General features: G+C 42.1%; 9 protein-coding genes and 1 non-coding gene across 42 annotated transcripts in view; 6 read left to right on the plus strand and 4 right to left on the minus strand.

Annotated features, from left to right (window-relative positions):
- The first annotated feature begins 23,694 nt into the window (after positions 1–23,694).
- On the plus strand, positions 23,695–26,714 carry GJA8 (gap junction protein alpha 8). Its single transcript, XM_086392263.1, has one exon. It carries the CDS (start codon positions 24,375–24,377, stop codon positions 25,695–25,697), a length of 1,323 nt encoding a protein of 440 aa, XP_086248389.1. The 5' UTR covers positions 23,695–24,374; the 3' UTR covers positions 25,698–26,714.
- Positions 26,715–37,145: 10,431 nt separating this feature from the next.
- Positions 37,146–103,882, plus strand: GPHRA (golgi pH regulator A). 11 transcript variants are annotated; one of them, XR_015160893.1, is made up of 16 exons: positions 37,146–37,325; positions 44,536–44,595; positions 45,996–46,099; positions 54,405–54,511; positions 55,065–55,166; positions 61,225–61,345; positions 62,083–62,163; positions 66,608–66,717; positions 68,611–68,699; positions 69,860–69,952; positions 78,062–78,157; positions 79,711–79,800; positions 82,232–82,297; positions 82,429–82,560; positions 93,829–96,414; positions 101,673–103,882. XR_015160893.1 is itself a non-coding variant. In XM_086392258.1 (14 exons), exons 1-14 carry the CDS (start codon positions 37,284–37,286, stop codon positions 82,633–82,635), a joined length of 1,368 nt encoding a protein of 455 aa, XP_086248384.1. In that variant the 5' UTR covers positions 37,146–37,283; the 3' UTR covers positions 82,636–83,080. The 11 variants fall into 11 exon arrangements, 3 of the variants coding, with proteins under 3 accessions (XP_086248384.1, XP_086248385.1, XP_086248386.1); XR_015160894.1 differs by having other exon boundaries at positions 93,834–96,414; XR_015160895.1 differs by lacking the exon at positions 78,062–78,157.
- On the minus strand, positions 83,799–157,074 carry PDZK1 (PDZ domain containing 1). Of its 8 annotated transcripts, none has more exons than XM_086392254.1 (10): positions 130,623–131,823; positions 130,403–130,518; positions 107,352–107,563; positions 106,348–106,594; positions 104,257–104,393; positions 95,126–95,321; positions 92,755–92,951; positions 86,717–86,941; positions 85,728–86,024; positions 83,799–84,285 (listed from the first exon to the last, which is right to left on the minus strand). In XM_086392254.1, the coding sequence occupies exons 3-10, from the start codon at positions 107,559–107,561 to the stop codon at positions 84,232–84,234; spliced, it is 1,563 nt and encodes a 520-aa protein (XP_086248380.1). In that variant the 5' UTR covers positions 107,562–107,563; positions 130,403–130,518; positions 130,623–131,823; the 3' UTR covers positions 83,799–84,231. The 8 variants fall into 8 exon arrangements, with proteins under 8 accessions (XP_086248380.1, XP_086248379.1, XP_086248381.1 ...); XM_086392253.1 differs by lacking the exons at positions 130,403–130,518; positions 130,623–131,823 and adding exons at positions 107,884–107,964; positions 129,782–129,839; XM_086392255.1 differs by lacking the exons at positions 130,403–130,518; positions 130,623–131,823 and adding exons at positions 107,884–107,964; positions 109,382–109,511.
- On the plus strand, positions 92,179–92,250 carry TRNAY-AUA (transfer RNA tyrosine (anticodon AUA)). Its single transcript has one exon. It is a non-coding gene; the product is annotated as a tRNA-Tyr (tRNA).
- A 5,318-nt stretch (positions 157,075–162,392) lies between the features above and the next one.
- Positions 162,393–166,828, plus strand: CD160 (CD160 molecule). Its single transcript, XM_086394062.1, is given in 3 exon segments — positions 162,393–162,700; positions 166,637–166,725; positions 166,728–166,828. Coding segments are annotated over 3 exon segments (498 nt in total).
- Positions 166,829–178,556: 11,728 nt separating this feature from the next.
- RNF115 (ring finger protein 115) lies at positions 178,557–244,895 on the minus strand. Of its 10 annotated transcripts, none has more exons than XM_086392273.1 (11): positions 244,686–244,895; positions 229,226–229,283; positions 223,491–223,549; positions 222,718–222,769; positions 219,943–219,985; positions 204,539–204,750; positions 185,549–185,599; positions 184,302–184,374; positions 183,280–183,373; positions 180,541–180,656; positions 178,557–179,855 (listed from the first exon to the last, which is right to left on the minus strand). In XM_086392273.1, exons 3-11 carry the CDS (start codon positions 223,498–223,500, stop codon positions 179,724–179,726), a joined length of 783 nt encoding a protein of 260 aa, XP_086248399.1. In that variant the 5' UTR covers positions 223,501–223,549; positions 229,226–229,283; positions 244,686–244,895; the 3' UTR covers positions 178,557–179,723. The 10 variants fall into 10 exon arrangements, 9 of the variants coding, with proteins under 9 accessions (XP_086248399.1, XP_086248398.1, XP_086248396.1 ...); XM_086392272.1 differs by lacking the exon at positions 229,226–229,283 and adding an exon at positions 240,940–241,006; XM_086392270.1 differs by lacking the exon at positions 229,226–229,283 and adding an exon at positions 244,162–244,279.
- A 230-nt stretch (positions 244,896–245,125) lies between these two features.
- POLR3C (RNA polymerase III subunit C) lies at positions 245,126–257,978 on the plus strand. The gene is made up of 15 exons (XM_086392248.1): positions 245,126–245,280; positions 246,266–246,432; positions 247,039–247,294; positions 247,405–247,590; positions 248,654–248,742; positions 250,716–250,820; positions 250,951–251,043; positions 252,933–253,013; positions 253,242–253,293; positions 253,791–253,851; positions 254,292–254,442; positions 255,208–255,309; positions 255,421–255,470; positions 255,895–256,044; positions 257,829–257,978. Exons 2-15 carry the CDS (start codon positions 246,286–246,288, stop codon positions 257,905–257,907), a joined length of 1,602 nt encoding a protein of 533 aa, XP_086248374.1. The 5' UTR covers positions 245,126–245,280; positions 246,266–246,285; the 3' UTR covers positions 257,908–257,978.
- Positions 257,979–260,022: 2,044 nt separating this feature from the next.
- NUDT17 (nudix hydrolase 17) lies at positions 260,023–265,324 on the plus strand. 3 transcript variants are annotated; one of them, XM_086392264.1, is made up of 8 exons: positions 260,023–260,236; positions 260,397–260,583; positions 260,817–260,842; positions 260,992–261,084; positions 261,340–261,438; positions 261,661–261,797; positions 262,170–262,322; positions 264,772–265,324. In XM_086392264.1, the coding sequence occupies exons 1-8, from the start codon at positions 260,045–260,047 to the stop codon at positions 264,791–264,793; spliced, it is 909 nt and encodes a 302-aa protein (XP_086248390.1). In that variant the 5' UTR covers positions 260,023–260,044; the 3' UTR covers positions 264,794–265,324. The 3 variants fall into 3 exon arrangements, with proteins under 3 accessions (XP_086248390.1, XP_086248391.1, XP_086248392.1); XM_086392265.1 differs by lacking the exon at positions 261,340–261,438; XM_086392266.1 differs by lacking the exon at positions 264,772–265,324 and having other exon boundaries at positions 260,817–260,911; positions 262,170–262,326.
- On the minus strand, positions 262,553–272,782 carry PIAS3 (protein inhibitor of activated STAT 3). Of its 2 annotated transcripts, none has more exons than XM_086392247.1 (14): positions 272,584–272,782; positions 269,527–269,944; positions 269,283–269,367; positions 268,990–269,040; positions 268,664–268,754; positions 267,816–267,950; positions 267,505–267,610; positions 266,731–266,804; positions 266,436–266,596; positions 265,008–265,141; positions 264,759–264,927; positions 264,489–264,622; positions 264,250–264,287; positions 262,553–263,725 (listed from the first exon to the last, which is right to left on the minus strand). In XM_086392247.1, the coding sequence occupies exons 2-14, from the start codon at positions 269,939–269,941 to the stop codon at positions 263,459–263,461; spliced, it is 1,860 nt and encodes a 619-aa protein (XP_086248373.1). In that variant the 5' UTR covers positions 269,942–269,944; positions 272,584–272,782; the 3' UTR covers positions 262,553–263,458. The 2 variants fall into 2 exon arrangements, with proteins under 2 accessions (XP_086248373.1, XP_086248372.1); XM_086392246.1 differs by lacking the exon at positions 272,584–272,782 and adding an exon at positions 271,872–271,932.
- A 2,149-nt stretch (positions 272,783–274,931) lies between these two features.
- Positions 274,932–288,358, minus strand: part of ANKRD35 (ankyrin repeat domain 35) — a 21,678-nt gene continuing 8,251 nt past the window's right edge. The window contains exons 5-15 of one of the 4 annotated variants that reach the window (XR_015160892.1): positions 288,075–288,132; positions 287,812–287,882; positions 287,404–287,510; positions 286,591–286,775; positions 285,923–285,960; positions 283,752–285,767; positions 281,808–281,897; positions 281,508–281,573; positions 280,314–280,411; positions 279,850–279,879; positions 279,563–279,762 (exon numbers count right to left, since the gene is read on the minus strand). Coding sequence is in view for 3 of the 4 variants with exons in the window: in XM_086392244.1 (XP_086248370.1) it covers positions 280,352–280,411; positions 281,508–281,573; positions 281,808–281,897; positions 283,752–285,767; positions 285,923–285,960; positions 286,591–286,775; positions 287,404–287,510; positions 287,812–287,882; positions 288,075–288,132 (2,691 nt within the window). In the remaining variant the exon portion in view is untranslated. Of the gene's footprint in view, positions 275,218–279,562; positions 279,763–279,849; positions 279,880–280,313; positions 280,412–281,507; positions 281,574–281,807; positions 281,898–283,751; positions 285,768–285,922; positions 285,961–286,590; positions 286,829–287,403; positions 287,511–287,811; positions 287,883–288,074; positions 288,133–288,358 lie in introns of those variants that run through there. The other 3 variants (XM_086392244.1, XM_086392243.1, XM_086392245.1) reach the window with 3 other exon arrangements.

Here is a 288,358-nt window from a genome sequence, read left to right on the forward strand (position 1 = left end):
CACCATGTAGAGTTTGGAGAAGAAGGTTGGCCTCCTTCAAGAGAGGAAGTTCCAGCAGAAACAGTGGCCCAGATTGTAACCAGGAACAACCTGGTGACCATTCAGAGACTTATCATGAGTCCAGAAGCAGGGAACTGTTCTATCATTCAGTAAACACTTCACAGTTTTCAAAGGGCTTTCATATTTCTAACCTTCTGGGAAGGCCAATTCTTAATTATTTGCATATTCAACTCCCCCCGTGTCTCCTCCATTGAGAAAATACTAATTAGCCCATTCAGATCAGATCAGTCGCTCAGTCGTGTCCAACCCTTTTCGACCCCGTGAATCTCAGCACGCCAGGCCTCCCTTTACTTATACATATTATTTGGTCCATGTCAATCTCCAGGAGGACTGACACCATGTGTAATTGATGTAACACTGTATTTCTAGCTTCTAGCCCAGTGCCTGGTACAAAGTGGGTACTCAATAAATATTTGGTGAATGAAAAGAAGTTACAACATCCATATGCCCATCAATCTCTAATAAACTATTTTTTATCAGGCTAACAAGTTTAGTTGGAAAATTAATCTACTGCCAAGACAAATGTCATGACATTTCCCAAAGCTAAAAGTAAGTATCTTTTTGGATAATCTTGGCTACTGCTCCACAGATCATCAGAAAAGGACTGTAGACACCCCTAACTCTCTCCGCTAATGAATCATCATCTCATTTAAGAAGCCAGCTGAGTATTTTCTTCCCAATTCCATTTCATCAGTTTTACTTAAACAGCTGTCAACTCTAGTAGGTTGTTTCTCCAGATTAATTCTGCTCACTTTAAAAAAAATTTTTATTTTATATTGGAAGTATAGTCGATCAACATTGCTGTGATAGTTTCAGGTAGACAGCAAAGGGATTCAGCCGTACATATACATGTATCCATTCTTCCCCAAACCCCCTCTCATCCAGGTTGCCACATAACATTGAGCAGAGCTCCCTGTGCTTTACAGTAGGTCCTCATTGGTTATCCATTTTAAATATTCTGTTCACTTTTTTAGAATGACTGATGACACATCACCCCCATTCTGATCTTTCTATTCTTCAAGATCTTCTTTCGGAAGACAGCAATATCATTTAGAGACTGTCTTATCAAAGTGGTCCAGGACTTACGAAGCATCCTAAAATTCATTATACCTATTTTTTTAATTTTAAGAAATTTTTAGATTTCTCTAGAGTGGTCTTTTCTGATTCCCACCCATAGCTTTTTCTTTTCTTTTCTTTTTTAACATTTTCCTGTTAGAGACTCTCAAAATAAACAAGTATTGAGGGAGGTGTGATAGAAGCCCTGAGATGTGCTTCATTCCTGGCCTTACCCCAGATGCACTGCAGCCGTGCCCAAGGCTGCCAACACGGCTGAATGACATGTCATACACACTATCCATGGCCTGTCCTGTCAGCCAATGCCAAAAGCTGCTTTGATTAATTTTATTTTTAAATGCAATTGCTGTGTGGGTGGAGCATAGATCCTGCCTCTGCAAGTTTGGAGTAGGGCACATAATCTGTCTCTTTCACCTCTTTGTCCACCTGCAAAACTGGTATGGCAATAAGATTTGTCTTTCCACGTTGATATATAGTAAGACATAAACTATCCAGGACCACTAATAGTTTGACCATGAAAAAGTGCCATGCGAACAGCTCAAAATGATGTTTTTTGAACTCTCTGTGTCACACCTTGTATCTTTAACAAGGTTCCCTTGGCTGTGTACTGAGTCCCCAGCCCCAGCCTTTAATAATTGTATAAGCAACAAACACAGATTCATCTTAGTGCTGCTGCTGCTAAGTCGATTCAGTCGTGTCCGACTCTGTGCAACCCCATAGACGGCAGCCCACCAGGCTCCCCCATCTCTGGGATTCTCCAGGCAAGAACACTGGAGTGGGTTGCCATTTCCTTCTCCAATGCATGAAAGTGAAAAGTGAAAGTGAAGTCGCTTAGTCATGTCCGACTCTTAGGAAGCCAAAAGAATTCCCCTAAAACATACATCATGGCATTCAAAAGAATTTGGATGATCTAACCCACAGCTCCACAGGCAATGAAGGCTGGCCTCCTTTGGGTACTTACTCTGTGCCAGGAACTGTGTTCAGTACTTTACATGCATTAGCTATTCAGTCCTAACAATTACCCTATTACATAGGTGCTATTATTAGACTTCATTTTATAGATCAGGAAACTGAGGCACAGAGAGATTAAATGGTTTGCTTGATATCACACATCTAGTACGTGGCAGAGTCCAGATTTGAGCCAGCTGGCTTAGCTGCCACACTCTGCTGCATTTCCAGATAATGAGAGTGGCCATTCATGTGCCAGCCATTGGGCCAAGTACTCTACAGAGATTATCTTATTAAATCCCCGTAACAGTCATCCCCATCTACAGATGATAACACTGAGACTTCAAAGAATTAATCTGCCAAATATCACAGAGCTAGAGAGTGGGAGGCTCAGAGACAGGCTGTCTGATTATAGTGTCTGAGAGCAAAGGAAATACTAGATCATGTTGAGAAAGTCAGTGATGAACTCTAACTACAGGGTCTTCCATGCAAGACACCCTCATCCTTCAGAAGGTCATGCAAATGTGCTTGCTGGATCTGGTGAGGAGGGAGATCCCTCTGGAGTCTGCACTCTAAAGGATGTGTAGACAAGCCAAGGGGAGAATGAACTTCCACATAGGCTCCTGGAGTCTACTGAGGCAGGCTTTCGCCTGTGATCAGCCAGCAGGCTTTTGGAGGGCCAGGCTAAGGGTGGGTAGCTCACAGCCGAGGAAGCTCCCTCCCAACTACCTTCCACATGGCCCCAGCAGCTTCACCCACCCCGCACCCAGCAACAGAGGCTGCGTGTAGCATTCAGGTGGATGGGTTAGATTCACACAATCTCAGCCTTAACTCTTAAAATGGACACTCTGCTATTCTAACCAGGATAGCCCCGGAATGTTTCTGTCTCCTGTGAATCTAATCTCTGAGATCAGTCTTCCATTTGCTGAAGTTTATCCTTTGCCATCACATGAAGCAACACTCTATTCAATCCACATTTGCCTTTTTAAAAACTTTTTTTAACTTTTTATTTTGTATTGAAGTATAGCCAATTATTTCATGGCATCACTTCATGCATGCATGCTCAGTCGCCTCAGTCATGTCAGACTCTGTGAGACCCTATGGATTGTCACCTGCCAGGCTCTTCTGTCCATGGGATTCTCCAAGGTGAAAATACTGGAGTGGGTTGCCATGCCATCCTCCAGGGGATCTTCCCAACCCAGGGATCAAACCTGTGGCATCTCCTGCATCTTCTGCATCACAGGTGAATTCTTTACCACTGAGCCACCCAGGAAGCCTTGGCATCACCACTTCATGGCAAATAGAAGGGAGGAAAGTGCAAACAGTGACAGATTTTATTTTCTTGGGATCCAAAATCACTGTGGACAGTGACTGCAACCATGAAATTAAAAGATGCTTGCTCCTTGGAAGGAAGGTTATGACAAACCTAGGCAGCGTATTGAAAAGCAGAGACATCACTTTGCCAACAAAGGTCCATATAGTCAAAACTATGGTTTTTCCAGTAGTCATGTATGGATGTAAGAGTTGAACCATAAAAAAGGCTGAGCACCAAAGAACTGATGCTTTCAAATTGTGGTCTTGGAGAAGATTCTTGAGAATCCCTTGGACAACAAGTACATCAAACCAGTCAATCCTAAAGGAAATCAACCCTGACTGTTCATTGGAAGGACTGATACTGAAGCTGAATCTCTAGTACTTTGGCTACCTGGTGCAAAGAGCCGATTCACTGGGAAAAGACCTGATACTGGGAAAGACTGAAGGCAGGAGGAGAAGAGGGAGACAGAGGAAGAGATGGTTGGATAGCATCACTGACTCAATGGACATGAGTTTAAGCTAACTCCAAGAGACAGTGAAGGAGAGGGAAGCATGGCGCCCTGCAGTCCATGGGGTCACAAAGAGTCAGACATGACTTAGCGACTGAACAACAATATAGTCAATTAACAATGTTATGATAGTTTCAGGTGAATAGAGAAGGGACTCGGCCGTACATAATACATGTACCTATTCTCCCCTAAACTCCCCTCCCATCCAGGCTGCTACATAACATTGAGTAGTGTTCTCTGTGCGCTACAGTAGGTCCTTGTTGGTTATCCATTTTAAATATAGCAGCATATACAGGCAACCATAAGTTTGTTGTCTAAGTCTCTGAGTCTCTTTCTGTTTTGTAAGTTCATTTTTAGATTCCACATATAAGGGACGTCATATGATGTTTCTCCTGCTCTAACTTCACTCATTACGACAATCTCTAGGTCCATCCATGTTTTGCATAGATTTGTCTTTTTATAATCAAATATCACCCCCAGTATAATAAGGAATACAGCAGAATTGTGCAGGACCAGAGGAAACGAAGACAGGCCTGGGAGAAGGAAGAGAGAGATGTAGAAAAGAAACTCAGGTTTGGTGGTTTGGAATTTTGGGGCTGTGGGAGACAGGACAAATATTTCAGTGATGAAAGGGGCTAGTGAGTAGGAAGAGGGGAAAGGGGGCAAGTGGGGGATATCCTCTGAGACTTCCAGCTCCACCAGGGAGGGCACCAGAAGGTGGTCCAGAAAATGTGGTCACACAGTAAACAGTTCCCCAAATGTGGCTGGGTCGGGTCTTTCTCCTTTGAATTTCCTATCATCTCAACCCTTCCCACTGAGACCAAGTCCATCTATTCTGGTGTGATTAAAAAGAGCTCACTCGACTCCGTCCTCCCTCGAAGACCTTGTATTGGATTATTTTTTGGCCGGCCCTCTGAAGTTGTCCAAAAAACTGTGCCTGGAGCAAAAGAGAGACAGCATCGCCCTCTAGTGACTCAAGGCCAACCCCTGTGGTGCTCTGGAAGCTTTCCTGGACACTTAGGCAGAAGCACATCACCAGAATGGAAATAACTCCCTTAGAACCTCTGTTAAATGGCTTTAACAGTCATTTTGCCCAAGTGGTGAGGTCTCCACATATCCCCCTGCTCCCCCTATCCTGCCAGCCAGTTTCCTATACAGACAAATGAGGATTGTCTGCAGTGTCTGGCTCTTTTTTCTTTTAACTATATTTCATGTCGATTTACAATGTTGTGTTAGTTTCCGTTGTATAGGCTTCCCAGGTGGCTAGTGGTAAAGAACCCGCCTGCCAACGCAGGAGATGTAAGAGATGTGGGTTCCACCCCTGGGTCGGGAAGATCCCATGGAGAAGGGCATGGCAAGCCACTCCAGTATTCATGCCTGGAGAATCCCATGTACAGAGGAGCCTGGCAGGCTTTGGTCCATGGGGTTGAAAAGAGTTGGATACAATTGAAACAACTGAGCACATAAATATATGCTCTTTTTAATATTTTCTTCCATTATAGATTATTACAAGATATTGAGTTTATATCCTATTCTGTACTGTAGGTCCTTACAGGTTATCTATTTTATATATAGTCGTAGCTGTTGTTGTTTAGTCACTAAGTTGTGGCCGACACTTTGTGACCAACTCTTTGTGACCCCATGGACTATAGCCTGCCAGGTTTCTCTGTCCATGGGATTTCCCAGGCAAGAATACTGGAGTGGGTTGTCATTTCCACCTCTAGGGGATCTTCCTGACCCAAGGATTGAAAACGTGTCTCCTGCATTGGCAGGCGGATTCTTTACCACTGAGCCACCAGAGAAGCCCATATATAGTAGTATGTATATTTTAATCCCAGACTCCTAATTTATCCCCTCCTCTTCCCCTTTGATAACCATAAGTTTGTCTTCTTTGTCTGAGTCTATTTCTGTTTGGTATATAAATTCATTTGATTCATTTTTTTATGTACATTGCTTCTATAAGAAAGCTTGTAGGTTGGTAAGTCAGCAGATCAGGACTGGAAAGAAAAAGGGAATTCTGATGTCTTTGTTTCCATTTCAGTCCATTTAGCCAGGTTGAAGCAGACTCCCTTTCATTTGTCTTAAGTCCAAATAAATAAATAAACCTCTGAAATCAAACACCATCACATATTACTCCTAAGGAATAATGAATTACCTTTTTAGGCAAGGGAAAGAAAGGCCCAGAGAATCCCAGCCAAGCCTGGGGTGAGTGGAAGGAGGCAGGGAATAAATTTTGTTGACTAGGGAAAGGTCTGGGTCTTGAGCTCAGAAGCCAGTCTAGGGGCATCGAGCTCTGTGCACCTAGGTCTGTGCTGTTCCCACTGCAGAAAAACACTCTTCCTGCTGCAGGTCGCCCTGGGACCATCGGAGGCTTTGCCACCACACTGAGATCACCATCCTCCCAGGACCTCCTCTGCCTCTGATAGGAGGAGGTAAGTGGAGGGTGGATACCAGAGGACAGTTGGGGTGCAGCTGGAGCCGCCCCTCCATCAGAGCGCAGAGCTCCATCAGAGGGCAAAGTCTAGACCCATCCTGGCCAACACAGAAGCGGGGAGTGAGAAAGGCAAAAGGAGCCAGCCCGTTTCCATAGATACGGATTGCAGTTGCATTTTATGACAGCCATGCCCCGACTGCGTGGAGAGGCATCGCGTTTGGATGCCTGGGGACCCACTCGGAAGGAAAAATGAAGGAACAATTCAACAAAAAATAAATTCCAAGTGGCTTCCCTCCCAGATTCAGGCCAAGAGCCCCCCGTGCCCTCCAGGGAGGTTCCTATTTGAAATTAAGAGGGGAAGTCATTTGCCTCCCTGGAGCCCTGGGTTATGCGAGCAAAGCTGGCCATGAACTACACTTACCCATTAGCAGAATTCCTCCTCTTGGAGGATTTAGAACTCCATCTCTGCTTTCTCAACACTCGTCTCTATCTTTGGCCAGCTCTCATGAATAAGGTAAAATAGGACCTGTTACCAGAATGTTCCCCTAGACAGTTTGGGGGTGTAACTAAGATGCCTCGGTGTGTCCCAGGGGCATACGTGAGGCCCTCTGACCATGGGAATGCCGGGGTGGGGGGGCGGTTACAGGTCCCTCCTCTGAACCTCCTCCGGAGTTACAGGGGCTCCCACAAGCCTCTCTGTTATGTGTCCAGAGTTTCTTCATGCCGGTGAGACTGTAACCTGGCTCTGATCTATTTTGATGGACAGCCTGGGGAGAAAGGGCCGGGTGCCTACAGAAACTGGCCTCAGCCAGTCATGTCAGAAGCACAAAAGTTAGGGGAAACCCCAACTTCCTCAGAAGCCACAGAGTATCTGAGGAAGTATAGAGACCCAAGGTAGCCAGTGTTTTGGAAATGGGTAGCCTCTTTCCCTGGAGAAGGCAATGGCAACCCACTCCAGTACTCTTGCCTGGAAAATTCCATGGACAGAGGAGCCTGGTAGGCTGCAGTCCGTGGGGTCACCGAGAGTCGGACACAACTGAGCGACATCACTTTCACTTTTCACTTTCATGCACTGGAGAAGGAAATGGCAACCCACTCCAGTGTTCTTGCCTGGAGAATCCCAGGAACAGGGGAGCCTGGTGGGCTGCCGTCTATGGGGTCGCACAGAGTCAGACACGACTGAAGTAATTTAGCAGCAGCAGTAGCGGCAGCCTCTTTCCCAGCATTACCTGGGAGAGTGGGGTAGGGTATTAATTGGCCAGAGACCTTCAAACTAAACTTTCTCAGGTCTTTACAACATCACAAGATGAGAAAGTAAAGATTCCAGGTTCCAGATGACAGGACACTGTGGTGCCATCCTCATGGGAGAGGCTCAGGACGAGGCGACATAATATCTCAAAAGGCTGACCTGGAGCCATTTCGCAGAGTGAGTCTGCTGCTTAGGGAGTGCCAAGGCAGTGTGTGTGTGCATGCCAAGTCGCTTCAGTCATGTCTGACTCTTTGCGACCCCATGGACTGCAATCCATCAGGCTCCTCTGTCCATGGAATTTCCCAGGCATGAATACTGGAGGGGGTTGCCATGCCTTCCTCCAGGGAATCTTCCCAATTCATGGATCAAACCCATGTCTTTTATGTCTCCTGCATTGGCAGGTGAGTTCTTTACCACTAGTACCACCTAGGAAGCCCCAGTGAGTACGGCAATTCCATTGCTGTTTTCAGAGGGAACACAAGTCTCCCAACATTCTGAAACCTTCATGCCCTATAGGGCTAGAGAAGGTGATAGCTTTGTGGTCAGCTCTCTTTGTCCCCACACACAGTGCTAGCTCAGGACTGAGTCCCATATCTGAAACCTACATCAGCCCATCATAGGAAGGTCACTTTCATTAACCCCAAGGGATCTGTTCTATCCTTATCAGGTACCCTCAGTGGACATTCTCAGGTATTTTCTTCTCCCAGGAGAGGAAGGAAAAAGAGGATTCTGGCGAGGGGTCAGCCCTGGCAGGATCCTCTAAGTACAGCCTCTATCACTCCTCACCCTCCATCCCAGAGTGAAAGTGAAAGTCACTCAGTTGTGTCTGACTCTTTGGAACCACATGGACTATATAATCCATGGAATTCTCCAGGCCAGAATACTGGAGTGGGTAGCCCTTCCCTCCTCCAGGGGATCTTCCCAATCCAGGGATCAAACTCAGGTCTCCCGAATTGCAGGTGGATTCTTTACCAGGTGAGCCACAAGGGAAGCCCAAGAATAATGGAGTGGGTAGCCCTTCCTTCCTACAGGGGATCTTCCCAACCCAGGAATTGAACCAGGGTCTCCTGCATTGCAGGCAGATTTTTTTACCAACTGAGCTGTCAGCGAAGCCCAGGTCACAGTCAAAATGATTCTTAGCAGCAGACCACGCTGGGGCTTCTCTTACAGCTGCCACAGCTCTGAAGGAGTTAACAGTCCCCCAACCCCTAGTGACCCATCATGAAGGCTACTATGGGAGCTGTGAGAGGAGAGCTGTGAGAGGAGAGGTTTCACCCTGGCCTCCTGTGGGTAGCTCAGCCTGCAGCCTGAGAAACTCGTCTTACTCCCGGATACAAACCATCCACTCCCTGAAGCACTCCTTCCCTTTCCCACTTCTATGTCTTCATCTCCTATCACCTCATCTACTGGGATGACTCTTCTTCTACTTTACACTTATTCATATATCTGTTTACCAAAAAACCACATTGAGTTCTTTCATTTGCCCAGCCTTCCTAAATTAGACACAAGGAAGACACATTTCCTGCCACTCAGAAACCTCATAGACTAGTGGGGGAAACAGAAACATAAATGAATTACTGAAAAACAAAATAGATAAGATCAGAGACAAATTCCTGGAGAAGGTAAAGCCCAAACTGAGCCTTCACAGATGAGTCAGAGTTGGGGAAGGGAGGATGAAGTAGAGGGGACTGCATGGGCAAAGGAATGTAGGCAAGAATCAGAGTGACATGTACAGGGAACATGTAGGTCACAGATGCTGAAGGTCAAGTGCAAAGCTCTGAGCTGCAAAAGATGGGCTGGAGTAATAGGCAGGCTTCAGACAGCAGAGGGCCCTGTATGCCTTGTTAAAGGGCACAAGCTTCATCCTGCAGTGGTTCTTTTCTTCTTCTTCTTTTTTTTTTTAACAATTCCAGGTTTCAATTTATTTTATTTTATTATTGGAGTATAATTGCTTTACACTGTTGTGTTAGTTTCTGCTGTACAACAAAGTGAATCAGCTGCATGTATACATATTCTCCCTCCCCCTTGAATCTCCTCCCACCCCTCTAAGTCATCACAGAGCACCAAATTGAGTTCCCTATGCTATGCTGCAGCTCCCCACTGGCTATCGTTTTACACATGCTAGTGTATCTATGTCAATGGTACTCTCCCACCCTTCCCTTTGCACCCCGACACTGTGTGCATATGTCTGTTCTCTACCTCTGCATCTCTATTCCTGGCTTGCAAACAGGTTCCTCTGTAGCATTTTTCAAGATTCCATATATATGCGTTAATGTGATACTTGTTTTTCCTCTTTCTGACTTACTTCACTCTGTTTGACAGACTTTATCTCCATCCACATCACTACAAATGACCCAATTTTTTTTCTTTTTATGGCTGAGAAATATTCCAGTGTATATATGTACCACATCTTCTTTAACCATTCATCTGTTGATGGGCACTTAGGTTACTCCCATGTCTTGGCTGTTTCAAATAGCGAGGCAGCAGAGGGCCGTATTTGCTTTGTTAAAAGGCACAAGCTTCATCCTGAAGTGGTTTTTGAACCTTGTTTCCTGGAGCTCCTGAGAGGCAGGACTTGGGGCCCATCACCCCCAACCCAAGTGACTCAACTACATAGTAAGGTTTAATTTGAAATAAAAATATTGAACAATACCTCTATGTGCAACCTACGGAAGGCTTTTTAGTATAGGGAAGGCCAAATTTGTGTTTCAGAAAGACCTCTCTGGCCTCTGGGTCCCACTTCCAACCATTCCTTAGGGAAAGTCTATTGTTTAAGAAAAACTTTGACAGTAATAAATTACTTGAAGCAAAAAACGAAAGCTAAACTGTGATAACTGTTGCCAAACTTACTACATTCAGAAGAAAATGAAATAGGGATCCCCTTTCTCCACTTGGACATCAGACAGAATCGTCTTCGTCAGCTCGCTGTGTTGATGACGCCATCTAGTGGTATGAGTACACCATTACCCTAAAAGGAACCAAGATTGCTTCCTAAGAACCTTGGTGTCACATTTGTAAAATTCCCTATTTTCTTATTTAATCCTCAAAATATCTCAGTAAGGTATGTCCCATTTTTCACCCATGTTACAGGTCAAGAAACTGAGGAATTTATGGGAAATAATGTTTCTTTTGAGTTTTCTTTGGATTAGGAGCCATGTTAGATGACTTACAAGAGATTGGCATTATCCCTACTTCAAGGATGAAGAAACTAAGTCCTTAGTGATTGAGAGATCTGCTATATTAAGCCATAGACAACGAAATTTTTCTGCTGCCATAACCCTACTCTTTCTAATGAATCTGGTCAGATTCAAACCCCTTACTTAAATCAAAAAGAAATCAGTAGTAGTAAAGGAATAAGTAAGAGGAAATTTTTTTGGAATTGTGGGTAACTGTTCCAGACTATAGCTATTTTATTTGCCACCAAATAGGGGGTGGTGAGCAGAGAAGGCAATGGCACCCCACTCCAGTACTCTTGCCTAGAAAATCCCATGGGCAGAGGAGCCTGGAAGGCTGCAGGCCATGGGGTCGCTGAGGGTCCGACACGACTGAGCGACTTCACTTTCACTTTTCACTTTCATGCATTGGAGAGGGAAATGGTAACCCACTCCAGTGTTCTTGCCTGGAGAATCCCAGGGACGGGGGAGCCTGGTGGGCTGCCATCTATGGGGTCACACAGAGTCAGACACGACTGACTTAGCAGCAGAGGGTGGGGAGAGAGGCAAAAAGATAAAGATAAAAGTTCCTCCTCATAAGAGGGTAGAAAATATGACTGTAAAACAGAACATAATAGCATTCATGCTGTCTGTTTCTCCACCCACCCATAATATCTGAATATAAGTAAAAAATCAGGCATTCAGAACGATAAGGAGGCAAGACAAAAACACCTATAAGAAGCAAAAGGACACAGATGATTCCTACGTTTGGTTTTCTGATTTGCAAATCAGAATAGGTCCTTGAAAATGGTGATGATGATGAAATCTGTTGCCACTTACACCAAGTTGATGAATAAAAATTGTATAATTTCTTTATCAGTTAAAAAAAAAAAGGCCAATAGAAAAAATAAAGAGGCTAAAAACCAGGAGGAGAATAGACAGTACTCATATTGCTCTGACAATTCAGTTTTTTCAAGGGTCCAGGCTTAAATGCTGAACTAAAACAAAGTCTACTCTGGCAACTTTTTTTTCCTAACTGATTTCCTGAATTTTAATGAGACATAGAGGCCTTTCCAAGCCATGCACAAAGTCAGGAACCATAAATTTTCAAATGAGAGATTCAATTAGATAGAAACTATAAATCCTCTGTATAGCAAAACATGCTAAAAGCGAAGTTACAGAAATTACAAGTGATAGTTTGAAAAAAACTTTACAACATACATGACAGAGAAATAATAACCATAGTCTATAAAAAGACCTTATGAATCAATGGGGAGAAAGCAAATAACCTGTCAAAAATGGACAAAGGATATGAGTAGGCAACTCAGAGGGAAAAAATGCAAATGGCTAGTAAACATGTAATGAGTCACTCCATCTGTCTAGTAAGCAGAAAAATGCAAATCCAAAAATATTTTCTGCCCAGCCTATTGTCAAAAAATGTAAAGACAGACAATAGTAAGTGATGGTAAGAATATGTCATGAAGTGCCCTCTCACAACCTATATGGAGAACCCTGTCTGGTGCAGTCTGGTTTGAGAGTAATTGGAATTATCCCATCAACTTAAAAATTTTACCTATCTTTTGAATAACTAATTCTACCTCTAAGAAGACATCCTTCAAAAATATTCCAGCACATGCTGGAATATTGGAATATATATATTCCAAAAATATCTATATGTGGGTATTTATTTTAAAAATTTGTAATAGCAAAAAAAAAAAAAAAAAAGAAGCAGCAGCAGCAACCTAAGTGTCCTTCAATAGAGAACATACTGAACAAATTTATAAGATGTCCTTTTTATGGAATACTACTGCAGACATTAAAAGGATGCCATTGCTCTATATGTATACTTCAAATATATCAAGATATATTAAGTGAAAAAAGAAAAAGTGTCTGAGAGAATACACAGCGAATTGTCAAGCATCTTAGAGTGCTCATGGGGAAGAAGAGGATAAAAAGAGATCTTTACTTTTTATCTTATAGGCTCCTATATTATTTAATTTTTTTTCAATGTGCAAGTGTTCATGCAATACATTTGTAGTTTTTTAATATGGATATATGCCAAGAGAATTCATCTATTTAGAAAATATTTGCAGCCATGTTGGTTGCCCAGAACAAGAAAAAAACAACAAAAAAAGTTAAATACCCAGATATTAACTGGTTAGAACAAAGACCAGAGACCCCAAATGCTCTGAAAGGTCAGCACTGTAGTACTGAATCTCCTAATTAAAGGAGACAAGATGAGCAGCCAGAGCAAACACGGGCTTTGGAGTCAAGCAGATGTGATTTCTGTTCTTGCCCTGCCCCTTTCTTTCTGTGACTGTGAGCAAATTACTTAGCCTCACTGGGGCTTGATAAAATGGAGATAAAAAGTATAAAAATATTTTTATCCCCTTCTGATTTATGGTATTATAGACGGTTGTTGTTGCTGTTTAGTCGCTCAGTCGTGTCCAACTCTTGCGACTACCATGGATTGTGCCCACCAGGCTCCTATGTTCATGGGATCCTCCAGGCAAGAATACTGGAGTAGGTTGCCATTTCCTTCTCCAGGGGCTCTTCCTGACTCAGGGATCGAACCCACATCTCCTGCATTGCAGGCAGATTCTTTACCACTGAGCCAACAGGGAAGCCCATATTACAGATGGAGGATGGGCTAATACAGCAGCTGAGAGCCATCAGGGAAATCACAAGAGTTGTGTTTTCTGGATAGACCCAAAGAAAGGTTTCTAGGGCTTTGTCTTGGCAGCAGAGTGTCAGGAAAGGCAGTGGATGTGGGAGAAGGCTATACAAAGAAAATTCTGGGTACCAGGACTGGGATGATCAATTCTAGTAGTGGGGGCTACCTCCAGCAGTCTCAGAATCACCTCAAGGGCTTGTTAAAACAGTTTGCTGGACTCTCACCCCAGAGATTCTGATTCAGTAGATCCAGGCTTGGTCCAGGCTTGAGAGTCTGCATTCCAGAAAGTTCGCAGGCAATGCTGATGTTGCATGCTTAAACTATAGTGCTGATGCTAAAACTACAGTTTCAGGCCCACTGCCCTAGAATATCAATAACTGCTCCCACACCAGTGAATTTTAGGTGGCAGCAGCCTCTTTCCCTACCCCTCTTTTTAGATGTTGTCTCTCCGAGCCTCTCTCGGGCACCTAGAATGCCAGGATGCTCCCTAGGCTCACCCCTGGCCAGCCAGTGGCCACTGTCTGTGGCCTGTGCTCCTCTTACCAAGATGATGGGGCAGCTGAGGAGAGCCCAAGACTTTGAGCAGGGAGAGGGGAGGAGATGAGAAGAAACACTCAGAGCCAGGCCCAGCCCCGGCCCTGGCTTGAGTCCTGTCTGCTCTGTGTGCTCAGCATAAGGACAGGAAGTGTGTCCCTCTTCTGCCTAAGCAGATTGGGAAAGATAACTTTGTTAGTAGGAGAAGCTGGTCTGAAGGATCGTGCTCTATAGAACTGGCACAATCTGCTCTCATGCATGAGCTGCTCTGCTCAATAGAGAGCCCGGCCTTGTCCTGACAGCTCGTCTGTGCGTCTGTGAGGGAAATCCTCTCCCCAGTGAAAGTGCCCCAGATCCACCCTCCACCCAACCCTTTGCCCCTCAGGGCACAGGAGCCCTTGAACTTCAGCCAAATAGCTGTGATGAAGAAGAATTTCTGTCTGACAACCAAGCTCACCACGGAGGAGGCACAGAGAGGGCCATGTGGAAAACAAGAGGCAGCAAGTACTGATCCCAGTGCTGGTGAAGCAAGGGTCCCTTGACCTCATTCCAACAGTATCCAAACCTTCTTCTTAACAGTGGGAATATATATCCTGATAGCTCAGATGGTAAAGAATCTGCCAGCAATGCAGGAGACCCGGGTTCCATCCCTGGTTCAGGAAAATCCCCTGGAGGAGGAAATGGCAACCCACTCCAGTGTTCTTTCCTGGGGAATTCCATGAACAGAGAAACCTGGCAGGCTGCAGTCCATGGGGTCGCAAAGAATCAGGCACGACTGAGCAACTAATATACACATTTATCAAGAGCTTCCTGAACGCCAAATACTGAACTCAGTTTTACGCACGTTGCTTTATTTAATCACTGCAACTCTTTTTCAGTGCATATGGGTTCTCATTTTTCATAAGAAAAAACTGAGGCGGAGACATGGAAGTCACTGACACAAGCTTAGGCCGTGTGCTAGTGGCAACACTGACACAGTCTCATTCCAAGCCTCGGCATCATGGCTATTCAGTCTCCTACAAGATGGAGGCCCCACCCCAAGGCCTGCTCTGCCCTGTGGGGGCTGGCAGACCAGACTCCCATGGTCCCGTCTCCTTGAGCAGATATACATACGGTAGCATCCCATCGGGGCCTGTGCCTTATGCATCTTTGTGTTCCCAGCACAGCACCAGGCAGAGTGACAGCTGAGCAAAAAGTATGACGACTGAATCACTTTGCTGTACACCTGACGCTAACACAACATTGTAAATCAAGTATAATATAAAATTTTTTTAATTTCTTAAAACCTATAAGGGCAGATAATCAGAAAAAAATAGATTTATATGTATGTATGACTGAATCACTTTGCTATACACCTAAAACCAACACAACTGTATAAATCAACTATATTCCAATATAAAATTTTAATAGTTTTTTAAAAATCTGTAAGGAAAAATAATCTTCAAAAAAATTTATTTATATATATATATATGACTGAATCATTTTGTTATACATCTAAAACCAACACAACCACACAAATCAACTACATCCCAATATAAAATAAAAAAGTTTTTAAAAAATCTATAAGGGAAAATAATTTGCAAAAAAATAGATTTATATGTATGTATGACTATGACTGAATCACTCTGCTGTATACCCGAAACTAACACAACATTGTAAACCAACTATACTAAAATTTTTAAAAAATTGAAATTAAAAAAATTTTTTCTTAAGTGTGTAATGGAAAGGAAGGGCAAATTTGCACATTGGATGCCTTGTGGGATCTCATCTTTTGGTGGTATTGTAGTTTTAAAGACATGCAAGTGAACAAACCATATGTGGACAAATAATCAAGAGACAAAAATTACATTTCCCAACAATTTCTGTCCTTGCCTGCTCTGATTCAGCCCCTCGGGCCTGTTGCTATGGCTGACAGCCTTCCCTCAATACCCCATGGCTCCATCCCTTCAAAGCAGACCTTCTTTATAGTCTGCTCAAACCTTATGTTCTCAGTAAGTTCTGTGTCAGTACCACCTCCCCTCCTCTGGCTCTCCCAATCCCCCGACCCGGTCATATTTTTTTCATATTTGGTAGCACTTATCATTGGAGAAGGAAATGGCAACCCACTCCAGTGTTCTTGCCTGGAGAATCCCAGGGACGGGGGAGCCTGGTGGGCTGCCTTCTGTGGGGTCCCACAGAGTCGGACACGACTAAAGCGACTTAGCAGCAGCAGCAGCAGCAGCACTTATCAGCTTCTAATCTACTATGTGATTCCCTGGCTTATTGTATTTAATGAATATTACCTGCCTCCCGCACAAAATATAAGCTCTGCTGTGACAGGGATCTTTGTTTTATTCACCAATGTGTCCTAAACATCTCAGAGGGTGGGAGCTTAACAAATACTTTTTGAATGAATCTCTGAATATTGCCCACTAACTCAGAGCCAGGACTAAGACACTCAGGAAAGGGACCCAATTTACCCACAAGGTCTGATCCTAGGTTTCTTAGAGGCTCATTCCCTCTCACACCTTAGCAGCTGGAAGGGAATAGATGTGTGTGTGTGTGTTAGTTTCTCAGTCATGTTCAACTCTGAGACCCCATGGACTGTAGTCCATTCCACTGAAGTCCGTGGAATTCTCCAGGCAAGAATACTGGAGCGGGTAGCCATTCCCTTCTCCAGGGAAATCTTCCCAGACCAGAGATCGAATTTGAGTCTCCTGCACTGCAGGTGGATTCTTTACCATCTGAGCTACCAGGGAAGCCCAGAGGGGAGGAGATACATGTCCCCCAACTGCAGTCACTGGGATTGACTGAGGACGATCTCCTCTGGCCCATGTAACCACCTGCCCTTCTACTCATGCCCAAGCTCACCTGCTTCTCCCTAAAGAACCCTCTGCTTATATGAGACACGGAGGCACCAGAGCCATGGACAGTGCCTGAACCTCAGAGCTGCAACAAAACATCAGAGTGTCATTTCCACACCAAGCCTGAGTTTCCTCATCTATAAAATGAAGGCATTTGGAGTCAGTGATCTCTTCTGGTCTTTCCCAGTTCTGACACTTCCTGCAGGAACAGGGGAGTGTTGGACCTTGATCAAGGTACACTTTGAAACAAACCAACTCAGGTCCCAGGAGTGCAGGACACAGCCATACTCGGAGCAAGAAGAGATCACAGCAAAGATGACCAACAAGTCATCACAGCATTGCATGGGCTAGATAAGTAGCCACCATCATTATAAAACGTTCTTTTTACCAAACAAAAAGGCAGGTATTATCCTGTCTATTTCACAAATGAGAAAACTGAGACTTGGAGAAGCCAAATAAACTGCCCACAAGCAAGAAGCAGAAGAGCCACACCCAGAGCCAGGTCTCCTGACTACAAACCCCATAATCTTTGCATACATGTAACTGCTTCGCTGTTTCAAAAATGCACACTAGTAGAAAAATGCCACCATTGAATTATTTAAAATGTTGATAATCTATTCTAAATAATTATGGAATATAAAAAAATTGGAATTTGCATTTGAATGTGGTTATGTGCCATGTTTTAAAGATTTATTTACATCCAATGAGATAATAGGGCCATCATGAGAAAACATCCCTCTGAAAGACGTGAGAAACTGATTCTGATTCCTTTAGGATTAGGCCGCCCATCTCTCAGCAACAGCTAAGATGAGTCTCTCTCCGCATGTCTTTCAAAACATTCCTCAAGAGGTTTGGGATTAAGTGTTTATATTTTCAAGGACTTTGCAGCTGCCAACAAATATATTTTAATCAATTGGGCACTATTAGTAGAGCGTCTTCAGTGTCAACAGAATAAATAAGCAAAGAAAGTGCTCAATTAGAAAACTGGATTCCTCCAAACTGGAGAGACTGACTGGTTCAGAGCGATGTGGACATTCTCTGTTTTTCCAGATGCAAGCACATGCTCTACTATCATCTCTCACACAATGATGTCAGGAGATGGGGCCACCCCAGCACGTAGCCAAACTGGGCCGGGATGCCCTGAGTGAGTGAAGTTCATTTTGAAAGTTCTGGGATGTCTCGGGGAAAACACAAGCGTCAGGAATCAACAGTTACTGAATGTTCTCAAAAGAAAGAATGATTGGGTTTCTTTCCCTCTCTACTCCATCTTCTTGCCTTACTGATACTGGGAACAACCATGACTGGCTGTTTTCAACAGAGGGATTCCCTGGAGGGCATCATCTCAATCACTGTGGGCCCTTAAACCTAGAAGTTGGAAAGAAATCAGAATTCTAGAGAAAATAAGGCTGTGGGCTAGTGAACATTTTAATAAAAGTAGAAGTTGAGACCCACAACCTTGGAACTCTCCTCCTTCAAACTGCCACCATCAAAATGCAATATGCTGGAGAAGGAAATGGCAGTCCATTCCAGTATTCTTGCCTAGGAAACCCCATGGATAGAGGAGCCTGGAGAGCTACAGTTCATGGGGTCACAATGAGTTGGACACAACTTAGAAACTAAACACCACCAAACTAAGAACACCTACTGCAGTGGTTTGTTGTGAGATTAAAAATAAAGTATGCCTAGGACTTGAAAAATAAAATGCAATATGCCCATGACACCAGAAAGGACAGGAAATAAGGAGTGTGGCTGAGGCAAGTGCCCTTTTCCCCCCTGGCTTAATCTCAAAGTTGCCTTTGATTTAGTAATCACACATTGCAGATTTCTTAAAACAATTCCAGTTTCAACTATTTTGCTCTATTTTTCCGCAAGTAAGTTTGTAGAATAAAATGCCCCAATTTTTGTTTTGGAAAATGTGGTCACAACAACCATTTTACCATTATAGCAGTGCAATAGTGGAAAGGGAGCAGGCTCAGAGAGGCACAGAACATGCACTCAAGCGCTCCGCGCTAGCTTCCCAAGCATCATTCCTCCTTCAGTCATATTCGTGTTTCATCCAACATTCTCTTGGTGGGCAAAACTATCAAACCCCCATTTCACAGATGGAGGCACTAAAGTCTAAAACTCTCACTGACATCTCTTCAGCTTTCTTCCCCTTGATTCTTCAGCTTCTTAAAAGTATTTATGAGTGAAACAAAGTGGGAAACATCATTACCTTGACAAATGGTGCCAGAATTCTTTGGAGTGTTAAGACTCCTTTCCAGTGAGGGAGACTGCCCTGCTGAAAGTTATGAGACACAAGAACAAACCACCAATGGAAGATGAGATATCATCCTTTAAAGGGATCAAGTTTACTCTTTCTGGAGTGGCTTTGGCCCCATCTGACTCCGTGACCTCTGACTGTCCCTACATCCCTAAGATTCTCTAAGCCCACGATAAGGTGCTGGGAAAATATGCCCAGGGCTTATGTCCTCTGGAGAGAAGTCAAAGATCTCCTGTTGTGGAGGGCCAGTCTGCTGCTAAAAGAAACTTTTGGAGGCTGCAGAAGCCCCGGCTAAGCTTTCCCACATCAGCTTTTCCCCACTCTCCTCCCCTCAATGCCTAACACAGCTCTCCCATTCTCTCTCGCCTATTGTTTTCCAAACATCCCTCCTTTCATAAAAGCTGTCTGGCTGGGAGCTTAAAATATTGCTGGACAGTAAAACCTACCCATCAGGGTCAATCCAGTCATATCTGCTCAGTCGTGCAGCACAGTAGGGGCGGGGTAGAGAAGTGGGAGGTGGGCTTTTAGGTGCCAAAGGAAAGAGGCCAAAGTTGCCATTTTACCGCTGAGCACCAAGAGACGAAGAGAACACATATCTCTCCGGGAGATCCTACTCCTATTGGCAAGTTTACCCTGGGTGATATTAGCTTGAAGGCTTCCCAACCCCTCCCATCCCCCACTTCTTTCCCAGCCTAATCTAAGGGCTACTTCTGGAATTCTCCAAAAGGAGAAAGGTTGCCACTAATGTTCAGTCTTGGATTAGGATGGCTGGATTTAGAGTTCAATTCCAAAAACCTTGGAATTAGCCTAAGAGTTGGCAGAGGTTTGGAAGGGAAAGAAATGCGAGAATGGAGGGACAAGGTGGGGTGGTGGCAGAGATGTCCAAATTCTAACTACAACTTGACTTTCTAAGGCCTTTCTTTTATCAGAATGAATTAACATGCCCCCAGGTAGCCCGAGGGATCTAAACCATGTATTTGAGGTTATGAAAGTTCTCTGTACTTTTTCACTCAAACTCTGCCATAGAAGTAGCAGTGATGTTAATATCTGTTGAGTGCTGTGGGGGTAGGAGAGGCTTCATGCTCAGCATTTTCCATGTTGGAGTATTTACTGGAGCACGGGAATGGGTTTGTTAAGCACCGCTAAGATCTTCCTGGGAGCAGGTTCTGACAGCTGGTGGTTAAAGGGGCTGCTCGAGAAACGTGGCGGCACATTTACACTGCCTTACCCACCGGAGTGGTGCTTGCTTGCTTGCTCAGTTGCTCAGTCCTGTCCGACTCGGCAACCCCGTGGACTGTAGCCCTCCAGGCTCCTATGTACATGGAATTTTCTAGGCAGGAATACTGCAGTGGGTTTCCATTTCCTACTCCAGTGGTAAGTGGCCTCTAATCCTTTTTATGGAACTAGTTAACACGGATGTATATGTGTTGTTCTGCCTCTTCAAAGCCAGAAGAAGGCTATGCTATCCTGAAAACCACCCTGGGCTTGAAGTCAAAAACCACGGCTCATGTCCTGGCTCTGCCTTCACTAGCTGAGCTCCCTTGGGAGACTTACTTACCCTCCCACTCCATCTCCCATCCTGGTAAATGGGGCTGATAATGCCAGGTTCCCTGGTTCTCAACCATCCATCTGTAGACCTGTCAGCTCTGGTCCAAGATGAATTATTCAGCTGCCTATGACTAAAATGTGACAGTGATGTAGTAAACAATGGAGTAAACTGTTCACCAAGTTAAATGTGTTCGATTTCAAGGCCTGTCTTTTATTCCAAAATTATGTCCTATCTAGGTTTATAGTATTAAAATTCCCCTTTTATGAGATGATGGTGAAAAAAGACTGCAGTTATAGTAATTTATAAAGTTTTTTGGCAAAATAAGGAGTTAGTAGCAATATGTTGGAGTCAGTATCCTATTTTGTTGTTATTGTACTAGTCTCTGAAATCCAAGTCTGATGACCACTGGCCTTAGTTCACACGTTGTTATGAAACTGAAATAAGATATGCTAAAATGTACCATTTATAAATAGATAAGGGCTACCCAAACATAAGGTATTATTTTAATCATTACCTAAAACCATAATCCTCTGGTGGGGTGTTATGGTGGATAGCTTGAGGGTGGAGGCTCGAACTCTTTATTTTCCACCTGTAATAGATTTTAACAAGCAAAATAAACGAGAGAGTTGCCTCCTTGAAGCAAAGGGAAATCCTTTGCTTTAGATTTTGCCATTCCAATGAAACAGTTTGCCCAGATTTACTCTTATCTGACTTCCTTTAATTATAATTTTCACTTTTAGAAGTCAAGAATCCAGGGCACCTCTCCTTAGCACTTCTAAATCTTTTCTCCTTAATGGTATTGTTGGCCTGTTTCAACAGCATGGAATTGGAAAGATTTTGTCCTCAATTATAGTTTCTCTTTTTTCATTAATACAAGAAATTCTGTAACATAGACATTTAAAAAAGAAAGAAAACCAGTCAAACATTCCTAGCATTGCAGGGTGAGGTGTGGAAGGACACAGCTCTGTCTGGTTTTAGTTTGGAAATTATGAATGGGGTAGTCAGGAGGGTCTTTATATATCATGAATGTGTGTCATGATACATGTCAAGAATTATTGGCCTTACAGCTTATATCTTTAATTTTATATAAGACAATACCTCAAAATAACTAGTTCTGGATCCATTTACCATCCTTTTTTTTGAATTTACCACTTCTTTGCAAGTTTTCAATCTCCCCACTGCTAGCCACAGCAAAAAGGATTGAAGTTCCTAGGAATTGGAGCTCCTTGTAGGTAAGACTAGTATTACATGCACTCAGGGATTGAGAATTTCAGATTTCAAATGATTACCATTGATCCTATCCCCTGGTATCTATGGAGCTCCCACTCTGTAAGGTCTTTGTTCTGTGTCATGATGGTTCATAGAGGATAAAGACAAAATGGTCCCTGTCCTCCAAGAGCTTTCGACTCTAAAAGGGGGAAACAAAAAAATAAATAAATAAAAAATAAAAGGAGGAAACAAGACTAGTAGACATACAGTCCTGAGAGTTGGTGCTCACCACACACATTCATGTTGGGTACATGAGTGAAAAACATACAAAATTTCAAAGGGACCAATATGGTACAATAAAAGTAAGCTTGCAAACTGAGCTGATGTATCAATGGGGACAAGCCATTAGCAACATGACAGTTAGAGTTCATTAAAGCCAGACTTGATCTCCCAGGAGTAAACCACATAAATTATTGTTTTGACATGAATTTTAGATTGAACTAGTTGATTAAAAAATATTGGATTTTCCCAGCTCTGTCACCAGTAGGATTTACGCGTAGCTGTTTACATGATTGTTTCCCACCTTCTTCCAGAAGGCAATAGGAATGGCTGCCACTCTTCATAGGGCAAAAACTAAATTTGATTGCCACCTGAGGAGTGTTAAAGGCAGTAGTATCACTAGATGCATGTGACTGGGATTCTGAACAGCTGGTTTTGAGTCAAGAACCCTTGCCCACTTTCAATTCCCCATTCCCGAAAGGAACTCTTCCCAAAGCCAGGGTCATGGTTGGGGGTGCCACAGCTGCTCTAACCTTCCCATGAGGAGAGAAGCTGCTGGCAGATGCCTGGCCTAACTGGAAGTTTCTGTGGCTCCAAGAGGAATAACTCTACTCTTCACCAAAAAAAATAGATAGCCAAGAGCCTAGGTTGGTCACTGTTCACCCCTGCCATCAGTATCTGCCACAAATTCTGTCTGGCCAGTCTCCAAACTACAGGTTGGAAGAAAGCTTTCAGATGTCATTTTGTTTACCCTCTCCAAAGATGACACTCCCACTTAATTTAAGATACCATATTTCATCACTCATCCAAGTGTTTGGCAAATATCATTGTCATTAAATGCCATGGGCATATCCTCTGGCCCCATGGACTTCTGATCCTATAATGTAGGGCTCGGTTGGAGAAGCCCAGACCAGCATCTCTAGCATGGGCTTTTGCCCTGATCTGAGGGCAGTGATGAGTACACCCCACAACTCTTAAGATGTTCAAGCTAGAGGAACATAGCCAAGGTGGAGGTTTTGACCAGAGTCTTTCAGAGATTACCAGCTTGCACCACAGGTTTGCACTGGACAAATGACCCAGTTTGCACACATCACCCCATCAGTTCAATCCCATGTCCATTAGTCATCGCATTGCTAGGGGCATTGTATACTATTGTGTTTAATGGCATTTTTTTTCTGACAGATGAAATTTTAGTTCTATTAAAGCAGCCACATGTTACAGACCCTAAACCCTTTTCACTCCGTGGGACATTAAAACCATCTTAACGGACTTTTCTCACCCTGTGACATGATTTCTTCCCAAAGCACTCTCTGCATTCTTTGGATTTAAAAGAGTGATAATAAATAAAAATAAATATATATGTACATATATATATATATATCACCTTCAATTTGAAAAGCTATTAAGAAAGGTTTCCAGATTTCAGCCTAGAGTAGAGAAAACATAAATAAGAGCACAGGAGTCATAGAACTGTACAGCTCCAATCACAGGCAATGAGTCCCAAAGGGGTGGCAAAAAGAACCTAACAGAAAGAACTGCTGCTAGCTACCTGATCTTGGACAATTTACTTAAACTCTCAGAGCCTCAGTTTCCTCATGTGATAGAATCAAATTAGTTAAACATTTATCATGCTTTCATTATGTGCTGGGCTCTGTAACACGCATTGAGTAGGTCTCACAGTATCAAATTGAATGAAAAAAATGTAATGTCAAAGGTCAGCAACAAAGCAAATATTCAAAAAATACGTTTCGTTCCACTTCCCTTTCAACATACGATCATTGTATACCCCAACACAGTCACAAGTAAGGTGACCACAGGCAATTTCATACATAGGAAAAAACTGGGGGCGGGGGAGGGCAGACACCAATGAATTAGAATATGTCTTCAGCATTATGCCTCATGAACCTCAGTTCAGCTTGTGTTCTTGACTTAAATCCATGAAACCATGAGTTTCTATTTAAGATCAACAATGATTTCTTATTTGATATGTAATTCAAGGCTTATACAGACGCTGCCTCATTTATCCTTTCAGGCAGCTTGTGAAGTGAATGAGAACCCATTTTACAGATGATAAAGCCAGTGGAAGCAGATTCTTTTATGCCTCTTTTGTTCCCTAGTACTAGTACTAGTCTGCACTGAGGAAACACTCAAAAGATACTGTTTACCCACTGACCGTTTCAGCCACCCATGAAGGGGAGGTACCCCGAGGGTTAGTGAAAAAAAAAAGGTGGATTGCACTGTGGCCGCTCAGCTCTGCCTTCTCCTTCTGTAGGTAGGTGAATCATGGGAGACTGGAGTTTCCTGGGGAACATTTTGGAGGAAGTGAATGAGCACTCCACTGTCATCGGCCGCGTATGGCTCACGGTGCTTTTCATTTTTCGGATCCTCATCCTCGGTACTGCCGCAGAGTTCGTGTGGGGGGATGAGCAGTCCGACTTCGTGTGCAACACCCAGCAGCCAGGTTGCGAGAACGTCTGCTACGACGAGGCCTTCCCCATCTCCCACATCCGTCTCTGGGTCCTGCAGATCATCTTCGTCTCCACGCCGTCGCTGGTGTACGTGGGGCACGCGGTGCACCACGTCCGCATGGAGGAGAAGCGCAAGGAGCGCGAGGCCGAGGAGCTGAGCCAGCAGTCTCCGGGCAACGGCGGCGAGAGGGCGCCCCTAGCGGCGGACCAGGGCAGCGTCAAGAAGAGCAGCAGCAGCAGCAAAGGCACCAAGAAGTTCCGGCTGGAGGGGACCCTGCTGAGGACCTACATCTGCCACATCATCTTCAAGACCCTCTTTGAGGTGGGCTTCATCGTGGGCCACTACTTCCTGTACGGTTTCCGGATCCTGCCTCTCTACCGCTGCAGCCGGTGGCCCTGCCCCAACGTGGTGGACTGCTTCGTGTCACGACCCACCGAGAAAACCATCTTCATCCTCTTCATGCTGTCCGTGGCCTCCGTGTCCCTCTTCCTCAATATTCTGGAGATGAGCCACCTGGGCCTGAAGAAAATCCGATCCGCCTTCAAGAGGCCAGTGGAGCAGCCACTGGGGGAGATTCCTGAGAAGTCCCTCCACTCCATTGCCGTCTCCTCCATCCAGAAGGCCAAGGGCTACCAGCTCCTCGAAGAAGAGAAAATCGTGTCCCATTATTTCCCTTTGACGGAGGTGGGAATGGTAGAGGCCAGCCCCCTTTCTGCCAAGCCTTTCAGTCAGTTCGAGGAGAAGGTGGGCCCGGGGCCCCTGGGAGACTTGTCCAGGGCCTACCAGGAGACCCTGCCTTCCTACGCTCAGGTGGGCGCCCAGGAGGGAGTCGAGGAGGAGCAGCCCGTAGAAGTGGCCGCAGAACCAGAGGTGGGCGAGAAGAGTGAGGAGGCAGAGAAAGTGAGCACAGAAGGCCAAGAGACCCTGGCCGTGCTGGAAGTGGAGAAAGTGGAGCCCCCCGAAGTGGAGAAGGAGGTTGAGAAAGAAGAGCCGCCGCCTGAGAAGGTATCAAAGCAAGAGCTGACGCCTGAGAAGGCGCCTTCGCTATGTGCGGAGCTGCCAGGGGACGACACCAGACCCCTGAGCAGGCTGAGCAAAGCCAGCAGCCGGGCCAGGTCAGATGATCTCACCGTGTGAAGCGGTGCCAAAGAGAGAAAGAAAACGCCTGAGCTAACACACGGCAAGATGAAACCTAAAGTTGCCGACACGATTTGAGTCTTCTCTCCCTCCCCTCACACCCACCCTGGTTGGACGGGCACCGTGATAGAACCGTGCATGCAAGACAACCAGGAAACTGCCTTTCCCGGGTACAAAGGCTACCCAGATAAGCCCATTGTCCCATCAAAGTTCCCAGTCTCGTGACTGCCCTGGCCCTCTCCACGGCCACGGGCAATTCTGCTTTCATCCTCATTTCCCCATAGAAAGCCTTTCAATCAGAACTGATTGCCTCAGGGCTTCTTACCAGCCTTGTGGCAACTTTACAAACTCAGCTGAACTTTATCAACTCAGCACTTCCCTAGCAGACACCGTGTGGCATATATCAGCGGTCCCAAACTTAACAGCCTACAGGATGCAGGCGGTTTAATTCGTGAAGTGGTTTAAATTGGGGAAGTGCACCTGTTCTAATGCCATGCCAGGGCTGGAGCTGTGAAATTTGGAGAGCAGAGGGCAGCTGCTCAGTTTCAGGCAGCGATTACCAGACAGTGTTACCTGGCCATCTGATTTTTCAAGAAAAGCCAGAAATCCAAACGTTCAGGTGAAGTTTTCCACATTTTTACCGTTGCTAACTAAGTTTTAAATATGCCATGTGAGGCACCCCCCCCCTCAAAATGTGCAAGCCAAATTTAACCTGCTGCTGCTGCTGCTAAGTCACTTCAGTCATGTCCGACTTTGTGCAACCCCAGAGACGGCAGCCCACCAGGCTTCCCCGTCCCTGGGGTTCTCCAGGCAAGAACACTGGATCGGGTTGCCATTTCTTTCTCCAATGCATGAAAGTGAAAAGTGAAAGTGAAGTCACTCAGTCGTATCTGACTCTTAGCGACCCCATGGACTGCAGCCTACCAGGCTCCTCCGTCCATGGGATTTTCCAGGCACCAATTTGCAAGTTCAGCTTATACTTGTGAGCCCAGCTTTCCTATGGAATTGGTCATATTATTTATGGTCTCAACTCATTTCTGTGGCTTCCAAACCTCATTTTACCATTTTGGAGTGTTTAGTTTCAATCATCAGTCCAGGAGATGTCCAGAGTTCTCACTGGCCTTTCTTTTGGGTCACTGTAGCCCTGGGTTCTGATGCAATTACATCCCTTGTATTAGTGGGAATTCTGCACTAGGCACCATCAGAAAAGGAGTACAAGACTCCATACCCTCTCCCTGAACTTCTGCTGCTACTGCTGCTAAGTCACTTCAGTCATGTCCGACTCTGTGTGACCCCATAGATGGCAGCCCACCAGGCTCCCCCATCCCTGGGGTTCTCCAGGGAAGAACACTGGAGCGGGTTGCCGTTTCCTTCTCCAATGCATGAAAGTGAAAAGTGAAAGTGAAGTCGCTCAGTTGTGTCCGACTCTTAGCGACCCCATGGACTGCAGCCTACCAGGCTCCTTCGTCCATTGGATTTTCCAGGCAAGAGTACTGGAGTGGGTTGCCATTGCCTTCTCCGTCCCTGAACTGAAAAGGTTTTAAAAATCCCGGTTGCAGTTTTCTTCCCTAAAGCAGAAAAGGTCCCTTTCTTTCCTGTCCTCTCGTAGCTTCAACACTCAGCCTGAAATCTACACCTCCTTTTATCAGGGACTGGGAACAAACCTAGCTCTGGGCTAGACGATACCTCCTTCTGGCTTGTCTTGAGGAGAATCAGCCCTCAGGCCTTGCTCGGTCACAAGATGTATACCTAAAGAGTCATCAGAGGGCCACCAGGGAGAGCCTTTTACAAACTGGGAACACAAACAGCCAGGGTCCCTGTCTAGTCCCAGGTCAGACTTCATCCCTGGAAGGGACCTAGAGGCTGAAGGGAAAGATCTTCTACCCTTTGTGCCCCCAACCAACACTCCGCATATGTAGAGGCCAATCAGAGGAAATCCTCAGGTATAACTACATATTTCTCACACACAGTAATTTTAACTAGAGCCAACCAGTTCCCAAAGCAGAGGGAGAAATTGATAACCAAGATGGTTCATCTAAACCAAAGCTATGCTTAATGGGTTGCAGTGCCAAGACTAAGGTAGGAGGGATAGAAACCAAGTTGACATCACAGGGAACTGGACAGGAGAACCCCAGAGACCCAGAAAAACTGCCTTCATTGTATCCCCCGCCCCCCCATCCAGCACCATCCCCCTCAAAAGCCAAATCCCTTGTGCTGACCTCTGGTTACCACCTTCCTTTTAAGATATTCATTCTAGATATGCTCTCCAGACCAAAGCTTCCTCAAAAACTATTCCTCCTCTGTGACAGTATTCCCACTCCTTGGTGCTCCATCCTAAAGCAAAATGGTCTAAAAATTAAATTCATTCTAAGATATGATTTTTTTATAAATTACTCCAGAGAAATTTTGCATTCTAAAAGAGAAGGCCTAAAATGTATTTTGCCTAGGTTAACTCAAAGTGACAAATTTTCAGTGTAGGAATGTATCAGGCGGTGGACAGTTGAACAAGTGTATTTATCTTGTGGACCTGTGGCTTTCTGGCTACTACCTGAATCTTCCTTCCCCTTTCCATCAAAGCTATTCCAAACAGAGCTTCTTCTGGATGGTGAAAGAAATAAAATCCCACGCCTGAGAACTGGGCATCATCACACTCCCCTGCCCCCAATGGCTGCACTATTGCTCCTACAGTTTTGCTCCTGAAGACCCATTTTAAGAAGATGTAAACTCAGAGCCCGAGAACAGCTCGATCACTACCAGAGTAAAGTATCTATCTCGACTAGGATCTAATCCAGAAGAGAAAAGAAAACAATTGCTTCCTCTTCTAAGTGAAAAGTGCTGGTGCTCTTTGGGACCAGTAGCAGATGTGTAGGTGAAGGCTGCTGGTCTCCTTGTCTTGTTTGTTCAGTCAATTAGTAGTGTCTGACTCTTTGCGACCCCAAGGACTGCAGCACGCCATGCTTCCCTGTCCTTCACCATCTCCCGGAGCTTGCTTAAACTCATGTCCATTGAGTCAGTGATGCCTTCCAATCATCTCGTCCTCTGTCACCCTCTTCTCCTCCTGCCCTCAGTCTCTCCCAGCATCAGGGTCTTTTCTCCTTGTCATGGCTAAGGCCTAAGTGTGTGTGTATTTCCTTGAGTAAAGTGGCATCCTGCTTCAGAGTCTGTACCTACCCCACTATCGTGGAAGTTGCCATTGTCCCTCTCAGGCTTCCCAACAAGCAAGGAAGCTTATTTCGGAAGAAACAGACCCAGGCATCAAGGGACCACGAATTTTTCTTTTTTTCTCTCTCTGCCACTTAGTAGTTGTGTTATTGTCGTCTCTTAACCTCTCTGTACCTCCGTTTTCTTTCTGCAAACTAGAGATAGCATTTGCCACCAACCTACCTCCAGGGGTATCAGAAGGATTAATGAGTTGGCTGCCAACTCTAGACCCTGCTGAGTGGTGCCTGACTGATTCCTCAAACAGCAGGGAGACTGAGAAGAAAGGCAGGTGGGTAGCTTCTATCTGACCCTCCTGACCTGCCTTGCAGTTTTCTGGTGACAGCTTTTTGGTGTGGACTGGACACTCTGGAGATGTTTTCTCGGAGAAGACTCAAAACAGAATCTTGACCCCATATGTTTGGTAGGAACCTATCTGACCTTGAGACATAGCTGGGGACAGAAGGGTAATTACTTTCTACCTGGGGAAAGTGTTCCTTCACGCTCCATCTTAAGCTGCACACAACTGCTGTCAGGTTCCATTCACAGGCAGCAGTGTGTCTGTGGAGGACCTTACCCCGTACATCTGGATCCCTCAGCATCTATTCTGAGGCAAATAATTATGAATGACTCAGGATTATCACCATCCCTGGGCTTCATTAAGGCCAAGCTCTCGATCCTAATCCTGGTCCTGCCTTTGTTAGACTAAACCTTTATGGTACGTGGAACTACCAGTAAAAAGAAGCATTGGACAGCAGGCCATCAAAAGTGCAGCTCTCTCCAGAAGCAAAGGACTAACTGCCCAGTAGCAGTTATAACACCTTCATTAGGAGAGATCTGTGACCAGGAAGGATAGAGTTCTTCAAAGCTCAGTGAGAAAGTTTCAAGCTTGGCTCTGGTAATCCCTGGGTCTCATATTTGGGTCATCGTACAAAGGCCTGTCTGCTTTTCATCATGACTCGGTTACTTGGCACCCACGTGAAGTATGCAACACAGAGTTGGACAAATATTCCTGAAGGTCAGTGCAACCTGGGGATCAGATTTTCCCACAGGGAACACTGAAGGTCAAATCAGAAGTGTGGGCTGTACCTTTCTGACTCTGGGAACCCCAAGATGTCATTTATTCACTCCATATGGCAATTTCCCTTAGGTAAATTGTGGGTAATAAGTTCTGTCCCTCCTCCATGGGACAGATCCAGTGAATTGATATGCAAGAAATACTAGGAGCATACTAGAAGAAATAAGTGGGATTTTTTAATTCACTTATTGGGAAATGAAAGGGGGGAAGGTCTTATCCAAATCTGTCATAAGTCCTTATTCTAAAATGTTGACTGAAGAAATAACAGTCACCACTTTCAAATGCTTCACAGATTGTAAACTAAGCAACTGGTTAAAATTGAGCCAATGAGTAAAAATGAAAGAAGAAAATGAGGGTGATGGGGGAGGTCAATTTTTCTGTAGTTTTGAATTCCTGAGAATTATAGTGCAAAAAAGAACATCTTTGACCATGCATGAAATTCATTGCTGAAAGTGGTGCTGAAGGATTCAGCTCACTAGGGCCGCTGTGGAGAGTTGTACCAGCCCTGGGGCAGTCTTACTGCAGGCAGAAGGAAGTTCATAGAATCAGAAGAGCTGCATATAGCAGCTCTTAGTCCAAGCCGTGAGGAAGGCCCAGGGTGAGACTTGTGTGGACAGCTGCTTTTCTGTAGTTCCTAAGGAGAGTCCCTGAGGCAGCTCGGACAACTCAGACAGCACCTCCCACCCACCCCCAACTCCTCCTAGCTCCTTCCCCTAACCTTGAGTTACCCCCCACCATGTGTATTGTGTGCAAATGATCACACAATCCAAAGTAGCAAAGTGTAGATGAAACACATTTGCCTGGTTGGATGGAAACTCTTCTAAGCATAAATACAATGTGTAAAGCAAAGTAAGTATGTACCTAGAAGTGATAGTGAAATAGGCAGGGAGACTGTCCCTTCTTGTAATTATTGTATGATAACTAAGCATGTAATTGGGGGAGAAAGGAGAAAAAGGACGTAAATTTCTAGGTTCAACAGTTAAATAGCAGGAAAGATATTTATGAAAGACAAGTCATCTCCACTATCCCAGACATTGCTGCTCCCAAAGTCTGGAGAGAGTGGTACTCAATATGACCAATGAGGGAACAGTGGGCTACATTGCAGTCTCCTTCCAAGGCATTCTGGAAGTTCTCCAGAACAAAGGATATTCTGGAAGAATTCATAAAGTCATGTGGAGAGAAAAGTAGATAGCTTCATTGCCTTTTTCTGCAAAATTTTCATCTATGAAACAGGATTAGTGAAGACTCAGCTAAGAAACATAATCAAAACAAACTTCCTGGGGAAAACCTCTGGCAAAGGCATTACTGAGATTGTGTCCTGAATTCTCCAACCTTCCACATCTTTATGTCAGAGCTAATAGTCACATGTTAGACTGTTACAAAACAATAAAACTAACTTGACTTTTCACTGTCTTTGTGTTTTCTTTTGCCCTGTCAGCCACGCTACCCTGTCAACAGACTTCCCAGTTTCTGGTGTTCTTCCTTTGAAATTAAGGGGTTGAGGAACAAGAGCACTGGGGAAAAGGGAGGGAGGCAGTGGTAAGTTTGTAAATGTGTAACAACCAGCTCTTTCCAGGGTAAAGAGCCCCTGGTTTGCAGTGTTTGTCAATTTCCTTGGTGTATATTCTCCCACCATATTCAATTTCAACTCACCAACATAATGCCACTGAACATAGAGATGAGATGTACAATAGCACAACATTATAAATATTTCTATCATACAATAGATATAAATATCAAGAGCATAAATAATAGTAAAATAAGAAGTGATAGCTTTGAGTATTATCTTTATATCATTTTTAAATTTATGTAATTTGTTAATAACTGTTACTTAGCACTGGCTCACAAAATTCCAAGAAATTTAGCAAATGACTCTTACAAGCCAGTACAAGTAGCTCCAGCACACCGCTAGGTGAAATGGAGGAGAATCTGATTCAGAAAGAACAAGAACACTCTCTTTATTAGTTGAAGTTTGGTCAGTCTGTCCCCTCTCTTATTCTACACAAATCTCAGGAAAAATCAAAATATACTTCTTTGGCCATTTGAGAAGAGACAAAAGAATAGGATTTGTTCACTCTTATGTCATTGAGAACTGTAGAAAGAAGTAAAGTTATTCATTACAAATAAAAATACATCAAATAAAATCAGCCAAAATATTCTGCCTGAGATTTATCACATCACTTCTCTGCCTAAAATCCTTCAGTGACTCAATTGCTTACCCCCAATTCTAAATTCCTTAAGATGACTTACAAAGCATTTGTAAGTGACTACAACCCACTTAGAGAAGACCTCTGTTTTTACCTGCCCAGAATCTATTCTCCCTTCTGCTCTAATAACATCTCTATTGGGATTTATGCTTCCTCAATTGGATATAATCTTGGTGAGATTCTTAGTAACACTGTTTTTTCTTTTGGTTACAGCTCAGAGTTTTATTCAGCAAACAAAGGATAGTACACCCTTGAGGCGGAAGGGCAAGCCGACCCCAAAGGAGAGCCCTCAATCCATCATGGGTCAAGTTTTGTTTGTTTGAACTCAAATGGGCCAGTCATACACTCTCTCCCTGGAATGTGAATCTTGAGTCTAGTAACAGAGACTGAAACGTAGTTGGGATTCATTTATCTTGACAGAACCCCTTGAAGAGATTCACAATTAGTTCCCTGCTTACCTAGATTTCTGGCAAATGCTTAGTTCCTCTTTTTACAGATCATGGTTCATCAACCTTTCTTCAGTTTGCTAAGCTACTCCAGAGTTCCTTTTTTTCTAATGTTGCCAAAATTATTCCTGTTGCTTACAAGCTTCTGACTGGTAGGTACACCACATCCTAGCCTCATCTCCCACATTTCTAGCCTCATTTCCCACATCCATCCACACATGCATATGCCCCAGTCTTACAGAGCCATTGGCTGGTCCCCAATATGGACAAGCCTGACATTTAGTGATGAAGGAACTTCATAGTATTTCAGGACTCTGCCCTGTCCAGCCTTTTTTCTGTAATCAGCTCCTTCTCATCCTTCAAGATTCAACTCAGTTGTCTTCTTCTTTATGAAATTTCACAAAATTCCCTATACAAAGTGAGTTGCTCCCTCCTTTTTGATCCCTTAATATTTGTGTACACTTGATCATAGCACTTATCAAAAGTGACTTCAAAAAGAGACTTCATATCGTCACTTCAAATCTTTGTTGTGATGAGACAGAACCGAGGAGAATACACTTGCCTGACAATATTATTATATAATCTCTGAATATTCAGTACTTAGCACAGTGACTGGAACATAGTAATGTCTGGGGAATGAATGAATACTACTCCCAGGGCAGAAAAGAGATAATTGGCTAAGTATGCCCCAGCACCAGAGCAGGCTGACACTGTAAGGAATGTATCTGAGGAAGAGCTTCCTTGAAGGTCCCAGGAATTCCAGGTTTAAGGCACTGGGCTTGTTTTATCATAATTACAGGAAAAAAAGAGAAATTTTCAGACTAATTGCTGGCTGTTATCACCCAGAGCAGCCTTGGAAGCCATATGTCGACAATGGCAGTCAGTCTTCAAATGACTACAGACTAGAGGATCACTACCACCCCCACCAACACCTCTTCCAATACCCATGAATCAGACTTTTGGATTTCACATGAAACAAAAAATAAACTTGTGTTGTATTAATTCTCTGAGATCTCAAGATTTATCTGTTATCGGGCCTAGCAGTATCTTTATATAAATTGAGGTTAGATGTAGCTATAACAAAACCCTAAGATATGTGGCTTTAGCTTGACAGGTGAACAGTGAGTGGTGAAGAAATGAAAATCAAAGGTTGCAACGATTGAAGGCTTCCTTGGCAGCCCCATGGTTAAAAGTCTGAGCTCCCAGTGCATGGGGCCTGGGTTTGATCCCTGGTCAGGGATCAAATATAGCTGTGGTATATGCCGCAGCTATATACCACAACTAAGACCTGCACATGCAAACCAATAAATAAATTAAAAAAAAAAAGGTTACAAAGACAGAGCCTCAGGCTATGCCATGCAAATATTTAGTAAAAAATGTAGTCTGTGATGATTCATGTATTAGTTATCTATCGCTTTGTAACATATCACTCCAAAACTTCACAGCTTGAAACAACAACGTGCATGTGTGCCAGCTAAGTTGCTTCAGTTGTGTTCAACTCTTTGCACCCCCGTGGACTATAGCCCATCAGGCCCCTCTGTCTATGGGATTTTCCAGGCAAGAGTGCTGGAATGGTTTCCCATGCCCTTCTTCAGGGGGATTTTCCCGATCAGGGATCAAACCCATGTCTCTTACATCTCCTGTATTGGCAGATGGGTTCTTTACCACTAGTGCCACCTGGGAGCCCCTGAAACAACAATATGTATTATCTCTTATAGCTTCTGAGGGTCAGGAACTCTGGAGCAGCTTGGGGTCTCTCATAGGGTTGCAGTCAGATATTGACAAAGTCTGCAGTCATCTGAAGCTTGACTGAAGAGGTAAGATCCACCCATTCACGTGGTTATGTGACACAGAAGGTTGGTGCTGGCAAGTTAGTATCTCTCTACTTGGGCCACTCCATGGGTCTGCTTGAGTGTCCTCATGAACCAGTGGCTGGTTTCCCCTAGAACAAGTGAATCAAGAGATTAAGGCAGATGCTTCAATGTCTTTTATGACCTAGGTTTGGAAATCACATACCATCACTTTCATTGCATTTTTAGTCACATTCTCTAAGATTGCTCCATATACTGTGCAGAGAATAAACTAAGGAGGAACAAGATTTGAGGTAAAGATGCCACTTGATTCAGAACTACCTCTGACTCATCTGAACCAACCAAAGCCCTGGACAAGGCATCCTAAGTGCACACTAGGTCAACACCAGGGTCAACACATCCAAAATGAGGCTAGATAAGAAGAAAGAACCAACTCGCATAGCCAAGAAGGTTTGGAAGAGTGGTGACCAACTTGTAAAGAAGTTCAGTCACATGGATGTTTATCTAGTGTGAAGATTTTTGGAGACATTCTAAAATCAAAAGCAGGGGGTAGCAGTTCCTTGGATCACCCACATCAGTCCTTGACCTGGACAAAGGTGTTAACAGTAGAGAGAATTTTGAATTGTTTCTGTTTTTCAGTAACTCAGTCATGTCTAACTCTTTGTGACCCCATGGACTGCAGCACACCGGGCTTCCCTGTCCTTCATCATCTCCTGGAGCTTGCTCAAACTCATGTCCATTGAGTTGGTGATGCCATCCAATCATCTCGTCCTCTGTCATCCCCTTCTCCTCCTGCCTTCAATCTTTCCCATCATCAAGGTCTTTTCCAGTGAGTCAGTTCTTTGCATCGGATGGTGGAAGTATTGGAGCTTCAGCATCAGTCCTTTTAGTGAATATTCAGGACTGATTTCCTTTAGGATTGACTGGTTTGATCTCCTTGCAGTCCAAGGGACTCTCATGAGTCTTCCCCAACACCACAGTTCGAAACCATCAATTCGTTGGCACTCAGCCTTCTTTATGTCCAACGCTTACATCCATACCTGACTACTGGAAAAACCATAGCTTTGACTCGATGAACCTCTGTTAGCAAAGTAATGTCTTTTTTATATGCTGTCAAGGTTTGTCATAGAATTTTGAATGGTGTCTTTCAAAGCTTTACACAGTCCTGGGGCTAGTGGGTTTGTATACCTTTTTCTGCTGCAAGCTTCACTGAGACCCTGATCCTCACCATGCATTCCAGTAAGCCACTAAGGTAAACTGTTTGCCTTGATAGGCTAACGCAGCATTCTGCACTATCACACAGCCTTGATAGGTGAGAGTCTAACTCATCATCTGCTTCACAGATGCTACTTCTTCCCTGATAGATGTAGCCAGGGACACAAAGTTCTCTAGCTAAGACTCTCCCTTAGTAGGGATGTCTCCACTGCTCCCTGGCCTTCTGGATTGGGGACAGGACGTCTGAGAGGTGTTTGGGCTGCTTAGTATGAGTAGCATTCAAGTCTAAGAAAGTAAGATACATTTCCTTGTGTGTAATAAATCTGAGTCTCAGTGATTCAGACTGTAGTAGACTAAACACTCTGGTCCAAGTTGCAAGTACTGACTTCCAAGTATTGACTGCAGCCTTGAATGCAGCCAGTCTCACATTGGGTGATGGCCTTCAACTGGGGACAGCTTCAGGATGAGATTATAGGGACTTCACGGACTAGGTAGAGGCCTGGTGGAAAAGGATAAGCTCCACAGCAGTGCCATTAAGCCTTCACGAAATGAGTATTGAATGGATGAAGTAGTGATTATGTCTACATTTGAGCAATTCCAACATGAGTGGGGCAACTATTTCCTAAAATAACTCATCTTCAGACTCTTAAAGAATTATTCCTTGTTTTGAATTAAATCTATGTTCGTTTAACTCCTTTGTCCTACAAATATCTTTTGAGGCCATATCAATTCTATCCATTCTTTCAAATGAAGACAACTGTCAATGAACCTGAGCCTTCTTTGTTCAATTCCTTTCATCTGTCCTTATCTGATGACTCACCTCTGAGCATGCTCCAATACATCTATTTGCCTCTCAAAAGTGTGGTAAAAGAATCATAAATTTACTTGATTAGCTGTATGTGCTAAAACCTGCCTTTATATTCTTCCCTCTTTATGCCATTGTTTGTGGACCCAAGCCAAGTTGTGACATGTAGAACGCATGATTTGTGGTATAATCCATTATTATTAACTTCACCATTATAAGGACTTCCCTGGTGGCTCAGATGGTAAAGCGTCTGCTTACAATGCGGGAGACCCGGGTTCTATCCCTGGGTCAGGAAGATCCCCTGGAGAAGGAAATGGCAACCCACTCCAGTGTTCTTGCCTGGAAAATCCCATGGATGGAGGAGCTGGTAGGCTACAATCCATGGGGTCGCAGAGTCAGACACGACTGAACAACTTCACTTTCACCATTATAAAAGAGAATTAAAATAAGATGTTATCTCAGGCCGCACCTCCGTTAGCCTCAGAAGTGGAAATGCTATCCTGCATTACAACTGCTTTAGAATTTTCAGACCTCGTTGTTGTACTTTGCTCCTTTTGGCCAGGCCCCCTCTAATTAATCCCCGCCCCCAGAACGCCCCCCCTGGTCCCGCCCCCCGCTCTCAGCTCCTCAGCGTCCCTCCCACTCGGAGCCCGAGGCGGGAAGCGCTGGACGTAGTTGCTGATTGGCTGGCTGGGGCGCAGCTTGATGGCGTCGGGCTGGCGAACCCAGGCCCCCGGGCGACTGCCGCCTGTGTGAGGGGGGCCCGTGGCCTATAGTGCTGTGGCTTCGGGGAAAGTGGAGGCACGAGCCCTCGTTACTCTTCACCATGAGTTTCCTGATCGACTCCAGCATCATGATTACTTCCCAGGTGAGCCACCGCGTCCCGCCTCTGGACTCCTCAGCCTGTCTCCCGAGTCGTCTTCTCCAGGCCTCGGTGATGCGGGCTGGCCCGGAGTCTCGCCCTTCTCGCCTGCGGGTAGTGCCTGCCTCATCCGTGCTCAGAGCTCCGAGAGGGTATGGGATTTGCTGCGTCCGGCTCCCTGCTCCCTCGCTGTCAGGAGGAGTCCCGCGGCCGTCCGCGCCCCCACTCATACTCCATTCCTCCTCCCATCCTACCCCACCTCCCGGTTTCCTTTCCACTTTGGGGAGAGGTCAGGTGGCCTTAGGGCTCAGAACCGGTGCCGCGAGAAGGGAGCTGTCCTCAAAGCGCCCCGAAGCTCTAGACTACGCGGCTGATCCATGGATTAGGGAAGAGTGTGGTTCCGGGTGCAGAGTGTGCGACTCGCCAATCCGGCTGGCTCCTGGGGACACGTGAGGTTAGTTGTCAAATTCTGAATCCGGATGCGGAGGAATTTGCCGCCGTCACTTCAGAGATCCGTTTTCGTTTGTTAATACCTCCAACGTGTATCCTCTCGGCCACGCTTTCGGATCTTTTTCTGACCCTCTTTCCTTCATTCGTGGAAGAAATGGCTTCATTCGATGGCTAATGAAGATTAGCCATCTGCATTCATTCGTACAGTCAACAAACACGTTTATGGAGCATTATATAAAGTTCTGAGGATACATAGCTAAATAAGACATTGACTTGTCCCTGCTCTATAGAAACTTCGTCTAGTGAGCTTTTTGTTTTTACTATGTAAATTTTTTGAGTTACTCTTTTATTTTCTACACAGCATTTATCATAGCACTGATACCATTTATGTATTCATTTATTTATGAATTTACTTTTTTTGAGACCCTATCTTTTTAATAGCTCTATCCTCCCTCCAAGTGCAGACGCTCAGTAAGTATTTATTGGCCAACTGTTAAAATTTGTAGAAGCTCAGACTACCTAATTACTGATCTCCCCCCTACCTCATTTCTCCACTAACTAAAGGTATTTTTCTTTAATTGCTCTTTTTTTCAAGTGGCACATGACAGAAACAGTTCCTTTTAGGAGTTTAAAGTAAACTAAATCTTAGGTTGTTTTTTTTGTTTTCTGTGTTTGTATTCAGTTCAGTTCAGTCGCTCAGTCGTGTCCGACTCTTTGCGACCCCATGAATCGCAGCACGCCAGGCCTCCCTGTCCATCACAAACTCCCGGAGTTCACTGAGACTCACGTCCATCGAGTCAGTGATGCCATCCAGCCATCTCATCCTCTGTCGTCCCCTTCTCCTCCTGCCCCCAATCCCTCCCAGCATCAGAGTCTTTTCCAATGAGTCAACTCTTCGCATCAGGTGGCCAAAGTACTGGAGTTTCAGCTTTAGCATCATTCCTTCCAAAGAAATTCCAGGGCTGATCTCCTTCAGAATGGACTGTTTGGATCTCCTTGCAGTCCAAGGGACTCTTGTAGTAGAAGCCTAATAAATATTTAATAAAAAGCACCTTTCTGGAGAGGTGTGATTGCCTTAGAAACATCTCCCCCTCATTTTTCATGTTTTATATGAACTGAAAGATTTATTTGAAAGGAAATCTGAAATCAGAGATCATATATTGAAGCTGGTTCACCCCAGGCAACATCTTGGTATAGAGATTGTTCATCATTCCACAGGATAAAGTTCACATCCTTAATTGGCTTATGTGGTCTCTTATGATGAAGACTCCGCTCTTAACCTCTTCAGCCTTGGCCTTAACCATTTCTTTGTGACCCCATGGACTATAGCCTACCAGGCTTCTCCATCCATGTGGTTTTCCAGGCAAGAGTACTGGAGTGGGTTGCCATTTCCTCCTCCAATACACTAGCCTTACTGAACTTCTTTTAGTTCCTTAACCTGGCCATGCTGTCATGCCTCCAGGTTTCCGCCAGTCTGTTCTCTTTCTGGACCTTTTTCCCATACTCCTTCTTTCTCCCAACTGACTCCTACTCAGCCTTTGTTTCTCAACATGGATATCCATAAAACCTCTTCCAGACTGGACTAGATATCCCTTGACATGTTTTCCTAGTACCCTTTGCCCATTTCCCTTATAGTAGCACTATCGCATTGTTTCATAATTCCTTGTCCATCTCCTCCATAGATTACAAACCTTGAGACAGTGTCCATGCTGTCTTGTTCACCCTTACCCTTAAGACCTGGTACATATTAGACACCAATAAATATTTGTTAAATAAAAATGTAAATAAATGATCCAAGAAAGGAATCTTTTTCTAGTCAGTTCTTTAAACTATCCTGCTAATGGCCTTTTTTTTTTTTTTTTTAATCTGTAGCTAATTTTCAATTTAGGAGTTATCTTTTGTGACGGCAACTGTTATCTAACCTCTGTTTTCAGCCTTCTCTACAGTTATAAGACTTATCAGTTCCAAAGTACACTCTAAGGCTCAAGGTCAAGACTGCACAATTTCAAAAATATTCTCTTTTTTGAATAAATGCAGTGCACATTCTTGTTTTATTTGCAAAATGTTTAAAGTTGCTTTTCCCTTTTGCATGCTTTTTAGATCCTGTATAATCTTGCCAGAATTTGTATTAATCCTGGACTTCTTGAATTTTCCTGGTATTTTTTTATATTAGTTGTGTAAAAGTCTTTACACTTTTTTTGTCAATATGAAAGGAAGCCACAATGAAATATAAAGGTGCATATCTCTTCTCTCTTTTTCTCCCATTTCCTGCCCCCTCATATAGACTTATCAATTTCATTTGTTTTCTTTTTCTTGTCTAAAGTCCCATTTCAGAGTGATCTTAATGAAATATTTTTTTTTTATTATACATCTCACCATATACACTGCTCTTTAAATGCCTAACTTCAACTGCAGTCATGACTTCAGAAATCATTTAAATATTGCCTCTAAACTATGAATTTAAATGTCTCCACTGGTAATGATTTAAAATAGCCAAAGGATCTCATAAGTAGTCTAGGGGTATTTTGTCCTAATCTATTCACCCTCTTCCTTTTCTACTTGGTCTAAAATCATGGATCCAAGCTCCTTCATATTCACTTGTTTCTTTGCCTGCGTGTAAAGTCCACAATTGGATCACTGCTGTAGTTTGTCTACTGCTAACTCAGGAGCCAGTACTTTGGCCACCTGATGCAAAGAACTGACTCATTGGAAAAGACCCTGATGCTGGGAAAGATTGAAGGCAGGAGGAGAACGGGATGACAGAGGATGAGATGGTTGGATGACATCACCAACTCGATGAACATGAGTTTGAGTAAGCTCTGGGAGTTGGTGGTGGACAGGGAAGCCTGGTGTGCTGCAGTCCATGGGGTCGCAAAGAGTCGGACACGACTGAGTAACTGAACTGAACTGAACTCATGAGCCTGAAGGCTTTCGTAGAAAATCACATATGTGCAGATTGCTGATGCCTTGAGTTTATGGACACCCTTAGGTCATTGATTCTTTTTTTTTTCTTTAATCAGCTCCTTGTTCCCTTCCCTTCGTAATTTCTCTGAGTTTTTAATCACTCTTTTCAAAGCCCCTTTTTTCAATTTCACCTCTCCTGCCCTTAGCAGATGACCTTGCCTCCTACTTGATCAACAAAAGTGAGGCCAAAAGGTGTGAGCTCCTTCTACATCTTAATCTAAGCAGTTGTCTATGTCCATGACCATTCCCAACTCCTTTCCTCCCATGTCAGAAGATAAGGTGCCCCTTACTCCTGTTTAAAGCCATGTTTTCCACATGTACCTTTGATTGTGGAGCAGCTTGTTGTGAAGTGATTATAAGCACAAGCTTTGGGGTCAGCCACACAGACTTCAGCTTGATTCTGACACCCACTATAAATGAGTTAATTAGGCTACAGTCTCATTCTTGGCTGTCCCTTGAGTAATCTGTGTTTATTGTCTCTACTGTGTTACCCCCCATGCACCCCCAACCCAGTGAAGTCTAGTTCCTGCCTCCACCTCACTACTCAAACTGTTTTCCTTAAGGTCAGCGTTGACCTCCCAGTTACCAAATCCTTTGAACATTTTTCAATCCTGGTTCTCTTGTCCGTCTACTTTTTTAACATGTCTTTAAACTCTGTTCCCTTTGGTTTCAGGATACCACACTGTTCTGGCACCTATTATTTCTCTGACCATTCCTTCTCTGTCTCCTTCCCGGTCTCTTCTTCCCATTCCTACTCTCTACTCTTTTCTTCTTGGCATATTGCTCTCTTCACTCTATATACTATTCCTGAATGATCTCATATTCTTTGACGGTTTCAACTCTCAGATGTGTCTCAGCTGTCCCTTCATAATCTTTTATGTCAACTTGGGTGGCCCTCAAGCACTTAGTATATCTAAAAGTGAACCCGTCATCTTCCTGTCTCCCATCCACATTCCCCAATTTTTTTCCTCCAGTAGTCTTTATATAAAGTGGATGGCCTCCTTCTTCATCCTATATTCCAAACTAATCATCCTTAATTCCTCCCTGCTGATTTTACCTTCGAAGTACTCAAATGTGTTGCCTCCTCTCCAACTACTGATGTTTTAATTCAGTTCAGTTCAGTTCACTTCAGTTGCTCAGTCGTGTATGACTCTTTGCAACCCCATGAACCGCAGCATGCCAGGCCTCCCTGTCCACCACCAACTCCCGGAGTCCACCCAAACTCATGTCCATTGAGTCAGTGATGCCATCCAACCATCTCATCCTCTGTCATCCCCTTCTCCTCCTGCCTTCAATCTTTCCTAACATCAGAATCTTTTCAAATGAGTTAACTTTTCACATCAGGTGGCCAAAATATTGGAGTTTCAGCTTCAGCATCAGTCCTTCCAATGAACACTCAGGACTGATCTCCTTTAGGATGGACTGGTTGGATCTCCTTGCAGTCCAAGGGACTCTCAAGAGTCTTCTCCAACAGCACAGTTCAAAAGCATCAATTCTTTGGCGCTCAGCTTTCTTTATAGTCCAACTCTCACATCCATACATGACCACTGGAAAAACCATTTTTTGCTGTTTTAATTCAGGCCTTTGTTATCTCTCATCTGAACTGCTGCAGCAACCTCCTGTTCTGTTTCTTTCTCTACAGTGTTGTTTCCTTCAGAGAGTCCCTGTAGTTTCTCTGTAAAATAAACCTGGCCATGTCTTTTCCATCCTTAAATAACTCATCACCTACAGACTATGATTCAAGCTCTTTACAGTGACCTTTGGGGCTTTCCATCATTGGTCCTCTATTCCTCCCCTCTTTGTCTCATTTTTAACCACTTTTTTCTTTGAACTTTGTCTCCCAGCAGTGCCAAACCATGTGTAGTTACCAGTATATACCATGCTATTTCTCACCTCTGTGCCTTTACTCATGCTCTTTGCTGTCTGAAAAAGAAGACCTGTCCACCCCCACTACCTGTCTTTTACCTGCCTAATTCTTTTTCAACACCTTAAGAGAGTGTTTGGTTCTTTTGTTTGTTTTAAAATATTTTAGGGACGGTGGGAACCTTTGAGTGTATGTGAATATCTTGAAGCCTCTCTCTAGAAAAATGCATATAATCCTCAAATTTGCACATGATACCAGGTTTTAACTCTAAATTAAAACCTCCTTCAGCCAAGGTATTATCTTCCCCAGAAAAATCTGTCCTAACCCCATACCAGATTTGTTTAGTCTCCCTCTTTCATGTTCTTTAACAATATCATGTGCATGTCTCTATCATTGCATGTCCCATATTACACAATAATTACTTGGTGTCTTCACCACTATACTATACCTCCTTGACAGTAGTAACAATCTTACTCATCTTTGTGTCCTCATCACTTAGCACAGTACATAGATGTTGTTACCAAAGAATTGAGGTTGAATGTTCCTGAAGAACAAGCCATCTTTCACTGTGCACCATTTATCCATTCAGCAAACATTTATGGGGAGCCTGCTATGTCCCGGGCATTGTGCTGGGTGCTAAAATACAAAGATTGACAAGACAAATGTGACCCTTATCCTCACAGAACTTACAGTCTTTTTAAAAAGAATGTATTTAAATTAGACATTAAAAAACTGTGTGGCAAATGCTTTAGTAAGGGAAATACAAGGTAGGATAATAGGATTATGTAAAAAGAGTAAGTTATCTAAATTTGGGAGGCCAGAGAAGGCCTTCTAGAAGTAATAATAGTAAAGATTTGTAGGATAAGTGAGGAGGAGACTGGAGAGAAGTTCCTGTCAAAGGATAACATCTGCAAAGGTCCTGGTATGAAAGAATGTTATATCTAAAGAAGCACAGGCAGTTCCATGTGGCTGAAAACACGAATTTGGTGGATAGGAGGGACATAGTAAGAGGAGGAAGAATCTGCTAAATCATACTCGAGAGTTCACACTTGCTCCTGAAGTGAGTTGGAAGGCATAAAATAATTTTATTCTGAAATAATGCCACTCACAGCAACATGGATGGACCTAGAGATTATCATACTAAGTAAATCAGAGAGAAAGACAAATACCATATGATATCACTTATATTTGGAATCTAAAGTATGACACGAACTTACTTATGAAATAGAAACAGACTCACAGACATAGAAAACACACTTATGGCTACCAAAGGGGAAAGGGGGTGAGGGAGGGATAAATTCAGAGTTTTCAGTTAGCATATGCAAACTATTGTATATAAAATAAGCAACAAGTTCCTACTGCATAGCACAGTATTGGAAACCATATCCGATATCCTGTAACAAACCATAATGAAAAAAAAAAAAAAACCGTAATGGAAAGGAATATGAAAAACAATATGTGTGTGTGTGTGTGTGTGTGTGTATATATGTATATGTATAACTGAATACACCAGAAACTAACACAACCTTTTAAAGCAACTATAATTTTTAAAAAGAATTTTATTTTTTGATAACATTCTTAGCCAATACAAGAAGAGGAGTTGTGTCAGAGTATGTGTATGTGGAAAAGGTATTTACCAGTGAAAAATAAATGAGCTTTAGAACAATGAACAGAGCTGTCATGTGCCTACTATCTTAATTTGTGCCCAACTTAAAACATGTTCTAAAACAAGGATAATTTCAAAAATTGAAGAGCATTTCCACATCTGGTCCACTCTTGAGGACTTTAATAAGTAGTGTTATATGAGTGGATGTCACCTTTAATCTCTAAAATAAGCTATTTAGTTAGGCAACCTTTTATCGTAAAGTGGTCTGTAAAAGGCATTTCTCAAAAGATTGTGTATTGACATGCTGATCTTCTATCTTCTTTCTCCTCTAGATACTTTTCTTTGGATTTGGGTGGCTTTTTTTCATGCGACAGCTGTTTAAGGACTACGAGGTAAGAAGAGATCATTTTGATTATGCTAATATTATGTGAACTTGTTTTAAATGGGAAAAGAAAAATACCTCCATTAAAGAAAAAATCATGTTTGAGAAAAACAATTATCATATTATATCGCTTATATGTGAAATCTAAAAAAATGATACAAGTGAACTTATTTACAACATAAAAGTCGACTCACAGACATAGAAAACAAACTCATGGTTACCATGGGGAAAGTGGAGAAAGCGGGCAAAGGGATAAATTGGGACTTTGGGTTTACAGATATACACTACTACATATAAAATAGATAAGTAACAAGGGTCTACTGTAGAGCACAAGGAATTGTACTCAGTATCTTGTAATAACCTGTAATGGAAAAAATCTGAAATATGTGTGTGTGTATATATATATGAATCACTTTGCTGTACACCTGAAACATTTTAAATCAGCTATACTTCAATTAAAAAACCATTTATGCTTGAACTTTCATGACCTGTGATGGTCAAAAAAAATAAAAAAGGATAATCATGTTCACTCCCAAGATGGGAAGCTTTTGCTACTATAATATATAATTCTTAAATTGAAGAATATAATTAAGCTTAGTTGATTTTTTTTTTTAATGCCCAGAAGCCAGGATCAAGAAATATCATGGTTTAGTCATATTAGTATACACATCAATAGCAAATAGTTCTTTGGGAGAGAATTTAACTTGTAATGTCTCATAAATATACTCATTCATTTGGGTATCTGGCATTCAGTGTTAATTATCAGTCTGACATCCTAAGTTAATTCTAAGGCTGGTCTGAATCATATCTTAGGGTTTGAATTCAGAAAGACAACAGCCTACATTGGACATTTCCTGATTAATCTTCCTCATTTAGTAATAAGCTCAATGGTCATGGACTATCTGGGGTCATTTCTAGTATGTTCTCCATTAAACTTCCCCAGGGAGTTTGAGTTATTGTCTAAAAGAGCCCAGATTTCTAGAGATTCTCTCCTGCTCACTACTGTAAGGCCTCCTAGGAGAGGTTCTAAAACTGTTTCAAGGTCTGTGCAGAATGTTGAAGGAACCCTTTTAGAACTAACCTATATATCTAAATCTGTCATTTTTTGTCAGTGTACATCAAGAATTTTAAGTGCTACTTCTGACCTTGTCACTTCATCTTCTTGTGCTTTAAATTTTTTATCCACAAGAGGATGATGGTAATAGTGACCTATGAATTAGAAGTACAACCTATTTTCATCTATTCTTTTAGCTCTAGACAGGTTACTGTCATGGTCCTATTTCTAATAACTTGAGAATTTCTTCAAAATAAGTTTTCTGACTTGTAATCATCAACTCAATATTTCACACAAGGAAATTACTTTTCGTCTCTATTTGACTTTTTTTTTTTTTTCTATTTGACTTTTAACAGGTGCGTCAGTATGTGGTACAGGTGATCTTCTCTGTGACTTTCGCATTTTCTTGCACCATGTTTGAGCTCATCATCTTTGAAATCTTAGGAGTATTGAATAGCAGGTGAGTAAGAGTACTAATTGGGTCTCCTCTTAAAGAGACCTATGTTACTTTCTTTATGGTGAAAGATTTACTGGCATCCCATAGCTGAAAAAAAATCCACTGTGTAGTTAGTTTAGTCTCACTTTTCACTTTCATGCGTTGGAGAAAGAAATGGCAACCCACTCCAGTGTTCTTGCCTGGAGAATCCCAGGGACGGGGGAGCCTGGTGGGCTGCTGTCTGTGGGGTCACACAGAGTCGGACGCGACTGAAGCGACTTAGCAGCAGCAGCAGCAGTAACTGTAATAATCATAGCAAATATGGGTTTCAGGCACCTAGTAACTGGCTTGACAAAGATTGTGAAATAGCAGGAAAACAAGTCTGAACATTAGTTCTGAAGTACTAAGTGAGACTGGGCTGTGAGAACCTAGGTCCCAGGCTTTACTATAAGAAGGTTTATTTTTCTCAAGCTGCTCTCTGATTGAATCCCAGGAAGAGCTCTTCACATTGTCCTGCTGATGGAGAAATCTCTACCTGGAAAGATCCAAATTCCTCAGAGCTAGTTAAGGGCTTCTATGAAGACTGAACTCCAGTTCTTACCAATGTAGTTAATTTTGTTTATTTCATAGGCATGTTCAAGTCTGATTGAACTTAAGAGTGTTCTTTAAAGCATTTTTAAAAAGTAACTCCTGTCCTCCTCCAAAAAATAGACCTGTTATGAACAGTCTATCCAAAATATTTCTTGCTTGTTAAACTGCAGGCTTCCTTTTTGCCAGTATTTGTGTTTAGAGTACATCAGCTATTCTGTGTAGAGTTTTGTTGTACCTTTTTAAAATCACTGCATGGAAAAGTCTTAAGAATAAAGTGGGATTGGCTCTGTAGTCAGGAATCAATGCTGAGCTAAGCTGTGTAACTCATTATATATAGATCCCTGAGTCTTGAGACTTATAAAGAGATTATATTCTCAAATTCCTATTTTGAGAATCAGAGTTGATGATCATAGTCTCGTAATGGATAAATTAAGAACTTGTAAAACAGGACAATGTTCTGACTTTGTGGTTTTTAAACTTGTTCTTTAATAATCCAAACCTTTCTTGGGTGAGCTAAATATAGATCCTATGACTATCGAGACTAGGCAAGTGTTATTTTACATGCTAATTATTAAATTTTATGTAAGGGTCCAGAAATAAACCAAAGCATATACAGTCAACTGTTTGACAAGGGAGCCAAGAATACTCAATGGAGAAAAGACTTCAATATCTTTTCAATATTGAAGAAAACATCTTCAATAAAAGATGGAGGGAAAATTATATATTCACATGTAATAGAGTGAAACTTGACCCCCATCTTATATTACTCACAAAAATTAACTGGAAATGGATTCAGTTCAGTCACTCAGTCGTGTCCGACTCTGCAACCCCGTGGACTGCAGCACATCAGGCCTCCCTGTCCATCACCAAATCCCGGAGTTTACTCAAACTCATGTCCATTGAGTTGGTGATGCCATGCAACCATCTCATCCTCTGTCATCCCCTTCTCCTCCCACCTTCAGTCTTTCCCAGCATCAGGGTCTTTTCTGATGAGTCAGTTCTTCGAGTCAGGTGGCCAAAGTATTGGAGTTTCAGCTTCAACATCAGTCCTTCCAATGAATATTCAGAACTGATTTTCTTTAAAATGGACTGGTTGGATCTCCTTGCAGTCCAAGGGACTCTCAAGAGTCTTCTCCAACATCACAGTTCAAAAGCATCAATTCTTCGACACTCAGCTTTCTTTATAGTCCAACTCTCACATCCATACATGACTACTGGAAAAACCATAGCCTTGACGAGATGGACCTTTGTTGGCAAAGTAATGTCTCTGCTTTTTAATATGCCGTATAGGTTGGTCCAAGGAGTAAGCGTCTTTTAATTTCATGGCTGCAGTCACCATCTGCAGTGATTTTGGAGCCCCCAAAAATAGTCTCTCACTGTTTCCACTGTTTGCCCATCTATTTGCCATGAAGTGATGGGACCAGATGCCATGATCTTAGTTTTCTGAATGTTGAGCTTTAAGTCAACTTTTCACTCTCCTCTTTGACTTTCATCAAGAGGCTCTTTAGTTCTCCTTCACTTTCTTCCATAAGGGTGGTGTTATCTGTATATCTTAGGTTATTGCTTTTTCTCCTGGCAATCTTGATTCCAGCTTGTGCTTCATCCAACCCAGTGTTTCTCATGATGTACTCTGCTTATACGTTAAATAAGCAGGGTGACAATATACAGCCTTGATGTACTCCTTTCCCTGTTTGGAATCAGTCCATTGTTCCATGTCCAGTTCTAACTGTTGCTTCCTGATCTGCATATAGGTTTCTCAAGAGGCAGGTCAGGTGGTCTGGTATTCCCATCTCTTTAAGAATTTTCCACAGTTCGTGGTGATCCACACAGTCAAAGGCTTTGGCATAGTCAATAAAGCAGAAATAGATGTTTTTTGGAACTCTCTTGCTTTTTTGATAATCCAACGGATTTTGGCAATTTGAACTCTGGTTCCTTTGCCTTTTCTAAAACCAGCTTGAACATCTGGAAGTTCACGGTTCACGTATTGCTGAAGCCTGGCTTGGAGAATTTTGAGCATTACTTTACTAGCGTGTGAGATGAGTGCAATTGTGCAGTAGTTGGAGCATTCTTTGGCATTGCCTTTCTTTGGGATTGGAATGAAAACTCACCTCTTCCAGTTCTGTGGCCACTGCTGAGTTTTCCAAATTTGCTGGCATATTGAATGCAGCACTTTCACAGCATCATCTTTTAGGATTTGAAATAGCTCAACTGGGATTCCATCACCTCCACTAACTTTGTTCATAGTGGTGCTTCCTAAGGCCCAGTTGACTTCACATTCCAGGATGTCTGGCTCTAGGTGACTGATCATACCACTGTGATTATATTGGTCGTGAAGATCTTTTTTGTACAGTTCTGTGTATTCTTGCCACCTCTTTTTAATATTTTCTGCTTCTGTTAGGTCCATACCATTGCTGTCCTTTATTGAGCCAATCTTTGCACAAAATGTTCCCCTGGTATCACTAATTTTCTTGAAGAGATCTTGAAATGGATTAAAGACTTAAATGTAAAACTTGAAACCATGAAGCTCTTAGAAGAAAATATAGCAGAAAAACTCCTTGAAAATGTTTTTTTTTTTTTAAATCACACCTAAAGCACAAACAGCAACATCAAAAACAAACAGTTGAACTATATCAAACTAAAATCTTCTGCCCAGCAAAATGAACCATCAACAAAGTGAAAAGACCACCTATAGAAGGGAAAAAACATTTGTAAATCATTTATCTGATACGGAGTTAATATCCAAAGCATATAAAGAACTTGTAACTCAATAGCAAAAAAACAAATAATCCAGTTTTAAAACGGGCAAAGGACCTGAATAGACATTTTCCAAAGATTTATCAGGCCAACAGATACATGAAAATATGCTCAACATTACTAGTCATTAGAGAGATGACACCTCGTATCTGTTAGAGTGGCTATCATCAGAAAGACAAAAGATGACAAACAGTGGTCTTGATGTAGAGAAAAGGGAACCTTTGTGCACTGTTGCTAGGGTTGTAAATTGATACAGCTGCTATGGAAAACAGTGTGGAGGCTCCTCAAAAAAATAAAAATAGAACTACCATATGATCCAGCAATTCCACCTCTGAAAGTATGTCCAAAGAAAATGAAAACACTAACTCGAAACACCTCATGTTGCTTGCAGCATTATTTACAGTAGTCAAGACATGAAACAACCTCAGTGTCCATGGAGAGATGAATGGATAAAGTATGAAATGTATATACAACGTATAGAATGAAGAAATCCTTCCATTTGTGACAACATGGATGGACCTTGAAGGCATTATGCTAAGTGAAACAAGTTAGACAGAGAAAGACAAATACTGTATGGTTCCACTTATATGTGGAACCTAAAAGCAAAAACAAAAATAAGAACACCAAACTCTTAGAAAAAGAGATCAGATTAGTGGTTGCTAGAGGGAGTTTCGGAGAAGGCAATGGCACCCCACTCCAGTACTCTTGCCTGGAAAATCCCATGGACGGAGGAGCCTGGTAGGCTCCAGTCCATGGTGTCGCTGAGGGTCGGACACGACTGAGTGACTTCACTTTAACTTTTCACTTTCACACATAAGGAAATGGCAACCTACTCCAGGGTTCTTTCCTGGAGAATCCCAGGGATGGGGAACCCTAGCGGGCTGCTGTCTATGGGGTCACACAGAGTCGGACACGACTGAAGTGACTTAGCAGCAGCAGAGGGAGTTTGGAGGAGGGGAAATTGAAGGAAGGTGGCTAATTTGCTGTGTGATATGTGGGAAAGTTAAGAGTAAATCCTAATTCTCATCATGAGAGTTTGAGAGTTTTTTGTTTTGTTTTGTTTTTTACTGTATCTAAATGAGAGAATGATGTTAACTAAACCTTTTGTAATCATTTCACAATATATGTAAATCAACCATCATTGTGGACTCCTAAAGCTTATTTAGTGGTCTATGTCAGCTATTTCTCAATAAAGCTAGAAAAAAAAAAATTTATTATCACAACCTGGAAGTTTTACTGCTATCTAACCAGAGGTCAGCACCATTCCTGTAAAGAGCCAGAGAGTAAATATTTTAGGCTCTGTGGGCCACACTATTTCTATTGTAACTACTCAACGTTGCTGTTGCAGAGCCAAAGCAGCCAGAGGCAATATGTAATCAAATGGGTGTAACTGTGTTCCGGTAAAACTTCATTTATAAAAACAGGTGACTGACTGGCCATGAGTAATGTCTAGGTTAGAAAGGACTTTGACTCAGTCTAAAACCAAAATTATTGTTTTTGGTAGCTAATGTCCCCCAACTTTTGACTCATTTATTGTTAATAATCCCATATAGTAAGATATGTCACTCAGTTACTTGGATTTATATTCCTCAAATAGCTTATCTTAAAGATTATGAAAGTAGCATTGCTAAATCTGGTTCTTCTCTAGGTCCTTTGTAGGGATTGAGTAGGCTAAGATGTATCTTCAGTTATACCTATTTTTTCATACTAACAGTTGGTCCTACAGTGTAACAGAATTATGGATTGTGATCATATGTTATTAACTGTGCATTGACTATTCACAATAGTTTTCAAAGGAAAATCTTCGACCTGAACAAGAGTATTCTTTTGGCTCATCTCTAAGCAGAAGTGCTGTAGCCTTCTATTCAAATACGTAATCTTGTTGGTATCCTTAATTTTCTCAAGAGACTATCACTTTACCCTCAGCTCAAATTGCAGTTAAAATATATGGTTTGCTTTTAATGGGCAATATGGATTACACTTGTCATTTCAAACCCACTGCCTCCCAGTATCTTTCAGAAATTTAGCTGAAATACTGAGTACAGTTGCCTGGAGGATGTGCATGTTGTTTCTCTAAATGCTCGAAAGTGGGTAATCCAGATGAGCAAAAGCTGTCAGTTTATCTAAACTAAATGGTATTGGCTCTCTGTAGGATAGCCTTTGCTCTGTGTTTTATGATTCCTGCCATATGCACTAAGGAGTAAACAGTAAGAAATAGCCCACTGAAACTCACTGATGTTTCTCTTGAAAGCATGGTGTGAAGAACATTGTTAATTGCCCTCATATTTTCTTCTTTAAGAAATCTTTGGAGAAATTTCAATATGATCATGGTAATAATTCAGTTATAATTAGTAATAATTATGCTGGAATAAACACAAGCTGGAATCAAGATTGCCGGGAGAAATATTAATAACCTCAGATATGCAGATGACACCACCCTTATGGCAGAAAGTGAAGAGGAACTCAAAAGCCTCTTGATGAAAGTGAAAGTGGAGAGTGAAAAAGTTGGCTTAAAGCTCAACATTCAGAAAACGAAGATCATGGCATCTGGTCCCATCATTTCGTGGGAAATAGATGGGGAAACAGTGGAAACAGCGTCAGACTTTATTTTTCTGGGCTCCAAAATCACTGCAGATGGTGACTGCAGCCATGAAATTAAAAGACGCTTACTCCTTGGAAGGAAAGTTATGACCAACCTAGATAGCATATTCAAAAGCAGACATATTACTTTGCCAACAAAGGTCCGTCTAGTCAAGGCTATGGTTTTTCCTGTGGTCACGTATGGATGTGAGAGTTGGACTGTGAAGAAGGCTGAGCGCCGAAGAATTGATGCTTTTGAACTGTGGTGTTGGAGAAGACTCTTGAGAGTCCCTTGGACTGTAAGGAGATCCAACCAGTCCATTCTGAAGGAGATCAGCCCTGGGATTTCTTTGGAGGGAATGATGCTGAAGCTGAAACTCCAATACTTTGGCCACCTCATGCTGAAGCTGAAACTCCAATACTTTGGCCACCTCATTGCAAACTCCAATACTTTGGCCACCTCATGGCCACCTTTTTGACTCATTGGAAAAAACTCTGATGCTGGGAGGGATTGGGGGCAGGAGGAGAAGGGGACAAAAGAGGATGAGATGGCTGGATGGCATCACTGACTCGATGGATGTGAGTCTGAGTGAACTCCGGGAGTTTGTGATGGACAGGGAGGCCTGGCGTGCTGCAGTTCATGGGGTCACAAAGAGTCAGACACGACTGAACTGAACTGAACTGATGCTTCCCTTATAATTTGTTTTTCTTACATACACTATGATGTATCAAACTGATCGAATTTTCTATTTTACATTGACCATTAGAAAATGTAAAGCTAAATTTATGACCCACCTGTAGCAAGTTTCTAGAACTCTAAGGTATGAGTTTTCATAATAACCATCAGGCCTAGCCTGATATTCTACCTAGATTTTGCCATTGTTTTTCCTCCCTTTCATATTACCTTGTAGTTTTTTTCATCATCTTGTATTTAATATATACTCATAAGCCATTTAACTACTTAACCTTCTTTGAAACCAGGCCTAGTTTTAAGTCAGTTTAAAATCAATAAATACAAAGGACACCATCAAGAAAGTTTACCGATATCCCAGAAATGGGAGAAAATTTTTGTAAACCATAAATCTGATATAGGACTTCTATTTCGAATATGTAAAGAACTCTAACAACTCAATGATAAAAAGACAAATAACACAGTCAAAAATTAGACAAAGGAAAAAAAATGGACAAAGGATCTGAGTAGGCATTTCTTCAAATAAGATATCCAAATGGTGGAAAAGCTAAAAAAAGGAACAACCCAAATGTCCACCAACTAATGAATGGATAAACAAAATGTGGTATATCCATACAATAGTATGAATATTATTCAGCCATAAAAAGAAGTGAAACATTGATAGATGCTGCACATGGATGAACCTTGAAAACTTAATGCTAAGTTAAAGAAGTCAGTCCCAAAAGATCATATATTACATGATTCCATGTACATGAAATATCCAGAATGTGCAAGTCCATAGAAACAGAGTATATTGGCACTTTCCTAGGACTGGTGGTGGTGGTGGTTTAGTTGCTAAGTTGTGTCCGATTCTTGCAATCCCCTGGCAGGAGTCCAGCTAGGCTCCTCTGTCCATGGGATCCTCCAGGCAAGAATACTGGAGTGGGTTGCCATTTCCTTCTCCAGGGAATCTTCCTGACCCAGGAATCGAACCCGGGTCTCCTGCACTGCAGGCAGATTCTTTACTGACAGCTACACAGAAAACTCCTCTTCCTAGGACTGGGGAGGTTGAAAGGAAAGGAGAGTGATTGCTAATGGGTACTGGGTTTCATCGTGGACTGATGAAAATGTTCTAAAATTGATTGTAGTAATGGTTGCACAATGTGAATATACTGAAAACCCTTATATTGTACACTTTAAATATGTGAATTATGTCTCAGTAAATTGTTATAAAAAGTCCTAAAAATCAATAAATAAAATATTTTATAAGCAGTAGTGAAAGTAATCATGCAGATCAGATGTTTAGTTATATTGAGGTTACAGAAGAAGTATTTATGTGTCTTTATAATGCATATTATTAACATTTATTTTCTTTTAATTCTTATATTGAAATATGACTCCCAGTGTTAAGTGAAACAATAATCATCTACCAGTAATAATATATATTGATATATGTTATTATATATTGCCTATGATTATAACCAGAGCATTAACAGTCTCAATTAAAAAAATGAAATTCTTAGGAGGTTACAATGACCATATATACCTTTCAGAACTTTATAATAAATTTTTTAATCTCTATAAATGAGTAGATAGTAACAGCCTAGTTGACTACTAAGATGAAATATATTCAGTATTGAGTTTAAAGAGCAAGAGATCCTTTGGAAGACTAAAGAGAGTGAAAATAGCTGCCCTTTTCCCCTCCTAGTGATAATTCTTTGACATTTGTTTCAGCTCCCGTTATTTTCACTGGAAAATGAACCTGTGTGTAATTTTGTTGATCCTGGTTTTCATGGTGCCTTTTTACATTGGCTATTTTATTGTGAGCAACATCCGACTATGTGAGTATTTTACCCTCATATCAGCACATGATTTAAGATGAGTGTTCTTAGGGATTGAGGCTGCAGAGAGCTTCATTTCTATATTACTTTCAGTAGCTACTGTTATTTGGGGGCACCTCATACACAGCATCTTTAAAAGGTTAACACAAAATAAATATTAAATGAATGATTAGGTTATTTGTCCTGCCACAACTTTATTTCTCTTTCTACTAGAATGTCTTTCCTTTGATTTTTCCAGTTCAGGGTACTATTTTTACTTTTTGATTTGTACTGGGGATTGTTATTAGTACTTTATCAGAAAATTACTTTTTCCCCCTCTTCAACTGTCATTTTAAAAGACTTCTTCATTCTTAAAAAAAAAAGTCTCCCCTAACTCAACTAGATTTCTCTTACAATGGTAAGAAGTTTAGAAAACAGTTTCTAAAACTTATGTTGTTCCACCAATCATTTACCAAGTGAGCAAGGCAGCCAAATATTAATTAGGATGATCTCTTAAACTTATGTAAAGAAAACTTTTATATATACTTATTTCACCTTGTCTCCTCTTTCTTAGTACATAAACAGCGACTGCTTTTTTCCTGTCTCTTATGGTTGACCTTTATGTATTTCTTCTGGAAACTGGGAGATCCATTTCCCATTCTCAGCCCCAAACATGGTGAGTGTATGTGGTAGGGAGGGGAAAAGTGTCGTTTAGTATTTTCTACTTTGAAAAAAATCCATTTTTATAAACTACTTATTATGGGAAACACAGCAAGTTATTTCTCTAAAAAAATGTCTGGTTTTGAACTGAATTTTTCTTTCATCCTAGGAGGTATCAGATGCTGGTTTGGTAACAGACTTCTGTCATTTTAGAGCAGGAGTTTTGACTTTAGGTTAGTGAATGAACTTTAAGGGAATAATGGATTGAGAAAGGTATCCTTAACTTTAGCCCCCTGGTATTTTATGCAGAATGATGGGAATGTATATGTATATTTGGAAGTGAGATATCCATAAGCTCTTATGAGATTCCCAAAGTGGTCTGTGACCCAGAAGGTAAATGGTCAGTGCTCAAGTGATAATGAAGATCGTCTCTAGGGAGTGTATGTATTCTGGGAAAGAGCAATGACATAAAACTCTATTGGTAGATGAAAAGCTTTTTAGGAGTTAGTGTCTCTCCAAACAAAAAAGTTCATTTTAAATTCAACAACCGGTCGTGGACAGAGCCCTGCTTTCTATGCTCATCAATGGGCAAAATCCCTCAACAAGCAAGTTCTTCTAGAACTACTTCAGAAATAAATACTCCTCCAGAATATATATACATATATATATATATGTGTGTGTGTATGTTAGATTAGAGCACCTAACTATAATGGATCTACTGAGACTTTCATATACTGAAGCTTTTTTTTTTAAATACACATCTTTTCATTTTACTGTCCTGCTGTGCCTGTTGGAGAAGGCAATGGCAACCCACTCCAGTACTCTTGCCTGGCAAATCCCATGAATGGAGGAGCCTGGTGGGCTGCAGTCCATGGGGTCGCTAAGAGTCGGACACGACTGAGCAACTTCACTTTCCCTTTTCACTTTCATGCATTGGAGAAGGAAATGGCAACCCACTCCAGTGTTCTTGCCTGGAGAATCCCAGGGACGGGGGAGCCTGGTGGGCTGCTATCTCTGGGGTCGCACAGAGTTGGACACAACTGAAGTGACTTAGCAGCAGCAGCAGCAGCTGCACCTATCAAGGTTCTTATAGCAGAAAACAGATTCTACTCTAACTAGTTTAAAGTAGGAAGTGGTTTATTACAGTGTATTGGGAGTTTTCAGAAATTCTGGTAAAGCAGGGTGTCAAACTTGAGTGCTGCATAGTAACAAGAAACACCCAACCACATAGTACTAAATTAGGAGGAAAAAGAAAACCATAGAAGTTGTCACCTGCCACTTAGGACCTATGATCGGGGACCAGACATTAGAAATGGCTCCAGCTGCTCCAGTTCCCAAGTGCTGTCATCACTCCCACATTATTGACGTCTGTGTTTGAGGTCTTACATGGACAAGTGAATGTGAGGCAACCCAGGTGACATTCAGAATCTTAGCTTCAAGGAAATCTGGGAAAGAGCTTTTGGCTTTCCAGATTCTGTAGGAAAAGAAGTCATGCTAGAAAGGCAGTGAAATGAGTGGTGCCTGAGCCAGTGTCTTGAATCTGCCGTACCTCCCATGTGTCCTTTCATGTCTAGTCACTGCCTAGAGCAGGGATCTGGGGGAGAGAGGTTTTAAGACTCTTCTCCAGGAGTGTCAGAGGAAATGTGCAGTTTTTAAAAGCATGTGGAATGTCATAATAACTGTGTATTTTTTAAATAAAAATAGTTATTTTGAAATTTCACGTAACATCAAAAAGCCCCCAAAAGTTAAGAAACACCAGCATACCAAAATCCTTTATATTCTTATCGTGTCATACAAGACTTTCCACATCCTGACAACTGTTCTCTTTCTCTATCTGTCCTCCAGTCCTGCCAAATTACTTAAAGTTTCTAGAACTGTTCTATCAGCCTGGATAGTCCTTCACCTCTGTTCTGCCTGGAAAATACCTATTTATTCTTTCAGTATTCAACTCTTGTCGATTCCTCTAAGAACTTTCCTGGCCATCATTAGGAATTGTCAGTTTCTCCTGCCTCAGTACACTTATATCACCTTTAAAACTTGTGATTACTTGTTTCCTTATCTAACTTCCTCATTAACCTGTGAGCTCCCTGAGGTCAGAGACTATGTCTTATTTATCATTATATCCTTAGTGCCTGTCATGGAACCTAGCACATAATAAGTGTTTAATACATATCTATTGAATTAGTGAATGAAAAAAAAATTGGTTCTCCAAGGTGGTAGATGAGTTCAAGAATCTGACACTCTGGGTAGGAACTTAAGATTTGTTAATGTGATCAGCATGCCCGTGTCATTGTATGGAAAAATTTGGAGTAGAGAGGCCCTGATGATATACTTCTCATATAAACTGTTTCAAATGAATGCCCAGAGAGAGATTTGTCTGTGATACTAGAAATGAGGGACACAAGTGGTAAGAGGACCCCAGGGCTGCTAACAGCGATAGTGCAAGCTCACATGTAGTTCAAAGGTATGACTGATGCCTTTTCCAGCCTTCTGGAGAGCAGTCAACTCACGTAACCAGTGCAGCCAGACAGTGCCTGAGAGGAGATAAAGACTATCACATCTGTTGTAACTTCATCCATCCCTTTTTAAAATTCTGTGGGGATATCCTGAAGAATACACCCAGAAGAAGAGCTAACGAATAGTTTCAGTGTTAGTCTTTCCTTTGTGCTCCAGTAAATAAGCATTTTGGTTGTATTTCGAAATGTTCAAGTATCTAATTAATTTGACCCTGTAAAAGAAATAAGGAGGAAGAAAAGTTTAGGCAATAACTGAGAAGCAGCGAGGCTTACACTGCCTTTTTAGAGCTTTTCCCAGACTGTCTCAACAACCAGTGTAGTTTGTTGCTATGGAGACCATGGAAGAAACTATAAGATCCAGTCTTTACTTATGTGAAAAAATGTCTGTAAAAGTATTCCTTGTGCAGTGCCTGCACCTAGGAAGGTCGGAAGACATTCCGTGGTAGGAAAGAGTAAGAGAAACTAAGAATCATATGAAGTTAGAAGGAATCTGTGTGAGCAAATAGCAGCAAATCACTTAATCCATCTGACTTTCCATTTATGAGCTAGAAAATAAGAATTATAATGGTTAACCTGTTTACTTCATAGAAATACTGAGATTAAGTAGATAGTATTAAAAGTACTTTAAGCCAGAAAAAGATACTTAATAAAGGGACAGTACCTTGAAGAGAATAAAAGGGCACATTTTTCCAGTTTTTTCTATAACCTGTATTAATCCCTTAGGGTTTTTTTTTTTTTATGTAACTTGGCAATAGTTATGTATCCACAGTCAACAAACATTTGTTGAACACCTTTCATGTTCCAGGCAGTAAGTGAAGATCAATAAGACATGATTCCTTCCTGTAAAAACGATACAAATTCAAGAGATATGTGAAGAGTACCTTCAACAGAATTTGGGTTTATTCATTCATTTAACATTTTACAAATATTTGTTGAGCACCTAGTTTATGTTAAGTGCTAGAGATACAACCATGAACAAAAATTATCATAGAAAATTATGCAGCTAAGGATATCAAATTTATTGCAAGCCCTTAGCATCAACTTTTCTGAGGAAGTGATATTCAAGCTGAGATTTAAAGGATAAAACCAAAGGTATATTCAGCAGGAAGTCACAAGAGACATCATGTAAAGCCCTGAAGTGTATTCAAGACCGAGTAAGAGACTGAATAGAAACTAATGGTGTAGATTTTTTTTATTGGGTGACCAGATAGTTGATGATATCATTTGCTAAGAAAAGTAATACAGAAAAAGGAAGATAATTTTAGTTTAGGATATGTAGAATTTGTGTTGCCTGTGCACATCTAAGTGATATTCAGTAGGTAATTAGATTCACAAATCAGGAACTTAAAAGTACAGATTTATCTGTCCTCTTGGAGATAATTCCAGGAATCTAACAGATATCATCAGCTGAATGCTGTTAGGTGAAACTGGGGAAACAGGCAAGATCACCCAAGGAAAATGTAGACTGAAATGAAAGAGGGAATTCTGGTCCATGGAGAGCAAAAACAGACCAAGAAAAAGCAAGTAGAGAAGGAAAACAGAAATGGTAGTATAAAAGCCAAGAAAGACAAATAATGCAAAATAGGAACAATTCAATGTCATAAATGATCAAATAAAACATGGATTGGAAAATGTTGAATTTTGCAATCAGAAGAAAATTCCTGACCATATTATGATAATGGCTAAGAGTCCAGGCTCTGGAGCTAGGCTGTTTGGGTTTAAATCCTGACTCTGCCACTTATTAGCTATGTTAGCTTGACTAAGTTACTTAACTACTCTGTGCCTCCATTTCATCGTCTGTAAAATGAGATCTTAAGTAATATCCACCTGAGTTGTTATGAGAATTGAGTGAATTAACACAAGTAGAATACTTAAAACAGTACATAGTATATAATAGGTGCTTGGTGAATATTACCTATTATATTGCCATTGTGATTTTTAGTGAAAGCACTTTCATTCAGTGTAGAACAGTGGGATGAAAGCTGAATTGCAGCCAGTTGAAGAATAAATGGACATGAAAGAAGCTCCTCCATTTAAGGGGTAAATAGAGAGGGTTGGTAACTAGATGTACACTCAAGGCCAAGGACAGACTTTTTCTTAGGAAAAAAACTTGAAACTGAAAGGAAAAAAATCAGCAAAGAAGGCAAGATTGAAGATAAAAGAGAGGGGGAGAGAGAGAGTGGACAGACAGTAGAACAAATTTTAGAGGAGGTAGAAGGGGCATTAGATCAAAAGCACAGGAAGAGAAGCCCTAGCTGTGGACACCGTCTTGTTCTGAAGAGGGTAAGTTAGAAGGATGATTGCAGATGTAAATGTTTGAAGATAGTTGATGTCTAATAACTTCTTCCTTACGTGATAAGCACATTAGCTAAAAAGAACAAAGATTGGAAAAATGGGTTAAAGTATATCTGCTAAGGGGTAGAGGGAGAGATGGCTAACCAAGGGCAAGAAAAGGATTCCTTGGTAGTGAATGATTTCTGTTAAGACTAGAGACCATACACTTACAATGGCATCAATGTCAGCATGCATTCTAGTAGTTTTGGGCAGCTCAGGCACGGGCACTGGGAAGGCAGAGTGTCAGGTTGATCTAGGGTTAGGAGTTTGCAGGATCAATGCTTTAGGAGAAGAGTAGGGGCTGAGGGTCCTGAGAAGAGAAGTTAAACAAGCTTGGAGTCCAGGTTCAGCAAAGAAGGAATTGGAAGGTCGGGGATGCAAAAGACTAGAAACCAGAGATCACAATGAGCTCTAAAATGGGGTAGTGGAAATACAGGCACAAGAGGACTTAAATATTGGAAGTACAGCTTCAGAGCCCGTAGAACTCCTGAATGGTCCCTCTGGTGTTAGGCCATAGGAGTGGATGGCTGAAGTCGACTCTATCCTAGAAATAGAAAGTGAGACCAAATTTGAACTCGTTTTTCCCTGTGACACCAGACTTCCTGAGTTACTCTTAGCATTGCTTTCTTTTACTTATTCCAAATATATCAAAAATAGCATTTATTTTAACTACCATGCTGATTTTCAGCATTCTCAAAAAATAGGAAACAATTGATAATTGGAATAAAATTGAGTATCTAAAACTCATATACTTACTCATTCTATAAATTCAACCCATTTATTAGATGCTTTATGTGCTTCTTGGTGGCAAAAATGAATAAGACATAGCTAAAGAACTGATGACATTAGGGGAAAATATGTAGACTGAAGGTAACTGTAGTGGAAAGTATTATCTCCTATTTATACTTTTCTAACAGATTTGCTTTCCCAAAAGTACTACTTTGTTAGAGTTCACGTTACCTTGAGTAAATAGTCAGCAAATGTTATTTATTGTTATTTTACCATTACCCAAGAATAGAGATGATTCTGGAAGCATTTGGGATAAGAAGAAAATCAATAGACTTTTATATTTATTAGAGAAAAATCCACATGTGAATAATTAATTTAGCTTATGTAAGTTAGCTAAAAGTAATGGTTGTTGTTTTCAGTGATGTTTCCTTTTGCTGTGAGATGAAAGCCGATTTATCTGTATCACCTGGCATTAATGTGCTTTCATATTTTTAGGGATCTTATCCATAGAACAACTCATCAGCCGGGTAGGTGTGATTGGGGTGACTCTCATGGCTCTTCTTTCTGGATTTGGTGCTGTCAACTGTCCGTATACTTACATGTCCTACTTCCTCAGGTAACGAGAATTTTGTTTTTCTTTTCTTCTCATTACTTCTTGAATACATATGTAACATCATGCCCCCATCATTAATACTTAAATATTAGATCTATGATACTGCCTTTTTATTCTTCTCTGTTCTTTTGGATATTGGCCTAGGAATCTTTCTAAATGAGTCTTATTACTTATATATTGCTGGCCCTTGTTATTCTACATTTATTTTTAAAATGGCAATTTCAATCTGACCTCCAACCCCTTTCACTCCCACCTTTTTTTTTAATATAAATTTATTTATTTTAATTGGAGGTTAATTACTTTACAATATTGTATTGGTTTTGCCATATATCAGCATGAATCCGCCACGGGTATACAAAGCACATTTCTAGTGGACAGCAATGTGAGCCAGTCCCAACTTCAGGAAATTGGTTCCTCCCAAAAGTAAAACAGTAGACGACAATGCCAAGTTAGAAGTGTAGATACACATATATCCTAAATGTCACTGGATCAAGTCTAAGGAAATCTATAAGATAGCTAGTTACCTTCTGCTCCCCTGAGGCCCCAGGACTATTGGCTATTAAAAAGTGACAATAAAAGCATTTTTTTTTGCTTATTATACTTATTTTAATATTCCCCAGGAATAGTACAGTTCCTTAAATTACTGGGTAATGATTGAGGTTCCTGTGTTTCTCCAGCTGCCCTGTATTATGCCCAAAGATGGAACCCCAAACTCTGCTAACAGCTTATGCTTATTATAGGAATGTGACTGACACAGATATTCTAGCCCTGGAACGGCGACTGCTCCAAACTATGGATATGATCATAAGCAAAAAAAAAAGGTAAGCTATCAGCATATTAAAAACTTGTGCTGTTCAAATTTCTCAACAAGGAAATTTGATATGACTGGTGCTAACAGGGAATTTCATCTCATTTATTTTTAAGTTAGGGAACCACCAGAGACTTTAGTGTCTAATCTTGTGTGAAGGAAAATTTTCAAATCAACCTTACTTCCTAACTTCAAATATAAATTCTCTTAGATAAATATTAGAATATCTTTTATATTTGAAGGTATTCTACATTGAGTATTTTAACAGTCTATTGTCCTGCATTTTTATAAACTTTTTCACAGTTTGTTTCAACCTCCTTTTCTCCAACTACTTTATAAAATCCTTCACGTCTTCCAACTATTGTTGTTGTTTTTATTATTTAAAAAGTACTTTTAAAATGTTTGTTTTCAAAGTGGCATTTCTAGAAGTTTGTGTCTCAGTAGGTAAAAGCACAGACGCTAGATTCAGACTATCTGGATCTGAATCTTTGGCCTACAACTCAGTGTGACTTTAAGGTAGTTGCTTTATTTCCTTATGTCTTGATTTACTTATCTATAAAATGGAAATAATAATAAAGACTTGAGTGACATGCAGACTTCTTAGAATAGTGAACTATAAATAGCTAAGGGAACTATTAATAATCTCAGCAGGACAATCATTTGGTTTTAATATTTTGCCTTTATTCATTCATATGAATGAATCATTCACTTAATAATTGTAGAAAGCCTAGTTTATGTTGGACACTGTACTAAATGCTGAATAGTACATAGAGATAGAATGATGAGCAAGGTAATCAATTCCTACCTTTGTGAAACTTATTAGTCTACTCTTATTAGAGTTAGTATTACTCATATAAAAATGATGTCATAGAAGTTTTAAGTTGATTAATGTTTTTCCATTTCATGTGTCTTCTTTCAACACTTTCCTATAGTAAGATACATAATCAAGTCAGAAGACTTAATGTAAGAGAGAACAATAGATATTAGAATGATAAAGAGGTCCAGATTCGCCAACTAATTCTTTATCTCCATTTGTATACATCTTCACTAGGGGACTGGAAGTAGATACACATGTGTATACATTTATTTACTTATATATGTTTCGTTCACATTCAAACTATACAGTTTATTTTACATGAATGAATATGAATGTTGATTTTTAGAACACAATAATAAGAGCGATGTTATTCAGTATTAAAACATACTGTTTTATATAGAAACATACTGTTTGGATTCCCAGGATTATTCTCCCTTTTACTATATTTACTTTATTCATGTAGAGAGATGAATATAAAGTCATGACGCACATCAAATGCGGATATGTACTTTTAAGCCGTTTCATCACTAATCTGTCTTAGGATTTGGCTCTGATCTATACATGAACCCCTATAGACCTTGGTAAGTCAGGATCTGGGATGCCTTGTGGTCCTGCAGCATATCTTCATAATTTGAGTGGCTTTCAGAAGAATCAGCCTCCCAATTTGACCTAATTATCACAGTTCTCTACCTGGTAGAGCTAACAGTTCAAGTACAGCTAGATAAACTGCTTGCTAGAACAAAAAAATAACAGTCCTCAGAAAAATAAAACAGATTACAAAGTCAGTGAAATATAATATCTACAAAGACAAGTCTTCAGTCAAAGCTTGCTGGGCATACAAAGAAACAGAACTGTGTAACCCATATTCATGATAAAAAGCAACTAACAGACACTTAACTCCAGGTGGGCGCAGATAACAGCTTTAACAAACAGACTTGAAAACAGCTATTATAAATACATTTAAAAAAATGAAAAAATATACAATATTAATTAGTGAACAGAAAAGGTGTCTCAAAAGAGAAATAGAAACTCTATTTTTAAAAAGAAGCAAAAGGAAATTCAAAAGCTGAAAACAACAGTAACTAAAATGAAAATTTTACTAGGTAGGCTTAGCAGAGTTGAGATGGCAGAAGAATCAATTAGTGAACTTGAAAGCAGGTCAATAGAAATTATTCAGTCTGAAGAATAGAGAAATAAAAGATGAAAGAAAAATGAATGAAAATCTCAGGATGAAGCACTATCAAGCAGTCCAACAGATACCTGTAGTTGGAGTCCTCTAGGACTAAGGAGCAAAAAAAAGTACTTACATAATGGCCAAAAGCCTCCCAAATTTAGTGGAAAACATTAATTTACAGATCTAAGAGGCTTAAGTCAAACACAAGTTTGACTAGTTTTATATAGTCAGATTGCTAAAAGACAAAGATAAATAAAAAATGATGAATAGATACAGTTGTTTGTGTTCAGTCACTAAGTCGTGACCAACTCTTTGCAACCCCATAGACTGCAGTATGCCGGGCTTTCTTGTCCTTCACTATCTCCTGGAGTTTGCTCAAACTCATGTCCATTGAGTCAGTGATGCCATCCAACCATTTCATACTCTGTTACCCGCTTCTCCTGCTTTCAATCTTTCTCAGCATCAGGGTCTTTTCTAATGAGTCTGTTCTTCACATCAGGTGGCTAAATTATTGGCATTTCAGCATCAGTCCTTCCAATGAATATTTAGTATGATTTCTTTTAGTATTGACTGGTTTGATCTCCTTGCAGTTCAAGGGACTCTCGAGAGTCTTCTCCAGCACAATTGAAAAGCATCAGTTCCTCAACCCTCAACCTTCTTTCTGGTCTGATTCTCACATCTGTACATGACTGCTAGAAAAGCCATAACTTTGAATAATACATGGACCTTTGTCAGCAAAGTGATGTCTTTGCTTTTTAATATGCTGTCTATGTTTGTCATAGCTTTCCTTCCAAAAAGCAAGCATCTTTTAGTTTCATGGCTGCAGTCACTGTCTGCATTGATTTTGGAGCCCAAGAAAATAAAATCTGTTACTGTTTCTACTTTTCCCCCATCTGTTTGCCATGAAGTAATAAATCTAGGGGAACCATGAAGAAAGTAATACAACTTGGAAACTACATTGCATTCACTCAGTATCCAGGTACAGGTCATTTTAACAGGAAATGGTTAAGTCAGTGTGGCCAATACACTTAACATTCTTTTTGTTTTTTTTAATGCTTTTTAAAAATTTTTGTTTATTTTTAAATTTTTGTTTATTTATTTATTTTTGGTTGCACTGGGTCTTTGGTTGCTCTGCGCAGGCTTACTCTAGTTGCAGCAATTAGGAGCCACTCTTCGTTGTGGTGCGAAGGCTTCTCATTGCCATGGCTTCTCTTGTGGAGCATGGGCTGGCTCTAGGGCACACGGGCTTTAGAAGTTGTGGCACATGGACTTAGTTGCCCCAAGGCATGTGAAATCTCCCCAGACCAGTCCCATGTCCCCTGCATTGTCAAGCAGATTTTTAACCACTGGACCACCAGGGCAGTCTTCTTTATTGTTATTATTTTAGCCAATGGCTTAGTTTAGCCTTCAGAAATACCATATGGTATTTGGTACCATGGGTACCATTTGTATTGGTCCTAACCATGAACACCAGTGCTGCTTCTTTATCCTTACCGCTTCTATCTCTTGTCACCCTTTTGAGGTTAACGTTGAGTTAAATTCTTCTTTAGTTCTACAAATCTACTTTTATTAAACTCATCCTGTGTTTGGTTTTTTTTTAAGCCCATAGGCCTTGGCCTATTGTACCCTTCAAGTAACGATTTATGAACAAATGGTCTATTTTTCCTCAAAAGGACCCTGTTCTTAATATCTGTGTGATAGGCTGGAACATGCCAGCAGCCACCACTGACGTGGTAGGCCCTCCCATAAACTGATAGGAAGGACAAATGTCCCACTGATTTATTCAGTAGTAGGAAGAGATTGACATTAGAGAGAGAATGGTGCTTTAGAAGAGGCCAGGTTTGTGTGATTTTCTGATTTTTTTTTTCTCTTGTCAGCTTCTGAAAAGGAAGGAAAGAAACATTTATTGAATTCCTACCCTGTACCTGATCCTTTATCTAGGCATGTTAGCTATTATTTTATTTTGTTCTTAAATGATAATGGTAATAAGTAAATATATTGTTTCATTGATCTTCATAATCATCCAGACATGAGGACATGAAAACTCTAAAGCCTTATAGTTTCCAAGTGGCAGATCCAGTCTTCAGATTTATTGCCAACTCCAATTCTGTGCTCCTTCACCTTTTCCACATTCCTTCTGGGAGTGTATAGTTTTCCCTCAGTTGTAAGCAGTAGAAAAGTGGGACTCTAGAATTCAATCCTTCCCTGAACAGCTCAGCAAATGAAAGGAGCAGCTATGAGACGATGAGAATGGACTTTGAGGGTCCATGCTCCTTTGCTGAGGTTTTACATTTTCTTTTTTTAACAGTAGGTCCTTGTTGGTTATCTATTTTAATTATAGCTCTGTGTCCATGTCCATCCCAAACTCCCTGACAATCCCTTTCCCCCATCCTTACTTCCCACCATTCCCCACCCCTGGCAACCATAAGTTCATTCTGTAAGTCTTTACATTTTCTTTTATTTCAGGATGGCAATGACACGGAGGACTATGTTCCAGAAGGGGGAGGTGCATAACAAACCATCAGGATTCTGGGGGATGATAAAGAGTGTTACCACTTCAGCACCAGGAAGTGAAAGTATCCTTTATCCATTGGCTTGTTTCTTTTTCTCAACTCTGGACCAAAGGCAGAAGAAAAATTAGTGTTGGGACAGGACATTCTCTTCTAAGATACCTGACTGCATCAGAGCTCAGCTGGCCAGGACTGGGCTTAGGAAATAGAAAGCCATAGATAATCCTAAAATAATAAAACTATTGTCTTTGAGCTGAAGGGATCCAAACAAGTCAGTCTTTCCATTTTACAGATGAGAAAATAGACCCAGAGAAGTTAAGTCACACAGTGGCTTGTGGCAAAGGTAAGACCAGAACTGTGGTCTCCTTAGTTCTTTCCACTACACTATTATATTTCCCAACTCCAAAAAACCACCACGAAACAGTGGCTCCCCAAATGACTGGTTTGTATATGGATTGTAAGGGCCCATTTCTAAAGCAGTCAGTTTTAGAAACAAATTTTAAGCAGCTCTTTATCTCCAGTAACTTTTTTGTTTAAAGAATCAAGGAGATTGTGTTAAAGAATTTGTCTTGGTCCAGCTGGTTGCAGTGTAAAATCTCTGTGGCTACCAGGCTGTCAAGCCAAAATTTGGTGTGATGGACTAGAGATGAGATAGCTTATGCATATTCCTCCCATCTCTGGCCTGAGGAAGAACAAATTCCCTTTTACCTCAGTTGCAGGAAAAGAATGTAACCTGTTCTTGCTATAAATTAATGATATACCTTTCTGGTGTGACATGCAGGTAGGAATTAGAACAAACAAAAAATGGGATGACCACAGGAGAGAGGGGGAAAAAAGGTGACTTTAAATTTATTTAAACATTTATTTCACGTCTCCTATTTCCAGACAGAGTGCTAAACTGATGAGCAGAAGATAGCCTCTTTCCTCAAGGAACTTACTGCCTAATCATGGGGGAGCCAGACATGTAACTGAACCATGGTATTCAGTGGCCTGAACTGTGCCAACAGCAGCCACTACTGAGGAGCGAGCTGAAGGTCACTTGCTGATTTGGATAATAGACAGAAAAATCACAGAGAGGAGGGAGGATTTGGATTAAAACCAATTAAACTTCTGTTTTAGAAAGGGCTATCTTTACTATTTTTATTACTTAAAAATTTATGAAAGCCAAACTTTAGGTTTAAGCTATCTTAGCAACACTAAGCCAAGTCAAAAAAGTATCAGGATTATTTAACCTCTCTGAGTCCTTTCCTAAATGGAGAGGATAATCACACAGCCTCACTGAGTTCTTGGAAGGTGGCATAGAGTAATGGAAAGAGCAGACCTCGGAGTAAGGCAGCTCTGACTTTGCTTCCACGCCTATCAGCTGTGTGACTTTGAGCAAGATATTTGACTCTCTGAGCTTTACTTTCCTTATCTGCAAAATGGATAATGACATCTATCTCATGGGATTATTGTGAATGATAGAAGATAAGATCTATAAAGAACTGAAGAAGGTAATGTCTATAAATCTCAGCCTGTATTAGAATTCAGTAAACATTAGATCCCTTTTCCTAGCATCGTATTTATTCAAGATAATTCAAGAGAAAACTTTGCTGTATATTTTAGGTGTTTTTCTTACTATGTAACTAACCTTTTGAGATTTCAAAAATGACGTTTGACTTAAGCTAACTAGATAAAGCAAAAATAAACAGAACTACCTACCCGAGCCACTTTCAAGCTAGTGTAAAACTGAGTGGTAGGTGTTTGGTGGTGGTGCTCTTAATGGTAAAGCTTTTATACACCTGTGTCTGAGATTGAAAAAATAGTTCTGAAATAGTACTGCTGGCTATGAAGCAGGAAATTGAAAATATGGGCAGTTCCTAGGACCCGCTATAGAAGAAACCAAAAGCATGTGCTTTATTCATTGCTATTCCTTGAAACTTCTGTGTGATTTAAACCTTGATGCCCATTTTGTGCCAGATCTTACTCTCATTCAACAGGAAGTGGATGCTTTGGAAGAACTAAGCAGGCAACTTTTTCTGGAAACAGCTGATCTGTATGCTACCAAGGTACAGAGCAAGGAAACTGAAGTGTGGTTTTTACCAATGTGATTGAAGAGAGAGCAAGACTAAATAAGCTTTGTAGCATCCTCTGTGGCCAAGCCATGTAAGAGGCACCTCAGTAGCTTCAGTATCAGTCATGAAGCATTGATACCTGGATTCTTTGTGACATTGCTTCTACCAGTAGCAAAACCCTTAATGAAACACTCTCAAAAATGGAAATTATTGGAATAGTCAGAAGAAGCTTTTAATCATCTAGAAAGGTTGCACACGTCACTTCCTACTGATGGCCAAGATCAAGAAGGTGGTTCCTATGGTAGTTCCTGTGATTGTTTTTTATTCTCTTGCAAGTTAGTAATATTGTAAGAGCAGTAAGATATCTGCCATGGTCTGTTGTTATTGTTTATTCCCAAAGTCATGTCTGACTCTTTTGTGACCCCATAGACTATAGGCCACCAGGCTCCTCTGTCCATGGGATTTCCCAGGCAAGAATAGTGGACTGGATTGCCATTTCCTTCTCCAGGGTATCTTCCTAACCCAGAGATCGAACCCAAGTCTCTTGCGCTGGCAGGTGGATTCTGTACCACTGGGCCACTAGGGAAGCCCTTGCTGTGGTCTAGCTCTATTTTAAAGGCGCCAGATTAAGAAGAAACCTAACTGCAAAAAGCAACTTTCCTATGTACACCTAAAATGCAATGTAATTTAAACATGCAAAATCTATTACTTAAGATTGTTCCAACTATTTTAATCCTTTTTGAGGATCACTTCACAGGAATAGCTGCATAGGATAGAGATAAACATAGGCTTTGGAGACAGGTAGACCTGAGCCTAACTTCCCTTACTCACTAGCTGTGTGTCCTTAAGCAAGTTATTTAACCATTCTAAGCCTTCATTTTCTTATCTGTAAAATTAAAAAGGACATACCTCATAAGAGTTGTTGTGAAGATTAAAGTAGATACTGCATGTAAGGTGTTTATCCTAATTTTTGGTTTAAAGTAATCATTCAGTAAATTTTCCCACTACTACTATTATTGTTATTTTAATATTATTATCATGTGTGGTTTTAATTCTTAGCCTGAACAGTGATTCATAGAGGCAGAAATATTTTTGTAGAATGTAAATATACATTTTGCCAAGACTAACCATGTTTTGTATTTGTTCTCCCTCAGGAGAGAATAGAATACTCCAAAACTTTCAAAGGGAAATACTTTAATTTTCTGGGTTACTTCTTCTCTATTTACTGTGTTTGGAAAATTTTCATGGTAAGTATATTTTTTTAATTGTCAAGGTTTAGATAATTTGCTCTAGTAATGGCAGAGAGAAAATTGGGTCTGGTTGAGGCTGTGAACTAAGTTCCAAATCCAACTGCATCAACAGAGCATGTCATCTTTCACGTATCTGAGCCTCTTCCCTCTCTTCTTTTTGGGTCACCTAGAAAAGGGAGGTTGCATTTTTCTTCTGTCAGAAATCATTAGTAAGTTCTTAGGTTGTGAAATATATGAAGTGACTATAGAAGTTTCCTGTTTTACGCCCTACTCTTCATATTACTCATGAGTACATGACTGTATATAACACGACTCCAGCCTTCAGCTCAGAATAGAAACCACCTGTCCTTTTTAATAATCTGTATATACCCAAAAAAGTAAATTCTAAAACATATTCCTACAGATAAATTCATCTTCTGTGCTTCCAGCTTTTACTCTTTTGTGGCTTGCCCTCCCACTCTATTCTTTATGTGCATTTTACGCACCGCTTTATTTGTCTTTACTTGTGACCCATCTGCAGGTATTAATGGATTTCAGTGTGATTATAAAAAAGGCTGATTTGACTTTCTGGTTTGATGACTTTCCCACTGAGGCTGTGCTTGCACAAAGAGGAGCTTTGTCAGCTTGTTAGTTAATTTTGATCAGTGTAGATGAATGGAGGATTCTAGATTTAACAGATCTAAATGTTATAAAAAATTGATGTTAATACCCATGCAGATGACATTTTTAAATCTTGACTTCTTCAGTGGGAGAGGATAAATAAAGATAGTATATTCAGGTATCAAGTATTCATATTATTAAGCTACTAAAGGTTTTTCCTGAGATGCAGCCTTTAGGAGAGTGTAACATTTTTGTGTGTATGTGTGTGGACCATTTGTTTATTTTTATTTTTTTTAATTTATTTATTTTAATTGGAAGTTAATTACTTTACAATATTGTATTGGTTTTTAACAGTTTTATTGAGATATGATTGACATTCAGTAAACTGTACATATTTAACATACACAATTTGGTAAGTTTTGATATATGCGTATACCTGTGCAACAGCCATCACCCAATCAACATAGAGAACATATCCATCCATCACTTCCAAATGTTTCCTCAGGCCCCTTTGTGTCTCTATACTTTGTAGTATTCCACTGTATGGATGCACCACAATTTGTTTTATCTGTTCACCTGCTGATCAATATTTGTTTGTTTCCTGTTTGGGAATATTAGAAATAAAGTTGCTGTGAATATTTGTCTACAAGTCTGTTTTTGGACATGTGTTCTCTTTTCTCTTGGGAGAAAGCATTTGCTTGTAGAATGGCTGGATCATATGGCAGATATGTTTAACTTTTGAAGAAATGGCCAAACTTTTCCAAAGAGGTTGTACCATTTTACATTCCTACCTGCAGTATTTGAGAGTTTCAATTATTCCACATCCTTGCTAACACTGTGTAGTCAGTCTTTTAAATCTTAGATGTTTTAATAGATACGAGGTGGTACTAAATCATTTTAATTTGTATTTTCCTAATGCCTAATGATGTTGAACAACTTTTATGTGCTTTTTTGCCACCTGTGTATCCTCTCTGGTGATTTATCTATTCAGATTTTTTGCCAGTTTTTTAATTGTGCTCAGTCGTTCAGTCATGTCCAACTCTTTGCAGCGCATGGACTGTAGACCGTCAGGCTCCTCTGTCCATAGAATTTTCCAGGCAAGAATACTGGAGTGGGGTGCCATTTCTTCCTCCAGGGGATCTTCCCAACCCAGGGATTGAACCTACATCTCTTACATCTCCTGCATTGGCCTGTGGATTCTTTACCATTGGGCCACCTGGGAAGCCCATTTTTTAAATAGGTTCATTGTTTTCTTTTTGTTGGGCTTGAGAGTTTTTCAGTATATTCTGGTAACCTTTTATCAAATATGTGATTTTAAAATATTTTCTCCCATCAGTGACTTGGCTTTTCATTCTGTTAGCAGTATCCTTCAAAAATCAAAGGTCTTAATTTCAATGGTGTCCAATTTATCCTTTTTTTTTATTATAGATTATGCTTTTGTGTTGTATCTAAGAAATCTTTGTCTAACCTGGGGTCACAAAGATTTTTTTTTCATATGTTTTCTTAATATGAAAAATATAAAATAGAAATTTTACAGTTTTAGATTTTACATTTAGGTCTGATCCATCTTAAGTTTAATTTCTGATACGATATTGGAGTATGAATCCAAGTTCACTTTTTTCACGTAGATATCCAGATGTTCTAGTACCATTTGTTGAAAAGAGTATCCTTTCTCCATTGAGGCAATTTTGCAATTTTTTCAAAAACTAATTGACCTTATGTATATGGGTCTGTTTCTGTTCTCTTTTTTTCTGTTGAGATTTATATGTATCTTATATATTTACTTCTGCCAATACCACACTGTCTTGATCAATATGTCTTCCAATCCCTGAACATGGTACAACTCTTCGTTTATTTAGATTTTCTTAGTTTTTCTCAGCAGTGTTTTATAGTTTTTGGTGTACAGATCTTTCTCATTTTTCATCAGATTAATCTAAGTATTTAATTTTTAGATGCTATTATAAATGACAGTGTTTTTATAATTTTCATTTTCAAGTGTTAATAGTATATAGATATACAATTGATTCTTATATATTGATTTTGTATTCTGTTACCTTGCTAAACTCTCTCATTGTTTTCCTACATAGACAATTCCATCCTATCTTCTCCTCCTCTTCAAGCCTTACTGCACTGACCAAATCCTCCAGTAACAGAATTAAGTAAAGCAGTCACCCTGATCTTGTTCCTGATCTTAGGGGGAAAGTATCCAGTCTTAAGTATGGTGTTAGCTGTTGGTTTTTCCTAGATGCCTTTATCAGATTGAGGAATTTTCTTTTATTAATAGTTTCTTAAGTGTTTTTAATCATGAAAGCATGTTTGATTTTGTCACTTCTGCATCTATGGAGATGATCATGTGGTTTTTCTTTTTTAGTCTGCTAATACAGTAAAATTAATTTTTGAACATTAAACTGACCTCACATTCCTGGAGTAAACCTTACTTGGCCAGGTGTATTATCCTTTTAATGTTTTGTTAGATTTAATTTACTAATGTTTTGTTGAAGAGCTTTTGCATCTATGTTTATGAAAAATGTCAGAGTGTAGTTTTCTTGTTAACGTCTATGGTTTAGGTGTCTAACCTTAAAGAACAAGTTGAGAAGTATTTCTTTCTCTTCCAACTAGTAGAAGGGTTTGCATGGAATATTAATATATTAATAAATTAATGAATGTGATATATAATTAAATTCTATAATTGAATGTTAATATATAAATATATTAATAACTTTATTAAATGGAATCATGCGATGTGATCTTTTGTGGTTGGCTTCCTAACATAATGTTTTCAAGGTTTATCTATATTGTAGCCTCTATCAATAAATACTTCATTCCTTTTTATGATCAAATACTATTTATTCCATTATATGGATATGCCACATTAATTTAAAGTATCCACTCATTAGTTGATGAACATTTGAGTTGTTTTATTGTGACAGTTCTGGCCACAGTAAATAATGCTCTTGAGCATTCATGTATAAGTTTGTTTTGGGGCTGTGCTGGGTCTTCGTTGCTGTGCAGGCTTTTCTCTCGTCGCCGCGAGCAGGGGCTGCTCTGTTGTTGCAGCGCAGTCTTCTCGTGGTGGTGGCTTCACTTGTTGCAGAGTACAGGCTCGAGGGTGTGTGGACTCCGCAGGTGCAGCACATGGACTTAGCTGCTCTGTGGCATTTGGGACTTTTCTGGACTAGGGATCAGGCTGTGTTTCCTGCATTGGCAGGTGGATTCTTTACCTCTAAGCCATCAGGGAAACACCATGTATAAGTTTTTATATGGACATGTGTTTCATTTCTCTTAGATATATATCTGTAGAATTGCTGGGTTATATGCTTACTATATGTTGAACCTTCTAATAAACTGCATAACTACCAGGCTGTTTTCCAAAGCATCTGCACCATTTATATTCCTGCCAGCAATGTGTGACGGTTGCAATTTCTCCACATCCTCTCCAACACTTATTATCTGTCTTTTTAATAACAGTCATTTTGTTGTTCAGTCACTGAGTCGTTTCCAAGTCTTTGCAACCCCATGGACTGCAGCACGCCAGGCTTCCCTGTCCTTCACTATCTCCGGTGTTGGCTCAAACTCATGTCCATTGAGTTGATGATGCCGTCCAACCATCGTATCCTCTGTTGCCCACTTCTCTTCCTGCCCTCAGCCTTTCCCAGCATAAGGATCTTTTCCAATAAGTGAGCTCTTCACATCAGATGGCCAGAGTATTGGAACTTCAACTTCAGCATCATTATCCCAATAAATATTCAGGGTTTATTTCCTTTAGGATTAGATTGGTTTGATCTCCTTGCTGTCCAAGGGACTCTCAAGAGTCTTCTCCAACACCACAATTCAAAAGCATCAATTCTTCAGTGCCCAGCCTTCTTTATGGTCCAGCTCTCACATCCATACATGACTACTGGAAAAACCATAGCTTTGACTAGATGGACCTTTGTCAGCAAAGTAATGTCTCTGCTTTTTAATACTCTGTCTAGGTTTGTCATAGCTTTTCTTCTAAGGAGCAAGCATCTTTGAATTTCATGGCGGCAGTCACTGTGTACAGTGATTTTAGAGCCCCCAAAAATAAAGTCTGTCACTGTTTCCTTTGTTTCCCCATCTATTTGCCATAAAGTGGTGGCACCAGATGCCATCCATGATTTTAGTTTTTTGAATGTTGAGTTTTAAGCCAGCTTTTTCACTGTCCTCTTTCACCTTCATCAAGAGGGTTTAGTTCCTCTTTGCTTTCTGTCGTAAGGGTGGTGTCATCTGCATATCTGGGGTTATTGGTATTTCTCCCAGCATCTTGATTCCAGCTTGTGCTTCATCCAGCCCAGCGTTTCTCATGATGTACTCTGCATAGAAGTTAAATAAGCAGGGTGACAATATACAGCCTTGACATACTCCTTTCCCAATTTGGAACCAGTTTGTTGTTCCATGTCCAGTTCTAACTGTTGCTTCCTGACCTACATACAGGTTTCTCCTTACAGGAGGCAGATCAGGTAGTCTGGTATTCCCATCTCTTTAAGAATTTTCCAGTTTCTTGTGATCCATACAGTCAAAGATTTTAGCATGATCAATGAAGCAGAAGTCGATGTTTTTCGGGAATTCCCTTGCTTTTTCTGACTCAATGGATGTTAGCAATTTGATCTCTGATTCTTCTGACTTTTCTAACCCCAGCTTGTACATCTGGAATTTCTTGGTTGATGTACTATTGAAACCTAGCTTGAAGGATTTTTAGCATTACCTTGCTAGCATATGAAATGAGTGCAACTGTGTGGTAGTTTGAGCATTCTTTGGCATTGCCTTTCTTTGGGATTGTAATGAAACTGACTTTTTCCAGTCCTGTGGCCACTGCTGAGTTTTCCAAATTTGCTGGCATATTGAATGCAGCACTTTAACAGCATTATCTTTTAGGATTTGAAATAACTCAGCTGGAATTCCATCACCTCCACTAGCTTTGTTTGTAGTGATGCTTCCTAAGGCCCACATGACTTCATACTCCAGGATGTCTGGTTCTAGGTGAGTGACCACACCATAGTGGTTATCCAGGTCATTAAGACCTTTCTTGTATAGTTCTTCTGTGTATTCTTGCCACCTTTTCTTAATATCTTCTATTTCTGTTGGGTCCATACCATTTCTGGTTTTTATCGTGCCCATCTTTGCATGAAATGTCCCTTTGGTGTCTCTGATTTTCTTGAAGAGATCTCTGGTCTTTCCCACTTCTATGTTTTCCTCTGTTTCTTTGCATTGTTCACTTAAGAAGGCTTTCTTACCTCTCCTTGCTATTCTTTGGAACTCTGCCTTCAATTAGGTAATCTTTCAATATTTTGGTGGATGTGAATTGATATCTCTCATTCTTTTTTTTCCTGATCAATCTAGATAGAAGTTTATCAATTTTATTGAACTTTTCAAAGAACCAGCATCTGGGTTAATTGATTTTCTCTTTTTCTGGTTTCTACTTCGTTGATTTCTGCTCTGATCTTTATTATTTTTCTTCTGCTGCTTTTTTGGGTGTCTTCTTTTTCTGATTTCTTAAAGAGGAAGCTAAGATCATTGACTTGAAACTTTATTTAAATATAGGCGTTTTAATGCTACAAAGTTCTTACTAAGCACTGTTTTATTTGTATTTCACACATGCAACTTTTTTGATAGTTTATATTTATTTTCATTCAATTCAAAATACTTTCCGATTTACTTTTTGATTTCTTCTTTAACTCATCGGTTATTTAGAAGTGTGTTATAAAATATTTGGGCATCTTCTGAATATCTTTCTGTAACTACTTTCTAATTTAATTTCATGTGGTCTGAGAACATATTTTGTATGATTTGAATCTTTTTAAGTCTCTTGAGGCTTGTTTTCTGGCCCAGAATATGGTCAACCATGGTTAATGTTCTTTGTGTGCTTGAATGGAAAGTGTATTCTATTCTGGTTGGGTGGAATAGCCTACAGGTCTCACTTAGGTCAAGTTGATTGATAATATCGTTAAGTTTTTCTATACTCTTACTGATTTTCTGACTGCTTGATTATTGAGACGGGTGTTGAAATTTCCACCTATTGTTGTGGATTTGCCTTTTTTAAATTATATCAGTTTTTGTTCTTCATGTATGTCATGTAGGGTCACTATGTACCCCTTGATGAAATGATTCTTTTATCATTATGAAATGACCCTTTTAGTCTCTGGCAACATTATTTTGCTATGAAGTCTACTTTGATATTAATATAGACATTCCAGCTTTGATTATCATTAGCATAATAAATCTTTTTCCATGCTTTTAGTTTTAACCTATTTGTATCTTTATATTTAAAGTGGGCTTCTTGTAAACAACTTGCTTGTATATCTAATCTAATGGTCTCTGCCATTTATTTGTCATATTTGGACCAGGAGTCAGCCATCTGCAGCCCCTAGGCCAAATCCAGCCACCACCTGCTTTTATTTAAAAAGTTTGAATGGAACACAGCCAAGTCCATTTATCTACATGTCATATGACCGTGGCAGAGTTTGCTAACCTCTGGTTTAGACCATTTTTATATTTTTTAAACTTTTTTATTTTGTATTGGAGTATAGCCAATTAACAAACAATGTTGTGATAATTTCAGGTGAACAGCAAAGGGACTCAGCCATACATGTACATATGTCTGTTCTCTCCAAACTCACCTTCCATCCAGGCCATATAACACTGAGTTCCATGTGCTATACAGTGGTAAACCATTTATATTCAATGTGTTATTGTTATGGTTGAGCAACCCTGTTGCTGTATGCTTTTATTTGTCTTGTGTTCTTTTTTCCTTTTGTCTTTCTTCTTTTGGATTAATCTATTATTTTTCATAATTCCATTTGATCTTCTTTGTTGGCTTGTCAGCTATAATAACTCTCCTTGTTGTTTTAGTGATTGCTGTTAGAGTTTTCAGAAAATAACCATAGGGAATGACCCTGGAATGACTTGATTCTCTTACCTTGTGTTTTACCAGAATGTTACCTTTTTGGATCCTAATAAATTGAGGTGTATATGTCATAGCCTTATCCCCCTTTACACTCTACGGAAAAAAAAGATAGGGTAGATAGGGACTTTTGTTTGCCAATGTATGAATAGCCAAAATAGATTTCTTATGTGTGATTTGGAGAAGGCAATGGCACCCCACTCCAGTACTCTTGCCTGGAAAATCCCATGGACAGAGGAGCCTGGAAGGCTGTAGTCCATGGGGTTGCTGAGGGTCGGACAAGACTGAGCGACTTCACTTTCACTTTTCACTTTCATGCATTGGAGAAGGAAATGGCAACCCACTCCAATGTTCTTGCCTGGAGAATCCCAGGGACGGGGGAGCCTGGTGGGCTGCCGTCTCTGGGGTCGCACAGAGTCGGACACGACTGAAGTGACTTAGTAGTAGTATGTATGATTTAGATTGAAAGTAGAATTGCATTTTTAGAAATATCCACCTGTAAGAAACACTTGGTGATTCATTATTTTGAATCATTTTTTGAAACTGATTTTTGAGATACTCTAATGTAAAGGTCTGTGTCTCTGTAGGCAACCATCAATATCGTTTTTGACCGAGTTGGGAAAACTGATCCAGTCACAAGAGGCATTGAAATCACTGTGAATTATCTGGGGATCCAATTTGATGTAAGAGTTGTATCAAAATCTTCGTTTGTTATGTTTAGATTCTACGTCCTTACTCTAGCTACTTGTTTCTGCTTCATTCTTCTCCCTCTATGTTTTGGCATATTCACATGGCAGATTTGTAAAGGGCCTAAAACCATAAATAATGACTGACAATTATTATTTTCATGGGTAGTGATCATTTCTACAGTTCCTTCTTTCTCAGTCACAGCTACCACTCTCCAGCTTCTCCCTACCAAATATTCAAATCCTTCTGTTTGTGATACTTGATGATATCTTCAAGCATATAACTCACCTTTGATTCCTCTGGTAGAAAATTAACTACTAATTAGTGTTTTTGTGTTAGAACTACACTGATTTCTGCTATAAAAAATTATCTGTATCAATTCATATGGGCTTTGAGCTAAAAGTGGTTGACTGTCACCTGTGCACAAATTTTTTTTAATCTTCTTTCTACCTGTTTTATAATTGGGACAGTCTTGTCCCGATTTAAGTTTAATATCGTTATTTGTAGAATAGTGTATTTTCCAGGTATTTGTATGGCCAATGATTCTAGCTGATTAGCACTTTGGTAATAAAACCAGTGTCACATTCTTAGTCCTTACGAGTGCCATTTAGTTGTTCTATGATCCTGGCCATAGTTTGCATGATAACCCTCAGCTGAGCATGCTCCTGGTAACTTGATAAAATGAAAATACACCAGAGCAAATTGAGCTCCAGTCCTTGAGAAACAACTCAAGGCATACATTTCTTAGATGATAAATCAACAGTATATCCTTTTTCATGTGAAGGAGTGTGGTTTCTTTCCTTTAAGTAGTATATAAATTATATGGTAAAGCATGCTTCACTCATATTTCGTATGTATTTTCCTTTTAAAATTTTTTTACTGGGGTGAATTTTTAGAAATGCCTTCCTTGTTAGTGCTTTCTAGGGCTAGTTGCTGTGTATGTATATGTGTTCCTTCTGTAACTCATCTACACACCACTCCACATTTCATAAATCTGAATAACATCTCTCAGATGTTGGCAATACAGCTCCCCTCTGATGCTTTTCAGCCTTGAATCAAGCACAGGGTATCACAGCTGCCTCTCACGCTGAAGCAATCCCAGAGAAGGAAAAGGTATCATCCTCTGATTCAAATAAAGGTCAACTACTTCCTAGACTATAGCTGAGAATGTCTACATACTCTATTATTATTTAAGTTTTGGGTGATCATAGAACTGTCATTCACAAATATTAAAAATTATCAGGCTGCTATTTAGTTTCCTTTTAATTCATGCTTTTTACTTGAAGCTGTGTTATTGGCTTTGTGTTTCTTCTGATTTATTAGTATTATTTTCATCACTTCACTGCACTTGCTGTCTTCTGTCCTTAAGTTTTAGGTCTGATAATTAAGATATCCACTGAAGTCTTTGTATACATGTTTTTATTGCCACTTACTTGTTAATGAAGTTCCCTCTCACAGTCATATAAGTGATAATAATGTATCGTCTTAGCTTTCCCATCTCTTTGAACAGAGATTTAACAAATATTTTTTCTTCCTCTTGTCTTGACAGGTGAAGTTCTGGTCCCAACACATTTCCTTCATTCTGGTTGGAATAATCATAGTCACATCTATCAGAGGACTGCTGATCACTCTTACCAAGGTAGGTTGTATCATTGAGTTGAAAAGTACTTAATTACATGTGGCACTGTGAGATAACTTTACCTAATTAAGATTTCTGCTTTCTGAGATCTTAAACAACAACTACAAATTTGTAAAAGACATGCCACAGAATAAAAGAAAAAGTTAGACTAGCACATAAATTGATGATAATGTATTTACATCACACACCAGACAGATAAGTAGTTACCAAAGGTCACAGAATGAGATCACAGTATGTTTCGTTCACTGATGTGTCACCAGCATCTAGAACAGCACCTGGCACTTGGTAGATGCTGAGCAGATAGCTGGAATGAATAAATGAGGTAGTATTTGAGGTGAGACGAATAACTGGGCGAGTCGCTTGTAAAGAGAATATGGAAGTAGGAGAAGCTGAACGTTGGGCTGTTTTCTGATCAGCAAAGGAAGGTTTCATGGAACTGGAAGGTAAATTCTCTGGTAGAAGAGGTGGGATTTCAAAATCCAAGAGCTGTTGAAATGAGAGGAGCGAAGAGGTTGGGAAGGGGAAAGGGCTCTGCAAGCATTCAGCACAATTTTAGGAAGAGCTCAGGAGCCCAGAAACAACTACAGGGGCTTGGAGTGGCCTGGTTTAATTTGCTTTAATATTATATAATGATGCTAAAATCATATGTATCACATGGTTTCTGGTAAGTGGGAATCTTTTCACGTTATAATACTTAAAACCACCAGCTTACCCATATCAGTTCAGTTCAGTCGCTAATTCCTGTCTGACTCTTTGCAACTCCATGGACTGCGGCACGCCAGGTTTCCCTGTCTTTCACTATCTCCTGGAGTTTGCTCAGATTCATGTCCAATGAGTCGGTGATGTCATCCAACCATCTCATTCTCTGTCACCCCCTTATCCTGCCTGCCCTCAGTCTTCCCCAGCATCAGGGTCTTCTCTAATGAGTCGGCTCTTCACATCAAGTGGCCAAAGTATTGGAGCTTCAGTTTCAGCATCGGTCCTTCCAGTGAATATTCAGAAATGATTTCCTTTAGGATTGACTGGTTTGATCTCCTTGCAGTCCAAGGGACTCTCAAGCATCTTCTCCAACACCACAGTTCAAAAACATCAATTCTTCAGTGCTCAGCTTTCTTTATGGTCCAACTCTCACATCCATACATCACTATTGGAAAAACCATAGCTTTGACTAGATGAACATTTTTTGGCAAAGTAATGTCTCTGCTTTTTAATATGCTGTCTAGGCTGGTCATAGCTTTTCTTCCTAGGAGGAATCGTCTTTTAATTTCATGGCTGCAGTCACTCTCTGCAGTGATTTTGGATCTGTTTCCACTGTTTCCTCATCCATTTGCCATGAAGTGATGGGACTGGATGCCATGACCTTAGTTTTTGAATGTTGAGTTTTAAGCCAGCTTTTTCACTCTCCTCTTTCACTTTCAAGAGGCTCTTTAGTTTCTCTTCACTTTCTGCCATAAGGGTGCTGTCATCTGCATATCTGAGGTTATTGATATTTCTCCTGGCAGTCTTGATTCCAGCTTGTGCTTCATCCAGCCTGGCATTTTGCATGATGTCCTCTGCATATTAGTTAAATAAGCAGGGTGACAATATACAGCCTTGACGTACGCCTTTCCCAATTTGGAACCAGTCTGTTTTTCCATGTCCGGGTCTAACTGTTGTTTCTTGACCTGCATACAGATTTCTTAGGAGGCAGGTAGTGTTCTGGTATTCCCATCTCTTGACGAGTTTTCCACAGTTTGTTGTGATCCACACAGTCAAAGGCTTTGGTATAGTCAATAAATCAGATGTTTTTCTGGAACTCTCTTGCTTTTTCTATGATCTGACAGATGTTGGCAATTTGATCTCTGGTTCCTCTGCCTTTTCTAAATCCAGCTTGAACATCTGGAAGTTCTCAGCTCACATACTGTTGAAACCTGGCTTGGAGAATTTTGAGCATTACTTTACTAGCATGTGAGATGAGTGCAATTGTGCGATAGTCTGAGCATTCTTTGGCATTGCCTTTCTTTGGGATTGGAATGAAAACTGACCTTTTCCAGTCCTGTGGCCACTGCTGAGTTTTCCAAATTTGCTGGCATATTGAGTGCAGCATTTTAACAGCATCATCTTTTAGAATTTGAAATAGCTCAACTGGAATTCCATCACCTCCACTAGCTTTGTTCATAGTGATGCTTCCTACAAAGCATCACTAGTAGTGATGCTACTAGTTTGTAGTGATATTTTCCCATACTTACCCATATGGGAAAACTGTAAGTGGATCCTTTTGGGGCCGTCTGTTTACATGTCTTATTTATAGCCTTAATCTTATGAACGGTTCTATACAAGATGGTGGCATGGAAAAAAACACTTTTATTTACATGCTAACTATACTACTTAATGTTTTTGACACAGGAATCTAGAAGTACTGTATAATCATCTTTCCTCCCTTTCTTGACAGTTCTTTTATGCCATCTCCAGCAGTAAGTCCTCCAATGTCATTGTCCTGCTATTAGCTCAGATAATGGTAAGTTTAATGAACTAGCTTTATGTCTAGAGCCGTAAAATACCAGAAATGTTTCAACTTTTTAATATTGTAACAATTTCCTTTGTCTGTCACTGCATTCAAAGCCCCTTCTGGCTTCATTTGACCTACAGGGCATGTACTTCGTCTCATCTGTGCTGCTGATCCGAATGAGCATGCCTCTGGAGTACCGCACCATCATCACCGAAGTCCTTGGAGAGCTGCAGTTCAACTTCTATCACCGTTGGTTTGATGTCATCTTCCTGGTCAGTGCTCTCTCCAGCATACTCTTCCTCTATCTGGCCCACAAACAGGCACCAGAGAAGCATATGGCACCTTGAACTCATGCCTATTACAGACTGCTACAAGCCAGTGGTGTCAGAATTTGGATATAAGAGGGAAAAACTGGAGGGGCCAGGGCCTAACATTTTTAAAACAACATAGTGCTGTGGTAGCATATTCTACCTGCAGCTTATGCCTTTGTCCTCAGATGATACTGTAATCATGAGTAGCTTCAGCTTCTCATTTGTATGAGAGAGAGAAGTAACTCAAGCTAGCACTCAACCAAGAGTACCCTGTTTGGTTGGAGGCTGGTGGAGTATGTCAGGTGGTGGGGCTAAAAGGAGCCAAGAAGCTAAAGGGAGAAAATACACTGGAACTCTGGGGTAAGAGAAATGTAAGGTAGCTGGTTAAACACATGAGATTCTGTTTAAATCAAGGATCCCATGGAGGAGGTTATGACTTTCCCTTGAGATTGACTATCATTAAAATCAGAGATTGTTAACACTTGGGCCTTACTGTCATTCTATCAGGGATAGCTTGGTACCATCGCTTGTCAGCGATGTCAAGCGTCCCAGCCCTCCTCCCCAGCCCCTTACCCCTTCAAATAACCGAAAGTTCATCTGTGCTGGGGAAGGAGTGGTGTGCAACTGAAACAGTGTACCAGTGTCAGAGTATGGCATTTTTCTTGATTTCCCTTCAACTTAGTTTGATCCCTGGGTTGGAAAGACCCCCTGGAGGAGGGAAAGGCTACCCACTCCAGTGTTCTGGCCTGGAGAATTCCACGGACTGTATAGTCCATAGGGTCACAAAGGACACGACTGAGCAACTTTCACTTTCACTTTACTAGTATTATTTAAGAGTGAATTACTCTAAATTCAAGTCACTGATGATATTTCATTTTTTCTTTTCATCTGCCAGTTGTGGGATAAAACAATGAATAACTTAACTGGAATAGGTCACTTTCCTATCCTAGAGCTCAGTGTCTTCATCTGTAATAGGAAGCTTGTGGAAAATTTGTAGGACACTAAGAAATGCAATTTAAGAAAATCTTGAATTCTATTACCAGGAAGTCTCTCTTTGTTGCTGAGATCTTATTCTGAGTTTTGTTGTGTTCGGGGTTTCTAGAGGCAAAATGAAGGTTAAAACATAAAAAGTTTACCAGAAACAAAAGCACTATTAAGGTTCTATCAGCCAACAGAGAAAATTCAAGCATACTCAAAAGGCATTTTTAATGGCATTTATTTCAGCAACAACAACATTCTTACAAAAGCATAGTTTTAATAGGCTTATCTGCTCAGATACCTTAATTAGCAGTTCTCACATATACAGATTTATGAATCATCTTTGGTGCTCTGGGAACCTATAGAAGAAATAACATCAAACAGAGAAGAGTAGTTAAGTTGAAGGTTGAAAGAGATCGCATGAAAAGCATCTGGCTCGTATATTAACTTTTCCTAAGTTGGCCATAAATAAGCTCTCTGCAGTAGCCACCCCTGAGACAGATAACAGCAGAAGACAATCACATGTGATGAACTGGTTTCCAAGGAGTTCTTCTCTAACAAAGACAGTAAATGGATGTCCGCTCATTCCTTGGGAAAGGATTCCTATTATCCTTTCCTATTCCTATTATCAGCCAAAGCCAGTGCTTGTTCTCATCACATCTCTGTGTCTTCAGAATTGGAAGAAGAATGAGAGGCTGTACTGTGGGCCTGTGCAAAAGGAAACAGAGGATGTGTAAGTGGTAAGAGTGTGAACTTAAGGAGATGGATAGTCTGCTTTAGATTTGCACTTCTCGAGTCAGGAAGAAGAGTCACTTATGAGAAGCTTGGTGACCAAAATTCTGCACTTGGCTTCATTTCCAGCTTGCTGTTCGACCCTGACACATTCCTTTTAATATCTATATATATATACATATTTCTTTTCTATAAACTAGCATAGTACTACAATTGACTTTCTATAGAGTTATTATAGAATATTTTTAAAGACATCTAGAATACTTTCTTTGTGAAACAATATAGGATACAAGGTCAATAGCAACATGTATGCTATGGTCTGCATGTTTGTATCTCCCTAAAGTGCAGAGGATGAAATCCTGTTTCCCAAGGTGATGAGGAGGTGATTAGGTCAGGAGGGGAGAGCTCTCATGACTCAGATCAGGCCTTTACAAGAGGCCTCCCAGAACTCCTTAGCTCCTTCTGCCATATGAAGGCAAGCCAGAAGTCAGCAGTCTGCAACCCGGAAGAATGCCTTCACCAGACCCTGAATCTGCCAGTGCCGTGATCTTGGGCTTCTGAGCCTCTACAACTGTGAGAAATAAATGTTTGTTGTTTATAAGCCACCAAATCTATGGTATTTTGTTTAGCAGCCCACACAGACTAAGATAGCTTGTATTCATTAAAAATGAGTATTTGCTTTTTAGATTACCAATCTGCAGAAATAATGTAATGAAAAACATGTAAAACTTTTATTTAGAGTCTTGGCTTTGTCATACATTTCCTTTATGAACTTGGATAGTTTACCTTTGGACCTCAAGTTCATCTATGAAGAGAAACTGAGACTTGTCAAGGAATTTATCTAAATGAAATACAAACAGAATAATGTTTATTCTTCCTCAGTAATGAAACTTGAATACCTGCCAGTTATTTTAAAAAGAATATTGTCTCTAACCACCACCATTTGTTCTCATGCTCACCATGAACCAGGCACTGTTCAAAGACTTCAACAGTCTTAATATATCCTGATAACAATCCTACAAATTATCTTTGTTTTATAGGTGGAGAAACTGAGGCACAGAGAATAAATCCATTATTTTCTATTACTTGTTACCCAAGGCTGGTAAATTACCCAGCCTATTACCCAAGAGTAATAAATGGCAATTCCAGAATTTGTATGTAAATAGTCTGATTTGGGTTCTTCTGGTGTTTTCATTATAATTTTGATAAGTTACTGTCAACTCCATGCTATGAAAAATAAGTTTATTCTTAAACTACCTCCTCTCACCCATGGTAACTGAATTTGCTCGTTCTCTTTACACTGTAGTGTTCTAGTGTTTTAGGAAACCTGTGGTAAACGTAGATACATGGTGCACTTGTTAAGGACTTTACCATACTCTGGTTAGTTAGATCACTAAAAGCAATGTATCACCACTCACTCGTTCTCTTTCTTCTGCCGTGTGTGAGTTTTGCTCTGATCCTTCCAGCCTTCCTTCATCAGGATCAGGGTCATTATCCAGCGGATCAGCCATGGAGGAAACGATAGGGATTTTCTTAGCCTGGAAATAATCATAGGCCTTCTTTCCACAGACTAAGAGTGTGACAGTCTTGCCACTGCTCTGGATTCTGTCCACCACCTTCTCATAGGACTCATCCAGCATGTTCACTCCATTCACCTCAATGATGACGTCCTCATCCTCCAGTCCAGCCAGATCAGCAGGGCCGCCCTTCTGCACCTGTGAGCAGAATGCTGAGTTACCACTTCCAAACAGAGACCACAGACTGTTAGACTAGCAATTCTTCAGAGGAGAGATGAGGGCTTTGAGAATTTATTCTGAGTCATGTTGAGAATACAGACATTTCTCCTTGAAGTACAGAAGTTTAAAATGGTGCCCTAATGCTTTCTGCTTATTAAAGCTACAATTTCATAAGCGCTACTCAAAAGAATAGTGTTCACAATGGTTGAATATCCTATTGTGTATCTCTCATACGGTGCTTTCCAGGGTGAAGGCATTAGATTCCATAGGTCCCCCTTCTTCATTCCCAACTTGAGAGCTACAGAGATAGTTTTCTGTCTGTCCCTGCAGGGTAATGGCATTATCCCAGACACACAGAAGCAAACAGGTATTACTCCCAGACAAGAGTTGTTAGTAATGACTGTTAACCACAGTCATGTCAACTCACTGTGTTTATTTAATTTGAAATGTCTAAAGAGACACACAGATGTTTCAGAAACAAATGATGTGAACTTTGATGTACTCATAGCTATCGTAAAGGGTATGAGACCAGTATTTACTTGAACCCAAGTGAGACCCTCAGTGTAGGCCTTTGGTGTAATCTTTTTACTGAGCCATTAGTGAGTGGGAGGCACTGAGACTGTCCTCACTGTGGCCGTGTTCGCTGGGCTGCTGGACCCAGCTCACCATACCTCTTTGACGAATGAGCCTGGCTGACCCCGAACCGCGTTTAAGTGAAAGCCATAGCCATCTTCACCTCTAGCCAGCCTGCAGAGTTTAGGCTTATGATCTCCTACTTCCTCTGTAGTTTCTGGGCTTGAGACCTCCAGAGGAGCAGGAGTAGGAGCTGGAACCTCCTTGACAGAACCATTAGGCAGCTCTTGGCTTTGATAGTAGAAGAATGGAGAAAAGCCAGCCTTTTGAAAATAAAGTGGAAAAAACATTAATGATAAGTATGAGAATTCACACTTTATTAAATGTACTGGTTTAATTTATAAGGTATCCTCTATGTTCCACTCCTCTTCCAGATACATCTGGTTGTGGGCTGTAAAATATCTCTACTACCCCAAACAAAAAAGGTATAAAGGAAGATTGAGCTTAGTTACAGAATAATGAGCATAAACATGTAAGCAAATGTACATACACATAAAATAAGAGCAGCACAGAATGTTGTACAAGGATCCAAATCTAACAGAACTGCTAGTTTGTTCTAATTCCATGATAGTGAGCAAGTCACTGAACAAATTGTCAGCAGTCTCCCTGTTGGGAGATTATAAGACATTGAGTGACTTGCCCAATACCTCACGCAGAGGAGGTTCACCTGGGCCTTTCCCTCAGTAAGATGGTCTTCAGAACTCTTCACAGCTCCTTAGACACATTAGAGAAGTGAAACATGAGATGATATTTTTGTCACTATTTGAATTACAGTAATCAATTGGGCAATGGCACCCCACTCCAGTACTCTTGCCTGGAGAATCCCATGGATGGAGAAGCCTGGTAGGCTGCAGTCCATGGGGTCACTAGAGTCGGACAGGACTGAGCGACTTCACTTTCACTTTTCACTTTCATGCATTGGAGAAGGAAATGGCAACCCACTCCAGTGTTCTTGCTTGGAGAATACCAGGGACGGGGAGGCCTGGTGGGCTGCTGTCTCAGGGGTCGCACAGAGTCGGACACGACTGAAGCGACTTAGCAGCAGCAGCAGCAGCAGCAGCAATCAGTTGGGGGAGTGGGTAGAGGAAGTTGGCATTCACACAGTCACATATGGTAACAAAAGTCAATTCCAATCATTTACTACTTGCATCTCCCACTCCCCACTCCAGTCCTGTGTCTGTTGTACTCTATTTTACTATTTGCTGATATAACCATTAGCTGATACTCTGCTATGCTAGACTCCTCACTGTCTTTTTTTTTTTTTTTTTAAGCTTTTTATTTTGCATTGGAGTATAGCTGGTTCATGGGAAATAGATGGGGAAACAGTGGAAACAATGTCAGACTTTATTTTTCTGGGCTCCAAAATCACTACAGATAGTGACTGCAGCCATGAAATTAAAAGATGCTTACTCCTTGGAAGGAAAGTTATGACCAACCTAGATAGCGTATTCAAAAGCAGAGACATTACTTTGCCAACAAAGGTCCGTCTAGTCAAGGCTATGGTTTTTCCTGTGGTCATGTATGGATGTGAGAGTTGGACTGTGAAGAAGGCTGAGCACTGAAGAATTGATGCTTTTGAACTGTGGTGTTGCAGAAGACTCTTGAGAGTCCCTTGGACTGCAAGGAGATCCAACCAGTCCATTCTGAAGGAGATCAGCCCTGGGATTTCTTTGGAAGGAATGATGCTAAAGCTGAAACTCCAGTACTTTGGCCACCTCATGCGAAGAGTTGACTCATTGGAAAAGACTCTGATGCTGGGAGGGATTGGGGGCAGGAGAAGGGGACGACAGAGGATGAGATGGCTGGATGGCATCACTGACTCGATGGACATGAGTCTGAGTGAACTCCGGGAGTTGGTGATGGACAGGGAGGCCTGGCGTGCTGCGATTCATGGGGTTGCAAGGAGTCGGACACAACTGAGCGACTGATCTGATCTGATCTGATAGCCGGTTAACAATGTTGTGAGAGTTTCAGGTGGACAGCAGAGGGACTTAGCCATACATATATGTGTATCCATTCTCTCCCAAACTCCCTCCCATCCAGACTCCTCACTGTCTTTAAATACTTCTAATCCATTTCAACTCCCAGACAGAGAAACAGGAAACATAGGACTAGTTTTTGTTACAGAATGAAGAGTTTAGCTGACTGTGGGTTTTAGTTAAGAGAATTAAAGCTTTGTTTTGTTTAGTTATATATTTTATATAGTTGTATATTTGGATATGGTAAGATCTTGGATCAGCAATTTAATTACTGCCCACAGGTGTACAGGACATTTGTTAGGCAATGAGTAGAAAATCAAGCAATTGAAGCTGAGTCTGGCCAACCCTGAACCGCGTTTAAGTGAAAGCCATAGCCATCTTCACCTTTAGCCAGCCTGCAGAGTTTAGGCTTATGATCTCCTGCTTCCTGTTCAACAACCTGGCTAAAACTGGATTTGGGGTTCTAGTATCATCTGTTTTACCCCAAGACCACATCTTTCTTTCTAAACAAGAGTAGCACCAGCACAGGACTTCCCTGATGATATAGTGGATAAGAATCCTTCTGCCAGTGCAGGGGACATGGGTTTGATCCCTGGTCCAGGAAGATCCTGTCTGCCTCAGGGCAACCAAACCTGTTCATCACAACTACTCAAGTCCGTGCTGTCTAGAGTCCACAAGCTGCAGCTACTGAAGCCCGTGCACTACCGCCTGTGCTCCACAAGACAGGCCACCACAGTGAGAAGCCTGCACACCACAACCCAGCACAACCTAAAATAAATTTTTTTAAAAAGAGTAGCACTAGCACAGAACCTCCTACTTACCCAATTCAGTGAACCGCAGATCTTTCAATGCTGTACTTGCAAATCTTCCCACATTTCTTTCTCTTTAAAATGTGGAAAATTGTCAGAGTGACTCATCACATGCGAAAATACTTCTGCTATCACTGCAGATCAACTGTATCTGACAGTAGCAACTAATCTTGAGGCAGAGGACAGTAATGAGTCTTTACTCATTCTTCATTCAAATATTTGGGTGTCTGGTATGTGCCAAGAACTGGTCTAGGTGTTTGTTTTATTCGCTGATATATATATCAAAGATCCAACCATCATGTACCTACCCCTCTATGGAACTTACTTTGCAAGAGAAGAGGGAGGAAGAGGATGGAGACAGGCATCTTTTTAGATCCAATTTCTCTCATATTAATCAAAACATTAAAATTATAGTTAAGTCATTCTGTCATAAGATTAGGAGGCATTGGAAACAACTCGGGACTTCCCAGGTGGCACTAGTGATAGAGAACCTGCCTGCCAGTACAGGAGACACAGAAGAGGCAGGCTTGATCTCTCGGTTGGGAAGATGCCCTGGAGGAGGAAATGGCAACTCACTCATTTTCTTGACTGGAAAATACCATTTCCAGTCAAGAAAGATCCTGGCAGAAGATCCTGGCAGGCTACAGTCCATGGGGTTGCAAAGAGTCGGATGCAACTCAGCAAGCACACAAGCAAGCATGCATGAAGAGGACTTGATGCCTGAATTCCCTTTACAGCAGCTACTGCAGTGACCTTCTGACTTCTGTTTGATTTTTACCTCCGACTGGGAGCTTCCCACTCTGCAGAGCTTTTTCCTGGTAGCTTTGGTTGTCTTTAAGCCAAAAGCTAGCTCCTTATGCCTTCTCTACTTGGTGAAACTGTGCCCTGTAGGACACCTCAAAAATAAGTCTACTTTCCACATGTAATAGCCTTTCAAATTCATGTGTGTGTGTGTGTGTATTATTTGTTTTAAATCCATTTATCTGTCAGTGGACACTTGGGATGATTCCATCATTTGGCTCTTGTGACTTGATTTGTGGCCTAGCACGTGGTCTATTCTGGGGACTATCCCATGCGCACTTGAGAAGAATGTGTATTCCTTTGTTGGGTAGAGTGTTCTGTGTGTGACTGTTAGATCTAGCTGGTTTGCATTGTTCACGTCCTCTAGTTCCTTACTTCTGTCTGGTTCTATCCAGTATTGAGAATGGGCTATTGAAGTCTTCAACTATCATTGTAGAATTGTATTTCTCTTTTCAATTTCATCAATTTTTGCTTCATGTATCTTCCCAGCTCTAACAATGTATAACTGACAGTTGCAGTTGTATATGTTTGAGGTATACACATCATGATTTGCTAGACATATACATTGTGAAATGATTACCACGATCAAGTTAATTAACACAGATCCATCCTTGCATAGTTACCATTTAGCCTTTTAAATTCTTGACAGTGTGTTCCTTTCTTCCCCAAAACCTATGGTTATTCAAACCAAATATTCACATAATGTCTTACAAAACCTCTTCCCTGGTTACCTTTCTTGACACTGGCCTAAAGTGAGGTTGCCAGGACTAGACTCATTGTTGATCAACTCATTTAACACTTAATAACCACCCTTTGCCATAGATACACCCACCTTACAATGAAGGAAACAGGCACAGGGAGGGTAATTTACCCAAAATCACATTACTGGTAATTTCAGGTATAGTCTGATCAACTCAGAACAGTAATACTATCATCTTCAAAAGCCAAGTGTCAATTAATGTAACCTTAAATTGAGTTTTTTTGGTAGAGGCAGCTACTTAGAGTGTCGTCAAGTTTTCTGCACTTTTTTCTTTAGTCATCAGTTCAGGCCTCATCATTTGAAATTTATACAATTTACTTTTAAGTTAGTTTAGTACTTGAAATATATTCCTGATTAAACTTTAAACTTACTAGTTTTTATTCTTCTATCTTGACTAGATATTTAAATATTAGTCTCTAGTAATTATCCATCAACACATTAAGTCATCTGTATGACTTAAGTATATTAAATATGTTTTCCATGTCTCCAACCACATTTAATAATATGGTAGCTTAGGAACAAACAGCATGCTATTAAACATCTGTTCGTGTTGACATTTGGTCCAGTATCAAGTACTATTAGGTATGGTTGTTCAACTAGCTAAAAACCCATTAATTTTTCTATCATCCAGTTCACTCTTTAGTCTTCTTTACACAAATGTCTTGAAATATCTATTCAGAATGTGCTGGGAGGGAGTATGGCATAATAAATTAAAACTTGCTTTCAAATACTGACTTCAGTCTTTGCTAAAATGGGTGAGTTTAGCTAATCACTTAGTCTCTCTAAGCTTCAGGTTTTTTTAATCTGAAGGAGGCTAATTCTACCATCCGTAATATTCCTCCCTCTATATCATTTATATGCCTTTGGATGCTTCTATTGTATATCACATAGAACAAGTTCATCTTTGTTCATTTTTGTGACCAACACCCAACAAGGCAGATGATACTTTAGAAGGCCCCTGAATGTCTGCTAAGCTAGAGTGAACCTCAGTTCTTGTGATAAATGTGTTATAAAAAACTTTAAAATATGCAGACAATAGCTATTGTGACTAAGAGATAAAAGGAAATAAAATTAGTTTGACACAGCTTGGTCTTGGTGAATCTGTGTTTCTACTCCCTTGCTAAGGGTTTGTAAACTAGTCCCTATGGACTTCCCTGGTGGCTCAGATGGTAAAGCATCTGCCTATAATGCAGGAGACCCATGTTCGATCCCTGGGTGGGGAAGATCCCCTGGAGAAGGAAATGGCACCCCACTCCAGTATTCTTGCCTGGAAAATCCCATGGATGGAGGAGACTGGTGGGCTACAGTCCATGGAGTTGCAAAGAGTTGGACACGACTGAGCAACTTCACTTTCACATTCTTTAGGCTTTTACATGGGATTGATAGAACACATTGGTCTATAGATTAAAATCCAGTCATTCCCTATTTGGGGAAGTTAGGACTACATCTGTTTATTTCCAGGCTATTGTTCATAGATTTTTCACAGGTCACCAAGAGAAATTCTGGAGTTATATTTGCAAATTCTTTCAAAAATCTTACTTCCAAGGACTTAAACCTCATGAACCCATCACATTCTCTTATCTACCAATTTGAGCTTCAGTGCAGCCTTAATGATGATTGTTATGCCTCTTCCAGTATGAAGATCAAAGTGGTAACTTAACCAAAGTTTGAGGGCATGAGTGAATGGACCCAACCTTGTCATGAATATGTGACCTTGTATTACTTACCAGTTTATAGATGTTGTCTGTCTCTTTGTCTACCACCAGCAGAGAGGTCTGATCTCCACCCTTTCTAATCATTTCCACCACACTGTCATGATCAAGGGACTCCACAGACTTGCCATTGACAGCAACCACCAGGTCATTGTTCTTCAAGCCAGCCTTTTCTGCTGGACTTTTGGGATCTATGTCCTTGATGATTTGACCTACCCACCCCCAAAAAAAAAAATTAAATAGAATTATCAGAAAGATCCCTAGAAAACAAACTGGGGGATTTCTGCTGGGGCCTAAAGCCCTTATAAAATAGGTATAAAAGGCATGCTGAGTACAACTCCTGTCCTTCCCCCTAGGATATCTATACACATCCTATCCACCTCGCTCTTTGGTCAGAACTCATTCCAGGAATAAACCCAGTCATTAATAATGAAAGGGTCTTAAAAGAATGTTATTACTAAAAGTGTTTGGGATTCAGTCTTGACAAAACAGCATGCTAAGCAGTAAGGGTCAGCAAAGTCCCAGGAAGTCAGTGTGCATACTTGTATGCTTATGTAGAAGCGAAGCCATAAAAAAGGGGAGGAGAGGATGGGAAGAATGGTGAACAAAACCAAAGAATTCAGACCCCAGGAAACCCAAGCTAGCCTTTTAGTAGCAGTTGGGCAAATTCAGTTGTGAATGGGTTTGTGAGTGCATGCCACACAGATGGGTGTTGAGTCTTCAGGAATTAAACCATCTTCACCAGAAACCTTCAGATCTCTCACCCTTTTTTTTTTTTTTTTTTTTTGCCCCTCATACACTTTTAACAAGCTCTAGTTTCACTTTTCCAGCAGTTGCTTGGCATCTCTTGGTCACCTGTTAGTGGGAGCACCATCCTCCTGTCACTGACACGTAGCATGAGTCTTCCTCAGCACCCACTCCCTGTGTCTAATCAGCCAAGTCCTTCAGTGCTACCTTAATATTTTTACACATCTCTTCTGGAGCCCTAGTTCCTCTACCTGAAATTCAGTTTGTATTCATTCCTGCCTTGAATTCTTCCTAAACTGCTACCTTACCAGTTGCTCTCCCCTCCTTGTTTGCCTTCTCCAGTACAGACCTGCCTTCAGATTCATCTTGATGCAACATCTGAGCGAGTCCCCAGCGCGACAGTGTGAGTGTGAGCTTTGGAACTAAACAGACCTAATTTTGATTCTAGCTGTACTAGAACTATTTGACCATATAAAAATTGTATCTTCTTCAAGTCCCCAATTTCAGCAATTCTTGTAAAATTATTAGGAGTAATTGAGATGTGTAAAGCCCCCAAGACAATGTAGGCTTAATTTGTCTTCTCTCTTACACTGTTCAAAAAATAACTCCCCACTAACTCTGAAAATAAGTCTAAACTCCTCAACATGCACTAACAGTCCATCATATGTCTCTCCAACTGACCCTTCTAACTTGATTTTCTGTGCTACACTTTAAATGGCAGTCAAACTGAGCCTGTGTCTTCCTGCTTTATTCACACAATCCTATCTTCATGGATTGGACTTACTTGTCCCTACCCCATCAACTTGCCCAAATTCTATTCATACTACAAAGGCAGAGCTCAAGTGCTACCTTTACTTTGAGGCCTCCCAATACCTTTTTAGTGAGAAAAACTTGCTCCAACATTGAATTTCCATAGTATCTTACCTGCCCTGTTTTAAGATGTTTCTCACCATCTACCTTCAGTTATGGACATATGTGTCTTATCTCCTCTAGTAAATAGGGGTCTTCTTGACTGAAGAATTCTTACCACATTCATTTGATATTCTCAAAGATCCTGAGGATGTTTTTATGCCATATAAGCCAAATTAATGTTTCATAAATTAATGTAAATACATATGATGGAAAGAAAATGGCAACTTCTGGGTGAATAACAGTTTTCATGGCCTGAACCTACATTTTTTTTTCCCTAATGTATTCAGCTTGTGTAGGAGGACCTTAATTCTTATTGAATTACAGGGGATCAGAAAGACTCCTGGTTCTATTCATGTCCCAGATCCCCACCCACACCCCTGCCTCAGATCTAGTGGTGTGTTGGCGCTGTCGCACACCAGCTCATGAGAATACTTCTCAACTTTGCGTTCTGTGACAGCATGTTGTAGCTTGAAATCAGACATGGTGGGAGTATTTACACCACAACGAAACAACACATGCAACAAATTAGGGCTTTTTTTTTTTCCCCAGAGAGCCAATTTACTGGCATGCTACTGCTCAGATCCAAAATGCCGCCTTATAATTCTGCTATGAAAACCTAAGGGTACCCTGTTGGGGGGCTGGGGGGCCTAATGGAACTCTGGAGTCAGACTGGGATGAAGAATTGGGTGGTTACACTGCCAAGTTTTCTGCTCTTCAAGTGCCTTACCTTTCTGTTCTGGGCTTTCCCTCAAGTAGAAACCATAGCCATTGCTTCCCTTCTTCATCTCTACAACACGGGGCTGGCAGGGTAGCAGTTTCAGACTGGCTGTTTCTCTCTTGACTTTTATCTTCTGCTCGCTATGGTGCTTGTCAGTTTCCTTGTCCACAAGCAGGAATGTGACACGGCTTCCAGACTTCTTCACCTGCAACAACACTCACAGGTGAGGACCAACATCAGTCTCCAAGAAAGATGCTGGGAAATAGGAAAGTTTCTGTGTTGAGGCACACAGTCTATAGATTAAACAGGATATACAGGATGTAAGTCCTGAGCTTAAGCTGTAATACTGTTTTGTACCACCTCACTGGTATTTATTTATCTTCCCTTATATAGTTGTTTTTCCCTTTGTTAAGTACGACGTTACCCATACAGATGCTAACTGAACCCAAGTGAAAGCCGGAATTCAGAAAACCCAGAAAGGTACTTAGGTGAAGACTAGGAAAGGAATTTGGAAAAGAAAGTAAAGGTCTACTTTGAAATATCATTCTACCAAGAAAAGATACAGTTGGTCAATTTTCAAGGTTCCATATGACCCCAGAGGAAAACCTCTGAGTGTTTTCCATGCATCATGGAAGCATGCTGGGGCGTAAGATTTGGGGTACAACACATCAAATACTCCCCACGTGTAACTCGATATTCATCACCCACACTGGTCATCTTCCAGCTTGTATTAAAACACTTTAGTAACACTGGTTCAGAATGAAATTTATTGCAAGCTGCGGGGAGCTGCCCGTGAGAACGGGGTCCTTTGTCTGAAGGACACAGCTCTGGGAGCTGCCTCAGTCCTTGAGGGTGTTTGCTTGCAAACATAGCTCTCTGTCCTGCCACCCCAGAGATTAGGCGCTTATTTACTGCAGGCACCTGGAGTTCTGTGCAAACTTCTCACGCACAGGGAAATGTTATCTGGTGTAAGAAATAATAACAGGGTGCCATTCCTATGCTCTCAAGATTTCTTGTGACTTTTTGTAAGATGTATAGGTCAACCAAGAAGAAATGTCAACTGGCTTTTCTGTATAAATATAAGATGCTGAATAAAGTCGGTGTCAGACTTCGTGGAGACGTGTCTGAACCTCTCGACCCCGTCTTTGTTGTAGTCTCTTGCTTTAGTTTCTTTCTTAGCCCCGCCATGCACGTTCTCGGGACCTGATCGACTTTGCCGGCTGGCACCGGCAGGTGGTGCCCGAAATAGGGACTCAGGAATCGGAGCGCGACGACGGCCGCTGCCCGCCAAGATTGAGGTAAGTAAAGAGGAATTCCTAATTAATTAAAGTAAAGGGCAGGGAGGGTGATTGTCAAGAGTAATAAATCATGGGACAAGGCAATAGCCGCCAGTTATTTGTACATATGTTGAAAACTATGTTAAAAGGTAGGGGAATTCATGTAAATAAGTTACAGCTAGAGAAGTTTTTACTTTTTATAGAAGAGGTTTGTCCCTGGTTTCCAGAGGAAGGAACAGTTAGTCTGGAAACTTGGGAAAAGGTAGGAAAACAATTGCAGACATATTATTCCTTAGATGGTCCCAGTCGTGTTCCTGTGGATGCTTTTTCTTTGTGGACTCTCATAAGAGACTGTCTGGATCCTGAACATGAGGGACATAAAGTTCAGACGGCTCTCAGGGATTCCACAGAACCCGAAGTTGCAGAGCCTTCCGCCCCTCTGCCTGAGCCGCTTTATGCTGTGCCTGAGGGAACAGCTTGTAAGGCTGGAGGAAATGATGATGTGTTAAGCTCTGATGAACAGGAAGAGTTAAATGAACAAGCGGCTCAGTACCATAGAGAGGATATGCCTTGGGAGATGATGGTTAACATGCAATCCCCCTCGGGAAAAAGGGAATTAAAGCATTCAGGGCTTTCTGAAGAACAGCTGGATAATTTAATTCAAAAGATTGTTATAGCAGTAAAAAAGGATGCACAGGGAGACTCCCACTCCAGCCAGCCTGCGCCTCCAGCATATCCTCCCTCGGTTCTTGCTGGACTCGATCCACCTCCGCCTTTCGTGGAACCGCAAGAGCTTATATCTATCCCTGCTTCTTTGCCCGGTGAAAACATAAAAATTAAAAGTGAGATATTATTATCTCCTCTTCAGCAAGCGATTAAGCGAGCTCATGAAGAAGGAGAACATATTCCTGGGTTTTCAGGAATCTATCCAGTATTTGAAAATGCTCAACAACAGAGGTATTATGAGCCGCTGCCCTTTAAGCAACTGAAAGAGTTAAAAATGGCTTGTGCACAATACGGTCCAACTGCGCCGTTTACTCAGGCTATTATAGAGGCTTTAGGAAATCAAAATCTGCCACCTAATGATTGGAAACAGGTTGCTCGGGCTTGTTTATCTGGAGGAGATTATTTACTATGGAAATCTGAGTTTGCTGAGCAGTGTGGGATCACAGCTGATATCAATCGGCGACAGGGACTGAACACCACTTATGAAATGATGGTGGGAGAGGGAGAATATCGAGACACTAATAGTCAACTTAATTATTTGCCTGGAGCCTACCCTCAGATTAGTGCTGCGGCTCTACAAGCATGGAAAAAACTTCCAAATTCTGATAAAAAGATTGAAGATTTATCTAAAATTCACCAGGGGCCAGATGAACCATATCAGGATTTTGTTGCCCGCCTGCTTGAGGCAATTGGTAAAATGATAGGGGATGAGCAGGCGGGGATGGTGTTGACTAAACAGCTTGCTTATGAGAATGCCAGTTCGGCTTGTCAAGCTGCCCTGAGACCTTACAGGAAAAAGGGAGGCTTATCTGACTATATACGGATTTGTGCTGATATCGGCCCTTCATACGTTCAAGACATAACTTTGGCCGCGGCATTACAAGGAAAGACAGTCAAAGAAATACTGTATCAACAACAAAAGCGGGATAAAACTAGTGGTCGGCTTCGAGTCCCTGGCTCTGGCTGCTTTTCTTGTGGCCAGATGGGTCATCAGGCCGCCCACTGCCTGCAGAAGCAGGCCCGGAGACCTGCTCAAACCCCTAACCTTTGTCCTAGGTGTAAAAAAGGCAAACACTGGGCAAAGGATTGCCGTTCTAAAACTGACTTACAGGGAAAGCCACTTCCTCCGGTCTCGGGAAACTGGGTGAGGGGCCAGCCCCAGGCCCCGAAACAATGTTATGGGGCGATGCAAAATCTGACCAAATTGGAGACGCTTCAAGGCCAAAACGCAGAACTGTTACTGAGTTGTTCAGAGCAACTGCAGGGAGTGCAGGATTGGACCTCAGTTCCTCCACCTACACAGTATTAACTCCAGAAATGGGCATGCAGGCTTTGCCAACTGGAATTTTTGGCTCTCTTCCGAAGAACACTATGGGCCTCCTATTGGGGAGAAGCAGTACTACGATGAAAGGTTTATTAGTAGCCCCTGGAGTCATAGACTCTGATTATATGGGTGAAATAAAAATTATGGCCCATTCACCACAGGGCATAACAGTAATACAATCTGGTCAACGTGTTGCTCAATTAATTCTACTTCCTACAATTCCAGTTGGAAAAGCCATTAAGCAAGAACGAGGATCCCAAGGTTTCGGGTCTTCAGACGCTTATTAGATTCAGGCCATTAATAAGCAACGCCCTGAGCTTCTACTGTATATTCAAGAAAAGCCTTTTAAAGGTATTTTGGATACTGGTGCAGATGTTTCCGTCATATCTCAAAAACATTGGCCTGATGAATGGCCTAAGCAGGTTGTAATTTCTACTTTGCAAGGCATTGGGCAATCACATGACCCAGAACAGAGTTCAACCTTTTTAAAATAGAGAGACGAAGAAAGACATGAAGGACATTTTCAACCTTATGTTTTGCCAGGACTGCTGGTTAATCTATGGGGGAGAGATGTTATGATGAATATGGGGGTATATCTTTATAGTCCAGATAAAAAGATTAGTAATCAATTGTTAGACCGAGGCCTTTTACCCCATCGGGGGTTGGGGATAGATTCACAAGGGCCTTTACAACCCCTGATCCCTGCAGTTAAGAATGATAGAAAAGGTATAGGATGTTTTTAGGAGGGGTCATTGATCGTCCTGCAATCCATGCTGATCCGATAAAATGGAAGTGTGACGATCCAGTATGGGTTGATCAGTGGCCCCTATCAATAGAAAAGATCACGGCTGCCAATCAGCTTGTGCAGGAACAGCTTGCTCTCGGCCATATTACCCCCTCAAATTCACCTTGGAATTCACCTATTTTTGTCATTAAAAAGAAAACAGGTAAATAGAGGCTATTACAGGATTTACGAAAGGTTAATGAAACAATGGAATTGATGGGCCCCCTTCAGCCGGGGTTGCCTACCCCCATGGCCATTCCAAAAGATACTTACAAAATTATTATTGACTTAAAAGATTGCTTTTATACTATTCCCCTTGCCACTAATGACTGTCAAAGATTTGCTTTTAGTGTCCCTTCTGCAAATTATAAAGAACCTATGCAAAGATATCAGTGGTAAGTTTTACCTCAGAGAATGGCTAATAGTACTACTCTGTCAGAAATTTGTTGCTCAAGCTTTAAAAACCACTAGGTCCTTGTACTCCCAAGTATATATTATTCATTATATGGATGATATTCTTTTGGCATATCAAGATGAGGAGTTGCTATTAACAACATTCGCTTATATGCAAACTGCATTACAGGATTATGGTTTGATTATCACAACAGAAAAGGTGCAACGCTTCCCCCCCCCCCCCATTCTTATTTGGGGTTTTTTCTGGAAAAAGAATGGTTTCGAGCTCAGAAGATAGAGATTCGTAAAGATAATCTGGTCACCTTGAATGATTTCCAAAAACTGTTAGGAGATATTAATTGGATAAGACCTTACTTGAAGCTAACTACAGGGGAAATAAAGCCTCTTTTTGATATTCTGAAGGGTGATCCTGATCCAACTTCCCCCCGAACTCTGACTCTGGAGAGAAGGCAAGCCTTAGATAAAGTTAAACAGGCCCTGTCTAAACAACAAGCTACTTATTGCGACTATACTCAAGAATGGGGTTTATATATTCTTCCTACTAAACATGCTCCTACAGCAGTCTTATTCCAAAGATTGCCTTTAAGATGGCTTCACTTGCCTGCCTCTCCCTCTCGGGTACTAACCCCCTATTACGATTTGGTTGCTGCCCTAATAGCTCTTGGGCGGTCAGAATCCACTGTATATCTAGGAAGAGACCCACATTTTATAAGTGTTCCATTTTCTAAAATTCAACAGGACTGGCTGTTTCAGTTTAGCGACAATTGGGTTATTGCCTTAGCTGGTTTTAGTGGACGGCTTGATAATCATTATCCCTCAGATAAAATTTTGCAATTTGCTCACTATCACCAATTTCTCTTCCCCAAAATCGTTGTTTCTCAGCCCCTTGCCAATGCCCTAACTGTATTTACTGATGGCTCTTCTAATGGAATAGCTAGTTTGATTATACAGGACAATACTACCACCTGGCGTACTAATTATAAGTCTGCTCAAGAAGTAGAACTATTTGCCGTTTTTCAGGCTCTATTACAAATTTCTGCTCCATTTAATTTATATTCTGACAGTCAATATATCATAAGAGCCTTAAACACTATTGAGACTGTTCCATTTATTGGTACCCTGAATTCTACTATCCAAACTCTTTTTCATGATATACAACATTTAATTTGTTCCAGAATTAATAAATGCTATTTTGGTCATATTCGTGCTCACTCTGGGCTTCCTGGACCTTTGGCACGAGGCAATGCTTTGGCTGATGAAGCTACACGTATGATATTTCCTTCATTGGAACAAATGGCAAAAACTTCCCACAGCTTACACCATCAAAACAGTAATAGCTTAAGACTTCAATTTGGCATTACTCGAGAAGCTGCCAGACAGATTGTTAAGCAGTGTCAAACATGTCCTCAATTTTTTAGCGTCCCCCATTATGGAGTTAATCCTCGAAAATTGTTGCCAAACGATATATGGCAAATAGATGTTACCCATATTCCTGAATTTGGTAAACAAAAATTTGTTCATGTTACTATTGACACCTTCTCCGGCTTTTTACATGCCTCTCTACAATCCAGAGAAGCTAGCAAACATTGTATAGCTCATTGCATTAAATGTTTTGCTGTTATGGGAACCCCTAAGACCATAAAAACAGACAATGGTCCAGGATACACTGGAAAAAATTTTCAATTATTTTGTACACAATTGTCTATCTCACATAAAACAGGTATCCCTTATAATCCTCAAGGTCAAGGAATTATTGAACGGGCACATCAAACTCTCAAACATCAATTGCAAAAACTAAAGAAGGGGGAATTGTATCCCAATACCCCCTCCAACTCTCTAAACCATGCTTTATTTGTTCTAAATTTTTTACAATTGGATATAAGTGGCCATTCAGCAGCACAGCAATTTTGGAACTTTGATGCACAAACAATAAGACCTAAAGTCTTTTGGAAAGACCCACTTGTGGGAAAATGGTATGGACCAGATCCTGTACTAATTTGGGGACGAGGGCATGTTTGTGTTTTCCCACAGGATGCCAAAGCGCCGCGCTGGCTGCCGGAAAGGTTGGTACGCACGCCGGAGACGATCTCTAGCAAACCAGATGAGGAGATTGACGATTCAAGAGCATGATGAATTACCATCTCGGCAACAACTTCAGACATTGATGCGAGAGGCACAGAATAGTGTTGCTGTGCAGGGCGATCCGATATCGCCTTTAAGCTTCCTGATAACCTTATTATTTATCTTAAATCAGATTAATACTGCACATTCTGAAGAATATTCAAGTGCTTACTGGGCTTATTTTCCCAACCCTCCCCTTCTCCAACCGGTGGGCTAGGAGGGTCAGTGTATTCCCATATACACTAATGATACTGTGGCTTTGGGTGGTTTTTCAGATAAACATATTATTCCTAATCAAGTTAATTTCTCTTATCATGGAGTGTTTGAACACTTACCTATTTGTCTGTCTAGATATTTTAATTCAACAGGATGTCTTTTTGTTGGGGAGTCAGGATATGCTGATTATGACAATGGTTGTAGCCTGTATATTCCTGGAGTAATGAAAGAGTCTGGAATTCCTCAACGTCGTAATGGAACTGGTCCTTTAGATATCCCTTTCTGCGACTTTGGAACAAGGGGAAGAGTCACTGCTGCACCATGGAAACTGTGTCGAGATGGAACTGCTACGGTTTATAACATATTTGGGACAAATGAGTCATTGTGGGACTGGTCTCCAGACTCTGCCCGAAACCCTGGAGCTCAGGATAATAGGAACTTTGCATCCCGTATTTGGAACTTGGGCGGCTCTAAAGTGTTCCAAACAGAAATCTGGAAACTAGCTGTCGCCCTTGGATGTGAGGGTTCCTACCTTCAGGTGGGATCGAAAGTGAGACACGGTTATTTGTGGAATCTCACCATGAGATACCCTCGTGCATGTGTGCCTCACCCTTATGCTTTACTAGTAGGATCTGTAAATATACAACCTGGTTACGAAATTATAATGTAACTTGTAACAATTGTACTTTGACTAACTGTGTTAGGAGAATTACTAATCAAACTAGGGTTCTAGTCTTAAGACAGCCTGCTTTTGTTATGGTTCCTGTAAAGATTAATGGGTCTTGGTATGATGAAAGGGGACTTGAACTTTGGAGAGAAGTAGAGGGTGCTTTAATGCTCTATCGCAGGGGAATAGGGTTAATAATTCTGGGATTTGTAGCTTTGGTAACTCTTACTGCTTCCTCGATTACTGCAGCCCTGTCCTTGGCACAATCAGTGCAAACTGCAACTTTTGTTAATAATCTGGCATAAAATGCATCCGTTGCCCTGGGGACTCAAGAAGATATTGACAAAAAGCTAGAGGATCGATTGAATGCCCTTTATGATGTTGTAAAATTTTTAGGTGAAGAGGTTTAAAGTATAAAGTTGAGATTATGAGTAAAATGTCATGCTGATTTTCAATGGATCTGTGTTACTCCCAAAAAATATAATGGTAATATAACTGCTTGGGATAAGGTGAAAGCTCATTTAGAAGGTATTTGGCATAATGAAAATATTTCCTTAGATTTGCTGCATCTACATCAGGAAATAATGAACATTGAAAATGCACCCAGACTTGATTTGGATGTTGCAAAAAGAGCTGAGTCTTTTGTTAAAGAACTTTTTCAACATGTACCTACTGTCAATAGTATTTGGTACTTGGGAGCAGCCATAGGAGGACTATTCTTAATAATTTTAACTGTTTTATTTCTTGCACCTTGTATAATTAAAAAACTGATTGATGATCTATGGATGATAAAGGCTTCCATCTATGGAAATGGTCTGCGGTTAAAGGAATATAAGCGTACGCCTATATAAGAAGAAAGGGGGAGATGCGGGGAGCTGCCCATGAGAATGGGGTCCTTTGTCCGAAGGACACAGCTCTGGGAGCTGCCTCAGTCCTTGAGGTTTTGCTTGCAAACATAGCTCTCTGTCCCGCCACCCCAGAGATTAGGCGCTTATTTACTGCAGGCACCTGGAGTTCTGTGCAAACTTCTCACGCACAGGGAAATGTTATCTGGTGTAAGAAATAATAACAGGGTGCCATTCCCATGCTCTCAAGATTTCTTGTGACTTTTTGTAAGATGTATAGGTCAACCAAGAAAAAATGTCAACTGGCTTTTCTGTATAAATATAAGATGCTGAATAAAGTTGGTGTCAGACTGCATCCCTTCGTGGAGACGTGTCTGAACCTCTCGACCCCATCTTTGTTGTAGTCTCTTGCTTTAGTTTCTTTCTTAGCCCCGCCGTGCACGTTCTCGGGACCTGATTGACTTTGCTGGCTGGCACCGGCAGCAAGCTTAGAGAGTGATTCCAGTAAATTATACATAAGATCCAGAAGATAATGGTTCTTTAGAACACTTTTCTTCAAGACAACATGAAACTAGCAAAGGCCTCATTCCAAAACCCTATGTTAACACTGCTTACACCACTAATGAGTCTGTTTGCTCTTAATACAAAGGTTTAGCTTCCCATGATCATAGTCTTCCCATCATAAACTACCATTCCTGTCTTCCTGTCACTTCCAGTGAGAGCAGAGTGAAAGTTAAAGGCGAGAAAGTGCTCCTTTGGGATATACCTTTTCAACCACCTCCTCGTGGCTGGCATCCTCTACATTCTCTCCATTCACTTCAATCAAGTGGTCATCAGCCAGCACTCCAGCTTTCATAGCCACACCTTGAGGTTTTATATCTGTCATGTACACTCCGTTTTTACCTGAAAGAGAGTAGGGGGTAGACAAGTGTCACAGCTCCATTACACTGAAAGTCTAACAGCAAAGGGTTTTCTCCCAATAATATAAAACTAGAACTTCGCCTTTTAGGGCTAACTCAAATAGACTTTGATACAGAATGACAATTAGAGCTCATAGCACAAACTTGACACAGCCATTACTCAGTTGGTTTTTATTGATTTGAATAGGATTTCTGAGCCCAAATAAGTACAAAGAAGGAATCTCAAGTGGCACTGGCCTCTTGAACCAGAAAGTAGCGAATTGTGTCCACTCTGCATTGCTGTGTCCTACTCCCTTTCCTTTGTATTTGTGGAATTAGACGGCATCTGCTCTGTTCTGTCCTCTTTAAAACTATCACCAACTACCACATCCCAGTGGACTGAATAAATCTCACTGATGCAGGCTAAAGAAAACAGGCACAGGAAGAGAGGAAAGCACGCACACATACGGTCAGTCTGGATTAGCAGGTGGGATGATTTAGGTGCTTCTTAAAGAAATGCTGTCGGTTCTTTCAAGATACTAATATTTCAGCCTAGGCAAAGAGTACCTTCATTATGACTATATAAACCATTTGTAAAGAATAATAATAATTTAAACTCTGCTTTCTTAAATACTTGGCATTTCTCCTGTTACCTTTTTATATGTTTGTCATGAAGAAAACATTTTCTTCATAAAGCTAATTTAAAACTTTCACTACAGACATTACACAAAGGCCAAACGAATTGAGTCTGAACTGCAATTTCTTTTTTCTTTCTTTTTTTCTTTTTTTTACCATATTACTGATAATAAACCTCTGAGGAATGCCAAGCTTCCTTTGACCACCTATATCACTGTGTTTTAACAGCTGACAAACTCAAGAGATATCTCTTATAGCTATTTTATTTCTCTTGCTAACAGGTTAAATAAGCCTTAGAAGCCATGTTTAGTATTGGGCTGCTCTTTCCAAGCCAAGCCTTAGTTGCTCAGTCGTGTCCGACTCTGCAACCCCATGGACTATATATAGCCCACCAGGCCCTCTGTCCATGGAATTCTCTAGGCAAGAATACCAGAGTGGGTTCCCATTTCCTTCTCCAGGGGATCTTCCCGACCCAGGGATCGAACATGCATCTCTTACATCTCCTGCACTGGCAGGGAGGTTCTTTACCAATAGAGCCACCTAGGAAGCTCTTTATCAGTTAAGCAAATTATAACCCACCACCAGTGCCTCTCTAGTACAGAAAGAACAGGGAAGGAGCAACATTAGAGGTGGAACCAAAACCCTAACTCAGCTACGGTTCCAACCTGAATCCCAGTGAAACCAAGAAAACCACAGGCAACTGTTCATGAGTCAGCCAGCAACTCTGAAATTCTAGGAACAGAACTTCTAGTACTTTCTGATGGTTGGGGTTTCTCAAATCACTGTACCTCTCAGCTAGAGGTCAGGGAGACATCTCAGAGCATAGCCACAGCTGAGGGTACTATCTTGATGCCACAGGAGGGTGGGGATCTTGGCCGTGCCTGCGGCAACTCTAACAGCAGCTGATACATAAATAGGTGCTCAAGGACTTTTTGAATAAGTGACCACCTGGACACTCAGAGATGAAACGAGATATCATTCTAATTCAAAAGTAGCTCACGGAGAACCTCCTTTTTCTTGCCTCTTATTCTCCATTCTCTCCTCCATCTTTACCCCCAAAGAAGCGTCAACCCTCTAACCCTCTGGCCTTAAGGACTCAGCTTAACAAACACAGAGAGACAGGAGCCCCCAGTGTCCCTCCACAGTGCTGTTGTCCAACATCCTGATCCCTCTTTGCACAGCTGTACAAAGGAAGGACCAAGGGGAGAGAGGCTGCTGTTGAATCTCCATAGCAATTGACAAGTTAGTCAGCGAAGTCATTAACAGATACCAATCTCTCTCTTCCAGAAGGCTGCTTGTCCCCACCCCACCTTCAAGCTCACCTTGGACAGTTTTCAGAGAGAAGCCATAGCTACCCCCCTCCTTCACTAGGTAGCAGAGCCGTGGCTGCATCCACATCTGTGCTCCTCCGTTCATCACAGAGGGCGCCTTCTTATCATTCAAACTCGGCTCCTGACTTTGACCCAACGCTTTCAAGTCTACTTGCTTTTTCATGGCTTTCTCGTAGGAATCCCCATCCAGAACTAGTAAAGTCACTGAATTCCCACTCTTTCTGACCAGATCCACAACCTAAGAGGAAGAAAGAAAAAGATTAACTTTCACTAATTACCCTCTATCAACCACTGGGGTTGCGGGTGAGAGAGCAGTGCTCACCACCTGACTCTGGAGATTCTATCATCTGACCCCTGACATCCGAGTAGTCAGCAGATCATCCCCCAGCCATCTCCACATGGGCTCCACCAAGATCCAGGGACAAATTGGGCTGGGCCTTTAGCACCACTAGACTCTAGAGTACAGCCCAAGCCCATCCCAGGGAACTTTTACTAGGACCGGTCTTCCCCGGGATGAATACTGCCCCGAAGCACAGCAGGTCCTCCTGAGTCTATGGAGACAGCATAGTACAGTGAAAGGAGCACCCACTTAGAGGCAGATAGAATCGGGGTGAGGTCAGACACTCCCATATGTTCACTGTGTGAACACATTAGCAAGCTAAGGTGTCTGAGCTTCCACTTCCTCAACTGTGAAATGGTACCTCATGGGTTGTGCCAATGATTTAACAAAATAATGAATATGAAATTGCCTAGTATAGTCCCCTTCACATAGCAAATATGCAATGCACATTAGACCTGACACTATTCAAACCTAGGAATAACTTTTACAGTTCTTGGTTAATCATAGGAGAGTTGATTAGCTGGCAGAGGATAGGTGTAAAGGTGTCCTGCCCTACCAGTGGCATCCAGGAAAGCTCCACTAACACCCAGAACTAAAATCATCAGAGATATAGGGGCTAAAGAGATCCTCGAAGAACTCCAAATGTCCCACTTACCTGCATATGCTCTTCCTTGTCCACGAAGACACCATTGATCCTAAGAACTCTGTCTCCATCCTGGAGACCCGCCTTCTCTGCTGGGCTACCCTTCTCAATCACCCGGACCAGGTGGCCGTCAGTGTCCTTCTCAATTCGCAGGAAGAAGCCATAGCTATTCCCTTCCTGTTTGGTTAGCTTACATTCTCGGGGGTTGAAGGTGGAGGCCATTTCTGTGATGAAAACCGAATAGGTAAATCCTTGAGAAAGAGTCTAACTGGGGTGAGAAATCTGTACTCCATCTCCTATACATCTTTTCTTCTAATCCACCACTCCCAGCTGTTCAGGAAGCAACATTTGGGGTATGGGAGGTCACCTTCCAGGACTTGCTAGTGATTTCCAAATCTATTCCTCCCCAAAGATGACCTTTCACTTGAGTTTCAGACCCATGTATTCAGCTAGGTACTGGACACAGATGCTTCAATTTCAGTAGTTCCAAAACCAAATTCCCTTTTGTCCTGTGACCAAAAGAAATTAGTTCCAAATATATTACCTAAAATTTTTAAGAAAATCCAAGTCCACCTTCATTTAAATATCCGAAGAGCTTGCCAAGTTCAAGGCACTGGAGATAAATCTGTGGACAAGACAGATCTATACTTCTCCTCTTGTGTCAGGGAGAACATGTTTTTACAGAAACATGTGGTGAATGATCTACTAGGGGAGAACAGAGTGATAAGGGAGAATATAACAGAGTCTTGGGAGCAAGGAATGGGGTGGGAAGAATAAAGTACTGCTTCCTAGAGAAATGACTTTTCCAATACCTGAAGAATTAGTCAGAGTGATGAGATGGGACAAGATAAGGAAGACCTCAAGCAATTAAAAATCAGAGAAGCCAGACCTTAGAGCTGACACATTGGAAACAGAAAAGTTGGTTTCCAGGACCGTGAGGTTCTAGTCAGAGAGGAATAGGGGTTCCCCCCCAGAGAGAGGGCTCCCGCTGCCAGGTCAGGTTTATCCCTCCTGAAGCCCCTTACTTTTCCACCCATCCTGCTACTTCTTTCACCCGTGTAGGATCGAGGTCCTGGGCCACAGGATGAGGAAAGGAAAAGTGTAAAAGCTTGGAGCCCCGTCACCCAGTCATTAAGTGTAAGATTCCTGCCAGGCGCAGGAAGCTATATTCACTATCCTGTGATAAACCATAAAGGAAAAGAATATGAAAAATATGTATATGTGAATCACTTTGCTGTCAGCAGAAATGAACACAATATTGTATATCAACTATACATCAATAAAATTTAAAAACAAAATTTCCTTCCAGGGTTTCCCAACCCCTCCTGGTGGAAGCAATTTTTTTCCCATAGGAGATTGAGAACAGAGGCCAGAACTGCTGGTGTGTGTAAAGCAGAGGCTAGACTCTGCTGGGTCAACTGCCTGCTGGGCAAACCCTGATGTTCCCCTCGTCACAGCTCCTCACCAGTAACTCAGAATAAACCATCCGTCTCTCCTGAAGGACAGGAGCAGAAGACTGCACAGGGCATGGGATGGGGGAGGTGGGGGGTGAAGGAGAGACAACAAAGTGCTCCAGGCTCCTAGAAGCCACGCATGGCATTTCCAGATGGCCATCTCTGACCTCCGAGCCCGCAGAGACACACAGTACACGCGCAGCAGAAAGCCTCCCATGGCCTGACCCCTTGGCTACCTCACTTGGTCTCTGCAGAGTCTGGCAGACAAGCCACCAGGGGCGTGGATGACTAAGCAGCCAAGGAAACAAGAAACAGTGTTTCAAGTAATGTTTTACAAGGGCCCAACAAGAATGTAAGGCTGAGCTCACCCCACTGAGGACCAAGGGCAGAAAAAGTGAAGACACAATCACCAAGGTTGCCACCCACACTTGGGAGAGTGTTGGCTGCTCTACTGTATCAGGACCAGCCACCAGGAAGATGCTGCTTTGGGAGGAAATGGGGGAAGTAGGGAGTTAGGGGAGAAGAGGACAGCACCAGAGTGGGGCTTCTCACACACAGGCATCTGTGTGTGGTCCCTCTGACTCTGACCTTTGGCTTCTCTTTCTGCTGATCATCTATCCCACAAGCATCGATTCCATTTTCCAACTTGAATCCACATCTATGTCCAAACTTACTCCTAGATTCCTATCAGCTCTCAATTTCATAGGCCTGCAAACTCTTGAAGGAAAAGAAAGAAAATCCCTCTGAAATTTGGAGGTAATTATAGAGAATCTTCATCCAAATCTTAGAAAATTCTAAATATGTCCTTATAATTATTCAAAATAAAGACTATTAGATGAGATGTTTCATCAAGAGATGAGGCTGTTTGTGATCAACATATGAATATTCATTTCTAAAGTTGATTGTTTAAACAATAAATGCTGGAGAGGGTGCGGAGAAAAGGGAACCCTCTTACACTGTTAGTGGGAATGCAAACTAGTACAGCCACTATGGAGAACAGTGTGGAGATTCCTTTAAAAACTGGAAATAGACACCATACGACCCAGCAATCCCACTGCTGGGTGTACACACTGAGGAAACCAGAATTGAAAGAGACACGTGTACCCCCAATGTTCATCACAGCACTGTTTACAATAGCCAGGACATGGAAGCAACCTAGATGTCCATCGGCAGACAAATGTATAAGAATGCTGTGGTACATATACACAATGGAATATTACTCAGCTATTAAAAAGAATGCATTTGATTCCATTCTAATGAGGTGGATGAAACTGGAGCCTATTATACAGAGTGAAGTCAGAAAGAAAAACACCAATACAGTATATTAACACATATATATGGAATTTAGAAAGATGGTAACGATGACCCTATATGAGAGACAGCAAAAGAGACACAGATGTAAAGAACAGACTTCTGGACTCTGTGGGAGAAGGTGAGGGTGGGATGATTTGAGAGAATGGCATTGAAACATGTATATTATCATATGTGAAACAGATCGCCAGTCCAGGTTTGATGCATGAGACAGGGTGCTCAGGGCTGGTGCACTGGGATGACCCTGAGGGATGGGATGGGGAGGGAGGTGAGGCAGGGGTTCAGGATGGGGAACACATGTACACCCATGGCTGATTCATGTCAATGTATGGCAAAACCCACTACAATATTGTAAAGTAATTAGCCTCCAATTAAATTAATTTTTAAAAAGTAATTAAGTTGTTGTTTAGTCATTAAGTCATGTCCAACTCTTTGCAACCCCCTGGACTGTAGCCCACCAGGCTCCCCTGTCCATGGGATTTCCCAAGCAAGAATACTGGAGTGGGTTACCTTTTCCTTCTCCAGGGGATCTTCCCAACCCAGGGATTGAACCAGAGTCTCCTGCATCACAGGCAGATTCTTTACCAGTAAGCCACCAGGGAAGCCACACATTTCTAAGGTACCCACCCCTAAAATTCAACCATCTCACACTCTGCAGTGGCAACCACAGGATCCTACTCTCTCAAGGATGGAAAGTGAAACCTCCTGGATAGCAGGACAGTCTAGTGTTTGGGGAGAGGAGAAAAGCAAAGCTTTCCTGTATCGCAATAGAGACCTGAAAGTTTGAAATAAAAGGAGACACAAATGCGTTTCTGGGCAAAATCTCAAGTTGTTTTGTTTGTTTGTTTCAAGTTTCAAACAGTCAGAGAGTAATTACTCTGATCTGCACTTATGTCTTTGAAGGGTCAGGTGTTCAAGATCAGAGTTTCTTTTCAACATCTATGGTTGAAGCCCAGAGAATTGGAGCCAGTTCACAATGATAAAAATGCTGATAGAAACGCTACCACATTGATGGGGAAACAGCCACTGCTCCAAGCCCTGGTTACATCCTTCCACCCTGTTTGCCCTTCCACAATTCAACCACTAAAGGATTAATGCTGGTGCCCACCTCAAACTGATGAAATATTTAACACTTTCAACTATATCAATGCAGAAAGCCAATCAAAACCTCCAAAGCCTGGACTAACATAGAGCCCTGAAACTATTTGTCTCCTTTGCCATCTTGTGGAGATGGTTCAGCAGGAGTCAAGAGGACTGGGCTCTGGTACAGATCCAGTCCTGGTGGGTCCGGTCCACACCCTGGTGTTACACTGGCCCCTAAGGCAGGGCCGGGATCTGTCACTTTAGCAAAACTGTCACTGCTCCATGATGAGGCTGCCTGGGACTCTGGAACCTGGGACTGAGATAGGAAGGACCTTTGTAGTCAAGCATGCTGTTTCCTCAAATATCATATATTAATGCATATATATGGAATCTAGAAAAATGGTACTAATGAACCTACGTGTAGGGCAGCAGTGGAGACACAGACAGAGAATAGACTTGCGGCCACAGCTGGGGAGGGAGAGGGTGGGGTGAATTGAGACAGTAGCATTGAAACAGATACATTACCATACGTAAAGTAGATAGCCAGTGGGAATTCGCTGTTTGATTCAGGGAGCTCAACCTGGTGCTCTGTGACAACTGAGAACAGTGGGATGGGGTCGGGGGTGAGAGGGAGACTCAAGAGGGAAGGGATATATGTATGCTGCTGCTGCTGCTGCTAAGTCGCTTCAGTCGTGTCTGACTCTGTGCGACCCCATAGACGGCAGCCCACCAGGCTCCCCCGTCCCTGGGATCCTCCAGGCAAGAACATTGGAGTGGGTTGCCATTTCCTTCTCCAATGCATGAAAGTGAAAAGTGAAAGTGAAGTCACTCAGTCATGTCCGACCCTTAGTGACCCCAAGGACTGCAGCCCAGCAGGCTCCTCTGTCCATGGGATTTTCCAGGCAAGAGTACTGGAGTGGGTTGCCATTGCCTTCTCCAGGATATATGTATACCTATGGTTGATTCACATTGATGTATGGCAGAAACCAACACAACAGTATAAAGCAATTATCCCCTAATTAAGAAATAAATTTTTTTAAGTACTGTTTCCTGTTTCTTCCTCCTTTTCTTGCAAATCAAAACCACAGTGAGATATCCCCTCACATTCATCAGAATGGCTGTCATCAAAAAGACCACAACTAACAAGTGTTGATGAGTATGTGGAGAAAAGGAAACCCTCATACGTTTGTTGGTGGGAATGTAAATGGGTGCGTGGAAGACAGTACAAAGAGTCCTCAAAAAATTAAAAATAGAATTATCATATGACCCAGCAACTCCACTCTTGGGTATATATCCAAAGAAAATGAACACTAATTTGAAAAGATACACACCCCAATGTTCATAGCACTATTATTTACAATAGCCAAGATACAGAAGCAACCCAAGTGTCCACGGACAGATGAACAGATAAAGAAGATGTGGTACATATATACAATGAAAAACTACTTAGCCACAAGAAAGAATGAAATTTTGCAACAACATGGCTGGACCTGGAGTGTTCTATGCTTAGTGGAATAAGTCAGACAAGAAAGACAAATACTATATATTATCACTTATATGTGGAATCTAAAAAATAAAATGAATATAACAAAACAAAAATAGACTCACAGATATAAAAAACTAGTAGTTACCAGTGGTGGGGGGGGAAGGGGAGAGGGGCAAGACAGGGGTCAGGGATTCAGAGATACAAACTACTGTGTATAAAATAAATTAGCTGCAAGGATATATTGTGCAGCACATGGAATATAGCCAATATTTTATAATAACTTTAAATGGAGTATGTACGTGCTCAGTCGCTCAGTCATGTCTGACTCTTCGAGACCCCATGGACTGTAGCCCGCCAGGCTCCTCCATCCGTGGAATTCCCCATGCAAGAAATACTAGAGTGGATTACCATTTCCTACTCCATTAAGTGGAGTATAGTCTATAAAAATTTTGAATCAGGATGCTGTACACCTGAAACAGAATAGTGTAAATCACTATACTTCAATTTTTAAAAATTAAAAACAAGTAAAGGTAATGATTTTTAAAAAACAACAAAAAAAAGATCCTGTTTCTTTAGTCCCCCACCCCCATCTTCCACTTCCTGAGAATACAGGAATCAGAGCCCTATGGTAGATAGATATGTAATTAGTGAAGGCCCATGGATTTCTACAACATCATATGAGCAATCGTCTGAAACCAGAGTCCATCAAACCCTCAGTCGGCTTTATTCCCCAGTTTAAATAGCCAAAATAAAGCACTGGAAATGAAAGAAAGCTCTAACCATTTCTGAGCTCTGAGAAAAGTTAATTCTTGGCAACAAAGTTGCTTGTCTGTGGGAAGAACAAAGTGCCAGCTGGTAGGTAGGAAAGACTCCAGGTAAGAGCCAAAGACATTTTTTTTAATCAAACTTAATTATTAATTGTACCTTTAGACCCCACCTTCTAAAAGGATTAGATCATTGCTACCAGGAAAGGGAATAATATGTCCATGGTCAAGGAGAAAATGCAGGTACATCTTAGAAGTTAGGAAGGCTAGGTGATGACAGCAGAGGAGGGCAGGTAGGACCTAGGAAGGTGGCCAGAGAAAGAACTGAAGCCATCCAGTGATTTTCCACAGGAGAGAAATATCTGGTAGGACCCAGGGGACTCTTCCAAGGCCAAGGCAGGCAAAGGTCTCCCAGGTCCAGGCAGCCATCAACATGGGCCCATTCCCGGTCCCAGGGGAACACCCACCCTCCCGGCAGGGCCGGGTGGAGCCACAAGTCTGAGCAGGAGCTGCTCCTGAGAGGATCATGACCACAAAAGTGAGACTCAAACCACCAGAAGGGTTCAGCTTAGCTGGCCAAGGCTAGCAGGAAGCCTCATTTTCCCCTCAGTTTGTGTGTTTGCGTCTGGAACCTGCAAGACTTCCCCCGACAAGACTAGTTTGTGAAAAGAGTGAGATTCCATTTCAACTGATCCCCAGGTCAGTGGGATCCCCAGCAGTGAAGCGCCGCTGCCTTGTCACTGGCACCTCAGAAAGCCTTCCGTTCCGTGATAGTTGCTGTAAGTGGAAAGGTCCAGTTAAAAAAATACCATGGGTGTAAATGCTCCTAAGCCCCCACTTCCATTCAGTGCAGGGGAGAACTAGAAGTGAGGGGATTTTAAAGGTACTTAGTTTATCAAAATCCCTTGTCTCCTGAGAAATATTTGAGCATCTCCAGATCAGTGGGAACCTGACAAGAACACAAAGCATCTCCCAAAACAAAAGGAAACACAGGGTTTTCCGAATTACTTCCTGCTCTAAAGCAGTTATCGAACTCCTGTTAGTTTCCAGGTATTATTTTATGAAAGAATCCTGAAAACAGAAACAGACCCACAGATCTTGAAGTCAAACTTTTGGTTACCAAAGGAGGAAAGTGAGGGAAAGTGATGAATAAGGAGATTGGGACTGACATATACACACTGCTATATATAAATATATATATATATATATACATTTATATAAAATAGATAACTAATAAGGACCTACTGTATAGCACAAAGAACTCCACTCAATATTTTGTAATAACCTATATGGGAAAAGAATGGATATTATATATATATATATATAAAATAATGGATATATTATATATTTTATATATAAGAACAGATATGTATATTATATATACATGTATATAAGATTCACTTTGCTATACACCTGAAACAAACAACACATTATAAATCAACTATACTCCAATAAAAGTTTAAAAAAACAGAATCCCCAAACTGCTGTAGATCAGATCAAACACAAGTCAGGGAAGAGCAAATTTTTCTGAGGGAGGAAAGGAAGGAAAAGATAACTCCTGGAAAAGTGAAGTCAGCAAGAATTAGAGGATCTTCATTCATCTCCTCAGTCCTGGGAGTTGTCTGCCCAAAGGCAGCAGCTGGTTTCCTCTGACAGAACAGATTTACTCAGTGGTTAGCACAAATCTATAGACCATCAGGTGATGCCAGTAATAGTAAATCATGTTACCCTTTAAAACTCACCATGCTATATTCAGGCATGCTACATGATCTCATTTAATCCTCACAATCACCTTAACATGTTTAATCTCAATCCTAGCTGGCCCTCAGAATCACTAACAGAGACTTATAAAAACAGATGCTTAGTTAGGCGCCACCTCAGATCTACTGGCTCAGTCCAGGCCTGAAACCGGAACATGGGCATGTTTAGAATCCCCGCGAGTTTAACAAGCTCATGCTCCAAACAACTCTTTCTGCTCCCAGCTCCCCTTCTCTCCCCCTCAGCCTTGGGATAACACCCTCACGGGTCAGAGAAGAATGTCAAGGCTGGGTGAACTATTAACAGCTACCTTGAGCTCACCTTTACTCAACTTGAGAAACCAAGGTAGCAGCCTGGTTAGGAGAGGTTCTCAGGATCGCGCTCTGCCCATGGTTCCGCCTGACCTGCAGCACAGGAGTGTGTGGCAACCTAAAGCCTTTGCCTCTGCTTCCCACCACATTCTAGTTCTGACACAGGCAAACAGAATCCAGCAGATGAAAACAAACTTTAATAGCTCCCACAGGCTCTTTGTTCTGTGAATTAAGTCTGAGGGGACCCTTTCCAGCCCCTCTAAACCTAACCACCTTAAGAGTTGAGGTTGGGACTTCCCTGATGGTTCAGTGGTTAAGAATCTGCCTGCCAATGCAGGGGACAGGGGTTCAACCCCTGGTCCAGGAAGATTCCACATGCTGTGATGCCTCTACTGCAGAAGCCTGCCTGCCTTAGAGCCTGTGCGCTATGACAAGAGAAGATAGCACCATGAGAAACCCAAGCACCACAATGAAGAGTAGCTCCCACTCACCTCAACTAGAGAAAGCCGCATGCAGCAACAAAGACCCAGTACAGACAAATAATTTTTTTTAAAAAAGAGTTGAGGCCATTTCTCTTCCTCCATCATCCGATGGGTGGAAACCTGAGTTCCATTCCTGTCTGAGGCCAAACAACTAGATTCTCCAATGAGCATCCTGGAGTACATGCAACTTCTTTGGGATCATGAACAAAGATCCCTCAAAATTCTACTGAACATCAAGAAGACATATTGCCCCAAATCTGATTTCATTTGTCCATGCCACAAATAGTTGCCTCATACTGCGGATGGTGATTGCATGCATGAAATTAAAAGATGCTTGCTCCTTGGAAGAAAAGCTATGACCAACCTAGACAGCATATTAAAAAGCAGAGACATTACTTTACCAGCAAAGGTCCATCTAGTCAAGGCTATGGTTTTTCCAGTGGTCATGTATGGATGTGAGAGTTGGACTATAAAGAAAGCTGAGCACCGAAGAATTGATGCTTTTAAACTGTGGTGTTGGAGAAGACTCTTGAGAGTCCCTTGGACTGCAAGGAGATCCAACCAGTCCATCCTAAAGGAGATCAGTCCTGGGTGTTCATTAGAGGGACTGATGTTGAAGCTGAAACTCCAATATTTTGGCTAACTGATGTGGAGAGCTGACTCATTGGAAAAGACCCTGATGCTGGGAAAGATGGAGGGCAGGAGGAGAAGGGGACGACAGAGGATGAGATGGTTGGATGGCATCACCGACACAATGGACATGGGTTTGGGTGGGGTTTGGGTGGACTCCAGGAGTTGGTGATGGACAAGGAGGCCTGGTGTGCTGCAGTTCATGGGGTCGCAGAGTTGGACACGACTGAGTGACTGAACTGAACTGAACTGAACTGATATGCAAAACACTGTTAAGTAGGTTAAAGGAATAAAGTAAAACACCACCTCTATCCTCATGGACTTTATAGTTAAATAGGGGTGAAGAAAAGTTTTAGTACAGAATGAGCAACCACTATGAGCAGAGTATAAATGCTATGAGACCTACAACATGACACAAATTAAGGAAAGCTTCGCAACTTACATAGGATTTGATTTAGATATTGACAACAGATGGGTAGGACTTCAATAGGACAGAAGTAGGAAAACAATATTCTAGCCACAAAGAATAGTATGAACCTCAGGCATGGAAGTGGCAAAGTTCTTGGGGATGGTCAAAGAAGAGCTAAAACCCAAAGCGACTGAAGAACAGCCAACAGGAGAACAGCCAACACATCCTTTAGTCATGGGTGACAAGTTAGGCTGTAAAGGCCTCTAATAACAGTCCAAGGGATCTGGCCTTAGTTTGGTGGTCAGCAGGGACCAAGCAGGGGCTTCCATGGTGGCTAAGGAATCCACCTGCCAATGCAGGAGTCGTAAGAGATGCCTGGTTCAATCCCTGGGTCAGAAAGATTCCCTGGAGGAGGGCATGGCAACCCACTCTGGTATTCTTGCCTGGAGAATCCCATGGACAGAGGAGCCTGGTGGGCTACAGTCCATAGAGTCGCAAAGAGTCGGACACAACTGAAGCGACTTAGCACGCACTCAGGCATGGACCAAGCAAGGCTTATAAGCAGAGGAAGGACAGGACCAGAGTTGGGCTCCACAGGTGGTAGGAGGGATGGCTGTTGTACTAATCCTCCTCACGTGCAACCTGACCTCGCACCTCTACATGAGAGTAGAGGTGAAAGAGCTGGAGGAACTAGGGAGGACTAAGCCACACATGGTACTAAGTCTTCAATCCTGTCCTCTCAGATTTCTCCATACATAGATGGCCTTGGACAGGACAGGTACAAGAACACGGGTGTACAAAACACTTACTTACACTGACCATGAGATACACCAGGTCCCTGTGACTCTCCCTAATTACTGCCTGCCTCACTCACACAATCTTGTTGTGGATTTGAGAGGGTAACAGGTAGGAAGGCCAGAGGTCTCCAAGCAGCAGGAGGAGATAAACTACAAGTGGCAGTTTTTCTCCTTCTCTACACAAAATTAAAAGAGGCGCCTTTTAATTCTGTGTTGACTACACCTGATTCTGCCTTGAGCTAACTAATGCATTTTTCTTATGGAAATGTTTTTCTTAAGCTACGTTAATGAAACTATGTATTTGCTTTGGAATCTGCCTTTCTTCAAAATGCTTCTGCCTAAGACTAACTTTTTTCTTCTTTTCTCAAACCTTGAGCTGATAATGGCTTAACAAGCCAGTATTCATATCAATTGTTTTATGACCGGGAGATAAAACTCATATTGTGGGAGAGGGGCCTGATGAAACTCCCTCAGCCTTGAGGTGTCTCTCTTATCTGATTAACAGCTTTCTAACAGACATAAACACCTTGCTAAAAACTAGCAAGGGGGCATTCTTTCTGCTCCCTTCTGATGTCTACGTCAGAAGCTTTCTCTCTCTCTCTCTCTCTCTCTCTCATACTTTAATAAAATTCTATGACACAAAAAGCTCCAGTGGTCAAGCCTGGTTTCTGGCCCCGGATCGAGGTGCACAGAGTGGTCCATGCACAGCTCTGTCTTCTGAGGTCACTGCCCCATGTGAACACAGCTGTGCTTCTGACTCCTCTCAGCTCTGAGTTGCCAGAACACCCTAATTCTGTGGTCATTTCCTCATTCTGTCTGCTTCCCCACAAGCAGTAGACTTTCCCTGGACTTATCACCCTCGCCCAATTTTCTCCTGGGCTTCCCTCATGGCTCAGTCAATAAAGCATCTGCCTGCAGTGCAAGAGACCTGGCTTCGATCTCTGGGTCGGGAAGATCCCCTGCAGAAGGAAATGGCAACTCACTCCAGTATCCTTGCCTGGAAAATCCCATGGACAGAGGAGCCTGGTGAGCTGAAGTCCATGGGGTCCCAGAGTTGGGCACAACTGAGCAACTAACACTTCACCCTTGATACTTTTTCTACTTCAAGCTTTAGACTCCCCGTCTGTTATGGACTCAATTGTTTCACTCCCAAAATTCATATGTTGAAGCCTTATGACTATTTGGAGATAGAGCCTTGTAAAGAGATAATTAAGGTTAAAAGAGGTCCAAAAATGTGGGTCTGGCATCTTTATAAGTAGACACAGAAAAGTACATATGCAGAGAAAGGGCCACGTGAAGAAACAGCAAGAAGGCTGCTATCTGCAAACCAACAGAGGCCTCAGGACAAACCAGCCCTGCTGGCACCTTGACTTTGGACATCTAGCCTCCAGAACTGTGAAGAAAGAAATTTTTGTTTAAGCAACAAGGGATTCTGTCATGTGGTATTCTGTTATGACAGCTAGGAGACTAATGCACCTTCCAAGTAATACTGCCTACTTGGACTGAGTGTTAGAAAGGAAGAAGTCAAAAAAAGAAAAAGACCCACAAGTTCATGCCTTGGTGACTGACAGACAAGTTGTACCATTAAAAGATGATATAGTCATGAAGAATGATATGGCAAAGTCAGTTTGAGATGGTTTTAAATCAGAGGACTGAAAAAAAAGGGGGGGAATTGAATATCTACTTCACTTTACACACAAAAATTAATTCAAAATCAAAGAAAAAATTAAGAGCTAGAACCGTTTCTTCTAAACTCTTAGAAGAAAATATGGGGATAAATCTTCAAAAGGTAAAAATTTTTAAAAATTAGAGGACTTGGCAGAACATCCTGCAGGTACACAGAAGTATGGACCTGGAGCTCGGGCAACAGTGGCCTAGAAGCCTCACAGCAATGCTTATGTGATGCCCAGGGGTATCAACACGAAAGGAGGGGAGCCAAGGATAAAGCCTTGGGTAATACTGATATCTAGGTGACAAGAAGGAAGCTGAGAAGGAATAATCAGATGGCCAAGATTTTACAGTCCAATCTAAAAGAGGAATTTCAAGACAACATAGTTAACAATGCAAAACCCTGCTAGGAGGTAAAGAGAATAAAAACAGAAAATGCCACTAAGTTTAGAAAATGGAAGTTCAGGACAGATAAGGGACTAAGAAGCAAGTGAACCCTAGTAAATAACAGAGGCAAGGAATACAGATACATCCTGAAACAGATACATGAGAGGATTGGGATAGCAGTTTGAGAGGGAAGTAGGGTTAGTGGATGGGTTTATTTTTAATGTTTGTATATCAAGGGATGATACAGACAGCATAGAAAATGGGTTTGGCCTTGATGAGATAGAATACTTCTACTGAAGCAGGAGAAGAGTGGGGAAAATGAGACAAAGAGGAAGATAAGGTCAACTTAATGAGACAAATGAGGAACTTTGAGAATGTGGACCATTCCACATTCCCCACATTCTCCACTGGGCCCCAGACTGATAAATTGGTGAAGGTGGCTAGAAGAGGAGTGTGGATTAGCAGTATTTACCTCCAAAGGCCACTGCACCAGTCTATCCTAAAGGAGACCAGTCCTGGGTGTTCCTTGGAAGGAATGATGCTAAAGCTGAAACTCCAGTACTTTGGCCACCTCATGCGAAGAGTTGACTCATTGAAAAAGACCCTGATGCTGGGAGGGATTGGGGGCAGGAGGAGAAGGGGATGACAGAGGATGAGATGGCTGATGGCATCACCGACTCGATGGACGTGAGTTTGGGTAAACTCCGGGAGTTGGTGATAGACAAGGAGGCCTGGCATGCTGCAATTCATGGGGTCGCAAAGAGTCGGACACGACTGAGCAACTGAAATGAGCTGAGCTGATGAGGAAATAAGAGCCCAGCGTGCTGGATCTTCCAATCTCTCAAGAGAACTTAAAAGTCCAGATTTATGTGAAATGTCCCCATATTTAAAAACAGGCAGCTATTTCAAAGTTTTTAGAAAGGCTTCATGTAAAGTAAACAGAATTGGACCCCTGGGCTGGCAGTTTATAATCTTGGCAAAAAGGCTATCCAAAGCCTCAGCATTGTTTCACTGTAAACAGGCAACACGTTGAATAAAAATTTCTAAGTAACAACTTAGGCCAAAATATATTTTTTTCATTAGACAGATAAATATAGATCTCATGAATTTATACAAGACCAATCAGCATGATTTCTCATGGCTTTTTCTCACTATGTATTGGGTTTATCAAAAAGTTCGTTCAGGATTTTCCATAAGAGCCTGTGGGAAAACTCAAACAAACTTTTTGGCCTACCCAAGACATCAAGAATAAAAGAAGAAAGTGGTCACTTTTACCCCAGGTTGGAGCATGACATGTTTTAAAACAGATGGCTAGGAGGTGAGGGTTTCTATGTGTACAATGAGCCCTGCTGCTGCTGCTGCTGTCTCTTCAGTCGTGTCCAACTCTGTGCGACCCCATAGACGGCAGCCCATTAGGCTCCCCCATCCCTGGGATTCTCCAGGCAAGAACACTGGAGTGGGTTGCCATTTCCTGCTCCAATGCATGAAAGTGAAAAATGAAAGGGAAGTCGCTCAGTCGTGTCCGACTCTTAGCGACCCCATGGACTGCAGCCCACCAGGCTCCTCCGCCCATGGGACTTTCCAGGCAAGAGTACTGGAGTGGGGTGCCATTGCCTTCTCCGTAAAATGAGCCCAGCGTTTGTTAAAACGTGAGACTGTGAGGCTGGTGTGAATTGTGAGGAAGAGAAACTGCATGAGGGCTTCCCAGGTGGCGCTAGTGGTCAAGAATCCACCCGCCAATGCAGGAGACACAAGAGACTCAGGTTTGATCCCTGGGTCAGAAAGATCTGATGGAGTAGGAAATGGCGACCCACTCCAGTTTTCTTACCTGGAAAATTCCGTGGACAGAGGAGCCTGTTGGGCTGCAGTCCATGGAGCCACAGTCGGACACAACTGAGCATGCATGCAGCACTGAGCTACCAAGATGGAGTGATGGAAAAGATGAAGTGTTCTAGCTTCTGTTCTAGTTCTAGCTTCTATTCTAGTGTTCTGGCTGGGCAGGATGAATGGGGAGAGGAAGGAAGAGGGGACTGAGGAACAGTTTTGAAAATTAAGTGGCTGACATAGGAAAAGTCATCTTAAACAATGTTTAGGACAGAGTAGTTTCCAGTAACAAAAAGTCTAAACACAGGTATGTGGCTGATGTGAAGGGAGTTTGTTTTTATTTGTATCTTCCCTGAGCATTCTAGTCTGGATAAAGTACATTAGAAAGAACCAGAGTTTTAAAGCCAAACCCACTTTTTAATTTCATTGTCACCACTTGCTAGCTATGAGAATATGTGTGGCTTCCTTAATTTTGACCTGGAGATAGAAATACACCAGAAATAGGAAATGCACATGGATCAGTGCACCGGGCCAAGATCACTGAAGACAGATGGTCTAGAGCAATCTAAGCTCAGTGTCTGGAGCAGAGAAGCCCACTCCAGGTGAACCATATTCCCTGCTCTCTGGTGGAAGTCCTGAGTCCATGGGAATTCCGTTCCCTGTGATGACATTTGAGCAGTGTTTCTGATTTTCCTTGTGAAGCAGACAAGAGATTGAGTGATAGGGATGAGCAGGCCTCCTGATTGTCAGGTCAGAGATTCTGTCTCCTCACTCTGGACCATCTCTGCAAAGTTAGTTTTAGCTGCTGAAAAGTCGGCTGAAGATTTTGTTCCCCCATGAAATCAAGCTCAGATAATGAACTCAGATTTCCCTAAGAACTGTCATGTAAGACTGAAAGCTAGAGAATTACCAAAATGGAACCAAATGTCATGTGTTAAGGAGGTAAAAGATTCTGGGGAGCTTTTACAGAACTAAGCTGGCCAGAGAATCCAAACATCTGGAGAAAATGAGTTCTAACAGAAGTGAGTACAAGATAGAGCAGCCAAGGGACCCACATACAAGGGTGGAGAAGATGGAGTGAGGGAGTATCACCTGACATACCGAGGTGCAGGTGATCGTGGTCACCAGGGAGTGACTAGGGAACAGGTTCACTCACCGGACCAACATCACTGGATTTCCAAAAGATTAGAGAACGGATGTGGGATGAACAGCATTCTGCTTGGAGGGGGAAATCAGAAAGGGGCTGTGGGCAGTGACAGCCAGGTGCAATGACTACTGTCAGGAAAGAAAATACCCTGTGCTGTCTTCTTTGTCTTTCTCCTCAAATCTAGGATGCAGTGGATCATTCTATCAATACAGTAATCTACTGCCATCAGTCATGAGTGCTTTGGACCAACCATCTTATCTAGATAAGATGGAATAAAACAGGTACTCCATCTATTTTAGATAAGAGGAAAATAGGAATCAATGGTGCAGACAGTGTCAGACTGCAAAGAAAACACAACCTCTCCGTACAAGGCGCTTAGGTAACCAACACCCAAGGCGTGAAAAACTCAAAGAACAAAAACTGAGCAAGATAGTGGGGAATAATGTTTATTACTCCTGCAACTGTAGGAGGATGTTTGTATAACCTAGGATGTAACCAGAGAGTAAATGATTTCCGTTTCATTGAGGCATGAGGGGAAGAGAGGGCAGGAACTCTCGGCTAACATTCAAACTGAATGTTACTCACTTTACCCTAAAACTCCATGCTTGGTCTGCAAAACACTTTGAACTTCAGCAAGGAGAAAGCAACCTTCCCAGGAAGCTCAACCAGGCGTATCCACACATGATGCCCTTGTGAGAAATGCTGCCTCTTCAGCATTTCTGTGTAATGAGTTAGACAAAGAAATCACTAGACTCTTTTTGGGCTTCCCTGGTGGCTTGGTTGGTGAAGAATCTGTCTGCAATGCTAGGAGACCTGGGTTCAATCCCTGGGTTGGGAAGATGCCCTGGAGAAGAAAATGGCAACTCATTCCAGATTTCTTGCCTGGAGACTTCCATGCTCAGAGGAGCCTGACAGGCAAGTCCACGGGGTCACAGAGTCAGACACAACTAAGTTACTAACACAGACTTTTGTTGGAAAACTATGACTGGTAGAGACTGGTGATGTTATGTCAGCACCTACAGACCATCAGAGAATCCTCTATAGCTGACAGCCCTGATCATGGGCTTCTGTGCTGGGCCAGGTGTGTCTTCTTTCACAGCCTGCCTAAGAGCCTTGGGAGACACTGTTTCTTCCAACAACATAGAAGAAATCCTATTGTATCTCAGTTGGTTTTGACAGATGTCTCAAGCAAGGAGGAGATAAATGAAATTCAATTTCATCCTTCTTCAAAAATATTTTACCTAGAGCAGATTCAATATCTTTGCTGCAGATTAAGCCAGCTGGATTCCTCCTTTAAAAAGCAAGAGCTGTGGAAATTCAAAACACTCCAGTGTATTAGTTTTAAATTAGTATCAAAAATAGGAAAATAAGTAGGGCTCCAAGATATGTTTTTGCTAACTGTACCTTCCCACTGTAAAGATTACTGTTTGGTCTTCAGTTCAGTTCAGTCGCTCAGTCGTGTCCAACTCTTTGCAACCCCATGAATAGCAGCATGCCAGGCCTCCCTGTCCATCACCAACTCCTAGAGTTCACCCAAACTCACGTGCATCGAGTCGGTGATGCCATCCAGCCACCTAATCCTCTGTCATCATCCCCTTCTCCTCCTGCCCCCAATCCCTCCCAGCATCAGGGTCTTTTTCAATGAGTCAACTCTTCGCATGAGGTGGCCAAAGTATTGGAGTTTCAGCCTCAGCATCAGTCCTTCCAATGAACACCCACGACTGGTCTCCTTTAGGATGGACTGGTTGGATCTCCTTGCAGTCCAAGGGACTCTCAAGAATCTTCACCACAACCACAGTTCAAAAGCATCAATTCTTTGGCACTCAGCTTTCTTCACAGTCCAACTCTCACATCCATACATGACCACTGGAAAAACCATAGCCTTGACTAGATGGACCTTTGTTGGCAAAGTAATATCTCTGCTTTTTAATATGCTATCTAGGTTGGTCATAACTTTCTTTCCAAGGAGTAAGCATCTTTTAATTTCATGGCTGCAATCACCATCTACAGTGATTTTGGACTTAGGCAGCCATAAATTTCAAGTATGGGAAATTAATGAAATGTGTTCCAGTAGAGAAGAGTGCTCAGAGGCTGTGAATGATTCTTGTTTCTCTCTTATGATAAGGAATGGAATCTGCTTATCTTGAAATTCATTTGGCCTGCTGGCACTGAATGCCCCTCCCCCAACCCACCCATCATGAAGGATACTTTGTCCTAGAAGACAGGACTCCTTGTTGGAGTTCAAGGCCTTCCTCACTCTACTTGCTGATCTAAGAGTTCTGCAAGTTGGGAGAGAGACGAAGTCAATATCATGTGGAAACAAGAGTCACCCTTGGAGAAAGGATACTTTGTGCTGCTGACAAAACTGGTACCTGAAAATAGCCAAACTATCCTGAGGATTGGCCAGAATGAGAGTGTCTCCCAAAGTAGGTATCTTGCTTTTCTACTGAATCTGCATTTCTGCCCCCTGGCTTTTTTCCCTATAACTTAAAGTCCTCTGGCCTCTCCCAGTCACTGCCTCAGGACAAATTGCCTGGTCTTTCTTTCACCATGTTAGTCTCTAAAAATAACACTTAAGAACCTAAAATCCACTACAGATTGTCATACTGAGAGAAGTCAGACAGAGAAGGAGAAATAGCATTTGACATTCCTTATATGTGGAATTCAAAAAGAAATGATACAAACGAACTTACTTACAAAACAGAGAACAAATTTTTGGTTGCAAGGAAGTGGGGAAGGATAAGGGGAAGGGATAGTTAGGGAGTTTGGGAAGGTCGTACACACACTGATATATTTAAAATGGATAATCAAAAAGGACGTACTGTATAGCACATGGAACTCTGCTCAATTTTAAGTGGCAGTCTGGATAGGAGGAGGGTTTAGGGGAGAATGGAAACATGTATATATATGGCTGAATCCCTTCGCTGTTCACCTGAAAATATCACAACATTGTTAATTGGTTATACTCCAATACAAAATAAAAACTTAAAAAAAAGAAAAAAAGAACCTAAAATTCCAAACTCCTTGATCAGGAAGGCTTTGAGGCACAACATAATCAAGCCCAACTTTATCCCCCTCTGCTCCTCAGTGTCACCTTTCAGCACACATGTAGTCACCCACACCCAGCCCGCCTTTTGCTCACCCCACATGCTGTGCCTGAAACACCTCCAGCCCCCACCCCCAATTATTTATTTATAGTAGGTCACATTTTTTTCCAAGTGGATGAATTAAAGACCTAACCATATTCAAGGCTCTGTTCAAATTTTAAAAGTGAAAGTGAAGTCGCTCAGTCGTGTCCGACTCTTTGCAATCCCATGGACTGCAGCCTATCATGCTCCTCCATCCGTGGGATTCTCCATGCAAGAATACTGGAGTGGGTTGCCATTTCCTTCTCCAGGAGATCTTCCCAACCCAGGGATTGAACCCGGGTCTCCCGCATTGCAGGCAGACACTTTACCATCTGAGCCACCAGAGAAGCTCAAATTATAGGTCATATACAAATCCTTGCCTGACCACTACAGTCTGAAGGAATCACTCCAGCCTCTAAATTTCAACTAGAAAAGAAAATGTTTGTTATTTTTATACACATTTATTGAGCTCCTACTAGGCTCCAAGCACCAGCCTAGGTTACATTTTATGAGTTCTCACTTAGTCCTAATGGTCTGCTTCACAAGAGAAAAGTCCCTGAAAATGTAAGCTGGTTTTCCATGGCTATTTGGAAAAACAGCAGAATCTGGATTTAAACTCAGTTGAATCTGGGTTCCTCCCACCATCTGCCCAGCCTCCCAACCATGAGGGCTGTGTTAAGGAACCCAAGTAGTTAGACTGGGAGGAGGAAGGCATTCCAGGCAAAAGGAATAGCAGAGGCATGTTCACGAATCAGAGGGGTGGAGGCGGGGGTGCTTCTTTGGCAGCTCAGCAGTAAAGAGTCTGCCTGCCAATGCAGGAGATGCAAGTTCGATCCCCGGGCAGTGAAGATCCCCTGGAGGAGGAATAGGCAACCCACTCCAGTATTCTTGCCTAGGAAATCCTATGGACAGAGGAGCCTCGAGGGCTACAGTCCATAGGGTAGCAAAAAGAGTTGGACACGATGTAGTGACTAAGCAAGCACACATGTTCACGAATGGTGAATCTTGGACCACACCTGCCGTGGAGCTGAGTAGGAGCTATCTTTCATATTTATCAAAACTCCTCTCCACTGCCTGGGTTCCTTCCTTCCTTGGGGTCATGCCCATCATAAAACTGTCTGATGATCATCAGAATAGTAGCGCTTAAGGTGCCAGAGGCACCATGTGCTTCTCCAGTCTCATTCTCGTAACGTTAGGAACTAGGTGCTATTACACCCATTTGACGGGTGAGGAGATAGGTGATTTCCTCATTTCCTCATGAGAGTAAGAACACATCTGTTCTGTAATTCAGGTTTCTAATACTTAATCATTTAGTGACGATGCTCACCAGGCAAAGAGATCATCATGAAGGGCCAAGGAAAGGAGATGCTGAACTCTTTAGGAAAATATGTCTAGTTCTAGCTCTGCCTTGTCACTGTCATCAAATTCCTGCAACAAATGTGAAAATCCTTTAACCAAGATGTCCAGAGACGTCCATTCCCATTCTATCAGACTTAAGGGCCTCCCAGGTGGCACTAGTGGTAAAGACCCCGCCTACCAATTCAGGAGCCACAGGAGTCGCAGGTTCAATCCCTAGGTCAGGAAGATCCTCTGGAGGAGGGCATGGCAACTCAAACCAGTATTCTTGCCTGGAGAATCCCATGGGCAGAGGAGCCTGGCGGGCTACGGTCCATGGGTCACACAGAATTGGATACGACTAAAGTGACTTAGCACACACGCAGGCAAGGACCTTAAGTGCTTGAGAGAGTATCAGAGTTCTTCAGCCTCCTCCTTGATACAAGCATTATCCAAACATACTGACTCTATTCTTATAGCTCTCTCCCTGCCACACTAACTTCCCTTTATCAGTGAAGCTAAGCATCTACTCTATGGCAGGTATTGTTCTAAGAGCAGGTAACACAAAGGTCAAGACCCCTGCTCTCTAGAGCTTAACATCTGCCAAAGGTGACAAAAAGTAGACAAGATGATTTCTGATGATAAAGGCTACAAATGATGAGATCTGGTGGTGAGGTGGAAGGAGGAAGCTGAATTTAAAAGCCATTCCTGGGAAGGTAACATTTCCATTCATGCCCAAATGACAAGCAGGAGCCAGCCTTCAAAGCTCCAGTATCTATCATATTTGGGGGGCTGAAAAGCACACCAGCAATCATCTAGTCTCAGCCCCTTACTGATAAATGAGTAAACAGAGACTCAATGAGATGATATGCAAATTCGTTGCACATTTTTAAGGACTTCCCTGTTGGCTCAGATGATAGAGTCTGCCTGCAATGCGTGACACCCGGGTTTGATCCCTGGGTTGGGAAGATCCCCTGGAGAAAGAAATGGAAACCCTCTCCAGTATTCTTGCCTGGAAAATCCCATGGATGGAGGAGCCTGGTGGGCTACAGTTCATGGGGTCGCAAAGAGTCACAACACTGAGTGACTAACACTTTCAACGAGATTAAAACACAAGATCTCCCAGCTGACAGCAAGGCTGCCCCACTGCTCCACGGGGCCTTTGGAGACACATATTTGAAATGTAAGCACATTTGTGGTTATGCTTGAACACATATTTCTAATTTTATTTTCAATACAGCCTTGGGGAAAAGATGAGAGCCTTTAATAGGCAATAAACTTTAGGCTCCAGTTGGCAAAGGGACTTGTCTAATGACCTGTCACTAACAACTGAATCAAAGCCCAAGTTATTTGTATTCCAGTCCCATGTTCCTTCCCTGGGATGAGAAAGAGTTGTCTAACCAGTGGTCTATGAACGTAAAACATCATTACTAGCAACTTCATAGTTTATGGTGCAAAGAACAAACAAAAGAATCAAAGATAAGAACAATTTGCTTTGTCATAACACAGAGACTCAAAGTCCCTGAGTTATTTGCTGCAGGGAAGAACATGTGACTCCAGGTGACTAGACAACCATGGCCTGAGACAAAGAGCCCCTGTGCCTTTTGGAAATGGGACTGAGAGTTCATTTATGGGTGCAACGTTGCAGGAACTGTAACTGAGGAGGTGTATGTTCCTGCAGAGCCAGCCCAGACCAGGAATCTCCTCTGCTGGGTAGCCCCGAGACGACAGTCACACTTAAGTCCCTTGACCACTTCCGCTTAGGATATAAGTTACTAAGTAGTGGCTCCCAGACGTCCCTTCCCACAAGAATCATCTGAAGGGATGTTGCAGAAGGAAAAAAAAAGATTTCTCGTGGCCTCACAAGATCCAAAGGACTAGACACTCCAGAGGGTAAAGTCTGGGGATCTGTTTTAAAATTTGGTCAGCCTAAAAATCCACTGACTTTTCTTATTTCTCAGAGCTATAATGTGATAAAAAGCATTTTTATTTTCCAGTGAGAAAGTTGTTAGGTTGTATCTTTTAACAGCTGCTTCCAAAAGAAAATCTCTACTACCCAAAGCCCTTGAACAGTGGAAAGGTTCTGTGAGAGAAAGAATCTCCCTGGAAATCTGAAGTTTGTCGTCTCCCTCCCTCTGGCTACACATCAAACGCCCGTGCAACCCTGGGAAACCTTGCTCTGAGGGTCAGATTACCTATTCTCTTGTGAAGCAGACCCCAGACTGTGAGGGTCTGGCTGTCTCATGCACAGAGAAACTCAGAGTGTGGAGAACCCCAGAGTGTGGAGAACCCCTCACCCCCCAATCCCACCATCACCAAAGGGGCCTGCCTGGCTTCTTCCCCACCAGGCTCTCTTCTGCCCTGGACAGCCAGCTACTACATAGAAATGGAAAAAGAAAAAGAAAGAAGGGGGTCTCGGCCTAGGTGGTCAGGGCCCTCAGTCACGGGGACCCCGAGTCAGTTCTTACCTAGGTCCTGGAGAAAGAGGAGCCACTGGCCTCACCAGGCACTTCTCTCTCTGCTGGTGAGCTCTAGTTGGAACTCACTGGACTTTGAACAAAGGTTGATTTAAAAGCTGATATATTTAACAGGGATGTGTGGTCTGAGTTCAAATGACCTCTGTCCAGCTTGCTGTCAGCTGGCTGGGCTCTGAGCTGGGCAAACCTGGAAAACCCTCAGCAAACCCAAGGCTCGGGCCCACCTGCCTAGAGAGGGGCGCAGAATGGGAGGGGAGGCCAGCCAGGACGGAGGGGCCTTCCGCTCGCCTGAGTCACACCCAAGCAATACCCAAGCCTCAGAGCCACCACTGTCCCCCAGGCCAAGGGCAGCGCTGATCGCCAGCACCTGAGCACCCTGAGGTCTTCCTGGGGAGCAGTGCCTGTGCCACCTCACCCTTGGGAGGCCACAGGCCAAGAAGTCCCGGTAAAAGGAGCAAAGCTCCGTGTATGCCCATCCTGCCTCCTCTCCACCTGGCGTTCTTACTTTGCAGGCTCCCTAGAAGCTGAGCCAGTAAAGCCCCTGCTCTTATTTCCCAACTCCCTTGCTCTCCTCATACACTCTCTCCTCTCTTTTTCCTTTCTCTGTCTCACCTGAGGGTGCTTTGTTTCTCTTCTCCGACAACTGGTTTCCCCGTCCACGTTCAGAACCTCTCAGGCAAGCCCTGCTGGGCAGGTGGAGGCGCTTCCACAAGCTCCTGGGCCAGCGCCTGGGAAGCACAGTGGTGTCCTGAGCTCAGCCCCCAGCCCCGAGCACCTGATCCCTATCAGCAGCACCCACACAGGCAGACCCAGTGCTGGGCTTCTCACTGACCTGGATCCTCAGCCCACACTGGAAATCAGGGCAAGAGATTGCTCCCGGCAGTGAAGCAAAGAGAACCACAGGCTGAGGACAGGGTGGCCTCACCCTCCTCCACCTACGTTCCAAAAGCGCCTCTTGTCTCTGCTGGGCCTTGGCTGCTCTCGGGTGAAGGCATGGCAGGAGCCAGAGGGTAAATAAATGGTCAACAATGACAAACATCTGAGTAGCTAGTTCATATCAGGTCATCTCCACCTTCACATCTACCTGGGCCTCCTACATGTCTTCCAAAGTGGACAGTAGAAGGGGAAAGATCTGGATGTAAGATCAGAACACCTGGATTCAAATTCTGACTCCATCACTTACTGAGTGTTTGATCTAGAGGAATTTATTTATTTTGACTGCCCTGGGTCTTCGTTGCTGCAGTCAGACTTTCTCTAGTTGCAGTGATCAGGGGCTACTCTCTAGTTGCGATACGTGGGCTTCTCATTGAGGTGGCTTCTCTTCTCTTGTTATGGAATTCAGGCTCTCGGGTGTGTGGACTTCAGTAGTTGTGGCACACAGGCTTAGTTGCCCTGCAGCATGTGGGATCCTCCTGGACTAGGGATTGAACCCATGTCCCCTGCATTAGCAGGTGGATTCTTAACCCCTGGACCACCAAGAAGCCTTGAGGAATTCATTTTTAACTCTGAGTCTCACTTACTTTCATCAGGTAAATGGTTGTTATAACATTGTTTTTAGAAGTTTTTTTATATTGAATCAAAACATCTCTCACTTCTGCCCAGGAGTCCTCACGGCTCCCTCTGAGCTACACACTAAGTGTACTCTATTCTGCATAGCAGCTCTTCAAATATTTGAAGGTTGATGTATTCCCCATGTGTGTTAGTCGCTCAGTCGTGTCCGTCTCTTTGTGACCCTATGGAATATAGTCCACCAGGCCCTCTGTCCATGGAATTCTCCAGGCAAGAACACTGGAGTGGGTTGCCATTTCTTTCTCCAGGGGATCTTCCCAACCTAGGGATCGAACCCCGGTCTCCTGAATTGCAGGCAGATTCTTTACCACTGAGCCACCAGGGAAGCTGTATCCCTCAGAAGCCTTCATTCCTCTGGGAGTCAGTGGCTCTCTTCATTCCTTCAGGTGGTCTGCCTTTGCCATGACTTCAATACTTCTCGCCCTGGATCCCAGCCTGTCAGCATCCCTCTTAAAATCAAAGGCCTAAAGGGGAAAGTTGGAAGTGAGGGAATTAGTTCTTTATCTCAAGTGTGGGTTTTGTCTACACTGACCAACCAAACTATACACCTACAAGTGGATGAATTGTGTTGCATTGAAATAATTCTTTAATTTTTAAAGTAGCCAAAGTCAGCAGAATTATTCTTGAAATTTCTAAAATAAAAAAAAAATTGGATGATTAAAAGAAAAGGCAGCTTCACAGTGCAGTTCACCCTCCGTCTGTATTCAGAGACTTCTCAGACTTACTCTTCACCCCAGGCCAGATGGGATAGATAACAATAGCCTGGAAACTGGAAATAGAAGAGGCCTTGATATACAGAGACACTATTGGTTCAAAGTTAAACAGAAATGAGCAGTTGTTTGTTTTAATGACAAAACTCTTCCCCACTGTTACATGGAACCAAATGCAATTTGCCCTCACTAAAATTTGGATTTTAAAAAATCTCATGGCAATAAGTGGCTGTGATCTGGTTAATGCAAAGCAGAGTAGGTCTTTTTGCTGATTATTTAAATCAGTTACTTAGAGCTAGACATTAAAGATAAGGGAAAATAACACTCTATTGTGTGTGCCTGGTAAGCCTTTATATCCATTATTCTGTTAACCCTCAGCATGATCTTACGAGACAATATCCCCATTTTACAGATAAGTGAAGTGAAGTCGCTTAGTCATGTCCAACTCTTTGCGATCCCATGGACTGTAGCCTACCAGGCTCTTCTGTCCATGGAATTCTCCAGGCAAGAATACTGGAGTGGGTTGCTATTTCCTTCTCCAGGGGATCTTCCTGACCCAGGGATCAAACCCAAGTCTCCTGTATCGCAGGCAGATGCTTTATCGTCTGAGCTACCAGGGAAGCCCCAGGATAAGCCCCTTATTTTACAGATAAGAAGCCTTTAAATCCATCTGGTTAATTATCCTATCAGATCTCCTGGCTCAGAAGGCTTACAGAGCCTGTCTGTCTCCTTAGGTAGAATTGTTTTTCCTTTACAATAAGGCCTCCCACTATCCAAGGAATGTGCTCTCCTTCCCTAGAGGTACTCAAGAAGAGGCTGATGATAACCTGTGTCATGTTACAGAAAGATGTCCTACATTGTTAGGGGATTGGAGTAGGTGATTTCTTGGGTTGCTTCCAACTCTAAGATTCTGTGAACCTAAGTGCTGTGAGTCCTGCCCATGAGGATGTAGTGGAGTCCTGCCCTGGTGTATATAGGGGCAAGAGTTATGAGCAAGGAATTTGGCATCAAATAGATGCTGAATTGAATCTTAAATCTGCTATTAACAGTTTTATATTTTTTATTGTGAGCTTAAATTTGCCTGGGCTTTATCTATGGAACACCTGGCAGCTCGGGTGGAGGGTTTTCTGTTTTGTTTTTGTCAAGCAGATCTTCTCCATACACATAGAATGGTAAAGAAAGACACGAAAAACCTTGGGTCAATTTATGTTGGTTACTTGCTGTAGTGCTTCTGCTGCTGCTGCTGCTAAGTCGCTTCAGTCATGTCTGACTCTGTGCGACCCCATAGACGGCAGCCCACCAGGCTCCCCCGTCCCTGGGATTCTCCAGGCAAGAACACTGGAGTGGGTTGCCATTTCTAGATCATGCAAAAAATGAATGTCAGTTACAGCACCAGCACCTCCTGAAAGCAGATCCATGGTCAGGAACTTGCAAGAGAAGATTCTTTTTCTTCTCAGAGTCCAGGCCAAGACAGGTGGTTTCCTTCTTATTCCTGATCCACTTTACCCTGTTCTGTTTTTTCCATAAACCTATCTCCTTTTATCATGTTTATATAATGTTTATGAATTATATTCTGTCTCTTCCCCACCAGAATATTATCTCCCCAGGGATAGAGATTTGTAATTGTTTTGTCACTGTATTCCAAGAGCCTAGCTTGTAATATAAGCCTATATTATATTAGGCTTAGAATATAAGCCTAGCTTATAACAAGCTTTCCAAAAATGAATGAGTGAGTGGATGAATGAATCTCCTTTTGCCAACAGGATTGGTTTTTACCCCACCCTTTCACTGAGATTGTAGCCTTCTGAGATTCTGGGCTCCATGCAGGGTCTCAGTTCCTAGGTCTTAACTCCTGTCCCAAAGTGACCCTGGGAAAATAGACTACTTGGTTATTGGTTTTTAGCTTTCTCCTCACTTTCTTTCACTTCACTTTCTCTTCACTTCTGGACCTTAGCAATTTCTTTCCTTTTTTCCAAGTTCAACTATCTAGTTGAAAACATTTTTTTTTAATATATATTTTACCCAGTATTTCCATGAACTTTGTAGAGAAAGGGATTTCAGGTTTTCTAGTCTGCCATGTTTCCAGAAATGATTCTATCACTTAGCATTACTTTGCCTCTCAAAACGTCAGCTTTAGACAATGCTGCAAACATACAATAATCAAAACAGTGTGGTATTGGCACAAAAACAGGTATATGGATCAAAGGAACAGCCTAGAGAGCCCAGAAATAACCCACACACTGATGGTCAATTAGTCTTTAACAAAAGAGACAAGACTATACAATGGAGAAAAGACAGTCTGTTCAGCAAGTGGTGTTTGGAAAGCCAGGCAGCTGAATCAATGAAGTTAGAATACTTCTTCACACCATACACAAAAATAAACTCAAAATGGCTTAAAGACTGAAATATAAGATATGATATCATAAAACTCCTAGAAGACAACACAGACAAAATATTCTTGGACATAAATCATAGCAATGTTTTCTCAGGTCAGTCTCCCAAGGCAAAAGAAATAAAAATAAACAAATAGGACCTAATCAAACTCATAAACTTTTGCACAGCAAAGGAAACCATAAACAAAGTAAAAAAACAACCTATGGGCTGGGAGAAAATAATTGCAAAGAATGCAAACAACAAGGGCTTAATCTTCAAAATATACAAACAGCTTATTTAGCTCAATAAAAAAAGGGGGAGGGCAAAAGACTTAAATAGACATTCCTCTAAAGAAGACATAAAGATAGCTAAAAAGTACATGAAAAAATGCTCAACATCACTAATTATTAGAGAAATACAAATCAAAACTACAATGAGGTTTCACCTCATACTAATCAGAATGGCCATCATCAAAAAGTCTGCAAATGATAAAAGCTGAAGAGGGTGTGGAGAATAGGGAACCCTGCTACACTGTTGGGAGGAATGTAAATTGGCATAGCCACTATGGAGAACATTATGAGGGTTCCTTGAAAAACTAAAAATAGAACTTCCCTGGTACTCCAGTGGTTAGGAATCTGCCTGCCAATGCAGGGGACATGGGTTTGATCTCTGGTCCAGGAAGATTCCACATGCCACCGGGCAAATAAGTCCATGCTGTAGAGCCCATGTGCCACAACCACGGAGGCCCATACTCTGCAACAAGAGAAGCCACCACAGTGAGAAACCCACACACCACAATCAGCAAGTAGCTACCTTTCGCCACAACTAGGGAAAAGTTACAAGCAACAACAAGGACTCAGTGCTGTCAGAAAGAAACTGAAAATATAGTTATCATATGATCCAGCAATCCCACTCTTGGGCACTGACTCCAGAAAAGACTGCTGCTGCTGCTAAGTCGCTTCAGTTGTGTCCGACTCTGTGTGACCCCATAGACAGCAGTCCACCAGGCTCCCCCGTCACGGGGATTCTCCAGGCAAGAACACTGGAGTGGGTTGCCATGTCCTTCTCCAATGCATGAAAGGGAAAAGTGAAAGTGAAGTCGTTCAGTCGTGCCCGACTCTTTGCGACCCCATGGACTGCAGCCCACCAGGCTCCTCCGTCTGTGGGATTTTTCCAGGCAAAAGTACTGGAGTGGAGTGCCATTGCCTTCTGCCCAGAAAAGACAAAAAACCCCTAATTAAAAAATATACATATACCTCCTCCCCCCTAAAGATACATATACCCCAATATTCACAGCAGCACTACTTAAAATAGCCAAGACATGAAAGAAACCTAAATATCCATCAACAGATGAATGGATAAAGATGTAGTCCATATATCCAATAGAATATTACTCAGTCATAAAGTAAAAATGAAATAATGCCACATGCAGCAACAAGGATGGACCTAGAGATTATCATACTAAGTGAAGTAAGTCAGACAAAGACAAATACCGTATATGACTTGTATATGAAATCTAAAAAAAAATGATGCAGATGAAATTTTTTAAAAAACAGAAACAGACCCACAGACATAGAAAACAAACTTATAGTTACCAAAAGGGAAAGAGGGAAAGGATAAATTAAGAGGTTGGGAGTTCAGTTCAGTTCAGTTGCTCAGTCGTGTCCGACTCTTTGCGACCCCATGAATTGCAGCACGCCAGGCCTCCCTGTCCATCACCAGTTCCCGGAGTTCACCCAAACTCATGTCCATCAAGTCAGTGATGCCATCCAGCCATCTCATCCTCTGTCGTCCCCTTCTCCTCTTGTCCCCAATCCCTCCCAGCCTCAGAGTTTTTCCAATGAGTCAACTCTTCACATGAGGTGGCCAGAGTACTGGAGTTTCAGCTTTAGCATCAGTCCTTCCAAAGAACACCCAGGACTGATCTCCTTTAGGATGGACTGGTTGGATCTCCTTGCAGTCCAAGGGACTCTCAAGAGTCTTCTCCAACACTACAGTTCAAAAACATCAATTCTTCGGCACTCAGCTTTCTTCACAGTTCAACTTTCACATCCATACATGACCACTGGAAAAACCATAGCCTTGACTAGATAGACCTTTGTTGGCAAAGTAATGTCTCTGCTTTTCAATATGCTATCTAGGTTGGTCATAACTTTCCTTCCAAGGAGTGTCTTTTAATTTCATGGCTGCAGGCACCATCTACAGTGATTTTTGAGCCCCCAAAATAAAGTCTGACACTGTTTCCACTGTTTCCCCATCTGTTTCCCATGAAGTGATTGGACCAGATGCCATGATCTTAGTTTTCTGAATGTTGAGCTTTAAGCCAACTTTTTCACTCTCCTCTTTCACTTTCATCAAGAGGCTTTTTAGTTCCTCTTCACTTTCTGCCATAAGGATGGTGTCATCTGCATATCTGAGGTTGTTGATATTTCTCCCAGCAATCTTGATTCCAGCTTGTGCTTCTTCCAGCCCAGCGTTTCTCATGATGTACTCTGCATATCGGTTAAATAAGCAGGGTGACAATATACAGCCTTGACGTACTCCTTTTCCTATTTGGAACCAGTCTGTTGTTCCATGGCCAGTTCTAACTGTTGCTTCCTGACCTGTATACAGGTTTCTCAAGAGGCAGATCAGGTGGTCTGGTATTCCCATCTCTTTCAGAATTTTCCACAGTTTATTGTGATCCACACAGTCAATGGCTTTGGCATAGTCAATAAAGCAGAAATAGATGTTTTTCTGGAACTCTCTTGCTTTTTCCATGATCCAGCGGATGTTGGCAATTTGACCTCTGGTTCCTCTGCCTTTTCTAAAACCAGCTTGAACATCTGGAAGTTCACAGTTCACGTATTGCTGAAGCCTGGCTTGGAGAATTTTGAGCATTACTTTACTAGCGTGTGAGATGAGTGCAATTGTGCAGTAGTTTGAGAATTCTTTGGCATTGCCTTTCTTAAGGATTGGAACGAAAACTGACCTTTTCCAGTCCTGTGGCCACTGCTGAGTTTTCCAAATGTGCTGGCATATTGAGTGCAGCACTTTCACAGCATCATCGGAGTACACTACTATATATAAAATTAACAACAAGGTCCTACTGTATAGCACAGGGAATTATAATCAATATCTTATAATAATCTATAAGGAAAAAGAATGTGAAAATTATATATATATATAACTATACAGAGATCGAGATATATAATTGAATCACTGTATACCAGAAACTAAAACAACATTGTAAATTAACTATACTTCAATTCTTAAAAATTTATTAAAAAAAAAAACTCCAGTTTTTTCTTCTATGAAGAACAGATACTAACAACGTTAGAGTATTTCTTGGAGACTTAAAAAGACATTTGTAGACTACCCAGAACCTGACGAATCCTCAATAGAAAATAACATTATTGTGGTTTTTGCAAGAACAAGACCTCTTAATTTATGGGCACATGTTGTAGAAGCAAGCTCATGGAAATAAACGGGCTAGAAGTACACAGTGGGCAACTCTGTTTGAGAGTTCAGAACATTTGGGACATCATGGATGGCATTTTTGCCCACACACATACAGCATTTTGTGCAAGTGGTCAGGAACAGAGAAGTAAAAAGACATCCCAATGCTTTCCTTTTTTTTTTCCTATCGTGTCACATGGAGAAATTGGTAACAGTTGCATAGCTCATCACTAGAGTAAACAGATGAGGCTTTTTAAGCCTGGAGTGACCTGCCTAGGGCCAACTGTCCCAAGCTTTGCCCAGACTCCCCAGAGGGTGAGGGGATCAATATTTGGGTATGCTTGTAGAAAACTAGAAAACATCACTGAGGGCTTCCCTGGTGGCTCAGTGGTAAAGAATCTGCCTGCCTATGTAGGAAACTTAGGTTGGATCCCTGATCTGGGAAGATCCCACATGGCACAGAGCAGCTAAGCCCATGTGCCACAGTTGTTGAGCCTACCCTCTAGAGCCCAGGAACTGCAACAGCTGAGCCCACATGCCACAGCTGCTGAAGCCCACGCCCTCTAGAACCTGTGCCCTGCAACAAGAGAAGCCACCGCAATAAGAAGTCTGTGCACCACAACTAAAGACAAGCCCTGCACTCTGCAAACAAGAAAAGCCCAGGCAGTAATGAAGACCCAGCACAGCCAAAAAACAAATAAAAATATTTTAAAAAATCATTTAGAGCAACCAAATAAACTTAAGCAAATGAAGATTTTACCATATCCATTGACTGAAACTTCAGCACTAAGATAGTTCTCCAAACTGATCTACAGATTATTGTATTTCTAATCAAATTTCCCACAGGGATTGTCTGGTCACATGTTTGTTTTTTGGTGAAACTCGACAAGCTGATTCTGAAAAATAAGAATAAGGAAGGAGTTGTTCTCCTGGATAACAAGATACTAGAGAAACAATAATTACAACAACATGACATGGCCACAAGGTAAACTGTAACACTGGAACAGACTAAAAAGCCCCCACACAGACCCATACAAATAGAAGCAATATGACAAAAACAGAGGAAGAGGCAGGTCTTTTTTCAGTAAATTGCTCTGGTGTATTCCTTTCGGGTCTGGCTTATTTCATTCAATATGATATTCGTGAGATTCATCCGTGTTGTTGTGTGCAGTTGTAGTTCATTTGTCTTCATCCAGGGATTCTGTTATGTAATGTCCAAACAGCAGTCAGAACTTGGGGTGATGCCTGCTCAGGTGGCAACACAGTATCCACAATTGGAAGGGATCTCTATCTTGGCATTGGCATACTTCAAGAATCTTGGATCTCTCCACCTCAATTGTTTTTATTGTGGTAAAAGCATACATAACATAAAATTTACCATTTTAACCATTTTTTAGTGTCAGAGGCATTATGTACTTTCACAGTGTTGTGCAACAATCACCACCATCCATCTCCAGAACCTCTTTATCTTTCCAAACTGAAACTACACGTCTATTAAACAACTGTCCATTTTTATTTTTATCTGGCAACCACCATTCTACTCTTTGTCTTTATGAATTTGACTACTCTAGGTACCTTGTACAAGTGGAATCACATGGTATTTGTCTTTTTGTGACTGGCCTATTTCACTTAGCAAATATCTTCAAGGTTTATCCATGTTTAGCATGTATTAGAATTTTCCTTTTCAAGACTGAATAATATTCCATTGTGTGTATACACCATATTTTATGTATTCACTCAGTGTTGAGTGGATTACTTTTGGCTATTGTGAATAATGCTGCTATGAACATGAGTGTACAGACATCTGTTCGAGTTCCTGCTTTCAGTGCTTTTGAGTATATGCCCAGAAGTGTATTTGCTGGATTGTATGGCAATTTTATGTTTAATTTTTTGAGGAACTGCCATACTGTGTTTCCACAGCAGCTGCTCTACTTGCATTATCATCAACAATGCACAAAGCTTCCAATTTCTCTGTATCTTCACTGACACTTGATATTTTCTGTATTTTTTAAATAACAGTCATCCTAATGGGTGTGAAATGACATCTCATTATGGTTTTGATCTGTATTTCCTGAAAGAATAGAAATGTGCTTATTAAACTTTTGTATATCTTCTTTGGAGAAATGTGTATTCAAGTCCTTTGCCCATTTTTTAATCAGATTGCTTGATTTTCTGTTATTGAGTTGTACCAATTCAATTTTTTTACTATGTAAAAAGACTCAAAGAGATGAAGTGACTTAACCAAGTCAATTAACCTCAAGTTCAGAGCAGAGCCATGAATAAAAACCTTGTGATTTTAGGGATACAAAGATGGTTTAATATCTACAAATCAATCAGTGTGATAAAACACATTAACAAAAGGAAGGATAAAAATCACATGATCATCTCAATTGACACAGAAAAAACGTTTGACAAAATTCAACATCCATTCATTTTAAAGTCTCATCAAAGTTAGTATAGAGGGAATATATCTCAACATAATAAAGGACATTTATGACAGACCCACAACTAACAGCATACTGAATGGTGAAAAGCTGAAAGCCTTTCCTCCAAGATCAAGAATAAGACAAGGATGCTCACTCTCACCACTTCTATTTAACATAGTATTGGAAGTCCTAGCTACAGCAATCAGAAAAGAAAAAGAAATAAAAGGCATCCAAATTAGAAGGGAAGAAGTAGAATTCACTATTTGCAGATGACATTACACTTAGATAATACTTTGACAATACTTTGGCTACCTGATGTGAAGAGCCAACTCAGTGGAAAAGACCTTGATGTTGGGAAAGATTGAGGGCAGGAGGAGAAGGGGGTCACAGAGGATGAGACATTTGCATGGCATCATCAATTCAGTGGACATAAGTTTGAGCAACCTCCAGGAGACAGTGAAGGACAGGGAAACCTGGCATGCTGCAGTCCATGGGGTTGCAAAGAGTGGTACATGACTGAGAGACTGAATAACAATGACAACAAATGACACTAGAAAACCCTGAAGTTTCCACAGAAAGTTGTTAGAACTAATAAATGAATTTGGTAAAGTTGCAGGATACAAGGTAAATATATAGAAATTTGCTATTTTTCTATACACTAATAATGAACTATCTGAAAGAGAAAATAAGAAAACAATCTTGTTCAAAATTTCATCAAAAAGAATAAAGTACCAAGGAGTAAACTTAATGAAGGAGGTGAAATAACTGGAAACTACAAAACACTGATGAAAAAATTAATGATACCAATAAATAGAAAGTTATCTCATGCTCTTGAGTTGGAAGAATTAATATTGTTGAAATGTCCATACTACCCAAAGTAATCTACACATTTAATGCAATCCATATCAAAATACCCATGACCTTTTTCACAGAACTAGAACAAATAATCCTAAAATCTATATGGAACCACAAAGGACCCTGAATTGCCAAAGCAATCTTGAGAAAAAAGAACAAAGCTGAAATTATCACCCCTAGCTTCAGACTATAGACTGTACTACAAAGCTACAGTAATCAAAACAGTATGGTACTGGCACAAGACATACACTGGAACAGAACACAGAGCCCAGGAGTAAATCCACACACGAGGGCAATTAATCTAGGACATACAATGAGGGAAAGACAGTGTCCACAATAAGCAGTGCTAGGAAAACTGGAGAGCTACATGCAAAAGAATGAGATTATAACATTTTCTCATACCTTATATAAAAATAAACTCAAAATGAATTAAAGACCTAATTGTAAGCCTGAAACCATAAAACTTGTAGAAGATAACATAGGCAGAATACTCTTTGACATAAATTGTAGGAATATTTTTTTGATCTATCTCCTAAAGTAAAAGAAAAGAAAAAAAATTTTAAATGAGACCTAATAAAGCTTAAAAGCTTTGCACAGTAAAGGAAACCATCAACAAAATGAAAAAATAATCTATTGAATGGGAGAAAGTATTTGCAAATGATATAACTGATAAGGGATTAATATCCAAAACAGATAAACAGCTCATACAACTCAATATCAAAATAAACATCCTGATTCCAAAATGGGCAAAAGACCTAAATAGACATTTTTCAAAAAAGAAGAAATATGGATGACCAACAGGTGTATGAAAACATACTCAACATCACTAATCATCAGAGTAATGTAAATCAAAACAATAATGAAATCCCACCTCACACCTGTCAAAATGATTATCATCAGAAATTCTATAAATAATAAATGCTGGAAAAGGTGTTGAGAAAGGAGACCTTTCAGCTGTTGGTGGGAATGTAAACTGGTGCAGACACTATGGAGAACAATAGGCAGTTCCTCAAAAAACTAAAACTAGAACTACTATAGATACAGTAATTCTCCTGTTAGGCAAACATTTGGAAAAAGTGAAAACATTAATTTGAAAAAAAATACATGTACCCCAATGTTCATAACAGCATTGTTTATAATAACCAAGATATGGAATCAACTTGAGTATCCATCAACAGATGAATAAATGAAGAAAATGTGGTATATAAAATGGAATACTAGTCATAAAAATGAATGAAATTCTGCCATTTCCAACAGTGCAGATGGACCTAGAGAGCATTGTGCTTAGTGGAATACGTCAGACAGAGAGAGACAAATTGTGTGTGTTATCACTTACATGAGGAATCTAAAAACCAAAACAAATAAATAAATATAATAAACCAGAAACAGACTCACAGATGTAGAAACAAACTAGTGGTTACAGGTGGGAGAGGAAAGGGGGGAGGGGCAAGATAGGATATGGGATTAAAAGTTTAAAAGTACTATGTACAAAATAAGTAAGCAATAAGAATATATTGTACAGCACAGGGAAATATAGCCATTATTTTGTAATAACTTTAAATGGCTTATAATCTATAAACATATTGAATCACTATGTTGTATACCTGAAACTAATATTACAAATCAACTATAGTCCAATAAAAAATAAATCCAAGGCCAATGTCCTTCTACTACACCAGTCTGCCTGGTTTAGTACAAGATTCTAGCCTCCACCCTTTACATTTCAGATATATCCCTGATACGTTCATATTTTTACCCCAACTTCAGATCTGATTATCCTTGTCTTTTTAGTAGCTCATTAACTTACCCGGAGCCTGATATTTTAAGCTCCAGCAGTTTTCTGCCCCTGAGTCAATATTTATGACAATCTCCTCTGTTACTCCCTAGATTACTCTGGCCTCATCCAACACCCAAAGAAGCATTCTGTTTAGGCTGCATACCTTTGGAGGAATTTATTAGGCCAGGGTCCAGATACAGAATTGAGATAAATGTTTTACAGCAGTACCAGGCAATGGGCAGGAGGAAGGGCAAAGTCATGGTCCTCAGCTGGTTCACACACTGTGGCTCCACATGTTTGCTGAGTTAAACTTTCTAGTGTTTTTTCAGCAACCAGGTAGCAGGTTGGCAGGTCTGAGGACCCCTAGAGAGCTGTGACTTATTAATACTTGCAAGTAGGCTACAAAGGATACTTCAGTAGTTATTCCCTCCCTCTTCCCTTTCCCAGCTGAGGGGTCAGAATACACAGTACTTTTCCACTGGTTGGGGCGGGGGCAGGAAACAGGTACAGAGCAAGAACTGGCCATGTCCTCCGGTCCTGAATGTATCAAAGTCTGGGCACTCTTGGAATACCGATTAGGGTCTATCCTTACCTCTTTCTGAAAGACACAGAAATGGAGGATCAACGGTCCTTGGGAAGTTTCCAGCTTCTCAGGGGCCCCAAAGGGACAAGCTTAGGGACAGGTAAACAAGGAAAGTGCCAGAGACTTCAAGGCCACAGCCTCAGCCTGACTCCAGTCCTCACAGGGAGACTGAGGATCATCCCATTCAGGCGTGAAAGGCCAGTGAGAGAGAATCAAGACATGGAATAGATTAATGGACCCAAGTCTGTGGCATGATTTAAAAGACACCCCTGCCTCAAAGTACTGCCTCCTTCAGGATGGTCTCAGGACTTCTTGACACTCTAGTTAAGAGAAACAACTAATTCATGTGCATGCTATTTTTCCCCATTGCTTAGAATTTTAACATGCCAGAAACACACACACACATACAATACTCACCTTCATTATCCACTGAAGAAAGTACCTCTTCTCAGGAGCCCCAGTCAGATTAAAGATGATCCCAACTGATATGCCATAAGGTGGTATACAGCCTCTATGCCCCCAGCTACACGAGTGCTGAAATCCTACCCTCAGCAATGGATCCCTTGCTAAACAGTATCTTTTTCCTTTCCCCTAGATCAGCCTGGAAATATTCTGGAGGACAAAATGCTAAGTCCCTGATTCAAAGACTTGGGCATCAGCAGGCCTGAGATTCCTAGGTGCTGTAGGAAGGCTGAAGAAGTGCAGATGTCACAAAATGCAGGAGGCTAGTTTCCTCGACTCCTTTGGCCAAAGACAGAGCTAAGCAGAGCTACAACAGAGCTCAGGACTGGAACTCACACCTGCCACTTGTGGAGCAGCTGTCAAGAGGCCATAAGCAGAGAAAGATGGGGATCTGCAGCTTCAAAGCCACATTCTGTGTGACTCTGCTGTCTAATAGGCAGTGAACTGCAGAAAGGAGCCGTCTTCCTATTTGCTCACATGGCACAGTGTGGCTTTGTGGTGGCAGTGAGGGGGCACCCCAGCCCAGAAGACACACAGAGCTGTGACTGCAGCCATTTCTGCCACCAGGCTGCTGTATCCTGAAAAAACCTGGTATATCGCCATATGGATCAGCATGTGGAGCAGGTGGCAGTGTCAGGCTGCCAAGCCAGCAGTTCTGCAGGAGGGAGGCCTGGCTGCAAAGGAACTGGTGTCCTCTGTGACCAGGAAGAGGTAAGACTCTCTTTTGACACCAGTGACTTGGGCAGATTTTTTTCTGCCTTCAGTTTAAAACTTGAGGTCATTATTCCCAGTAAGCCATTCACTACAGACTGGAAATTGGGATTGAAACTGTGAGAGGCATTGCTCCCAGAGCCTGCCTGTCACCCTAATACCTACACCCCTGAAGCTGCCATGCCATCCCCATAAAAAACAGCCCTGACTCTCTCCTCATGATGTTACCAAGGACTCTGGGCAAGAGGCCAGTAGAGACAGAGGCAGGGGGTGGGGATTGAAATGCCTACACAGCTTTGCTCTAAATGCCCTCTGGCCCTGAAGTTTGATTTCCTTCCAGAAAACTATTGGCTGTACCAAAGGGGTCAGTTCACCCTTCCCCAGGGGAGACGCTGGGTCTCCCACCAGGCCCATGGAGGCAGGAGAGGCAGAGGCCAAAACAGAGAAAAGAAGTAGATCCCTTTTCTCCGTCAGCCTCTGACATGCTTCTTCACATGGCCTGTTGCCCAGGTTGCTCTCAAGGCAGTCACAAAGCAAGCGGAAGCCCCAGGTCAGACCCAGGATCAGAGTGATGTCCCCAGCCAACACCCCACACACAGTAAGAGCCCCATGCAGAGGCAGCCAGGGGAGCTTCAAGGGGAAATGTGACAAAATAACAAATTTTTCCTTATGTGCAGATGTGGCCTCAGGCATTTCATTGCCTAAAAGTCTGATGGGGTCAAGTGAAATGTGGAAGTTAGCCACAAAAGCTAGTGATCTTTGGCGGCACTGAGTATACTAGGCTCCAACTATGCTGAGGCCAGTGGCAGGTCTGAGCCCCAGGCACACTTGACAAGGGAACTGTACAAACCAGACTCTGTTTGGAGCAGAGTAACAAAAATGAAGGAAATATTGACACTGTGCCATAAGGAATAGGTGAAGAAACTAAAGATATTTATCCCAGAAAGCAGAAATGTTAGCTAAAATGATTAACTTTCTTCAGTGATTTGATGAGATCCCAGTAGAGAAGGGTTTCCCTGGTGGCTCAGACAGTAAAGAATCCACCTGCAATGTGGGAGACCTGGGTTCAGTCCCTGGGTTGGGAAGATACCCTGGAGAAAGAAATGGCAATCCACTCCAGTATTATTGCCTGGAGAATCCCATGGACAGAGGAGCCTGGTGGGCTACAGTCTATCGGGTCGCAAAGAGTCAGACACTACTGAGAGACTAAGCACGTACACACATGGAGAAGGAAATCCGGGTAATGCTAAAACTCAACATTTACTGAGTACTTACTATGTGCCCAAAAAACAAGCTAATTATTTTATACACACTTTCTCATTCAATCTAAACATCTTATTTAGATATTTTAGAAACATATTATTTCCATTCTACAGATCAGGAAAATCCAGAAAAGCTGAGAGACTTGCCCAAGGTCACATACCTAGTGGGAGAGTAAGGAGATGAGCCCAGGCCTGTGACTCAACCACCATCCACAGACATGTTCTGTGTGGTGCTCTCAGCAGAATTAGGAGCAATGGTTGGGTGGAAGTAAAAGGAAGGCAGTTCTGAAGGCAACAAGAGGGAGAATTTTCAAACAACTGGAGGGTTCAACAAAAAATAGTGGGTGGGTGCTGAGAGTGGTCAGGAGCCACACACAACTAGAGATGGAAGCCGAGGATTCAAGAAGTATTAAATAACTTAGTTGTCAAGAATTACAGCAACAGCAGCACCTGGGAACTTATTAGGAGCCCAGATCCGTGGACCCTACCGCAACCCTACTGAATCAGAAACTCTGTGCTGGGCCCAGACATGTGTATTTTACCAAACTGTCCAGGTGATTTTGATACACACTCAATTTTGAGAACCACTGACAAGGAAGCTTCTACACCCTGCCAGGGACTGGACTAGATGACTGTGTTTGTCCCTTCCAGTTCTAAGACCTCACAGTTCTACAGAAGTGAGATACAAGTATGATTTAACAACTAACCAGATTTTCTTTTAACATGGAGCACTTTATAGTAATATCTTGGAAACAATATATCAGCTGTTAAATTGTGTGATTGGACTCACCTCAGACAAGATAAACATCTGGGAGACTGTGGTCAATGGGGCTGCCCCTCCAGCCAGCAAGCAACCTACGTTCTAGCCACCTCAGCCATTTCACTGGTTTCCAAACAAGCCCCGAGTGTCCCCACTCCTGGTTCATTCCTGTTGTTCTTCTATCTGAAAAGCACTTACCTTTTGAAATTCTCTCTTCTTTAAATGCTCAATTCAAATGTCACCTTTCCTGAAAGTGCCCAGCAGTATCTGGTGCACGGGTCGGCCTCTCTTCCCGCTTTCCTTCCTGGGTGTCCTCTCACTTCTGGGTGACTTGCAGCACCTGGTGCGGTCGGTCGGCTCTGGCTCAGGGGTGGGGCCTCAGCAGAGCGTGTTCTCCTGAGAGGAGGCCGGCACTCAGGCACGTCAGCCCCCAGTGCCTACCATACAATGATGCTCAGTGGGGAGGGATCAGAAGCGGCATCTTAGGAAAATGATTTAGGCAACTATTTACAAGATGCACAGATGCCAACTCACTGTGAGAAAGAAGCCCTCTATGATTCAGTTTCTAGCCCTCAGGTCTTTGCAAAACTTTGAGGTTTTTGCAGTAACCAGTGTGAATACATATCTATGCTGTTGGGGCTCAGGGGGCCCACCTTTATGCATCTACAGCCCTGTTATGTTTAACTCCTCTTCACATTCATAACAATCTTTGTTATATAATCGCTGGATGATGAGAAATGCTGAATGCCCTCACAGCCAACCTTCTAAGTACCCCACAGAGACAAGCATGGACAAATCTCCTTTTTAGGGAACAAGGAGGTCATAAATTTGACCACTATTGTATGGACAACAAAGAAGGATACTGGGTTACCAGATACCAGGTCCAATTTAAGAGTTTATGTCAGCAGGGCCAGGTGTCCTGTGGGCCGTGGTGGGCTGGCCTTGTGACCAGGATGCTGGTGAGAGATATGGAAAGGGGATGAAAGACCTCCCTTCTCAACAAGGGTTTCTATACCACAGGCTCCTGGAATTGACTCATTATGAATACTGAAAGCTGAATACTTCAATGGAATAACAACATGTTCCTGATGTATGTCTCACCTGACAAAGCCCAGACAATGGTTTCCTTGTCCACTGAAAGGACCTCAAACTCCAGAAGTCCTGTTACTATTTGGGGGTGGGGCACAGAGTACTACAAAACAGGAATTCCCTGTCCACACAAGTGGAGAGGGACTCTAGTCATGAAAAACTTCCCCCAACCCAATTAGGGCTCCTGGGTAGCCCAGCACTGGTTGGCAATCATGGAGAGTTTGCTGCAGAGCCAGGGGACTTCCTGTTGTGCTGGGTCCCCTCTGGCACAAGGCCTGGCCCAGCCTTGCAGAGGTTAGAGCCCAAAGTTTCTCATTCTCAGACCAATGCTTTTTCTACCAAAGTACACAATCTAGAGTTTAGGAATAATCGTCACAGTCTCCCCAGCCATCAACAACCGAGGAGGAATAGAACAGAATAGAAATGGGTGAGGGGGTCACGAGTGAAGAAATAAGGTCAGTCACCCACCCCCTCACCTCTACGTATAGGACCATTTTGACTGCCATCACCCCTCATCTCCCTTGCTCCCCCCGCCTCCCTGCATCACTCCTGGCCCATCTTCCCCTTCATCCTGAAGCAGCTCTGTTCTCTGTCCTGTGCTGTGCTTAGTAGCTCAGTCATGTTGGACTCTTTGTAATCCTGTGGACTGTAGCCCACCAGGCTCCTCTGTCCATGGAATTCTCCAGGCAAGAATACTGGATGGGTTACCATGCCCTCCTCCAGGAGATCTTCCCAACCCAGGGATCGAACCCAGGTCTCCCACATTGCAGGTGGTTTCTTTACCATCTAAGCCAAGACCCAGTAATTAGACTGATTGTGGAATGTGGCTTAGGAATGAGCCCAGGACAGGAAGGCGTTGTCTAGAGAGTCAAACGGCAGACTCAGGATATTTGGAGTCAGCAGAAACAGCCCTACATAGATTAACAGGCCCATCTGGAAAGTAAAAAGTAAAAGCATAGAGAATAAAGACATAAAAATGCCATCACTTAGTCTGGGTCAGGATGCTCCCATGAGTCAATTTTTGGCACCTTCAGAGCTGAGGGAGAAGAAAGAATAACCTGGTAAGGGCCTTCCCAGAGGAGATTGACCTCAGATCCCAATGTCTTTATCAGGACCTCGGTGTCCTACTCCTAAGCCAAATCTTCTCTCAAGAAAAGACTAGGCACCTTACTTTATACTTGAGGGCACATTCTGTCCTTATAGTGACAAGATATTAAGATATTCTAATTTCAGTCTTATCCTTATAGTGAGCTACCAAGTGAAAAATCTTTGTCCCTCAAGGTGAAGAAAACAAAGAGTGGTTTTTCTTAGCCTTTTCAGCACCTTAGTCTATTTCTAACACAGGCCAAAAAAAAAAGGAAAAAGAGAAAGTGGTAGAGAAGGAGGTAGAGGAGACAGAGAAGAAAAGATTTCACAGTGGGGGTGGAGGAGGAAGAGAAAAGTAGGAAGACCCATGATTGCTACTAAAGAACTCATCTCTGGTGTTAAAAGACCATATATACCAGTAATGAGGGCACCAGCAACGACAGAAGAGGGGGATGGGGCTTGAACAAAAATGAAGAGCAAGTTGAGGGCTGAGAGCTCATTCACAGAGCTTTCACCAGAGCCCCCAGCCTGAGAGCAGGAAAGAACTTCTGTCCTGAGGTAAAGAGGCCCAGTGGGGACCTGGGGCCTGGGAGCGGGGATGGGACAGTCAACAGGACCGGTCAGGCAAGGACAGGCTTCCAGTGAGGTCCCTGGGAAGCCCCATGTCTTAAAATGTTCTTTGCCCTCAAGAGCCTGGGAAGAGAAGTGTTCCTCACGCCCACGAAGCCAGCGTGCTCAATATTCTCCAGGAGGCATTCAGGGGCACACCCTGTCCTGACAACTTCCTCAAATGGGAAAGAACCACACTGTGTGTTCATGGAAGGGAAAGCCAGGTGAACTCCTTCAAGTAACTGTACCTGTACTGTTACTGTACCAAAGTCTAAACTGTAACTGTACCAAAGTCTAAATTGCTTATGTACTTCTAAGTCCTCCAGGCTCCTTTCTTCTGTTCAGTCTTGAGGAATGAATGACAAAGGGTTATTCTTATCAATAAAAAGGAGACAGTTAGCAGAGGAAAGTCAGCAAGGCTTGAATCAATTCTCCTCTGGATCCCAAGCCTAGCCTGGGAAAAGACACTAGGCTCCATGGAGCTTGGAGCTGGCCCTGTGAGGTGCCTTGCGGGGAGCTCACATCCCAGATGTAGGCTCTAGGGGTGATGCAAACAAGGGAGGCTTTGGCCACTGCATGTTTCTGGCAGAGTAAACCTGGAAATTCCAGGGTGAAGATATTGGTTTGGAGATAGTTCTTCCCAAGTTCCAGAGTTATGCACTTTAGTGGGAAGACCCTTCACCTAGGAATCAGGAGACCTGGTTGCCTCAGTTTCCCCACAGGCAAAATAAGGAGCCTGTCCTGCAGGACCTCTTAACTGGGGAGTGCATGGATTCACTCATGAGATAGTGAATTAGGGAGAAACGTTACATCTTTATCTTCACCAGTCTCTAGTTGAAAGTTAGCATTTGCTTCCATTATGAAGGTAGGCAACAAACCACATTAGAATTCGCAATCAATAGAAATTACAGTTATTTACAAATCTCTTTAGGCTTGTTGCAGATTTTTTAATATGTCATATATGGTCTTCACTTCTGTGAAATTACAATTATTTAGACTGATGCTACTTCTAAAAAGCCCATACACCACTCTATCACACATTCTTCTAATGTTTGGACAACTGTTTTTATATAACTTGTTTCCTTTGTTATTCTATATATATTATTTTATGAATTTTTAAACGTTATTTTGAGAAGATGATCCACAGGCTTCACCAGACAACAGAAGTGTTCATAGCGCATTTATGTAAAGGTTGAGAAGGCCTCTGCTCTAGTGTGTCGAGAGGGGTCAGAGTGGGAGGCCTGAGAAAGCAGACAAGTGATCCAAGGGTCTCCTGCCTGAACTTTGGCTGACTTACAACTCTGCCTCTACTCTAAGGAAGTTGTGGTGACTGATGAAATCCTGTCTCTGGGCCTCAAGCATTTTTTTCAATGTTGTGGGAGATCTGCAAACAGAGGTGTTTGTGAAGTGGATTGCTAACCTTCCAGCTCCTCTGAGAGGCTAGGTCTGGGCTTTGATAGAGGAGAGAATGGAGCCTCTTCCTTACAATCTTGTCCCCACCAGTAACAGTCCACATATCCCAGAAAACCCTGGGTACAGCTTCACATGCCATTTAATCATCACATTCCCATGATGCAGCTTGAAACACAAAAGGAACGTGAGCCTGATTTAGAAACGTGCCTTCCATCACAGAAAGCTTGCGTCTGAATCCAAGACTCAGTGGTCTCCCATTTGAAAAGGTCAGGGAAAGGAGTCCATGCCCTGCTGGCTGTGGCTGAGTCACTCCATACTGACAGTCCACAGGCCCTAGGCAGCCAAGGGAGTTCAGGAAACCCCGAGAAAAGGCCAAAAGGTGAGAGTGCCAGTCTGGTGCCAACCTAGTCAGCATCCATGTCTTTGCCCACTCTGCTCTATGAGGGAGATAAGACTTGTCCCCACACAGGTGGTGGACCCAGAATGTCCCAACTTACCGCCCCACCACTTTTCCTGCTATTTAGTGCCAGCTGCAACTCTAGTACAGGCTGTGACCCCAGGACCCATCAGACCCGGAATTGCATATCCCTTCCCTAGACCTCTGCCTCTAGGTTTTCCTGGGTGAACCCGCAAGCTCCACCCCGCGCCCGGCTCAGGGAGCCGAAGCCAGGGTTCAGGAAGACTTCAACCGGAAGGCAGCGCCCTCTAGCGGTCAGAGTGCAGAACCAGCAGGGCTCTGCCTCCATCACACCAAGATGTTCACAAGCACCAAGGTGACTTACTCCAAGAGCATCCTTGTCCCACGGACCCCGCCTACCCACAGCCTTCCATAACGGCCCATGACAGACTTACACGCTCTGCTCCAGCTCGGCCCTAGGCACCACGAAGCCTGGTGACTCTTGTATCAGCTCCTGCAAGCTTGCCAGACTTGTCTGCCGCTCTCTTCTTGGAAGCAGCCCCTACACTGCCCCGTCCTGTCCCGCTGCACCAGTCCCTTAGGAAACGCGCCTGGAAAAGGGATAGGACCTTCTCAGTTTCTCACAGCTAGCTAGTGCAGAGCCAGGTGTTTATTCATTAAGTCCTGTCGGACTCTTTTGTGACCTCATGGATAGTAGCCTCCCAGGCTTCCCTGTCTGTGGGAGGGGAGGGGGCAGTATTCTCCCTGTCATAGGCAACAATACTGCAGTAGGTTGCCATTTTCTTCTCCAGGGGATCTCCCCAACCCAGGGATCGAACCTCTGTCTCCTGCATTGTCAGGGAGATTACCACTGAGCCACCAGGAAAGCCCAGTGCAGAGCCAGGTCTGGAAGCCAAATCTCCCCTAGTCCACTCACCATGTACCCATAAGGCACCAGCAAACATCTATCAAGCCCTAATTCCACTGTCACCTTGAAGCCTTTCCAGATCCCTCATCTAGAACTTCTCCTTCCCTATTCCTTGATACACTTTACAACCTTATTATTGTTATCAGAGTCCCTTGTGTTGCAGCTGTTCCTGAATGGCTGGATGGGTGGGAGAAAAGAGGCAAAGAAAATTCCAAGAGAAAGACGTCATAACTTAGGAGTTAGAATCCTTGCTCCCCTATTTAGAAGCTGTGATTTTAAAGTGGTCACAATGCCTCTCTAAGCCTCCATGTGCTTTAGCTCAAATGACAAATTTTTAAATAACCATAATACCTCAGTGTTTGATAAGAACCAAATACAGGACTTCCCTGGTGGTCTAAGAGGTTAAGAATCCACCTGCCAATTCATGGGGCATGGGTTCAACTCCGGGTTCAAGAAGATTCCACAGGCTGTGGAGCAACTAAGCCCCTTCACCACAACTACCAAAGCCTGTACACCTAGAGCCGGTGCTCAGCAACAAGAGAAGCCACCACAATGAGAAGCCCACACATCACAAGTAGAAAAAGCCCACATAAAGCAACGAAGACCCAGCGCAGCCAAAAATTTTTTAATTTTTTAAATGTAAAGTTAACAAAAAAGAACTAAACACAGTCATGTATGTGTATGTGCTTGAGACACTGTAAATTGTCTCAAATGTGAGGAACCATTAAAAACATAATCATGGTTAACATTTTTTGAGCCCTTACTCTATGCCAGGTGCTATAATATGTAGTTTACACAGGCTGCTTTGTTTAACCCACACAACAAATCTGGGAAGAGAATATTATTATCACCATCAGATCAATAAACTGATTTTCAGAAAGGTTTAAAAACTTGCCCAGCATTATACAGCTAATAATTGTCCAAGCTAGATCACAAAGCTGTCCTGATTCTACAGGTTGCATTTAACCACTAAAATAGTCTGTCTCTGCGTTTTAGTTACCTTTCTGTGACCTGTGTTGCCTGACACATCATGGGTGTTCAGGTTTGTCAAAGGTATTCATTTATCAAGGACTTAGTGTAGTGCCTGTCCCAGGAGCCTAAGAAACTTACTTGTCACACAAGTAAATTTTGGGATCAAGAGTTGGACACAAGCTGCTGGACTTAACCACATCCTTTGGTGGAAAGAATCACTGCAGTCCTCTTTATCTTTCTTTTCCAATCAGATAATGCTTGGTAATGAGACACAATGGGCTACCTTGGTGGCTCAGTAGTAAAGAATCCACCTGCGGGCCCAGCTTTGATCCCTGGGTTCAGGAAGATCCCCTGGATAAGGGAATGGCTTCCCACTCCAGTATTCTTGCCTGGAGAATTCCATGGACATAGGAGCCTGGTGGGCTATAGTCCATAGGGTCCCAAAGAGTCATAACTGAATGACTAACAACATTACATTTTTAATATCCTGCTGAATTGGTTTGTTATCTTTTCTTTTGTGTTTCCATGTGAATATTTAGTACTTTCACATGAACAAGTGACATTGGTCTGTGGACCTTTATATGCTTTCTTTTAGGATTAGCAAGTGAAAAGTGAAAGTGTTAGTAACTCAATTGTGTCCAGCTCTTTGCCATCTCATGGATTGTAGCCTGCCAGGCTCCTCTGTCCATGGAGTCCTCCAGGCAAGGGAATGGGTTGCCATTTCCTTCTCCAGGGGATATTCCCCACCCAGGAATCAAACCCAGGTCTCGTGCATTACAGGTGGATTCTTTACCGTCTGAGCCACCAAGGAAGGTATTAGTAAAAAGAAATGAGATTTCTTCCTTCTTCTATGCTGCCAATTTGAATAGCATCAGAATCCAGAGTAGTGCTTTCTGAAAAGATAGTTTAGTTCAGTTGTTCAGTCATGTCTGACTCTGCGACCCCATGAAGTGCAGCACGCCAGGCCTCCCTGGTGGAGAGGTCTGACACAATGTGGTCCACTGGAGAAGGGAATGGCAAACCACTTCAGTATTCTTGCCTTGAGAACCCCATGAACAGTATGAAAAGGCAAAATGATAGGATACTGAAAGAGGAACTCCCCAGGCCAGTAGGTGCCCAATATGCTACTGGAGATCAGTGGAGAAATAACTCCAGAAAGAATGAAGGGATGGAGCCAAAGCAAAAACAATACCCAGTTGTGGATGTGACTGGTGATAGAAGCAAGGTCAGATGCTGTAAAGAGCAATATTGCATAGGAACCTGGAATGTCAGGTCCATGAATCAAGGCAAATTGGAAGTGGTCAAACAGGAGATGGCAAGAGTGAACATCGACATTCTAGGAATCAGTGAACTAAAATGGACTGGAATGGGTGAATTTAACTCAGATGACCATTATATCTACTACTGCGGGCAGGAATCCCTTAGGAGAAATGGAGTAGCCATCACGGTCAACAAAAGAGTACAAAATTCAGTACTTGGATGCAATCTCAAAAATGACAGAATGATCTTTGTTCATTTCCAAGGCAAATCATTCAATATCACAGTAATCCAAGTCTATGCCCCAACCAGTAATGCTGAAGAAGCTGAAGTTGAAAGGTTCTATGAAGACCTACAAGACCTTTTAGAACTAACACCCAAAAAAGATGTCCTTTTCATTATAGGGGACTGGAATGCAAAAGTAGGAAGTCAAGAAACACCTGGAGTAATAGGCAAATTTGGCCTTGGAATATGGAATGAAGCAGGGCAAAGAGTTTTGCCAAGAAAATGCACTGGTCATAGCAAACACTCTCTTCCAACAACACAAGAGAAGACTACACATGGACATCACCAGATGGTCAACACCAAAATCAGACTGATTATATTCTTTGCAGCCAAAAATGGAGAAGCTCTATACAGTCAACAAAAACAAGACCAGGAGCTGACTGTGGCTCAGATCATGAACTCCTTATTGCCAAATGCAGACTTAAATTGAAGAAAGTAGGGAAAACCACTAGACCATTCAGGTATGACCTAAATGAAATCCCTTATGATTATACAGTGGAAGTGAAAAATAGATTTAAGGGACCAGATCTGATAGAGTGCCTGATGAACCATGGACAGAGGTTCGTGACATTGTACAGGAGACAGGGATCAAGACCATCCCCATGGAAAAGAAATGCAAAAAAGCAAAATGGCTGTCTGAGGAGGCCTTACAAATAGCTGTGAAAAGAAGAGACGTGAAAAGCAAAGGAGAAAAGGAAAGATATAAGCATCTGAATGCAGAGTTCCAAAGAATAGCAACGACAGATAAGAAAGCCTTCCTCACGATCAATGCAAAGAAATAGAGAAAACAACAAAATGGGAAAGACTAGAGATCTCTTCGAGAAAATTAGAGATACCAAGGGAATATTTCATGCAAAGATGGGCTCGATAAAGGACAGAAATGGTATGGATCTAACAGAAGCAGAACATATTAAGAAGAGGTGGCAAGAATACACAGAAGAACTGTACAAAAAAGATCTTCATGACCAAGATAAACACGATGGTGTGATCACTCACCTAGAGCAGACATCCTGGAATGTGAAGTCAAGTGGGCCTTAGAAAGCATCACTACGAACAAAGTTAGTGGAGGTGATGGAATTCCAGTTGAGCTATTTCAAATCCTGGAAGATGATGCTGTGAAAGTGCTGCACTCAATATGCCAGCAAATTTGGAAAACTCAGCAGTGGCTACAGGACTGGAAAAGGTCAGTTTTCATTCCAATCCCAAAGAAAGGCAATGCCAAAGAATGCTCAGACTACCACACAATTGCACTCATCTCACACACTAGTAAAGTAATGCTCAAAATTCTCCAAGCCAGGCTTCAGCAATACGTGAACCATGAACTTCCAGGTGTTCAAGCTGGTTTTAGAAAAGGCAGAGGAACCAGAGATCAAATTGCCAACATCTGCTGGATCATGGAAAAAGCAAGAGAGTTCCAGAAAAACATCTATTTCTGTTTTATTGACTATGCCAAAGCCTTTGACTGTGTGGATCACAATAAACTGTAGAAAATTCTGAAAGAGATGGGAATACCAGACCACCTGATCTGCCTCTTGAGAAATTTGTATGCAGGTCAGGAAGCAACAGTTAGAACTGGACATGGAACAACAGACTGGTTCCAAATAGGAAAAGGAGTACGTCAAGGCTGTATATTGTCACCCTGCTTATTTAACTTATATGCAGAGTACATCATGAGAAATGCTGGGCTGGAAGAAGCACAAGCTGGAATCAGGATTGCCTTGAGAAATATCAATAATCACAGATATGCAGACGGCAGCACCCTTATGGCGGAAAGTGAAGAGGACCTAAAAAGTCTCTTGATGAAAGTGAAAGAGGACAGTGAAAAGTTGGCTTAAAGTTCAACATTCAGAAAACTAAGATCACGGCATCTGGCCCCATCACTTCATGGGAAATAGATGGAGAAAACAGTGGAAACAGTGTCAGACTTTATTTTGGGGGGCTCCAAAATCACTGCAGATGGTGACTGCAGCCATGAAATTAAAAGATCCTTACTCCCTGGAAGGAAAGTTATGACCAACCTAGATAGCATATTGAGAAGCAGAGACATCACTTTGCCAACAAAGGTCTGTCTAGTCAAGGCTATGGTTTTTCCAGTGGTCATGTATGGATGTGAGAGTTGGACTGTGAAGAAGGCTGAGTGCTGAAGAATTGATGCTTTTGAACTGTGGTGTTGGAGAAGACTCTTGAGAGTCCCTTGGACTGCAAGGAGATCCAACCAGTCCATTCTGAAGATCAGCCCTGGGATTTCTTTGGAGGACTGATGCTAAAGCTGGAACTCCAGTACTTTGGCCACCTCATTCGAAGAGTTGACTCATTGGAAAAGACTCTGATGCTGGGAGGGACTAGGGGCAAGAGGAGAATGGACGCCAGAGGATGAGACGGCTGGATGGCATCACTGACTCGATGGACGTGAGTCTGAGTGAACTCCGGGAGTTGGTGATGGACAGGGAGGCCTGGCATGCTGCAATTCATGGGGTCGCAAAGAGTTGGACACAACTGAGTGACTGAACTGAACTGAACTTGGCTACATCATGATAAGGGTAGGACAGTGAGCAGGTACTAGACTTTGAAGAAATTTCACCAGTGAGTATTATCTCACTGTCATCTCATTTTTTACTGCATATCCTCAAGAGCCAAAGGCCTGATACGAACATCCCATTAGTCCAATTCCATCTTTCAGAGGGTGGGAAAAAGGTGTATCTGGTCTTTTGGGCTTCTGGAAGGAAATCGGGGCTCTGCCTTCTACCAACACTCTCACAGGGAGATAATGAGGGGAGAAAGGAGGATGCAGCTGGTTCCATCAAAAGATACTATTGAGTAGCCAGAAGAATGACAAACACCCACTACATGGAATCACTGAAATCTTTCAACTGGGGAGAAAGCCAGGTTCAAATCTGTGTGTTAGTTTTTTCAATATTTAGAAGTAGGCAGCCTCCTCACTTACAAATGGGGAAATAAAGTTCAGGAGAGGACCTGAGACAAGCAAAGGAAACAGTCATCAAGAGTTGAAATCAGGAAACCATGAACAAAATGAAAAGACAATGTATAGAATGAAAGAAAATATTTGTAACTGATGTGGCTGACAAGGGATTCATCTCCAAAATATACAACTCACATAGCTCAATATAAAAAAACAAACAAAACACCCAATCAAAAAATGGATGGAAAATCTAAATAGACATTTCTCCAAGGAAGACATACAGATGGCCAAAAGGCACATGAAAAGATGTTCAATGTTACTAATTAGTAGAGAAAGGCAAATCAAAACCACAATGAGGTATTACCCACACCAGTCAGAATGGGCATCATGAAAAAAATCTACAAAAATAAGTGCTGGAGATGGTGTGGAGTAAAGGGAACCCTCCTACACTGTTTGTGGGAATATAAATTGGTACAATTGTTATGAACAACAGTATGAAAAGTCCTTAAAACATTAAACACTGAACTACTATATGATCCAGTGCCGGGAGCCACCACGGGAGATCCCACCCATGACAAAGGTCATGCAGAGAGAACCTGACAGGCAAAGGCGGATCAGGCCTCGAGGGATTCCCTGGATCTGCTCGAGCATCTACCTCAAAACCAGAATCTGTCTTACTATTTTGTGCCTTTCACCAACTCTTCTGACATTAACAGGGGGTGTGGTGTTGGAGAAGACTCTTGAGAGTTCCTTGGACTGCAAGGAGATCCAACCAGTCCATTCTGAAGGAGATCAGCCCTGGGATTTCTTTGGAAGGAATGATGCTAAAGCTGAAACTCCAGTACCCTGGCCACCTCATGTGAAGAGCTGACTCATTGGAAAAGACTCTGATGCTGGGAGGGATTGGGGGCAGGAGGAGAAGGGGACGACAGAGGATGAGATGGCTGGATGGCATCACTGACTCAATGGACCTGAGTCTGGGTGAACTCCGGGAGTTGGTGATGGACAGGGAGGCCTGGCGTGCTGCGATTCATAAGGTCGCAAAGAGTTGGACACGACTGAGCAACTGAACTGAACTGAACTGATCCTCGACCACCTTTCTCTGGAAAAGGTCAACTTAGGGCTTTAGTTAATAAGTCTCCTGGGTATGATAGGACTGTTTCAATTCAAACCCCGCTGATGGCTTTCTAGCTTGCCTGACAGGTTTTTCACAGCCTCCCAACCGTGAGAGACATGGGAAGCCTAAAACATTCTAAAAATATAGAGCCCTTCAAGGCTCAAGTTAAAAACTATTAGAGTAGTGCTGGTGTAGGATTTCATTGTTGAGCCAACGCTGGCTGCCAAGTTCCCATATCCCTTATCCACTGTGCACCTGGGAGTACATTAGTTAACATAGTTGGAATGTGAGAAAAACAAGTAGTAGCCTTGGAATTAACCACATCAGACCTTTGAGCTATTTTTCCCCAAATAAAATAAACTCACAACTCTCACAATTGTGCATTTTTTTAAAGTCAACACAGAGAAAGACAAATACTATATGATATCACTTGTATGTGGAATTTAAAAATAAAAATGGTACAAATGAACTTTTTTTGATGGTTAAAGGCAATTAATAAAGCATTCAATATTTATTCTTGATATCTTGAAAATTCAATAAAATAGAAATAAACATATATTCCTTAACATAATAAAATACTTAGCACAATACTTAATAAGGAAACAATTGAAGAATCCCCCATTAAACTAAGGAAAAAGACAGGACTCATTATCACCACTATTTAATATTTTCTGAAGATATTAGCCAACACAATTAGACAGGAAAAAGAAATCAGAAATGTAAAACTAGAAAATGAAGTCATTATCACTGTTTACAAATAAGATGATTATATGACTAGAAAAGCCAAGACAGTCAACTGAAAAATGATTAAAAACAATTATAGAATTGAGTAAGAGACAGTAACTAGGTATGAAATTAATATATAATCATCAATAGTCTTTCAGGTGTGGAAAACACTGAAGAGATAAAAGATATAGTGAATGATAACAAAATTAAAATGACAAACATAAAGGATACAGTGGGGAAAAGATAATATTTTCAATAGTGACATAAAATATAAAATACTAAGAAATAAACTTAAGAAATGGACAAGACCTTTATTTTAAAAACTATTAAAAATGTCTGAGACACACATATCAAAACACAAGACTTTTAAAAATGGTAAGGAATATCATGCTCTTGGATGAAATATAATCAATGTCACTGGAAGCAACCTAGATGTCCATCGACAGAGGAATGGATAAAGAAGATGTCATATGTATACACAATGGAATATTATTCAGGCATTAAAAAGGATGAAATAATGCCATTTACAGCAACATGGATGGACAAGGACATCAACCCTATAGGAGATGAGCAATTTCACAGAAAGGGATAAACAAATGTCTCTTGAATATATAAAAATGTGCTTTACCTAGGTCATGAAAAGATAACTGTAAGTTAAAACTGTATGAAGACCATTTTTCACTTCTCAAATTATCACTATGCTGTTGGCATGGGTATGAGGAAGCATTTCATATGTTTCTGGTGGAAAGTTATGTTGGTGCAACCTCTGTGGAGGACAATATGGCAACTTTCTCAAAATTGCAAACGCATATACCCTTTGACCAGCAATGCCATTTCTAGAGATTCATCATTAACAAAATAATGCACATACAAGGTAGGGTTTAGGAAACCTCCATCAGACTAACCAAGCGAGGTTGCTGCCAGAAGCAGGGAGATGGTCTTGGATCTCTGTCAGGCCTTGTGTAGGAGATCCCCTTGTGCTTTCAGGAAAAGTGAGGCCAAGGACACCAGCAGAGCCAACATCTGCTATTCCTGGGGCTGCTGACAACATGCAAGATGCGGATGGAGAGGCTGCTGTGCCCTACCCATTCTTCTGGCAACTGTGGACATCTAGCTTTGTGGTGAGCACAGCCCATCCAAAGATCCCTAGAGCAGAGACAGTCAATAGGGAGAATCCTGGGTTCATGAGGGATGGAACCCATAATTTTTTTTTTATGGTGGGGAAGAAAAGGACCCATTTTTCCTGACACTAATGAAAGGGTGAAAAATATAGTTTATTTTTCTTTTTTTTTTAAGAACTAATACTATTGCCCTTCCCATCAGACATCTGCCTCTACTATATGTTGCAAAAAAGCCTGGTAATCTGGCCTTTAGGCTCTCATATACTATAAATTTATAAAATCCAGGTTTGATACCCAGATACTCCAGTATCTGTCAACTTTCAGTTCAGTTCAGTTGCTCAGTCGTGTCCGATTCTTTGTGACCCCATGAATCGCAGCACGCCAGGCCTCCCTGTCCATCACCAACTCCCGGAGTTCACTCAGACTCACGTCCATCGAGTCAGTGATGCCATCCAGCCATCTCATCCTCTGTCGTCCCCTTCTCCTCCTGCCCCCAATCCCTCCCAGCATCAGAGTCTTTTCCAATGAGTCAACTCTTTGCATCAGGTGGCCAGGGTACTGGAGTTTCAGCTTTAGCATCATTCCTTCCAAAGAAATCCCAGGGCTGATCTCCTTCAGAATGGACTGGTTGGATCTCCTTGTAGTCCAAGGGACTCTCAAGAGTCTTCTCCAACACCACAGTTCAAAAGCATCAATTCTTCAGCACTCAGCCTTCTTCACAGTCCAACTCTCACATCCATACATGACCACTGGAAAAACCATAGCCTTGACTAGACGGACCTTTGTTGGCAAAGGAATGTCTCTGTTTTTGAATATGCTATCTAGGTTGGTCATAACTTTCCTTCCAAGGAGTAAGCGTCTTTTAATTTCATGGCTGCAGTCACCATCTGCAGATTTTGGAGCCCGAAAAAATAAAGTCTGACACTGTTTCCACTGTTTCCCCATCTATTTCCCATGAAGTGATGGGACCGGATGCCATGATCTTCATTTTCTGAATGTTGAGCTTTAAGCCAACTTTTTCACTCTCCACTTTCACTTTCATCAAGAGGCTTTTGAGTTCCTCTTCACTTTCTGCCATAAAGGTGGTGGTGTCATCTGCATATCTGTGGTTATTGATATTTCTCCCAGCAATCTTGATTCCAGCTTGTGCTTCTTCCAGCCCAGCGTTTCTCATGATGTACTCTGCATATAAGTTAAATAAGCAGGGTGACAATATACAGCCTTGACGTACTCCTTTCCCTATCTGGAACCAGTCTGTTGTTCCATGTCTAGTTCTAACTGTTGCTTCCTGACCTGCATACAGATTTCTCAAGAGGCAGATCAGGTGGTCTGGTATTCCCATCTCTTTCAGAATTTTCTACAGTTTATTGTGATCCACACAGTCAAAGGCTTTAGCATAGTAGCAACCACTTAATCACTCTGTGCCTCAGTTTATCTGTAAAATGGGAAAAATAATGCCTGTCTCTAGGACTATACCATAAATGTTTACAAAAGAACTCTTTAATAGTTAAAAGGCCTATAGAAGTTCCAGTTGAAGAATAGAAATAAAATATAAACCACTTCAGAATTAATGAAGAACTGGGATTGCAGACCTCCCTCAGATACAGGTATAGTCTGTAGGTTACTCTTCTAACAGGGTGGTATTCAGTGTCTATGGAGCAGCCCCATCTCTGCCTCAACATTTTTATGTGAGTGGATTTAGTTAACCATGTATATACCTGTCTTCCATGGCTAACACTTTCCTTCCTATTCCAGAATGAATGCACACCCTCAGCTCAACTTCCCAGGAGGGAAACCAACTGTATGGCTTAAGAAAGAAGAAAATGAGGTGGGAACCATGTTTTTGTGCAAGGACAAGTTTTGAGATTGTTCCCTTGAGACAAGCTTGAAGCAACTGAGACTTAAATAGGACCCTGAGAGAGATGGTATCAGTGAAATATCATCTCAGTTGGTGCTCACCGTAAACCAAGCCATTCCATTGGACAGGGAGACCTACCAATGTTGTGCCAGAAGCCAGAAGCTGGATATCCACCTTCAGGGCCATTTTTGTCTATATGAGTCATAGCTGAGCTTCTGATATCATCCCAGTGCTACCAGGTGGGATAGTAAGCAGGGTCACAGATAGAGACAGTAGTTATTTCAGGTCCTGGATAGGCAGTAACCTTGGAAAAAGAGTCCTTCCCATTACTTAGATCCTTTGGCATCACTCCCATTGGCAAATGCTGCCTTTCCTCAAAGCATAGATACAAAGGTATCTCATTTTGTCTTTAGTTTATAAATGGATAGGTGTCTTGAAGAACATTTAGTCATAAGAAATAGAAACCTGGACTTGCCTAGCGGCACAGTGGCTAGGAATCCACCTGCCAATGCAGGTGACATGGGTTTGATCCTTGGTCCAGGCAGATACTACATGCTGCAGAGCAACTAAGTCCATGTGCATCAACTCCTGAGCCCACAATCTAGAGCCTGCAAGCTGCAACTACTGAGTCTGTGTGCTGCAACTACTGAAGCTGGTGTGCCTAGAGCCTGTGCTTTGCAACGAGAAGCCACCACAATGAGAAGCCTGTGCACCGCAATCAACAGTAGCCCCGCTTCACCACAGCTAGGGAAAGCCTAGCAGCAACGAAGACCCAACACAATGAAAAAAAAAAATTTTTTTATTTTTAAACTTTATAAAAAAAAATTTTTTTTAAAAGAGTAAATCTTAAGAACTTTCATTAGAAAAAAAAAATCTATTAAAAAAAAGAAACAGAAACCCACTCAAATTGTCATAGATTTGGGGGGCAGGGAATAATAATAAGTAAAGCAAGCCCTTGTGAGTTCTGGAATCAGAAATCAGAAAACCAACAGAACCCCAGTTACTGTCTCAATCTCTCTGGGGTAGGAAGCCCTCTCATCTCTGCACATTTCCTTCGTGTATGTTCCCCTGCTTTGTCACTGCTTTGTGTGCATGTGCTCATTGTTTCAGTCGTGTCCTACTCTTCGCGACCCCATGGATCATAGCCAGCCAGGCTCCTCTGTTCATAGATTTTTCCCAGCAAGAGTACTGGAGTGGGTTGCCAGGCCCTCTTCCAGGGGATCTTCCCAACCCAGGGATGGAACTCCCGTCTTTTGCACTACAGGCAGATTCTTTACCTCTGAGTCACCAGGCTTTAGCACAGCCTAAATATGGTCACTCCAACTTCAACTTTATATATGACTTCCTCCTATTCCCAGACAAGGGAGCAAGTCTTCAAAACTAAACTATGTTCTAGCTAGAATTCTATACCCAACCAAACTACCAGTTAAACACGAGGAAAGAATGAAGACAGTTTGACACACAATGACTCAAAAAAAAAAAAAAAGTGCTTCAGTAAACCAAGAAGGTGAATCAGTACAGCGGATAAAATGAGATCATCCAGGAAATGAGAAAACTAATAGGGGGAAGGGGATAAAGAAATTCTAGAATGAATAAGGGCCCAAAAGGGTAATTGGTTGTGAAGAAAACAAATGATAGAGGGCTCAGAAAGATCTCTAGCGGGTGAAATGGAATTGACAGATCATCTTTCTGAAGGTCTATGATAGATCTGATAAAGGATTAAAGATATGGATATGGAAAACTGCCTATTTAAGATGACCATCATCTCCAAGGAAAACACTAAATTTCACAAAAGGAAGCACAATGGTAGCTCACAATTTGGCTCTGTAATAAGTAACATTTACAGAATCCAAATTATGTAAAAATAAATGAAAATTTGTGATATAATGATTTTTGAAAGATGCAGAGAAGGGTAGAGGTTTAAAAGAACTATACCCTCATTTTCTATAACACAAAGTCAGTAGACAATGTCTAAACTTTATCATCAAGAAGTGGCAGTCTTAGGGCTTTGTGTAGGAATATGGTAAAACACCTCAAAGAGTTGATAACGGATAAAAGGACACTATTATTTTTTATGAAATTTCACATACTATCCTTTTGACTTTAAGAAAAACAGATCTAAAGTACACCTACCCACCCCCAAATAGAATCTATTTACAATGCAGGAGACCTGGGTTTGATCCCTGGGTTGGAAAGATCCCCTGGAGAAGGGAATGGCAACCCACTTCAGTTCCTTGCCTGGAGAATTCCATGGGCAGAGGAGCCTGGTGAGCTACAGTCCATGGGGTCACAAAGAGTCAGACACGACTGGTTGACTAACACTTCACCCCAAATAAAAACCTATCCCAGAGCCTTTTAACAAATATTTTCATCATCACCTACAGTTACTAGTTAATCCAAATTTTCTACTTCAGCCTAAGGGAATTTGTTTTCCTCCTAGCTTCCCAGTGTCTTCCCATCTGACCTAACTAGCTTAACATTCAGCACTTTCATTCTCTCCCTTATCAAACTTTCATCTCTACTGGCTTCTGTGACTGCTTTCTGGTTTTTCTACCTTTATGGTTATTCTTTTCTTTCCTCTGCCTGTTTCCTCCTCCTGCCTCTCAAACATGAAATTTCATTCAAGGCTCATTCCCCACTCCTTCGCTCTTTTCTACTATCTCTCCCAACTTCTCACCCACCCTCGATTTAAACCTGCAACCCCTTGCAACTGACCCACAAATCAACTCTAACCTCTTTTCTAAGTTTCAATTAAAAAATCTACCCTGACAACTGACTCCTTGTTCTTGAATGCCCTACCATTTCCTCACTCAAAATCAAATCTGAGACCATATTTTTGTCCATGATTCACAGTCATAACCTTGGTTCCTCCCTTTTCCTCTTTCCCTATCTGGTCAGTAAGTACTACTAGTTCTTTCCCATATTCATTCCTTTCTTTCCAAAGGTATTTTCCAGGTCTTCAACATCTCACAGTATAGTCTCCTAAGTGGTAAACCCCAGATCTCAAATCTGCCCATGTATTTAATACATCCCACACCTACCTCAGGGCCCAGCACCAAGCTACTGCCTAATAAATGGTCCATCGTCCCTAAACACGATCTCCACCTCTAATCCATACTGCCACCAGACATCTAAAATGCAAATTTGTACAAACTACACACCATTCAGAGTTTTGATGTCTTTTCACTGTCATGCGGCAGTGAATTAGTTTAGCCTGGCCCTGGAGGTGCTCTATGAAATTTCATTCTACTACTTATGTGAATACTGTTCTGGTTAATCTCCCTAATGGAAACTCCTCTTTTATTCATCTGAACAGACTGATTACATATCCCAGGCACAGTGCTAAGCCTTGGAGAATAGAATGGGAGTATAAGGAAGCCACTGTCCTTATAATCCAGTATCTGTGTTCTCCTAATACCCCTTAAATATTTCTATTAATACCTGTGATGGTTCTCCTCAAGATAGAAAGCCTTTCTCATCCTCTCAGCATACTTAAGTACTACAGTCAGTAAATATGGATGCTCACCAAATGTGGAAATAAGGTTCTTTTTGGAAGGTGAAATAAGGCTAAAGAGGTAACAGATAATACCAATAAACAATGTCTACCATTTACTGAGTGTTTACTGTGTGCCAGGCATTGTGCTAAGTGATATATTATTTCATTTAATCTTCATGGCCTTTTGAGGTAGGCAGTATTCTTGTCACGTGACAGGTCAAGCTCAAAGGTAATCCGTGTAAGTTCACTCAGCTAGTAAATAGTGGTAAATAAAAATCCAGATCTATTACAAAACCCAAGATTTTAACTTAGACTGAACTGCTTGATTCACTCCAGAAGATGGTTTTGAAATGAGATTTGGGGACACTCAAATCTAAGGTAACTAAGCTATTTTAGCTGTTTCTCTGGCCTTTAGAGTTCCCTCAAGGTAGGCCGATTTGCATCCCCACTGTGACACACATAGATTCTATATTTATGTACTGTTGCTTAAGTACGTCATCACCACCACCCACAAACGTTAAAAAATACTTATGTGGGCAACTAATTATACTGAGAGGTATCCTTGGAGATCATGAAAAAGATGTCCTGAGATTATGCAAAAGGAGGTATTAATTTTCAAAACTTTCTCCTGATCCACTGATTCTCTTCTGGACTGCATAATGGTACTGAAACACAGAGGACACCCTGAGTTTGGCCACAGTAAATGTGTTCTCAGCTCAGGTTTCCTGAAAGAAAAGTCTGGATGATGCTGTTCACCAGCCTGGTGACCCTTCAAGGGATGTTAAGAAGAGCCTTAAGCGCCACAAGAAATGAGGGTCCTATACCTTTAACATCTTGATGCCTCTCCAGGAGTGGAAAGGAAGCCCAGAATGGGACAGTGAAATGCTCCCCAGGCCCTGGCTGTCCACAAGAAAACATAACATCAGTATGAGGGCAGAACTGGTCCAAATGGACTAGTGACTGCATACGAACTAGGGGAGGTAGATGAATCAGACTTTCCATTGGGCAGGTCACACCTACAAGGAGAGAAAGCCTGTGGGAGAGGCAAGCAAACACCCCCAACTTACTGGATGAACAAAAGGCTGTAAGTTGAGGCAACAGATGTTTGGCTACAGTGTGAAGATGAGAAAGGCAAGAAACAGACTTGGTCTGGAGGTGGGTTTTAAACAATGCAGCTCTTTAGCAAAGGATGATGGTCAGTCTGAGTACATAAAACACTTGTAGTTGAGTCCTCTGAGCATCAGTGTGAATCAGTTTTCCCTATTAGATTAAAAAAGACACTGGAATTTGCAATGATTTACCATTTCATGTCTGTATAATCAATAACTGATACAGGTTTTTGCCTCTCCTCGACATCCTTAATTTCAAGCCTATTGAGGCCTTCCTCAAATCAGTAAGTAATACTTTCCAAGCGCCACCAGAATGCAAGCTCTATAAATATGGTAAGGACTTTGTCTTTTTTACCCCAACAAAAAAACAGTATCAGGCACATAGCAGGCTCTTAATATATTTGTTTAAAGAATTTGTATGATGGGCTAGGCTTTACAAGGTGCTTCTAACCTCACAACCCTTCCAGGTAAATATTCCCTGATTACTCACCAGCAAACAGGTATAAAGAGGTTAAAGGTTGCCCCAGTGCACAGGAATTAATAAGGACCGTCTCACTCTAAAATCTGTGCTCTCAGTGATCACCTACTACATGCTAAGCAACTTCTCTCTCAACTCCATCACCACTCTCCCCATTTTGAGACTGCCTCCTCCCATTTCCAGAAACAGGACTACCTAACACTCTTACTTCAGCCCTTAACCTAAACTATCAAAAGACAACAAAGACCTAATCTGTGCTCCTTGGCAAGCATCTGCCAAACGTAAGCCTATGCCAGCTTTCAGGAGGAAACTGGTGAATATCAAGCAGTCTGACCCTTCAGACATAATTCTTTATTGAATCCAAATCCTCTCAGATGGCTATTTTATTGACAAAATTAATTTTAATTATTCATACAGATTAAAAACTTTAAAGAGGAAATTTGTTTTAGCCATTCAACCTACTAACATTTATGACTCCCAAGTTATGCTAGAGGAAAAAAAATCTCTAAGCTCTTTTCCTTTTTCTAGTCAGGTGAAGAGAATGAACTTTGATAGTTCATTCCTTTCATCCCTCTCTCCCAACTCAAGACTCAGCAGAATTATGGATGTGGTAGTGTTCAGTAAAACAAAAACACACATTTTCTCAGACCCAGAGAAATGACATAGGTCAAGTTACTATGCATACATGTGACAAAAATGAGGGAACTTTCCTGGATCTCTATGCCTCCCTCAATTCATGAAGCTAATTTCAGTAAGTGTCTCTGTCCTTTCACTGTGCATTCATTGCTATCCATGGAAAACCTACCTTGAAATTGAATGGCGTCTATTCCTTCTTTGATTGTCCTACTTTCCAGCAAGGAGAGATCAAAGGTAGGCTTCTTCCCCACTTCCATCTGGATCATGCAGATTTCATAAGATTACAATTACAACTTTAAGCAGTAAGACACAACACATGTAAGACTTTCTTCCCTCCTTTCCTTGTCCATTCCCTCCAGTCATAAGGGTCTATCAAACACACATCCCAGCATGAAGTACATCAGGTATTTTGTTGCTATTCTTAAGTTTGTAGCATAATACAAATCTTCCTTTTTCTTTCTACAGCTTTGTAAGCTTTGTGCCAGAAGAAATTTTTTAAAAAGCTACAGCAAGAGAAAACTGACTTTCTTTAGCTGGGTATCTTTCACATCACAGTATACAGAGAAGGAAATAACAGGGAACAGGTGAAGAGAGGCTAAATATGCCAAGAATATGGGAAATATAAGATGGGCAAGTAAATGTATTCCTTCACTTCCCCTCCTCACTGCCAGAACAAACCTAACTTTTTTCCTACCTCAGTCACCAGTAAACAGTGCAGTTCTCACAAAAGCAGTTGGTATACAGTTCTCATTCAAATACTGGCTAAGTATCTTGTATTTTTGTACCCTGGAAGAACTTTTCCTCTATGTCCTCTGAACAAAGTCAAATAAAGAAGCAAGTCAAACAAAATGAGAACACCAATGTTTCTGGAAGACATTTTATTTGACACGGTTAAGGGAAAGTAGATGAAACAAGCAAACATAGTTAGGATAGGGGAAGAACGCCAGACCCAGTAACTGACTTGGCAGAAAATGAGGAAACAAAGAGACCTTGGTGTTGAACAGCATCCACGTAGCAGTACTGGAGGAAGAGGAAGGTTTATTTGTGTAGACTAGGTGCACCACAGATCCTAACTGTCCAGCTTCAATGAAATACTTGTCAACCTCTCTGATCATTTCTCTCTTTTTAAATAAACATCAAAGCAGTATTTGCAGCCTTTTCTTTTCTCCCTAAGTTCAGAGATCCTTTTGTCTCTCTTTGGACAGATAACCTCTTATCATAGTTAAGCAGAGAGGTGGGGGCAGGATATTCCTGATAGGAGGAACTATATGAATAAAGAGGTGGGAACACAATTCAACCAGGGCTAAATGGCAAACCATCAAAGGGAAACAGACACCTTACCTGTGATCCTTGGCCAGGACCTGCAAAATGTGGGAGCTAAAGTTTATAGGAACAGAGGGAGAAAGGCTGAAAACAGATGGGTTAAGACCTTTATTAGTGATAGCATTGAACCTCAAACTAAGGATTTTGGATTTTGTTGTCTTATGGAGGTAAAAAGACTAGGCATGAAGTAAAAAAGCCTTAATTCAAATTCTGACTCTGCAACATACAGGCTACATGTCTACGTGTCCTTGGGCAAATGAAGTTTTGAGATACTATTTCTATCTATTTCTATCTACTTATCTGTAATATGGCATATTTCCTACTTTATCTTCTGTTTCCATAGGATTCCTCTGAGAATCAAATGAGATTCTGGATTTTAAACCCAGAACCATTGGAATTCTGACTAAAGTCTCCAAAGCTTTCTCCACTATAGTACACTCACTTTAATCTTTATTGACCTGTTTTATGTACTAGTGCTGTTCTTTTTACTGTATTTTAAGTTTACATGAGTGGAGATGTCTTTTATTTTTTTACTATTCAAAGACTCTTCTGAAACTACTCCATATTATACAATTGCTGGAAGTCTCACAAAGAAGCCATATCCAACTATACAAAAAGTTTTTATCCATTGTGCTGTGCTAATTATAGCCTACATAAAAAAAAAAAGTCTGCAGAAAGGACACATGATTACTGGCCAAGTTTATCAAGACATTCAAGAGCATTAGACTACTAACTCTGACTTGAACTAAGCAGAATAAATAAACCCAACAGTAAGTCAGGGGTCCCACTTCTAAAGAATTTATTTATTCGGCTTATTTCAAGACAGTTAAACAGAAATTTGAAACACTTATGTCTTGACTTTCAAAGTTTATTAATTCCACTGATTTCAAATAAGCCTATAAATTTCCATGCATGAATAAGTACTCTTCTGGACACACATCTAAACTTCAATCTATATGAGTGATTCATAATCCAAGGAATTTGAACCTCTGTAAGGCCATGCAGTTACATAAGAAATCTGTATAAGTATTATCTCTAATATATCTTACAAATAAGTAATACTTCTCTTCAACTGGATGTAGATTCTTGTGTGACTAATAAAGACAAATTGATTTAAAAGCATTACTAAAAGCATAGCAGCTTTTTGCTGTGTGTTCCAGCAAGATACTAAAACTACAATTATAATCTTGTTGGGAGGGAATCTAATAATTTTTGGACCTCAAAAATGATACATCTTATTAGAAAAAGAATCATAAGCTTACATTTCATGATTTATAGATATTAAGTGTTTCAGGTGAAAGAGGAAAGGTAGCATATAGACTTCACTTCTGGGAACACCTTAAGTGTAATTCGGCAAAACACAAAGTTTATATGTAAAAAATTTGAAACTTGAGTGCCTATAATTCCACTTATCTGGCAGGTATATAAGAGATCAAAACCTCAATAGTGTCCACTGGATAAGACGTTTTAATCCTCTCTTGATCCTGGAAAAGATCTCTGGTTGTACACTTTGTATTCTATACATTCTATTTTAAAACCCACGGCACAGCCTGCTGGGATGCTGACATTCCTGCAATCTACAATTCCCCGCCCCCAATAGGATGGACACCTGTGATATGTTTACCTCAGTGTTCCCCAACCTTTTTGGCACAAGGGACTAGTTTCATGGAAGATAATTTTTCTACAGATAAGGCTGGGGAGATGGTTTCAGGATGACTCAAGAGCAGTACAATTTATTATGCCTCCACTGATCTGACAGGAGGCGGAGCTCAGATGGTTATGTGAGGGGGACTGATTGTAAATACTGAGAAAGCTTCACTTGTTCGCCTGACACTCACCTCCTGTTGTGTGGCACAGCTCCTAACAGACCACGGACCAGTACTGGTCCATGGCCCAGGGGTTTAGAACCCCTGGTATACCCCACCAAATCCTTCCCCCAACTCCCAACATCAGAACTTATGCTAGATTCTTTCTGGAAACTTATAGTAAGAGTACTCTCTCCTGCTAGTACCCTCAAACTCCCCAATCTCCACTGGTAAATTTCTGCAAACTGCACCTTTATCTTCCTACTTCTCTACCACAGAGACCAACGGGATTTCCCCTAACAATCAAATATCTATTCATCAGCCCTGCTCCTTTTCCTAAATCTGTCTTCCTTCACAGATGTCAGTGGCCTTCCTAGATCAGCTCTAAAAATCAACTCTGAGGTGGTGTCTCTCACTTCTCCAAACCCCAGAGGCTGTTTTGTTATTGTTTAAAACAGACACACTATGATCCCCTCCTGATTAGTTTTTGTTAAGTTCTGATAAACCTGTATTCCTTGAGAAACAGCACTTGGACACCAAGAAGAATGAAACTGAAGCACACAGAAGGTCATGTGAGAAGTCAATTTGTCATCAATCATTTATCAAGAAAGAAATTTTAAAAACAAGACAAATGTGTTAGAGTTCACCTAATTATAATACAGGAAAAACAGATAATGAACACCCTTTCCTCAAAGCCATTTATTCTCAACCTTCAAAAATGATAACTCTAGTGAAACCCTTTGCCACATACCACATAACAGGATGCCTGCCCAAGCCAACAGTGCCCCAAAATATAGAAGTATAGAGACACATGAGCCTAAGGCAGGTACAGTGAGGGAATCAGACTATGAGGCTCCAGCCCTCTGCTGTACCCCTGCTCACTTTATCTATTTCAGTGCCCACCAAATCCCTTCTTCCTCCAGAGTGAAATGTGCATATATCCATGTGCCTATGGACACACACACACAAATGTTCAATATAAAGACATAAACAAGGAATTTTTCTAATAATTATTTAATCCAAGTGAGACTTGGGGGGGAAACAAATTCTTCTCACCAAATCTTCCAACTTGAGAAGTAACTATCGGACCAGACAGAGTACTGCTTAAGGAAAACACTTAACAAGTATTTGCTCATTTGTTATGTAGCAAATGTTCACAACTAAGGAAGCTATTTGGACTCTCCAGGTTTCCCAACTCTTCAGAGAACTGGCAATAAGAGGAATTTTGAGGGAAAATTAATTGTGAATACCAGGATTAGTCCTTCTCTCTGTTGAAGATAACAGTTAAATGTTCATCACTTTGCCCTGCCCAAACAACTGCCTAGTTCTAATTCATCTGGAAACTACCTGAGAAGCAATAATCACTCGGAGGCCAGCGTGGAGCTGACCTACATAACCTCTCAACTTTCACGTCTACCAATCTCTAGGAAGTCTCTCCTAATTATGTGCTAACAAAATTATTTCCCTTATTTCAAATTATAATGAAAAAAGATTAAGAAGAAAAAGACATTTTATGAATGAGAAAAAAATCTGCTTATCTCTGCATGGAACTCAAAGGGTAGGCCATTTAGTACAAATGTAAAGGCCTCAAGTCTAATGACTAAGATTTGAAATTGCAACTTTCTTCTACTTGCTTTGATAATGAGTGAAAGCTGAATCGTCTCTCCTAGTAAGGCTGACTCCTAGTAAGGCTCCAGTTTCCTGAGTCTGTAAACCTTCAGGCTGTAAAGGAATGAACACCTGAAAAGTCTGGGTTATGGAGACTTCTGCTTTGGGCACTGTATCAAACTGTGTTTGGATCCATAATCATGTGGCCCAATTCTTTATAATAAATCTCTATATACATGTACACACAACCTTATGGTTCAGCTTCTCTCAGTTCAGTTCAGTTCAGTCGCTCAGTCTTGTCTGACTCTTTGCAACCCCATGAATCGCACCACGCCAGGCCTCCCTGTCCATCACCAACTCCCGGAGTTCACTCAGACTCACATCCATCAAGTCAGTGATGCCATCCAGCCATCTCATCCTCTGTCGTCCCCTTCTCCTCCTGCCCCCAATCCCTCCCAGCATCAGAGTCATTTCCAATGAGTCAACTCTTCACATCAGGTGGCCAGGGTACTGGAGTTTCAGCTTTAGCATCATTCCTTCCAAAGAAATCCCAGGGCTGATCTCCTTCAGAATGGACTGGTTGGATCTCCTTGTAGTCCAAGGGACTCTCAAGAGTCTTCTCCAACACCACAGTTCAAAAGCATCAATTCTTCAGCACTCAGCCTTCTTCACAGTCCAACTCTCACATCCATACACGACCACTGGAAAAACCATAGCCTTGACTAGATGAACCCTTGTTAGCAAAGTAATGTCTCTGTTTTTGAATATGCTATCTAGGTTGGTCATAACTTTCCTTCCAAGGAGTAAGCATCTTTTAATTTCATGGCTGCAGTCACCATCTGCAGTGATTTTGGAGCCCAGAAAAATAAAGTCTGACACTGTTTCCACTGTATCCCCATCTATTTCCCATGAAGTGATGGGACCGGATGCCATGATCTTCGTTTTCTGAATATTGAGCTTTAAGCCAACTTTTTCACTCTCCTCTTTCACTTTCATCAAGAGGCTTTTGAGTTCCTCTTCACTTTCTGCCATAAGGGTGGTGTCATCTGCATATCTGAGGTTATTGGTATTTCTCAAGGCAATCTTGATTCCAGCTTGTGCTTCTTCTAGCCCAGCGTTTCTCATGATGTACTCTGCATGTAAGTTGAATAAGCAGGGTGACACTATACAGCCTTGACGTACTCCTTTTCCTATCTGGAACCAGTCTGTTGTTCCATGCCCAGTTCTAACTGTTGCTTCCTGACCTGCATACAGATTTCTCAAGAGGCAGATCAGGTGGTCTGGTATTCCCATCTCTTTCAGAATTTTCTGCAGTTTATTGTGATCCACACAGTCAAAGGCTTTGGCATAGTCAATAAACCAGAAATAGATGTTTTTCTGGAACTCTCTTGCTTCTTCCATGATCCAGTGGATGTTGGCAATTTGATCTCTGGTTCCTCTGCCTTTTCTAAAACCAGCTTGAACATCAGGAAGTTTGCAGTTCATGTTATTGCTGAAGCCTGGCTTGGAGAATTGTGAGCATTACTTTACTAGCATAACCCTAAAACACTCCTTACCTAAATTAACCTGGAAGTCTGAGGTATTTCCTATTCTTTGAAGAAACACTACAGATTCATTAAGTAGGAGGGGTCTTGGAAACAGCAAAAAGATTTATCTCCTTTATCTAAAAGAATTTTTAAAAAGTGAAGGAAATTTCAGATAGGTTAAGATTGATGCTCTCTGCTATTCTTATATTGAAAAGTTAAATCCTTATCCAGCACTTTGTTTGCATACCTTTGTAAAGCCACTCAAGAGTCTTTCTGGTTGTCTAGTTTAGATTAGTTCAGTCGCTCAGTCATGTCTGACTCTTTGTGATCCCATGCACTGCAGCATGCCAGGCTCCCCTGTCCATCACCAACTCCTGGAGCTTGCCCAAACTCATGTCCATCGAGTTGGTGGTGCCATCCAACCATCTCATCCTCTGTCGTCCCGTTCTCCTCCTACCTTCAATTTTTCCCAGAATCAGGTCTTTTCCAATGAGTCAGTTCTTTGCATCAGGTGGCCAAAGTATTGCAGCTTCAGCATCAGCCCTTCCAATGAATATTCAGGACTGATTTCCTTGAGGATTAATTGGATCTCCTTGCAGTCCAAGGGACTCTCAAGAGTCTTCTCCAACACAACAGTTCAAAAGCATCAATTCTGCACTCAGCTTTCTTTACAGTCCAACTCTCACATCCATACATGACTACTGGAAAAACCATAGCTCTGACAAGACAGATCTTTGTTGACAAAGTAATGTCTCTGCTTTTTAATATGCGGTCTAGGTTGGTGATAGCTTTTCTTCCAAGGAGCAAGCAACTTTTAATTTCATGGCTGCAGTCACCATCTGCAGAGATTTTGGAGCCTAAGAAAATAAAGTCTCTCACTGTTTCCATTGTTTCCCCGTCTATTTGCCATGAAGTGATGGGACCGGATATCATGATCTTAGTTTTCTGAATATTGAGTTTTAAGCCACCTTTTTCACTCTCCTCTTTCACTTTCATCAAAAGGCTCTTTAGTTCTTCTTAAATTTCTGCCATAAGGGTGGTGTCATCTCCATATCTGAGGCTACTGATATTTCTCCCAGCAATCTTGATTCCAGCTTGTGCTTCATCCAGCCCAGAGTTTCTCATGATGCACTCTGCACAGAAGTTAAATAAGCAGGGTGACAATATACAGCCTTGAAGTATTCCTTTGCCAATTTGGAACCAGTCTGTTGTGCCACGTCTGGTTCTAACTGTTGCTTCTTTACCTGCATACAGATTTCTTAGGAGGCAGTTAAGGTGGTCTGTTATTCCCATCTCTTGAAGAATTTTCTACAGTTTGTTGTGATCCACACTGTCAAAGGCTTTGGCATTGTCAATAAAACAGAAGTAGATGTTTTTCTGGAAATCTCTTGCTTTTTCTGTGATCCAAATGATGTTGGCAACTTGATCTCTGGTTCCTCTGCCTTTTCTAAATCCAGCTTGAACACCTGGAAGTTCATGGTTCACGTACTGTTGAAGTCTGGCTTGGAGAATTTTGAGCATTACTTTGCTAATGTGTGAGGTGAGTGCAATTTGCGGTACTTTGAATATTTGATTGTGCAGTAGTTTGAACATTCTTTGGCATTGCCTTTCTTTGGGATTGGAATGAAAACTGACCTTTTCCAGTCCTGTGGCCACTGCTGAGTTTTCCAAACCTGCTGCCATAATGAGTGCAGCACCTTAACAGCATCATCATTTAACTGGCATCATTTTAGTTCTCTAGTTGTAAGTAAAAATACACCTTCCTGTCCTGGCATCAGTTCACTTCAGTTCAGTCACTCAGTTGTGTCCAACTCTTTGCGACCCCATGAACCACAGCATGCCAGGCCTCCCTGTCCATCACCAACTCCCGGAGTCCACCCAAACCCATGTCCACTGTGTCAGTGATACCATCCAACCATCTCATCCTCTGTCATCCCCTTCTCCTCTTGCCCTCAATCTTTCCCAGCACCAGGGTCTTTTCAAATGAGTCAGCTCTCCGCATCAGGTGGCCAAAGTACTGGAGTTTCAGCTTCAACATCAGTCCCTCCAATGAACACCCAGGACTGATCTCCTTTAGGATGGACTGGTTGGATCTCCTTGCAGTCCAAGGGACTCTCAACAGTCTTCTCCAACATCACAGTTCAAAAGCATCAATTCTTCTGTGCTCAGCTTTCTTCACAGTCCAACTCTCACATCCATACATGACTACTGGAAAAACCATAGCCTTGACTAGACGGACCTTTGTTGGCAAAGTAATGTCTCTGCTTTTGAATATGCTGTCAAGGTTGGTCATAACTTTCTTTCCAAGGAGCAAGCATCTTTTAATTTCATGGCTGCAATCACCATCTAACAGTGATTTTGGAGCCCAGAAAAATAAAGTCAGCCACTGTTTCCACTGTTTCCCCATCTATTCCCCATGAAGTGATGGGACTGAATGCCATGATCTTAGTTTTCTGAATGTTGAGCTTTAAGCCAACTTTTTCACTCTCCTCTTTCACTTTCATCAAGAGGTTTTTTAGTTCCTCTTCACTTTCTGCCGTAAGAGTGGTGTCATCTGCATATCTGAGGTTATTGATATTTCTCCACAATCTTGATTCCAGCTTGTGCTTCATCCAGCCCAGAGTTTCTCATGATGCACTCTGCATAGAAGTTAAATAAGCAGGGTGACAATATACAGCCTTGACGTACTCCTTTTCCTATTTGGAACCAGTCTGTTGTTCCATGTCCAGTTCTAACTGTTGCTTCTTGACCCGCATACAGATTTCTCAAGAGGCAGCTCAGGTGGTCTGGTATTCCCATCTCTTTCAGAATTTTCCACAGTTTATTGTGATCCACACAGTCAAAAGCTTTGGCATAGTCAATAAAACAGAAATAGATGTTTTTTTGGAACTTTCTTGCTTTTTCAGTGATCTAGTGGATGTTGGCAATTTGATCTCTGGTTCCTCTGCCTTTTCTAAATCCAGCTTGAACATCTGGAAGTTCACAGTTCACGTATTGCTGAAGCCTGGCTTGGAGAATTTTGAGCATTACTTTACTAGCGTGTGAGATGAATGCAATTGTGTGGTAGTTTGAGCATTCTTTGCCATTACCTTTCTTTGGGATTGGAATGAAAACCGACCTTTTCCAGTCCTGTGGCCACTGCTGAGTTTTCCAAATTTGCTGGCATATTGAGTGCAGCACTTTCACAGCATCATCTTTTAGGGTTTGAAATAGCTCAACTGGAATTCCATCACCTCCACTAGCTTTTTTCGTAGTGATGCTTCCTAAGGCCCACCTGACTTCACATTCCAGGATGTCCAGCTCTAGGTGAATGTGAGTAATCACACCTTTGTGATTATCTGGGTCGTGAACATCTTTTTTGTACAGTTCTGTGTATTCTTGCCACCTCTTCTTAATGTCTTCTGCTTCTGTTAGGTCCCTACCATTTCTGTCCTGGCATATCCAGATAATAACAAAACTTCCAGGCTAACATCATTTTTTGAGATAGCTGATACTGTCAATATTGTTTTACTTGAAAACCACAACATATTCCAACTTCAGTTGAGCCCATCTCAATGGCCATTCACAATATACCTCTTACGTCCCCTCAGACTCATCATCTCTCCCCATTCAAAGCCAATGTATATCTCTGGGTTACATTTCAATAACCATAGTAAACAGTTCACATTCTCCAAAAACACTCTCTCTACAGAGGTATAACATAAGAAGCTTATGAGAAAACATCTCATTCTCTCTGGGGCAAACCTGAATCATACCTTATGGTCACAACTTTTAGAGGCAAGCTATTAATTCAGCATTAAATTCTCCCACTTTCTCTCTTCCCTCCCCTATTCCTCTATCCTCTACTAAATTACAAAGATATCTCTAACCCCACCCCTCATGCCCAAAACCAGTGTGTGACAGACTCCTAGCCAAGAAAGAGACTCACCAAAGACTCATCTTCTTGTTTTGATCATTCCAACCATGAAGGGCTGATTAGACCACACCAATGGTGCCCCTCTTGTCACCATTTTTGGTGCACCAACTGTGGTTACATGTTCCCATCATTTATTTTTAAGACTTTGAAGTTCCAACAACATTCTTAAGCTTCTCCGTTTATTCAAACACTTAAATGCACCAAAGAGCATCTGCATGTACATGGGACACAGGCTGAAAAAAGAAGGCCTATCTCTCCTAGGCCAAGCTGTTTCAGCATCATCACAAAAATCAATATGACTCCAAGTATAGCCAGAACGAAGCAAACAAAAAGGTTTCAGAGATGATAAATGAACTTTAAAAATTAAAATGAAACAACATAAAGTCTCAATTCCTGAAGACCAATGAATTATAAAAAAAACATGAATCAGCTGTAAAAGCAGTAATAAAATAATCCTATTTCTGTGAAGGAAATTACTTTAAGGTCCCCAGCATAAACAATGAGCTGAGACTCACTAAAAAACCTTAGAACCAGAGATTTCAAACATCTCTCTTTTGTGCCTTTATCCTGCCCAACTTATTCCCAAAAAGGAACCAGAATCAGATTCCTACCAACATAAGACTCTTAAGATATGTCATTTGTCATGTTGGTTTCTGCAGAAGCTGCATCTTACGAAGTAGTCTTTAAAAATAAAAATGAGAAAACCAAAGAGTACAATTAGAGGCCTTCCCACTGTAACTTTGTTTTGATTTGCTCTCTAAAGATTTAAGAAAAAAAAATCATTAGTCTCAGATTCCTGATTTAATATGACCTCACTCCATGGCTAACGTGGCCAAGAGTAGATGTTTCTGTACAATTAAAACAGAAGCACTTTATCAGCAGGACTTTACGGCTCTGGTTCCACTGTATTTACTATAAAGTACACTAACGATGGTGGAGGTTGAAGAAAGAGGTGAAAACAACTGTCACAAGGTAACATAACAGACAGCATGACCCTAGGTAGACTTTAAGGAACCAATTCTATTCTGGCAGGGGAAACCCACATAATTAACCAATTCTATTCTGGCAAGGGAAACCCACATAATTAAGTTTCACACTTACAAAATTTTATCACTCTGAATTCAGGAATAAGAGGCATTTGGTTCTAGATATAATTCCATCTGTAGACACTAACTTTAAATTTAGAGAAGAAAAACACTCAGTGAATTAATATTATAAGTTGGGGTTTCTTAAGTGATTCCTAAATCCACCTACTATTTTTTTTGCATTGATACAATTAATAGCTGTGATAGGAGGTCTACCATAGCCCTGGCTCAGACGTGGTCTTTAGTTTCAGAAAGTCCATCGGTCATGTAGCTGGCTGTCACTGCTAAATCTGTTGCTTGCAGAAGCCCCGGATCTCTGTGTTTGCTGAGTAGAGTCCTCACCATTTAAGCTCTTCCTACATACAGGACATGCGTCATGCTGAAACAGAAAGATATAAGTCCACGTGAACATGCCTGACCTGAGAAGCTGGAAGAACTAACTAAACACTTAAGAAACCCTGACAGTTAGCAGGTAGATAAACAAAAAGGGCATGCATTCTCACAGAGTACCCGCTGGGCTTCAAGTGTAACCCCAGGACATCTCCCAAATAGAACTTTTAACAGAACTGACAAAGAATTCAAGGCGGCAACTTAACAATAGCTAACACATACTATCAAACAGAACTAACTAGAAACAATGACCTGAGATGGTCTAGAGCAGGGGTCAGCAAACTTGCTCTGTTAAAGAAAAAATAGTAAATATTTCAGACTCTGCAGGCCATACCGCCAATGTTTCAACTACTTAACTCTGCTAAGGGAGCACAAAAGTAGCCATAGACCATCTGTAAACAAATGAGCATAGCTGTGTTCCAATGGAACTTCATTTACAAAAATAGGTGCCAGTCCACAGAGACCTATAGGCTGTAGTTTGCTAACCCCTGGTCAGAGAAGTTCTGAACAGATTAATAATCTAAAACACAGTAATGTTGCTACTAGGAGTTAGCCAGAAACTAAAATCTGATTTGCTTGGCTCTCCACTAACTGTTAATTATGCCCTTACTGATCCCCCCCAAGACATGACTGCCACAGGGGCCCCATCACAGATGAGAGCTGTCTGTACTTACGAGTTCTAACCACGGCACAATACAACTGCTGTGAAAGTAGTGGTTGCAGGGTAACTGCCGGACTTCCTCCTCAACTGTGTAATCCTCTTTGCATACTGGACACTCTAAGCCCTTATCTGTTAGAGGAGGAAATGCCTTTTAAAATAAGCAAAAAGAAGGAAAAAAAACCTAGCCTAATGTCTTTACCAACCAAAAGGATACAAAGAAAAAACAAAGTGCATCTAGGGTGGAGGCAGAGAAGCAGCAGAATTTTATTTCAAAAGGGGGACAGAGGTGGTAACAGCCAAGGATATGAAAAGGACTGATGAATGGGCCCATTCCAATAAGGTCCAGACAGCAACTCTACGAGGTCTATTTTTCAACATAAAGAGTTGGAAGAACTGGGGCTTAGATTATCTGTTAAGTAAAACAGGAAAAACATCTTCTCAAATGTGTGAAAGCCTCCTGGCAGTTTCTACTTAGGAAACACTGGCAATCTGTCCACCACGACCAAAGGACTCATCTTGACAATCTTAGCAGTTCTCATTCAGTGCGTCAAGCCACTTTCACTCTACTACTTTCGACATTACACATCCTATTTCATCATGGTTACCCTAAAGCCTTTTTAACAAGTTGTTTATTAAAAGTTGTACCAAGAGGTGCTGCTACAGAACTGCAAGGCCCAAGGGTAAATCAGGCTCCAAGTCCAGAGACCGGAAACCTTCTTCTGAGAGAGAATGGCTACAAACTGAACTAGGATTACCAAGCTGCAAATTCCAAGTTTCCCAAGTTTGGCTAATAACACCAGCTAGTCTATCTCTCCGGAGAAGGCAATGGCATCCCACTCCAGTACTCTTGTCTGGAAAATCCCATGGACGGAGGAGCCTGGTAGGCTGCAGTCCATGGGGTCGCGAAGAGTTGGACACGACCGAGCAACTTCACTTTCACTTTTCACTTTCATGCATTGGAGAAAGAAATGGCAACCCACTCCAGTGTTCTTGCCTGGAGAGTCCCAGGGACGGGGGAGCCTGGTGGGCTGCCGTCTATGGGGTCACACAGGGTCGGACACGACTGCCGCGACTTAGCAGCAGCAGCAGCAGCAGTCTCTCTCTCCAGCAGCCGGGGTATGTACGCTACATGCTCCACAGTATTCACAGCATTTGGAGTAAAATACCACTTAAAAGATTCACTCCCTCCTCTCTACTCCCACAATGTTTGCCCTAATTTCAGCGTTTACTTCTCATGCCTGCTGCTGCTGCTGCTAAGACGTTCCAGTCGTGTCTGACTCTGTGCAATCCCATAAGACGGCAGCCCACCAGGCTCCCCCGTCCATGGAATTCTCCAGGCAAGAACACTAGAGTGGATCGACCCCATGGACTGCAGCCCACCAGGCTCCCCCAGCCATGGAATTCTCTAGGCAAGAACACTAGAGTGGGTTGCCATTTCCTTCTCATGCCTAGTTTACTGCAATAGCCTCTTAGGTAACAACCCTGACTCCAGGCCTGCCAAATATATCCTATACTTTGCTACCAGTTGGTTTTCCCTAATACCAGCTCCACAGCAATCCCCAGCTCATCTTTTCTTGGATTCTCAGTTGGGATCCCCAAAAGCAACAGATTCAAAATTAAAAACATCACATCACCTCCTTATCCAAACCAGGGCCTGCTCATAATTCTTCCATTCCCTGATGATGTCAGCACCACCTCTGTAGTTACAGAGTTGCAAAACTTTAGAATCATCTTTCCCCCTTTCCCCTCCTTATCTTATGCAATGATGAAAGCCTTTCTTCAAAAATTATCTGAGTCTACCCTTTCCTTTGTAGCACTGCCATCACCTGAACCCCATCAGAATGCTGCAATAGCCCATTAAGAATATTTCTGCTCCTTCCCTCTTCCAATCTATTTTAGATACTATCCTCCAAACTAATCTTCCCTAAAGATCACTCAGATTCCCTCATTCCTCCAGTTAGGGACCTACAGAATTTACCTACTACCTAAAACATCCAGCCCTAACTCCTCTGCCAGTTTCAGGGTCCTCTGCAATAAGGACCTATCCAGTCATACCTATCCAATTATACCTCCGATTCAAACATACCTCCCATCACTCCACAAATTAGATTCTATTTCAGATCTAATGAAGTTACACTCCTTATACCTAATGCAGACTCCACGTTCATACTGACATTCTTCATTGGTTCATACTTTGCCATAAACAGAATAATGTCTCTAAGATGGCCCATCCTGTCTTTTAAAATCTTCTGACTCTCTAAAGTAGAATTCATGGGGAAAGAAACTCCAAGTCCAAACTAATGTCCCTCAATACTAATTTTTTTTATGCTTATAAATAAAATAATATCTATGTCTAATGTACCTAAATATAGGGTAGATGTGAAACAAATTCCTAGCCTCCTATTTTTTCTCTTCCTTTTCCCCTAGAGTATCATTTGCTCAAGTACTTTTTATAATAACGTCTAATCATTTGGTGAGTTTTGCTTCCTCTAATAAGTTCTTCAAGAAATCAAGTTTTATATACCTTTGCACTTCTTTATTTCCTGCATAGCAGCTAGAAAAATAGCATGGTAATTGCTCAGGAATTACCTGGTAACTAACCCTAATGAAGGGATAGGTACCTTTTATATCTGGCACACAGGTAGGAACTTTAGGAGTCCTACAGTTTCATGGAAGATTTTTAATATAGTACATGGCTCAGATTCTGAACAGAGATAATAAAACAACAACACACATATGAAAATGAACCTACCAACTTGTTCCTGAGTTACTGTCACTGTTGGAAGAGATGTGATCTTTTCCTTGTCAGCTGGGGGAGGCCCTGTATTTTCCAGTTGTCCTAAAAGCTACAAAAAAAAAAAAAAAAAAGGCAAAGAAGAAGTGGCAGACATCGAACTATCCCTAGGAGGGTGCTGCTCCATCTGAGAACAGTGCAGACATGAGAAATGTTAGTTGCTTTTGCTTCCACAAGGCTCTGAGAGGCTTGGGTTTGCCCTTTCCTGCTGCCAGAATAATTGCTTTACAATTTCAGAGTGACATTAGTATAAGCCTACAGACAGATCCATCATTGCAAGGCTCACCTCTGGGCATAAAGCAACTCTGGAGGCAGCAAAAGGGTTGTGATGTCACAAATAAAACTACACCTTAACAGAAAGTGATACTTAACCAGTTCAAAAACTTCATTTTGCTGAAAGAAAGAAAAAGATGAGAGTATGGAAAGTAGCATAAGGTAAGCCAAGAAATAGGTAAATTACTGCCTACAAGAAGACCTGGATATAAATGACATGCCTTCTAGTCTCAGCAATCCACAAGGGAAATGAAAAACCAATTAAATTAAAATAAACATAAACAAGTGGAAGCAATTATACATGGCATGGGAATACCTTTTTCTCTGCTTCCTTCCCCTACTTTGCTCCATCTAGCAGAAATCCCTGCTTCAACCTGTGAGGAGACCTTTCTTTTTTGTGAAGTACTTGTCAATAGAATCCTCATAGGAATGAACAAGAGGCCAAAACAGAAAATACTGTTTGTTACAGAAGTTTTTTCCTTTGGAGTTGAAGCTATCTTCTAGAAAGTCCCTAGGACCAAGAAAGTACATGGATGCTGAGCTAAATCCATAAACCATTTATCTCTTTAGTAAAACAGAAACCCACAAGCTCAAAATATTAGGGAAAGCAGAGTGACTGCCATTTCAGAAAGTAGCAGAAGGAAAGCAGGAAGCCTGTGGAACCATGAGACACACTGAACAGACACCCTCAAAAGGCAGCTCCTCACCTGGGTTACAATGGCATCAAGCCCTGTCTGACCCCAGGCATAGTCCCCAGGGTTGGAGTGCAGCATCCCGCTCCTATACATGAGATGAGACAGACAGCATTAGATGGAGTGACCAGGCTCCGCCCTACACCACAGAAAAAGTTGGCAGAGGAATCCTGCTCTCTCTCAGAGCTGGCAAGTCACTAGTTCTCTAGAACTAAGTGGCAAAGAATTTCTCAGTGATTTCAAGGTCAAACAGATTATCCAGAGGCAGTCTCTCATTCTCCAGGAATTTCTGCTTAACTGTATGGAACATAAAATGTGAAGCTACCTAAAATACCACCTGACACACCAGAGCAAAAACAGTGACTCATTGCCTGTTGGTTAAAAGTTTGTCTCCTCTGTGCCCATTTAAATTAAACATAGATGGAGCTGCTTTTTAAGGAGATTTTTCCCTTCCTGAGTGGTCAAAATTGACAGCAAAGTTCCCTCATTCTAAGGGGCAGCCTGTGGCCTTACACAATGAGCAGCTTTCAAGTAGAGAAGCAGCCATAGCAGTGTCTCTCAATCACAACTTAGAGCAGTTACAAAAGGGATTTGGCAGCACCTCTTTCTGGAGCTGTTGGTATACCACCCTGCATGACAGATATCCAGACTCCGGCTGGAACATGCTTAAAGAAACTAGAGGCTGGAAAACAGGGTAACTGTGTGGAAGGACCAAGGTCCCTCTGAGCAAAGAAGCCTTCTGGGGTAGAGTAAGAAATGGCAAATAATTGTCCAGACAAGAAGACATTACATCTTTAACCTGTACAGTAAGTGACTGTCACTCTGTTACTGAATTTAAGCCTTTTGTTTCTTCTGAAAAAACCTTCTTACTTTGAGAAAAGGAAGTGAAGCAATGTTTTCAATTTCAGAAATTCTTAAGGAATAAAGTCTTCCCATATAATCTCCAAGAGAAGCTCACAAATCAGACACCAACCTTCGTAGGGACCACCTCACTCCCTACCTCAGCACGACCCTCAGACCTGAGTATGAATGGAATCAGACACCCTGCAGGACCAGGATGGCCCTCATCAGCCTGAATTATACAAAAATAAGTTCTGATTAAGTTTGGGCTCAGCAGACAACAGCAGTCTTTAACAGCCTGCCAATCACACCTATACACTCACCTGTGTAGCTCCTTTTGTCTCTCATTATGGCACAGATACTACAGTACTAGAAATTATGCTACTCCAGGAGAGTGAGACAGAAGGCAATTAGTTACTTACCAAGAAAATGGGGATCCAGGAATGAATCCTGCAATGATCTGTTGTAGTACTCTGTTGAAGAAAAAAAATTAGGTAAGACAACAGACTAATGAAAGTACTCGATAGATATCCATGGCTGACTCATCACCAACCCCTTCCCCGTAACGCAATGGCTTTTCACTGTATACAATAGCACCAGAAATCAGTCTGCTATCTGGTAGACTGTTACTTTGATATTATGGCTGTCTTCCTGAGCTATGCTGCCTTATATAATAATAGATTTTTATGAATTAAGCAGGAAAGGACTCTGACTGTATGGTTAGTGTTCAAACTATGATTCCTGGATCCTTGGAAGCAACATGAGAGGCTTAAAGAGATGCTAGGCCAGTGGGATTCTGGACCCACCTCCCTGCAACAAGAGTAGTTCCATTTTTATGTGTTATATACATTGTGCAAAATACTATTTAAAGGTACAGCATCCCACCCACCCCTTTATTTGGCTGTGCTGGGTTGTCTTTGCTGCTCGGGCTGTTTTCTAGTTGTGATGCTGTGTCTAGAGGTTTTTCATTCTTGTGGCTTCTCTTATTGCACAGCACAGGCTCTAGGACATGTGGGCTTCAGCAGTTGCAGCTCCAGGGCTCTAGAGCACAGGCTCAATAGTTGTGACATATGGGCTTGTTCCTCCATGGCATGAGGGATCTTCCCAAACCAGGGACTGAACCCATATCTCCTGCATTGGCAGGCAGATTCTTTACCACTGAGCCACCAGAGAAGCCCTAAAGAGCCCTTTTAAAAAAAATTCCATGATAGCTAACTAAGACACTCACAAGTTATTTTATACTCCTCTTTTGGGTATAGGTTGGACTTACTGACTTTTCTTTTTTTTGATGTACAACTGACATATAACATTGTATTTTTTTTTCAGGTACAACATGATTTGATGTTTGTATATATCGCAAATGATCATAATAAAACTAGTTCACATTCATTACCATACATAGTTATAAAATTTTACTTTCTTATGATCTACTCTCTCAGCAACTTTCAAATATACAATACAGTATTAAAATAACACTGTAATGTAATTAACAGTAATGAACTATAATCTATCTCATTGTGAGTTTCATTTACATTTCCCTGATAATACAGTCATTGTGCTATACATTATATCCCCAATATTTATTTTATAGCTGGAAATTTGTATCTTTTGACCCCCTTCACTGATTTTACTTATCCCCCAACCCCTGCCTATGGCAACCCACCAATCTGTTCTCTTTTATCTATGAACCTGGATACTGAATTCTCTTTTTTTTTTTTAAGATTCCACATAAAAGATTATATAGAATTTGTCTTTCTCTCTCTGATTTATTTCACTAAGCATGTCCTCAGGGTCCATTCATGTTGTTGCAAATGGCAAGATGTCAGTCTATTTTAGAGCTGAATAACATTCCTTTGTGTATGTGTACCACCATTTCTTTATCCATTCGTCCATCAGTGGACCCTTAGGTTGTTTCTATGTCTTGGCTATGGTAAACAATGCTGCAACGATCATGGGATGCATGTATCTATTCAAATTTGTACTTCTGTTTTCTTCAGATGAATATCCAGAAGAGGAATTGCTGGATCATGGGGTCGCAAAGAGTCGGACATGACTGAGTGACTGATCTGATCTGAAGGTAGTTCTATTTTTTTTTTTTTTGAGGAACCTCCATATTGTTTTCCACATTGGCTATACCAATTTACATTCCCAATAATACTGTAGAAGGGGCTCATTCCCTTTTCTTGACACCCTCATCAACACTTGTTATTTCTTATCTTTTTGATTATAGCCATTCTAACGGGTGTGAGGTGATAGCTCGCTGTGGCTTTGATTTGTATTTCTCTGATGATTAGTGATGGCGGAGCATCTTTTCACATGCCTGTTGGCCACCTATATGTCTTCTTCAGAAAAATGTCTATTCAAGTCCTCTGCATGTTTTTTAATTCAATGTTTGTTTTTATTGTTGTTGAGTTGCATGAGTTCTTTGTATTATTTTGGATATTAGTCTCCTGTTGGATATATCATTTGTAAATACTTTCTCCAGTTCAGTTGGTTTCCTTTTCATTCTGTTGATTTAGCCATGCAGAAGCTTTTCATAGTCTGATGTAGTTCCACCTGTTTATTTTTGTTTTTGTTGCCTCTGCTTTTGGAGTCATCCAAAAAAATCATCACCAAGACTGATGTCAAGGAGTTTCCTGCCTGTTTTCTTATAGGCATTTTACAGTTTCAGGTCATATGTACCAGTCTTTAATTCATTTTGAGTTAATTTTTGTATGGTATAAGACACTGATCCAATTTCATTCTTTTCCTTGCGGCTATCCAGTTTTCCCAACACCACTTATTAAACAGACTATTCTTTCTCCACTGTATATTCTTGGCTCCTCTGTCATAAACTAATAGACCATATATGCATAGATTTATTTCTGGCCCTCTGTTACCTTGATTTAGATGTCTATTTTCATGCCAATACCATACTGTGACTTACTTCTTTTTTTTATTATTAAAAATTAAATTTATTTCATTACCAAAGTTAAGGGAGTCAAATAAGACACAAAGACTTAAACAGATTCTTGCAAAAGATTCTTGTCTTATCCAACCCCCTGTTCCTGCTCCCGGGAAGGAATCACTTTCTGTGGTTGCTTCTGGCATTCTTAAATATTCATATTCCTAAGTACTATCATGATTCATTTGTCTCTTTATCAATCAGTTGTAGTCATTCACTTATTGATTTACTGATTTCCTCTTAGAACAGATGAGCATTTAGCTCTATGAGCTGATTACTCCAATCTCATCCTGTCCTCCAGCTACTCTGCTTTCCTATTCCAGACAGAGTCTGGTCAGTGATTCTGGCTATATCAGTAACAGTTGTGACTTACTTCTTAACAATAGAATACGGTAGGATAACTGTGACTTCCGAAAGTGGAAGTGGAAGTGAAGTCGCTCAGTCGTGTCCAACTCTGTGACCCCATGGACTATAGCCTACCAGGCTCCTCCATCCATGCGATTTTCCAGGCAAGAATACTGGAGTGAGGTGCCATTTCCTTTACCAAGGATAGGTCATAAAAGGCATTGTGGCTTCTTCCTCGCACCCTCTCATGGATTACTTTCTCTGGGAAAGTGCCATATCAAGCAATCCTATGGAAATGCCCACGTGATAAAGAACTAAGGCTTCCTGGCAATACTTAGAACAAACTTGTCAAAATCTGAGTAATTCCCAATTGATTCTTCAGATAACTACAGCAATGGCCAATGAACTGACTGTAAGTTCATGAGATCCTGGGCCAGAACCACCCAGCTAAGCTGCTTTCAAATTCCTGACCCACTGAACCTATGAGATAATAAATGTTTGTTGTTTAAGCCTCTAAGCTCTGGGGTAATTGTTATACAGCAATAGATACCTAATACAGATTTTGATACCCAGAAGTGAGTGCACACATGCTAAGCTGTGTCCGACTCTTTGAAATCCCATGGACTGTAGCCTGCCAGGCTCCTCTGCTCATGGAGTTTTCCAGGCAAGAATACTGCAAGAGGATTGCCATTTCCTACTCCAGGGGATCTACCAGACCCAGGGGTCAAACATGTCTCTTGTGTCTCTTGCACTGGCAGGTGGATTCCTTACCACTGGGCCACCTGGGAAGCTTGCTGTAAAAAAAAAAAAAAAAACCTAAAACGTGGGAATAGCTCTGGAATACAGCAGAGGGCAGAGCTGGAAGGATTTTGAGGAGAGTGAGTAAAAGTTTGAAAAGCCTTGAAGAAATAGTAGACGCATGATGGCTTCTGAGGAAGAGTGAGTACTTAAGGGAAAGTGAGGAAAACAGGAGGGAAAGAGATCCTTGTTATGTAGTGGCAAAAGCCTGCCATCATATGGGAAGTAGAAGTTATGGCTCATGAACAGATGATAATCTAGCTAATAAGACTTCCAGACAGGAATGTTGAAGGTCCCTTTTGCTTTCATCTTGATGCATTAAAATGCAAAAGAAGAGGAATACATTAAAGGAAGAATACTTAAAAAGGAGTTAAGATTGGATCATTCTGAAAATTCCCAGACTCTCCAGATGGCAAATGATACTAAAATTAAGAAATGGCTTTTAAAAAAAAGAAAGAAAGAAATGGTTTTCAAGCAAAGATCAAATCATGGGCCTTGCCAGAAGAAAACAGTTAAAGAAGCCAAGAGTGTGGCTATAAAAATTCTTTGTGAAGACCTCAGAAAGATAGTGCCTAGAGAACTATTCAATTAAACAAATGTGGACGTCATATTATTAATAGTTTTTTGGGGCTGCCATAACATATTCCCACAAACTGGGTAGCTAAAACCAACAGGAGTTTGTTCTCTCATAATTTTGGAGTCAGAAATCTGAAATCAAGATGCTGTCAGGGGCTTCCCTGGTGACTCAGTGGTAAAGAATCCACCTGTCAATGCAGGAAACATAACAGACGTGGGTTTGATCCTTGGGTTGGAAAGACTCCCCTGGAGGAGGGCACGGCAACCCAGTATTCTTGCCTAGAGAATTCCAAGGACAGAAGAGCCTGGCAGGCTACAATCCACAGGGTTGCAAAGAGTCAGACATAACTGAAGCATCTGAGCACACACACACATAAAAGACCTTATTTCCAAATAAGATCATATTCACAGCTAAGTCAGGAAGTTAGGACTTGAACATTGGTAGAGTATACAGTTCTACCCACAACAAGTATTGTCCTTCAGCAATCCCAGCAGAAGTTCATGGTAAAAAAGAGTATCTAAAAAAGACTTGTGAGTGTAGCTCTTGTTAACGGCATGAACTTTACTAATACTCACAGGAGACTCAAAGTTTTCAAAAGAAACACTACCAGCTTAAATTGAAAAGTACAGAGGCAGTACAAAACGAAAAGAGATCTTTTAGGCCCTCAAAATGCTATTGGTAAGATGCACGCTAAGAAAACTATGGAGCTGCAAATTTGGACTACTTTTCACGGAAAACAATGACTCATTGGGTGCAATCAAGAGCCAGGAAGGAGGAAACAAGAGCCACAGAGAAGCATTCCTGGGCAGAAGTAGAACGAAGTCCCAATCAAGGACCGTCCAACATTTATCCAGACAAACATCAAAATTGCTATGAATCAGTAACTTCTATGTGCCTTACATCTTCTCCCTTTCTAAACAGAAATCTCTATACCTATTTATTATATGCTTCTCCCATCACTATATGTTGTATATGTGAGGGGTAAAAAACTTGTGTCTTTGTTTTCTAGATCTCCACATCAAAAGGAATTCTGTCTATATCCAAAGAGCCTCATCCATACTCAGACCTAAGTAAATGACACCTGGATTTCAAGTTAATGCTATAAAGGGACAAGGCTTCTGGTGGGTCTTGGGAGGAGGTGAGTATATTTCTCACATGGGAGAAATTTCTGGCCAAAGGTTAAATTGTGGTAGTTTTAAAAAAATATGTCCGGGGCTTCTCTGGCAGTCCAGTGGTTAAGACTCTGCTTGCACTGCAGGGAGCACAGATTCGATCCCTGGTCAGAAAACTAAGACCCCCACGTGCCGTGCAGCATGGCCAAAAAATTAAGGAAAAAAAAATTTTTTTTAATTTTGTAAATAAAAACATGTACACAAATTCTTTAATATTCTTCCTCATGAATGTGGGCTAGACTTGGTGACTCACTTCTTACAGATAAAATATAGCTGAAGTGACAGTGTTTGTCTTTTAAGATCAGGATATAAAAGGCATTATGGTTTTCCCATCTTCCTTCTTCTCTCTTGAATCACTTACTCTAAGGGAAGCCAGCTGCCAAGTCATGAAGACACCAAAGAGTCCTATGGAGACGTCCACACAGTGAGGAATTGAGGCCTCCTGCCAACAGTAATGTTAGTTCACCCATCTTGAAGTGGATCTTACCAATCCCAGGTAAGTAATCAGATTACTGCTGCCACTGCAGACATTTTGATTACAACATCATGAAAAACTTTACCAAAAACACCTAGCTAATTTGCTCCCAAATTCCTGTCCCTCAGAAACTGTGAGATGATAAATGTCTGTTGTTAAAAGTTCCCTGATAGCTCAGTTGGTAAAGAATTCCCCTGCAATGCAGGAGACCCTGGTTCGATTCCTGGGTCAGGAAGATCCACTGCAGAAGGGATAGGCTACCCACTCCAATATTCTTGGGCTTCCCTTGTGGCTCAGCTGATGAAGAATCCACCCACAATGCGGAAGACCTGGGTTGGATCCCTGGGTTGGGAAGATCCCCTGGAGAAGGGAGAGGCTACCCACTCTAGTATTCTGGCCTGGAGAATTCTATGGATTTTACAGTCCATGGGGTTGCAGAGTCGGACACGACTGAGCAATAACTCTATCATAAATTGCTAAATTCTGGTATAATCTGTTTACCCAGCAACAAATGACTAGTATATCCTCGCCTGCTAGTAAAGGCATATCTCAGCAATATCACAGGTGTGGTTCCAGACCACTGCAATGAAGCAAATGTTGCAATAAAATCACTCTTATGAATTTTTTGGTTTCCCAGTGCATATAAAAGTTACGTTTACACTTTACTGTTGTCTACTAACTGTGTGATAACATTATGTCTAAAACAATGTACATACCTTATTTTTAAATATTTTATTGTTTAAAAATGCTACCCATCATCTGAACCTTCAGCAAGTTAGTAGTAACACCAAAGACCACTGATCAAAGCTCACCACAGCAAATACAATAATGAAAAAGTTTAAAATATTATGAGAATTATGAAAATGTGACACAAAGACGTGAAGTGAGCAAATGCAGTTGAAAAAAATGGCACGGACAGATTTGTTGGATACAGGGTTGCCACAAACCTTCAATTCGTAAAAAACGCACTATCTGCTAAGAGCAATAAAGCAAAGTGTAGTGAAAATTGGGGAGCTGTACAGTTGGCCTTCTGTACCCACAGGTTCTGCATCTGCAAACTATGAGGGGAGGGGGGAAACTCAAGAAAGCTCCAAAAAGCAAAACTTGAATTTGCAGTTCACCACCAACTATTTATATAGCATTTACATCATTTAAAGTGTTGCTATTTACATAGCATTGTATTAAGTGTTACAGTAACCTAAAGATGACTTAAAGTATACAGAAGGATGTTTTCAAATAGTTTTATATCAGAGATGCAAATTCTCAGAGTTGGGTACCACCGGGGGGTGCAGGGTGTCCTGGAACCAATCCCTCCAACAGATACTGAGGGATGACTAACTAGAACAGTTAATCACATACTTGAACTAACCAATAAGTAAGTGGTAATAATCAAGTTTGAGAGAAAGACAGAAAGACTCTAGTTCCCTGAGGCTCTAAAGCAGACCCTATATAAATACTTGGAATTGCCAGGGACACCTCAGGGGATCAGCTGCTGATTTCGCCTTTATCGGCAGCTCACTCTCCGGAAGTGAGATGCAGGTTCCATCTCAGCAGCTCAAGGTGACCCCAGTAAGTGTATGAGCTGATGTCAGGAAATTATCTTCAATAGATACATACACAGTACTTACAGTGAACTTTTTTTAAACAAACACTTTCTTGTTAAAGTAATAGGAGCTAAAAGGAGTGGGGGAAGAGGTTTATGTATTTAATTTTGGCAACCCACAGAAGAGAAATAAATCCACAGGGTCTGGACGGGAAGATACATGCTAAAACCAAGAGTAGTCACTTAGTCTCCAGAGCTGTATTCTCTCTAGGTTTTCCTCCTAGCTCCCTTCTCAGTCTTCTCTACTTATTCTTCCTACCTTCCAAACTTCTAATCAAGGAGGGCTTTGAGCTCAATTCCCTGAGCTCTTCTATTTTCTATCTTGACTCTTTTGGCAATTTCATCCAGTTTTATATTTAAGTACCATATATAGGCAACAACTTCCAGGTTTTATCTCCAGCCAAGACCTCTCCCTACTCAACATCATCACTTGAATGTGTAGTAAGCACCTCAAACTTATTAAGTCCAAAAGTGAACTCTCAGATCTTCTCCCCCAAACCTATCCCTTCGAGCATTCCCCATTTTAGCTGATGGTGGCTCCATTTTTCTAGTTGTTCAGACAAAAATCTTTGTCATCCTTAATCGTTCTGTTACACCTCATATCCAATCTGCCAGCAAATCCTATCATGCCCAATGTCAATCTTTACCTAGAATCCAACTTTTTTTTTTTTTTAAACTAACCCTCATCCAAGCCACTGGCATCTCTAATGCAACAGCCCCCTAACTGGTTTCTCTGCTTCTGTCTTTGCCCCCGTGCCCCTCGTACACACACATATCACTCGCCATTCTATTATCAACACAGCAGTTACAATGATCATTTAAAGGTGTAAGTTAGACCATGTCATTCCTCTACCCTAAAATTCCTACTGGACCTCCACTGCACTCAGAATAAAAGCCTTTATAATAGCCTACCAGTCTCTACATGATCTCAGACTCACCTCCTGATCTCCGGCCCCAACAAGTTCTCTGTGACCTCATCTCCTACTATTTCCCTCACCCATTCTGCTCTCTTTACATTAGACTCTCCTTGTTGGCACATTCCTGGCTCATTCCCTCACTACTTTTATGTCTATTCAAATATCTTCTCAATAAGGCCTTTGCTGACTACACTTTTTGAAGCTTCACTTCTCCCACACTCCCAAACTCCCTCCTCCCTTTTTTTTTCTATATCATTTACTGCTGTTTAACACTCTATTGATTAGGTTTATTTTGCTTGTCTGTCATCCCCCATTAGTATTTAAATTCCACAAGGGCAATCTTTTTTTTTCTTTTCTTTTTACTGTTTTGTTGACTAATGTATGCCCAACATCCTGAATAGCACTTGGCAGTAATACATAAATGCTTATTGCATGACTTAAGAGACCTCAAGATGGGGCCCAATCAGATAGTCATTGAAAGATATACTCCATCTATGAAGATTAAAAAAAAGAGATTATAAAATAGGTATAGTATGATTTCTTTTCAACTCTATAGATGTAGGTATCTCATATATATGTATGTAAAAGGTCTACATGATTACGTACCAAGAAACAACTGTGGCTAATTTCTGGGTAATGCTGTTTTTCCAATCCAAGCCAAAAACAAGACAAAGTAAACCTACTATTTTTAAATAGCAAAAAAAGTCAATTCTCAAAATTTGAGTTGTGAGTAGTGGTCAGTAAACAATGGTCCCATAATCTAGGGTTAACTTCTGCTGCTGCTGCTAAGTTGCTTCAGTCATGTCTGACTCTGTGCGACCCCATAGACGGCAGCCCACCAGGATCCTCCGTCCATGGGATTTTCCAGGCAAGAGTACTGGAGTGGGGTGCCATTGCCTTCTCCGAGGGTTAACTTTAGGAGAACATATTTTAGGTTGAAAACCTGCTGCTGCTGCTGCTGCTGCTGCTAAGTCGCTTCAGTCGTGTCCAACTCTGTGCGACCCCATAGATGACAGCCCACCAGGCCCCCCTCCCGTCCCTGGGATTCTCCAGGCAAGAACACTGGAGTGGGTTGCCATTTCCTTCTCCAATGCATGGAAGTGAAAAGTGAAAGTGAAGTCGCTCAGTCGTGTCTGACCCTCAGCGACCCCATGGACTGCAGCCTACCAGGCTCCTCTGTCCATGGGATTTTCCAGGCAAGAGTACCGGAGTGGGTTGCCATTACCTTCTCTGGAAAACTTGATAAGCAGGATAAAAAGTTATACTACTTCTCAAATCAACAGGACAAACTGTTATCAGGAAGAAGCCAAGCCAAAATTTAATCAATAAAAAACTTATAAAATATGAAATTGTATAGTACTTTCAAAACACTGGGTAACATTGTAATGATAACTACTGTAAAGTAATAACAATCATGTGGAACAATCTGGGTTGACCTGCTAAGAAGGCAGAGCAATACGCCCCAAAGATGTGTTCCATTTACTCTTACATGAATGAAAGGAAAAAATAAATTGAACATAAAACTCCCTAAGTTTTACTTACTGATACACTGATGTGTGTCCCTTAGAAGGAAAATTTTTGACAAAGTTAGGCAAATGCTTAATTCTTTTTTTTTCCCCCTAATTGTGAAGACTATAAAACACTATTAAAATTTCTTTAAGTATTTTGAAACATTCATAATCCCACCAACTACAAATATCATCATTTTTGCCATATCCTGGCTCCAATATTTAACTGGCTTCATATCTTCAGGCAATTTACCTAACCTCTCTGTGCCTCAATTTCTACTGTAAAATGGAATATTCATAGTAACTTATCCAGAGTTATAATGAAGATTAAACAAATAATTGTAAAGCAACTGTAAATCAAACTACTATCTGGCACAAACTCTTAGCTATTATTACTACTAATTCATATGTTCCATATACCTCTTAGAAACATAATTACAATTATTCATTCATTCAACACAAATATATTGTGTGTTTGTGCTCAGTGGTGTCTGACTTTGTGAATTTATAGACTGGAGTCTGCCAGGCTCCTCTGTCCATGGGATTTCCCAGGAAAGAATGTTGGAGTGGGTTACCATTTCTTTCTCCAGAAGATTCATTCAACACAAATATATACAGTATTCACTATAAAACAGACACTAACTAGAAGCTGGGAATACAAAAATGAATAAAATGCCACCCTAAGCCACTGATCCCAGAAGTAACTGAAAAGGTTGTAACAGATCTGGTCTCCCAAAGATGCTAGGCTCAGATAAAAATTACAGGTAACTTTTATCAAACCTTTAAAAAATAGATAATTCCTGATTTAAACTATTCTCAACCATAAACACAAAGCAAGATTTCCCAGTTTATTTTACCAAACTAAAATAACCCTGATACCAAAGCCTGATAAAGATTATACAAGAAAATTACCAGCTTCCGTATGAATTGATGCAAAAATCCTAAAAAAGATTAGGAAGAAATCAACTCCAACAATTCATTAAAAGATCAATGCTTCTTTGTCAAAGTAGTTTTTAATTAAAATCTGATGAATTCATAGTGTTCACTGAATGTTAGAAAATCTATTAGTTAATAAAATGCACTAATTGTTTAAAGGAGAAAAACTATAAGGGCAATCTTCACAGGACTGCAAAGAGCATTTGATAAAATCACTCGCCATCCTCAGTTAAAAGCCCATAAAAAATCAGGAATAAAATAAATGTGATAGTGCACATATTAGGAACCAAAAGCAAATATGCTTAATAAAGAAACACTAATTCACTCTTACTGAAGTCAGGAAGAAGACAAAAATAACTATTAGGTAACTTTGTTTTGATAATAAGTCAATGTTACAGATAAGAAAAATAATGAGGCATAAACACAGGGAAAAAATACAATCAATATTTGTAAATGATACACCTGTTAATCTAGAAAATTTAGAAAACAAAATGAATAACTATTAGAGCTAATAAGACAACTAAATTAAGGAGCAAGGTGTTGGGTAGCAATCTATCTAACAATCAGTTTAAAAATTAAGTGAAACTATAAAATTTTACTGAATACATCAAAAAAGAACTATACAAATTGAGACATGAGCTGCAAGTCCAGATGAGAAGTTTCAATATTATAAAAAGTACCAACTGTCCCCAAATAAATGAAATTCCAGTCAAAATTCCAACAGGATAAGAGAGGTCAGAGATTGACAAATTACATTTAAAATTCATTTGAAAGAGTAAATGTAAGAGAAGCATTCAGCAGTTTTTCAAAAGGAATAATAATGAAATAGACGTTCACTACTAGGTATCAAATCATACTACAAAATTATAGAAAGTAAATCAGGAAGACATAGGCATCGGAGCATACAAAAAAATATCAGATCATAATACAAAATCCAGAGATGAATATGAAACTGTATATATAACAAAGGTAACATTTCAAGTCAGATGGATTATTCAATAAATGATAATGAGAAATACTTATATACTCATATTTGGAGGGGACATATTAACTCAAAAAATGCACAAGAATTATACCACTCAGTTCCAGAAGTGTGTGCACAAAACACAGAAATCCTCCCTGGAAGTGGATAGAGGCACATATCCACTGGGATGAATGCTCTAATGTTCTTATAAACTTGGAACTACCATTAGCTTTCATTTTACATAGGAGAGCTATCTAATAATGATGCCAACAAAGAGAGGACAGAGACAGACAGATGATGATAACATACTGACCAACCACTTAGTTCCATCTAAGAACATCTAATTTACATCAGTGGTCAATACTGTCCCCACACAGCAACTGAGAAATCCAAAGAGATGGTTTTGCTAGATTCAATAAATGGGGTAGTACCATTCATACTCAATAGATAGGAAGGAGCAGTACTAGTCATCCTGCCAAGAAATGGGAAGACAGCCAGGACCAACATGGAACTATCTTCCAACATGTGTAATTTGTGAACATGCTGCCTGGACATTCATTTGGGGCATGTCTGTTTAGAATTAACTGAATTTTCTAGTAACACATCTACTGTGAAAATCAAGGGAAAATTATACATTCCCGCCCCCAGCACTTTCCCAGGAAGTCTTCACCACTTTGGAAAATCTTAACACCAGCAATCACAGGTTCGATCCCTGGTTGGGGAAGATCTCCTGGCGTAGGAAATGGCAACCCACTCCAGTATTCTTGCCTGGGAAATTCCATGGACAGAAGAGTCTGGCAGGCCATAGTCCAGGAAGTCGCAAAGAGTCGAACATGACTGAGCACATACAGATGCACACAACTCTAGCAATGCTGCTTGTGGTAGACAGAGATGGTAGATATTACACTCTCATACCATCTGCCTATCATATTAATTAAAAAAAATTACAGACATTTATTCTTTAGTTGAAAAATCCATACACATAATCAGAATATACAGTTTAAGGTTTCTTTTTAGTGCAAAGGAATCCAACGTCTCAAGAGCTTTGATGAGCCTGCAACATGTTTTCTGGAAATCACTTAACTGAGCCTTTTGAGACTCTGGAACAAAACAGAAGAAAAATTGTCTCAAGAAAATCAGCACTTAGATTTTGAAATCAAACTGCTGCTGCTGCTGCTGCTGCTGCTAAGTCGCTTCAGTCGTGTCCAACTCTCTGCCACCCCACAGACGGCAGCCCACCAGGCTCCCCCATCCCTGGGATTCGCCAGGCAAGAACACTGGAGTAGGTTGCCATTTCCTTCTCCAATGCATGAAAGTGAAAAGTTAAAGTGAAATCACTCAGTCGTGTCCGACTCTTCGCGACCCCATGGACTGCAGCCTACCAGGCTCCTCTGTCCATAGGATTTTCCAGGCAAGAGTACTGGAGTTGGATGCCATTGCCTTCTTCGTGAAATCAAACTACCTATTCTTAATTCTATACATCCAGAACTGGAAAGAACTGGGACAATTCTCTTCTATATTTCCAACATGCTCAGATTTACCCTAGCAAAGAGATGCCTGCTCTACTGGAAGACATAATGCAAACAGAATAAATTCAACAGAAGATGGTGATATGCTTTTTTTTTTTTTTTGGCCACAGATGTGGCTTGTGGGATATCAGTTCACTGACCAAGGATGGAACCCAGGCCACAGCAGTGAAAGCCTGGAATCCTAACCATCAGACCACCATGGAACTCCTGGTGGTACGCTTTTAAGGAGGACACAATTGATGGCCTGTGGCAAGTTTATGGAATGGTAAAGATTTTCAGGGTAGGGATGAGAAAAATAGCTACAGAAAAGGTAATGTAAGATTGCAAATAAGAACTTATATTGATAACTGAACTGAGCAATGATATACTTTTAAACAAAGGTGGACCTCATTTACCTAATATTCAATTTCCAACAGTTTCAATACATACCATTGGGAATACCACTACTGACTACTTTGCATATAATTCAGGATTCCATAGACCCCATGGAGACATGGAATTCAATGAGAAGCCTTCATCTTTTATGTGAAATTCAAAGGCATTGTGAAGTCTGAGGTCAACTGAGCTAACCAGGTTAACTAGGATTTGATTCATTTGTAAGAGAACCCTCCTGCAACAGTTCTATTTAATTCTCCTAAAAATGGTGGCCTTTTAAACTTTTCTTTCAGAAGCAGCAGTTATATAAATGGGATGCTGGATTAAACCTAAAAATAGGGGTACTGGTCAACTTTCATTATTTTTCTACATATAATCCTGGAAAAAGGTTAGGAGATCCCTCTTCCCACTCTACACATTTCTAATCAAAATATAATCTGAAAGTCTGTCCTTGCCAAACTATAAAACAGTTACTTGAGAATAAACCAGCAGAGCACTGCATCACCTCAATAAAGCTGTAGGTTTCATCATATGCACCAACAAATCTACAGGGGTAGTTTCTACACCCCTCTTTTGAAGACTATCTCACACCTCTCATACCACACAGCATTTTAAACACTGACATATAACTCCCTAATAAGATAAAGCAAAGATGAAAGTGTTTATAAAGCCAGGGATGAGCAGCTTCCACATGATTTTTAATTCTTTACAGTCTCAGGATTAAGCTGTCAGTCAGGCTTTGATTCATGTTAAATAGTGTATGGATGATGTTAATGTCGCCCCCAGGCTCCATTTCCTGGCCTACTCCTTAGAACTATTTCCATGAAAATATATTTTAAAATAAATAAATAAAAGGGTGTAAAAGATAAAACTGTTTATCTTATTAAATACACTATCACTTAAGTCTTCTAACATTACTGCACTTTAATTTTCATAATTTCCCAATGCATTCATGAAGCAATCTGCAGAAAATGTTTTAACAAATTAAAGAGCTTTTAAATCTGATATTTGTATGTATTTGTGAAATGATTATCACGTAAGTCTAGTTAATATTCGTCACCATACAGTTTAAAATTTTTTTTAACATGAGAACTTTTAAGACCTACTCTCTCAGCAATTTTCAAATATGCAATAACATTATTAACTATAGCAGCCATATTGTACATTATAATCCCATGACTTATTCATAATATAACTGGAAATCTGTCCTTTCTGATACCCTTCACCCATTTCACACACCTCCCACCCTAAAATCCCTCTGGCAACCACCAATCTGTTCTCTGTATCTATGAACCTGATTAATGAATTTTTTTTTTTTAAGATTCCAACTATAAGATCATACAGTATTTGTCTTTCTTTGTCTGATTTATTTCATGCAGCATAATGCCTTCAAGGTCCATCCATATTGTTGCAAATGGCAAAATTTCATCCTTTTTCATGGCTGAATAACATACACACACATATATATGTGTATCACAATTTTTTTTTAATCTATTCATCCATCAATGGCTCCTTAGGTTGTTTCCATGTCTTGGCTATGGAAAACAATGCTGCAACAAACATGGGATGCCATTTATCTTTTCATATTTGTGTTTTTGTTTCCTTCAGATAAATACCCAGGAATGAGTTGCTGGATCATAAGGTAGTCCTATTTTTAATTTTTTTGAGAAACCTCCATATTGTTTCCCACAGTGGCTACACCAATTTACATTCCTACCAAGTGTAAAGGGGTTTGTTCCCTTTTCTCCACAACCTCATCAACACTTATTATTTCTTGTATTTTTGATAACAGCCATTCTAACAGGTGTAAGGTGATATTTCATTGCAGTTTTGATTTTTATTCCTCTGATGATTAGTGATGCTTGGCATTCTTTCATGTCCTTTCTGGCCATTTGTATGTCTTCTTTGGAAAAATGTCTATTCAGATATTCTGCCCATTTTTTAAACAGATTGTTAGGCTGTTTGCCTTTCATTTTGTTGATGATTTCCTTTGCCATGCAGAAGCTTTTTATCCTTCGATGTAGTCCCACTGTTCATTTTTGCTTTTGGAGTCAGATCCAAAATATCATCACCAAGATCAATGTCAAGGAGCTTGCTGCCTATGTTACCTCATAGGGATTTTATGGTTTCAGGTCTTATGTACAAGTCCTTACTCTATCTTGAGTTAATTTCTGTGGATGGTATAAGGCAGTTTCATTCTTTTGCATGTGGTGACTCTCAGAGCCCCAAAATGGCATCTAGCTTTCTCCTCAACAATAAACTGAAGGCTTTCAGCAAATTTTCACTGCTTAACATCCTGATGGACAGGCCTGCCACAGGATGCATCCTTAGGAAATGTGCATTTACAGCCACTAAAATACACACAAATCTAATATACAACATAATCTCACTTGGCCTTGTATCCCAGTCTGTGCACTTTATCAAGCCAAGTGGGGCAGGCAGTCTTACAGAGCTCTGAGAGCTGGCAGTACTGTACCCTGAAAAGAAAGTGCATTAGGTCAACTGCTTCCTCCTCTATAGCTCCTGGATGTATTAATACTTGTACCGATACAAGTACCCATCTTGGCTTACCCAATGGCTGCTGCCAGACAGAAAGGCACTATCACTTTCTTAGTGATTCTCCACACAGAAGCAAGCATCTGGTATTTCACAGTCTCCCAAATCAGTCATAGCCAAGTATTTATAAATTTTAAAAAAATTTTTTTATGTATTTAGTTCTCTTCTATATTAGTTGGAGAATAATAATATAGGCATAGATGTTTTAATTATATTTTATAGGTTTTATTATGAATAAATTCCAAATCAGGATAATAAGAAATGATATCATATTTGCTAAAAAAGAAGAGATGTTGGGTCTGATATGGCCAAGAACCACTTGAGTTATATGAACCAACACATTCTAATTTTCTCAAGTTATATTAAATTGAATTTCTATTGCTTTTAACAAGAGAGTTCTGACCATTATAACTAAAAAGCACTAGATAAGAAAATATTGGGAGAAAATATGGGTATATTTTAAAATCATGAAATAAGGAGAGAGACTTTCTAAGTATGGTATGAAATCTAAAATATGTAATATATAAACAATATATAAAAGATTAAGATCTTTGCTACATAGAGAGAACTCCTATAAAACAATTTTTTAATTCTGTAATAGGAAAACCAAGCAAAGGATATTAATAAACAATTCATAAAAGAAAAAATGCCTAATAATTATATGAAAATAAACTTAATCAAATGAAAAATTAAAGAGACATTAAAAAGTAATATTTAGCATATTACTAGCATATTTTTGTCTATCAGATCATGAAAGATAAAAGACTGATAACAGTTTGATAAGGATGTTCCGTACATTTCAAATACTACTGGTGAGAATATAATGCTATAGCCTTTCAGAAGGGCAATTGGACAGTATCAATTTTCAAATGGTCATATCTTTGACCCAGCTCTTTCTCTCTTAGAATTTTATACTCCAGCAAGAGAATTTCAGAAAAACATCTACTTCTGCTTCACTGACTATGCGAAAGCCTTTGATTGAATGGATCACAACAAACTGGAAAATTCTTAAATAGACTGGAATACCACACCATCTTACATATTTCCTGAGAAACCTGTATGCAGGTCAAGAAGTAACAGTTAGAACCAGACATGGAACAACAGATTGGTTCAAAAATTGGGAAAGGAGTACATCAAGGCTGTGTATTGTTATCATGCTTATTTAACTTATATGCAGAGTACATTACGCAAAATACTGAGCTGGATGAATCACAAGCTAGAATCAAGATTGCTGGGAGAAATATCAACAAACTCAGATATGCAGATGATACCACCTTATGGCAGAAAATGAAGAGGAACTAAAGAACCTCTTGATGAAGGTGAAAGAGGACAGTTGGCTTAAAAACTGTCTTTTTCTGGCGTTAAGCCAAAAAAAGCTGGCTTAAAATTCAACATTTAGAAAACTAAAATCATGGTATCTGATCCCATCACTTCATGGCAAATAGATGGGGGGAAAGTGGAAACAGTGAACAGTGACAGATTTTATTTTCTTGGGCTCTGAAATCACTGTGGATGGTGACTGCAGCCAAGAAATTAAAAGATGCTCCCTGGAAGAAAAGTTATGACAAACCTAGACAGCATATTAATAAGCAAAGACATCACTTAGGTGACAAAGGTCTGTATAGTCAAAGTTATTGTTTTTCCAGTAGTCATGTGTGGATGTGAGAGCTGGACCATAAAGAAGGCTGAGCGCCAAAGAATTGATGCTTTTGAACTGTGGTGTTGGAGAAGACTCTTGAGAGTCCCTGGGACAGCAAGAAGATCAAACCAGTCAATCCTAAAGGAAATCAACCATGAATATTCCACTGCAAGGACTGATGCTGAAGTTGAAGCTCCAACACATGGCCACCTGATACAAAGAGCTGACTTGGGGAAATATCCCAATGCTGGGAAAGACTGAGGGCCTGAGAAAGGGGCGACAGAGAGTGAGATGGTTGGATGTCATTACAGACTCAATGGACCTGAATTTGAGCAAACTCCAGGAGACAGTGAAGGACAGAGAAGCCTGGCATGCTATAGTTCATGGGGTTGCAAAGAGTCGAACATGATTTAGCAACTGAACAATAACAAAATGAGAACAGCAACAACACCTACCATTTTACATGGATTAAATGAGCTAAGTAGAAAAAAGCACAAAGCACAATCCTATGCACATGGCAAACACTTAAAAACTTAGTGTTTATCATTCCTACTAAATGGTATCCATGAGATCAAGGACTACTATCTGTTTTGCTCACCATCATATCCCCAGTATCCAGTGAAGTGTCCCAACATAAAAGACACTCTATAAGTATTTGCTGAGTGAACGTTTTGCAGTCACAAGACTCTATATTCCTATTAAATTTCATATTAACTCCATCACTGCAATCTATTGAGGTCTTTTTGAATCCTAATGTCATCCAATATATCCGCTATCTCTTTCAGTATCTTCTGAAACTTTGATAAACCTATCATCTAGATATTTATCTGAAATATTAATAAAAATGTTAACTAGAGACCTATGTCATTAGTTTTATCATCCTTCAGTTTATCATCATTGGTAAACTGGTACTAGTTGAGTACAGACATTCAATTTGGCTTCATTTTCATTCTGCGTATATATTCTCATCTTGTCCACAAAGTACAAAAATCTTATTATGTCAATTAGATTATGTCAGTATGTCCTTCACTGAAACTACCCTTAAAAGAATTTAAATAACAATTTAGCACTCACCTTTCAAAAGCCGGGGATCTCTCTGGACGAGTACTTCCTCGAGATCTGTATCTCTGAGTCACTGACAGCCGTGGAGGCCGACTTGGTCCCCAGAAGTCAGTGTGAGTTTGGTGACTCCTCTCATTGGCTCTGTTATCTTGGTCCAGTAGACTGCTACTTAGAAAGGGTCTAAAATCTTGGAAAAACATCGTGGGGTCCAAACGGTCCCAGAACTATAGTAAAAACCAGAAATAAACAACATGTTACTTTTTTCAAGAAAAGGTGACAGAGGAAACAGGATGAAAAAATACTGAAAAAAAGAGAGGATTAACTTTTAAGACTTCAAAATTCAGCAGTTCCAAATGTTAAAAACGTATGCTTCCCAATTTCGTGGAGGAAAAAAGAGAAGTCTCTCAAGTGTATGCACAGGGGGAAAATTTTGTATACCAAGAAATAATTCCCTTCATATAGAAAGAAGCCAATGGCCAGACCTTAATACTGAGCTCATAGCCACATGGCTCTGACCAGTTTCCCACACTAAAATTAAAAACATGAACCAAAGGTTGATCATGAACTTCTGTCCTAAGTACAATCAATCATCTAGATAAACATTATAACCTTGTGTATTGTAACAATGACATCCACATGTCTACCATAGAATAACCTAAGATTAAACAAAACGGATGTATACACTTGTGGGGGAAAAAAAAGAATCAACACTACAAAGTGAAGACAGATGTCTATAAAATACCTAACTTATAGAAGGTGCATGAGGAAGCTGTGTCAAAGCTGTGCCAAAGCAGTGCAAGAATGTCTGATAAGGCCATTCTATTGTACACACTTTTTACTAAAAGCGTATTGGCATGGAACAGGCATGTCTAGGGGCGAGGGGGAAGGGGAGTGCTTGTTGGGTTTTGCCAAGGAATCACTAAACAAAGAGTAAGAGGAAAAAATCCAAGTTACCTCTAAAATAATTTAAATTTTATTTATTTGGGCATCAGATATTTCAAGAGTTCCACAGACCACAGCTTACTTCACTCCATCCAACCAAGTACATAACTCTGGTCACATCCTGGTCTTTTCATGTTGTTTTAAAGTTTTAAATCAAGTTAAAAAAAAAAACCTCATCATTTATTGTATTTTTTAGTATGTTACTAAAATATTAAACTACTCAATACATGAGCTTAGATCCTAAAATCCTCACAGCTCCTCCATCCCAGACTGATCTTTCTTCCAGAGACCCATACTAGCAACAGCCTCCTTTAGAAATACTCAGAGAAGGGTTAGCAGCTCAGTTGCACATTAAGCTAAAGCTGATTCTCAATCTACCTTCCAGTAATTTGTCACATCAATTCTTGAAGTTAAGGGGTTTGTCTAGGTTTGTCAGTAATGTTATTTTTTGCTAATTTTTCCAATTTATAATTTCTGCTTTATTTTCAAAGATGCTTTCTCCCTTTTTAGTTAAAAATATACAATAAATATAAATTATAAAAATACAAGTGCAGAATATAAAATACAAAGTACAATATAGCTTTCATTCTCTCAGCTGTGACCAAACCCTACCCCTAATTCCAAAGAACTATTTAGAGGTTAATTTGATATGCAGAATTCCAGATTTTTTTTTCTTGAGAGGGAATTGTTAAATTTTAATCTTTTGTTTTCCTTTTTATACTTTATGACTTTCTTGTTGCTGTTTGTTATAGTTCTAGAACATAGGCACCATTCCACTAATAGAAACTGACAGGACATAGAGACAGAACTATCTGATGAATACACACAATGACTAGAAAAGAAATATAAAGAGACTTAGTTTATGAAAAGACTACCTTAGTTTATGAAAAGACTTAGCTTACCTCTGAGAAATCATCCCCCAAAATAGGTCCTATATTAACAACTGCAAAAACTAAACAAACCCAAATGAAATAAAAGCAAATAAAACTTCAAAACATTAAAATACAGTGCAAAAAAATGGTGAGACAAATTTAAGTCACTTTCCAGCCCTTCAGTCAATAAAAGGCTGTGACTGTGTCTTTGTTTGGATTCAGGTCCTCCTTTTTAAATTATGCCCTAAAGCCCTTGCCCCAAGTGATGGGGGGTTGGGGGGATGTTAAGCGGGGCAGTGAACACCGGTCTGTGACACCAGACAGCATGCGCTTTCACAGTGGGCCAGCACAGCAATGACGACTCCCCTATTCTCACCGGTAAAGCTTTAGAATTCCAGATCTTTAATTATCTATGTGTACATACATTCACCAGGTTTTATAAACATACACCCACATTTATTCAACAAATACTTACTGAGCATGTACTATGTCCCAATCACTTTCTGGGAATGATTAGAATACAGCAGTTAACAAGATGTTAAAAAGCAAATAAGAACTTGTGCCCTAACAGATTTCATTTTCAAGTGGGAAGAGAAACACTCTCCCTCCCTCCAAAAAAAAACAATGCCATGAAAGGAAAAAAAGGCTTGCAATGAGTAACTCAGAACAAAGGCATATCATTCTTTTCAACATAGCACTGTATGGATGTTTTATGTTTTATAAAGTCTTTAACATTTATTATAATATATAGTATTTGACACATGTAAAATAACACAAGAAAGGAGGTGTAAGAAAATAAAACAGGACTTCCCTAGTGGCAGAGAAGATAAGAATCGACCTGCCAATGCAGGGAACATGGGTTCCATCCCTGGTCTGAGAAGATCCCACACGCTGTGGACCAACAAGGTCCCTGCGCCACAACCACTGAAGCCCATATGCCCTAGAGCCTGTGCTCCACAAGAAAAGCCAACACAATGAGAAGCCTGTGCACGGCGACAAAGAGTAGCCCCAATTCTCCGTCAACTAGAGAAAGCCTGCACACAGCAATGAAGGCCCAGTGCAAACGAAAAAAGTAAAAATAAATTTTTTAAAAAAGAAAACATATGGTCGTGTAACCACCTCTTAGCTCATATGACCAAAACCACTGAAACTCTATGTCCCTCCCTCCTCCAACCTCCAGGGATAACCACTACCCTCAATTTTTTCTTTACCATTCCTTGAATAGTTTTACCACAGATATACACATCCATAAATAAAATGTGCCTTATGAATTAATATGAAAGTGCCTGATGAAAGCACTTGCTTTTCTGTCTCCACATGTTAATACATTTATTTTCACACACACTTTATGCCACACTTTTTAAAATCTTTTCTTCCCTCAATAAACATAAGGACATAGTATTTCCAGTTTTTTGCCATTACAAACAGCCAGTGCGAACATTCTTATATATGTTTTCTGCTATAGAGATAGGAAGTTTCTGTTAGTGGTCTATACAACTTTATATATGGTCTATATTAATGCCAAATTGTTTTCCAAAGTGGTTGAACCAATTTACACATCCACCATGAGTGTTGAAGGGTTTCCACTGTATCAAATCCTGGTGAACACTTGATAATAGGGCTTTTTAAAAAAATAGTTTTTACCAGTCTTCAAGACAGAAAACACTTATATCACTAGAGGTTTCTCTTTTTGTTTTCTGTGTATAAGAATCTATAGGAGGTTGATTTTTTAAATGTATATTTTTTTGTCCTACTGCAGAAAGTAAACTCAACAGGTCTATAGTAAACCTGAAAGACTCCCTTCTGCATTTCTTGTATAGATGGTATAAACCATATAGTAATGAACTCCCTCAGCTATTGTTTATCTGGGAATGCCTTAATTTCTCCTTCATTCTTGAAGACAGTTTTACTTGATTTAGAATTTCAAGGTGGCCATTTTTTTCTTTCAGCACTTTAAATATGTTATCTCACTGCCTTCTCAGTGTAGTTCAGTTCAGTTGCTCAGTCGTGTCTGACTCTTTGCGACCCCATGCACTGCAGCACACCAGGCCTCCCTGTCCATCACCAACTCTCAGAGTTTACTCAAACTCATGTCCACTGAGTCGGTGATGTCATCCAATCATCTCATCCTCTGTTGTACCCTTCTCCTCCGCCTTCAATCTTTCCCAGCATCAGGGTCTTTTCAAGTGAGTCAGTTCTTCACATCAGGTGGCCAAAGTGTTCGAGTTTCAGCTTCAACATCAGTCCTTCCAATGAATATTCAGGACTGGTTTCCTACGATGGACTGGTTGGATTTCTTTGCAGTCCAAGGGACTCTCAAGAGTCTTCTCCAACACCACAGTTCAAAAGCATCAATTCTTCAGCACTCAGCTTTCTTTATAGTCCATCTATATTATACTGTCCTCTCATATCCATACATGACCACTGGAAAAACCATAGCTCTGACGAGACAGACCTTTGTTGGCAAAGTAATGTCTCTGCTTTTTAATATGCTGTCTAGGTTGGTCATAACTTTTCTTCCAAGGAGTAAGCATCTTTTCTTCAGTCACCATCTGCAGTGATTCCGGAGCCCCCAAAAATAAAGTCTGCCACTGTTTCCACTGTTTCCCCATCTATTTGCCATGAACTGATGGGACCAGATGCCATGATCTTTGTTTTCTGAATGTTGAGCTTTAAGCCAACTTTTTCCCTCTCCTCTTTCACTTTCATCAAGAGGCTCTTTAGTTCTTCTTCACTTTCTGCCATAAGGGTGGTATCATCTGCATATTTGTCTTTCTCTGTCTGACTTACTTCACTTAGCATGAAAACTTCTAGGTCCATCCATGTTGGTACAAATGGCATTATTATTTTTTAATGGCTGGGTAATATTCTACATTGTGTATATGTATACATGTGTGTGTATATCACATCTTCTTTATCCTCTCATCTGTCAGTGGACATTTAGGTTGCTTTCATGTCTTGGCATCCCTGGTGGCTCAGACGGTACAGCATCTGTCTACAATGTGGGAGACCCGGGTTCGAGCCCTGGGTTGGGAAGATCCCTTGGAGAAGGAAATGGCAATCCACTCCAGTACTATTGCCTGGAAAAATCCCATGGACAGAGGAGCCTGGTAGGCTACAGTCCATGGGGTCGCAAAGAGTCGGACACGACTGAGCAACTTCACATGCCTTGGCTACTGTAAATAGTGCTGCTATAAACACTGGAGTGCACATATCTTTCCAAATTAGACTTTTTGTCTTTTCCAGATATATCCCCAGGAATGAGATTGCTGGATCATATGCTAATTCTATTTTTAGTTTTTTTTTTTTAATATTATTTATTTTTGGTTGTGCTGGGTCTTCATTGCTTGTAGTACATGGGCTTGTCATTATGGAGGCTTCTCCTGTTGAGGAGCACAGGCTCTAAGGTACGCAAGTTTCAGTAGTTATGAAGCATGGGCTCAGTAGTTGTGGCTCACGGGTTCTAGAGGGCTGGCTTAGTAGTTGTGGTGCACGGGCTTACTCAGCCCACAGCATGTGGGATCTTCCTGGACCAAGGATCAAACCCATGTCCCCTGCACTGGCAAGCAGATTCTTAACCCCTAGACCACCAGGGAAGCCCTACTTTTAGTTTTTTAAGGAATCTCCATACTGTTCTCCAAGGTGGCTGCACCAATTTACATTCCCATCAACAGTGTGGGAATGTTCCCTTTTCTTTGCACCCTTTTCAGCATTTATTATTTGTAGATTTGTTCATGATAGCTACCACTGTGGTTTTGATTTGCATTTCTGTAATAATTAGTAATGCTGAGCCTCTTTTCATGTGCCTATTGGTCATCTATATATATGTCTTCTTTGGATAAATATTTTAAATTTTTGATTAGAAGAAAAATTAAGCACCAAACTCATAATATCAGTAATCTGCATTGATAATTACACACGAATTATTGCATCTAACATTTGTAAAAATGCTGAAGGAACCCAAGCTTAGAAGCAGCTTCAACATCAGCATAAGGCATTTTCTACTTGTTTGGAAACTGCAAATTAGTGCAAACAGATAGTAGTAGTCAATGTATTTGTCCCAAGATACTACTGTATGTTGACCATATAGCACCTGATAAACAGAGCACACCACACCAATCTATCGGAGAGGGCGATGGCACCCCACTCCAGTACTCTTGCCTGGAAAATCCCATGGATGGAGGAGCCTGGTAGGCTGCAGTCCATGGGGTCACTAAGAGTCAGACACGACTGAGTGACTTCACTTTCACTTTTCACTTTCATGTACTGGAGAAGGAAATGGCAACCCACTCCATTGGGAGACACGACTGAAGAGTTGGACATGACTGAAGCGACTTAGCAGCAGCAGCAGCACACAAATTTATACCAAATCAACACTAAGCATAAGAATAGCTTCAGGTCATTTGCCTCTGAGCAGACTTAAGACAAGCCTAAGAGAAAAAAATAGCTCATACAACAAAACTGGGTATTCAAGACAAGTTAAAAACAGATATTCAGTCTATTTTAGATTATTTTCTCACATAGGTTATCACAAGAATACCATTATAAAGTTTTGGTGAAACATTCAAAAGATTCACAGAAACAGCCTAGTTGACAAGCTCTATCTTGAAAAACTGAAAATGTTACTCTACATTGGAGGTAAAAAGATGATGCTTCAAAAAATATGTAGGCTGAAATACTTAACATGTTTCAATATAAAAAAGATGGAGTGACTTCCCGGGGGTCCAGTGACTAAGACTGTGCTCCCAATTCAGGGGGCCTGAGTTGGCTCCCTGGTCTGGAACTAGATCCCACATGCAACTAAGAGTGCCCACATGCTGCAGCTAAGACCTGGTGCAGCGAAATAAATAAATGATATGGACAATTAGCAAAATTTGCTATAAGCTAACCACGATTATATAAGCTAACCAGAAGAACTATACAAAAAAGATGTTAATGACCCAGATAACCATGATGGTGTGATCACTCACCTAGAGCCAGACATCCTGGAGTCCAAAGTCAAGTGGGCCTTAGGAAGCATCACTACAAACAAAGCTAGTGGAGGTGATGAAATTCCAGCTGAGCTATTTCAAGTCCTAAAAGATGATGCTGTGAAAGTGCTGTACTCAATATGCCAGCAAATTTGGAAAACTCAGTGGCCACAGGACTGGAAAAGGTCAGTTTTCATTGCAATCCCAAAGAAAGGCAATGCTAAAGAATGTTCAAATTACAGAAATTGCACTCATTTCACATGCTAGCAAAGTAATGCTCAAAATTCTCCAAGCGAGGATGTATGCTGCATGTGGGATCTAGTTCCCTGACCAGGGAGCCAACTCAGGCCCCCTGCATTGGGAGCACAGTCTTAGTCACTGGACCACCGGGGAAGTCACTCCATCTTTTTTATATTGAAACATGTAAGTATTTCAGCCCACATATTTTTTGAAGTGTCATCTTTTTACCTCCAATGCAGAGTAACATTTTCAGTTTTTCAAGACAGAGCTTGTCAAGTAGGCACTAGCAAAGTAATGCTCAAAATTCTCCAGGCAAAACTTGAACCAAGACTTGAACAGTACATGAACCATGAACTTCCAGATGTTCAAGCTGGATTTAGGAAAGGCAGAGGAACCAGAGATCAAATTGCCAACATCTGTTGGATCATTGAAAAAGCAAGAAAATTCCAGAAAAATATCTACTTCTGCTTTATTGACTATGCCAAAGCCTTTGACTGTGTGGATCACAACAAACTGTGGAACATTCTCAAGAGATGGGAATACCAGACCACCTTATCTGCCTCCTGAGAGATCTGTATGCAGTCAAGAAGCAACAGCTAGAACTGAACATGGAACAACAGATTGGTTCCAAATTAGGAAAGGAGTACATCAAGGCTGTATATATTGTCACCTTGCTTATTTAACTTATATGCAGAATACATCATGCGAAATGCCAGGCTGGATGAAGCACAAGCTGGAATCAAGACTGCAGGGAGAAATATCAGTAACTTCAGATATGCATATAACACCACCCTTATGGCAGAAAGCAAAGAAGAACTAAAGAGCCTCCTGATGAAAGTGAAAGATGAGAGTGAATAAGCTGGTTTAAAACTCAACATTCAAAAAATTATCATCACGGCACGCATCCGGTCCCATCACTTTATGGCAAATAGATGGGAAAACAATGGAAACAGTAACAGACTTTATTCTCATGGGCTCCAAAATCACCGCAGGTGGTGACTGCAGCCATGAAATTAAGAGACGCTTGCTCCATGGAAGAAAAGCTATGACCAATCTAGACAAAGACAGCATATTAAAAAGCAGAGACATTACTTTGCCAACAAAGGTCTGTCTAGTCAAACTACGGTTTTTCCAGTAGTCATGTATGGATGTGAGAGTTGGGACCATAAAGGAAGCTGAGCTCCAAAGAACTGATGCTTTTGAACTGTGGTGTTGGAGAAGACTCGAGAGTTCCTTGGACAGCAAGGAGATCAAACCAGTCAATCGTAAAGGAAATCAGTCCTGAATATTCATTGGAAGGACTGATGCTGAAGCTGAGGCTCCAATACTTTGGCCATCTGATGTGAAGAACTCAGTCCTTGGAAAAGACCCTGATGCTGGGAAAGATTGAAGGCAGGAAGAGAAGGGGACGACAGAGGATGAGATGGTTGGATGGCATCACCAACTCAATGGACTTGAGCTTGAGCAAGTTTCAGAAGTTGGTGATGGACAGGGTGGCCTGGCATGCTGCAGTCCGTGAGGTCACAAAGAGTGGGACACAACTGAGAAACTGAACTGAACCATGATTTTATGAGCACCTCAAATATTATGGTCAATTCTTTGAAAAGTTAAAGAGTTACTATATGGCCCAGCAATTTCCCTCCTACTTATATACTTGAGAACACAGAAAATACATACAGAAAAAAATTATACATATTCACAGCAATGTTATCCAAAACGGTTAGCTGTAAATAATGGAAATGTCCATCAACTGATAAGCAGATAAACAAAATGTAGTATATCCATACAGCAGATCCTGCAGCCATAAAAAAGAATTAAATACTGATTCGTGCTATAAAACAGAGATATGTCAAGAAAACATTATGTTAAGTGAGTCAGTCACAAAGGTCACATACTGTATCATTCATTCCATTTATATCAAATGTCCTAAACAGGCAAAACCACAGAAACAGAAAATCAGCTGATGGTTTCCTAGAGCTGGGGGATCTGGGAAGAAAAAGGAGTGACTACTAATGGATATAGGGTTTCTTCCAGGGGTGATGAAAAAGTCTTAGAATTAGATAGTGGTCAAAAAAAAAAAAAAACCATTATGAGCTACAGAGATGAGTCAGCTGAGGGCAATTTCAAAATTACTAATTTAAGAAATGCAATTTTGAAAAAAGTTCACAAGAAATTTTACGAAAGCACTAAATCAAGATACAGGACATTTTCATCACCTCCATATGTTTCCTAATGCATCTTGGTAATCCCCTCCTCCTGCCCCTCCCTGCCCTCAAGCAGCCAATGATCACTCCGTGATTTGCACTTTCTCGAATTTTATACTTTCTAGGAGTTCATGTAAAGGGAATCATACTATATGTATTCTTTCACTCAGCTTAATTATTTTGAGATTCATTCTAAGTTTTACATGAATCAAGGGTTTATGTTGAGTCACATTCCACATACTTTATATTGCTGAGTAGTATTCCATACTATGGATATACCACAATTTGTTTATCCATCCACCTGTTGATGGGCACTTGGAATGTTTCTAATTTTTATTATTACAATAGTTGCTATGCACAATTATGTACCTATCTTAGGAGAGTATAATGGTTAAATCATATGGCTGATATTTCTTAAAAAAAAAAAAAAAAGCCTGTTTGCTAAAGTGGTTGGACCATTTTTCAATTTTAGTTGCTCCACAGCCTTATCAAAAGTTAATATCCTCAGTCTTGTAAAGTTTAGCCATCCTAATAACTATGTAGTAGCTCACTTTGATGAGTTGTTTTTTTTGTTTGTTTTTGGCCATACCACGCAGCATGAGGTTCTTAGTTTCCCACCCAGGGATTGAACAATGCCCTCTCCAGTGGAAGATCGAGAGTCCTAACGACTGGACTGCCAGGGAATTCCCTCACTGTGGTTTTAATGGGCATTTTCCTAACTTCTCAATGGACATGAATTTGAGCAAACTCCAGGAGATAGTGGGGGACAGAGGAGCCTGGCATGCTGCAGTCCATGCAGTCACAAAGAATCAGAAACAACTAAACAACAACAACAAACAACAACTAATGATGTTGAGGTTTCTTTTGCCATCTATACACCTTCTTTGGTAAAGGAGATTGTTTAAATCTTTTGCAATTTTCTGAAAATGGGTTGTTTTCTCATTATTCCATTTTAAGAGGTCTCTACGTAGCCTGGATAACAAGTTTTCAATCAAATATAAAATTCCTAAATTTTATAAAAATACAGAGTATTCAAGTGCTATTCACAAAGAAAAAATACGATGTCCAGTACCCACTCACCCCTTAAAATGTAAACACTGTGCCATAACTTATCTCTTGAAAAGCACTTTTTCCAAACGAGTTTAAGCTTACAGGCTATAGATGTGGTCAACTGGCAGTCACTGAACAAAAAACTGGCAAGGCTGACACCAAAACTATTTTTTGTTTCATTCTTCTTCCTTCAGTTACCATTGAGTTTACATTACGTTCTTTGCTTGGCAACAGAATTACCAATTCTGTGTGAACTTAGTAGTGAATTAGAGAAACACAGTTATTCTTTGAACAACTGCTGAAGAGTTCTGGAGTTGATATTTCCAAATGGACTGGATGTGAAGTAGGCAGCACTGTGAAATGAGGTCTTTTAACTCTTTATACTAAGAAGTGAGACAGATGAAAGATTTGGTTGAATTAATTCAACCTTTACGAGCACATCCAGGGTGCAGCTGCTTAAAGAATCCAAACTCTACCCAGCATTTGAGTACAAGCCTTCTGGCTGAGACTGAGAAGAAAAGCAAACAGCTAAAAGGAAGACTTACTTGGGAAAAGAAAGTTAAAGATTTGAAATCTTTAACTTTTACTAGGTTTAATCATTTAAAATTACCATCTTTGTAAGTCAAGAACAATAGAATATCAACAATTTTATTTAGCTCAGCTTAATTTAATGTTGTTCTTGATTACTTCAGAGCCTTCTCCACAGGTCCCAGGAGCATACACAAAAAGACCATAGTTGGTACTGGAGAGAGACTTCATGAAGGTAGACATAATATTGCCCTCCCAGACTACTCATCTCCTCGCCTAAATGCCAGAGGTACTAGTCCCAGATCCTCGCTAACTACAGACTTGAATTACTAAACTCAAAGGTGAGAAGGGAAGACCCAAGAGCTTTCACGTCCACTTCTAACCTCTTTATTCATTCCTCATTACTTTTTCCTACCAGAGAAATGATGTACCTGATTGGTAGGTTGTAAAAACCTAACATCTGCTAAGTCACATTTCTCCAGTTGATGGAGTTCATGTATAAGGGCCCTGCACAAAGGCCAAAGAAGTGGTTCTGAGTATTTGTGCCTGCTCTGCTGGCTCTAATTCTCAGGAGGGACATTCTGTGCAGACTTAGGATGTCCATTTGGCCACAGATCAAATGCGGTTTTCAATTTCACTGAATAAAAATTAAATCTTTATTTCCATCTCCCTAGCATCCATGCTTTACTTCTCAACATGTTCTAGACTCTGAGATGAAGTGAAGAGGTATGATCAATGATCAACCATCATGTATAGCCAGACATGTTTTAATACAGGATAACAGTTTAATATAGAGAATTCATGAAAGAATATGAAGTGATAAAATATAACTCTTATAATTATGAAAAGATAAGAAAAAAAATTGTGCTATAATCCTAAGTAAATTTTAAAAATCAGAAATATAACATAGCATATTCTATGATTATATCTGAAAACAGTTATGAAGCATGAATGTGAGAAATGGAAAGTATGAGAAAGAAAGAAAGAAAATGAGAAAGGGAGGGAAGGAAAGGATGAAATAAAAAATAAGGTAATGATAATATGGAAGACTTTTTAAAAATCTTATTAACGTTGTTATAGTATCTTTCAGTATCTATGCCTCAGGACAAAACCTGAAAGGAAATATATAAAGAAAGGGGGCTCTTAGAATAGTGGAACTCCAGATGCATTTTAACACCTTTTTTATTGCCCAATGCAATGCTGCATATGTACCAAAACAAATTTTATTTAAATAAATATAAATCAGGCTGCTCAGAGCACCTTGCCTTCTTGAACACCTGGGAGTTCTTTTTCTAGAAAACCATCTATCTTATTTTTGCTAATATGAATCAGAAGCCATAGCCACTCTTGCACTGAAGTGATATACTCAGGAAAGCTGCGACTTTCAGATCAGATGTCTCACTGGCACCAGGTCATGGTCAGAAGCTTTCAAGTAATCAATTAAATGCTCAGATAGCAATGGGCTCAATTCCCCAGATTATCAACAGGGGCCTCAGTATAGCTATGTCCTCTCTCTCTACAATCTGTTAACAACATTTCTAAATTCACTCTCCACCAACCCTCACACATTACTCAAACATAGTTCCCATTTCACTGGCAACTCTTCTCCATCCTCATCCACTCTTCCTGTTCCCCCACCCCAGATCTCATTCAGGAAAAAAAAAATATATATATATACACACACACACACACATACACACACACATATACATATGCATGCTTGAACTAAGCCTCTTCTAATATATCTAGTGTTTTAAGAATCCAGCATTAATAAATACTAATTAAGAAAATAATCTCTTCATTGTACAAGCAACTCTGAAGAAAAATAGAGCAAAACTGAGCATAAGCATTTGCTGGAATTATCAACTGAAATATAGAAAAGAAAAACAACTCTTGTTTCCAAACATAATTTTCTTTCCAGGCTTCTCCTCTAGGGATATGGGTATAATTATGAACTTAAAGCCTAAGAACGCTGTCTAGAGGAAAAGTGTTTGTGTTTTCTCATCTCTTTGTTTATCTAAATTCCACCTACCTTTTGAGGCTCTAGTACTCGAAGCCTTGTTTTACCTTCTCCATGAAGTATTATTAACAGCTAAAATTTATTAAGCACTCACTATACGGCAGGCACACTGGCCCACACACCTGGCATGTATCAACTCAATCCTCACAACAACCCGGAGGTAGGTATTATTATTTTCCCCAATTTACAAAGGAGGAAACAGAGGCACTGAAAAATTCTAAGTAATTTTGCCCAGGTTACACAGTCAGTAAGCAGTAGACCCAGGATTTAAACTCAGGCAATCTGGATCTGGGCATATCACTATGTCATTTGACTTCTTTTCCTAAACATCTTAGTCTTTTCAAAGACAGCAGCACACCTAATCTGTCCTTTCTACTGTCTGTCACATACACCCCACAGTAAGTTTATTATACCCTCTGTACATTCTTTCTTGTATCCATACTTGTTTCATATGTTTGCACTTGCTCCCCAACTAAATTATAAGTTCCTTGCACTCAAGGCAACTGTAACATTTGTTTCTTGCCCTAACTTCTAGCAGAGTGCTGGAAGTGCACTCAATATATACTTCTTAGCTGATTTTTTTAATCCTTGACAACTTATACAATATTAAAAGACAGGTTTTTTTCTATACAAGTGCAAAATATTTTAAAAGGAGAAAACTGAAATATTCCCTTTGATGACAAGGGAAAACTGGGTGTAATCATGCCCTCGCTACAAATCCTGAAGAACATGATGTCACAGGCTATAACTAGGCAAAATTACTTCAACACCTGAAGGATAACTCATGCAGTGTCAGATTTAGCATTACTAAAGTTGGGAAACTGACTAAATATATATATTTATTTTTCTTCTGAATGCATCTTCTCCTAGTGAGTCATAACTATAAAACTTGTATTTCCATCTCCTAAAAGAGAACACTTAAGGAAAATCAGATGAAGTTTTTCCTCTGCATATGTATAACCAGTAAGTGACAATCTGTGTTATCGGGAATAGCACACACAAGGAAAAAAAAAATACTAAAACTGGAAAGGCTTTCATGCCTGGTGAGCAGAATCAATTTTAAGTAATGTTTTTTCATCCATCAAAACAAGAAAATGGGAGTTTAAAGACATAATCTATCTTGAATCACACTAACCAACCCACATACCAAGTCAGTTCAGAGTTAAGTAAAAAGCTTAATACCGGATATTGGGAAGTACCACAGACCATAAGTAAAAGAAAATACCCTTACTAAAACAGGATTGTTACCCAAACATTAAGTTTCTTGACTATATATCTAATAACACAAAAAATCTGGGGAGCTGAGAATTCCCTGGTGGCCCAGTGGTTAGGACTTGGTGCTTTCACTACTGGGGCCTGGGTTCAATCCCTGGTTTGTTTGAACAAACCTAGTTTGTTCCTTAGTTCCTTGTAGGAACTAAGATCCTACAAGCTGCACGGTGTAGCAAAAAAAAAAAAAAAAAGTCTGGGAGCTGCAAGTCTTAAAATAATTTTCAGAGGATAAAGGAGAGAAGCTTAGGGTTTTATGGGCTTCTTACTGAATACCAGTTTTCAGACACACCTGCAAATACAGTTTTACTTTATACACAAATAAATACTAAGAAGTTTTGCTTGTTCTCAAAACTTGAACTATTTCCAAAAAAGGTTAATGTGATTCTGAAATCAAAGAAATTCCGATTATGGGATTTAATTTTTTTTTTCTTTTAGCATCTGTTAGCTTTCTAGAGCTAACCAAACTATATGGCAGTAGGAGCAAAAGCAAACCAGTGTTTTCTGTAGGCAGAGGGGTCTACCCTTGTGAGATATAGTCTCTTAATGCTTATAAACAAAAAGTACTTAGTGTTACTTAAAACTGTACACCTTAGGGCTCCCCTGGTGGCTCCAGGGTAAGGAATCCACCCGCCAATGCAGGAGAAATGGGTTCGCTCACTGATTCAGAAAGATCCCACATGTCACATGGCAACTAAGCTTGTGCACCACAACTACTGAGCCTATGCTCTAGAGCCCGAGAGCCACATCTACTGAGTCCACCTGTCACAACTACTGAAGCCCACATGCCCCAGAGTTTGTGCTTTGCGGTAAGAGAACCCACATTATATAAAGAACTGGAAATTAACTATAGGTCCTATTGTGAGACCTGGAAGGCAAGTAAATATCTTATCCTTAATCTGGCACCCAAATTCCAAAACATATACCAAATTACCATATTCATTAAAGGTAATCTCTAGAAACCAGTTCCTCTGTGTAAAACTGTAGACTGTGCCTCAATGTGACTTCAGTTATAACTCATCCCCTGCTCTTTACTTGACTGTCACACCACTGAGAGTCTGCACACAGTTATTAAAAAAAAAACACAAGCTTTACATTCTCACACTATATACACAATATAGAAGCAGAAAATAACTGATAATACCTCCTAATCAAAGGTTTACTAAAAATAACATGCCAAAGCCCCAACTACTGAACACAAATCCTTCTAAGACTACTCTTGCCTACATTTCCCTTAAACATTCTGAGGTTTTGTTGCACTGTCACCGTTGTAGCACGAGGCCACTACCTAAAGAATCCACAGAGCCAAAGGAACACTTACCTCGGAAAACTGTGTTGATGTGCTGCTGCCACCACCTAAAAAACTGAAGAGAAAAAGCAATGAGAAGTGATTCTATTTTCTATTCCCAGGAGTAAGCTTCCCTCCCAGAACCTAAATATAGAATGGTACAGTGAGAACAAATCCCAATAAGGAAAAATAACTCATTCCAATGTGACACCTACAAAGGAAATTATGAAGAACTTGCATGTGGATTAATCTATGAAAAATACTATAACAAACTACAAAATCAAGGATAAACCAAGTGAAGAAAATTAGAGACAGGGGCCATCACAGGGAAGGAAGAAGGACCCACAGCCAGCAATGCAACTCAAATCTGAGTAAAGGAAGAAAAATATTTATTCTCAGAAGCTAAAAAATAAAACTAGATTCTCCAAATAATATTTCACTAAAAAAACCACTAACCATCAGATGAACACACAACATTTGAAACTACTAGAAATGATTAAAAATTAGTAATGCAAGGGGTCTGGTACAATATTTAGCATCTTATAAAAGGGCTCAATACATATTTTTTCTTCTGATGGTGATTATCTTACCCACCCCTCAGAGTCATCCTCCATTAAGACTTTACTAAACTCACCAAACAAGACTCTTCCACAGCCCTCTGCACTCTTGACTTTGATTCTAAATTTGACCTTGTATTATACATATCTAGAACTTGTTTCATCCATTTCTACTTCTCACCCTTCTTTCAGAAACATAAAGTTCAGACAGTAAAGACTGTATTTTATTAATACCACAAATACATGTATTTATTATGTATCAGCCATTATACAGAGCACTCAGCACTTATGATAACACTGCTTTATTATATCCTGCATTGAAAACTCAAAAGTAAACGTTACTGAATTAATATTGCATGTGTAAACTAACTCCCAAAGACCAGGAAAAAATATTAGATCCCACTGTCCCCATGAAATTTGCAAAGACAGAAAACTGGCTAAAACACTTTGAAAGAAGGGGGATGGAAAGAATCACAAGAATTGTTGGATATCACTTTTACTTCAAGACACATACAAGGGCACAAAAGTACACACATTAGCACACCCGCATGCACACACTCACGCCAATGATATAAAGTACACAAATTACTAGGGCAGCTTTCATTTTCAGAATTACAGTAGTAATCCAGGCACTGCACTCAGCTCATTGAGAAAACACACACACCCTGGTTAGTCTGGAACCAAAAGTGAAAAAACGAAAGCTAATGCCATTCTCTGTCTATGGCAGCCTTATTCTCTGATTAGAAACCATTTGACAACTGTTATTTGTTTCAGAAGTTAAAATGTCTTTTGTAAAAAAACACTTCCTCTGTAGAACAAGCCCCAAATTACCAGTACCTCTATGCTAGATAAATAATTAAATTACCACTGTGTATCTATCTTATTGCTCAAGCCTAGAAAGGCTTCCAGGGCTCTTACTGCCTTTACCATATATTGATAGCTTCAAGGATTCAGGTATCTTTGGTAATTAAAGTTATCAACTCTTTCTTTTAGGGTTCTTCTATCCCTGCAACTCCCCCAGCCTTCCCTTTCCTTAAAATTCCTTTGTATATTAAGAATGACAGAGCTGGGGTTCCTTGGTGGCTCAGTGGTGAAGAATCCACCTGCCAATGCAGGACACATGGGTTCAATCCCCGATCCAGGAAGATCCCACATGCAGCATGGCAACCAAGTCTGTACACCACAACCCTTGAGCCCGTGCTGTAGAGCCTGGGAGCTGCAACTACTGAGCCCCACTGTAGAGCCCACGTGCCACAACTATTGAAGCCCACTGGCCATAGAGCCCTTGGCCCACAACAAGAGAAGCCACCACAATGAGAAGCCTGAGCGCCACAACTAGAGTAGCCCCTGCTCGCAGCACCTAGTAAGAAGCCCATGCACAGCAACAAAGGCCCAGCACAGCCACAAATAAACAAACAAATAAATAATTTTTAAAAAAGAATGACAGGGCTAATCACAGAGAAGGGACAGTAAAAACAATTACATTTTTCTGAGAAATGTTACAAAGCTTAAGTAAATTTACAAGATGTTCCTCCAGATGAATGTCTAACAGCAAATGGAACCCATTATCCAATGTTCACATAAGGACTTGCTCTCATTAATTTTTACCATCCACTACATAACACTGTAATTGCTAAGTATTCAAATCAGCAAATGTTCATAAACTTTATAGAAGGGAATAAATACCCTGCTACCTCTAAGACACTGATTCTAAGCAGATTTCTTCAACTATTTAAAACACTGATCTTTCAAAAGACATCACCTTTGTATTTGAATATCTGCTACCAATAGCACCTGTACAAGACAATCTTTGACTCACAAAAGCACAAATAAAAGATTAAGTCAAGTGAGAGCAGGATCCATAGAATTCAGTTTCCTTCTAGAAAAGATTCATCTTGTAGAAACCAGGATTAGTATTCAAAACCTTTGAAAAAAACGCTCCCCCAAAACACAACATGCTCTATAACACATGCAGAGCATACCCTGCTTGAAACAAGTATATGATGCAATTATAACAGCACAAATAAAAAGCTATCCCAAGTTAGCATGCCATCCACACAAAATCGCTAATTTTGCCTTCATGCTAATCTTATAGATTGAGCTGGTATTGTGTTATTTAAAACCAAGATTATTACATCAAGTGTTTGTAGCAAACTAGATCTTCATGCCATATGTTGCCCCAGAAGCTTCAGGTCAGATTATACATATAATAATCACTGATCGTTAATAAAGTTAAACTGATTGTACATACTGTAAAATGTGTAGTTTTTCCTGGTTGTGGAAGGGAACTTCAACTTTATATTCTGCCAACAGCAACAGTAAAGGAATTATTTACTGTCATTAAAACCCCCAAAGTCATTCCAATATTAAAAGAAGCCCTCCTATCAACACTATTCTACTTTTTATTATACTTTCATAGTTTTACTCATATTAACCAAGAAGGAATATGTAACACTGTCACTTTCAGAAATAACTTTCCCCTTTTATAGGTTGTATACCATCAGTAAGAGCAACAAGAGCCAATTTCAAGCATGCAAGATGGTATGTTTGACCACAATAATCCTAATAAGCACAAGGGGCCCAAGGCTTCCTCAAGAATAACAACTCAGTTTCCCTGGCTAGAACAGCCTGTTTATCTTACTAGGCAATCTTTGTCAGAAGTTGCTCCCCAGCCCACCAAAGGGGTATAAGAGCAATCTACTTTCAGGCAAGAGTAGTCACTAAAAACCAACCAATAATCCAAGAGAAACCCTAAAGTCTCAGAAAATATACGAAAACTCACCAAATTTACTCTGATAGGGATACAGAGGTTTCCCAGGAACGCCACAGTAGATCTCAAGACACCTACTATCACAACATTTTCCCAATTTCCCCATTTTTCTTCCCCTTTGCTCTGCTACTTTTCTTCTCTCTCAGCAGAGAGTGTAAGTTATAAAACAAATTTCTTTCTATTCATTCAGTTGATGTTAAAAAACATAATTTTGATAAGAGAATGCCTGATTTATTCATGGGCTTGTACTATACCTGGAATCATCTGTCACTTCTTCAATAAAACCTGATTCACATCTGGGACAAATATATTCCTATAAAAGAAAGGAAGACATAAATGAGAGTTTTTCACCAGAAAGCTAAGTATATAGTTACAGAACAATATGCAGTACACAAGCTGATGTTGTGAAATGTTGTTTGTACTTGCTGACTCTCAGGATAATTTTTTCTGTTATACTCCGGCAAGTAATGAATTCCATGTGATAATTATAGAATGGCTTCATAAGTGATTCCCACTGAAAGCTAAAAGGAAGAATGTCAAAGTTTGTTTTTTTAACTTGAACTTTTTTTTTAACTGTAATGAGTTCATTATCTAATTCTTTCTTCAAATCTAGTGAAAATGCTCCAAGAAATGTATCAGAGCAGTAAAAGTTTGTAATACTCAATGGGTATAGAAATTGCTGTTTTTTTCCTGCTATGCTATTTTTTTCCTTTATCTACTCCTTGCCTTTTTGCCCCACTATCATAACCCAAGCTAGCACTGGCCCTAAACAATGCAGGAGACACAAACTGAATCACAGAATAAACTGATTGATTTAATCACAGAATAAATCAATTCCAGACTAGAAATTTACAGTGAAGTTTTACAATACTTCTAACCTATTTTTTGATTATCAATGGTTCCAAATAAAATTTAAATATTCTCAGGTATTCTATAGACATGTTAATTCAAATAACCAGAATAATTCCATTAGATCAGTTTCTATTTCCTTCACTACCAGGAATATTTCTTTTAATTAAATATCAAGCTTTTGGGCCAATTATCTGTGTCTAGAACTTCTGGGTTACCTTGATGGATTTCTCCACTCCAGGGCTCTAATTGGATGGCTCAGACGGTAAAGAATCTGCCTGCAATGAGGGAGACCGGGGTTTGATCCCTGGGTCAGGAAGATCCCCTGGAGAAGGGAATGGCTACTCACTCCAGAATTCTTATCTGGAGAATCCCATGCACAGAGGAGCCTGGAGGGCTACAGTCCATGGGGTCACAGAGAGTTGGACGTGACTGAACAACATTGGGGCTGATAAGAAAGAATATACTTCAGAGGTTGCTTTACCACAATTTTAAAAAGTATATTTTAACTATTAATACCTATTAAAATAGATCTGGGAAAGACATCTTCAACTATTTTCTTGCTCGCTATATTTTCTAAATCCCAAAGTTTGTCTTATAAGAAGGAAATGTAAGCTGTATTTGCCTACTCAAAGACAGTCAGAAATGTAACTCAAACATTCAAATGCTTTCTTAAAAGAGGCGTAAAGAAAAAAACCAATCCCTTCTGTCAAGAAGACTAGTTTGGTGAGCAGTCAATGCAAGAAAAACATTTAAATTTAATAAAACAATTGCCTCAAGCAATGCACACTGGGAATATAAACAAATACCAAAGTTCTCCTGAGGGAATCAAGGGAAGCTTTACCTGAAACAGAGACTTAAAATATTAGTCTATCTGCTCAATAAAAATGGAAATTATGAGTTAAAAATTGTAACAATAGAATACAGCATGCATGGTGGTTGGAGGGGAATGGTATGATGAATGTGAATAGGCAGGCTGAAACCAGACTACGGAAAACTTCAGATTACCATGAAATTTATCCTGTAGAGCAGAGACTCTCAACCTTTTTTCTTCTCTACACACATGAAAGATGAGAAACACTAATAATGGGCATACTGTGAATTACTCCAGGCAGGAAACAATCTGGAGAACATATAAATTCTGAGCCCCTCCCTCTGCTCCTCATCCCCTATCCTCCCAGGGGAGGATAACTATATTCCTTTGTAGTAGCAGAACTATATTCCTTCTCTCCCACAAAGAAAGTTATCTGAAAGCAAGTGAGATGGCCTTTAGAAAACCTTAAATCTATTTTAATGTTTAAATTTAAAAAGAAAAAAATCAATTAAAAAATGTTGTAATTTGTGATTTGCATCCCAGTGTCAGGCCCTCCTCTTTCTTCTCTCTTCCTCTCTCATTCATTCCCATTGCTTCACATGAAAACTAAAAAAATAAAAATAAATAAATATCCTCTAGGTGGAACAAATCCCAAATGTGTTATCTCTAACCCAGGTCACTCTTCTGGACTCCAGATTCATTTATCTTCAAATGTCTTCTCTGTCATGCTCTTTCTCTCTTACACACACACACTTATCAAGAGGTGGCATATCAAATTTGTTCATACTGGAAAACTCGGGAGTCACTCCTGACTCCTCCGTCTCTGTCATCTTCCACATCGAACCATCAAATCCCGGTACTTCTACTGCGAACACATTTCTCAAATCTACTCCTTGCCTTTTTGCCACACTATCATAACCCAAGCCAGCACTGGCTCTAAACAATGAATAAGTTCCCTCTTAAGTGCTGTCCTGCTTCTCTTCCAGCCTCTTCCCATCTGTTCTGCATGATAAAGTCAGAATTATCTTTCTAAAACATAAAACAGACCATATCATCCCATCTTAAAACCTTTCAACTATTTCCAGAAACACTCAGAATAAAATCAAACTCTTAAAAATGACTTGCAAGGCCTTGATTCAGCTGGTCCCTGTTTAACTTGCCAACCTCATTTCAGGCTACCTGCCTCAGTGAATTCCAGTCACAAAAACCTTTCAATTATTCTAACTCATCAAGCTGATCCCTGCCTCAAGCTTTTACACATTCTGCTCCTACAACTGAAAATACTATTCCCCTAACTCTTTGCATGGCAAGGGACTTCCAGTCTTTTAGGTCTCCATTTTGAGGTCACGTTGGAAAGCCCCTCTTTCACCATTCAGTCTAAAGTGCTTTCCTCCTCTTTTTAAAAAGAATTTATTTATTTTTGGTTGCATTGAGTCTTCATTGCTGTGTGTGAGCTTTCTCTAGTTGCAGCAAGCAGGGGCTACTCATCGTGGCAGTGCATGGGCTTCCCATCGCAGTGGCTTCTCTTGTTGCGGAGCACAGGCTCTAGGCACACAGGCTTCAGTAGTTGTGGTGCAGGAGGCTTAGCTACTCTGTAGCATGCGGAATTCTCCTGGACCAGGGATTGAACCTGTGTCCCCTGCATTGGCAGGCAGATTCCTTTCCACTTGTTTAACACCAGGGAAGTCCCCTCCTCTTCTTATTTTCTCCTTATGGCTCCTAATTCATTCCTTTATAGCACTTATCACAGTTTGTAATTATATATTTGTTTAATGCTTTCTTAATGTCTGTAACCATTCAGAAAGCTTTAAGTTTCATAAAGGCAGGGTTCAGATCAATTTTGTTTACCATTATATCCCTAAGACAGTCAGGTATTCAATAAACATTTACTGAATAAACAAACATGAAATTACTTGCCACACACCTCACAACTAGGAGTCAAAGTACCAGAATCTAATACAATCAGAGAATGGTTAGAGTGGAAGTAAACAACTAAAAGAGCTGGAAGTTTAAGAAGTTGGGGCCTGCTCATGGGATAGTGAAGCCTAAGATTTCAAAAGAAGCAATGTTCTGGATGATCACAAAGTGTAAGATGCAGCTATGGGAGTAGATGGTGTAATAATTATACAATTATTATTGTATGCTAAAGCTGAAACTCCAGTACTTTGGCCACCTCATGCGAAGACTCTGATGCTGGGAGAGATTGGGGGCAGGAGGAGAAGGGGACAACAGAGGATGAGATGGCTGGATGGCATCACCGACTCAATGGACGTGAGTTTGAGTGAACTCCGGGAGTTGGTGATGGACAGGGAGGCCTGGCGTGCTGCAGTTCATGGGGTCGCAAAGAGTCGGACACGACTGAGCGACTGAACTGAATCACATTTATTTCATAATCAACATTAAGCATATATAGAAATATTATACATGTATTTTTAAAATTTTTAATTGGAGGATAACTGCTTTACAATATTGTGTTGGTTTCTACCATACAACAACATGAACCAGCCATAGGTACACATATGCCCCCTTCCTCTTAAATCTCCCTCCCACCTCCTACCCATCCCACCCCCCTAGGTTGTGTCACGGAGCACCTGACTTGAGCTCGGTGCATCATACAACAAATTTTCACTATCTAGTTTACATATGGTAAGTTATGTTTCCGCGCTACACTCTCGATGGGCCCCAGCCACTTCTTTCCTCACTTTGTCCACAAGTCTGTTCTTTATGTCTGCGTCTCCACTGCTGCCCTGCAAATAGGCTCCTAGATTCCATATATATGTGTTAATACATGATATTTGTTTTTCTCTTTCTGACTTACTTTACTCTGTATAACAGGCTCTAGGTTCATCCACCTCATTAGGACTGAATGTAGTCTTTTTTATGGCTGAGTAATATTCTATTGTATGTATGTACCACAACTTTTTTATTAACTCATCTGTCGATGGACCTCTACGTTGCTTTCATGTCCCAGCTGTTGTAAATAGTGCTGCAATGAAAGCTGGGGTACATGTGGCTCTTTCAATTATGGTTTTCTCAGGGTATATGCCCAATGGTGGGATTGTTGCATCATATGGCAATTCTATTCCTAGTTTTTTAAGCAGTATCCATAATGTTCTCCATAGTGACAGTATCAATTTACATTCCCACCATGGAGTAAGTAAGGTCTTTAAAGGGTCATCTACACTGATCCTGAACTTTCAATGATGTTTAGAACTATGATAAAAAGAAAATAATTTCAGAAGGTAGATATCATAATTGGGAAGACAGAAGTGAGACTTGAAGCAAGAATCACAGTGATTTAGAGTAGAGAAATGTACAAGTTCTCGCTTCATGATCCCAGTTCTAAGAACCAGATCACTGAATCTGGAGAGCCCTGTGACTTCTTTACCTATAGAATACTGAGCTAATTCCAGACAATGTTCTTAACTGCCTAACAGTTTCTGCTTTCTGAGTCTTAAAGCCCTGAGCAGTCACACAAGTCTGGGCTACTCTGTTGGACAGCAAGCAAAGAGGAACTAAAGAACCTCTTGATGAGGGTGAAAGAAGAGAGTGAAAAGCCTGGCTTAAAACTCAACATTCAAAAAAAGATCATCATGACATCTAGTCCCATCACTTCATGGCAAACAGAAGAGGAAAAAGTGGAAACAGTGACAGATATTACTTTCTTGAGCTCCAAAATCACTGCTCCAAAATCACTCCAATCAATGACTGCAGCCAAGAAATTAAAAGATACCAGCTCCTTGGAAGAAAAGCTATGACAAACCTAGACAGCATATTAAAAAGCAGAGACAGTAACTTTGCCGAAACCATAGTCAAAGCTATGGTTTTTTCAGTAATCATATAAGGATATAAGAGCTGGACCATAAAGTTGAGTGCCAAAGAATTGATGCTTTTGAATTACGGTCCTGGAGAAGACTCTTGAGAGTCCCTTGGACAGCAAGGAGATCAAACCGGTCAATCCTAATGGAAATCAACCCTGAATATTCATTGCAAGGACTGATGCTGAAGCTCCAATTGCTTTGGCCACCTGAAGCAAAGAGTCGACTCACTGGAAAAGCCCCTGATGCGGAGAAAGACTGAGAGCAGGAGGAGAAGAGGGCAACAGAAGATGAGATGGTTGGATGGCATCATCAACTCAACAGACATGAGTTTAGCAAACTCCGAGAGATAGTGAACGACAGGGAAGCCCGACATGCTGCAGTCAGTGGGGTCACAAAGAGTCAGACATGACTTAGCAATTAAACAACAACTCTGCTGGACAGAGAAGTCACACAGATGAGCATTGAGACATCAGAGAAGGACTGGACTGTAAGAGAGAAAAACTACCTTGGAGGTCCATCCCAGTAGGGCCTTCAGACGGCTCGGCTCCCTCCAGTTTTGTGGACTACAAACAGATGAAAGATCTCAAGTGAGAACTGGCCAGCTGAACTCTATAAATCCATAGGAACATGAAAGATAATACTGTTTCAAGTCACTAAAGTTTGGGGTGACTTTTTAGGCAGTAACAGAAAACCAGCATATTGACCAAGGGATGAAGAGTTTTGAATCCTGGTCTTTTTTGAATTCAAAACCCCATATTCTTTTCATTATACCTCACTGACTGACAATAATTACTCTTTTAAAGAAAGGAATAGGAACTATAATTTGCTGATGATTGAATGGAAAAGTTTACGTCAAGGCCAAATGAGGACTTGGGAGATTCAGCAACCTTCCAGACCCCTCCTTCCCTTAACAGGAGAGCATTACCCTGATGAACATACAATCCAGGGTCTGAAACCTTCTATCTTACAAGATCAGAAATTTAATCTAGCACACAGAGAAGACCTGTCTCTTAAGAGGAAGATTCACATAAAACCAAATTCAGAGGCCATGTATATAAAAACGAGAATGTCAATTTAATTTCAATGAAAAGAGTTACAGAGTGGCTCATTTACTTTTACTATTCAGCACAGTCTTCCTCAATAAATAATTCTACCTGAATAGAGGAAAGACACATGAGTAGAGGAATCACAGAACTGAATTCTAAACTCAAATCTCTATTAGTTGTATTATTATAAAGGTTACACTGTTTGCAAATTACCTAATTCAATGACTGCCACATTAGACATATAATATAGCTATTGTAGCTATTCCATATTATAATCACCTGCGTCATCAGGCTAAGATACCCTAATATATCCATTTCCACTATCAGCATAAACCAGATTCTCAAAATCAATGATCTGTGTTTCTTCTCCCTCTGGGCAGGAAGAAAACAGCATATGTTCGCCTCTGACTCTTTTTTCTATTCTTTCACAGCTGATCTACAATTTCCACACCTTTTTCTAACAGATACATTCTTTCTCCTGTTAGAATATAATACAATTACTTGGCTGTATTTTCTTACTTACAATCACAATTTAGTCCTGCCCTACACTGAGATTACAACCAGACTAGATTTTAAGTATTTATCTCTTGGGTCATTTCTAAAGATGGCTAACTTGGCATTTTAATTTTTCCTAATTTTTTTTCAGAGGTAACGTTAAGTTCACTCTGGGGGAACATCCATGAATTAAGGAGAATTTGTAAGAAGATCAAACAAGAACCAAACATAGTCTCTGACTCTACACTCCTCCCACACCCAAGCCTTGGTCTTAGTATATCATCCTGATATATCCAGATTACAGAGTTTTAAATTTTAAGCATAATAGGTTTCAGAGGGGAGGGCAAAAGCAAGGATAAAAGTGAATTAAAGGCTCACTATAGGTCTGGCACTATGCATGTCTTCAAACTAAACTGCTTTCCTGCAGGGTCTGAACATTTACTATATGCAACTCCAATGAAGACACTCAGTAGCAGGTACACTTGAATGAACTACTTTGGATGATCCACTGCCTGTTTCATCTAAAAATATCCAAAAGGAGAAGTATTTTTCACCATTAACACTCTGAATCAGGGACAACTCCTTAAGTGCAGCTTAGCCCTGATGTTTACTCACTGAGAAGAATAGTCCTAGCAGACACAAAGCACTCAGAATGTAAGTGAAAAAACTTTTGGGCTTTTTCTTTTTGTGTGTGTGGTTTTTAGGGGGAACGGATGGTTTTAATGCATTATTTTATTTTCCTTATATTTCATAGGCTAACATCACAAAATATGAGGTCTTGGTAAAACAATAACCTACAAGCCAAGACTCATATTAAATCCCATACTGTGAAATTTATATACCCTTTAACTTTATATAAATTTATATCCAATGTTTATTCATAATATAAAATATAATATAAAAACTTACTATTTATTTTCTACTTCTACACTTTGTTTTTCTATGTGTTCACATAGAAAATTCTTTTTTAGCTAAAAGAAAAGCCTAATTTCCATGTCATTTGACAGAATCCAAATCTAAGATCACAATATTAAGTCAGTCATGTTCTATTGTTCATATTCTCTGCTGCTGCTGCTGCTAAGTAGCTTCAGTCGTGTCTGACTCTGTGTAACCCATAGACAGCAGCCCACCAGGCTCCCCGGTCCCTGGGATTCTCCAGGCAAGAACACTGGTGTGGGTTGCTATTTCCTTCTCCATGCATGAAAGTGAAAAGTGAAGGTGAAGTCGCTCAGTCATATCCAACTCTTCGCAACCACATGGACTGCAGCCTACCAGGTTCCTCCGTCCATGGCATTTTCCAGGCAAGAGTACTGGAGTGGGGTGCCATCACCTTCTCCGTCATATTTTCTAGAGTATCACAAGGCAAATTATTCAGAAAATCCTAATTAGAAGGATTAGGAACACAAACTGTTTGAAACACACCACAGTTTCTGCCTAGGCTAGAACCCACCACACCATGAATTTCATGTCAACTTACATCTCTAACATCAACCACACTGCTTTTCTCATAGAGAAAGTGAAAGTCACTCAGTCATGTCTGACTCTGTGACCCCATGTACTATATATAGTCCGTGGAATTCTTCAGGCCAGAATACTGGAGTCGATAGCCATTCCCTTCTACAGAGGATCTTCCCAACCCAGGGATCAAACCCAGGTCTCCCGCATTGCAGGCACATTCTTTACCATCTGAGCCACCAGGAAAGCCCAAGAATACTGGAGTGGATAGCCTCTCCCTTCTCCAGCGGATCTTCCCAACCCAGGAATGAAAATGGGGTCTCCTGAACAGCAGGCGGATTCTTTACCAGCTGAACTACCAGGGAAGCCCTTAAGTTTTCTATAATCTCCTATAATTATTCTTTTACAATCCAGGTTACACTTTCTGCCGTTTGAAAGCATCAGTTCAGTTCAGTCGTTCAGTGGTGTCCGACTCTTTGCGACCCCATGAATCGCGGCACGCCAGGCCTCCCTGTCCATCACCAACTCCCGGAGTTCACTCTAACTCACGTCCATCGAGTTGGTGATGCCATCCAGCCATCTCATCCTCTGTCGTCCCCTTCTCCTCCTGCCCCCAATCCCTCTCAGCATCAGGGTCTTCCAATGAGTCAACTCTTCACATTAAGTGGCCAAAGTGTTGGAGTTTCAGCTTCAGCATCAGTCCTTCCAAAGAACACCCAGGACTGATCTTCTTTAGGATGGACTTGGTTGGATCTCCTTGCAGTCCAAGGGACTCTCAAGAGTCTTCTCCAACATCACAGTTCAAAAGCATCAATTCTTCAGTGCTCAGCTTTCTTCACAGTCCAACTCTCACATCCATACATGACTGCTGGAAAAACCATAGCTTTGACGAGACAGACCTTTGTTGGCAAAGTAATGTCTCTGCTTTTTAATATGCTGTCTAGGTTGGTCATAGCTTTTCTTCCAAGGAGCAAGTGTCTTTTAATTTCATGGCTGCAATCACCATCTGCAGTGATTTCGGAGCCCAAAAAATAAAGTCTGACACTGTTTCCACTGTTTCCCCATCTATTTCCCATGAAGTGATGGGACCAGATTCCATGATCTTAGTTTTCTGATTGTTGAGCTTTAAGCCAACTGTTTCACTCTCCTCTTTCACTTTCATCAAGAGACTTTTCAGTTCCTCTTCACTTTCTGCCATAAGAGTGGTGTCATCTGCATATCTGAGGTTACTGATATTTCTCCCGGCAATCTTGATTCCAGCTTGTGCTTCTTCCAGCCCAGCGTTTCTCATGATGTACTCTACATAAAAGTTAAATAAGCAGGGTGACAATATACAGCCTTGATGTACTCCTTTTCCTATTTGGAACCAGTCTGTTGTTCCATGTCCAGTTCTAACTGTTGCTTCCTGACCTGCATATAGGTTTCTCAAGAGGCAGGTCAGGTGGTCTGGTATTCCCATCTCTTTCAGAATTTTCTACAGTTTATTGTGATCCACACAGTCCAAGGCGTTGGCATAGTCAATAAAGCAGAAATAGATGTTTTTCTGGAACTCTCTTGCTTTTTCCATGATCCAGCGGATGTTGGCAATCTGATCTCTGGTTCCTCTGCCTTTTCTAAAACCAGCTTGAACACCTGGAAGTCCATGGTTCATGTATTGCTGAAGCCTGGCTTGGAGAATTTTGAGCATTACTTTACTAGCATGTGAGATGAGTGCAATTGTGCGGTAGTTTGAGCATTCTTTGGCATTGCCTTTCTTTGGGATTGGAATGAAAACTGACCTTTTCCAGTCCTGTGGCCACTGCTGAGTTTTCCAAATTTGCTGGCATATTGAGTGCAGCACTTTCACAGCATCATCTTTCAGGATTTGAAATAGCTCAACTGGAATTCCATCACCTCCACTAGCTTTGTTCGTAGTGATGCTTTCTAAGGCCCACTTGACTTCACATTCCAGGATGTCTGGCTCTAGGTGAGTGATCACAGCATCATGACTATCTGGGTCATGAAGACCTTTTTTGTACAGTTCTTCTGTGTATTCTTGCCACCTCTTAATATCTCTGCTTCTGTTAGGTCCATACCATTTCTGTCCTTTATTGAGCCCATCTTTGCTTGAAATGTTCCCTTGGTAGCTCTAACTTTCTTGAAGAGATCTCTAGTCTTTCCCACTCTGTTGTTTTCCTCTATTTCTTTGCATTGATTGCTGAGGAAGGCTTTCTTATCTCTCCTTGCTATTCTTTGGAACTCTGCATTCAGATGCTTATATCTTTCCTTTTCTCCTTTGCTTTTCGCTTCTCTTCTTTTCACAGCTATTTATAAGGCCTCCTCAGACAGCCATTTTGCTTTTTTGCATTTCTTTTCCATGGGGATGGTCTTGATCCCTGTCTCCTGTACAATGTCACGAACCTCCATCCATAGTTCATCAGCACTCTGTCTATCAGATATAGTCCCTTAAATCTATTTCTCACTTCCACTGTATAATCATAAGGGATTTCATTTAGGTCATACCTGAATGGTCTAGTGGTTTTCCCTACTTTCTTCAATTTAAGTCTGCATTTGGCAATAAGGAGTTCATGATCTGAGCCACAGTCAGCTCCCAGTCTTGTTTTTGCATCAAGTGAACCCCAAAACAAAGTTAATAGATCTGAAATAGGCTGAGACTTGGGACCCTTTACTGGAGTGCTTACACCTGGACAAACTAAGGAACTAAAAGCAAGAGTTTCAGAAAAACATCTGTTTTATTGATTACTTCAAAGCCTTTGACTGTGTGGATCACAACAAACTGTGGAAAATTTTTCAAGAGATGGGAATACCAGACCACCTTACCTGTCTCCTGAGAAATCTTTATGCAGGTCAAGAAGCAACAGTTAGAACTGGACATGGAACAACAGACTGGTTCCAAATTGGGAAAGGAGTATGTCAAGGCTGTATATTGTCACCCTGTTTACTTAACTTATATGCAGAAATCATCACGTGAAATACCGGCCTAGATGAAGCACAAGCTGGAATCAAGATTGCCGGGAGAGATATCAATAACCTCAGATATGCAGATGACACCACCCTTATGGCAGAAAGTGAAGAGGAACTGAAGAGCCTCTTGATGAAAGTGAAAGAGGAGAGTGAAAAAGCTGGCTTAAAACTCAACATTCAAAAAATTATCATCATGGCATCCGGTCCCATCACTTCATGGCAAATAGATAGGGAAACAATGGAAACAGTGGGAGACGTTATTTTCTTAGGCTCCAAAATCACTGCAGATGGTGACTGCAGCCATGAAATTAAAAGACACTTGCTCCTTGGAAGAGAAGTTATGACAAACCTAGACAGCATATTAAAAGCAGAGACATTACTTTGCTGACAAAGGTCTGTCTCGTCAAAGCTATGGTTTTTCCAGCAGTCATGTATGGATGTGAGAGTTGGACTATGAAGAAAGCTGAGCACTGAAGAATTGATGCTTTTGAACTGTGGAGTTGGCAAAGACTCTTGAGAGTCCCTTGGACTGCAAGGAGATCCAACCAGTCAATCCTAAAGAAAATCAGTCCTGAATATTCATTGGAAGGACTGGTGCTGAAACTGAAGCTCCACTACTTTGGCCACCTAATTAGAAGAACTGACTCTTTGGAAAAGAGCATGATGCGCGGAAAGATTGAAGGCAGGAGGAGGAGGGGACGACAGAGGATGAGATGTATTGGATGGCATCACCGACTCGATGGACAGGAGTTTGAGCAAGCTCTGGGAGTTGGTGATGGACAGGAAGGCCTGGCATGCTGCAGTCCATGGGGTCGCAAAGAGTCAGACACGACTAAGCGACTGAACTGAGAAGTAATTCCATAAACACGCAGTTGGGGCAATTATGAACAGTAAGATACAAAAAGGCCACAAACTGACTTTTCAGAGATGTAGGCGGTGTTGGGAACAAAAGCACATGGTACCTGCACACAGCATCACCTGAGGTGGGCAGACCACCTAAACTATGCTTCCTGCCCAAGCCACCCATCCACCCCTACCCTTACCTCATTTAAGGAACCACTAGCTCACCTCACCTCAGAAGACGAACAAGGGCATCTGTTTCTTACTTGAAGCGCAAGTCCCAGTAAAGCCTTTCCTGAACTTCTCATCTGGCCTCTTATCAATTTTAATGAGTCCACAGACCCAGGTCAGTAACAGAACTTCTGGATTCTATTCCCAGTTCCACCAGTTCATGGTCTTTGGGAAGACCTGTTTCTCCATCTATAAAACTAGAGCACAGATGTTGTCTTCATTTACTTGTCTCCTCTAACTCTCCTTCAGGCAAACAAGAAGTCTCATTCATTCAATTCTTATATTGAGGTTAATACTGAAGATCTGGGGGCTTCCCAGGTGGCTCAGTGGTAAAGAATCCACCTGCCAAGCAGGAGATGCCAGTTTTATCCCTGGGTCGGGAAGATCCCCTCAAGAAGGAAATGGCAACCACTCCAGTATTCCTGCCTCAGAAATCCCATGGACAGAGAAGCCTTGCTGGCTACAGTCCATGGGGCTGTGAAAGAGAACACAACCTAACAACTGAACAACCACCATACTTAAGATTAGGATATTCACAGAAGTTTGTTTTATATGTCTTTACTTCCCTAAGTGGAATTTTATTATTAGAACATAAACTTTGTACATGATTTCAGTGACTTTTAATCCCAGGTTATTTTTCTTTCCCCACCAAGTATGCTTTTCTTTCTGCACAATGCTTAGAATGTAGAGCTTAGAATATAATTGCTGAATGAATGAAGGTTGTCAGTTTAAGTAAGAAGAGTCTATCAGCTTAAACTGAATGTAAGACAAACTTTTCCCTCAGACTATGGTGGTACATGATAGAACTAAGGGCAAACTTTTAGGATCATTTACCATTTTATATCTATGCCACTGAGTTGTTCCCCTTCTTGCTGCCTTTACTGTAAGCAAGCAAAGAACACTATAACTAAACCCTTTCTGGCTACACTGTGTTAACTTTATCTCTGATAATTCTTGTAGTTTAGTCATTTTTTTTTCCTTAGAAAATCTGGCTTCTTGTCCACCTGATCAAATTATATCAAGTAACACTTTGTCTCCTGACCTGATTTTCTGCCTTGTTACACAATGAACCAAAGAAAGTTGGTTGATTATACATTCCTGTTTGGAATCCCTGATAATGTCAACCTTTCAGGTCTGGAATGAAGGAACAAAATGATGAAGGTTGTGAATGTTACTATTCTTAGGGAATAAGACCATAAATAAAGGCAGTTCTAATGGCCTGGAACTCAATCACAGCTCTCCAAATATTTAAATTGTATAGGTATCTTTGTATAATACTAAAAAACTGTGGCCTGATGGTGGATTTTTGTTTTTGTAAACTGGTTTTCTTCCTGAACAACAGCCACGGGGACAATCACTTCATACTTAAGTTCAGAGCTAATTCACACTCAGTAACAGATTTCTGGAATCCTTTTATAGCACTAGTGTTGCAAGATGAAAAAGACCAATGTTACATTGCTAACCTTATTAAAAACCTTGGGAACTCTGAATCTGCTCATCGAATACAGATTGTATGCTAAAACAAAATGCTAGCAAGGAACAGTTCTCAAAGCTTTCTAAGAGGCTGTTCCAGGGTTAAAATCCTCAGTTTGGCCCAAATAAAATTTTCCATTTCAAAAACAAATAAAAAAGAACCAAAATGCCAGTATATTATTAAAACAAGTCTCCCTAACTGAATTAGCACCTACATTTGGCACAGAATAATAATAAGCCAATAATTTTAATGATCAGCAAAATAAGGTTGAAAAATTTAGGGAATTAAACACTTTCATTATTCTTATTTGTGAATATTACTTCCAAACACTTCTAAATCATAAATACGCAAACTAAAAACAGCAGTAAAAGCTAATTTGCTGAGTTTACCTTTTACATGTTATTAAACAAAAAGTAAATGTACAATTATAGTTTTCACACTATATCAGCAATCAAAATGATAGTAGTTTAGGTTCAGATCTGCACAGCATCAAAGTGAGTGGCAAGTAGGTGAATATAGGATACCTTGCCTACTTCCTGTGATACCTGTTGAACTCATCAAGGAGGCTGGGCAATCTATTTAACATACAAGAAAAGTGTGCCTGGTTTAAAATCACCAGTCACTTCTATTTATTATACATGTATCTGTATATCTCTAAGGAACTCCGAAATAACAACTGAACTTAAAAAAAAAAAAAAAGATTTCAAAAAAATCTTTCAGAATCTAACCTAAACTTCTTTATGTGAAACTATAAGAACCACCTAAAATGTTTCTGCTATGGTAAAGGCCTTATTTCTCTACAAATAAGGACTGCTCATTCCTACACAACCTTTCAATCAAAGATTACATATCCCCATTTCTCTGAATGCCCACTCAAGCTTTCAATAGGCACACCTCAGTATTATTTTACAGTGGGATACACCAAGACAAACTGAGAGGGTCAGATGACTCAACTTCAACCCCATGAACAAACAGTATTAGAACAAGGCTTGATAACTTCAGTTCACCAACTCGACCAAGAGTTTGGGGAAACTAAAATTTTAAGCACAAAATCTCCTAAGCTCATGAAAACTTTAAAGAACATTAAGAGAAACAGAGAAAGTAATGCTTAATTAATGCAAAGATGAGCTATAGAAAAACTAAAAGTTAGACTTGGTGTCTGCTTTCTACTTTGTTTTCAGACTGGAATTTCCAGATGTCTTACTAAGTTACATGTTGTGTTACTACTTCAATTAATTTCCAACTGAGAAAAAAAATCTGGATACTTTTAGAAGTTGCCCCACAGTGTGTAACTTGAGAGGCGTGATCCAATTCCTCTGGTCTCAGTAACCACAAGGAGAGAAAGCGACCCCAAGAGATACTGCTATAATAGAATGCCTCTTAACTACCTTCTAAACAATCCCTCCCATCAGGGCTTTGGTTAAAATTATCTCAACTTTATCTCACTGAAAATTCTCAACAGGATTCCAAAATTAGAAATCAAAGCTACCCCAGGACAAAACCTTCAGCACCAGTGACACAAGACAATGACTATCCTTTTATCCTTCTACACCTGGGTTCCTGAACCACAGTACTCTTAACATTTTGGGCCCAATAACTTTTTGCTGTGGGGGCTGTCCTGTTCACTGAAGCAGGTTTAGCAGCATCCCTAGCCTCTATCCACTAGATGCCAGCAACAACCCTCCCTTTCCCGCAGTTGTGACAACAATCCTGCTGTAGAAAAGACCTACAGACATTGCCAAATTTCCTCCTAAAAAGCAAAACTGCCCCCAGTTGAGAACCACTGCTCTACATTATATCCTTTAATAATCAACATTAAGCTGTGGAGAGATGAAAAGAAGTCAGCATTCACAGGCTTCTTATTCTCAGACCCTTCCAATCTGACTAGAGAGAATAAGAAACAATCCACATGGTTTTTCCTCTTCTGATATGATGGCTGTCTGAGAGACCTCAGCATCCTCTCCCTTAATGTAAGCAAAGGTCATAAAAAGCCAAGTAAACATAGAGAAACAAAAAGTATTAGCAACCAAAAAGTGTTACTTCCCCTTAAAAATATAAGGAATTTCACCTGTGGTGAGTTTAACTTTAAGGTTTTTGTTCTTCCTCATATCGAAAAAAAAATCCCAAGATTTCCCCAAGATATATAAAAGTCAATTTATCAGCAGAATTTCAAGACTAGAACTAGCCTTCTACCCATAAGAACACATATGTCTTTCTTCTAGCTCCTTGCAGGGACTATAATTACTGACACTGTTATGTTCAAACTTTGCATGGCAGCGCCTGCATTTTGTTCCACCGAAGCCTTTTAGATAAAGATCTCATACCATTAACACCACTACTTTTTAAAAAGAACTATTGGGTATTCAACTCAAGGGCTTGCTTCCTGGTGGTTCAGCAGTAAAGAATCTGCCTGCCAATGTACAAGATGCAGGTTCGATCTCTGGGTCAGAAAGATCCCCTTGAGAAGGAAATGGCAACCCAAGTCAGTATTCTTGCCTGGGAAATCCCATGGACAGAGGAACCTGGCAGGCTACAGTCTGTGGGGTCACAAAAGAGTCAGACACAACTTAGCAGCTAAACAACAATTCAACTCAGAATATTTCAAGAGACATTTAATAAGCAACTGCTATAAAGCACAGAAAGACGCTAGATAATCAAGCAGACTTTTTAGATGGTAAGTCACCAACAGCAGAATTTAAGAAATCTAAATAATTAAAACCTATAAAATCCAGCTCAAATCACTAATTCCTTCCTCCAGTTCAACAAAACTACTAATACTACTTAAGACACCATTCTAGGATCTTCCTAAGAATCATGCACTTTTAAAACTCTAGGTCTGACTTCCCTGGTGGTACAGTGGATAGGAATTTGCCTGTCAAGGCACGGGACACGGTTTGGATCCCTGGTCCAAGAAAATTCCATGTCACAGAGCAACAAAAGTCCATTCGCCACAAGTACTGAGCCCCTGGGCCACTACTACCAGGCCCATGCGCCTAGAGCCTGTGCTCTGCAACAAGCCACCACAATGAGAAGCCCATGCACCCCAACGAAGAGTACGCCCTGCTCACCACAACTAGAGAATGCCCACACACAGCAACAAAGACCATTGCAACCAAAAATAAATAAGTAAATTTAAAAAAAATAAAAAGCAAGGACAGGGAACTTAAGAGTTTTAAGAATCACAGTCTTTAAGAAGCCTACTTTTTAGCTTCTCTTACGGGGTGATTAGAAAGTTTTCCTGTATTAGAGTCATTACAAGTATAGCACAATAACAATGATCTGTATAGTACCTGGTAAACAAACAAATTAGGTAATATTATTTATTGATAAGGATGACATTTTATTAGTCCAAAGGTGATATAATACAGAGACGGAAGAGGGAGAGAAGTTGGCTACTTTCTTCAGGCAAAGCCTCAGAGGTGAGTAATACACTTGCAGTCCTTAATGAGACTGGTCTCTCTGGGTTTGGATACTCTGATCTCTATAAAACACTTAGGAACCACCCTAGTTTCATCAATACTAAAAGTTGTTTACTCTGCATGATTTATCTCACCTGTTCAATGACTCTACAGAATTTAATCTCATAAGGTAATATTCCCTGACCTTGATTTAAAAATGGGAGAGGATAGTATGGAGTACAGTTGCATGACAACAGTCCTCTGTGGCCCCACCCAGTCACCCCTCAGGGGCATCTCTCAGTGTTCCATACTTAACTCCATTAGTCTTGGCTTCACAGTGTCTCTCAATGGATAGACAGGTGAGGCAGTATTTCCTCTGTCATCTGATGATCAAAAAAATACAATACCAATTTACCCAATGATATTTAATATAAACTTGAAATACTAGGGCTTCAGACCATATAATCAAAATCCTTTATTTTAAAATCCAAGTTTAGAGGAGGACTCACCCTCCCCCTCCCTAACTCATCTGGGGCCGGCAAAGAAGACAGCTGTAAGGCTCAGTTCACCCAATGCCAATCAGAGGAAAATTGGCAAGAGGAAGCAGACCTGAAGAAGGATAGAGCGCATGAATCACTCTGCTTTTGCCTAAGCGCCAATCATGCTGGCCACTTGGAATATACTGACCCATCTCTGTCCACTTGTCTTGATTCTTCTAGGCTGGAATGCCTCCAAGAAACCTTCCCTGACTCAGACCCCAGCCTAAGTGATCTGCCTCTCCTTTCCTCTTACGCTATCAGTGGCTTCCTGGATGCACTTGTTTATAGGCCTCTGGACCCTTCTCTGTTCACTCTCAGCTTGATGCCAAGCAGAAGAATGCAAGACTGTTACTGCCTTGATCCTTATCATATACCCCTGCCTAACTATATAACGGAGAAGGCAATGGCACCCCACCCCAGTACTCTTGTCTGGAAAATCCCATGGACGGAGGAGCCTGGTAGACTGCAGTCCACGCGGTCACGAAGAGTTGGACACGACTGAGCAACTTCACTTTCACTTTTCACTTTCATGCATTGGAGAAGGAAATGGCAACCCACTCCAGTGTTCTTGCCTGGAGAATCCCAGGGCCCAGGGAGCCTGCTGGGCTGCTGTCTATGGGGTCGCACAAAGTCAGACACAACTGAAGCGACTCAGCAGCAGCAGCAACTACATAACCTCTCCCTACTCACCAGGGAAAAAGCTGGCTTGAAACTCAACATTCAAAAAACGAAGATCAAGGCATCCAGTCCCATCATTTCATGGCAAATAGATGGGGAAAAAATGGAAAACAGTGACAGACTTTATTTTCTTGGGCTCCAAAATCACTACAGATGGTGACTTCAGCCATGAAATTAAAAGACGGTTGCTCCTTAGAAGAAAAGCTGTGACAGAAGAAAGACTTCCGTCTTTAATACGGAAGAAAAACATAGTGTTATTAAAAAGCAGAGAAATCACTTTGCCGACAAAGGTCCATATGATTAGAGCTATGGTTTTCCCAGTAGTCGTGTACGGATGTGAGAGTTGGACCATAAAGAAGGCTAAAAGAAGAACTGATGCTTTCAAACTGTGGTGCTAGAGAAGACTCTAGAACCCCCTGGACAGCAAGATCAAACCAGTCAATCCTAAAGGAAATCACCCTGAATATCCTTGGAAAAGACTGATGCTGAAACTGACACTCCAATACTTTGGCCACCTGATGAAAACAGCCAACTCACTGGAAAAGACCCTGATGCAAGGAAAAACTGAGGGCAAGATGAGAAGGGGGCAACAGAGCATGAGATGGTAGGATGGCATCACTGACTCAATGGACCTGAATTTGAGCAAACTCCAGGAAATGGTGAAAGACAGGGAAGCCTGGAGTGCTGCAGTCCACAGGGTCGCACAGTCGACAGGACTTAGTGACTGAACAACAACTCGCCAGGGAGGAGGGCACAGTTCTTGAGGCACTAGCCTACTATCCCCCTTTGCCTGGTAAAGTAATAAAGCCACTGTTTCCTTCTCCAAAAAATTTAATTAATTTAAAAATAAAATCCAAGTTTAGTATTCACTAAATTTTACTAAAACCATTTTCACTGTAAACAGGGAATCATTTTTAATAAAAAAAAGAAAATTCGTAAATCATTATTCACTTCTAGAATGAAGACTTTTTGGAAACCTAACAATACCACTGAATAATATTTTCATTCTAAAATCTCAAAAAAAACTGAGTAGCCATTGCCCTTTTGTGAAGAATACTTACAACAGAGAAATCTCCATTTGTAAGGGTTTGTCCCTCTTTGCACCAGAAATAGAAGGATAATGAAATCTCAATTCTTATCAGTGGAGAAGTCCTGATTTAAATCTGCAAACAATCATGCTTGTTTACCGTTGTTTGCATGATAATCTGCCAAAACTGGTTTCCCCTCTTCCCCAAAGTCTTCTGTTTCTAGGGATGGCTTTACAGTCATTTCAGGGAGAGATTCAGTTTTCCCTGGCATCTCCCCTGTATATGGGAGGTATACATGTTATTAAACTTCTCCAGGAAAAAAATAAAAAATAAAACTCCCTTCACGATTTCCCCCTCATTTCTTCGTATCTCCTTTCTAAAAGAAATTTGTCTTATCTGAGAGGATCCAAATCAAAACACACAAAGTTGAGATAGATAGATCGAGATTAGCAGTAAGGAGCAGTATGGCAAAAATTAGACACAGCCAAAAAGCAGCAAAACTAAAACAGCATGTAGATGAAACTATGACTACAAAATTGGGAGTGGGGCAAATAGTGAAGAAAGAAAATGCTATAAGAGCCTGAAAAAGCACAACCTTTAGGCAAAAAGGCTATATACCTTTAGGCACTTTTTCCCTGGCCTCCATTGGTGTTTCTAAGAAATAAGATACACAGACACACTTTAGTAGGATTTCTTACAGATTTTATCAGAGACGCTGTAAACACTGAGGGAAGTTGTTAGGAACCCTGACTTAAGGCTGAATACTGATACTTCTAAGGAGAAAAACAATCCTAACTAGCTAAAGATGACTGGCCAAAGGCAGGATTAACATTCATCCTGGTGGGTCTCCCTGTGGTAGATATAGCCCAAGCCAAAAAAGCCTGTGTGGTTTGGGTGTTTAGCGGGCGAGCTTGCTGCAGAAGCACTTTTTTTCACAGCCATAGCACTACCTCTCTAGGGACTAACAAAATCTGGCAGAGAGTAGTGAAAACCAATTTTACATTAGATGATGCAGTCCCCAGCATTCTGTCCTAGATCTTTTTTATTAAGCGGAGAGAGAGAGAGCCAGAGGAGGAAGGGTGAGTAAGGCAGGTGGTGCTAAAGACACTGGCAGCATGACAATCAAAATAAGCAAGTTGAAACAATATGTTCTGCCTTCTTCCTAAAGCCATTTCCTTCAATAGTGATAGGGAGCGGAGGCAGTCTGCAAGTCATTAGCACACTGCTGTTTTCACTTTCAGAAGAATATTGGAAACCCCTGAAGAGCAAAAGCCCCCTCTCCATCCCAGTTACCTTCCAACCCTCTTTTTCTCTCCGTGTTTTCTTCCTTCCTTTCCTAGGGACGACCGAATAAGGACAATTCTCAGCAATCCGTTATTCTGCTTTAATAAGGAGAGGGAAGGGGGAGGATCTGGTAAAAAGTGGAAAAGGAATAAAGGTGAGAGGCAACAGCGGAAAGAATATCGAATGCAGGAAAAGAGAGGTCATCGTGGGAAGGAGACAAGATGAAGAAGAGTGCATGAAAACAGGGGACGACGTGTCAGAAGAGAACTTGCTAAAGAAGGCCAAAAAAATTAAAAATGGACCGCGGGGGGAGGGGGATGGGAGGAGCTGGTCAAGAGGGGAGAGAAAGTGAGGGGCAGGTGGAACATCCGAGCGAGAGTTGCGGAGCCTGGGCCGAGACGCCCGGGCAGCAGGGTATTTGAGAGACCGATGTCAGGTGAATCGGGGTTGTGTGGGAAGCTTAACCCCCACTCCAGGCTATCTGGGAGAGGAATCCGGCCCAATGCCCGAGCGCAGAGGAACCAGGTTCTTACCGGTAGTTTGGGGCTGACCTCGCCCTTGCAAAAGTGGCAGAAAAACCGGTGCGCGGCAACCGCAGAGCCCGCGCCGGCCCCGGCCGCCGAAGCCTCCGCCATTTTTCTCTTTCGCCACGGCTGTCCGAGAGGGCAGCCGGCCGGTCTTTCGCCAGGCCGCTGGCTCCCGGCTGCTGTCGCCTCCTCTGCCGCCGCCGCCGCTTCCTCAGTGCTGCCAGCCTCTCCAGAGCCCGCGCGAGTCACGTGAGTCCGCCCGGCCCACAGAGGCGGTGGCGCGGCTGCTGACCCCGCGGCCCGCCTCCCAGAACTAAAGAGGCGCAGGAAGGAGTCCGCCCGCCGCCGCCCGCCGGCCGGCTTCTCAAACAGCCCCTCGCCGGTCCTCCAAACTCCCAGCGAGAAGAAGGAAAGAGCGCCTCCGGAAACCACCGAAACGCTGGGGCAGATCGGCACACGTTTTTCCTCTTCGCCGGTCCTCGTCGGTGGCCGTGCTCCTGCGCGAAAGGACCTTGGGCTCCCCCTCTGCCCGGGCGGCCAGCGGGAACCTCACAAAGCAGTTGTGGGGAGCTCGGCGGCGTTACGTTGCATTGACCCAGAGGTTAGTGGAAAATGCGGTCTGAACGAGGCGGCCCTGTCTCTGGACCCGGGGATCCACTCCGGAACCGGAACCAGCGGGAAGGGAGTGAAGAGCCAGGAGCCAGGCTCCCTAGAAATCCTTTTCGAGGATGGCAGAGGGTCTGGGGATGTGTCCCCAAAGACCTGTGGATGGGAATAGTGAAGCTGAAAGGCATACTCTTGGTTGGCTTCTGAGGGATTGAGAGAAATAAATGAACAAACCAGTGTTTGATAGCACTTGTGATTATATAGTCAACCATGTCTGTTTCTTTTTGTGTCTACTTAGTCAAGAAATCGAAATTTCAAAATTAAATACTGCCCTGCTAACAACATACTTCATCTCTATCTGAAACACCCTGTTGAGAAGCTATCATTTACCTCCTGACTTACTTTGCAAAGTTGTCATTGCCTGTTCACTCCCAATAGGAGTGAAACAATGAAGTATAGAATCTAAGGTCTGTGATAGATCGCAAAACCATCTACACCCAATCTTTCAAGAAAATTAGAATCATATATGATCCCATAAAGATAAATCTCATATACCTAGGTTTCCAGTCTTCTTTTTTGATGCATGCATGTGGGGGTTTTTTCACAATAATTGAACTTCCCTCTACATTTTGCTTTGTAACCTGCGTCTTTCACTTAATGAATAATTTTCTACACTAATACATACTGTATTGTGAATGTTGACATAGAATTCCATTGTATGCATATACCATAATTTATTGAAATAATCACTTACTAGGTTCCTAGAATATCAGTATTCTAATGTGACATATTTTTATCATTCCCTTGGAACAGAATAGCCAAAACAAAAGAATTACGTCAAAGATATGCAAGATTTTAAGGCTTTTGGTATATCTACTGTCACACTGACGTCTAGAAAGAACATGAATTTACATTCAGTAATTCTGCTCCCAAAATAAAAGAAAAACTTCCTGTCATACTGTCTTTTATTTTTTTCCTAGCTCTGAGACTCCTCAGCGTAATGACTCAAGCAGAAATTAAACTGTGTTCTTTGTTGCTGCAAGAGCATTTTGGAGAGATTGTAGAAAAAATTGGAGTCCACCTAATCAGAACTGGCAGCCAGCCCCTAAGAGTTATTGCCCATGACACAGGAACATCACTGGATCAGGTATGTTTGGATCACATCAATTTGCTTTCATTTCATTAATTTCTTTTACCTACCCTTGAATATTGTTACTGCCTGCCCCACAAGGACAGAGGAGCCTCGTGTGCTGCAGTCCATAGAGTTGCAAAGAGTCAGACATGAGTAAGAGACTGGATAACCCCACAAAATGGAAAAGAGCAAAGTCTGCCCTAGGATCAGAAGGGTGTTATTTGAGAGGAGAGAGAGAATGAGACATAGGGCCCAGGGTTCTGCTTCTCAAAGTCTTCTGGCTCCTTGTGGCTTCTTAGGCAAATCTTTGCTCCTCCTGTCCCATACTTCATTTATTCATAATGAGTCTATTAATCTCAGTACTACATTTTAGGAATTAGAATAATAGAGGGGAAGTAAACTGTACTTTGAAAGATAAAGATTGGAGGAAATATGAACATCATAGTAAGGAATCGTCCTGATTTTTTCCACTGACATTCGATTCTTACTAACTATTCCAGTGGAGAGAGGGAGCAATTTGCAGCTGTCTCTTGATGTTTAGGAAACTGTTAGACAAAACTTGCCAGCAATAATGAACTGCATCTTCAGACTTTTCTTCTCTTTCTTTTGTATCCTCTCTAGGTTAAAAAAGCCCTTTGTGTCCTCATCCAGCACAACTTGGTGATATATCAAGTGCACAAACGTGGAGTGGTGGAGTATGAAGCCCAGTGCAACCGGGTGTTGCGAATGCTTAGGTATCCCCGGTACATCTATACCGCCAAAACACTGTACAGTGACACTGGAGAGCTCATTGTTGAGGAGCTGTTGTTGAATGGCAAAATGACAATGTCAGCTGTCGTGAAGAAAGTAGCAGATAGGCTCACAGAGACTATGGAGGGTCAGTACTGTATCCACAGCTGTTAACAAAAGCATAGGTTGACTGGATGCAGGAGTGAACCCTTAGCTACCTGAGGCCGTCTCATTTGCCTGTTTCCTCCTGTCATACAGATGGCAAGACCATGGACTATGCTGAGGTATCAAACACATTTGTGCGACTAGTGGACACACACTTTGTGCAGCGTTGCCCCTTGGTGCCTGCCACTGAGAATTCAGATACTGGGCCACCACCACCTGCCCCCACTCTTGTCGTCAGTGAAAAGGACATGTACCTGGTTCCTAAACTGAGCTTGATAGGTAAGGAATTTTGACCCCGAGATCTGTGACTTGCCCTGATTGTCGATTCTTTCATGAAAGTTTCATAGTGATTGTTAAATGAATGACTTAATCAATGAAGCAATTACCAAGGATTTGCTCTATGCCAGATACTGTGGTATAAAGTGATGAAAAAAACATTATAGTCCCTGCCCTTATGGAGCTTGAGTCTAGTATAGGAAGCTTACATTAATCAGATAGTCTCATGGATATATAACTAACAAACTGTGATTAGTACTGTGAAGAGAAAGTATGAAAAGTGTGAGGAGTGTTATGAAAATACATAACAGGGGACCAGATTTACCTGGGAGTTTAGGGCACATGCTTCTTTGAGAAAATGGCATTTGAACCAAGATTTTAAGCAGAAGTAGGAGCCAGTCAGTGAGGTAAGGTGTGAAGAGGTACAGAGGATAAGCATTTTTGGCAAAAGGAATTGTATGTAGTGAGAGAAAAAAAAGTATATTTGAGGAATTAAAAGAAGATCAGTGTAGTTAAAGCATAGAGAGCAAAGGAAAGAGAGCCATACGATAAGGTTAGAGAGATAGGCAGGGAATAGATCATGCAAGATCTCATAGAGCACTTGTTCTTTATCATAGATGTGAAGGAAAACTACTAAAGGATTTTAGAGGAAGTAACATCATCTAATTTGCATTTTAAAAATATGTTTCTGTCTGCAGAAAGGAGGGGGCAAAGGTAAATGTAGACAAACCAGTGAATAATTAGGCATAGAAGGGATGAGGAAAACAGAAATCAAGAATGACACCTGGCTGGCGTACATGGAAGGATGAGCGTACCATTCACTGTGAAAGGAAGCCTTGGAACAGGAGCAATTTGAGGGAGAGAGACTATGAGTTTCTTTTTGAACACGTTGAGTTTCAGATGACTTCATCATTAACTTGAATTTCTTGTAGTTCCTCCGTCTCCTCAACATCTCTTGCCTAGAGGCCACTACAGAGGTCTTTGGGATAGCGACACCTGTCACCTTCCACAATTTCCTGTCATCATAGGAGATGTAGCCTATCAGTGCGCCTGTTCTGTTTGGCAGGGAAAGGTAAAAGGAGGAGATCGTCTGACGAAGATGCTACTGGGGAGCCCAAGGCCAAGAGACCAAAACAGACCACAGATAACAAAGAGGTAATGATGCTTCTGGACTTGGAGTCCTCACCCTGAGGCCAGCCAGGAAGAGCACTGAGATACCAAGCCCTGAAGAGCTTCAAGGTTCTTGGGTTGAGAAGTAGTGGGATTATGAACTTGATCAAATGTTGGCCAGGGACAGACTAACAAAGAGGGCACTCCATTACTGTCTCTATACTGTCCATTACTGTCTCCCTTCTGAGGCTTAACCTCATTGGACAGAGGTAGTGGCTTATGCACAAATAAAGGGCCTAGAAAAAGTTTAAATTGATCACTGTGGCTGGACTGTAGAGACCCACAGGGATAAGTGGCCACAAATGAGTCTAGAAAGATATGTGTAGACCTGAGCTCTTACCTTCAAATGCCTTCTCAGCATCCCTATAAAGATGTCTAATAAGCATCCCAAAAGTAGTATGACTAAAACAGAGTAATTGATTTCTCATTCCTAGCTATCTACTCCCTCCTAAGCTTTCCTCATCTTAGGAACATCACCAAGACCAACCACCTAGGATACCATTTGCTTAGACCAAAGTCCTGGGAGCCATCTGACCTCACAGTAAAACCTGTCAACCCAATTTCTAAAATCAATTCAAATCTGACTGTTTCTTACCATTCCCAGTCACCTTAGTCCACACCACTATCACTGTAGTCAAGATTTCACCAGCGCTCTCCTAAGTGGTCTCCCTTCCTACATTCATACCTGCATAAGAGCCAAAATGACTTGCTAAATTGTTCTTTAAAAAAAAAAAAACCCATCGCTGATTTTTGACTCCTTTAATAACTTCCCATTACTCTTAGAAGAAATCTAGATCTTTACCATGGATTATTATCCCTTACATAAACTAAGTCTTTGCATGATCTGCTGGGGACAAGGCTCTCTAATCTCAGCTCTTCCTTCCATCCCTCAAATATGTCATACTTGCTCTTTCTAGTCTTTTGGCTTTCGTCCCTAGGATTTCTTTTGCTTCAAGATCTTCATGTAGTTGCCTCTTTTTCATCATTCCGATCTCAGTTCAAATGCTGTTTTTTAAGAGCTCGAGCCCCATTGCCCACTCTCTATTCCATTCTCTACCACATTTTCCCATTTCATCTTCACAGCATTTAAAGGTAGATAAAATTATTTATTATTTGCACTCCCAATAGACTATAACTCTTTGAGGACAATATCTTGACCCTGGTACCTGGAATACTAGCCTAACATCAATAAATATTTTTTGATCGACTAAGAGGTTTACACTTCACCCTGAAGATAAGGGGGAGTTGATGAATTTTAGGTGAATGAAGTAGCTAGATTTAAGTTTTAGAAATGTTACAATAGTACAGTGGTTCATAACTTGTACAACTTCATGGATGCATTTCAGAGAGTCTACCTGTACTTGTTCATATGTACATTTTCCTATAGAGTACTCATAGCTTTTTTCAGATTCTTCAAGGGGACTGTACCCCAAAAGCTGGAAAAGCACAGCTCTATGAGAAACAGGGAGAACAGTGCAAAAAGAAAAAGATTAAAAACAGAAAACCAAACTATCCTCTTTTATAGTGTTCATTAAAAAAAAATGAAAATTAGTTAGGAGACTACTTACAGTCATTCAAGTGAGTCAACATTAGAGCCTAAAATAAGGTAATGACAGGATAAAGAAAAGTAGACCTCCGATTGGGCTTCCCTTGAGGCTCAGCTGGTAAAGAATCCGCCTGCAATGTGGGAGACTTGGGTTTGATCCCTGGGTTGGGAAGATCCCCTGGAGAAGGGAAAGGCTACCCACTGCAGTATTCTGGCCTGGAGAATTCCATGGACTGTATAGAGTCAGACACAACTGAGCAACCTTCACTTCACTAAATCCACACAATTGAATGGTTTTTTTCTCCAACCAATTTAGTCACTACTGTATAGGAAAAGGAACAGTGAAATCCAAACTCCTCCCTAGAAAACTTCATTGTATCTAAATGTTTCTTTCTAATACTTTTCTCCTCAGCCCATTCCAGATGATGGGATTTATTGGCAGGCCAACCTTGACAGATTCCACCAGCACTTCCGTGACCAAGCCATTGTCAGCGCAGTTGCCAACAGGATGGACCAGGTGATATCTAAGTGGGTGGGACAGTGGCTATCAGGAACATTACACTGTTTACCAGATGTGGCCACTGGCATATAGCCAGAGCCCACACAGCAGAATGAATTCTGAATTCCAGTTCACTGTTCAAACCTAGACCAGTAGTGAGATCGTGAGGACCATGCTCCGGATGAGTGAGGTCACCACTCCCTCTGGTGCCCCCTTCACCCAGCCATTGTCTTCCAACGAGGTGAGCTTCATGCTTGTTATACTAGTTTTCTGACAGACTCTTGGATGTTATAATTATTATACGTAGAGCCTGGGATTAGGTTAAGGTCTGGACCTTGAAAGAAAGGGTTTTTGCCTTTTGAGGTGGGACAGTGATTAGCCCCAGGTGGTAGGTACTGAAATATTTGGTCTCTTGGGAATTCAACCTTTAAAACCCTACACCACTGTTTTAGTCAAAGTACAAGTAATTCTTTTTTTTTTTCATTTTGAATATATTTTATTGAAGTACAGTTGATTTACAATGTTGCATTAATTTCTGCTATACAGCAAAGTGGTTCAGTTTTATATCTATATCTATATATATATATACATATACACACACACACACATTCTTTGCTTTTTCATGTTCTTTTCCTTATTGGTTTATCACAGGATATTGAATATAGTTCCCTGTGCTATACAGCAAACCTTGTTGTTCATTCATTCTATATGTAATAGTTTGCATCTGCTTATCCCAAACTCCCAATCCAAACCCTCCCCTACCCACCTCCCTCTTGGCAACTACAAGTCTGTTCTCTGTAAGTCTGTTTCTTTTTTGTAGATAAGTTCATTTGTGTCATATTTTAGATTCCACATATAAATGATACTGTGTAGTATTTGTCTTTCTCTTTCTGATTTACTCTACTTATTGTGATAACCTCTAGGTTAATCCATGGCTGAGTAGTATTTTGTTGTATATATATATATGGTACAGATTACTCTTAATTGTTCTAAGTATTCACTGCTTAGAATCTGAGCCTTAGTGCTCAGGATATTATTTGGCTGCTTGTATTTGTTTTTTCAGTATATTATATATATTTTAATTTTTTAATGTTTTATTAAGTTTTGAATAAAAAATATTTAATATATCAAATACTTTATATTGTTACTTTTTAACCATACCAATATTTATTCATATTAAATATAGTTGTATTTTTACAGTGTTTAAATTTTTTTAAGTTATTATATAACAAAAATTTAAATACAAATGTTTTTCCAATGACAAAAATAATTATATGACCTGTTTTTAGAGATCTATAGTTCTTCTTTAAGATTTCTTTGTTTAGCTGCACCAGGTCTTAGTTTCTACAGGTGGGATCTTTGATCTCTGTTGCAGCATGCAGGATCTTTCACTGCAGCATGCACACTCTTAGTCACAGCATGTGGGATCTAGTTCCCTGACCAGGGATCAAACGTGGGCACCCTGCTTTGGGAGCACAGAGTCTCAGCCACCGGACCACCAGGAAAGTCCCTAGAAATATATAGTTTTTCAAAGTGGTAGTTCCCCAAACTTTCAGAAATGGCAGGCAAGTGCTGTATCTTGTAGATGGCAGTTACATGGGTATATAAAATTATCAACACTCATCAAACTGAATCCTTACGATCTGTGCTTCTTGTATGTAACATACTCTAGTTTAAATACATATGTAGTTTTGCATAATCCCAACCCGAGATCTTTGTCAGTATTTTGATACATATCTTTATTCAGACTTCTTATATATAGTCTCACTTAAATGTAGGTATATGTATATTTTTTAACAAAAATTTTAAAAGGGATTATACTCTGCAAACTGTTCTAAACTTGCTTCTCTCATATGACAGTATATATAAACTTCCTTTTCATGATCTATCTCATTCTTTATAATGGCCATATCACATTCCACTTAATGTGGCCATGCTATACTGTATTTTAATGAACTCCTTACTATTGGACATGTGAATTCTTTCCAGTTTTTACTCTTACCAACAATGCTGCTGTGCTTTGGGACATTTTTATACTTGTGATATCTAAAGTTAAAACATCTTTATTTCAGCAATGTCACCAGTTCTAAGTTCCCAAACTCATTTTCACTGTGTCTTTTTGCTCCATAGATCTTCAGATCCCTACCTGTTGGCTATAACATCTCTAAGCAAGTTCTTGATCAGTATCTCACTCTGCTGGCAGATGATCCAGTAAGTCTTTTTTTTTTTCTATTGTGTTTAGGATTAATTTCTGCCACTGATAACTAGTAGCAGTCTTCTGCAGCTTCATTCTCTACCTAGCCAGCTCAGACAATTTCTCTACCATCGCCTGATGGGAGAGCTTCCTCCTACCAACTCAACCAGATTTGCTCTTCTGGAAACAGAATCACTGGACTTTCCATTCAGATAACACAAGTTCTCTCTCTCTTTTTTTAATAGCTAGAGTTTGTTGGAAAGTCTGGCGACAGTGGTGGAGGAATGTATGTCATCAGTATCCTTATGGGTGGTTATTTCCTTAATAGTCAGGCAGCCTGAACTATGAAACAGAAGGGTGACTTTAGGAAAGATTTGATGATATTTAGTATACTAAGTGGGGAAGGGAATGGCAATCCACTCCAGTATTCTTGCATGGAGAATTCCACAATCAGAAGAGCCTGGTGGGCTACAGTCCATGGGGTTGCAAAGAGTTGGACATGACTGAGCGACTAACACACGCATATAGTATACTAAGTAAGTTAGAAAATTGAACTAAAACACTGATGATAAAGAAGTAAAACAGACTTTTAACCAACTAAATTTTAGTTAAGCAAAACCCTGACTTAAGCACCTTTAGTTAATTAAGGTTTTGAAATACTTAAATAACATAAATGAGACTAATGTGAAAAACAAAACGGTATTTAAATTTTAAATTAAATACTTGGGAATAAAACTAAGAGCGCAATATCCAGGCCAAAACATCATGGAGTGACCTTTACCCTCTACATAAAGACCTGCATAAGGCTCTAGGATCTCTAGCCACGGCCACTCTGGAGTCCGTCGTACAAGAGAGGTAAGGCGGTTACCCTGAAAGGGTTGGGGGTCAGGTAGTTCCTTTCCACACCCCATTTGAACAAGTGATTTGATCATTAGGTAACCGACCAGTATAGGCACACCTGGCACATCTTGCCCATTTTCCACTGGACCACTATGGGTCCCATCTATTACTGCTCTTTACCCCAAATACCCTGCTGCTTAATTCCCAGGGATGCCAATTCATCAGCCTTCCTAACACCTTTCCTTACAAATGCAGGAACTGAGGCATTCGAGTCAGCAGTTGGTGACTCTTATGATTAGCAGTATTGTCATTGATCTATGGAGTTAGGAAGAATTCTCTGATTGCTGTTCCTCTCAGGTCCTTGCTCCACACATAGACACTAAACAACCCTCTGTGACTAAGAACTAAAGCTAATTTATGTTGGCCTGCCATTTGCTTCCTTTATTCCTTTCCAGATTTGGATCTCGCTGTGCCAGAATATTCCGTCTAGTTTTACAAAAGAAACACCTAGAGCAGAAGCAGGTAGAAGACTTTGCAATGATTCCAGCAAAGGAGGCAAAGGATATGCTTTATAAGATGCTCTCAGAAAATTTCATATCACTGCAGGTAACAATAATTGCCAACCAGCAGAGGTGATGGATGAGAGAAATTGCTGAAGCAAATATTCTGAACCTCAAACAAACTCTGTATCCATCTTTGAGACAGAAGAAAAAAAAAGATTGACAAAGACATACCAAGCACTTGCAAGATAACTGTGGAGCTTTATCTGGCCTTGTAAAAAAGAGGCAGAGCCAAGAAATCACCCCAGAATCACTGTACCTTTTTTTCTTTAGCTCCTTGTTCCTATGATTTATCCTTTCCTCAAGTCTTAAGTTTATTACCGGTCAGTCTATCAATAGCATCTGTTGGGTCCTCACTGCATGCAGAGCTATGTACTCTACCCTAAAAGGAAGTAAGATAGAATGGATTTTGGAATCAGAATCACAGCTCTGCCTATCACCCAGTTACACTAAGCAAATTACCTACCGTCCTTTTTCCCACCTACAAAATGGTGATAGATGGAGGTAACAGAAATAATATAGTTTGTTGTAAAAATCAAATACAGTCTACTTGGCACATAAGAGTTGCTCAGTAAATGTTAAGCGCCTTCTCTTTCTTCCCCACTCAGGATGTTGACAATCAAAGGGAAAAACAGGACATCCCAGCCCTCCCTATGGCTGATTATGCTATAAACACAGATGCTGTGTGACTGGGGAAGAGGGAATATAGGTGAAAGAAAGGGCTTAGTAACTCCAGATGGCACAGGTATTTACTTTGCCAGTTCTGAAGGAAAGTATAATGTCTCTTATTTTTCTTTCTGTGAACAAATAGGAAATTCCCAAAACACCAGACCATGCCCCATCCCGGACCTTCTATTTATATACTGTGAACATCCTATCAGCTGCCCGAATGTTGCTGCACAGGTGCTACAAGGTAACTCCTCCCCATTCCCTCTACAGAGATGTCTCACCCTCACGCCCCCTTTAGCTGTTGTGCCTGAGCTACTTATACAGAAAGAACTATGCATTTCTTCTCTCTCCTCAGAGTGTAGCCAACTTAATAGAAAGGAGACAATTTGAAACCAAAGAAAACAAGTGAGTAACATTTTCAACTCAGTAATTACATATTTCAAGGCCAAAAAGCTTACGGGGAAATTTTCTATAGAAATGGAAACCAATAGAGATAATAACCTGTCTGGTTGCACTGAATTATTGGCTTAGGTTGGCATAATCATGCATTTGTATACACTTGTCAGATATCCCCAGTGAAATAGTTCTGCAGATTAAATTTATGGGCAACATATAAACTGGCACCAAACTTTTAAGTACAAGTGAGAAGCAGCAAGAGTTTCAGGAATAAAGTCACATTTCTAATTAAACTTGTAGGAAACATCCTTAGAGAGTGACATTGTCCACTTTGACCAGGAACATGGTAAAGGGGGAGTTATGCCCCAGGTCTATGGGATGAAAGAATCTCCAGGGCTAGGGGACATGCCTCAGAGTTGTGTTGTTCTGACAGGCGTCTACTAGAGAAGTCTCAGCGGGTGGAAGCCATCATTGCATCTATGCAGGCCACAGGCGCAGAGGAGGCGCAGCTCCAGGAAATAGAGGAGATGATCACAGCCCCCGAACGCCAGCAGCTAGAGACCCTGAAGCGCAACGTCAACAAGTAAGCCTCACAGACTTCAAAGCTACATTGAAACTATCTTCCTCCTCACCTCAATCAACAGAATTTAATCCACCTATTTTACTAAAGCTCAAATTTCTGAAGATATTCTCAGCTTCTCCTCCCTCACCTCTCTCTCTCTCCTCTCCTCTCTTCCCTCTCTCTCTCCTCTCTCTCTGTCATGTTCACCACGACTCTTGATGTTACTTGAGCAGCGTGTCCCAAATCTGGCCTTTCATCTTGCTCTCCACGCACGCCCTTCTCACCTTTTCCCCAGACCTTTGCAGTCACCTCCCCCTTCAAACCATTTCTTATAATGCTTTCAAAGTTAGTTTCTTTAAAGGGATTGATAATAGCACTCTTCTACTTTAAATGCTTTATTGACTTCTTGTTTACAGCATAAAGACCAGCCTCCTTGGCATAACATACAAGTCCTTTCATGGTGTTATACTAGCCTGTCCCTTCTTCCTCATTTCCTTTCACTCCTCACCATAGACCTTCAGAGAGATTGCTTTGAATCTGGGGAAGATTGCCATCTTAATGATACTAAATCTTCCAACCCATGAATATGAAAGGTCTTTCCATTTACTTAGTTCTTCCTTAATCTCTTTCAATGATGTTTTCAGTATTCAAGTCTTATAATTTTTTTGGTTAAATTTATTCCTGTTTATTCTTTTTTGATACTGTTTTAGTGTTTGCTTAAATTTCATTTTTGAATTGTTCATTGCCAGTGTATGGAAATAGAACTGATTTTTGTGTGTTGATTTTATATCCTGCAATTTTGCCAATTGATTTACTAGATGTGGTAAGTTTTTTGTGGATCCTTTGAGATGTTTCTGTCTATAGGATTATGTTATCTGTGAATTAGAAATAGCTTTACTTCTTCCTTTTCAGTTTAGATGCCTTTTGTTTTTCTTGCCTAATTTCCAGACTAGAACTTCCAGTGAAATGTTGAATGGAAGTAAAAAGCAGGCATCCTTGTCTTGTTCCTAATCATAGGGGGAAAGTTTTCAGTCGTTCTCCACTAAGTATGACGCTCAGTATGGGTTTTTCATGGATGATTTTTATCAGTATTATCAGAGTAGAAGCGGTTTTCCCTTCTATTCCTAATCACTTTCAGCCTCAGCCACTCTCAGCTTCTATTTTAAAATACATTTAAACATACTGCAGGGCAAATCATATTTTCTAAAACACAGGAACTACTTTTAGTAAAGAAGCCTGACTAGATACATCTTATTTCAAGATGTTCTGTTCCTCCTCCACTCACCTCAGCTTTATTTAGAATTTCTGTTACGTTTAGTTTCTGTAGGGCTTCCCTGGTGGCTCAGACGGTAAAGCGTCTGCCTACAATGCAGGAGATCTGGGTTCAATCCCTGGGTCAGGAAGATCCTCTGGAGAAGGAAATGGCAACCCACTCCAGTACTCTTGCCTGGAAAATCCCATGGACGGAGGAGCCTGGTAGGCTACAGTCTATGGGGTCGCAAAGAGCTAGACATGACTGAGCGACTTCACTTACTCAAGTCCTTTTACACCTGTGCCTTTAACATGTGCTTTTTCCTCCTTGCAAATTAGACTATAACTTCTCCTGGGACAGAGGTGTTGTTTTTTGAACCCTCAGCAATTTCCACAGTGCCTAGCACATACGAGATGCTTGGTCAACAGGAGAATGAGCTATTAGTTCTCTTGCTTTCTGCCCAGTACTTTTGAGGGTAACCAGTCCAGCCTCTAATCTTAAATATGCTGATAAATGTTCAGTCTGGACAAATGCTCTCATTTTTTTCACTCAGGTTGGATGCCTGTGAGATCCAGGTGGATGAAACCATCTTCCTGCTGGAGTCATACATCGAAAGCACCATGAAGAGATAGTGACCCAGAAGAAAAGTCTTCCTCCAAAGATCTGAGGGGATTGGAAGAATAAAGGAGTAGGAGAAAATCCAGATTCTGTGCTGACATTCCCTCTCCCTACCACCCAGAGTACACCAGAAAGAGTGTAACCTGTCTTTTTTTCAAGTTTGCTGATTCTGTTTTAGAATCATCATTATATTCTACCCTCATCAAATCTTGGCAGGAGAAAGAACCTTAAATCAACTAGATTAATCATCTATTAGATGAATTAGTTCCCACCAAGAAGTTAGCTAAAGCTGTGTTTGAACATCCCTGACAGAAAAACTTCTTCCTAAGCTTTTTATCCCATTTTCAAAAAGCTGCACCTGTTCTTTACTTTGTTAAACTGTAATATTAAACACACACACAGTGTAGAGAATGTGAAAGACTACCACGGAGAGGGGGATAAAAGCTATTTGTAGGGCTAGTAGGTGGATTGGCCCAAGCAGTCATACTAGAATCTATGGATAAATGTCAGATTTGCCAGCTCTGGGCTTCTAACACATCTGAAATTATGTGTGTAAAACTTAGCACAGTGCTTGGCATATGATAAGCACTCAATAAATCACTGCCTTTCTCTTCACCATTATTCCTAAAAACTGGCAATTGTAACTTCCTTCTCTCAGTACTGTGGATAGATGATTAGTTGGTATAATTTGTCCCAGCAGCTTCATTTCATTTAAAACAGTTAGGTCTTATTTCATAATCACTTCAGTTTGCTCCTACCAAGTGTTAGTCCTAATTCGTTAAACATTGGAATCCCAATTAACTGTAGAGACAATATACAAAGATAACTCTTAATATAATACCATCTCTGCCTTCAAGACACTTACCATCATTTTTGAGCATCCCCAGTACTAGGATGCAAAGATGAATAGCCTCGAGCACAAACATAATGAAAGGGGACAAATAAGTACAAGGATGTGTTGGGGGGCTGTAGTATAGAAGTAAAGGGGAGAAGGGTCAGGCAAGAAAGGAGGCAAAGAGAAGTGACACAATCTGTATTTTGGAAGATAGGGATTTACCAGGTGAAAGGGGGAAAGACCCCAGAGGGAAGCAGAGCCTGTTTCTTAGGGGACCCACAAATAGGATATGACTAGAAAACAGCATAGGTCCTGCCAGAATTGACAGGCAGGAGCAAGGACTGGTGGGTCCTTGCTATGCTGTGGTAAGTAGCTTAGCTTATCCTGAGACCATGGAGAAGCAAGATGAGCAGACTTGTGTTTTGGAAAGATCACTCTGAACTGTAGAGAATGAATTGGTGGGGGCAGGACTATCTCAGTTCAGTCACTCAGTCGTGTCCGACTCTGTGATCCCATGGACTGCTGCACACCAGGCCTCCCTGTCCATCACCAACTCCCAGGGTTTACTCAAACTCATGTCCATTGAGTTGGTGATGCCATCCAACCATCTCATCCTCTGTCGTCCCCTTTTCCTTCTGCCTTCAATCTTTCCCAGCATCAGGGTCTTTTCAAATGAGTCAGTTCTTTGCATCAGGTGGCCAAAGTGTTGGAGTGTCAGCTTCAGCATCTGTCCTTCCAATGAATATTCAGGACTGATTTCTTTTAGGATGGACTACGTACAGATTTGTAATAATATATCAGGCAGAATATGAGGAAGACTTGAACTAGGGCACTGGAGGCTGGAGATTAAGACACAGATTTGAGAACATTCAAGGAGGTAGAATCTGGTGGACTTGGCTGCCATTTGAGTGAAAAGAAAGGAAGAGAAGATGTCAAGAATGTTTCCTGGGTGTCTGGCTAAGAGATAGATGTAATTAATCCGAGGTGTTACCTGCTAGCACAGGTGTGCAGAGTGTCCTGGAAGGTTGCTTACAGAGTTCCACCCATGCCTGGTGGGAAATGACACATGAGTCCAGAAATCGCTCAGTCTAGGGATCATTTTCCTAAACAGAAGATGGGAGGACAAGAGGAGCTGAGGATTTAGAGGCGTTCCGCTTTGTCATTTATTTATTACACTCCTGGATCATCCCCAAGTTTCTTCCCTCAATTTCTCCCTGGGACGTTCCGGAAGCCCGGTTTCCTTCCGAGCCGCCGGAAGGCTCGGAGGGGAAGCGCTGCTGGGCCACCAGAGGGCGCCAGGTGCGCCGCAGCCCGTGATGGCGGCGGCACGGGTGCTGCTACTCCTCTCCGGGCGCCCGGAGTCGGTGAGCTTCGCGAAGAGTGTGTGCGGCCTCCTGGGCGCCGGGTCGGGGCTCGGGCCGTGGCCCACGCACTGCGGCCTGAAGCGGGGACAACTGGTCCTCTCGGACAAGCCTTTCCCAGGCGCGTCGGCCAGGCTTCCGCTCCAGGTGGAGAGAGGGGACGCGATGGGGCGGGTGAAGGACCGAAGGAAGGGACCGGAAGAGGGTGGGAGCTGGAGGCGAGAGGCCTGGGCCGGTCACCTGCCTCGGGCTCCTCCAGTTCCTTGTCTCTTCTGCGATGTTAACCCCAGTGGCTCCCTCCCGCCAGCGACCGCCTTTCTGCCCTTTTGCGGCCCTGGACCAACAGCCCAGGGCTCCGGGGGTTGAGCTGCCCCCGAAAGGTCGAGGTGTGGATCTGGGTGTGGCGGTCATTCTGCAGTCCAGCGACCAGACTGTCTTGTTGATGCGAAGGACAAGCACCCTCAACGTTTCGCCCAACCTCTGGGTACCCCCAGGTGAGTGACCTGAGGACAAGGCCCAATGTCCAGGAAAGAAATCTGCCTCTACCCCACAGCTCTTTTCCCAGTCTCAATGACAGAAGTAGGCCCAGAAGTGTGGTAGGTCCCAGAATCACAAGGGGCTACAACTGCATCTGTGTCCACTGGAGGAGGGGGCAAGCGTGAATAGTGAGTGGGGGTCCCTGGACAGGAACACTACCTTTCACCGACTGGTCCCACTGTTGTTGCAGGTGGGCATGTGGAACCTGATGAAGAGGTAACCAATCAACTGAGCCAGACCGCACCCTCTGCTGAAGGAGAGACCCTGTCTGGGACCACATGGGGTGTGGGCTGGAGGAAGGGCAAACACAGGACTTGTAGGAGCCAGGCATTGGCCTCTCTGACCTCCTATCCTCTCACCCCCAGCTGCTGGATGGGGGGCTTCGAGAACTTTGGGAGGAGAGTGGACTCCAGCTGCCCCAGGGCCAGTTCTCCTGGGTCCCTCTGGGGTTATGGGAGGTGAGACAGGGGCCTGGGAGAGGTTCCTTCCTATCTAACCAAGAGCACTTAATAACTACTAACCCACCAAAGCCCACAGAACAGCCCTACTTGCCTTGACCACAGGGAAACTGATGGAGTGTGGGTGGTTTGGAGTCCCCAATCCCATGACTCTTACCCATGTCCCTCCTACACCATTTCTACTCTCCACTCCCTCAGCTGCATTTCCAAAGTCTCAAAAAGGGACAGGAAGTTCTCTTTTTTTTTTCTTCTTAGTCTGCCTACCCCCCTAAGCTGAGCTGGGGTCTCCCCAAATACCATCACATCGTTCTCTACCTACTTGTCATCTCCCAGGAGTCACAGCAGCAGCTCCAGGTAGGGCTGGCAGTAGACAAAGGAAATGGGGCTGAGGAGGCCCAGAAAGACTGGTTCCAAGGATGACTAAGGTGCGGGGAAAGTCAGAGATAACCACGAAATACAATAGCCTCTCCTTTGTCCCTGCTCCAAGTCTCTCCATTCCACCTGTGGGTAGGCTGTGATCAAGAACAGGTCTTCTGAGAGAGGCCATGACTAAAGCATCAACATGTCTGGCCCCAGGCCCGGATTCAACCAAATGCAGGAGAGGTGAGTGCCTTCATGTGGCTGGGACCAGACATAGCAGCTGCAGTGGCTGCCACAGAGGATGGGACAGAGACCCCCAAACATCTTCCCCAGGACCTACCATCTTCTGTACCGTAAGTAGGAACTTCTCCCTGTCCCTCCAACACATAGACATTGAGAAGTTTACCTTCTGTCTCCTCCTCAGGGGAAGACATGTGTTGTGGGGGAGATTTAGGGACGGAGTTGGTCAACTGATAATGAAGAGAGCACATAGATCAAAGACAGTGCCTATTATACTCCCAAGAATTCCTGTCTAATAGGCTACCTGGGTTTCGGTCCCACACTCTCATTGGGGCAAGTCATTTTACCCTCCTTTCTGTAAAATGAGGTTAACCCCCCCGACCCACCCCTCTCCTGTGGTGGTTCGGAGGATCATATGACCTAATGGATATGGAAGTGGGGCTAAGCCACAAGGCACAGCCCAGACAGGAGCTGTCGTTCTGCAGTGCAGTGGAACTAAAAGAGAATGGAGGAGCCCAGCCTCTGGCCTTGCCCACATCCACCCTGCTGCGGACAACCCCGGGCACGGCAGACAGCAGAGAGAGGGTCAGCACTGGCACCAAGTTTGCCCTCACGCTTTGGCTGCAACATCTGGGCAGGTAAGGATGAGGAAGGACATAAGGGCTCCACGGTGTTGGGCTGAAGGGGCAAAGAAAGGAAGAAAGAACAACTGCCCTGGCAAGTCCTCAGTGTAACACCTGGAGCTCACTTGGACCCAGGGCCAGCAAGGGATAGCAGAGCGTGGACCTCCCTCCCCACCTCCCCACACCAGAGATCTGGAAAGCCGAGTGCTTAATCACCTCCCCAGCCCACCTCCGTGACACTCACAGAACATTCACAACCTTTATTATGGGTAAGAACTTTGCTACAACTGTGAAAATAAAAAGTAAAATTACAACATAGATCCTGGGCCCCAGAGGAGCCTGAAAAGGGAGACAGGCGAGAGCACAAGGATGCTCCCACCTCCCAGGAAAGGTGCAGAATGAGCCAGACCTAACCCCAGGGCCACCGGCCTTTAGAAGCTCAGGCCCCAGGCTGGTCAGCGTAAGCAACGTTGTGAACTTAAATATATAAATAGAGACCCAGGCAGTCAGCCAGGCCCTTCTCCCAAACGCCTGGGGATCCGGGCTAAGGCCTTATCTCCTCCTTAGTCATACTGGGCAGTAGGAGGCAAGGAAGGTCATCTTTGGAATATTTTGGTTTTTCTTGTTTACGCACAAAAGATCTGCAACCCAAAATAGAATTCTCCGTCCATGTGTCTGCCTATCTCAGTTACTCCACCTGTCTGTTTGGCCAAAGAAAACGGAATGGACACGAAGAGATGATGGATGCAGGGGAGGAGCAGAGCCGGCTGTGGGGGCTGGGAAGAGAGGGTATCTGGGGGACACGAGAAAAGCCCCTTCCCCACAAGGCCCTAGACAGTCAAGGCTGAGGACTCAGCCCTTTCCCCAACTCACATCCCATCCCATCTGCCTCCCACTGCCTAGATTAACAGACCCAAAGGAATGTGCTGGATGTCAAAGAACATTTCCAAAAGCAGACCCCAAATGTCCTGAAAAAGAGGTTAAATATTAACCCTTTGGGTGCTAGCCTCGTCAGGCAGAGATAAGGCCAAAAAACCGGCGTCCACGAAGGTATTTCTGGCCATTGACCAAAGCTCCCCTGCCTCCGCCCCAAGGGGTCAGAGTGGCCAGGAGTCTAGACTCCACAGCATACTTGTTCAGTGTTGGGAGACTCAGTCCAGGGAAATGATGTCTGACCGACAGCCAGTCAAAGAGGGACCTGAGGGCAGGGGTCCTCCATGGCCCTCCCTTAAGGTGCCTCCAGGGGCCACAATGCTACTGACACGGCCAGGAGGGGGTGCCGGCGTGGCGCTGCGGTGAGAGCTCCCCAACGTGGGGGTGAGCGGGCCCAGGAAGTGGGAAGGGGTCCCTCGGTACTGGAAGAAGTGGCCCAGGGCATCCTGTTCATCTAGTGAGGTGATGACGGAGGGACCATAGTGCTGGGAGGAAGCAAGAGTGTGGTGTAAGATTTTATCCGGACCTTCCTTACCCGCCTCCCAGTCACCCATCTCACAAATACCATATGGGATAAATCAACCCCTCAGAATCCCGAAGAGTTCTCTGAGAAGCAGGAGAGCTCTCCTCTGACTCCTTCCCCCACACCCCAGCCCTCTTCCCTGCCCTGAGACAGCCCCACCAGCTCAGCCCTGTGGGCGTCTGAAATGTGTGGAATGTCCGGCTAGGGCAGCCACGGCGCTCAAGTGCACGTGGGTTGGGGGCAGGGTGGGGGGTGAGCAGACAAGAGCAGAACTACACCAAAAACTAGAGACAAACAGTAACGGGACAGAGGAAGACTCCAGTGAGAATCTGAGGAAGTCCCAGGCGGGGCCTCCGAGGGAAATAAACTGCCCGTACCACCCCGCCCTTCATGAAGAAGCCGACTTAGGTCTCGGGAAAATGAGGGGCCCCATCAGTGCCTAGAGAGGAAGCTTCAGAGATATGAGGTGGAGAAGGGACCACTTACCTGACTCTCAGTCTGAAGAAAAGAAAATAAATCTAAACCTGGTAGGAAAAGAAAAATTAAAATCAACCTCTTATCGAAACACTTCATCACACACACACACACACACAAACTCAAGGAAGTTCCCTGGATTGTAGCCCTTTGCAAAATAGCCAAAAAGCTTTGAAGAGGAGCAAGGGTTCTGAACTGGTTTCGGGGAGGACGTGGCAGGCCAGGGCCCCATGCTGTGATCCGTGTCATACCTTGGATATCAGCCCCGAGGGGGAAGGCGGGCGGGTACTCATGTAGTGGGAGACTGGACAGGAAATCCCCGCCCAGCGTGCCCATAGCAGGGCTCCGCAGCACCGAAGATGGCTGGTGACCAGATGTCAGGACTCTGTGGGGGAAGAGATGGAATCACAGGTGCCCTCACCCAGTTCAGCATCCCAAGTCCCCTCTCTGCCCCAGGGTCTGCCCATTCCTGATTTTTCCCTCTGTGCCCTGTGCTATAGATTCAGCCTGTTTCTTCATACCCTTTGCTTCCAGGAAGAGCCGGGATGGCAGCTGACGTGACAGGACAGTGCTTCTTCGTCGGGGGCAGGTCCTCCTCATCTGATGAGCTTTCTACTGTCAAGTCAATAACTTCAACCTTCTTCTTACTCTCCGATGGATTGCCCTCTTGGACTGGGCTATACTGGAGGCCTGTGGGTGGTAAGAAGACTGTGTCTCAGAGAAGAAGCCACACAAGACTTAGCTCAACTGGGGGACAAGGGGTCACTCACCATCCAGCCCATACCCTGGCGGGGGGCAAACCTCAGATGCCTCCTTCTTGGGTTTCATTGGGCACCAGGATCCATCTTCCATGAACTGGATCTCATCACAATCCGAGCAGGAATTAAGAATCTCCATGAATAAACTGGGGGAGAGGAAAGATGGGAATTCACATGGCTGGGAGGTGGCTGGAACAGTGGCCACGGAGTTCTGGGACTCACCTTCCTGAACCTGTTTCCTCATCTGTAAATTAGGGCTGTTATCCACCCTCCTGGCCTCTCTGGGTTGTTGGAATCAAAGCAACGTGTATAAAGAAAGTGAAAGTGAAGTTGCTCAGTCGTGTCTTGACTCTTTGCGACCCCATGGACTATACAGTCCATGGAATTCTCCAGGCCAGAATACTGGAGTGGGTAACCTTTCCCTTCTCCAGGGGATCTTCCCAACCCAGAGATTAAACCCAGGTCTCCCACATTGCAGGTGGATTCTTTACCAGCTGAGCCACAAGGGAAGCCCAAAAATACTGGAGTGGGTAGCCTATCCCTTCTCCAGGGGATCTTCCCGACTCAGGAATCAAACCAGGGCCTCCTGCATTACAGGTGGATTCTTTACCAACTGAGCTATGAGGGAAGCCCAAGGTGTATAAAAGAGCTGTGAAAACTTTAAATGCTAAGTTTTAAAATAAATACATGCTAAAAAATCTGTTTCGTGTGGTACTAGGAATAAGACAGAAGCAGCAGAGGTACAGAACACTATGAAAGTGTCAGTCGCTCAGTCATGTCCCACTCTCTGTGACCCCGTGGACTGTAGCCTGCCAGGCTCCTCTGTCCATGGGATTTCCCAGACAAGAATACTGGGGTGGGTAGCCATTCCCTTCTCCAGGGGATCTCCTCGACCAGGGATTGAACCCAGGTGTCCTGCACTACAGGCAGATTCTTTACCACTGAGCCACCAAGAAAGCCCTCTATACAGAACTCTATAAACCACCTCAAAAAAGGCACTGGGAACAAGAACCGTAACAGAGGATCTGGAAGACAGTTAAGACTCGCTAGATCGGCACATCCAGGCCCTCGGAAGAACCTGACTGCTATGTACAGTAAGAGGTCAGGTAATTGTTCTATGTAACAGTTCGTATCACTTACCCTAACTTTGAGCAAGATACTGCATCTTTCTAGGCTTCAGCTTCCCTCCCCTATAATGACAGTACCCATCTCACAGGGTTATTGGCATCTCACAGGCTTCAGTGAGATAAGGCATGCAAAGTTCTCAGCACAATGTGTAGTGAGTCCTCAATGTGGGAAGATAGATAATATTTCTATAAAATAGACAGGTAAGCAGGTTCAAGGGAGGGGAAGTAAGTTATTGATATGGATTTATATATACAGGGGGCAGTCCTAGCAGATATCCTCAGTAAAAGGAAGCAGAATGCAGAATGGTCCTACCCATCAATGATAAGAGATTCATAGGGAGCTTTCTTGTCACACACAGGACATGTCCATGTTGGTTTCTTCTCATTCATCTGTAGATAAAGGGCAGCATCGAAGCTCTGCAGGTGGGCGCAGGTGAGGGCGCGACAAGGGACAGTCAAGCGCATCTTCCCCAGCTGAGGAAAGACAAGTTCTCTGGTCAGAGTCCCCATGTCCCAGAAAGCTTTATGCCTACCGCCCTACGAACCCTCATCTGCGTCCAGAAGTTCATGCCACCCCTCCTGCCCCTTCTCCTCTCCCTGGTACCCACCGGGCACATGAGTGACACCCGGAGACTCGTAGTAGCCACCTCACTGTCCGGGTCAGCGGTCAACTTCTCCTTGACTGAAACAAGAGTGGGGCCAGAGCCACAGGGTCAGCAAGGCTGGAGAGAGCCCCGGGAGATGCTGAAGCCAGAAGCAGATGGCCCTGACTGAGAGGCAGCTGGGGAGAGAGGCTTTGGGGGCCTATGAGATAGCATATGGGGGTGGCCTGGGACCTGCATTATGAAGGCTAAGTGGGGGAAGGGGATTTGCCAGTCCCTAAAGATGCTTAATCTTCAGCATCTTTGGCAGAGACAACCTAGAGGGAATTGAAGCATTGCCAAGACGGTTGGAGTAGACGATACTTAAGACTCTTTCTAGGGACTTCCCTGGTGGTCAGTGGTTAATACTTCATTTTTCCACTGCAAGGGGCACAGGTTCAAGCCCTGGTCAGGGAACTAAACATGCATGCCATAAATAAATTAAAATTTTAAGTTTAAAAAAGACTCTTTCTAGTCTGGAGAACCCATATTCTAACAGTTAAGGTCTGTGAGGTACAAAGCAGATGTAGAACTGGGAATGCAAGAGTGTCACTCAACGCCTGGAGTGGCCCCACTTTTCAACCACAAAGACTGGTAAGAGGGGTACCACAAGGGTTTTAGGATTCATGTAAAAGGTAACAAGGTAAGTTGTCACAAGAAGGGTATAAGTTTAACTATAAAGGCCAGAGGGCCAGGAAAAACTGATCTGGGTCGAGGGAAGAGGGGCAAGATGTTACTCACTCAGTGCCCGGGAGTGGTCTGGGTTCCGGATGCCCTTTGCTCTGAGTTTTTGTAGCAGGGTCCCTGCCGTCAGCTGCCTCACCAGGTACACGGACAAGGAGTAATTCTACTTGGAGGTGGGGGAAACAATTAGCCTCTGCATTGTACACCTCCACTACCACCATCTCCACTTTGTCACACAAGGGCCAGAGACAGCAAGTTAAGGGAGAGAGACCCACAAAGAGATGGATATTTCCCCAGCCCAAGACACTTGATGGTTCCCTCTCATTCCCTGCAGGCTTCTCCAGGCTCCCTGTCTCAACCATGCTCACCCGTCCAAACTCAGACGACCAGTTGACCACGATGGTGTTGGGAACAGTGGCCGAGAGACGAGCCAGGGGTGTGATGTTGATGGGGCGGCTGGGTCTCTTGGGCTCAGCCCCGTTCTTGGTAGGGGGAAGGTAACCCTGGAGGAGGGAGGGGCGGACTGGTCAACACATCTTGTCTTAGGTTACTCACTTTCTGGAGAAAAGGTCAGCTCATTCTCTGACCAAGGAGATGGGGGCCCATTCAGTGACTCAAAAAACTGGGGCACTAGCTAGGGTCGGGAGTGAGGTTCATTCCTGGGGGAAAAGGAGAGCTTATTCACTGACCAAAGATAAAGGAACCTGCTCACTGCCTTCTTAAAAAGGAAGAGTAGGGATACCCAATTTCTTCTAACCCTCAACTCTAGGATCATCACTTCTGAGAATCTTCTCTGAGTCTTTGGGTTGAACTAATATCCCTCCTGATGCTGGGAAAGATTGAAGGCAAAAGGAGAAAAGGGCAGCAGAGGATGAGACGGTTGGATGGCAACACTGACTCAATGGACATGACCTTGGGTGAACTCCGGGAGATGGTGAAGGACACAGAGGACTGCCATGCTGCAGTCCATGGGATCGCAGAGTTGGACACAACTTAGCGACTGAACAACAACAACGTCCCTCCTCTGGGTTCTAAGAGAACCTTTGTTCAGCCCTATCCTAGTTCTCGCCAGACTATATCGATTCAGGCAGTAAACTGAGCACCTACTATGTGTCAGGCACTGTGCTAGGCACATCTCTTTCATAACAGATGTGTAGCTAACATTGAAGAACTCAAACAAGGAGAGGGCGACTGTCAGAAGAAGAAGAGCACTTACCGGCAGGGGGCACAGTTTCCCATTGACCTTGACAAAGAGGTTGGGGGGGAAGTAATCTTCCTGGGGGCAGCTGGTCTCACAGAGACAGAACCTGGTAACAGATAAGAGAAGATGAAAGTATGGGAGGCAGTTTCTGGAACAAAATCTGACAAAGAGAGGTAGGCAATCTCAGAAAATCAATCAAGGGTATCTGTAGCCTTTAGCTTCCAAACAAGAACTCCAGGTGGGTGTGACGGAGCAGGGGTATCCCCTAATAAAGAGCGCGCATACCCTCACTTCGTTCCCACCCTCAGTGGGAGACCTGCTGGGAGACAGCATCAACTCACCTTAACTGCACCTGTATGGTATAATCGCATTTGGCTCCTGGCAGAACCTCTCTGAAACAGGGAGGGAGAAGGAGAGATGTCAGTGTGTGGCCCCTGGCGGGTAGCACAGGGGTGAACAGAGAAACAGAGAGTTAGATGTCCAGGGGATAGAGACGAGACATACAAGAGAATGAGGGACAGAGCAGGTGCAGGAGGATGGTGAGAAGGGGGCAAAAAAGAAAAGAAGAAAGTCAGAGAGCAGAGTCTCAGGGTAACCACCCAAGGTTGAGGCAGGGGGACTCAAAGAGACATACCTGGAAGTAAGAATCTGCTGCACTTGCTGGGGGGTGAGGGCAAAGGTGAAGTGCGCTTCCTCGAACCGCTGGCTAGAAGTGGATGCTGAGGACACAAAGGGGCAGTTATTCCCAAGCCCATGCCCACGTGGCCACAGAAGTGGCCCCTATTCCAGTGTGCTGAGCGCACAGGACAAAAGCCTAAGAAAGGCTTGAGGAAGAGGCAGCGAGGCCAGGAAGACCCAGGGACCACAAAGATCCATACCTAGGGTGGTAGGCCGGATGAGCTCCCCGTAGATTTCATAGAAGGGCAATGGTTTCATGGTAACGTCAGGGTGCACAGGCTGGGGTAGAGGAGGGTGCATGTCCACTTCACGCTTGGGGCCCAGCAGGGTGCCAGGGGCCAAGAGGGCCGGGGGGATGGGAGCCAGAGGACCAGGAGAGCCTACAGGAGGGGTTCCAGGGGGCAAGGAGAGCAGAGAAAGATCAGAGGGCCCCAGGGTCTTGCGGGGAAAGCGTCGGCGGTAAAGCTCTTTGATCTTCATCTGGACGCTGGGGGCACAGCTAGACTTGAGGAGGTGTAGGGCCTTGGCCAGGAGCTCGTGCTTCCGTCCACTCTTGTTCCGGCCAGCAAAGCCGAGGAGCACCTGGAGCTCAGACACCCGGAAACTCATCACCATGTGCTGTGGAGATCAGAGAAGCTTGAGGATCCTATCATGCACAGACCTGTCCTGCCAAAGACACTGGGGCTGAGCTTTTAGGTGGGCAATGCGCTTTCCCTCCAGCACTGATCTGAAAGATGCTTTGCAGCCAGTGGATTACTGCCAAACTGCCTACCTAGCCAAAAGGACATCTAAGTCCCATTCTAGCAACCCTGAGGTCACCTCTCCACTATCCCCCAGGCTTGAGCAATCCTGTCTCCCCATCCCGTCAGTTGACCAGGTGGGGGCAGGGTGCATGCCACCCTACAGCACAACTCTGAGTCCACTACAGCCTCCTACCACCACCCTGCCTTGAGCCTGGACCCTCCTTTAAGCTGCTTATCTCCTCTCTTGCTCTTTCTCAGACTCTCAGACCCATCCTAGCCTCCTGAAAGGGAACAGGAGACAGGGAGGAGGGGGAGAAGAGGATTCAGGCCACACAGCCCCGCAGGGAAGAAAGGGGCCAGGTGGCTGGAGGATTGTGCCTCAAAATCAACTCCTCTCCACACCTTAATCTACCTCAGCTATTTTCCCCAAGCTTTTGTGGCCAGGTCAGGGTTCAATGCTCATAACTTCCCAAACCTTTTCTTGGTGTTATTTACATAACCACTCACCCCTCAGTCCTATTTTTTCTGGGAGAGAAACAGGACCAAAACTTGGGGTGAGGGGTTAACAGTGAATTGTGGAGTCCAGGTATCCTTCCTGTTTACCTGTTTACTCCATCTGCCAGGAACTAATAACCTGCTTCTCTCCTACCCAGAGAAAGTAAGTGATTCTTCCCTTCCTCCACAGGGGTGGAAGAAACAAGGGGAAAGCTCTAAAGAGAGCCCCTGGAAGAATGGAGAGAAGGTGATCAGCCCCTGAGCCAGACTGCAGAACTGCACACTCTCCTAGGAAGCTGGAACCAGTGACTAGACCTCAGGCCTTCCCATGACTCTGCTTCCATTTCAAAAGGCAGAATAAAGCCAGGAGGCAAGGGGGTGAACCCCATGGTTTTTAAAGATTCTGCAAGATGGTTATTTATCCTCAAGATTCTGGTAGTGGTAAGCTCTCCGCTTAGAGGACTCACTTCTGTGAATCTCCAGGAGACCCTGCCACAGGCCGATCTTACTAATCATCTGCAATTCTTATGGAGGCATTATGGCTTTGGGCCCCTTTTGAGGAATATGATTAAAAACTTGCTCCTCTACCTTTATCCTCATCCTTATCTCCTCGGTCCTGTCTTTATTTTTCCATTAGCTTTGTCAAGAAATTCTTCTTTTCAATCCCATAGTCTCACACTTGTCTCTCTCTGCCCAGAGATACCGACTCACTAAGGCAGGACCTTCCTCTCAGCCTCCAGGATGCTTCTGCCCCACCCCTTCGATCTATCCCCGTACAGCCCCGCCCCCTAGATCTCAGCCACCTACTGGTACTTCCCAAGGCTCAGATCCCAACAGCAGCCCCAAAGTCTCTATCCTCTCAGCGCCTTTCCCCCAGGAGCCTCCCGGTAATCGGCCCCCCAGCCCCATTCCCATCATCTGCCCCCTACTGTCACCTCTCTAGGCCTCGATCGACTCGCCCGCTTTGCCTCTACAGCAGCTTTTCCTCCCCGCCCTACCCCTACATCTGCCCCTACTACCAAATTCGACTTCTACCCCGCGTCCCCGCCCCCTGAGCCTCGGCCCCCAACAGCTGCAATTCCCCTCGGCCCCACCCCTACATCTGCCCCGCGGCCCCGCCCCCGGAGCCCCGCGCAGCCCCGCGCAGCCCCTTTCTCTCCCACAGCCACTTCTCACCACCCCCAGCAGCCAGTCCCCACCACGTCTTCGGCCGCCACCCAAGCCCTCAGCACCCAGTCTCGGTCGCTTCCCAGACTCGGCGTACAGCCGGGCTCAGTCCAGATGGGGATGGGGGAGGGGGCCGGTACCTTTAATTCGCCCAGCTCCGCCATCTTGAGACATCGCAGGCGCCCGAGCCCGAGCCGAAGCTCAGGCCCAGGGACCGGCGCACAACTCTCCACCCCGGCGCCGGCCGCAAATGCCGCCTGCTCCGCCCCGTCCGGCCCCCTACACCTCCCCTTCCCAGCCCCGCCCGCCGTGTTTCGGACGAACCCCAGCCTCAGCCCCTCCCTCCACAGCCGGACCCAGCCGCTGCACGTCTTTGGCCGCGGTGCCAGACCCGTAGACCCGGAGGGAGTGTGCCGCCCGAAGGATCGCGGGGTCCCCGGTGGCATGGGAGAGGAGGTGAACCCGAAGTACCTGGGGGAGGGGGGCCTTGCCACGCCGGAGTCGGGAAGGGATGAGCTTTGAGAAAGCCAAAGATACTTGGGATATGGAGGGAAAAGTCTCGAGAAGGACTTAATCTCAGACAAATGGGGGAGGGGGGAGCAAAGTTGGAGCAAACCCCCTCATCTCCCTATCTACAAGTTTAACCAGCCAAATTCAAGAGTTCCACCAACTCGGGAAATGGGTGAGACCTGATCCATTTTAGGGACGCATGAGAGTCGTGAATAGTTTATTTCAAGACGGCTATTCTCAATTCTTCACCCCCTCCCCCCCACCGGTTACATTGTATTTCATGGTCCCGCGGTAGGGCTCAAATTCGCCAGCAAAAAGTTTCGTGCGGAGAGTGGGACTTACCGGCACAGTTGCAAGGAGCGGGGAGGGGGCTCGGGACGCTCAGAGGGGGAGCTGAGGAGATTGGGGGGGAAGGGGCCCGGCGCTGCTCCCAAGGTCTGCACGGCTGGAGGTCGGTCCGGCAGCTGGACGTTGCAGCCGCAGCTCCGCCCGGGCGGGAGCTCAGCCCGGCCCAGCGCTGGGACTGGGGCCGCCCTCTCCTGGATGAGCCCGCCAGGACAGCGGAGAAGTGGAGAGGGGCGGAGTCTGAGACGGGAGAGGGCGGGACTCTGAGCCTGCGGAGGAGAGATTAACTCCTCTAGGGAGTGGATGGGAGAAAGCAATGGCACCCCACTCCAGTACTCTTGCCTAGAAAATCCCATGGATGGAGGAGCCTGGTGGGCTGCGGTCCATGGGGTCGATAAGAGTCGGACACGACTGAGCGACTTCACTTTCACTTTCCACTTTCATGCATTGGAGGAGGAAATGGCAACCCACTCCAGTATTCTTACCTGGAGAATCCCAGGGACGGGGGAGCCTGGTGGGCTGCCGTCTACGGGGTCGCACAGAGTCGGACACGACTGAAGCGACTTAGCAGCAGCAGCAGCAGCAGGGAGTGGATGGGAGAGACGTTCTTGGATTTCACCATTCTCACTACTGTTCTGACTCCCTACAAGCAAACCCTTATATGCGTTTTGAGTGGAAGTATGCTGCAAATAAGGACGGTGTGGACCAGAAATCCGATCGCTAAAAGAGGTAGCTACTTACAGTGAGTCTCTCCCTACGGGAAAGAAAACATGAGCTGCTAAAATCCGAAGTGTACCTAAAGCCTACCTGCTCCACCTGTGGCCCCCTACTCCCTACCTCAAATACACAGACTGTCACCAGAGACTTAAGAGCTTTAATGTAGTTGAAGGTGAATGGAGGGGAGCTTTTCTCACCGAGAAAAGGCACTTTTTCTGCCACTGTCTGAACTGCCTACTCTCCTTCCTCCAAAGCCATAGACCTTTTCAACTAAGCTAATCACTCGCAGACAGTTCCCTTGAAAATACCAACTTGAGAGCAGTTTACCCAAACTAGGTATTGGAAAAATACACAGCATTTTGTACTTAGTTGGTTGGGACCTAAGTGATAATGTCATTTGTTCAATAAATATTTGATTACTGTTCAAAGATTGTTAGGTGATGAGGACATAAAATCCTTGTAGAAGTTTCCAGTCTAGCAGCAGCCAGATGGTTAAACCAATAATTGGCATACAGAAAGAGTACTTTAGTAAATAATATGAATAATCCTCTCATTTTGCTTACTTTCAATATAACCCTTCCCATGAGACCCCAAAACTGTAAGATTGAAGGTGCCAGCCTACCAACACCCCCAGGTACCTGCTGAGCTGGACCATGCCCAACTACTATGTGGGTTTTGTCCCTAGGGAGGATGTCTACCCTCTCCTGACATTCAGGTTCTTTCCTTGCTGCTCTGCTGCCAGCAGTAGTGGAAACTCAAGCTCAAATATTTGGTTCTAAATCCCAGCTGCTCCCTCCAACACTTGAGTCTTCATCAGGCCCTGAGCTCATTTTTTTGTTAAGTCCTCTATACCAAAGGAGAAGAGGACAACAGAGGATGAGATGGTTGGATGGCATCACCGACTCAATAGACATGAGTTTGAGCAAGCACCAGGAGATGGTGCAGGACATAGAAACCTGGCCTGCTGTAGTCCATGGGGTCGCAAAGAGTTGGACAGGACTGAATAACTGAACAACAGCAACAAATCAAAAGTTACTATGGACTAGTTTATACCATCTAGAATTTTCAGTGGTTTCAGGGGAAGGAGAATAGGAAAGATTTAAAAAAGAGAGAGAGATGGGGAAAGTCTTTGGAAGTGATGGGTATGTTCATCATCTTGGTGTGATGGTTTTATGGGTGTATGTGCTGTGCTTAGTCGCTCAGTTGTGTCTGACCCTTTATGACCCCATGGAGTATAGCCCACCAGGCTCCTCTGTCTATGGGGATTCTCTAGGCAAGAATGCTGGAGTGGGTTGCCATGCCCTCCAGGGGATCTTCCCAACCCAGGGATCAAACCCAGGTCTCCCAAATTGCAGGTAGATTCTTTACTGTCTGAGCCACCAGGGAAGCCCAAGAATACTGGAGTGGGTAGCCTATCCCTTCTCCAGGGCATCCTCCTGACCCAGGAGTCAAACTGGGGTCTCCAGCGTTGCAGGCGAATTCATTACTGGCTGAGCTACCAGGGAAGCCCCTTATGGGTATATAAATATGTCAAAATTGATCAAACTGTACACTTTACATGCAGCTTATTGTATGTCAGTTATACCTCAATAAAGCTGTAAAAATATAAAGGAAAAAACTCAACCTTACCTTGATTGCTAGTAATTTAATAAAGGAGGGATCTCCTATAATAGTTAATTTGAATCCCCAAGAAAAAGAGGAAACGCTCTTCCAAGGAGGAGCTGCTCAGCACTTGAAGAGGTTGCTGGTAGTGTTGCAGGGAGAAGTCAATTCTGACTCCATGTTGGAACTGTTTCCTTGACTTGCTTTCCGTTGTTTTTGTTATTATAATCATACATAAAGTCCTACTTCAGAGAATTCTGCCCCTCTGCCTCACTGTTAAGTGAAAGTGCCTTTGTTCATAACCTTGTCCACCTGTAAATTGCAGAAGAAAGAAATTAACACATCCCCTTGCCTGAGGCTTGCCATTCTAGGAGATATTTGCAAAATTAATGGCCTTTTTTTTTTTTTACTTTGTTTCCTCACCTACCACTGCCCCCGCATCTCTGATCCATAAAAGAACCTGGTATCCACACCCAGAACAAGATGGTTATTTTGAGATGTTGCCATCTTCTGGATCAACCAGCTTTCCAAATAAAATTCCTTGCCTCAACATCTTGTCTCTCAGAGTCCTTGGCCTGTCATGTGGCAAGCAGAGTGAACTTGGACTCTGTAACAGTAGCAAGAGCAGCAGCTCCAAGAAAAAGTTCCAAAAGCTATCCCAAGGAGATTAGAATGGACATTTCCCTGATGGACATAACTCAGGGAGATATTCCCCAACCCATCCCCTATATCTCAAGAAAAACAAATTCACAAGGGGAGAAAAAAAAGTTCATTGCAGTTTTAAGTTCTAGCATCCCTATAGGATAACAAAGAACTAGGAACCAGGGCTCCTGAGTCTGATCCTACCTGCAAGTTCTCTCTATCCCCAGTGCCTGGCACTTAATAGACCCTCTTCACATCAGTGTAATAAAGTTATGTGACCAGACAAAGGAGGTGAACTGCACATCAGAACCAAGTTTCAGATCGAGGGCATTCAAAAACATGGTCAGGGGTTCAAACCCCATCAGGGCGCACCAAGTTTCACCTCCTCTCATGCATACACCCCATCTGGAGAAGGAGAGAGAAGTGAAGCAGGAATAGTCAGTTAAGTCCCTACTGAAGTTCTACTAAAGAGACAGTCCAGGAGGAAAGACAGGAACATTAAGACTAGGGTTACTTTGAGAAAAAAAGATTTATTTATGAAATCAAGGAAAATTTCAGGGCTTGAGTTGTTGGGGTAACAGTTTATGGGGTTGTATAAAGGGAGACTGCTTAGGAAGACCCATGGCTGGAGAAGTTTCTACTTCTGTGTTTTAACATCATTGACCATTCCCACAGTTCAGCCATCCTGGGATCAACTTCCAGGAACCCCAGAGGAAGCCAAAGGCGTGACTTCCATTACCAGAACTGTTTCCTGACTCGAACTTAGCAAAATGATTTCCCCGTCCCTGGACGCTTCTCTCAGCAGTCTCTTCATTCTTCCCACCCACACTGCATATACAACAAGGAATGTAATATTCCTTTTCTATTCTGTGGTAACTGGAAGGGCAGGAAGGAAAAGAGAAGTTCTGTTCCCCTTAATAGAAATGACTTTGACCTTCTGATGCTCTTTTGGCAGCTGCACCCTTTTTTTCCCCATCAGTTCCTCCCCTCTTCATTCTCCCAACCTTAAAGCAGTCCTGTGTCCATCCGCATAAACCCTGAAACTGACCTCATCTTCTCTAGGACCTAATCTACATAGCTCCCCTTCTCCTGGCCAAACCCTGGAGACAGGCTCTGCAGCCCTGCATGGCCCCCGGTCTTCCACGACAGCCCCTCCCCACCCTTCTCTCAGCCCAGTCAGTTTTTACTGCCAAACCGCTGCCGCCTGACCCAGTGTAACCCAGCAGGGGGCGGGCTGAGAGAAGGAATTGGGAGGGATCAATGTGGGGGCCACCGAACCGCAGTTCAGATATTTGAGTAACTGACCGCCTCCCTCTCACCTAGCGGTCTGACTGGTGGAGGGGTGGGAAGGGGCGGAGACCCAGGGGAAGTGACCCAGAGATACATTTTCATCAGTCTGAGGACAGAACTGGAGGGAAGAAGCCAAAGCTGAGTATCCCTTCATCCCGTTTCCAGGAATCAGACTTTTCAACCCTCTTTGCACCTGGGACAAAAAACAGTGACTTCATGAGACCAGGCACCTCAAATCTAGATACCTAGTCTAACATATGATCAAATAGTTTAGACTGTACATACTGAAGAAAATCTAGGTCTCTCAATCTCTTCTTCTTAAAAAAGATAGTGGACTGAGGAGTCCCAAAGTAGAAAGATTAGAGCTGTTCAGTCAGTAAGAAACAGATGTTAGAGAAAGGAGGAGTGTCAATACCCATTTTTACAGAGGGCTGTTTTTCCAACTGTGAGAATGCTGTTTTTCAAACTGGGTCTTGACTCATTAGTGGATGTAACCAATATGTTTTGATGGAATATAGAATAGAATAGAAATAATAAGGGTAAAAAAAAAAAAAAGGAAAGAAATAATAAGGGTAAATGGAATGAGGTTCGTGACATTGTACAGGAGACAGGGATCAAGACCATCCCCATGGAAAAGAAATGCAAAAAAGCAAAATGGCTGTCTGGGGAGGCCTTACAAATAGCTGTGAAAAGAAGAGAAACAAAAAGCAAAGGAGAAAAGGAAAGATAGAAGCATTTGAATGCAGAGGTCCAAAGAATAGCAAGAAGAGATAAGAAAGCCTTCCTCAGTGATCAGTGCAAAGAAATAGAGGAAAACAACAGAATGGGAAAGACTAGAGATCTCTTCAAGAAAATTAGAGATACCAAGGGAACATTTCATGCAAAGATGGGCTCAATAAAGGACAGAAATGGTATGGACCTAACAGAAGCAGAAGATATTAAGAGGTGGCAAGAATACACAGAAAAACTGTACAAAAAAGATCTTCACGACCAAGATAATCACGATGGTGTGATCACTCACCTAGAGCCAGACATCCTGAAATGTGAAGTCAAGTGGGCCTTAGAAAGTATCACTACGAACAAAACTAGTGGAGGTGATGGAATTCCAGTTGAGCTATTTCAAATCCTGAAAGATGATGCTGTGAAAGTGCTGCACTCAATATGCCAACAAATTTGGAAAACTCAGCAGTGGCCACAGGACTGGAAAAGGTCAGTTTTCATTCCAGTCCCAAAGAAAGGCAATACCAAAGAATGCTCAAACTACCACACAATTGCACTCATCTCACACGCTAGTAAAGTAATGCTCAAAATTCTCCAAGCCAGGCTTCAGCAATAACATGAACTGCAAACTTCCTGATGTTCAAGCTGGTTTTAGAAAAGGTAGAGGAACCAGAGATCAAATTGCCAACATCCGCTGGATCATGGAAAAAGCAAGAGAGTTCCAGAAAAACATCTATTTCTGCTTTATTGACTATGCCAAAGCCTTTGACTGTGTGGATCACAATAAAGTGTGGAAAATTCTGAAAGAGATGGGAATACCAGACCACCTGACCTGCCTCTTGAGAAACCTATATGCAGGTCAGGAAGCAACAGTTAGAACTGGACATGGGACAACAGACTGGTTCCAAAAAGGAAAAGGAGTACGTCAAGGCTGTATATTGTCACCCTGCTTATTTAACTTCTATGCAGAGTGCATCATGAGAAACGCTGGACTGGAAGAAACACAAACTGGAATCAAGGTTGCCGGGAGAAATATCAATAACCTTAGATATGCAGATGACACCACCCTTATGGCAGAAAGTGAAGAGGAACTAAAAAGCCTCTTGATGAAAGTGAAAGAGGAGAGTGAAAAAGTTGGCTTAAAGCTCAACATTCAGAAAAAGAAGATCATGGCATCCGGTCCCATCACTTCATGGGAAATAGATGGGGAAACAGTGGAAACAGTGTCAGACTTTATTTTTCTGGGCTCCAAAATCACTGCAGATGGTGACTGCAGCCATGAAATTAAAAGACGCTTACTCCTTGGAAGGAAAGTTATGACCAACCTAGATAGCGTATTGAAAAGCAGAGATATTACTTTGCCAACAAAGGTCCGTCTAGTCAAGGCTATGGTTTTTCCAGTGGTCATGTATGGATGTGAGAGTTGGACTGTGAAGAAGGCTGAGCGCTGAAGAATTGATGCTTTTGAACTGTGGTGTTGGAGAAGACTCTTGAGAGTCCCTTGGACTGCAAGGAGATCCAACCAGTCCATTCTGAAGGAGATCAGCCCAGGGATTTCTTTGGAGGGAATGATGCTGAAGCTGAAACTCCAGAACTTTGGCTACCTCGTGCGAAGAGTTGACTCATTGGAAAAGACTCTGATGCTGGGAGGGATTGGGGGCAGGAGGAGAAGGGGACAACAGAGGATGAGATGGCTGGATGGCATCACTGACTCAATGGACGTGAGTCTGAGTGAACTCCGGGAGTTGGTGATGGACAGGGAGGCCAGGCATGCTGCGATTCATGGGGTCAAGAAGAGTCGGACACGACTGAGTGACTGAACTGAACTGAATAAGGGTAAATATTATTTCAGGTATGTACACACAGGATGTAAAATGTATTTCTTACTTTGGATCATAATCAAAGTTTGAAAGCAGCTATTTAACAGGGCCATTTGTGATCAAAAAAGAATGAAAAGATTCCTTCCCCATGCCCCTTTTAGAAGAAACAATGACACCCAACACCATCCTGCCTCCCGCTTTATTCTCCATAGAGCTGGCTTCCACCCACACCTCCTCTGATGTCAACCATGCTGATTCCAGGGTTCGGGTTCTCAGGTCTGGGGTCCATAATGTCAGGTGAAGCTCCACCCACACCACCTCCAGTGGCAAACCCACCACCCACCACAGCCTGATGGAGCCTCTGCCAACCAGGATGCTCTGTTCCCTGAAAAAGGAAATTCAAGGATGAAATGCACACATTTCTATACCCTCAGTCTCTTCCCACCCATGCCAAGAGGCTAATGATCCTCACCTATCCGGACTGGAGAAGATAGCCAGCTGCCTGGGGGTCGGGAGAAAGAGAGAGGATGACTACACTTTGAATGAGTGGTGGGGAGTGAAGGAGATTCCGGAATCTGCAGAATCCCACTCTAGGAAACAACCGTGCATCGCTGGCCCACCACCACTCATCTTTCACTGGCTTCTCTCCACCCCAGACCCTAGGAAAGTCACTCAGCTCCTCTTTCCCATCTCTTATCCCATAAGTCAGGCCCCTTCAGTCTATCTGCTCGCTGACTCCTGACTGCACCCAGGCATTCTCCATATCATGTCTTCTCAAGTGACCTCACCTCAAACAGTCTATGCCCCCACAAGATATGTCCCACTCTACCTCCCTAGTGTCAGCTATCACCTGGGGCAAAAGGAGACTCCAATTCCCATCCTTAAGTCCCCTTTCTCCCAAGCTCCTTCCCTCATCACCCTGAGCCCATAACTCACAACAGAGAGATCCCATATTCTTCAGGACACAGGTTGCCTCACTCCTGTATGCTGAGGATTCGCAGGAGGATATTATACACATCCTGTTCCATATAGCCCTGTAGGTGGCAGGAAAGAAACAAAAGGAGATGAACAGAACATGAGAGGGAGAGTCTGCAGTAGAATGCAACTTACTATGTGCCCTCACTTAGTAGTACTTCTCCATAGCTGTTTCCTAATCTTCACAAGGAAGATAATGACATTGACTTTTCAGGACTGCTGTGAGGGTTACAATTGTGAATACGGAGCAAAGCACCAGGTACAAAAATAAATGTTCAATTCTTTGTAGTTATTATTGTTCCTCATAAAGGAGCAAGCCACCCACCTCTTCTTCCTTGGTGAGGGATAAGCTGGCTTGGGAGGAAACTGAAAGGGCATGTTCTGTGTACTAAGTTGCTTCAGTCGTATCTGACTCTTGTGACCCCGTGGACTGTAGCCCACCAGGCTCGTCTGTCCATGGAATTCTCCAGGCAAGAATACTGGAGTGGGTTGCCATGTCCTCCTCCAGGGGATCTTCCCAACCCAGGGGTCAAGCCCTCATCTCTTACATCTCCTGCATTGGCAGGCAGGTTCTTTACCACTAGCGCCACCTGGGAAACTCCCCAAGAAAGGGCATGCTGCTGCTAAGTCACTTCAGTCGTGTCTGACTCTGTGTGACCCCATAGACCGCAGCCCCATCAGGCTCCCCTGTCCATGAGATTCTCCAGGCAAGAACACTGGAGTGGGTTGCCATTTCCTTCTCCAATGCATGAAAGTGAAAAGTGAAAGGGAAGTTGCTCAGTCGTGTCCGACTCTTCGAGACCCCATGGGCTGCAGCCCACCAGGCTCCTCTGTCCATGGGCTTTTCCAGGCGAGAGAAAGGGCATAGGGACAGGAAAAAGCCTTTCTTTCTTCTCCGAAGAAAGGGCATAGGGACAGGAAAAAGCCTTTCAGTCAGTCAGAGAATTGGAAAGGAGGGGCAAACACCTCTTCCCTTCACATTCATACTCTTGATCTGCCTCATACTCTTGATCTGCCTCATGAGGTCGAGAAACCTGGTACTGGAACATTTAAAGTCCAGCTTTCTGAGAGATGACGTCTTTGCAGTTAAGAGAAGAGGCGCCAAATGCAATGCCCCCTGCCCAGCTCTCTGCCTCTACCTCCCCCCAGGCTCACCTGAGCAGCATTCAGCAGATGCTTCCTATAGGTAGAGATGATCTCTTCATGGTTCTTCTGGGAATCCTAGGAGTGAGCATCAGTGGGAGGTCATGTGACTCACCCTCCTCCCCCAAGCATGAAGAACAACAAAGGGAAGGGATCAGCTGTGGCAGGTGGGCTCCCTTGGCCCCTGAGCGCCTCAGCCTAGACCACTGCCTGGCCGGGCCTCTGGATCCCCAGAATCTCTCCCACAGACACATCACTGCCATTCTGCACGCTCTTCTCTAGCAGTGCCCATCTCCCGAGGACCAAACATACCTGCAGCTGTAGAGCAAGGCGAGCATTATCTCCCCGAACAGCTAGAACCTCCTCTGAAAGCTGCTCCAGCTTCTTCAACAATTCCTTGATCTGAGGCCAAAAGGAAATGAAGGGAATCAATGAGGCCCCAGTCATTTCCCACCCCAGGACCACTCAAAGTCAAGGTCAGTTGCCATTTATTGGGTATTTAATATCTGCCATGTGCTTTTACACACATTGTCTCATTTAATCCTCAAAACAACTCTTCTAAGAAAAACAATACTTCTCTGAGGGAAGTATTATCATTCACGTTTTGTAGATAAGGAGCCGGAGTTAAGTAATTTGTTAAAATCACACAGCTGATAAGTGATGAAATCAAGATTTGATTTTGAATCAAGATTTGTCTGAATTCACAGTCCACACTCTTAGCTCCTTACTGAATCCTGACTGACTTCTGGCTGCTGACCACTGAAGGAAATGGAGATGAGTTTTTGTGGTTCGTGAGGTTGAGACACAAATGCAGTTAATGATAACCAGCTGTAATAGGAATGGTGGCAGGAATGGCAGGAGTAGCTAACTTTTACTGGGTTTAGCCATTTGCCATGGCAACCCACTCCAGTATTCCTGCCTGGAGAATCCCAGGGACAGAGGAGCCTAGTGGGCTGCCGTCTATGGGGTCGCACAGAGTCAGACACGACTGAAGCAACTTAGCAGCAGCAGCAGCAGCCATTTGCCAAAATTTTTTCTGAGTATTTTAAATGTAATATCTTATTTAATGTAATCCTCATAACAACTGTTATTATTTTCATTTTATATATGAGAAAACTGAGGCTTAGATAACTCACCCAAGGTCAATCAGTTTGGGTTTTTTGTTTGTTTTCTGTTTGGCCACTCATGGCATGCAGGATCCTAGTTCCTAGGCTAGGGGTTGAACCTGTGCCCCTTGCAGTGGAAGCTCCAGTTCTTAACCACTGGCCCGCCAGGGAAGCCCCTCCATCAGTTAGTTTTGAAATTGAAATTCAAATGCAGACAATCTCAATTAAGAGCCCACTACACTATTTTCTTTTGCTCATTTGTCTAATCATCTTCAACACCAACATAAAATTCCTTCTTTAATTAGCCCCAGCCCACACTGATTCCTATTCTATATAACGTTCCTTCTACATTTATGTACTTTATATTCTGTCAAATGTAACTCCCTATAGTTTTTAATCCTTCTAAATTTGATCATGTACACAAATTTTAATAAGTCTGAACTCACTCATTGCACAAGCAGTTCTAGAATTACTAAATTCATTTGTAAATTGTTTTTTTTAGAATTCATAAAAACATGTCTTTTAGAAATATATACTTATATTCACTTTTGGAGCAATCACTAGGAAACTCGAGTATCTAACACAATGGTTTTCAAATTTTTTCCTCTGCATGGCACCCTCTTTGCCAATGAAACTCTTTTGTAGAACCTACTCTGATTGAGGTGAGAGGGGAGCTTCAGAACCCTGAGTCCCAAGTTTTAATACCTAAGCTCCCTTCTCTCTTGAATTTATACCTTACTTCCAATTTTCAACCCCAAACCCCCTCAGACCCAGGAGAACATTGTGTGGTCCCTGCAACTGACTGGTTCTGCTTGGGCTATTCATCTAACTGGCCAAAGATAGTTTCAAGTTGTGCGTGCCTGCCAAGTCGCTTCAGTCGTGTCCGACTGTGCGACCCGTGGACTGTAGCTCGCCAGGCTCCTCTGTCCATGGAATTCTCTAGGCAAGACTACTGGAGTGGGTTGCCATGCCTACCTCAAGGTGACCTTCCTGACCCAGGGATCGAACCCGTGTCTCCTGCGGCTCCTGAATTGCAGGCGGATTCACTACCGCTGAGCCACCGGGGAAGCCCCAGTTTCAGGGCCACAGACCCTAAGCACGCAGAAACCGTCCCTGATATTCCCTTCGGCTGGCTGGCCTGCCTGCTCACCTTAGCCTCCTTGTCCTGGCAAGCCCCGATGAGATGCTCCACCTTCTCTTTGAGCAGTTCCGCCGTCTTCTCGAACTGTTCGGAGCGTCCGCGCATCTCGCTGGCCTGGCGCTCATGCTCCGCGGCGCGCGCGGCCAGGTCCCCGCTCCGGCGCCGCTCCTCTGCCGCCGCCTCCCGCAGCCGACCCATCTCCCGGCAGGCCGTGTTATACTTTTCCAGCAAAGCCTTTAGCTCCTGGCCCCAAGCCTGGGCCTGGGCCACCAGGGAGCCCCGAGTTTTCTCGTGCTGCCGCAGGCTGGCCGCCTCCCGAGCCCTCAGCTCCTCCACTTCCTCAGTAGCTTGGTAGAGCAGCTGCTTTAGCTTCCAGACCTCCTGGCTCTTCCCGCTCATCGTGGCCTGAACGGCCCGCAGCTCTTCCTCCAGCTTCCCCAGGTCTTGCTCCAGAGCCGCCACCTGCGGGGAGGCCGAGGCCTCTGAGGAGACGCCTGGCTCCCCGCGGCGGGAAGGGGAGCCCCGCAGCTGCTGGTTTTCCTCTTCCAGCCGAGCCAGCCCCTGCTGGGCCTCGCGGTGCCTGGCCACCAAGGCACTGATGCAGGCCTGCAGGTCTTCGAGGGGCTCGGCGGCTGCGCTCCGTGCACTCCCCTGGCCTACCAGGTCTGGGGGCAGGCAGTCCCACAGCCCCTGGAGGCCTCTGTTCTGGGAGGCCAGGCGCTTCCGCAGCTTCTCGGTGGCCTGCTTCTCCAGGGCCAGTTCATCTGTCAGCAGCCCCACACTCCTCCGCAACTGCTGTAGCTGGTCCTGCGCCTCCGGCCTGGGCACAAACTCCTGCTGTAGCCGCTGGCTCAGGGACTGCAGCTCCCCCTGCAACCGCTGCCGCTCCCGGCCCAGCTCCCCCAGCTCCTCCAGCAAGTTACTGTTGCTCAGTCTCAGGGCGGACACTTCCTTCTCCAGCTGTCCCCTGGCCTGGCCTCCTCCTGGCATCTGGTCCCCTCCAGGAGCCCCTAGAGGCTCTCCCCGGGCCCCGGGGACCCTTTTCTCCTTTTCTTCATCCTCTTGGGTGATGGTCCCTGGGAGTGCCTTGGGTGCTTCCTCTCTGGGCTCCTGGGCAGGGGCCTTGGGTTTCATCTGCAATCCTGCTTTTGCTCGATCCAGTCTCACCAGCACCTGCTCCAACCTGGCCTCCATCTTCTCCCAGGCAGCTGCTGCAGCCTCAGCCCGGGGTGTCCCCAGAGCTCCCTCCAAGACGGATCTTGATAAAGCCCCCCGGGCTGCATCCTTTTCTCGCCACACCGCAGCCAGCTCCTCCCTCAGCTGTAGCAGGAGCTGATTCATGGCTGCTGTGCCCACTGGCTCAGCCACTGTGCTTGTGGGTTCAGACCCTGGAGCCTGGGGCCTCTCCTTCCGGCCAGCAAACAGCTGGTCAGTCTGATCAAGGCGAAGGGCCTGCCCATCACTGTTGGTCAGTTGCTGTCCCGTGGTTTTCCCTACAGTTTCAGACTTTGGGCTCTGGGGTGGCTCCTGTTCTTCTGGTTGGGACCTTCCCTGGGTTTCATACTGGATCTCCCCTGGGACTGAATCCTCAGCCTTCTTGGAAGCTAATACTGGGTTGGCTACCGCTGCAGCTGTGGCCTGCTGATGCTTCTTCAGCTCTTGTATGTGCTTAGCCAGCAGGTTGAGGGCACAACCCTGTTCCATGCCATCTCCTCCATGCCGGAGACTAGAGCCCTGGTTCTCTGGAGCTCTGGGCTCTTGGGACAGGAGGAGCCCCAGCTCCCGCACCTGTTCTTGAATCTGATTCTCCAGGCCCAGGTAAGCTGTAGCTTGAGCCTTGCATTCTTCCGTCTTTCGCAGCAGCTCCTGCTCCAACTGAGAAACTTTTCTCTTCTCCTCTTCATACTTCCACTTCCACTCCTCTGAACATGGATCCTCGTCCTCTTCTTCCTCCTGCTCCTCCTCAGGCTCTGCTCTCCATGGGCTCTTAGGTGGAGCACCCACCTGAGGCTCAGAGGGAGAGGTCTATGTAGAAAAAGGAACAGTGACATCAACCCAGGCAGCTAGCCTTTCTTCTCTTAGACTGTCTCGATGCCCCAATGATCCCTGCCTGGGAGACATCCCAGCGGGAAAGACTGGGGTGGGTCAGAAGCAAAAGGAGGAGGTGCTTAGGGTCTTACCTGGGATGCAGGATTCAGGTGTTGAACTGGCCCCTGACCTACATGAAAAGACATGGGGGAAATGAGAGAGGAGACAGGGCCCACAATCTAGCTTCAGACTTTCTCTGAAAGGAGTGGCCCCTCAGTGTTCATCCTTAACCACGCGTGTCTTTCTGGTGCCAGAAGCCACCTCTATTTGATGGATCCCTAAGTAGCCATCAGTGTTGGTTCCCTGTCCCAGAGATATGTTGGCTCATTTATTTGTTTCACTCATTTATGTATTGGACACTGTGCCAATAAGCACTGTTATAGGTAGAAACCAGGAGCCAATGGTGAGCAAAACAGAGGAGGTTATCTGAGGGGGTTACAGTATAGTAGGGGCAAGAGACAGATTGACCATCAAATCACACAAACAGATGTACAATTACAACTCATAAATGCTAGCAACAGTGCTAGCCAGAGTTGCCTTCAGGGAGAGACAAGGTTGCATTAAAGAATTTTGTGACCTTGCTTTTGGGAAGTGGGAGTCATCTCATAGCAGAAGCAATAAATAAGTAAATTCTCCACTAAAGTGACAGTTATTTATCACATGGATTGTTTCCATGGAAACAAATGGGATTCTAAGAAGCTTCTTGGATTCTAAGGCTATCAAGGAGCATCTTGGAGTCACAAAAGCGGATTGGCTTTACCCCCTCGGCCCTGCCGGTTCAGGGCCTGCCGCAGCAGCCTCCACAGCGGCCTGTCTTGTGTGCGTAGGGCATAATGCAGAGCATCATGCCCCGTGCTGTCCACTGCCCCCGCATCTGCTCCATGGCTCAGGAGCAGTTCAGCCACCTCAGCACTGCCTTTTTCACAGGCCAGGATCAGAGCCGATCTGTGGGGTGAGACAAATCTGAGCATAGGCTTTTCTCATGACATCCTGGAGTCCTGGTTTCAAAAAAAAACAAAAAATAAAAATCCACTTGCAAGGTCAGCTCTCACTCAGTGTGGTCAGGAGAACCACAGACTGTCACCAGTCAGTGACAAAGCATTAGGCCAGACCAGACCTGTTCAGATGTCATTCCAGGAACTGTGACATCAGAAAGCGGGGAGCCCATTTGAGGGGCTCCATTTTCATCTGCTTTATATGTTGAGGTTCTATATAAGTTCTTTACTGGGTAAACAGATTCTATGTCTTAGAACATAGGTTGAAAGCCAGTCAATTAAAATAGTGGTTCCAGGAGTATTAATTCTACTTCCAGAGTCATCTATGCCAGAAGGATGGCACTGGCAGCAGTAGAATAAGAAAGTATAAGGAAAACATTCTTAACTCACCAAGAGGAAAACAGTGAAGCCCAAGCAGGGCTCTTCTGAACCACCACTGGGAAGGAAGGAGGTTCCCAAGAAAACAGAGACCAATCTCCCCATCTCACACACACACACACACACACACACTCTTTGCCCAGTGGCTCCTTTTTAGATTGTCAGGGTCGGGATATGGGATGGGATGATAGAGGGCTCACTTGTCATTCTTGTCGGTGACATTGACCCGGGCACCTCTCTGCAGCAGCTGTGAGCAGATAGCTGCGTGACCACCCAGCGAGGCAATCATCAGGGGTGTACGTCCATCCTGCACAGATTGTGGGAATGGGGTTCATGAGCAGACAGGGGAACCAGGGCTTCAGGACGTCCTACCAACTCCCCTGTTCCCACACCTCTCCAGGCAAAAGCGCCAATCCTGGGGCTAAATACTCCTTCTCAGAGGGTTGGAAACTCTCCAGAAGATAAGCCTTAACCTCTCTGTGGAAAAGGAGGAGGGGCGAGGGAGAAGGAAGAAGAGGTGGTGCCTCACAACCCCTGGTCATGGAACTTGGCTAATTAACTTCAAAGAAAGTAGCAGCCTCACCATATAGGGCCCTGCCAACACTCACATTATCCAGGACGTCCAGGAAGGCTTCATGATCACACAAGAGGAGCACACTTGAGGCACAGCCAGAGGAGGCTGTGGAGGGTTACAGGATGATTGGGTTAAGCAGAAGCCAGAAGGGCACCTCTCAGACCATGATGCAGGACCCTCTCCAACCCTTTCAGCAGTTAACTCTGGCCTGCCCTTCCCCCACAAACGTTATTCTCCCCTCCCTCCTCACCTTCTGGTCCCAGCAGCCCCATTTCCCACTAGTCCCCTGGCACACACCTGCCCAGTGCAATGGACTACGATTTTCTGCATCTACAGCGTCTTCATTGGCACCATGCTGCAAACAGTCACAAAGGGAAGCAGCATGGAGCATGGTGTTAACACTGTCATCTCCCACCCTGTTGTATCTGTTGTATGACCAGCTTTCATCATACTATAGGGAGGGGCAGAGGGATCATGGCTTTGGCCAACTACTAGGCAAGTCCAATTTATTCCTTGCAGACTATAGGCAGCCTTGAACTTCAGCCCTGGTTGATAAACCTAGGGCCTAAGAAAAATCAGAT

This window comes from Bos grunniens, chromosome 3 (assembly GCF_055505025.1).
Source record: "Bos grunniens cultivar Pamir isolate PY7600 chromosome 3, Bosgru_T2T1.0, whole genome shotgun sequence".
In the NCBI taxonomy this organism is placed as follows: Eukaryota; Metazoa; Chordata; class Mammalia; order Artiodactyla; family Bovidae; genus Bos; species Bos grunniens.

Coding starts and splice junctions, on each gene's coding strand:
- GJA8 (XM_086392263.1), top strand. CDS start 24,375: ATGGGAGACTGGAGTTTCCTGGGGAACATTTTGGAGGAAGTGAATGAG.
- GPHRA (XM_086392258.1), top strand. CDS start 37,284: ATGAGTTTCCTGATCGACTCCAGCATCATGATTACTTCCCAG. Junction 44,596..45,995: donor AGCTGTTTAAGGACTACGAG/GTAAGAAGAGAT, acceptor GACTTTTAACAG/GTGCGTCAGTATGTGGTACA. Junction 46,100..54,404: donor TTAGGAGTATTGAATAGCAG/GTGAGTAAGAGT, acceptor CATTTGTTTCAG/CTCCCGTTATTTTCACTGGA.
- PDZK1 (XM_086392257.1), bottom strand. CDS start 107,561: ATGGCCTCCACCTTCAACCCCCGAGAATGTAAGCTAACCAAACAGGAA. Junction 106,595..107,351: donor ACAAGGAAGAGCATATGCAG/GTAAGTGGGACA, acceptor TCTTCCTCTTAG/GTTGTGGATCTGGTCAGAAA. Junction 84,286..85,727: donor CGGCAGAAGAAAGAGAACGA/GTGAGTGGTGAT, acceptor CCTTTTGCACAG/GCCCACAGTACAGCCTCTCA.
- RNF115 (XM_086392267.1), bottom strand. CDS start 244,787: ATGGCGGAGGCTTCGGCGGCCGGGGCCGGCGCGGGCTCTGCGGTTGCC. Junction 185,600..204,538: donor AGATCCCCGGCTTTTGAAAG/GTGAGTGCTAAA, acceptor TTTCTTCAACAG/AGTACTACAACAGATCATTG. Junction 184,375..185,548: donor CCTGGATCCCCATTTTCTTG/GTAAGTAACTAA, acceptor TCTCATGTATAG/GAGCGGGATGCTGCACTCCA.
- POLR3C (XM_086392248.1), top strand. CDS start 246,286: ATGACTCAAGCAGAAATTAAACTGTGTTCTTTGTTGCTGCAAGAGCAT. Junction 250,821..250,950: donor TTGCCAACAGGATGGACCAG/GTGATATCTAAG, acceptor GTTCAAACCTAG/ACCAGTAGTGAGATCGTGAG. Junction 255,471..255,894: donor TTTGAAACCAAAGAAAACAA/GTGAGTAACATT, acceptor TTGTTCTGACAG/GCGTCTACTAGAGAAGTCTC.
- NUDT17 (XM_086392266.1), top strand. CDS start 260,045: ATGGCGGCGGCACGGGTGCTGCTACTCCTCTCCGGGCGCCCGGAGTCG. Junction 261,085..261,339: donor TCCCTCTGGGGTTATGGGAG/GTGAGACAGGGG, acceptor TTTTCTTCTTAG/TCTGCCTACCCCCCTAAGCT. Junction 261,798..262,169: donor GACCTACCATCTTCTGTACC/GTAAGTAGGAAC, acceptor GTCGTTCTGCAG/TGCAGTGGAACTAAAAGAGA.
- PIAS3 (XM_086392246.1), bottom strand. CDS start 271,895: ATGGCGGAGCTGGGCGAATTAAAG. Junction 265,142..266,435: donor GAATCTCTTATCATTGATGG/GTAGGACCATTC, acceptor CCTCTCCCCCAG/TTTATTCATGGAGATTCTTA. Junction 264,928..265,007: donor GCCAGGGTATGGGCTGGATG/GTGAGTGACCCC, acceptor TACCACCCACAG/GCCTCCAGTATAGCCCAGTC.